We start from the raw sequence: 288,358 nt of genomic DNA on the forward strand, positions 1-288,358 counted from the left end.
CACTCCGGCACCTCCATGGCTTTCTTGCCCTCCTGTGCAGCCCTCAGCCCTTGCTGTATTCCTTTATCTCAAGATGCAATTGGCTTCTCTGGATTCCAGTCACCTACTGAAGCTGAAAAAGGCCAGCAAAACTGATTAGAGACAAAGTCTTGAGCCTTTAAACAGCAAAGGTATTTATTTTCGGATCTGGGGAACTCCCAGCTCACGCTGGACAAAGAGTTCCAAGGGTTAAGGGAAAGGGTTAGGATATTTATACATTAAAAGGGGAGGTTACATCATCCTTACATACATATTCATAACAAGCAGAGTCTGGGCGGAGTTGTCTTTTTGGGGATATGTCTCGGGGTCTTTGGGGGTCTTCAGATGAAGTAACGAATTCTTCCTCAGGGTTGAACTTTTTACCTTTCTTGCTTTCGATGACTTCATCCTCTTGTTACAGAGGATAATTGAACCCTTGCAATTATCTTCCCCTTATCTGCTGGTTATGGCAGCCTCAGCCTCATCCTGTCTTCCGTGCAGGTGTTTGCACTCCCCCAGTGCCTAGTTAGCCTTGGCAGTGCCAAGACTTACACTCCTAATTATCTCCAAGACAGAAGTTAATCCCGTTAGGGTCTTGACATGTCTCAGCCGCTTTGTTCACTTCTTTCTCAGTTTAACCCTGAATTCTACTAGTTATGAATACAAATTCATTAACATATATTACAAGTTTTAATTCTACATACAGTAAATTCATACAAACAGCTTGGCCTGATCCGCTCTCCTTACAGGAGTTAATCCTGTCAGGATCTTTTATCTTTTTCACTACCCAGAGAATTACCATCAAACTCTGAGGAGGATGTAATGGAGATGAAAATAAAAAGACATCAAATCTTCCATTTAAAACCCACTCAGGCCACCAAAACCCTGAAGCCAACAGAAGCCTCACCACTGCTGCTGAAAACCCTAGGTGTAAGGTTGCCCTGTGTTGTATTTCCATTTTTACAATTGTTCTGAGTACTGTTACTCCAAACTTGTCTATTTGCAGTCATTTCTCTTGGGGGTATTGACAGAAAATGAAGATCTTATGCAAGGGTTGAAGAAAGAAACTGGATCAAACAGGTTGGGGCTTCCCCTGATGATTATCATGGTCTTTTTGGGATCATGCCAAGGTCACTGATGATTCAAGCATGCATGGACTGGAGTGTCAGTCCCACTTTGGCCTTGACCATCAAGAGTTTCTCCACTGACAGACATGAGGGATCACCAAGAGTGCAATCTTCTAGCTTCCCTGGTTAAAAACAGAAAGGAGCAACACTCTGAGATTCTCCTCCATTTGAAAATGTCTGGGGTTTCAAAGGAAAAACATATTTATCCTACTAAACCACTTGGTTTTTAAAAGCAAGGTTATGCTGAACTTGTAATATCTTGAAATTAAGACACAGCTCTGCAAGCACCTGATGTTCATGACGCTGTTATGGCCAAGTTCCCTACTTTTCTTTTTCTTTAACAGCTCAGCTTTTCAGGACACACATTGTCAACAGGGACCCTCCATGGCATCAGCTCTTGCAACCCCAACACAGCCTCAGCTGCCCAGAGAAGTTGTCCCATCCCTGGCAGTGTCTCAGATCAGGTTGGATGGGGCTTGGAGCAACCTGGGCTGGTGGGAGGTGTCCCTGCCCATGGAAAGGGGTTGGAATTGGATGAGCTTGAAGGTTACTTACAATCCAAACCAGTCTGGGATTCTATGGGAAGACCCACACGGTGCTCTCATAGGTTGCAGCTTGATTCCCTTCCCCCTTGTCCTATCTTCATGTCCATGTGAAGTGAAGAACTCACAATTAAGTTGATGATGCTTCAGCAGAACCTTCAAATAAGGGCTTGGACACCCTGGAATTTCAGAAGCCTCAGAAGTGACTTTCACACATTTCAGAATGACAACCTGTGACAGGGGAATGGTTTCAAACTGAAAAAACAGAGATTGAGGTGAGATCTTAGGAAGAAATTCTTGAATTTGAGGGTGCTGAGCCCCTGTGCCAGGTTTCCCAGAGAAGCTGTGGCTGCCCCATCCCTGGCAGTGTCTCAGGTCAGGTTGGATGGGGCTTGAAGCAACCTGGGCTGGTGGGAGGTATCCCTGCTCATGGAAAGGGGTTGGAAATAGATGAACTTTGAGGTCTCTTCCAACACAAACCAGTCTGGGATTCTATGGGAAGACCCACACAGTGCTCTCATAGGTTGCAGATGAGCTGTTTCCAGCAACTTTTTGTTTACAGATCAAGGGTCGAAAGCTAAATGAGCTGAGGGAGCTCTAAATATTTTCACAGTGACCCACTCTTCATTAAAAAAAAAAAAAAAAAAAAAAAAGGGGGGTGGGGAAGGAAGAGTTCTGCTAGAACAGCACACAAAAATTCTGTTTACAGGCTCTTGGTCTGAGCAGCACTGAATTGAAGTGAATTGCTACTGCTGGTAATTCATGGAGAGCCACTTCCAGAGCTAATAATTACCAGATGCTTATTTAATGTCAGACACAGAGGAGGTTACAACCATTGGTTGCATCAAAACACACGTTAGGGCTGAAAACCTCCCCCTGTGACCCATCCTTGGGCAGACTGAAGGGATTCAAGTGATTCAACTCATTTCTCCATTCCCTTTTCAACATAATACTGCACAATTGCAGCAGGAGAGAGCTCAGCTGCTTGGGGAGAAGACCTAGAGGGTCTTAAGAGGCAGACTTTGAGCACCGGATAAACGTGCAGGCCCCAGGAGTATCTCACACACCCTGAAGAATTTTGCTGCTGCCACCAAGCTGTGCGGTGTGGTCAACATGTTGGGAGGGAAGGGAGGGCCCTCCAGAGGGGCTCTGACAGGGTGGAGAGGTGGGCTCATGCTATGAGGTTCAAAAAGACCAAGGGCAAGGTCTGGCACCTGAGTCTGGGCAATTCCAAGCACAAATCCAGGTTGGATGGAGAATGGATTGGGAGCAGCCCCGAGGAGAAGGACTTGGGGGTGTTGGGTGAGGAGAAGCTCAACATGAGCTGTCAGCCCAGAAACCACCCCTGTCCTAGGCTGCATCCCCAGCAGGGTCAAGGAGGGGACTGATCCCCTCTGTTCCACTCTGGGGAGACCCCCCTGGGGTGCTGGGTCCAGTTCTGGGGTCCCCAACACCAGAAGGAGATGGAGCTGTTGGAGTGAGTCCAGAGGAGGCCCTGGAGATGCTGGGAGGGCTGGAGCAGCTCTGGAGCCAGGCTGAGAGAGTTGGGGTTGTTCAGCCTGGAGAAGATCTGTAAGGAGATCTTATTGTGACCTTTCAGTACTTCTGTCCCATGTAAGAAAGATGGGGACAGACTTTCTAGCAGGGCCTGGAGTGATAGGACAAGGGCTGATGGTTTATAAAACAAAAAAAGGGGAAATTCAGACTAGACAGATGGAAGAAATTATTCATTATGAGGGTGGCGAGACCCTGGCCCAGGTTTCCCAGAGAGGTGGGAAATGCACCATCCCTGGAACCATTCCAGGTCAGGTTGGATGGGGCTCTGAGTAACCTGATCCAGTTGCAGATATCCCTGAGGTTGGACTGGATGGCCTTGAAAGGTCCCTTCCCAGCCAAACCATTCAGTGATTCTATGATTACCTTGCATGCAGTTACAGATTTTACAGATTAATGCAGGACATTACAGATAAGAAGTGTCACCAACTTTTCTCCACGTAGGACTAACCTGCTCTGGACAAGCTGCTGTTCAGCAAGAGGATTTGGATAAAAAATAACAAATCCCAGCAGGTCTCAGTGCTAATGCAAAAGAATTCTGTGCCAGACTGTTCACTTGGTTACTCTGTCCCCAAACTCAAGTCCTTCAGAGGAAAAGTCAATGCTCCAAGCATCTTTCCACTCAACACCTTGGTGAAGACTTCCAGAGCTTGCCACTGGTCCAAAAATTTTCATTTGTTGATTCAAGTGGCAACATAAACCCAACACTTTCAGTGCTGGATATCATTAATGCCCAAAAACTTAAACATGAGGAGAATTCCCTCCAGAAGCATCATGGCCCACCCTGTAGGTCATCTGGCTCACTAACTGCTAAACCCTTCTTTTTTTCTAAGCAGCAAATTTATTCAGGGATGGTTCTATGCCAGGATGGAATCTCTGCAGCCTCTTAAAGTCAGAGTTCTGATTTATCTGCAGGTAAGAATAAACTGACATAGGAAAAGCAAAAGGTCCAGTGTTTCTCTGTGTTCACAGCATCACAGCACAGCAAGGATAGAACCTGAAGGGCTGGATTTGCATCCAACAATTCCTCTGGAGTTACTTAAGCTAGTCCTGTCCACCAGCTGAGGATTTGGGTCTCTTGACCACTCTCACCTGAAGTAATTCAGTCCAAGTGACTAAATAAGTACCATCTCAGGGATACAGGGAAAGATGTGAGTGTAGGCAGCCAGCTAGACAACTCCCACTGGGGGTTTTAAAATTACCATTATTTTTTAAAATAAATCTCCAGCTGTCAGTGTGCCTCAGCAAATTATATTTTCCTAAAGCTGTCCCAAAAGAAACAGGTCTTGAGATGCCACTCTGGTTCTCTTACCATGGAGCAGAAACAAAGATGGTCCTGGGGTAGGGCAGAGAGTATTTCAAATACACTCTGTGTAACAGAAGCAAACTTCATTCTGTGTTCAGCCAACACACCCAACTCCCAGTTATTTACACTGATTTCAGCCCTGAAGTATTTAAACATTCATGGATTTTAGTCACCCAAAACCTCTCCAAGGTGGTAAAACCCTTGCAAAATCAGAGAGATGTTCAAAGGAGAAGGGAAGGTTCTGCTTGGGGTTCTATAGAAGATTCACCATCATGTTGACCAGGCTTTTGAGGTCTTAAACTGATTTTCAGAAAGGTGGTTTATTGTTTATGAAAGCCCCAGAAATTTATCTTTGCAGTGTTTTATAGAGAGCCAGATGGAGGAAGAAGAGTGAGTTAATTAAAAAAAAATAATAAATAAATCAAAGTTTGGATACAACTTGACTAAGTAACTGATGGGGAAGTGAGAGGTGAGACTCCACTTCCCAAATACAATGAAGAAAACCTTACCCTCAGCAAATTTTCATTCCTCCACATGCTTCATCTGAGTAACTCACCAAGAAAACTCCCCCAAACACTTAGCACAAATTAGGGATTTCAATGAAATCACACCCCCCTGGCAATCCACAACCTCCTCCCTTATCAGCTGCTATTGATGAGAGGAAGGAGGCTTGGACATTACAGATATAAAAGATATTTATGTAACTGATTGCAACAGGGTGATTAAATCAAGGAGGTCTTGAGTACTTACTCTTAGCCTGTCTTTGGGCAATGCAACAGCTCCTTGCTTGATGATTTCCAGAACTCTCTCCACTGAGAGCTCAGCTCCAGCTTGCTCTAATCGGCTGCTGAAAAAGCTGATCACCTGGGAAGAAAAAGCAAAGCCCATAAATAAAGAGGAAAAAAAAACAAAACAAGCAAATAAAAAGGAGATCTTTGTGTCAATTTACACCCAAAGCTGTCACCTTGGATGAATGGATCTAAAAATGATGAATGTACTTCTAAAAAGAATAAAGATGTTGCTTGTGTCGCAGCCGTGGGGACATCTGACAATTTTAAACACACATCTGAATTTTTAAAATTACACTCATTATTTATTTATTATTAAATATTACATGTCTTTTTAAATTATTATTATTATTTATTACACTCTGACCTCTGCTAATGTTTCTATCCATCCACCTCAGCACTGTCAAGGTCTTCCAGCCCGCTTATTAAGAGTTGGGGCTCAAAATTTCCTTTTCAAGCATAAAAGTGAAATTCTGGTAGTTTTAATGCCACTTAGAAGGCTTTAAGACAACTATTATCTCCAACTATTATCTCCATACAGCTATGGAGAGGAGCTGTCTACACAGCTTCCTGGGAGGGTTGTAGCCTTCAAAGCCAACGGAATTGGAGGAGGGGGGATAAAACAGTCCACAAAGCTCCTCCTCAAATCAACCACCCAAAATGCCCTATTTACCTTTTCCATCAAAGAACCCAAGCACCTGCATGTTCCCTCTCCCTGTTACCATCCTCCTTGTACCTCCCTGGTGAGGCCAAGCTGCTTTTCACCAGATTTTCCTTTTCTGTCACCCAGCTGGTCCTTGTTAGCTAGGACACACTTAGGTCAGGCTTTAACTTTTATCCCTCTCCAAGCTCAGTAGCTCACAGACATCCCATCAGCACTTCCCCATGTGGGACATCAGAACTCCAGTTCTCCAGCTCCTTTCATCCCCAAAAGAGCAGTTTCCAAAGCCCCATCCCAGAGAAACTCAGCAGTCAGGCTGGGCTGACAACTCCAAACAACTCCAGAAGGGTGCAGGGCAAAGTTTCAACACCAACTTCAAGAGGTTTTTTGTGGGGGAGCCCAAGTCAGCAAAGGGCTACCCCTTGGCTGGAATCACACACAAGTTCCCCAACATCTCCTGGGTTTCAGAGATGCTCTCCTCTGAAAAGCTGCAATGCCCACTTGGATCTGAATCACAGCTTCCAACACATGGATTGATCCCTGTGAATTCTTTTAAGGAAAAGAGCAGGAAAATTGGATTAGAGTACACAATCTTTGCAGAGCTCTCTTCTGCAATGAGACCCAAGCTGGAGCCAGAAACCATTACCCTAATTATGCCTCCCAGCTCAGTTGCTCTTCATAAAACAAAGCCAGCTGATGGTTCCATTACTCTGAGATTCCAATTTGTTGTTCCTCTCTTGTGATTCCCCCCAAAACCTCAGTCCTTGCTTTTGAGCAAGTAGGTTTGATGGACAGCAGAGTAATTTTCTCTAGAAACTGAAACAGATGACACTTGTTGGAAGTTGCTTTATTGGGGTTGTGGTTTGGGTTTTTTGGGTTGGTTCTGTTTGAAAGAACAGAAATGTGGCAATCAGGCAAGAAAAAAATTCAGGTTTCACCTTCTGTCCTGTCCATGATTATCTTCATGCTTGAATAGAGAGAAGAAATTTCCCTGCCTCTGGCAGATGTTGCGGGGAGGTTTTACATTCTTCCAGATAAGGCCCTGCTGCAGTGCTGTGATCTGATCCTTGGGGGGGGGGAAACAAAAAACAACCAAGCAAGAGAGCAAGAGTAGGAAGATGTGCTGAGTTCATAAGCAAAGAGAGGAACCAGAAATTACAGAAGAAAAAGGCAAGAAACAGCTTGTGCAAAAAGTGTGAGGACTCCATGTGGGGCTCCCTGGGTTTGGCATGGAGTCTGGGACAAATTGCTGGTGGAGGATTCCCAGCTCAGAGAAGAATGAGAAAGTTGCCCACAAACTTTGAAAGAAAAAACCAACCAAAGCCAAGAAAACACCTCCTTGCATTTCAACATTCCCCAGCTGTCAAGAATGGGTTGGTGAATCCTATCCCTGCCCAGGGCAGGCTCAGGTGGAGAATGCATCCCACCAGAGCTGCTGGGATAGCTCAGGTTCTGCTAAGCCACAAGGGGAGCAAAATGGAATATTCAGATTAAATCCAAATCCTCTCATACCCCACCAGCATAAAAAAACTGAGTGAGGCTGACAAATCCTACCTGAATTCTGGTGTTTCCTATTTCGCCTCCCATCTTAATGTGTTTTGAAAAGATTTTTATGTTTGTGTGGTGAAGGTTGAGTTGGATTTCACAAAGAACAAAAGTGTGAGAGGCCTTCAATGTTTTCAAGCTATGTCAGCATTTCCCAAGGCTGGGGATGGTTATTTTTGGTGTGCAGTTGAAGACTGAAATGAAAAATATCTACTTGAATAGTAATACTTAGCTCCAAGCATTATTTGCTTTACTACTTGAGACAGTATAGAGTTAATCCTTGATAGTAGAGTACCCCAAAGAGATACTCAGGTACCCACTAAGAGCCCCAAGGAAATAAGGGAAAAAAGGGGAGGAAAAAAAAAAAAATATGAGTTATACAGAGGAGAAATGTGAAGAGGCTTTTGCTTAGTGCTTTAGATCCCAAACCATCCAGCATTACATCATAGAACTGTTTTGGTTGGAAAACAGTGAATTTTGCTCCCTGGGAAAAAGGTTGTTTTCTACTACAGCTTGAGCTGGGGATGCTTAGCTCCTTTTGAACCTCTTTAAGGAATTGCAGAATTGTTTTGCTTGGAAAAGACCCTGAAGATCATCAAATCCAACCCTTTACACAGCACTGCCACCAAACCATGTCCCTCAGCACCACATCTCCAGGGCTTTGAAATCCCTCCAGGAATGATGGGGACTCCAGCCCTGCCCTGGGCAGCTTGGACCAGGCCCTGACAACCCTTTCCAGGGAGAAATTGTTCCCAAGCTCCAATCTAAACCTCCAGCCCAATTCCTCTTCTCCCATCCTTTGTTCCTTGGGAGCAGAGCCCGACCCCCCCTGGCTCCAACCTCCTCTCAGGGGGTTGCAGAGAGCCAGAAGGTCTTTCCTCAGCCTCCTTTGCTCCAGGATCTGGACTTTTCTGGTCTCTACAGACCCTTCCCCAGCTCCCTTCCTTTCTCTGGCCACACTCCAACCTCTCAATGTCCTTCTTGTGCTTCAGGACTCACCTTTTATTGGCCCCCTGGTCCTGCTCATGCCCAGTGGGGGCCCACCCTAATTAGGCACAGGTGGGCTTAACACAAGCTCACGCCCACTCCCTGGCAATTAGGGGCACCTGGTTGCCTTGTTACACTACAGGAATCTGTTCACATACTGTTATATTTTATAATAAAAGCAGAGGAAAACAGAACCCTCAGCAGATTTTCCATTGCATGCAATAAATGTGCTATTATTCACTGCAGCAAGAAATTCAGCACCCAGTCCAGCTTCCCCTTCCAGTATTCCACACCCACTGGTCACACAAGTTGACTTCCATCATTGCCCAAGCTCTGCAAACACCAAGTATATGACAGAGAAATATTTCTTGTACTTAAAATCTGTTTTTTTTTCTGTGCAGGAATCATTACTCAGGTTCTCACTATGAGCATTAAAGCCACTATCAGCAGTAATTAAAGAACACACTTTAATTTCCAAATTTAGTTTCCCAAATCATCCTCCACAGTGAGCCACAGCAGTATCTCACAGAATCCTGGAATCACAGAATGGTTTGGGTTGGAAGGGACCTTAAAGGTCACCAAGAACCACCCCATCTCCTTAGGCAGGGACACCTCCCACTGGATCAAGTCACTCAAGGCCCCATCCAACCTGGCCTTGAAATTCACCTCTCATCTACCTCTAGTTCCTTCTGTTTTCCTGTAAAATGTCTGTTTATCCAAATATCTATTTATCTCTCTCTGTGGAGAGAGATTTTGCAGCTGAAAGCACCACACGTTCAGATGCAGCCCAGGGAATAAGGCAGCTGAATATTTGCTCTTCACTGTTTTTTAAAAATCCCCCCCCATTCATTAATAGGCTGCTGATGGGAGTCTGAGTAAAGAAAAAGAGGAGGAAAGCTGCTCAGTCCCCCCCAAAAAAGAGGTTTCTAACTGGGAGTAGTGAAGAGAATTTGATGTTGTCCTTCTTCAGGGGAATGAGAGCTGGGGAACAGGGTGGGAATTCCCAAACACCCTTGGCTCTGCTGAGTTCAAGATGTTACCCAGAAGAAGTCACAGTGAAAAGCCCAGGAAATGACAACATGATAACATTTGAACTCAGTGTTCTCACAGAATGGTTGAGATGGGGAGCTCAGAGCTCATCTCCTCCAAGCTCCCTGCCATGGGCAGGGATACCTCTCATCCAGACAAGGATGCTCCAAGCCTCATCCAACCTGGCCTTGAACACCTCCAGGGAGGGGGCAGCCACAGCTTCTCTGGGCAATCTGTTCCAGAGCCTCAGCACCCTCCTGCTGAAGAACTTCTTCCTCAGATCCAGCCTGAACCTCTTCTCCTGCAGTTTCAAACCATTTCCCCTTCTCCTCTTGCTGGACACTCTTGGGAAAAGTCCCTCTGCAGCCTTCCTGGAGGTTCCCTTCAGGAATTGGAAGGCAGCTCTGAGGTTCCCATGGAGTCTTCTCTTCTCCAGGCTGAACAATCCCAGCTCCCTCAGCCTCTCCTCACAGCAGAGCTGCTCCAGCCCCTGGATCATCTTTGTCACCTTCCTCCTTATTTCAGGCATTTAAGTTAAATCTAAAAAGTCATCTTCAGCATTGAAATTAGATCCAAAACACTTCCTAGAAGAAACTGCTAGAGATGATGAGTATTTCCCTCTTCTCCAAAGGCTGAAGAGGTGAACTAAGAATCTGTAAGCATTCTTGAAGGAACGCCTCACTCACCAAATCTATATTTTGCATGACATCCTGGAAGGAAGGGTGGGTCCGAAACTGCTCAAAAAGTTCCCGCTTGTAGAGCAGAGCGTAGACCAGGTTGGGGTTGTGGTGGAGAGAGTTGGTCAAGCAGGAGTTGATGATCTCCAACATCATTCGGATCACTTCCTCGATGACATTCAGGTCCTGAGCCTTTAAGAAAGGAACAAAAGGTCAGAGTGCCCTTTCCCATTGTAAAAAATTAAATAAATCAGGTAATAAAAGACTGCACGGGGAATAAGTACTTAACGGGGCTATGAGCTGGTTAATATCTCACCAGTGAGGAAATCTGGAATGCCTGGATCTGGAAAAAGATCTGGTTCCTCTTGTAAGAACCCAAATTTGAACTGAAAGGCAATGCAATCAGTCTCAGAGCTTGATCCTCTCACCAGGAGCAAAGCAAAAAGGATTGCTCCTTATTACAAGACACCAAGGGGCTGGAACAACTCCAGATGATGATGAAATATTGATAGTTAGAAGGGCAACCAAGCTGGGGAAGGGTCTGGAAAACAAATCCTATGAAGAGAAGCTGAGGGAACTGGGAATGTTGAGTTTGAAGAAGAGGAGGCTGAGAGGAGACCTCATTGCTCTGCACAACTCCCTTCAAGGAGGTTGTAGGGAGGTGTTGTGCTGGGCTCTTCTCTCAAGTGCACAATGCCAGGAGCAGAGACAATGGGCTGAAGTTGCACCAGGGGAGGTTTAGCCCAGCTCTGAGGATGAATTTCCTGCCTGAGAGAGCAGTCAGGTGTAAGAATGGGCTGCCCAGGGAGGTGGTGGAGTCCCCATCCCTGGAGGGATTGAAAAGCCATGTGGATGAGGCGCTACAGGACATGCTCCAGTGGGTGATATGGATAATGATCAATATATTTTATTCAGGGGGAATGTTGGACACAGTGATCTTAGAGCTCTTCTCCAACCACAACAGTTCTGTGATTCTCTGAAAGCACCAACCAGCAAAATCAGAACAAGCCCAAAACCAGCCTCACGTGGACCTTTTGCGACATGGGAGAAGCCTTTTTCATTCCTTGATCCTTTAAACGCTCTTGGGTAAAAAAAGTCCATCAGTGATGCCCAGAAAAGCCATTTTATTTGCATAGTTGAGCTTTCTGGAGACTGCACACCCTCTGTCCCTTGGTTTCACATCATCTCCACAAGCCAGATGGACCTATATTTACTGAATACAGCAAAGCTTTGTTCAGCAGAAGCTCATATCTCTCTTGATGAGATGAGAAAGCAAGAAAGCAAGAAAGCAAGAAAGCAAGAAAGCAAGAAAGAAAGAAAGAAAGAAAGAAAGAAAAGTATGTTCCTATTTTTTTTCCTGAACAATTTGATATCTTAATTAGTTAGCTTCACTTCCCTGGGATCCCAGATGTCTCCCAGGTTTTAGAATTGGACATGCTCCAGTGGGCATGGTGATGCAGATAGTGATAAATAAACTCTTTATTTTATAGAGGGGGAGTGTTGTTTGACAGTTGGATGTGGTGATCTTAGAGGTCTTCTCCAATCATGACAATTCTTTGATTAAAATATTGTAACCACCCCAATTCACTATGGGTTGAAGTCAACTTTGCCTTTTCAATACTTCCTACTCTAAGTAAAAACACTTCAGTATAAATTTCATTTAATATGGGTTTTGTTCAGGTCCTGTTTGGGGAGGAGAGATAGGGAGAAAGAGAAAAAAATAATCAGAAAAATAAAGAGCTGCTCATGACAGAAAAAAGCAAAGACAAAGAAAATTGATTTGGATCCCATCACACCTTGAGTCTGACATCATTCTTTAGACTGAGCCCTTGGCTTTTGTGTGTGTGTATATTTTTGGCATTGAATACTTGTAATAAAGGAAGAAAATAAGAAATCTGCTTTTGTAGTGCTCTATAACACTCAAGATAAATTTGTGGAGCTTTTCACCTTCTTAATGCCTTTGAGAAAGCACTCCTGAGGATTTTAACACTCCAACTTTCTAAGCTGAACAAGGCAGCACAAGAACCTTCTGGACTCCTTTCCTTGGGATATCCAGATATCCCAGAGGGCTGCCGGTCCTCCCTTGGAACAGAGGAAAAAAAGGCAAATCTCCTTTGGTCTTCTCATTAGGTGTCTCCACCACATCCAAAGTTGGGTTGTGAGGTTTTACAGAGCTGGCAAGAAGGTGAATCAGAACAAACCAGCTGGAGTTTTTCAGCTCAGTACAAAGACTGAAACCAATGGCATTTGCTTTTCACCAAAAAGTCATTTTCTGAGTTATCATGAGGCACATGAACACTTCCTAAGAGGTCTGTACTTGTGACAGCTTTTTGGGGGGGGGGGCTGTCAATCAATTTCTACACAGTGGGGTTTTTTTCCATTCTAAAGAACCATCACTTGTCAGACACATGCTTTTACCAAGGCAGGAACCTGGCACTACCCTGGTGAGCCTCATCTAAAGAGCACAATTTGCTACCACTTTGCTCTGGCTACTTTTACTGGAAAGCAAAGATGCTTTTCTTCTACAGGAAAGATAGGGAAGGGCTTTTGGTAAGGGCCTGGAGGGATGGGATGAAGGGGAATGGTTTTAAGCTGAAAAAGGGGAGATTGAGATGAGATCTGAGGAAGAAATTCTTGACTTTGAGGGTGCTGAGCCCCTGTGACAGGTTTCCCAGAGAAGCTGTGGCTGCCCCATCCGTGGCAGTGTCTCAGGTCAGGTTGGATGGGGCTTGGAGCAACCTGGGCTGCTGGGAGGTGTCCCTGACCATGGATAAAGGCTGGAACTGGATGAACTTTAAGGTCCTTTCCAACCCAAAATATCTCATGATTTTATGATTCACTGACCCATCTCTTCCATGATGCTGAGGAGCATGGAGAAGGGAGCACCCATCCTCACCCTTAACCACATTCATTTGATTCTCCCCACTGCTTGTCTCCTGCACATCCAGAGGAGATTTAGATGACAAAAACCTTTGGGAATTCCTCTTTGAAGAACAATATTTGGTGCACACACTCCAACAAATATCCAAAAAAAGAAACATCCAGACGTGGTTGACATATGGAGTGGCACATGCTGCTCAACTTGGATTTAATGCAGGATATGGTATGTTGTGGGGGTTTTTAAAACCTTAATGTCACCTTTTAAAATGTCACCTTAGGGTCATGCTTGGCAGTGATGGGTTTCATGCTGGACTTGATCTGAAGGAGTTTTTCCAACCAAAAGGATTTTGTGATTCTAATCCAATGGAACAGAATGCTGTAGCCACTATCTTAAAATATAGAAAATATTACTTGGCAGAAACATTGTGGATTCAAGTGAGATCTTTCCAGTTACCAGAAAAGTAGCAACCACACAATTAATTGCTTTACAAAATATCAATTCTTTTTAATAAAACAAGCTCACCTTAAAACCTGGGCAGTGCATAGATAGTTTAAATAGAAAGTGTTGCTAACCATCTCCAAACATGTTTTTTCAAGAAAAAAGCTGCTACTGGTCAGCTTCAAGCTATTAAAAGTTACTAGAGGTCGTTTCTCAGGAATTATTTTAAAAGTTTTTAAAAGCTGATAGTCAGAACCAACCATCTGTTGGGTTTTTTTCTTTCTTTTCGTCCAGCTACAGCTTTCCAGGTGAAGAACCTGGGACCCAGATGAAGAAAGCCAGGAGGCACAGTGAAGATTTTCACCCATACCAGAGCAGATAACAAAAATTCTAAGAAGAGTGAGCTCCATCAAAGAAGTGGGACAGAATCCCAGACTTGCATATATGTTATCCCAAGAGATAAATGCTCAGTGATGAAATAATCAGTGATAAAAGCATTTGTAAAAAAAAAAAAAACAAAAAACAAAACAGGAAAAAAAAAGCAGAAAGCCAAGGATGGTGTTTGGACGAGACAATGGAGCAACACTGTAATAGTTGATAAAACACCACCCAAACTGGAACTGGATGAGCTTTAAGGTCCCTTCCAACCCAAACCATTCTATGAATGTCATATATTATATTTTTTTTATCTGAATTGGCTGTTATATGATGTTGGGGGTGAGGTAGGAAAGTTTCAATCCATTAAATAGGACAGTTAAAGGAGGAGTTCCAAATAATGTGGTTTTCCTATTGCTTGAAGTTGACAAATTCAGAAATTGAAAAGTATGAGAGTATTTACAAGAGGTCTCAGAGAATAGCAACATACCAGCTCTCCCTTTCCATTTTTTTTTTTTTGTTTATGCCCACAGAAATAATTCTACCCATCATTAAAAGAAATGTGGAAGCTAAAGCCTGGTACCAACTTTTGAGACCTCTAATGTCCCTTCCCACCTAAGCCATCCTATGATCTTTTGATAATCCTAGGTAATTTTTTTTTTATAATCTTCGGAGACAGAAACCTCCTTGTCAGGATTAAACATGGCAGGATTTTTGCAAAGATTTTAATTTTTACGGCAAAAAGCCAGCTGTTTGGTCAGATTCCAGTTGCACAAGGACCAATGTTGGCAATGAGAGCCACAAGTGATGCAAATGCAGTTCTGGGTAGCCTGGGTTTATTTTTTTTTTTAAAGAAAAAGGAACAAACAAGTGATAAAGTCAGAGAAAAGAGAATGGGAACAAGCCAAGAGGATGCAGAGGAAAACACTATGAGCACAGGAATGAGAACATTATCTGGAGACAAATAACTAGAGTTTGATAAACACTAACAAGGGACACAAAAATGTGCAAAGAAAGCCAAGGAAAACTCCAGGCAGAGCTGGATGTCCCCAGCTCTGGCCATCCCAGAATAATCTTCCTTTTCTTACTGCAGTAGAATTAATAATTACATCCTCCTGGACAATTCCATTTGGTTCAATAGTGCTGGAAAGACACTGATGTGTAAAAACCAATGAAAATTATATGGATTATAAAATATCAGCATAGCCAAGCAGCCAAAACACCAAACCCTGGGTGTGTGCTCACAGTTTGGTTCCTTACAGAAATATTTACTCAAAAAAAGATAAAGCAGATGTATCACTGGCAGTGACCTCAGTGCTGCCAAAAACCTGCTCAATTTATGTGACCCATCTTTTCTCACTGAAAAATTGCAAGGGTTCACCCTTTGAATTTATTTCAGCCTAAAATTAATTTTTATTTTTATAATAATAGAGAACTGCTTAAAAAAGTTGTGTTCTGAAGGAAAGCAAAGCTCCAGCCTCCAGTTCTTAGGAGGAAAAGGGAGGCATGACCATGTGGCAACTTTGCTTAATTAACCCTCATGGCTTCTAATGTCCAATAAAAACAAAAAGAAAATGATTCTACTTTCTGTTTTCTTTCCTCCAATTGCTGTGGAAAATAAAAGTAATCTGCAAACCCCAATTTCAGTCACTTGTGATGTTATGATGAGAGGTTTTCAAGCAAGAGTGGATATGAGGTTGTCTCCCAGGATGAGACAAGCTCTTCAGAGACAGAAACAGATTTTTTGAAGACTTCTGGTAGTCTCCCTGAAGCTATTTCCTCCATAATTGCAGCCTGAGGTCTCAGCAGCTCCATGGTCACTTCAGCTGCCACATGAGAAGTGTCCTCACCACAGAGCTCCTGTCCCCAAGCTGCCTCTGAGATGCACAGAAGCTTGGCTCAGCTTTCCACAGAATCATGGAATGGTTTGGATTGGAAAAGAGCTTCAAGATCATCAAATCCAACCCTTAACCTAGCACTGCCAAGGCCACCACTGCCCCATGGCCCTCAGCACCACATCTCCAGGGCTTTGAAATCCCTCCAGGAATGATGGGGACTCCAGCCCTGCCCTGGGCAGCCTGGGCCAGGCCCTGACAACCCTTTCCAGGGAGAAATTGTTCCCAAGCTCCAATCTAAACCTCCAGCCCAATTCCTCTTCTCCCATCCCTTGTTCCTTGGGAGCAGAGCCCGACCCCCCCTGGCTCTAACCTCTTCTCAGGGGGTTGCAGAGAGCCAGAAGGTCTCCCCTCAGCCTCCTCCGTACCCAACATTCCCAATTCCTTCAGCTGCTCCTCACAAGTTCTCCAGAACCTTCTCCTTGTGCTCCAGACCCTTCCCCAGCTCTGTTGCCCTGACACAAGCCAGGATGCTGGTGGCCTTCTTGGCCACCTGGGCACACCCTGGCTCGTCTTCAGCCACTGTCACCCCCAGCTCCTTTCCCTCTGGGCACTTCCCAGCCCCAAGCCTGGAGCATTGCCTGGGGTTGGTGTCACCCAAGTGCAGGACCCAACACTTGGCCTGGCTGAACCTCAATGGGGCTCAGCCCATGGATCCAGCCTGGCCAGATCCCTCTCCACCTCTCCCACGTCCAGCCTGGGCCACGGTCTCAGCACCTTCACTGTAAAACACTTCTTTAAGTCCCTCACCTCTTGTTCTGTCTCTACAGTCCCTCCTAAAAAGTTGGTCCTCATAACAGGTAAACCCTTTGAAAATATCATAAAGTAGTTTGACTTTTTTCCTCTTACCTTACCACTTCTTCAAACTTAGTTACTGCCAGTAGCAGCATCATTTATTCCACTCAGATGAACCTGAAAAACCTTCAGAACTTCATTCTGCTCCCTCTTGTTGAATAAAGTGCAAATAGGGAGCAGATGAGAAGCAGCCTTTTGAGAGCTGAGAGCAGGCAACCCAACTAAATGGAGGAACTTTTAGATTAAAAGTTGTTTTTACTACATTCCATCTTATTTTTCAAATGCATTCCCCTGGACACTGCAGCAATTCTGATAAAGCCAGAAGATAATGACCACTGCTCTGCTTCCTGCCAAATTATGGGGAAGCACACAGCAGCTGTAGCCTGAACACCAAAAAAAATGAAGTTTTAACAGAGATTTGGAAACGCCAGAACTCACAGGAAGTAATTCTAGAGGTTTAAGTACTACAAGTACCAGTTCCAAAATGAACTATAAAGCAAAAGATGACATTTTCTCCAATGCTGAAGAAAAAACACTTGATAGAAAGACATAAAAACTGCATTCTTCAACTAATTTTCCTGAAATATTTATCAAGTCTCATCTCTTTTGGGACAAAACTTCATTTTGTGCAGCCTGGTTCATAAAGTGCATCAGTGGATGAGTGATGACCATGTCTGAAAGACAGAGAAGCACTTGAGGATGTTGTACCTCCATCCTGGAGCCAGTCAAGTGTTCCTCACCAAAATCCTGGAAGCAATTATGACTGTTGAATAATAAATTAAGAAAAGTTTTCTAATGGATTCGAATTAACAGAGTCCACCACAAGGTAAGATGATGAATTCCTTGTAGAAAAATAATGTTCAATTCAAGAACAATTCCATGAAAATTCCATTTTTCTCATTCCATTTTTCTTCCTCTAATTTCTTAGAACCATCCTGGTTGTAAAGGAGCTGCAAGTTTCACTCATCAAAATCTAAAAGATTAGGGTGGGAATGGGAAAACTTGTCATTATTAGTCCAGACTTTTTTTTTCCAGTAGACCTGGTGAAGTGGGAGGTGTCCCTGGACACACAAGAGTGTTGGAACTGGATGATCTTTATGATCCCTTCCAACCCAAACCATACTATGATTCAATAATAATGTGCTTTATTTTCTTCTCTGCTTTGAGTAAGCATCTCATTTATTTGCAACTTGAAAGGCCTTTTCTTAGGAGCTGCAACATCCATTCTCTTGTCAAGTTTCTCTGGAGGGAAGAGAGGTACTGAAGATTTTTTTGTGAAACTGTCTGGAAGAAAACAGACGTGAGCAATCCTGACTATTTAGCTTTAGCTAGAGTAAGCTAAGGGCCTTGAGGCCCAGTTCCAAGGTTACTGAAAGATGAGCTATGGGAAAAGATAAGGGAGCTGGCAGCAGAAGAGAAGAATAACAGGATAATGATGTAGCCAGCAGAAGTTCTGTGAGAACAGGATTTGTGGCCAAGATATAGCCACCTGCAAGATATCGTTATATAAACAAGGGCTCTATATAAAGCGAGTGTGAATTGTTAATAAACAACTCCACTTTAACCATATTGGGGACTACGTGTTGCCCTTAAGCCTCCGCGGATTTTTCTACAGATTTTGATTCCTTTTGCAACAAAAAAATTCCATCTACCCTGTAGCGTTATATCCATCATTTTCTTTCCAATAGGATGGTTGGGTTTTGTAATTAGTAAACACTTTCTTTAAGGTCAAGTGTTTGGGGCTAGCCTGGAGTGGAACAGCCTCTGCAAATGTGGTACCAGCTTGATATCAAGAAAAATGCAGCAGAACATCTTGAGCAAGATGTCATCTATTCCAGTAGCAGTCCATGGATCATTCATCTTGGGATTAAGCACAAATATGTCCAAGAACAGGTTTGGAAAAAGCCTATCCCATTCCAGAAACATTTGTGAAAGGTAATAAAAGAAAAAAAAAAATCCCTTCCCTCTTCTCTGTTTTGTTTCAGAGCAGTGCAAGCAATGGCAGAAATCTCCCAGTGGTGTTGGGGGGAAGAATAAAGGAGGATTAAATAATGAGAATAAATTTTGAGTGTTTTTTCTGTTCTCAATGCTTTAAAAGAAAATTCCCTGGAATGGCTTTAGGTTTGCTATGTGGAGACTCTGAGTACTGGCTTCAGGGTTTGGAAATTTCCCCCTTGAAAAACAAAATAGCTTAAAAAAACCAGGTAAATAAGAGCACTTATGCATTAATCCAAAATTTCTTGAAAATTAAACCCTCAAAAGCCAGACAGCAGACTGAAAGCACAGGTTTCCCCTCATCCCAATGCCAATGTGTTGAGATGCAATTTAATTACAAGTTCTTGTAACTACCATCACACAGAGCCATTTAACCATCCTGTTCCTCATGGCACATTAAAAATTGGTAAAATTAAAAATTTTGGGGCTACTGTTCCTGTAATGAACTGATTGTGGGGAAGAATTCCTATTTCCAAAGCTTAGTGTAGGTCATGTGTGATGTGTTCCTCTAATTTGCTCATAAACTACAAAGAAATGGGAAAATAAAGAGAAATTGATGGTTACATATAAGGGAAATACAAATTCCCTTTTCCAGTTATGCTGCTGAAAACATCAGGGTGACTTTAAAGAATAAACATGAAAAACAGAAATAATTCTGAATTTATATTTCTTCTAAACATCCTCTATATTCACCAAGATTTCACAAAGAAGAATCCACCACTGTCACCAGGGATAAACCAAATTTAAATCCTCTATTTTATGTTTTTTTTAATGCTGCTTTCCAGACCAGGTGAAGGGAAAATCAAGTTTTCAATAAGTGGCTTATTTTGTTCCATGGGATTTTTCTTATGGGTGGCAGGAGAGGCCTCAGGGTACATTTGGTGCTTAATTTAAAATATCTCCAGGGATGGGGACTCCACCCCTGCTCTGGGCAGCCTGGGCCAGGCCCTGACAACCCTTTTCAGGGATAAATTTTTCCAAATCATAGATAAGTTGCAAAGAAAGAATTTAAAGGTCTCTGTTACTCTCCTTCTTCTATTACTATTATTCTACCTGTATCATATAATCAATAAAATGGATTGATTTAAAAAAAAAAAAACAACTAAAAGAGTTTCAAAACATCCCTGTTTAACCCCTAAGTTTCCCTGTAAATATGAAGAGAAGTTGGCATCAAAAAGTTCTCATGTTTCACCAATCCCTCATCTTGAATGATTCCAAACCATCAAAGATTCCAATCAAAGATTTAGTACCCAAAAGGGCCTGACACAGGATTCCTTGCGCATCCCTTTCCTTTGCTTTATATGGCTCAGAGTTTCTCTGCTGAGACCCCCCTGGGGTGCTGGGTCCAGTTCTGGAGCCCCCAACATCAGAATGACACAGAGTTCCTGGAAGGTGTCCAGGGTGTAGGGAGAGGACAAGGGGAAATGGGTTAAAACTTGAAGAGGGGAGATTGAGGTTGGACATTATTAGGAAGAAATTCTCTGGTGTGAGGGTGCTGAGCCCCTGTGCCAGGTTTCCCAGAGAAGCTGTGGCTGCCCCATCCCTGGCAGTGTCTCAGGTCAGGTTGGATGGGGCTTGGAGCAACCTGGGCTAGTGGGAGGTGTCCCTGCCCATGGAAAGGGGTTGGGAATGGATGAGCTTTAAGGTCCCTTCCAACTCTTTTCCCACTAACTCTGGCAGGGCTGACCAGGATTTTTGGAAGTTTTTATGTCATTCCTACAGAAGGAAGGGGAAGGGGAAGGGGAAGGGGAAGGGGAAGGGGAAGGGGAAGGGAAGGGGAAGGGGAAGGGGAAGGGGAAGGGGAAGGGGAAGGGGAAGGGGAAGGGGAAGGGGAAGGGGAAGGGGAAGGGGAAGGGAAGGGAAGGGAAGGGAAGGGAAGGGAAGGAAAGGAAAGGAAAGGAAAGGAAAGGAAAGGAAAGGAAAGGAAAGGAAAGGAAAGGAAAGGAAAGGAAAGGAAAGGAAAGGAAAGGAAAGGAAAGGAAAGGAAAAAGGAAAGGAAAGGAAGACTGTTGAAATACTTGCAGCTTGGAATGCAATCAAACCCTAAGAACAAGGAGGAAAGTTAGTAAAATGACTTTTTCTTGTGGGAAGCACTTTTGCAAGGCTGCTTTTTAATAACCCTGTGAAGGGCTGGATGAGAAGGACCTCAAGTGGAGTTGTTCATCCCACATAAAACAAACAAGCTTTGCTTTTTCTTCTTAGCTTTGCTTTACAAGCTCCATGACTTCCAGATGATGCTGGAGGGGCTGAGGAATCTGAAAATGAAGATGCCTAAAGGGGCAGCTGCTTTCCATTTGCCAGATAACTCAAGGAGAACTCAAAGAATCTCAAGATTGGACTTTTTTTAGCCCATTCTGGAGCTCCAAGTGAGGAGGCAAAAAGAAACATAGGTATCTCCTCACCCAAATGCCAAGTTTAATTCAGGTTATGAAGAGAAGAGACAAACTCCTTGCCATGCACAGGGCTCCCTGGAACATCAGGAGGTAGAATTAACCACAGAGAGTTGGAAGGGACCTCTGGAGATCATCCAGTCCAACTCTCCCACTAAATTAGGATCACCCAGGGCTGCATCCAGGTGGGTTTGGAGTATTTCCAGAGAAGGGGACTCCACATCCTCCCTGGGCAGCCTGGGCCAGTCTGTCACCTTCACAGTAAATACATTTTTATTTCTGTTTGGATGTAATTTCTTATGTTCCAGCTTGTGTCCATTGCCCCTCATCCTGTCACTGGGAAGTACTGAGAGGAATCCAGCTCCATCCTCCTTGCACTCACCCCTTAGATATTTGTAGATATTGATAATGTCTCCCCTCAGCCTTCTATTCTCCAGGTTAAAGAGTCCCAGCTCTCTCAGCCTTTCCTCAGGGATGCTCCAATCACCTTTGTCACCCTCCTCTGGGCTCTCTCCAGTAGATCTCTGTCTCTCTTGAACTGGGGAGCCCAGACCTGATGCAGGATTCCAGCTGTGGCCACCCTGACCTACAGCCACACTCTTTCCCAGTATTCTGTTGGCCTTCCTGGCAAGAAGGGCACACTGCTGGCTCAGGAATCATTTGCTCTCCATCAGATCTTTCTCCTTCAAACTGCTTTCCAGCAGGTTCTCCACCAACCTCCACTGGTGGCTTGGGGTTCTTCCTCCATTTATATATATATAGAATAATTTTGGTTGAAAAGGACCTTTAGGATCTTCAAGTCCAACCCTTAACCAGCACTGCCAAGGCTACCACTGCCCCATGGCCCTCAGCACCACATCTCCACAGCTTTGAAAGCCCTCCAGGGATACCATCTACATCCAGAGCTCATGGCATTCATATTCTTTATATTTTTTTTCCTCTTTTGGATTGCCAGCATTTTTTTTGACACCTTCAATGACACAGAACAAGCAGATTTTGGACAGGAGGTTAAAGGATGGCTCCTTACAAGAGGACACCTGAAAATATGAGAAGCTTAACCCAGCGCTACATTACTTCTGTCACTCACAAAATACCTTCACCAGCAAAAAGGTGGTTAAGTGACAGCCCTCTACCTGGAATGATTGAAAATAGCAGCACTAAGTGAGGTTATTTTTGGAATTTTTCCTAAATACATTTAAGCTCCACCAGGATAAGAATAATTAATTTCTTTAACAGCCAAAATTTAGAACTTAAAAAAAAATTGATGTGAATTATAACAATTCTTTCTATGTAGCTAGAAATCATAGAATGGTTTGGGTTGGAAGGGACATTAAAAGATGATTTAGATACAAGCCCTTTCCATGGGCAGGGACACCTCCCACCAGCTCAGGTTGCTCCAAGCCCCATCCAACCTGACCTGAGACACTGCCAGGGATGGGGCAGCCACAGCTTCTCTGGGAAACCTGGCACAGGGGCTCAGCACTCTCACACCAGAGAATTTCTTCCTAATGTCCAACCTCAATCTCCCCTGTTCAAGTTTTAACCCATTAAATTCTGTGATGCAGAATCACCTTGGGTGGAAAAGAGCTTCAGGATGAGGATCCTTACGGTCCCTTCCAACCCAAACCATTCTGTGATTCTCTATGATTCCATGAAATTACAAAACTACTGCCTCTTTCTGGGTTCTGCCTCAATCGGCTGCAGAACCTTGATGGGTCCATGTGTTCAGAAGATACCAATTTGCCCCATGCCTGCAGGAATTCCCAAAGGATCACTGGGAATTGTTTTCAATCCATTTTTTTTTGGGGGGGGGGAGGGGAGCATTTTAGCCCAGTTCTTTAAACTAAATTATTTGAACTCTAGGATTTCAAAATCCTGAACTATAAACCAACTGGAGACGTGCAAGAGGACAAGGAACTGTAAAACTCTCAGCTAGGAAGAGCTTGGGTTTGTTTTCCATTTGTGTTATTTTATGTTTTGTTGTTCTTTGGTTTTTTTGGTTTCATTTTTTGGTCCTTTTAAAGACAATTTCAGCCATGACATCATTCCTCCAGGTTTCTCTCTTTTGGTGTTGGTGGTTGCTGAGCTGTGAAAGATTTTGAGAAATCTCTGGAGATTTTAGGATGTCCCATTTCTGGTTTGAAGCCCCAGGTAAAAGATGATGTTTGATACTCACATAATCAGAGAGAAGAGAATCACTGGAGCCCAGGGAACCTCTTAAGGATTGGGTGACTTGCTCCAGCACTTTGTTGTGTTTTTTAGACAGCAAAGAAAATAAACTGAAAGAGGAAAAAAAAATTAAAAGAATTACTTAATGTCCTGAAATACTTAACACACTCCAGTAAAAAGAGGTTTCAATAAACTTGACTAAAGATCATTTCTGGATGCACAAGAGTTATAGAATTGACTTATTTCTTTAACATCTGGGTGAAGCAACAGCAGGACTGGAATTAGAAACATAGAATCATAGAATCATAGAACTGGCTGGGTTGGAAGGGACCTCATAGATCATCGAGTCCAACCCTTGAACCTCCGTTGTGGTTGCTAGACTATGGCACTGAGTGCCACATCCAGTCTCTTTTTAAATATCTCCAGGGACGGAGAATCCACCACTTTCCGGGGCAGCCCATTCCAATGCCTGATCACTCTCTCCGTAAAGAAATTCTTTCTAATATCTAACCTAAACTTCCCCTGGCACAACTTAAGACCATGCCCTCTTGTCTTGATGAAAGTCTTCTGGCAAAAGAGACCAACCCCCACCTGGCTACACCCTCCTTTCAGGTAGTTGTAGAGAGCGATGAGGTCTCCCCTGAGCCGCCTCTTCTTTAGGCTGAACAGCCCCAGCTCCCTCAGCCTCTCCTCATAGGGTCTGCGCTCGAGTCCCTTCACCAGCCTGGTTGCCCTCCTTTGGACCTGCTCCAGGACCTTGATATCCTTCCTAAACTGAGGGGCCCAGAACTGGACACAGGACTCGAGGTGTGGCCTCACCAGGGCTGAGTACAGGGGCAGAATCACTTCCTTGGACCTGCTGGCGACGCTGTTCCTGATACAGGCCAGGATGCCATTGGCCTTCTTGGCTACCTGGGCACACTGCTGGCTCATGTTCAGCTTCCTGTCGATCCAGACTCCCAGGTCCCTTTCTGCCTGGCTGCTCTCCAGCCACTCTGTCCCCAGCCTGTAGCGCTGCATGGGGTTGTTGTGGCCAAAGTGCAGGACCCGGCACTTGGCCGTGTTGAACCTCATCCCATTGGAATCAGCCCAGCTCTCCAGTCTGTCCAGGTCCCTCTGTAGAGCCCTCCTGCCTTCCAGCTGATCGACACTCCCCCCCAGCTTAGTGTCGTCTGCAAACTTGCTGATGATGGACTCAATCCCCTCATCTAAATCATCAATGAAGATATTGAACAGAACTGGGCCCAACACTGATCCCTGGGGGACACCACTAGTGACCGGCTGCCAACTGAATGCAGCCCCGTTCAGCACCACTCTCTGGGCCCGGCCCTCCAGCCAGTTTCTAACCCAGCACAGGGTGCTCCTGTCAAAGCTGTGGGCTGCCAGCTTTTTCAGGAGGATGCTGTGGGAGACAGTGTCAAACGCTTTGCTGAAGTCCAGGTAGACCACATCCACAGCCTTCCCCCCATCCACCAGTCGGGTCACCTGATCATAAAAGGAGATCAGGTTGGTCAGACAGGACCTGCCCTTTCTAAACCCGTGCTGGCTGGGTCTGATCCCTTGCCCATCCTGCAGGTGCTGTGTGATTGCACTGAGGATGATCTGTTCCATGACCCTGCCAGGCACTGAGGTCAGGCTGACGGGCCTGTATTTTCCTGGGTCGTCTTTCCGGCCCTTTTTGTGGATTGGCGTGACATTCGCCAACTAATTCGCCAACATTCCAGCCCAGAAAGACCATGAAGAGCATCATGTCTTGATGGTTAAATCCTCACCAGTCAGAGCAGAACAGGAGCAACACCAGACATGCAGCTTTAGTTCACAACCAGTGTGCAGTGGCTAAAATGCAATTTTTAAGAGCAGCACCTCATGCAAACCATCCCTAAGCACCATGTGTGTTACCCACATCAACAGTCTCAGGGCTCAGAAGGAAGAATCCAAGGGTATGACAGGAGCTTGGCGTATTTGGAGGCTGTTTTTGCCTTTTGCTAGCATCTATTATTCTTTCAAAATTTATCTTAGCTTTAGTCAAGGAAGAAAGCTTTACCTCAGCTTTATAAATCATAGAATTTTAGGGCTGGAAGGGACCTTTAGGATGATCCAGTTCCTGGATGCCATGGGCAGGGACACCTCCCACCAGCCCAGGTTGCTCAGGGCCCCATCCAATCCCAAAAACTTCTGGGCATGGGGCTTCCACCCGATCTGATCAACCTGTGCCAGGGTCTCACCACCCTCATGATGAAGAATTTCTTTCTAACATCCAATCTAATCTCCCCTCCTCTAGATTGAATCCATTCCCTTGGTCCTATCACTCCCTGCCATCCTAAAAAGTCTCTCCCCAGGAAGCCCCCTTTGAAATAAAAGGTTTCTTATTTACAGAGAGAAATAGACCTTTTTTCCATGCATTTTGAAAAAAAGACCCCGTGGCAGTGGAACCCAGAGGATGACACGATCTGATTTATCAGGAGAATGTAACTTGATTGTGATAGTGGAAGGAGAGATGAGAAAAGCAGTGGACAAAGGCCACCAGGAATTTCTTGGTGGCTTCAAGGAGTCATTTATTTCTGTAACATCACTGAATCCACAGCTAACACATTTTCCTCCTCAGATTAGTATACCTCACATATTTTTAGGATATCTGCATTTAAAAACATTCTTCTGTCTCTTTTTGGAGCACCACAGGCTTCCCTAAAATGACTCTGTTGGTCCTGGACAAAAAAGCACCAAGAAAATTCACTCATGTTGCTTGGGGAGTTGCTGAGACTTGGGACAAGGAGCAATGGAAACCTCCTGGTTCACCAAACTCAGTTAAAAATCATAAAACCAGGTGACTAAATAAAAAAAATAAGTGGCAAAATACTACCTCAGTGTTATATCCTACACAGTCTCTGTTCCCTGAACTGGAAGACAGCTTCAGGGCTTGGAGGCACATGCTTGGAAAGCTCTTCTGCCTTAAGAAATGCTGCATTTGGAGAAGTCCTCTAATTTTTTTTTATTTGAAATGTATCATTGATATTATATCCATCACAGAGGGCAGGAGTAGATTCCTTGGTGTCTCGGTGCTTAACCCCTGGTTGCCAGCCAAGAGCCTCAGGAAAAGGTTTCTCCAACACTTCTCAGCACCACAAGGAATCAGTTAAGCTTCTCAAGCCCAAATCTCACCTCTGAAGAGCAAACTCAAGACATTCCACCCCTCACAACACCTCTGCCAGCCAGATATTTCTCCCAAAAGATGAACAACTTCATTAGAAGTACAACCACTGCACTTAAAGCATGGAATTAACCCCCATGAGAGTTCCTGGGAAGGTTCTACCATCCTCAAAGTTCAAGCAGAGTTTCCAGAGGACTGATAGGGGTAAGATGACAAAACCTCTGGGGTGGTTATGAGAACATCTGCTGCTCTGAGGGTAACCCAGTGCATGGGATGCAGTGAAAACTGGAATCTTGGGTTTTCTCCTCATGTTATACAACACTTTCGCTAAGGAGAAAGAGTTCGGGGTGGACCAGAAGCTCAACATGAGCTGTCAGAAACCAACCATGTCCTGGGCTGCATCAGCAGAAGCACAGACAGAGGTCAAGGGAAGGGATTCTGCCCCTCTGCTCTGCTGAGACCCCCCTGCTGTGCTGGGTCCAGTTCTGGAGTCCCCAACATCAGAAGGACTGTCCTGGTTTGGGCCAGGATAAAGGTGATTTTCTGTCTTGTACTTTTGCTTTTAGCTAAGTCTCTCCTAAGTAGTTGCACTTGCTGAAATTAACAGCAAGTTTCTCAGACAGTGTGTGCTTCTAGGATTGATAACACTTGATGTTTATAGTTACTGCTAGAGACTGGTATGCAGAGCCAAGGACACTGCTCAGCTCTGATGGGAACATTTTACCATCCAGGAGGATAAAGAGGTCCCACCTGAGCCCTCCTTTGTGGAGGAACAGACAAGATAGATGCCAGAATTGACCAAACAGAGTATTCCATCCCATGTACGTCATACTCAGTATAAATTTGAGGGATCACGAGGGTCAAGCCAGACTTCTAGATTTCCGGATTTCCTGATTTCCTGCTTCCCTTCCTTCACCCGGCATCCTGGAAGGATTCCATCCGTTCGTCTGCCTATGGTCCTGGTCCATGCCAGCCCATATCTCTGTGTTCCTGCCTCCGGTTCCCGACTGCTGCCGACTCCAGGAGTCCAGCCTGGACTTTCTCAGGGCTGCCCTGCAGCCTCGGTGGTGACGTGAGAGTTATTGGGGAAAAGGGGGGACGAATGTGGTATCCATTTTCCTGTATATTTGTATATATTTAGTAATTTTTCCTATTTATCATTACTGTTTCATTAAAGTTCTGTAGTTTAGTTTCCAACCCATAAGTCTCTCTCCCTTATTCTCTCTCCTTTCTTTATCAAGGAGGAGAGAGATATTAATAGAGAGTGTCTGTTATTCGGTTTAATTGCCGGGCCAGTGTTAAACCATGACAAGGACACAGAGCTCCTGGAAGGTGTCCTGAGGAGAGGCACTCAAATGCTCAGAGGGCTGAGCACCTCCCTGGGAAGCCAGGCTGAGGGATTGGGGTTGTTCAGCCTGGAGAAGAGGAGGCTCCCAGGTGAGCTCAGAGCAACCTTCCAATATCTGAAGGGGCTACAAGAAAGCTGGGGGAGGGCTTTGGACACGGGGGGGCGTAGGGATTGATTGGGGGTAGGGGTTTTGTTTGCATCAAACAGGTCTCCGTCTCGCACTGCGACAAATGGTGACCCCGACGTGATTCGGGTTGAAGATTTTCTGGTCGCAGGTCTCCAAGAACTTTGGTTTTGAAGAAGAAAGGCTGTGAAGAAGCCGGTTATTTGGTGCGCACCTCATCACCTCCTCGCGATTGGTAGGTGAAGCATGGAGAAACTTCCTTCTTTTTGTTATGGGTTCAAACATTTCAAAAGAAGTACGAGACGTTTATTATACTTTAAAGACTTTACTTAATAAGGATAAAAAAGTTATATCGGGCCATGATCTAAAACTGGTTTTAAAATGGACCCGTGAGCATTTTCCTGACATCAATTCGGTCTCTATTTATGACCCTACATTTTGGGACGAGGTCGGAATTAAATTATGGGATGCCACTACACGGGGCAATAATGAAACCGCCAAACTCTTAGCACCTTGGCGAACACTTTTTGAAACTTTAAAAGGAAAAGAGTCTATTACTTCATCTGCCCCCCCTTCTGCCCCCCCACTGCCAACCACTGCCGCTATGGTGAATGCAGATTTGGACCCAGAACCCTTTGACCCAGGTCCTGTCGATTCTGATTCGGAACCTGATTTATATCCTGATGATTATGATGACCCACGAAGTGTATGGGCGACGATTAAGGTCGAAGCACAGAAAGCAGGAGATATGGACATTGCCTGTTTAATTGAAATCCCTCCAAAGCCAAAGCCCCGTAGGAAAGACAGAGGATCCGTGATAGTTGCGCCTGTAATATATGGTGGGAAGGGGCGACCTCAATGGACCGTGCTGAATTTCTCTATTGTAAAAGAACCACGCCGCACCCCGACGTTGCTGCTGGTGCCAGGAGCCGCGGGTCCTGTGCGGTTGTTGTGCGGCCGCTTCCCCCCCCCCCCCTTTTCCCCGCTTCCCCTCCTCCCTCCTTCCTCCTCCCCACGCCGCATGTCGCTGGCGGCGCGCCCCGCTCCCCCTCAGCCGACCGTCGACCGTCGTCACCACTGCAAAATTTAGTTGAAATGATAGAAGCCTGTAATAGGTTTGGATCTTCCGAACATAAATACGAAGTTATGGCAGCGGCATTCAAAAAATATCCAGCTTACTCCAGCACAGCCTAGATTCTCTGGGTCCGCCCCTATTTGTTACGGTTGCGGGAAAATGAGACATTTGCAAAAGCAGTGTCGAGTTAAAACATCCTTTCCCATTTGTACCCGGTGTCGAAAAGGTCGGCACTATAATAACCGATGCCGTTCTAAGTTTGATATTGATGTGAATGTGATACTTCAACGGCAGAATGCCTTCCAGGGAAACGGAAGGCAGAGCGCGGGTTGGCGCCGCGCTCCGACACCAAATTGCATGCCGAACCAGCAGATGCACAATCTTCCGCAACCACAAGCGCCAGCGCTAATGCCGACCCAAACACCATTCGGGCCACCAGTGGCAGCGCAGGCTTAGACCTCTTCACAGAATATGCCGTTACATTAACTGATACCACTGTTCACCTCATATCGACAACAATGAAAGGACCTTTGCCATCAAAGACTGTAGGACTTATCGGAAGATCCTCTACTACACTCTCTGGTCGTTTTATTCTGCCAGGGGTCATTGATGAGGATTCCATCGACATTTCCGTCATGGCTTGGACCCCATCACCACCTTGTAATATTCCAAAACATAGCCACATCGCCCAGATAGTGTTAATATACGGTGCAGCTGATTTAGTTACTCATTCCTCCACCCAAAGAACAGGAGCCTTTGGCTCAACGAGAGCTCCACAAATTTTTTGGTCTCATCTTATTGGTGAAGATAGACCACTTATTACGTGTCATGTTTCTTATAATTTTCAACAAATTACTATCACAGGCTTAATCGACACGGGAGCAGATGTTACAGTTTTTTCCAAATCTAAATGGCCAGCAAACTGGCCCTTGGTGCCTACCCCGTCAACACTGGCAGGAATAGGTGGCACGGGCACCAGTTTTCAAAGTCAATTTCATGTGCAAATCTACCTGCTCTTAATATGACAGAACCTCTCTCTAGATATCATTGGACGGTTCTCCCACAAGGAATTAAAAATAGCCCGACCATATGTCAATGGTATGTTGCTAAGGTATTAGCTCCATTACGGGAACAATTTCCCCGAGTCTTGATTTATCACTATATGGATGATATTTTAATCGCTGCAGAAAAAGAGGTAGAATTGTCACTGTTATTCGAAAAAATGACAACTACTTTAAATCAAGCAGGTTTAAAAATATCCCTAGAAAAAGTTCAAAGACAGGAGCCATGGAAATACCTAGGTTGGCGAATTTCCAGACAGAAAATCTCACCTCAGCAGATTACTATCGCTGCTAAAGTAACTACTCTTCATGATCTTCAAAAACTGCTGGGCACCATAAATTGGCTGCGCCCCTTGTTAGGAATATCGAATTCAGATTTAGCTCCTTTGTTTGACTTGCTAAAAGGTGATACTGATCTCAATGCTCCGCGAGCCTTGACCACTGAGGCAGTGGAAGCCCTAGAAAAAGTCAGTCAAATTTTAATGACTAAACAAGCAGCAAGATGGGACCCACAACTCCCTCTTGCATTAGCCATAATCCCAGATGAAAAAAAATTTATGGGACTACTTTTCCAATGGGATGAATCACTTTCTGATCCACTTCTTATATTAGAATGGATTTTTCTTCCTTACCAATCTGCAAAGACAATCCTTCGCCAAGTAGAAATGATCTCTGAAATTATTATTAAGGCTAGAAATAGAGGAATTACATTAACAGGCAGAGATCTTACTCATGTTTATGTCCCCTTTACTGAATTTTACCTTGACTTTATCATTCAACATGAAGTATTTTTTCAAATTGCAATTCTTGATTTTCCGGGACAAATTTCAAACCATTTTCCTCCTTCCAAACTGTTGCATGCTTCTCTGCCACTTGTTGAATGCCCAAAGATATCTTTCACCCCCCTTTCCGCTTTAACGGTTTTTACTGATGGTTCAGCGGCTACCCACAAAGCCATAGTAACTTGGCTTAATCATTCACAGGAATGGGTTTCCGACGTCACTTTCCACCCAGGATCTTCGCAAATTGTCGAACTTGCTGCGGTCGTTAAAGCATTCCAATTATTTTCAGAACAAGCAATTAATTTAGTTACTGACTCTGCTTATGTTGCAGGAATTGTACAAAGGGCTGAACATTCTGCGCTGAAAAATTTAACACATCCCCTTCTATACCCTTTGTTGTTACAATTAATTTCGCTACTTGATGCTAGGAAATATCCATATTTTGTTTTGCAAACGCTCTCATACCTCTTTACCAGGTTTCCTTACACAAGGTAATCGTCAAGCAGATCTCCTCACACTTACTGTTAATGTCCTTCCAAACATTTTTGAACAAGCTTGTATACACCATTCCTTTTTCCATACGAATTTGCGTAGTCTTAAGAGACAATTTAATCTCAGTACCCAGCAGACGGCTGATATAATTTCTGCCTGTCCTGATTGTCAGCAATCCTTATTAATTTCTAATTCGTTGGGCACTCTTCCTAGGGGACTACAAAGTTTAGAAATTTGGCAAACGGATGTTACACACTTTCCTGAATTTGGTCGACAAAAATTTATCCTTGTTTCCATTGACACCTTTTCAGGTGCTATTTATGCATCCTGTCATACAGGAGAGACAGTAAAAGACGTTATACGTCACTTTTTAAAGGTATTTGCCTCGTTGAGATTTCCTAAACAGATAAAAACAGAAAATGAGCCCTGCTGCAAACACCAAGCAGAGACAAAAAAAAAAAAAAAAAAAAAAAAAAAAAAAAAAAAGAGGTGTGTGTGTGCCTTTGCTGTTTATAGGCTTGGAGTTTTGTCTCTTAACAATTTTATTAGGCTTTTTGGGCTTCAATTTGGCAACCATGGAGGAAACTAGGACTCCACCGTGCTGTGGTCCGGGGGGGTCTGGGGACGCTTTTGGGGTCCCCCGACCAATTTTTGTCGGATAAGCCTCCTCTACCCCCTTGGTTCTATGCGCCAGTGGACATCTGAACTTCCTCATACTAAAAAGCTGTTTAAGTCCTTCCACTGCAGTGTGAAATGTGCTTTTAGTATTGTATTGTATTGTATTGATAACAGGCTTTTGTTAATGTTGTAATTCATGTGATCGTTTATATGTTGACTATGGGATCCCTCGTCTATATGTTGATTGTTGATTGTGCTATTCTGTTGCACTGACTTTTATTGTTAGCTTTTAGGTTATGCTTGTGTTTCTACAGATCAAGGACCTAGATGGATTCCAGCGAAAAACGTTCGACCCTACAGGCTATGAGCCGCGCAGGAATAATATTTCTTGTTATTACAGTTTCACCTGTAGTAACTTTTACTCTGCCTAAAGAAAATGTATGGCTCACTTTAGCAAACACCACAGGTCTGCAATCACTATGCATAGCGACAGCTACACCGCAGAACCCCTTCTCTACATGCTTGGTGGGAATTCCCGTGGACACCTGGCCGATCCTTGAAGCTATGAAATCAATAATGAACGGAACGCATTGCGTTGATTCCTGGGATGGTTGGGTACCATATCTCACTCAAGCTTCTCTGGAACCGCAGGAAATTGAACTGTTAGGGTCCATAGAAATGGATTTTTGCCTTAGGTTTAATTATACAGGAAAAAATAAGACCGAAGCATGGGATGTTTCCCCGATACATCCCGTTTTTACTAATGCATCCCTTTGGTGTAATATACCTCTAAAAATGTGTCTAAATCCACTAACAAACCTTTATTGCTTCCCCCGGGCTTGTTTTTTATTTGTGGAGATAGAGCATGGCCTGTGATTCCTTCACACATTCATGGAGGACCCTGCTCAATAGGCAGATTGACTTTGTTGGCCCCTAACGATAGTACAATTATACAATGGTGAAAGAAATATCGACACAAAAGACAGACACACGCTTTTACCAATGACTGTCGAGATGATGTTGAATTTTGGAATGTACCTCAGGTTATATTTTCTTCTATTTTAGCACCTGGAGTCGCCAGCGCTCAAGCGTTAACAACACTTAGGAAGTTGGGGTGCTGGCTGGCAAAGCAGAGTAATGCTACTAGTGTAGCTTTAACTGATTTATTAATGGATATAGATAGTGTTAGACATGCTACTTTGCAGAACCGCGCTGCTATAGATTTTTTGCTTTTAGCTCATGGGCATGGGTGTGAAGATTTTAATGGAATGTGTTGTATGAATCTTTCTGGTCACTCTCAATCTATACATGCTGCAATACAATCACTTAAAGAAGGGGTTGCACATTTGCAATCACAGGATAATTAGGACTGGTTTGATAAACTTTTTTCAGAATGGGGTTTAACGGGACGGTTGCGAAGTTTGGTTAAGACTGTTTGTTATGCATTATCTGCTTTTTTACTTTTTCTAATCTTGCTACCCTGTATTTTTCAATGCTTCCAATGGATGCTCGATCATGCCATGAAATGAGTTTATCTTGTCCAATCGGAAGGGGGAATTGAGGCAGTACAGCCTCGGACTGTCAGCACCGAACAATTGCTGATAGAACAATTTCAACATAAGCTTTAGGCTATGTACAAGGACAGTGTTGCTTAAAGCATATTTTGTAACCACAAGGAACAGTACGTTAGGACATTCGAAGGTTAAGGAGTAAGCAAGACGATTAGATTAAGGGACTCGGCACAACTGCAACATCCACAAAGAAGCTCGAATGTGTGAAAGATAAGCTTTGTTAGTTAATTGTTGCTAAAGGTTGTGTAGCAAATCAAGTTAAAATGTGTGTAACGAGATGTAGAAATCACCAATCAGCAATATGTATACGTGGCATTAGCTCTTAGATTAGTGTATAAATATCGCCTTCTGATTCAATAAAGTTGGACATTTGTTTGCATCAAACAGGTCTCCGTCTCGCACTGAGTTGTCATCAATAAAACCTCTACGTTGGACTTCCGGAGGGCAGATTTTGGCCTATTCAGAAGACTTGTTCAGAGTATACCCTGGGAAACAGCCCTTGAAAACAGAGGGGTTCAGGAGGGATGGTCGTACTTCAAGGAGCAAGTTTTGAAAGCACCGGAGCAGGCTGTCCCAGTGTGCCGAAAGGCGAGCCAGAGGGGAAGACGATCGGTCTGGCTGAATTGGGAGACTCTGAAAGAAATTAGGGTTAAGAAGAGGGCCTACCGGTTATAGAAAAAAGGGCTAACTACTCAGGAGGAATTTAGGAATATAGTTAAGTCATGTAGAAAGAAAATCAGAGAGACAAAGGCACAATGTGAACGGAATCTCGCCACCTCTGTGAAGGATAACAAAAAGTCCTTCTACAGATACATCAGCAGCAAAAGAAGGGGCAAGGAAAACATCCATCCTTTACTGGACACGGGTGGGAATATAGTCGTCAAAGATGAAGAAAAGGCTGAGGTATTTAACACCTTCTTTACCTCAGTTTTCAGCAGAAAGACAGGTTACCCTGAAGCTGGATGTCTTCTGGAGCTCATGGAAAGTGACATGAATCTAAACAGCCCCCCTGTAATCCTGAAGGACACAGTCAGTGACCTACTGAGATGCTTGGATCCCCACAAGTCTATGGGACCAGATGGGATCCACCCAAGGGTGATGAGAGAGCTGGCAGAAGAGCTTGCCAAGCCTCTCTCTATCATCGACAGTCCTGGCTCACTGGGGACATCCCAGACGACTGGAAGTTGGCGAATGTCACGCCAATCCACAAAAAGGGCCAGAAAGAAGACCCAGGAAACTATAGGCCCGTCAGCCTGACCTCAGTGCCTGGCAGGGTCATGGAACAGATCATCCTCAGTGCAATCACACAGCACCTGCAGGATGGGCAAGGGATTAGACCCAGCCAGCACGAGTTTAGGAAGGGCAGGTCATGCCTGACCAACCTGATCTCCTTTTATGATCAGGTGACCCGACTGGTGGATGAGGGGAAGGCTGTGGATGTGGTCTACCTGGACTTCAGCAAAGCGTTTGACACTGTCTCCCACAGCATCCTCCTGAAAAAGCTGGCAGCTCGCAGCTTGGACAGGAGCACCCTGTGCTGGGTTAGGAACTGGCTGGAGGGCCGGGCCCAGAGAGTGGTGCTGAACGGGGCTGCATCCAGTTGGCAGCCAGTCACTAGTGGTGTCCCCCAGGGATCAGTATTGGGCCCAGTTCTGTTCAATATCTTCATTGATGATTTAGATGAGGGGATTGAGTCCATCATCAGCAAGTTTGCAGACGACACTAAGCTGGGGGGGAGTGTCGATCAGCTGGAAGGCAGGAGGGCTCTACAGAGGGACCTGGACAGACTGGAGAGTTGGGCTGATTCCAATGGGATGAAGTTCAACATGGCCAAGTGACGAGTCCTGCTCTTTGGCCACAACAACCCCATGCAGCGCTACAGGCTGGGGACAGAGTGGCTAGAGAGCAGCCAGGCAGAAAGGGACCTGGGAGTCTGGATCGACAGGAAGCTGAACATGAGCCAGCAGTGTGCCCAAGATGAAGCGGGCAGGAGCCCTTCTTGCTCCTAGGGCTGATCCTGAGGCCTCGGGGCTTAGCCCATTCCTGGACGATGTCCTAGGGCTGTTCCTGAGGCCTCAGGATCAGCCCTAGGAGCAAGAAGGGCTCCTGCCCGCTTCATCTGGAGAATTCTCAACCTTCTTTCTTTCAACCTTCTTTCTTTAAGGGGAATTAAGCATACCCATATATTCGCTCGATGTCAGCCCCTTTCTGGCAAAGTCTCTGCAAGTTGTCTGAGCACTCTTCACAAAGTCTCTGCAAATTGTCCCAGGCACTTGCCCTCTGTTCCTGGGGCTCCAGGATCTACCCTTTCTTGCCTGCTTCTGGGGCTCCTTGAGCTGTGGGCTTCTCCATCTTCACTGAAGAGTGAGAGCTCTCTCTGTGGGTGTCAGCTGCTCTCTTATTGGCCCCCTGCTCCTGCACATGCTCAGGAGGGAGGCCAGACACAGGTGAACCCACACCCACTCATCAATAACTCAGGGCACCTGGTCCTGTCTCACTACATGCCCAGGTAGCCAAGAAGGCCAATGGCATCCTGGCCTGTATCAGGAACAGCGTCGCCAGCAGGTCCAAGGAAGTGATTCTGCCCCTGTACTCAGCCCTGGTGAGGCCACACCTTGAGTCCTGTGTCCAGTTCTGGGCCCCTCAGTTTAGGAAGGATATCAAGGTCCTGGAGCAGGTCCAAAGGAGGGCAACCAGGCTGGTGAAGGGACTCGAGCACAGACCCTATGAGGCTGAAGGAGCTGGGGTTGTTCAGCCTAAAGAAGAGGCGGCTCCGAGGAGACCTCATTGCTCTCTACAACTACCTGAAAGGAGGTTGTAGCCAAGTGGGGGTTGGTCTCTTTTGCCAGAAGACTTTCAACAAGACAAGAGGGCATGGTCTTAAGTTGTGCCAGGGGAAGTTTAGGCTAGATATTAGAAACAATTTCTTTACGGAGAGAGTGATCAAGCATTGGAATGGGCTGCCCAGGGAAGTAGTGGATTCTCCATCCCTGGAGATATTTAAAAAGAGACTGGATGTGGCACTCAGTGCCATAGTCTAGCAATTGCAACAGTGGTTCAAGGGTTGGACTCGATGATCTCTGAGGTCCCTTCCAACCCAGCCAATTCTATGATTCTATGAAAGAGGGGAGATTTAGGTTGGATTTTATGGTGAAATTCTGTGCTGTGAGGGTGGGGAGACATTGGAGGAGGTTTCCCAGTGAAGATGTGGCTGCCCCATCCCTGGCAGTGTCTCAGGTCAGGTTGGATGGGGCTTGGAGCAACCTGGGCTGGTGGGAGGTGTCCCTGCCCATGGAAAGGTGTTGGAACTGGATGATCCTGAAGGTCTCTTCCAATCCAAACCACTCTGGGATTGGATGGAATGTCATCCTTGCCAATCCCCCATGGGGATGGGTGCAACAAGTGCAGCTGAGCTGTCTGTGGGTGATGGAGAAGGGATCTATAAGCACTTCAGGAACCAGTTCCTGGAAGAAATCCATTCACCATAAATAAATGTAGAAAAATCACTATAACCCCCAATTCCCACATCTACTGAAGAGCCCTTGAGGCATTTTGTATGTGAATAATCCAAGTTGTAGTGGAACACAAAGAGAACCACTGTGAAGAACGCCATGAGCTATCTGGGTCAGATGACTCCAGGGAGGGACACTGCTCTTTTTTTCTTGGACCCAATCCTAAAACCTGGGAGACATCTGGGATCTCAGGGAAGTGAAGCTAACCAAATAAGATATCAAAATGTTCAGGAAAAAAATAGGAACATACTTTTATATCTTTCTTTCAGGATCAGTCCTAAAGCTTGATAAATTATTTTATTGTAAGCTTGATAAATTAATTCTTTCTAACGCATGGTCCTGTGAAAGCTTTTCAAGACCACTGCTTTCATTCTGCAATGCTGAACTTGATGACAACAAAAGCTTCTCATCCCTTTTCAAGAACACTGTTTTATCTGGCACTGCTTCCATATGGACAGAGAGGGATGAACACATTCCAAACTCTGCCTCCTAGACACAATTTCTTATTAATAAAAAAAGAAAAATACACAATCACCTTGAGGCAAAAGCACTGAAGCAAATTCAGGAGCAACAGTGAATCCTAGAATCATTTTGGTTGGAAAGGATCTTGAAGATCATCAAATCCAACCCTTAACCCAGCACTTTCAAGGCCACCACTGCCCCATGGCCCTCAGCACCACATCTCCAGGGCTTTGAAATCCCTCCAGGAATGATGGGGACTCCAGCCCTGCCCTGGGCAGCCTGGGCCAGGCCCTGACAACCCTTTCCAGGGTTCCCAAGCTCCAATCTAAACCTCCAGGTCAATTCCTCTTCTCCCATCCCTTGTTCCTTGGGAGCAGAGCCCGACCCCCCCTGGCTCCAACCTCCTCTCAGGTCCCTCAGCTCCTCCTCAGAATGATGCTCCAGACCATGAGAACAATTAGTGGAGGTTTTTCCATTAATGGACAGGATTTCCTCTTCAAATAGAACCAGAAAGATAAAGAGACTTTGGGAAAAAAAGAAACAAGGGATTTGATGTGGAGAGATGTTAAATATTTACCAAAGTCAGCCCAGAGCTCCACGTGCATTGAGCAGCAAATGTAATTTTCAACTCAAGGCACAAATTTTTAGGCAGCTCGTGAACACTTTCCAAGAGCTGTTGGGAAATTGATGCTCCCATCACAAGAGAAGAAAAAAGGCCCCGAAAGCAGTAAAATTCTTCTCCTGTATCATGGCGCAGGTAATTTCAATCCTCTTTGTGTCTGGCATGCCAAATAACATCCTTGTAATCCCAGGATAGAGTCAGGTGAGGGGGAGGAGCAGCACCTGCAAGCAACACCTTCCAAGCTTGAGGTTGTATTTGAGTATAAACTCCATAACCAGGGCATGGTTGATGTAACCCATAAAAATCTGAGGATTTTTCTTCTCATTGAGTGGCAAGTGCCAAACTAAATCCAGGAAAGCTTCAAGCTATGGGGGAAAAACATGTTTGGAAAGCTGACTACTTACAAGGTTCATTCTGAGCTAAATATCCCTGAACCTGCCCTAAGTGTCTCAAGACATGGGGATAATTTCTTTCAATATTCCCTGTGTTTGTCTTGTTAATGTTTTATAAGAGTTCTGCAAGGCCAAGGGGGTCTGCAAGAATTCCATTTCATCCGCTTGCTTTTAATTCCAGAGGAGAAGAGTTTCAGAGCTGCTGAGATGAAGACATTTGTCTTGAATTAGGACAAAACTCCAGGGGTGAGAATCAGAGGAAATTGTTGGAGAAAGCAGCCTGAACCAAACTCCCACCCCAAACCCCGAAGACAGGCATGGAACAATGAATCAACAAGAAAAAAATAAAGAAGACATCATTGCCATGCAAGCCAGGCTCCAAATCCCTCCCCTCTGAGGACATTTTATTTGGCATGGCTTGGCTCACACTGCATGGGTACATCCCCAATTCTCTGGCTCTTTGCTACACTTGCAGAGCCAATTCCTGTGCCTCTCAGAGCTCACACTGACAGGGAAGATTCTGGAGCCTTTTTAGGAGTTAGAGAATCCTGATGGTTGGAAAAGACTTGGAAGGTCATGGAATGATTTGGGTGTCCATGACTGAAAGAGATTTTTCAAGTTTCCCTTTGAATGGTCCTCCCTCACATATGTGCTTACTTTCAATATTTCTAGGTGTGGTGTTCCTTATTTTCTTATTTTAGTTATCAGAATATTTTAGGAAAGAGAAGCCAGTGTTCTAGAGAGGACACCAAGTCCTACAAATCCCAAAATCCCAGACTGGTTTGGCTTGGAAGGGACCTTCAGGATCATCCATTCCCGACCCCTTTCTATGGGCAGGGACACCTCCCACCAGCCCAGGTTGCTCCAAGCCCCACCCAACCTGACCTGAGACACTGCCAGGGATGGGGCAGCCACAGCTTCTCTGGGAAACCTCTTCCAATGTCTCCCCACCCTCAAATTCAAGAATTTCTTCCTTATGTCCAACCTCAGTCTCCCCTCTCCAAGTTTTACCCATTTCCCTTGTCCTCTCCCTACCCCCCCCTGTCCAAAGCCCTCCCCCAGCTTTCTTGTAGCCCCTTCAGATATTGGAAGGTTGCTCTAAGGCATGAAAAAAATGCCTGGAAAACCTAAAATGTTAATTCCTGCAACTAAAAACTGAATTCCTCTCCAGTGTCACCAGGCAGTTATTCAGATGGATGTTCTCTCTTGGTATTCAAACTGCAATTCCTGAAGTGGATTCAAACTGGTAAATACAGAATTTTCTAGGCCATTTTCAAATTTTCTTGATGGATTCCTTTCTGCATAAATCAGGTTGGACATGAAATACATTGAAATTAATAAAGGACAGAGCTTTCTATTAAAAATGTATGATACTTTACCATGAACTCAGAATTCACAATACAGTATCTGGTCAAAAGTAAATGTATGGGCATCCATACATCCTCCAAGAAAGAAGAAATTTTGTTGGAAATACCAGTTTTAACTTCCTAATTGCAAATAACAGTGACACACATGGTGTAAATATTCTGATAAGGCTTCAAAATTTTCAAAGGCACATGAAGCTATGACTTGAAAGAAAGGGAAAATGCACCAAAAATACAGGATACTTCCAATTAATGTGATAGATTAAATACTTTTCAATATCAAGATCCAGTTTCATCTCCATTACTAAATATTTCCTCTGACAGCCTAACAATGCTGCACTTGAAAAATCAAAAGCACAAGTAAAAATTGTCAACATCCTTCACTGTCATGTCAATCCCCTCAGGATTCATGCACCTAAATGTAAACCTGAAAAGTGTAGGAACTCATAAATAAACCTATTTCCAAAGGAAAATTCATGTCAAAACAGATAGGAAATACAAATTAGGTCTTTTAATCCTGAAAAAAAATAGCCACATAACTGCATGAAAATTATTATTGAGAATCCTCATTTTTAATTGATTTTCTTAAAAGGATTTTAATATAGAGCCAGAAGCCAATACAGGCAGATGCTGAACAAAACAAGGGGTAGTGAAGCAGTTTGTAAGGCTTCAATTTACTGTGGAAAAGGTGACAATCAAAGACTCACAAAGATAATTTGACTCGAGGAAGCCTCAGCCTGCCCCTGCCCAGCTCCTGTGCTCCACCAAAATCCTGGGAAGGATCTTCATAATTCCCATTTGTCATTTGTTTTTTATTCCTTCCTATTAGCAGCTACAGCCCCTCAAAAGCACCCATGCCCATTCCTTCATCTGTTCAAATTAACACCAGGGCTTTTTCTCTGCTTCATTGCCAGTACATCCTTAGCACCAGCCAAGTTGCCCTTCCTAAAAAAGCATCCTCAATTTGAGGAGTTCACTGATATTCCACCTCTTCTTCCACACCTCTAAAAACCCAAACAAACTACACATGAAAAAGGAAAAATAATCAGGCAGATACAGAGCAAGGACTGACCCAAGTATGTGAACAGCAAGAGCGTGGCCTTCAGCATCTACAGAACAATTTCAGATCCATTGTCTCTGCTCCTGGCATTGTGCACTTGAGAGAAGAGCCCAGCACACACCTCCCTACAACCTCCTTGAAGGGAGTTGTGCAGAGCAATGAGGTCTCCTCTCAGCCTCCTCTTCTTCAAACTCAACATTCCCAGTTCCCTCAGCTTCTCTTCATAGGATTTGTTTTCCAGACCCTTCCCCAGCTTGGTTGCCCTTCTCTGAACTTCAGCAACTCAATGTCTTTCTTGCTGTGAAAAGCCCAGAACTGAACTCAGTAGCCCTTTTAAGAACTCCTTTTCTCCTAATTTTACCCAACCCCTGTGAGCACCAGGAAGATGACAGAAACCTCTTTCTCCATATTGTTCCCTGAATCTCCTACAACAGCCAAAGAAATCAACAAACCATGACACTGATAAAATTCTGTGCTGACTTTGGAGCAGTGCAACCAAGTTCTTAGTGGGTTGCATGGGAAGAGTTAAGAGAAAAAAAAGCAAACTGGAGTTTTGCTAGCCCCACAGAGTCATCTCACTTGACATGTGGATGTCTAGTTAGGGAGGTGTATGGCAACCTCTAGTGGTGCATGTCTGCTTAGAAACCAGGAAACTTTCCAAGAGATGAAGCTGTAAGGAAAAGCAGTTGCCTTAAGTCATCTTTTTGTCAGTGATTTTATCAGAAGTAAAGGGTCCTGAGATCTCAGAATGCAGCTGCTCAGGGAAAGCTCTTCCTCTCCATTTCCAAGCACTACCTGGATATCATCAAAGCTCTTTCCAAAGAAGTTAAAGAAATTAAGCCAAGTGATCCCAGTTTTAAGTGACAAATCCAACACCTGCAGTAATAATGAAATGCTTTACTTTTTGATAATTGTGTTTGGAGTTTAGAAAGCAAGCCAAGGAAAAACCTACCCTGGTTGCAGGGCTGTAACACTCCACATGGTTTTGCTTTGCTGCTCAGAGGCTACACAGCCACCTCTGGTTGTTCCTTGGCATTGACACATGGTTTTATTGTATTTTTTTATAATAGTCTACTAATTTGATATAAAGATACTCCAAGGGTCAGCACTCCACAAATATAAGAGACACAGTGCAGTGGAATATAATTTTTGGCACTATGCTGGTAAAGCAACTCTGTATATTTGAAATTAAAGCAGTGGTAAGAGTGGAGAGAGAAGGGAAGGTTGTCCAAATCAAGGCAGTCTACAGTAGAAGACATCCAACAACAAATGAACACTGTCCTGGATCTTATTATAAAACATCTATTACTTTTTTCTTTTTTTCTTCACTTCCAGCAGCTGCTTCTAATAGATTTAGACAAATCTGTCAATTTTCATGCTCCTTAGAATGTGATACAAATTACCCAACATGATGAATTTGTATTTTACTGAGCTCTTAAGACACTACATTGAATATTCACAGCTAATTCTTTCCTAGAAAATAGCCTTCAGATTTTAAAACAATTGGCAGTCTCTGCTCAGAATAGGATTAGGAAAAAGCCTGCATGGAAATGGAATTACTTATCACATTAAGAAAGGAATCATTAGAGCATCTGGTGAGGCTTAAATTATGACTGCTGTATTGCTAAGAAGATTTGAAGTTAAGTGTTTCACAGCTACTTAATTTAAAGACCCACACCCAAAAATCCTTCATATAATATAAAGCATCATCATCTTTTTAGGCTTTTCCTTCCCAGGAAACACTTGTTGAGTTTGGATGCTGAAGTTTATTCTTTCAGAGATGTTTGCAAGCTGATGGCAGAACCAGAAGAGAAATTTAAATATAAATATTCTGCTTTGGCATCATGGAGCAAGTTGGGTCCATCAGTGCTGGCTCCATTTAATAACAGGGGCTAAGAGATTACATAAGGTGAAATAAATAAATGAATTTCAAGCCTCACAGGGAAGCCAGCAGAGAACATGTTTAAACATTTCATAACCCAACTAAATCAAATGAATCCAGCTGAGATTACTTTGAACCTGGAGTTTCAAGTTTGAACAGCAGATGTCCATAAATTCAGAGCATTTTGACCAAAAGCCAAGCCACTCATGAAGCTACCCTAGATGGCTACAAGGCTACTGAGTGATGATAGCAGCTGGGACTAGCAAGATAACCTCTTCCTGGCCCAAATGTAACCTGAGGCCAGACTTTGGCCTGCAGGAACAGCAGTAGAAGAAAAAGGAATAAAATCAGAATCAAGGAACATAGGAAAAAGGTCTGCAGTGGGAAACAAAGCATCCCACTACTAACCTGACCAAGTTTTTGAGCACCAAGGCCATGTATCTCCCACCACACCAAGAGCTGTGACTTCAGAGCTCAATGTTTGCAAATGTTTGGAAAACTCAAACTCCATGTCTATGATTTGAAAGATGAAGAGAGCAGCTATTTGACACAATGTCTGTGACAGGGAATGGGGGAAAGGCTCCACTTCACATTCTGAACCCTCATGAAAAGAGGGTGAGCATCAAGCAGGGAAAGGCAACAGCAGGAGTATTCATTCTGGTTACTTGGCCACACTTTTACAACCATTTTCCAAAGAGAAAGGGCTCCAAGAGTTAAATTCTCAAGAGCAGCAGTTGAAGAACAAGAGGTGTCTCTTGTTAAGCCCAGCCCTTTACACACTGCTCAGGCAGGGGCAATCACAGAATAATGCACAGGTATTAATCACAGAATAAGCACAAGTTGAGGTTATAGTTCCCATATTTGCAGGGTCTCATCAGAAAAGGATTGTTGCTTTATAGCTGATTTAACAAAATTTTTTGCCAAGCACAAAGAAGAGAGAAAGCAAATTGAAAATCCAGTCTGCAGAATACCTGAGACCCACCACTCAGTGCATTTCTATAACAATGTGATACACGAGTGAAAAAAAAAATGCATAATTCACACAAATCCCTGTAAAATATTCTGAAAGCAGCTTCTGAGCTGTCCTGTTAAGAGAATCCAAGTCAGAAGTTTCTCAGAGATACTTTTTTGTGCACTTGGATTCAAGTATCAAGCAAACAATATTTTCTCTGGGATTATTTAGTTACTCAAGTTATCATTTCAGCTATGCAGTTCATTAGTAGCTACTAGGGCATATAAAACTCCAGTTCCTCTGCTCCTGAGTTTCACCACAGATGAGTTTCAAGCAAAGTCTATTTGTAAAATTTTTTATTTACCTGATGATCCTCTGAGCTGCATACTGATGAAGTGAGCGGAACTGTGCTGACATGTTTGCTAAGGCTGCCAGACAATTTGTATGAAGGTATTTGTCCTGTCAGAAAGAAAAAAAAACAAAAAAAAACCCCACATTAAATTGTCCTTTTGATACACAATGACACCCACTGCAGGAATCATTCAAAAGGCTCAGCAATACAGCACAGAATCACAGAATGTTAGGGGTTGGAAGGGGCCTCGTTGCTTTAAAGGATGTGGTCAGAAGCAGAGAGCAGAAATTTCAAGTGTAGGTACTTGGGGATGTTTTAAATATGCTTTTCTTAAAGTATTATAAAAGAATGATATGTGTATGTCTTCCTATCTTTAGCAATGCTGATTTAGAATGAGATCACAGGTGTAAGATACTGAAAGACATTCTCTCCTCCTCCCTTCCTCTCTCTCCTTTTTATTGACGTATCCTAAAATTTTCTTCTTCATAACTCATCTCCCTATTAACTGTTTAAGGCATTCTAGATATCCCACAACTATAACCACATGATACTTCAGAGCTCTGGTCCCCTTGTTAGCATCCCTGAAAGCATTTGACCAGGTAGCAGCTCAAACAATGGCCCTGGCAAAGTCCAGGCTTACCACAGAACCAAATTTATTCACTTATACAATCCAATATGGATTTATTTTCCCTATTCAAGTCTAAAATATTAATTTACACAAAATAATCCATTCCAAATCCTATACATCCATGCCAGGAATGCCCTTGTTTCCTCACATTCTTTTGATGATGAAAGCTAAATCCTTATGTCTTCCAATTTAAAATATATTCAACATTATTTTTTCTGCTTTTTATTAAAATTTGCCTTTAATTGTTTAAAATATTCAAAAGCTTATGAGAGCATGCTTCTATGTTTGAGACAAGGCACAGAAACACACACAAAACCACCCTGACACAAGGCTACAAAGTTGAAGCAGTTTTGCTTTGCTAGAGCACAAAATGGTTTTATGCCCCAGTCAGCGTCCTGTTTCATAAAAATATGAACAATAAATAGTGCTGAAATTCTTACTTCTGAGTAACTGTATAGTAATTGAAACTCTAAGGCCTAACAATGTAAGGAAACTTTCCTCTCAACTGAAGATAAGCAATTTGGTGCCTGAATCATGGGTTTCAGAGAAACCTCCTCAATAGATGGATGATAAAACAGAGATGGGGTTACAAGTTCAGAACCACTTAATATTGGGTGTAGTCAATCCAGCTGATCTTCCCATTCCTTCCCTCCTGTCAATTCAGCTGCCAACTGGTTGTGCCAGAAAAACCCACATTCTGTTTGAGATGGAACTGATGCTGTTGAAGTCAGAAATCCACATGTAAGAGCTGCAGGTAACTCACCCTCGTCCGGGTCATGTTGTACTGGATGGTTCTTATCACCACCAGAATCAGGAGGCTCCCAAGTGAGATCTCTGTTAAGACACGCTCAGCATACCAAGTGATATTTTTCAATATCTGGAAAAGAAAAAGAAAAAAAAATCAGACTAATAAAGTTCTGCAGCACCTAGGTCTGCAGAAGAACACAGTACCCCAGAGGGTCGTCTGGACTCTCACATTCCTTAAGATAAGTAAATTGGTTTCCAGCCTCAAGTGTCACAAAAACATATTGAATTCTAAAGCAAGAATAAATAATAATAACAATAATAATAAATATAAGTAAAAAAGAGACCTCTACAGTATTATCAACCAGTAGATGTCATCAACCTTATTCTAAGTCACATTGAAACACGCTAAGTGAAGAAAGATGGGGAAATCTGGCAATTCCCTGCTTTCTAAGCCCCATGCCACCTGCATATTATATATTTAAGAGACTCAGCAGTTATGGTCATGATCACTGCTCAACTCAAAGGAACTATGTTAAGATTTGAGAAATAAACAGGACACCAAGAGCTATTTTACACCTTTTTCCATGCACTCCAGGATCTGGACCTGTGAAAAACTTTTGGAATCACACTGTCGGAGACGGAGAGGGAAAATTAATACAACCAATATGGTTGATAAACAAGCTTCCACTTTATTGCGCAGTAACTTTCACTTATATAGTGTTTCTGTGACCACACCCCCGCCACCACACATCAACATAACATATTATTGGACACCCGGTGTGTTTACCTGTAGCACAGCGAATCCCTGGTGCAGGTAGCACAGAATTATGGGCCGATCTAATTGGCCCCTCAAACATGGGGTTGGGCACAGCAAATAGGTCACATCCCCTACCTTTTCGGGAGCATTCTACAACATTCTACAACATTACACTTATATTCAATTATCTATATATTCAATATTACCTGAGCTTAGAAACAGAAAATACTGTATTAACTTTGAAACCCCTATCATCAGTCATTAAGGCTGAGTTTTGTTTCCCCACAGCATTACATGCTGAACTCATTGAAATATCAACTGGATTTGTTTCATAACTTGTATGGAAATTATAAATCACAGAATTTTACTGGAAGTGAAAAGAAGGGAGCTATCCCATCCTCTTGCCAAAACACCATTGGTCTTTAGAGCCCAGACTGAGAAGAAAAAATATGAAAAAAATACTATTGTTTGCTTAGTCCTGTTTTATATGATTGAAGCAAACAACTGTCCCCTAGGTGGCTTATTCCAGATGCCTTGGGTTGGTGCAGGGGTGTTTTGGAAGCTGGGAAGCCACAGGGGTGGAAGCTCCTCTGGTTCCAACCCTGGTTCTGCCCATGCCTCTGCCAGTGACATAGTGAAGAAAGGGGAAAGGAAACTGCAAAAATGAAGTGAAATGAGGCAACCAGGTACCACTAATTACCAGGTAGTGGGCATGAGCTTGTGTTAAACCCACCTGTGTCTGACTAGGGCGGGCCTCAACTGCGCATGAGCAGGATTAGGGGGCCAATAAAAGGGGAGGCTTGAAGCACAGGCTCAGCTCATGCTTGAACTCACAATCTTGGTATTGCTTGGCTTTGTACAGCTTCTATAGGCACTGTGCTAACCTGATTGTGCCACTGGAGCTCAGTCTCAGCACCGCGCTAGCCCGATTGCACCACTAGAGCTCACCCAAAGGTGAGGCTCGAACTCATAGCCTCAGCATTGTTCGGGTTTGCTGTATAAGTACCACGCACCAACCGGCTGTGCCACCGGAGCTCACCCCCTGGTAATTAGTGGCACCTGGTTGCTTCATTTCGCTACACAAAAATATTACAAAATAAGACCTGCAGAGGAGAGAGGAGGAGGTGAGAGCAATGTCAGAGCACAGCCACCAAGGGGGTGAAGGAGGGGGAAAGGTGCCCGGGCAGAGATGGTGGTGGTGAGATGGCGGCTGTGCCCCTGCAGCCCATGGGGGAGCAGTCCCTGAAGGCCCACGGGGGGGTCAGTGTGGATTTGTAGCCCCTGAAGTGTCACGGGTGGGTGGGCAGATGTGGAGCAGCAGCCTCTGAGGGATCCCACAGAGGATCCAATGTGGATCTGCAGCCATGGAGGAGCCCGTGGCAGAGGAGGTGACTGTTCCTGAGGAACTGCACCCCATGGGAGGGACTCATGTCCCAGGGCTTCCTGAAGGACTCTCCCGTCAGCCTTTGAGGAGGAAAAGGGTCAGGAACACCGTGTGGGGAACTGACCCCAAACCCTCTGCCCGTCCCGTGTGCCCTGAGGGGAGGCGGCAGCGAAGTGATCCGGGCCTGGGGGGGGAGAGGTATCTGTCCACAGTTTCTCCTTTGTAGATGAAATTAGATTTTTTCTCTCTTTCCCAATTTTTTTGCCTGTTACTGCAATTGGGGAATGCCAACCTCCTGTCCTTGTCTGGATTCAGGAGCCTTTGTGTGGATTTTCTCTTCCCGTGTGGAGAAATTGACTCCAAACCCCTGCCCTGTGCCTGGAGGGGAGGAGGCGGCAAAGTGCCTGGGAAGAAGGGATGGGGGGGGGGAGGTATCTGTCCATGTTTTGTCTTTCTCCATGTAGATTAAATTGGATTTTTTCTCCTTCCCAAGTTTTTTTGCCTGTTAGTGTAACTGGGGAATGCCAACCTCCCTGTCCTTGTCTGGATTTTCTCCTCCCCTGGTCCCATACCCTGTGCCCTGAAGGGAGGTGGCAGTGAAATGCTCAGGAAAAAGGCATAGGGGGAGGTATCTGTCCATGTTTTGTCTTTCTCCTTGTAGATTAAATTAGATTTTGTCCTCCTTCCCAGGTTTTTTTACCTTTTTACTGCAATTGGGGAATGCAGATGTCCCTGTTCTTGTCTGGATTTTTCTCCTCCCGTGTGAGGAACTGACCTGAGGGGAGACGGCAGCTAAGTGCTCGGGAAAAAGGGAGGGATGGGGAGAGGTATCTGTCCACATTTTCTCTTTCCCCTTTGTAGATTAAATCAGATTTTTTTTCTCCCCAATTTTTTTTTGCCTGTTACTGTAACAGGGGAATGCCAACCTCCCTGTCCTTGTCTGGATTCAGGAGACTTTGGGTGGATTTTCTCCACCCATGTGGGGAATTGACCCCCGAACCCCCTGCCCGTCCCCTGTGCCCTGAGGGGAGGCAGCAGAAAAGTGCCTGGGAAGAAGGGATGGGGGGGAGGTATCTGTCCATGTTTTGTCTTTCTCCATGTACATTAAATTTTTTTCTCCTTCACAAGATTTTTTTGCCTGTTACTGTAAGAGGGGAATACAGATCTCCCTGTCCTTGTCTGGATTCAGGAGCCTTTGGGTGGGTTTTCTCCTCCCTGCCCAGCAGCTCAAGGGGAGGTGACCGTCCTGCTTCACTCTGCACTGGTGAGGTCCCATCTTGAGCACTGTGTGTCACAGCACAAAAAGGACATGGAGCTACCAGAGAGTGTTCAGAGGAGGGCTGGGAGGTTGGTGAAGGGTTGAGGGAAAACTGGATGAGAAGGCACTTGGTCTGCTCGGCCTGGAGGAGACAGAGGGGAGACCTCCTGGCAGCACTGCTTCCTCACCAGGGACGGAGGAGGAGCAGGTGCTGAGCTCTCCTGTTTGGTGACCAAGGATAGGACCTGAGGGAATGGTTGGAAGATGTCCTGGGGAAGTGTAGGTTAGATTTCAGGAAAAGGTTTTGCAGCCAGAGGGTTGATGGGGAAACAGTTCAGAAATATACAGGTTGTGAGCAATCCTGACTTACTTCAGGCCACATTGGGTTAATGGTTATTGAGGCCTAGTTAGAGGTTTTCTAAAAATGAGCTAATGGAAAAGAGATAACGTAATTGGCAACAGAGGAGGAAAATAATTATGTGAGAAGATGGTTCCGTGAGAATGGAATGTGTAATTGGAATACAAAGCCACCTGCATGATAAGATGGTGTAAACAAGGCTTCTCTATATAAGTGAGTGCAAATTGTTAATAAACGATTTCATACAATCATATTGATGTGCACATGGAATCCTTAAGCCTCCGCAGACTGTTTTCCCAAAAATGGCGCCCGAACAGGGACTAAGGATGGCCCGGACCTGGGACTCTCATGCTGTTGCTTCCAGGAGCGATGAAGACAGCTGGAATGAGAGAGGAGCGGAGAAGCCAGTCGAAAGGAGATTGCTGCCCCGGCAGTCTATGTAGCTGGTGCCCGGCTACGGAATAAACGAGCTCGGAATTGAAGAATCTTGCCCTGATCAGGTGAGCGGCTGGGGAGGAGATGGGGTCTTACACTCTCTAAAGAAGAAGAGGCAGTAGTTAAGCTCCTCCAATATATTCTCTCTAAGAGAGATTTATCATACGAAGGCAGGACCTTACGTGAATTGCTGAAATGGGCACGGAATAGAGACTTGATCCCCTCGATGGGTGCTGGTTTTGAGTTACCTACTTGGGAAGCCATAGGTATTGTCCTGTGGGATAAAATTAGCAATGGAGATAAGGAGGCACAATGCTTAGCGACACTTTGGAAACTGATTAGAGAAACCTTAAAAGAAATGAAAAGTGAGAGGAAAGCAGCAGCCTCAGCGTTTGCTGTCTTAACGCTTGATCTACCAGTACAGATGAATGCTCAAAATATGGACTTGACCTCTAAACAGCTATTTGAGACACCTAAAATACCCTTACCAGCACCGGAAGGGACTGTACTGATTCAAGCTCAGCCAGCTGTGCCATTTGACCCTGGGGGTCAGATGAAAAGCAAAAATGGGACCGAGAAGCAAGACCAAAAGCGACCGAAAACACCACCAGAATCGTCAGAGGACCCAGAGGGAGAGAAGCCGGAAAACACAGGCGAGGAATCTTGGAATGCAGACTCCCGACCTTGCACCCGCCTGCCGCAGCTCCCGAATGCTCTGCCACCTTTCCACCTCCGACGCCTGATTTATCTTCTTGACCACAGTTGCCATCAATTAATCCTCTGCTTCACCTGTCAACACCATCAGTGCCTGCTATAGAGCAACAGCCAAGGAAAGAACTGGGACTCGGAGACAAGCAACTAAGGAAACTGCTGAAGAAACTGACAGAACTGGAGACCAAGGATGAGTATACCCCTGAAAAAACCCTAGTTTTTGCTCCAGGGAACATCCCGAACAATGGAGCACTAATCCATTTTTACCCCCTGATCCGTTCCCTATTCCTGCTCCTATTTCCCTTAACCCTTTAACACCCACTGCTCTACCTCTTCCAGATCCAACATGGGGAGGGGAGGGTTGTGGGGGGGTTGTATTGTGTATCCAGTAACTAGATGGAAGGGAATTATTCAAAATGCTATAGTTGAAGGAGAAATGGTTCCCAATATGAGTCCAATGGTTTTCTGGTGATTGTGGGACCAGGAGGAGGAGGTCAATGGGTTGCATTAGATTGGAAAATGATAAAAGAAGCCAAAGTTGCCATTGCACAGTACGGTTTGAAATCGGTTTGAGTCATTTACTCAATCTCTTTTGCAACATCTTTTTACTGCTCAGTTGTTGATGCCATATGACACGAAAATGCTCATTGATACTCTGTTAGCTCCTTCTCAACAATTGCAATTTCATCATAAATGGTAAATGCTACGTGAAAATGCACCTGTGATTCCTAGACAGAACACCGATGCATTACACGGAGTGCAAGCACAAATGTTACTGGGTGCTTGTCCTTTTGTACGTGCAGATTTGCAGGCATGGTTTCAAACTGAAGTGTTACAGCTTTCACAAGAATTGGCATATAAGGCTTTGCAAACTGTTCATGATCCTGCACAAGCAATCCCCTTTCTTTTGCAAATATTAAACAGAGGAGAGCAGAGCCATATTCAAAATTTGTGGATCACTTCTACTCAGTGGTAATATCACATCTCGATTTGTTAAAAAAAAAAAAAAAAAAAAAAATTTTTATATGTTAGCATATGACAATGCTAATGAAAAAACTAAATGTGCATTAGGATTACTCCCAAAAAGGTGCTACAGCAGCCCAATTCTTAGAAGCTGCTTAAGGTAAACCTGCTTAAGATAAAGCTGCTTAAGGACTATCATTGCAATACAGTTCTCAATATTGATGTATATTGTGGTGCATGGTACACTGGTGTTTCATATAGAGATAAAAACTTGGTTGGTAATTATACTTGCAGTTTTGGTTTCAGAGATTGTACCACTTCATTTTGTTTCAGGGTGACTTTACCAGATTTTAGTAGCAATATCATTTCATTTTTGAATCTTCTAGTGGTTGTTGTTAGTTTTTCCTACATATTGGTGAGGAGTAAGACAGAAACAAAACAAAAAAACACAGTTATGAGAATGAGTATGCCTTTTTGGAGGCTGAAAGTTGCTGTGGAGAGTGAGAGCTGCTCCTGGTACAGAGAGCACCTCCACTCCTGCCTCCGTAGCCGCTTCTCGTCCCCCCGCACACACTGCTGCTGCTCAGAAAATGAGCCCTGCTGCAGACACCACAGGAGAGAAAAAAAAGTGTGTGTGTGTGTGTGTGCTTTTGCTGTTTATAGGCTTGGAATTTTGTCTCTAAAGAATTTTATTAGGCCTTTTTGGGCTTCAATTTAGCAACCATGGAAGAAACCAGGACTCCACCGTGCCGTGATCCGTGAGGGTTCTGGGGATGCTTTTGGGGCCCCTTGACTAATTTTTGTCGGATAAGCCTCCTCTACCCCTTTGGTTCTACACGCCAGTGGATATCTGAACTTCCTCATACTAAAAAGTTGTTAAAGTCCTTCCACCACAGTGTGAACTGTGCTTTTAGTATTGTGTTGTTTTGATAACAGGCTTTTGTTAATGTGGTAATTCATGTGATCGTTTATATGATGATTATGGGATCTATATCTATATCTTGATTGTTGATTGTGCTATTCGGTTGCACTGCTAAGCAGATGAACTTAACTTCTGATATTTTAACACAGATGCTAAAAGATGTTGATAGTGTCAGACATGCAGTTTTACAATATCGTGCTGCCACTGACTTTTTATTGTTAGCTTTTAGGTTATGTTTGTGAAGACTTGGATAGAGTGTATTTGCATAAATTTAGCTGATCATTCAGAGTCAATTCACAACCAAAAACGACTGATTAAGATAACATGAAAAAATTAACTGTTGCATATACTGGGTTAGATGAATGGTTAAATCATTTAAGGATATGGGGATAGCTTAGAGATTTCATTAGACAAGGTTTATCAATTGTATTTGTTATTATTGTTTTTGATTAAAAAAAAAAAAAAAAAAAAAAAGGTAGAGCGCGATGTCAAGACATCGCTGGAGTGGACCCGAGAGGGACAGATTGTTTTGCCCCTTATGCAGGACTATTTGGTTTGGTTACTGCGAACTTCAAAGGACCTGCAAATAGCCTTGGGACAGCTTAGCGGGGAAATAGCGAATTCTTGCCCCTTATATCGCTTGTTACCACTTTTATCTAACATGCAGTGGGAATCATTTAGGTTTTTTTTTGTCTGACAGTCCAGTGGACTGCATAACAGTCTTTACGGATGCCGGAAAAAAGAAAATCCCATAAAGCTGTTGTTACCTGGGCGGAGACGCCTGGCAATAGAAAGAACATTTACTTCAAGGGAAGTCATTTGACTCTTTGCAAAAACTTGAACTTACCGTGGTTATTTGGGTTTTTGAAACATGGAATAATACTGCTATAAATATAGTCTCTGATTCACTTTATGTAGTAGGTATTGTTTTGAGAATGTATCATGCCATTTTGAAGGAAATTTTGAATAAGCATTTGTATTTCTTATTGCAGAAGTTAATAAGACTCTTAGCAGAAAGAGCACATTCTTATTTTATCACTCATATCCGGAGTCATCTTAGTGACCGAGGTTTGGCTATCGGTAATAAGCGAGCTGACCATTTAGTTGCACCAGCCTGGACTGGTCCTTCTGTTGATGTTTTTTCACAAGCTCCACAATCTCATGCATTTTTTCATCAATCTGCTAAAGTGCTAGCAAAGCAATTTCATTTACCTTTGGGGGATGCCCAGGGAATTGTGAAATCTTGTCCTGATTGCCAAAAGGTTGATCTTGGTATTGGGATGGAAGTCAATCCTAAAGGTTTAAAATCCTTGGAACTGTGGCAAATGTATTTCACTCATGTACAACAGTTTGGACGCTTAAAATATGTGCATGTTGTTATCGATACTTTTTCTATGGCCGTTTGGGCCTCTGCTCAGACTGGTGAGGCAACGAAACATGTTATCAGACATCCATATGTCTCCCTTGCTGTTCTTGGAGTACCTCAGTCTATTAAGACGGACAATGACCCCGCTTATTCTTCTGCTTGTTTTCGGCAGTTTTGTGGACAATGGGGTATTCGACATGTTACTGGTATTCCTCATAACCCTACGGGTCAAGCAATAGTGGAACGTTGCCATTCGGTACTAAAGACACTCCTTGAAAGTCCTCCTCAGGACCGGTTAAGTAAGGCTGTGTATGTCATAAACTATTTACGCCTTACAGGAGAACGTACAGAACCTCCGATACTGATTCACCAAAAAGCTTTAGCAGACTTTGCTTCGGAACCTTCCCACAAAATTTTGGTGGAATTCAAGAATTCCATCACTGGACAATGGGAAGGGCCGGCAGAGGTGAAACTGACTCGTCGGGGTTATATGTGCTTACTTACAGGTACTGGAGTGCATTGGGTACCGAGCAGATGGGTTCAGCCATGGAAACAAACGCCTTTAAATGTGGATTCACAAGTGATAATATTTCTGATACAAGTATCTGGTTTGGGAGATTGTATTGATTTATTTTATTTTAGGCTGATTCCACCAGATTTTAGTAGTAATAGTGTTTTGGTTTTTAATGTTTTTGGTAGGTGTTGCTAAATTTTTCTCATATATTGGTAAGGAGTACGATAAAGTCATGAGAATGTTTTTCAGAGACCGAGAATTGCTGCGGAGAGAAAGAAACTTCCCCTCCCCCCCCGCCTCTTTCCCCCGCGGCTGCTTTTCAACCCCCCTTCGTGTGCCTGGCGATTGCTCCCAGCAAGCTTGCTACAGCTGCAGGTGCTGCCTCTGCCCCCGCAGATACCGTAGCTGTGAGCCCTGCTGGGAGGGGGAGGAAAGGACACCACATAGCCTCATTAAAAAGACAAAAAAAAAAGAAAAGTTTCTCTAATGCCTTCTGAAAGGTATGAAACAGAAGTGGGAAATATTTTTACATTGTTCTGGGCATCAAATGTCCAGGCCTGAATTTTGTTAGGTAATAACTTGAGGGTTACCTGCTACTCATAAAAGCTAGTGATATTTTCTTTTCCTTTAAAGGAGATTTTAGCTATCCATGAAATAGAATCTTTTTAGTGTGTTGAGCCATATAAAAACATGAAGACGTTTACATATAAAAAAAAAAAAATTAACTTCAATTAGATAGTGTCACTACTCTGCTTTTATGCAAACTCCAGATATTTTAAAAAAAAACCAACAACCTACTTTGATGGGGACATTGATTATAATTTGATCTATTATTTAAGAGAAGAGTTTAAAAGATGCTCAAAGCTGCACTGCAAAATACTGGATACTGTGCAAGGGTGTGGTGTAATAGAAAGAAATTTCTTCAAGTTTAGTTTGAAACCATTAGAATACATGATTCGATAATAAAACTTTTTTCATTTAATTAAAAAAAAAAAAAGAGGAAAGAAAAGGGATGAGGGTATACCCTCATGAGAAGAAAAAAGAGCGTGACCTCATGAGAACACTAATGAGTTATCAATAACATTTTTGATCAAACTGGTCAATGCAACAATTGGGCCTAGAATATAAGGGAAAATTTAAAATTTGGGTTTCTTGCTGTTTCATTTGTATCACACATAGCAAGAGGAAAAGCCTTTGTAAGAATTGATAAAAATCATATAATATACCAGTTAGCTTGTTGGCTTACAGATTTAATTAGGCAAGGCTTATCAGTTATATATGTTATTATTGCTTTTATATTACTAGTATGTTATTATTGCTTTTACATCAGTATATATGTTATTATTGCTTTTGCATTATTGGTATGTTATTGCTTTTCCATTATTGGTGTGCTTTTTATGACAATATATCATTAGCATGTTATCTTACGTAAGAAATGTCAGAATTGCTCAGAAAACAAAAAGGGGAATATGTTGGGGAAACAGTTCAGAAATATACAGGTTGTGAGCAATCCTGACTTACTTCAGGCCACATTGGGTTAATGGTTATTGAGGCCTAGTTAGAGGCTTTCTGAGAATGAGCTAATGGGAAAGAGATAACTTAATTGGCAACAGAAGAGGAAAATAATTATGTGAGAAGAAGGTTCCGTGAGAATGTTTTGTGTAATTGGAATACAAAGCCACCTGCATGATAAGATGGTGTAAACAAGGATTCTCTATATAAAGTGAGTGCAAGTTGTTAATAAACAATTTCATACAATCATATTGATGTGCACATGGAATCCTTAAGCCTCCGCAGACTGTTTTCCCACAGAGAGTGGTTGAGCAGTGGAACAAACTCCCCAGGGAACCTAGCTGCCTGAGTTCAGGAAGTGTTTGGATGATGCTCTCAGGCACATACTGAGAGCAGGACGGTCCTGGGGGTGCCCTACACAGGGACAGGACTTGGACTTGATGACCCTGATGGGTCCCTTCCAACTCAGCAGATTCCATGATTCTGTGACATTGTTTTTTCATTTCCCATATTTATCCATTTAAAGCCACTACTATCTGTGATACCCCCCCCCTTGATCATCTAATCCCTTCAGATATATATTTGTAAGCTGGATCATACTCTTTATTGTCATTTTGGGTCATTATGCAGCAAAACCTTGCATTCTTTTTACTTTTAAATTTTGCAGGTGGCAAATCCAAGGCTTTCCAAAGCACTTCTCCCTAGTGACTAGCAATAGGAGGACAAGAGGGTTCAAGTTGTACCAGAAGAGGTTCAGAGGGGACTTTTAAGAAAAATTTCTTCACTACAAGAGTGGTGAAGCATCAGAAAAGGTTGCCCAGGGAGATGGTGGAGTCCCCATCCTCGAGGGTACTCAAAAAGCAGGTAGATGTGGTGCTTCCAGAGATAACTTAGAGGTTAAGGTGGTTGTCCTGGTTTGGGCCAGGATGAAGGTGATTCTCTGTCTTGTGCTTTTGCTTTCAGCTGAGCCTCTTTAAGTAGTTGCTGAGATTGGCAGCGGGTCCCTCAGACAATGTCTGCTTTTGGGGCTGATAACGCTTGATGTTAATAGGTACTGCCAGGGACTGGTATGCAGAGCCAAGGACACTGCTTAGCTCTGAGGAAAGCATTTTACCATCCAGGAGCCCTCCTTTGGGGAGGAACAGACAAGATAGATGTTAGAACTGACCAAACGGAGTATTCCATCCAATAGACGTCACACTCAGTATAAATTTGAGGGATTTTCCAAATTTCGTTCTTCTTCCGGCGCCTCTTCCTGCTTCAGCTAGCTGCTTCCCTTCTTGCCTCTCGTCCTGCTTCTTTCCCTGCCTCCAGCTCCCGACTGCTACCAACTCCAGGAGTCCAGCCTGGACTTTCCCAGGGCTACCCTGCAGTCTCGGTTGACGTGAGAGTTGTTGGGGGAGAAGGGGGAGGAGGGTGGTTCTCATTTTTTCCTGTATTTCTGTATGTGTTCACTAATTTATTCTATCATTGCTGTTTCATTAAAGTCTTGTAGTTTAATCTCCAACTGAGAAGTCTCTCTCCCTTGTTCTCTCTCCTTTCTTCATCAAGGAGGAGAGAGAGTTATTAATAGAGATCGTCTGTTTCGGTTTAACCGCCGGGCCAGTGTTAAACCTTGACAGTGGTGTAAGATTCATGGCTGGACTTGATCTTGAAAGCCCTTTCCAACCATGATTCTAAATGCAGCAGCTATAGTCAAAGAATGACCTGCCATGAATATCCTGATGGCTCAATCTACAGAGGTTGAAAATGTACTGAATCACCACCAAAAATTGCTATAGACTCACAATCTACAGCTACATCTATCAACAAGTAACAAAAACACAGCTGAAGCTTGACCTACTGCACTTAACAATCCTTACTAATGCCTTACTCTTCATTTATTTTTTGTTCTGTTGTAATCAAGGCTCAGGACTGACAGATGTCATTTAAGAGGGATTTTCCCTATATTAAACCTCCTTCTCTCTCAAGCAGCTGCATTTATGATCCATGTCTTTACTAAGGAACTGACTCAGTACAGTGCCCAACCTGACACTGATAACCAGTTTCTGCATTAAAAAAGTAGATCAAACCAAGCACTGATGCCAGTGAATGCAGTTGGCTTTTCTTACCCATTTAGGCTTTGAAAATCATGAATTCAAATGTCTCCTCAACAAGAGACACATTAAAATATCATTACAAACTAGATATTCTAAAATGCTAAAAAAAAAAAAAAAGATATCACCACTGAAGACATTTGGTAAGCTCAGGAAATTCATCTTAGTAGGGAAGCTGATTCAGCTTGAGACAGGGAACTCACATCTGTATCATACATGAAGAGACAAAATAAGGTGTTCAACTCATTAAAGTAAAATATAAATATAAATCATAATGTACAGACAGGAAAACCATTGTTTAATAGCAGTGCCCACCTGGCTCAGGTGACTAACATCAAGTGTGACCATTTCTAGTCAACACCTTCTCCTAAAAGGACAGAAAATCAGAACAGGGAGAAGAAACTTGAGGTGTATTTAAGGAAAAGGTGGTCAAGGCTGAGGAACAAAGAGGAAACATGAAATCACAACCAGAAATGTTTCCAGATATAGAAGAGGCTGTGAGTGGATGTGGAAACAGGTATAATTTCTGGTTATAACAAGTCACTAATACTATTTTAAAAGAAAGTGATGATGGTATAAAATGCAAGCAAGTCACCCAAGGAGTTTCAGTAAACAAGGACAACTGGTCAGGATGGACAATTTAGATGACTGACAAGAACAGCCTGAAAGACAAAATAAAATCTACAGAACAAGCAACTGGAAAGTTAAAAAGCTGTTAGTTGTGTAACTCATGAGATTACACACATGAACCTCACTGCAAGAAGATCCTCAGCTCCAGGAGAACTTGAGCATCCTAAGCAGAAACCCATGATCAGACACAGCAAGTTACTGGGTTCCTTCACAAAATGCTAAAATAAGAGCACACAGGTGCTTTGCTTACCATGAACTCCTTGTGATTTCTTAAAACATAGATTATTTATGACCACGTGAATGTATCTATTTTCAAGAGAAGATTTTATCTAAATGAACCTCTTTGACAACAAAAACCATCTCAAGCTGAGCACTTGAACCTTCCAGAAAAAAAATATACTGTGATTTGAAGAACCCTGTATGATCCTTAAGCTTGCATTCTGCAATACATAAATAAAACAGGGCTAAAGCTGTGGTTGTACATTTCAAGTCCTGTCTTCTGAAAATATAACATTTTTTAAAAACTAAAAGGGGGAGTATAAACCACTCTTTGTTTTGATGTGACACACAACAGAAGTCCACAACAGGAGATCATGTCTTGTGAGAGGTGTCCCAGGCCATGGCAGGAGGGTTGGATCTAAATATCTTTAAGGTCCCTTCCAACCCAGTCTATGATTCTCTGTATTTCCAGATGCTTATTAAAAAAGAAGGGATTTTACTCAGTATCTCTAAACTGATACCCAAAGGTTGGGTTTTTTCCCCTCTCCGAGTTACAATTACACTTACCCTGACAAAAGATCAACTCACTGATTAAATCTCTAGTAAAATCTTTCCTTAGTCTCCACAACTTTCTCATCCACCTATGGTTCTCTGCACTATACCCTTCCGGTTTTCCTTCCCTGTAGCTCATTCCCAGACCCAGTTTTTTCTCAGATCTTTCTCTTCCCAGATTCCACTTCCCTCACCCATTCCAGTCTTTCATCAAGAAGTCTGACTTCACCTTCTCCCAGATTTTCTCACTCTTCTCCCCCTTCTTTGCTCAGCAAACCCAAATCTTCCCTTTTTCATGTGTAATTTCTTCCTCTCCCATGCTCCTCGTGGAACCAACCAAAGCCTCTTTCCAATTTCTCCTAATCCTTGTCACACCAGGGTCCTGGCTCCTAGACACTTCCTTAGGAGCATGGCTTAGTTGTGGATGTTGGGATAAGGATTGGGAGCCCCTGGAAGAGGTGGGAGATGCCCCATCCCTGGAGCCATTCCAGCTCTGGGCAACCTCATCCAGTTGCAGTTGCAGATGGCTCTGCTACTGGAGAAGGGCTGGACTGGATGACCTCACAAGGTCCCTTTTCCCACCCAAACCATTCTGATTTTATGATTTTGTGACTTGGCAGTGTTGGTTTTATGATTGGACTTGGGGATCTTAAAGGATTTTTCAAACCAAAAGCATCACTGGGAGCACAATCCCCCAGGAGCTGGAAGCAGCACTTCCCAGAGCTCCAGCTTGTCCCTACGGAGCTGAGCTGACATCTGCCTCCTGGGCAGGGACAATCTGAACAGCCCAGCAGCAAAAATTAGAATATTCCATCACTGCAGACATGAGGCCACCTCCATCTATGTAGCTATGGGAACAGGCTGCTCCCTTTCTCCTAGAAATGTCTAATTTGGTCAAATTTAGTCAGATTATCAGCAGCAGAGCCCGAGCACAAAGACACCCTTCCAATTTCCAGGTTCCTAATGCAAAACATGAAGTTACCTGAGCTTGCTGAAGAACACCTTGACAGCTGTAACCATGGGCAAGACATCCTCACACCCTAATCTCACTCCAGAAATTTCTCATTGAAACTTTAAATCCATCAACCTTGGAAAATGACATTTTCTGTGACAACTGTGCCTTGTAATAATCCACTACTATTAAAAAAAAAAAAAGCTCAAAATTCAGTCTACAAGTTACACATCATTCCCTGTCACCTCTCCTGTCCTCTCCCCCATCCTGACAAAAGCCCCCTGGAGGGGGAAGGTAGTGAAATGCTTATTTAACCATCAACAGCAGCAACCACCACCATCCCTCACCTAGTTTGGGGGTTCAGAGGAAACATTAAAACATTTTAAATTTCAAAATCACCTCCCTGAACCCAGTGCCACAATCTGGACCATCTGATAGATAAAATTTAAAAAGGGGAAAAAAAGAACACCAAAAAGCTCAGACCTGCACTGTAAGAATAATTTAAAAAAACAAATAAAAATTAAAATGTTTTGATTAATTACTTTTTTTAACACCAGGCTCCTGGACTCTCAGGGTGCAAGAATTGCACCTCTGCTCTGTATATAATGCCCACTGAGCTTCTCAGTCTCAGTTTCCTATAACTTTGTGGTATATTTCTTAACACAATAAAAATAAACACAGTTCAGTTGTGATTTACCATCTATTTACTACAGTAGCACTACAGGTAACAGCTACATAAAGTACTACCTGATGTTATTTTCACATCCCATGTCATTCTATTTACAGCTTCATAAATCAGAGAAGAAAAAAAAAAAATGACAACTACTTGTCCCCTTTAGGGAATTCTCACATTTATTTTGTTGTTATTACTATTATTAGTGGAAAAAAATTGAGCTCTATGTGCATCCAGGGACCTCACTGCATTAAAGCCACTTGCAGGAACAAGACCTATGGGGTTTTGATCACATTTTCCAGGCAGCTAAGACCACATTCATTTTAAACAAACAAACAAAAAAAAAGTTTCAGCAGTCAAAAAGTTTCTGTGGTTTCCTGAGCTCTTTACCAGCCGGTGTAATCACCAGATTTATAAAACTCTGCTTAATTTTAGTAAGTTGAAAAATCAATAAATAAACATGGGTTAAATCCCACAGAGAAAAAATAGCCCTGAAATGGACTGTACAGTCATGATTCTTATAAGAACAGTACACATGTTACACAGGGGCAGAGAGAAAAAAAAGGTTGACTTAAAATATAGAATATTTTATAAAACATAGAAAATCCTTTTTCTCCTCATCCTTCAGCCAAGTGATGGGAAAAAAAAAATAAATAAAAACCTGCTGTAATTGCTAGCATTTGATAAATGTTTGCAGCATATAATAATGTCATTCCAGTTGTGGGGCTGGCTCTAGATGCAAGATATTTCCATAAAATGTGTACAGTTTTCTGACTATTCATTTTGCTGCCCTCTAAAAGCCTCTCAGCCTTTAGGAGATGTGGACTTAAAATTTAAGTGAGTGTGAACCTCATTTCTTACTTTATGCTGCTGGTTTTGAGTAGCAGCTTGGTCACCCATACCTAGAAATATCCACTCAAATGATCTGAGAATATTTCAGAGGGGAAATGATTTATCAGTGTGATTTCAAATTCTTTTGCCACAAAGTGGGACACTAAGCACACTTATTCAATAATTTTTATTCCCCCTTAGGATCTGTAGGAACCCACCACCTGTACATCCATCCCTCAACAGCTCAGAAGACAGAAGTCAGTGCTCCCATTTGTCACCCCCTCCTAAACTTCAGGAAGAGCAGAAATATGTGGATCAAGGAGATCACTTTTATATTTGACAAATAAAACAGGCTGTGGGGTTTCTACAGATGAGGAATCCTTTCCTTGCCTGTATCAGAGTTTATTTTGGTGACTTTTGGAGAGCACAGCTGAAGGTTTCAACAAGAGGCAACCTCTTTTCTCCCCACAGGACACCTGGCAGTGGCAAAACACAAGCACTGAGTAAAAGAAAGAAGAAGTTAATGTAAAACCTGAAAGAAAATGAAAAAAAAACAATCGAGAAGAAGATGGAAGAAGCAAAGGAAGAACTGAAAAAACCAAAAAAAGGGTAAAAGGAACAAGGTGGGAGTTGGTGAAGCCTTGAAAATGAATGAGAAATGATGGGAGAAGAGACTGGGGCAGGAGTGAAACCTTGGCTGCTCTACTCTGACCCTCAATAAACTCAATTTACGAGAGCAGATACAGAACCCAGAAGTCCCCATCACATGTGAACACCTCCTCCACATGTGCAGGTTCCAGGCAGACGAAGCTGAGGCAGAAGAAAGGTTCAGAAAAATATTACAGATAGCTGCAGGGTTACTATAGGTGCTCCTCCTTCCTAGAAATTACAGGGAGCTGCAGATGAACATCACCTCTTCCTGCTTTCTACAGACACAGATATAAGAAATAATCAGAACTTCCAGAGAGTAAACACTCAAGTCTTTGGCACCAAACAAAAAATACCAGTTTTGTCCAAAACAAGCTGGAAATTCACCTGGGAGAAGAGTTCTATTTAGGGACGTTGAAAATTGCTTCCAGCTTTCTCTGTTTCATTAATTTATTTAAAAAAAAAAAAAAGAGTTTCCATGTTCCAGTCAAAAAATGAAATAAAACCAGTGCAGGTATATTTTGCATCAGAGCAGTTTTTGAAGCTGGGACACTAAAACATCATTATCCCAGGTATTCTCCAGCACAGATGGTCAAGGCCCAGCAAAGGTAGTAAAAATTTGGATCATATTATATGGAGAACATAAAATAGATATTAAACTAGCAGAAAGACAGAAAAAGAAATGCCAAGTAAGGAAGTAATGTTCAGCCTGGAAAATAAAACTCTCATTAAAAGCTGCTCTCAGCTGCATGAAACTGGTTGAGTTTCATGAGTTTAAGTTTTTCAAGAGAAACAAAAAAGGTTTTCTCTTTTTTTTTTTTTTCAATCCCCATCACTTCCAGGGCAGACACTCACCATCTCTGAGGCAGCCAACCTGGCTACAACTACTTTAATTTGCAACAGGCAACACCAAAAAAAACCCAAAACAAAACAGGGAATAAAAGGCTCCTCTGCAGTATCTCCTCTAAGAGAGGAGAATTTTGTGTTGGTCCTTAAGAAACAGGGATATACCATCAACTTTGGACGACCACAGCCACTGCTGAGGAAACATCTACAGAAAGAACTATTCAAAAGAAATTATCTCTACCCAAAATATCTCTATTCCAAATTAGTATTGGAACACTTGAGAGCTGCAGGATTCTTTACAAAAGAAGAACTCACCACTTCATGGATGGACCTGTTGAAGCCATCATCCTCTGTCAGGATCAGCAGGATGATAAGAGCCATGTAAACGTGGTGGGAATTCCTTTCTTCCACATGATACAGGATTTCAAGAATTGGCAGAACCTTGCAGGAAGGAAAAAAGAAAGAACAACTTTGTCTTATTTAAGTCTTCCAAACACCTCAGACAAAGAGAGGAGACTCCAAACCTCCTGTCTGTCACCCTGCCCTTGGGAATCTCACACCAAGTTCTCCCTCTTGAAATAACCACCCCTAAAGAGTGACGTGGGTTATTCCAACACCTTCCATCTGTTTCATGCTGCCTCCACCAGAGTCTAAAGAAATTCCTAATAAATGACATTACCAGCCATACCAGTTACCAAAGGCTCTGAAAAGCTTTATTTCCACTCTAGAATATGGGAAAAGAAAATAGTTCATGGAGATCTTCACACATCTGTGCCAGCAGAAGCCTGATCTGAAAGGACTTTCCTCATCAAAAATTGGAGCTGAGGTGCACAAAGATCTGAAACTCAAATACCCTTTTGGTGCATGGAGAGAATCCCAGCAAAGAACCAGTTTGGGGCAGGTTAAGACTAGAAAAGGCCTGGTTTTCCAATTCTGGATGATAGGCAGCCAAAGAGAACTGCCATTAGGATGAGAGTTCAGCGTGAGGTCTTGCAACATTTGCACCAGGCTGAAGAGCAAAAGCCAAAGTCTTGCACTAATCATGAAAATGAGATTTCATTGCAATAGCAAGCATACCTGAATGCTAGGCTAAAGTTAATCCAGATGCAAATGTTCTCTCTCTACCAACTGAAAATTAGCTTTCCACTGCCTCAGTACAACGTGGCTTCCCCCAAGCTGCAGAAACAGGCCTCAATCACAAAATACCCTGGATGAAAAGGGAACTGGAGAAAAAAAAATAAAAAATAAAAAAAACGCAGTTCCAAGATAGTGGCTGAGATGAAGAACATGTTCCAGGAAGCTTGTAGACACCTAAAGATTTGATGTTTTTCCAAATAGGCTCAGAGCAGCAGGATGAATCATGTGAAACCTACTCTGGTGAGCAGGCAGGAGGACACCAAGTGCTTCACAAGGCTCTGAAGTTACCAGAATGTTCTCTTACCATCAAGCAGTCCCCAAACAGTTGGAACAGATTAAACCACACACCAGTTTCTATTAAAACCAAAGAGATTGATGCAAATGCTGCAGGCCACAAAACTTCTTTTGACAGATGCTTCAAGCATGGTCAAGACAACACCACAAGAAAAGCAGAGGGCAGAAAATATTTACTTCACAGAATGGTTTGGGTTGGAAGGGACCTGAAAGATCATCTACATCCAACCCATTTCCATGGCAGGGACACCTCCCACCAGCCCAGGCTGCTCCAAGCCCCATCCAACCTGACCTGAGACACTGCCAGGGATGGGGCAGCCACAGCTTCTCTGGGAAACCTGGTACAGGGGCTCAGCATCCTCAAATTCAAGAATTTCTTCCCAATATCTCATCTAAATCTCCCTTCTTTCAAACATCCTTTTTTACCATTTCAAAGTATCCTTCACAAGCACCTCTCCTCAGTTAGAACTCAAGCTGATGGAATTGTGTTTTGAGAAGATAGATCTTGAGATCAAAGACCAAGTTGTCCTAGAATATCTACTCAGAATATAGCAACAGACCCTGGAACCATTCCAGGTCACATTGGACAGGGCTCTGAGCAACCTGATGGAGTCAAAGATGTCCCTGGCTTTAAAGGTCCCTTCCAACCCAAAGCATTGTTTGATCCTATATATCAGGTAGCAACATAAAACTACCAAAGAATTTCATTTACAACTTGACTTTGCAAGGAGAACACAAAAAGACTTCCTGAAGGTAACCACTGGGACCACTTCTGAGTTTGGAAGATGTCTCCCAAATACCTGTGTAGTCCTTCAGAATGACCCAACACAACTCCTCTGTTAACTTGTGGGCCAAAAAATTAGGTCTCACGAATATTAAGCCAAACTGCCATTGAAAAAAAAGTCTTCATGCTTCTGAAGTGCTCTAAGTCCTAAGTGTTTCTCCAAACTACATTAAAAAAGGGCATCTTGATCCTGATACTGACACATTCCGATTGGAAACTACTTTTACCAAGATTTCTGAGTAGCTACTCGATCCCTCTCACTTTCAGGAGTGATTTGTCTCTCCAGATCACTGCATCCAGTCTTCCTGCCCCAAAGACATCTCAAAAGTTCCTGAAAGACCTTTCCCTTTCCACTCCCCTCACTACATTTTCCTTTCCAGGCTTTTTTCTCTCCCTCTCCATCCCTGAACAACCTCAAGGCCACAAGCAGCAACTCTCTCTGCCATTTCCACCTGAAAACAGAACCAGGTCACACAGTTTCTGTCACACAGTTTCTGTAACCCTTACTCCCCTGAACACTTTTTCCTTTGCATCCAGATGGCTGAGGGAAACACAGCTTTAGGATGAATATTTCACTTTTCAGAACAAAAACTATTTGAAGAGCCCCCACTGAAATACAAAAGAGTTAGAAGATGAAATGAAAAATTTGACTTCTATTAAAATTCAACCTCAAATTGTAACCAAACAGCATTTTTACACCTGCAGGTCATTCCCACACGTTAAAACTTATCCATACTGTTACACACCAGGACTGAGAAAACAACCACTTCAAATCCCAGAATCATTTTGGTTGGAAAGGACCCTGAAGATCATCAACTCCAACCCTTAACCCAGCACTGCCAAAGCCACCCCTGCCCCATGTCCCTCAGCACCACATCTCCAGGGCTTTGAAATCCCTCCAGGAATGATGGGGACTCCAGCCCTGCCCTGGGCAGCCTGGGCCAGGCCCTGACAACCCTTTCCAGGGAGAAATTGTTCCCAAGCTCCAATCTAAACCTCCAGCCCAATTCCTCTTCTCCCATCCCCTGTTCCTTGGGAGCAAAGACTCAACACCCCATTTCTTTTCTGCTATCACTCCTCCATCAGGAGCAGCTTTTAACTGGTCAGACACAAATATCATTAAAAAGTTACTGTTAAGCCCCAAAACAAGAGGCAGGTAATAACAGACACCAAAAATTGCAGGTGCTATATTTGGTCCAAGGTCACCAATAGTTTCCCCAGCAGAATTTTAAATAGTTTGTCTGTAGTATTCACCAAAATCCAAACCTTCACAGCTACACGAGTAACCTACTTAAGCTAAATTTATACCACAGGAAAAAATATTGCTTTCCCATCAGTTAATATAAATACATCGTCACATACATTATTTCAGTCCAGATTCATTGAGCAGCAAGAAAATGCAGAGCACACAGCAGTGCAGCCCAGCTCAGCAGCCAAAGCAAAAATTTTTAATGAAAAAGCTTATTTTTCACAAGCAAGTATCTCACTGCCATTTTTCTCTGCACTCTGGGGGATAATTGCTCTTAAAACAGCAAGTGGGTCAGTAACCTCCCACCCCCAGACATTGAGAGAGCTGGGATTGTTCAGCCTGGAGAAGAGAAGACTCCATGGGGACCTCAGAGCTGCCTTCCAATTCCTGAAGGGAACCTCCAGGAAGGCTGCAGAGGGACTTTTCCCAAGAGTGTCCAGCAAGAGGAGAAGGGGAAATGGTTTGAAAGTGCAGGAGAAGAGGTTCAGGCTGGATCTGAGGAAGAAGTTCTTCAGCAGGAGGGTGCTGAGACTCTGGAACAGATTGCCCAGAGAAGCTGTGGCTGCCCCCTCCCTGGAGGTGTTCAAGGCCAGGTTGGATGAGGCTTGGAGCATCCTTGTCTGGATGAGAGGTGTCCCTGTCCATGGCAGGGAGGTTGGAGGAGATGAGCTCTGAGCTCCCTTCCACCCTCAGCCATCCTGTGATCTCTGACCTTTCCTGCAGTGTCCTGTTTTGCATCATACTCCTGAGATGATGCAATAAAAATGAGAAAGTGAGGTTGAACCAGCCAATAAATGAGCCAGAAGCTACCACCCCAACACAGAACAGGGGTCAGAGGTGACATCCAAGCTCCCAAGCCCCTGTGAGGAGAGCAGCAAGCAGAGCAATACTTACAAGACTTTCTATGTCTGTCTGTGCCAACACGTAGGTCCGGACATTGCTGTTCAGATGCAGAAGCATGTAGACAAGGAGAGTGGCTTGATCAGATTTCTGCTGCTCACACAAAGCTGTGTACAAACTGTTAAAATTAATGTGGAAAGCATGAGGGGTTGATGGTGAAAAAGCTGTGCTATCTGAAAGAAAGAAAGAAAAAGAACAATCTTTAAGAAATGCGTTGACCGCATTGGTAACAAATTCCAAGGGAGGGGGGAATATTTTATACAGGCACCACAGTAAGGTGAAAACCAAAATCATCATAAAAAAAATAAAGAAAATCATAAGTTTTATGGGCACCAAGGTCCAACAGGGTCTCATGAAGCTTCAGTTGTGCCAAGAAACTGAGGTTGTCCTCCCTCTGAGCTCCACAAGCACATAGGACAACATTGTTAGAACATTTCCAGTGCAATTTAAGTGTGTCAGGGCTTTAAAAGATGCATGTGTGGGGGAGCCTGGGGGGTAAAGTGATTTCTAAGACCACATCATGTAGTCTGACAAGGCCCAAAGTTACAGCAGTTTGCTCACATTCACAATATCATCTGTGCCCAAGCTGGAAGTGAGAATAAAGCAGATTTCTGAATCAATCACAGAGTTATTATGGTTGGGAAAAACCTCTCAGATCACTGTGTCCACTCATCAACACACCTCCCCCTAATAAAATAAAGGGATCTGTATCACCATGCCCACTATAAATAAATCCCAAATGAAATCCATATATCAATATCTGTATCACCCACTGGAGCATGTCCTATAGTGCCTCATCCACATGGTTTTTCAATCCCTCCAGGGATGGGGACTCCACCACCTCCCTGGGCAGCCCATTCCTACACCTGACTGCTCTCTCAGGCAGGAAACTCATCCTCAGAGCTGGGCTAAACCTCCCCTGGTGCAACTTCAGCCCATTGTCTCTGCTCCTGGCATTGTGCACTTGAGAGAAGAGCCCAGCACACACCTTCCTACAACCTCCTTGGAGGGAGTTGTAGATACAACCAAGAAATGTTGTAGAGAGGAACCAAACTTCACTTCTGTTGATGTCTAAACGGTGTCACTTAAATGCAGAGCATTTTGTTATCTGTGAATTAAAGGTTATTAAGAAAATAAACTGTAAAATCCCCCCCAATACACTCAGCAATATTAAAAAATCATCTCAGCCACTGCAGAATATTCTCTATGATTCTGCAGAACATTAAACTGACCAACAGAAAAATTAAGCTTTCTAGACCATGTAAAGAAAACTACCTTAAATTTGATGGGTTCTGTGCTAGCTGAATTAAATAAATTATTTTAACAGAAGTAAGAAAGAAACTGTCTACACTGAGGGTGGTGAGACCCTGGCCCAGGCTGCCCAGAGAGGTGGGAGATGCCCCATCCCTGGAACCATTCCAGGTCAGGTTGGATGGGGCTCTGAGCAACCTGATCCAGTTGCAGATGGCCTTTAAAGGTGCTTCTACCCCAAACCATTCTATGATTTTAGGACAAAAAAAAAAAGTTTTCATATTACAGTCACTCACTAGAGAACATTACGACCATAACCAACCTTCCGTTTCCATTTCCCTTTTACCAGCCCATCAGAATGTTGGTACGAATCAAATTTCATCTCAGTCATATGAATATCATCAGTAGAAACAACAGGAAACAATAAATCATTGTATAAATGTACAAATCTAGAAAAAAATATGGCTTTTGGCCATAGAACAGGTTCTTTAAAAATTTTGTAAGGATCTAACAGTGTTGGAGCAGTGCTGCATCCCATACAGGACCATCTGCAGCAGGACACTGAGTTAGCAGATCACTGCATGTGCTGATACACAGCCTGGAACCTTCTCAAAAAACAGGAAAGCACTGAAACAGCTCCAACTTTTTGTATATATGGCAATGTTTATATTGAGCCACTTCTCCTCACAATAGCAATGCAAGAATTGAGTCAGCAAATCAAACCAGTTAGCAGTTCAAATGCTTCTCTTAGCTCTAAGGAATGTGACTCCAGCTCAACAGAATTTCTCCAAGTACTATGAAGTTTTCGGTGGACTCCAGTAGATTTCTGGGATAATCAAATTACTTCCTGGTCAGTTCTATTTATATTTTATGAAATTATGAAGCTTTCTAAAGTTTTGAAGGACTTCCCCTTCCACTAAATTCCAGCAGCTGAGCAACTCCATCTCAAAATTCTCAGAAAAAAATTCACAGAATGGATTAGGTTGGAAAGAACCTTAAAACTCATCCAGTTCCAACCCCCAAAATGAGCAGGGACACCTCCCACCAGCCCAGGTTGCCCCAACCCCATCCAACCTGTCTGTGGACACTTCCAGGGCTGGGGCATCCACAACCTTCCTGGGCAACCTGTTCCAGTGTCCAGTAATATATAATTCCTGCTCCAGTAAAATCCTAAGAGTGGTGAAGCATTGGAAGAGTTTGCCCAGGGAGGTGGTGGAGTCCCCATTCCTGAAGGTATCCAAAAAATGGGTAGATATGGTGCTTCAGGAGATGGTTTAGTGGTTGAGGTGGTGTTGAAGACTGATGATTGGACTTGATGAACCTGAAAATCCTTTCCAAACATGATGATTCTGTGATTCCATGATTTTATTACTGCTCTCCCACAGGCTGACCCGAGGGAAAACAAATTTTGGAAGGAGAACCTTGGAAGTACCTGCAGCAACTCAACACTTCATTTATAGCAGTTCAGGCTTTGAAATCGAACCAGCTACAAACCTTGTGTGTTCTTGAAGGACACAATAGCTTGTCTGTAGGGATTGGGTGTATCTGGAGCATCAGTCAGATTGGCCAAGACCAGAAGGAGGAGCAGACTCTGGTTAGCAAGAGGAGAACACTGCTCCAGCTGCGCTGTGGCTTTGCTCCCCGCCCTGCCGAGAGTGAAGACTGTCCAGAGGCCAGCTGGAGAAAAAAGGCAAATAAAACCATCACCTGAGCTGATATTTTCATGAAGGAAACTCCTTTAGAGGAAAAAAATCTGGGAGAGGGAAAAAAGATTCAGCTTTGTGCAATGAAACAAAAGGTTTGGCAACTTGGTTGCTCAAAATGAAACTTTCATGAGTCGCGCGGCAGCGGGGATGGAGAGGGAAGGAAGGATTAGTGGGAATTCCAGAAAAATGAAGGCAAAGGAATTGCTGAAATGAAAATTAGGAGGGGTGAAATAAAAGCCTATGTCAGGATCACACAACCCTTTAAGATCACCAAGTTCAACAATTTGAAGGGGAGAGGGTTGAAGTCAGAGCAGAGGCCAAGTGAAGGATTCACGGAACAATCCTCAGAGCAACATCTGATGGGAGGGAAAGAAGCTTCCCTGTTGCCTTTGTCAGAGACTCATGGAATGGTTTGGGTTGGAAAAGACCTTAACAATTGTTGGGAAACTGGAAGAAAACAGACATGAGCAATCCTGACTATTTAGGTTTAGCTAGAGTAAGCTAAGGGCCTTGAGACCTAGTTCCAAGGTTACTGAAAGATGAGCTAAGGGAAAAAGATAAAGGAGCTGGCAACGGGAAAAGAAGAATAGCAGAGTAATGATTAGCCAGCAGAAGTTCTGTGAGAATAGAATTTGTGGCCAAGATATAGCCACCTGCAAGATATCGTTATATAAACAAGGGTTCTATATAAAGCGAGTGTGAATTGTTAACAGACAACTTCACTTTAACCATATTGGTGACTACGTGTTGTCCTTAAGCCTCCGCGGATTTTTTTTCTACAAACTATCATCTAATTCCAACCCCTTTCCATGGGCAGAGACACCTCCCACCAGCCCAGGTTGCTCCAAGCCCCATCCAACCTGACCTGAGACACTGCCAGGGACGGGGCAGCCACAGCTTCTCTGGGAAACCTGGCACAGGGGCTCAGCACCCTCAAATTTCTTCCTGATGTCCAACCTCAATCTCCCCTCTTCAAGTTTTAACCCATTTCCCCTTGTCCTCTCCCTACCCCCCCGTGTCCAAAGCCCTCCCTCAGCTTTCTTGTAGTCCCCTTCAGAGGCTGGAAAATGATAATTTTTAATACAACGAACTTGGTCCATTATGCAGCATTTTTCTTCTGTATTTTTAATCAACTCACTATTTTAGGCAAAACACAGAAACTAACACTGCTCTAACCAGAACCTCCAGATTGAGAGTCCTGTCAAGCTCCTCACCACTGCTCATTATTGCGGGTAGACAACATAATAGCGAAGAATAAATTTCTTAAGAAAATAAATAAATAAAAACAAAACCTCCAGGATCAAGAGCAATTTAAAATGAATGTTGCAGTCTTATTAAACTCAGTCTCATAATTTTGCATTCCTACAGAAGATGAAAGAGCTTTGGAAAAGGACTGCAGTTGGGAGTACCTCTCTGAAATCCCTTTTGAGGAGATGATGTATAGGATGCAAGGGTATGGAGGTTAACAATGATTCACAGTGATTTGAAGTTTAAAATCTAGTTAAAAAGAAATAAAAGTTTCAAGGGACAAATCTGTTTCCCTAGTCATACAATTCTAAGCAAGCAGATTTTGGTTAAAAGCACGGGTTGTTGGTTTTTTTTTTCCATTAGATAATGTGAGATTTTCTGTAAAATGGTTAGGAACTCTGCTCAGAGCCATGAAAACAACCCCCAGATTTTAATCTGGTCTGATAGCCTGTGCAGCAATACTTTGTGGCAAAATAAAAGTTCTGACAGGTTGATCAAAAAAGAACTTTCTCCCAGCAGAGTGTTATTTAATGCTAAACACAGCTCTGCAGAAATCTCAGCCCTAACACTGACCCCTCTTACAAAACAACAGCTAAGAAGGGTTCATGTTTGTACCTACTTGGAGACCACTTCACCTGACAGAAAGAAAAAAAATGTGAAGAGCTGACAAAAAGAAAAAAAATGTGAAGAGCTTCATCTTCAAGACATGTTTAAAAGTAAAAACCAAGCAGGACTGCTTTAAAAAAGCACTGGAATGTACAGACAACTGACCTAGCACTGACTACCATTATTTCAAGTTAGCCTATCAACAAATTCTGATCTACTGTAGATTTGTGAGGGTTTTTTTTGGTATTTATTGAACTAATTGTAATTCTTCCACAAAACCCATCTTATTTTCTGACCCTGAATGTAAATGTTTGGCAGCTGAAACCTCTCATCCCCTGGCCAGAGCACTAAATTAACACAGAAGGAACCTGTGTGACTTATTTCAAAGGATCTTTTTGGGAAAAAGAGATTTTTTTCTATTTTTAATTTCTTTAAAACAGTTGCAAAATTATTATATTCATAATTGAACCTCATCAAGCTTTCTTTTGGACAGCCCATCCTTTCTGAAGTTTAAACATAGCATTAAAATCCCACTTAACACAGGTGCAGCCTTTTGAAATGTGCCCATTTCTGTCTTATTAATATATGTTAAGATCTCTTCCACACAAGTTCTCTTATTTTTAGCATCCTTCCAAGGAGTTTTGTTGCATTTGAAACTATTTTGCAAAGTTCATAGGATGCTTTTGAGACTGAAAAGGAAGAATTAAGAGCTTTGGCAGACATGATCTTCAGAAGATTTCAATATCTTCTGATTATTTTAATATTTCCAAAATAAGAATCCTGCTCTCTTTTTGCAAAAATGGAAGGAACACCAAGTAGAGGAGGCTAAAGAAGTCAGTGAAACAAAGCCTCAAATACAAGATAAAAAGAAAACCAAGTGCAAAAAGCTCACCAACCAGAAGAGATCTAACCTATGTTCCAGCAACATGATGAAATCAACTCCTAATTATCTACCCCGCTCCCTTATTTATCAAACTTTCAGCATACAGAAGACTGTTCAATGTTGCAGCAACATCTGCAAAGCAAAAAGTGAATTAAAGAAAAAAAGGATTTTCTTTGCACCTAATTGCTACCACCATGTAATTCCTCCACCAAACCCACTGAGTACTTTATTACTCAGAAGCACAATTACTGGTTTCCTTCTTACTACATCCAAGCAGGAGCTTTGGGAACTTGAGGGCCTTCTGTTTTCTTATTTAATGCTTTTTCTGTGTGTGTCACATTTAAGTCACTCCAATGATTCTGACACTGTGGTCTGATGAAGACTTTTCTGGTGGCCCATGGAGAGCTGGCACCTCCCATTCTGTTGGCTCCTATCCTTGTTTCCAGCTGCTGCATTGTGTTAGAAGAAAGCTAAAAATAAAGAAATACTTTCCTACCATCACTTTTCCATGGAAGCAATTTCCCAGTGTGCCAGGGGGATGTTAGGGCATCATGAAGGACAACCCTGGCCTGGGATGCATCAAGATGTGCATGGCCAGGAGGTCAGGAGAGGGGATTCTCCCCCTAAATTCTGCTCCTGTGAGACCCCAGCTGGAATATTGCATCCAGGTCTGGATGCAGCAGGAGAAGGACATGGATCTGTTGGAATGAGTCCAGAGGAGGCCCCAAAGATGCTCCAGGGGCTGGAGCAGCTCTGCTGTGAGGAGAGGCTGAGGGAGCTGGGATTGTTCAGCCTGGAGTAGAGAAGACTCCATGGGGACCTCAGAGCTGCCTTCCAATTCCTGAAGGGAACCTCCAGGAAGGCTGCAGAGGGACTTTTCCCAAGAGTGTCCAGCAAGAGGAGAAGGGGAAATGGTTTGAAAGCGCAGGAGAAGAGGTTCAGGCTGGATCTGAGGAAGAAGTTCTTCAGCAGGAGGGTGCTGAGACTCTGGAACAGATTGCCCAGAGAAGCTGTGGCTGCCCCCTCCCTGGAGGTGTTCAAGGCCAGGTTGGACGAGGCTTGGAGCATCCTTGTCTGGATGAGAGGTGTCCCTGCCCATGGCAGGGAGGTTGGAGGACATGAGCTCTGAGCTCCCTTCCATCCTCAGCCATTCTGTGATTTTCATCAATTGTAGAATTTCATGCACACAGACCATGCTCTGGGGATGAGAGGTGCAGACAGCATTGACTTTGAAAGGACTTAGGACAAGAGATAAGAGAACGAAGAGTCTTAAACTGAAAGAGGAGAGATTTAGATGAGATATTAAGAGGAAATTCCTCACTGTGAGGTGGTGAGACACTGGTCCTGTGGCTGCCCCCTCCCTGGAGGTGTTCAAGGCCAGGTTGGATGAGGCTTGGAGCATCCTTGTCTGGATGAGAGGGGTCCCTGCCCCAGAAATCAGATGATTTCTGAGCTCCCTTCCAACCTCAGCTATTCTCTGATTCTTGTGGCTGCAGGTGTTCCTCTGCCTGCTTCCCTTTTCCTGAAATGCTTCAACTCAGACAGGAGAAGTTTGGCTGAAGTCTCATTATATCTACACTGAGGATTCCTGGATGTGAAATTAATATCAAGAGTACAAAGTCAGGCTGTGCATTGCTTTAGTCTTACAGCTGGAGCTCTGGAGTTCAGATACAGATAGAAACTGAGAATCAACACCTGCTGTGGATGTTGAGCCTGGTGGGACTTAAATTATATAGTTCTTAATCTTTGCTTTTGAATGGGGTTACAGGCTTTAGATGGATGAAGATTTAAGTGAGATACTGGCTAAAGGTTTGGGGGGGGGTTGTGCCCCCTGCACCACTTTATTAATTTAAATATTAATTTATTATTTAATTCCTGTCTCCCATCATCAGAACATCTAAACCTCTTTCAGTGAACATCCATCATTTTGCCTTAGGGATGATGACAGGCTTTGAGCTGGCACTTTGAGGGGACTGTTGGATGGTTCTGGGATTTCTTTCTGGCCTGAAATAGTTAACTGAGAATTTGCTATGACTTGGAGCTTTGCTTTCTTACTCCACCATGTGTGTCTAAGTCCTCCCTTGGCATTTATCACCCTTGCTGGTGTTCCAGCAAGATTATTCTCTGGGTTGTGGTAGCTGGATTGCAGTTGGACTCAGTCTTGAAGATCTTTTCCAACCTCTGACTCTCAGTCACTTCAGAATTGATGATATTGATGATAAAATAGATTTATCTTCCATTTTTAACTCCAGTGCCTTGCTGATTTCCAAGATGCTGATGGGTGTAGCGGGAGGAGCCATTCTTGCTCCTATGTTGCCCACATTCTCCACCAAATGTAGCGGGAGGAGCCATTCTTGCTCCTGAAGCTCGATGAGCTGCTGGTCTCTTCCAGGACTCCAGCCACCACACAGCGCTTCCAGGGTAGAAGTGTAGCGGGAGGAGCCTTTCTTGCTCTAGAGGCTCGACGAGCTGCTGGCCTCTCCATGCCTTGCACCAGAGTGAGCTAAGCTACCTTCTGTGGGTGTGTCCCCCACCTTTATTGGCCCCCTGGTCTTGCTCATGCCCAATAGGGGCCTGTCCCAATCAGGCACAGGTGGACTCACACCCACTCTTTGGCAACTCGAGGCACCTGGTTGACAATGTCTCTCTACAGATGGGATCTCAGAGGTGTTAATCCCCCAGTTAGCTGCAGGGTAATCTACAGATAATCTTCATCATACAAAGTGTCCATGTATTCCTTTAGTTACTCCCTGTTCTTCTTCTTCCTGCAGAAGTTTGATTTTATTTGAAAAAGAAGATAAAGTCTCTTAGAATCCCACTTGGTACAAGCTGCTGTTGAAAGAAGCTCAAACCACATCTCACCACTTTCTGCCTGCTTCTGCCTCTCCATTTTTTCTCCTTATATTTCCAGTTGTTTGGCCACACTGTGAGCTGAGAACTGAGCTGGCTGAAAATTGTTCTTCCCTTCAACCTGCCTAAAGAAATTAATTTTTTTTTATGTGGCTACATAAAAGGTCCAGAAAACAGGAAGAAAGGTGCCAAGGAAATGGGCTTCTTGTTTTGGTGGAAGCACTTTGGTCATTTGGACCTTATCTGAACTTCTTCCTACATCTTCTCCTGCTCCCTCATTTGAAGACTTTTTCCCCAAAAGCTGCCTCCTGTTGAGCCTTAAGCTGATAGGAGGTGAAAAGAAAATGCTCCCAACATCCTTAAGAGAATCAGGGAATGGTTTGGGTTGGAGGGGACCTTTTAAAGATGATTTAGTTTCATGCCCTCCCATGGGCACTGACACCCTGCCCCAACCCAGGCTGCTCCAAGCCCCATCCAACCTGGGCTTTCAACACTTCCAAGGACTGGACAGCAGGAAAGAATTTCTCCTTTATACCTCATCTACATTTCCCCTCTTTCAGCTTGAAGCTCTTCCCACTCATCACTTCATGCTGCTGTCAAATTGATTTTGTTTTAATTAATTCGTTTAACCAATTTCATTTTAATTCACTGACCTTCTCTGAGATCTCCCTTAACACCTCCATCACTTTTTGGCCTCTCTGAAGAGCTGCCTACTTCAGATTGTTCAAAAAAAGCTTTTACTGTTAATTTTTATACCTTTAGCAAGCTGTTCCAAAGTTATTTTTGGCCTGACTTGACAGGGTTTAGCATTGAACTTGCCAGAGCTTATGTACCTTTTTCTTTCCTGATTTGGAAAATGCAATCTTTTTACATTTAATAGTCTCCTTCCTCTGCAGTTGAGTCATGGTGCTTTTTGTTCTGTTTGGGCCCTCTAATATCTGCTGTGCATCCTCTCTGAGCCCTCCTCTTGGTGACTTGAAGCTCTCTTATTGCCGTCTACAAACATTTCATAAGCTGAGCCTCTTTTCTTACCTTTTTCTTATGTTTTTTGGGGGGGGGGATGAATGCTACATAAATACCAAACTTGCTAACTAGCAAAATTAATTCAATTTTGATAAGATATTTGGAAACAGGAAGAATCCTCTGAACATTTTATAGACTTAATGTACTTCATGTAAGAATTCTTGTGGAAATACCCAGGTGGGAGGTTGGTGGGGGTTTTGGTTTTGGGGAAGAAAAATCAGATCATGACGTTGAGCAAAAAAATGTCCTTGTCTGCTAGAGAGGGGAAAGCAGAATTGTGGGTGGTTTCAACAGAATTTACTCTGGAAGGAAAGTCTGGGTCAACTTAATTCCATCAAGAACAGGAGATGTGTTTTAGGCACCACAGCAGCTGGTGGTTGTTTGGTTCCCACTGGTTTTGTCCCTGTGTGTGTGTGTATAATAGAAAAAATCTATAATGGAAATAAAATATAGTGACTGTATATAAAAATCTTCAAATTAAAGGTGAAGATATATTTTTATAATATAAATCTGTATGAATTAGTATACTGTATCAATATCTCTTTAATGTGTGTATACAAATATATGCCTTGTAGGTGTAAAAATACCTGGAGAAAAATTCAAGAATGCATAGGTCTTATATGATAATATATAAGCCAAGATAATGTATAAATATAAGCCACATGCAAATATGTGAAAGTAAATACAGATACATATAATGTAGATAATACAAAAATATTGCAAGGGGGGGGAAAAATCTTTTGGCTTCCATGATTTCAGGTTTGGCTTCAGGTTTTTCCATGTAACTCACTTGTGAATGGAGCCTCAGTGGGTTGAATTTCTGGAAGTGCTTCTCTCAGCAACTGATGTTCTCAGAATGCCTGTGAAGAGAAGACCTCTCTTTATACAGATTTATACATATTAATATAAATGTGTGTACAGACACTTGCATACACACAATCCCATCCCTGCCTTTAGCATCTTGGTGTTTTTATTCCTCAGATCAGGAAACTGGAGAGTTTACTGCTTGGTAATAATTGTTCTTTGGGTTCAGGAATTGCTTAGAAAACTTAGGATTGTTTCCCTGTTTCACTCCCATGCTCCCTGGGAAGCTGTAAGTTGGGAGTTGGGGTAGAACTGGTGGCATCTTGGGTACCTTTCTGATCTTGGGAGGATGGATGGATGGATCCATGGATGTTGTCCTGCCTTAACCAGACCAACCAAGGGCACTGAGAGGTAAATGCTCTTATTAAGTAGAAAATTCTCATTTTTTAGTCAGGAGAAACAGAGGAAATAGCTTGTGTGCAGCTGGCCTGAAGTTGTCTATCCAGCTGATGTTCCAGCCAGGATCAAATCCCACTGGCCTGATCTTTAGCCTTGGGATCTGACTGCCAGGCCTTGCTTCAAGGTTACTAAAACCTTCTGTTTGCACATGATAACTTGTGGAAGGCTCCTACTTGACCAACAATTTCAGGTGGCTCTGAGCTTGAAATGCAGCACACAAATGCCTCTTTTTGGCTAAAACAAATCCTTTGCTTTGCTGAGTGGGGTTTAGGAGGTAGGCAACCAATACCCATCCTTCCCTTTTGCCTGAGAGTGTTGTCAGAATTCCTGAAGAATCCCTGCAGGAAGGTGATGAGTGTGACACACCTGTCAGATCAGCTGTGATTTGGATAGATCCTGATGCCCCTCAGCCAAGGGAAGGGAGCAAGCAGGATGTTGGGAAGAAATTCTTAAATTTGAGGGTGCTGAGCCCCTGTGCCAGGTTTCCCATGGGAATTGTAGCTGCCCCATCCCTAGTAGTGTCTCAGACACTCGGAGCAACCTGGGCTGGTGGGAGGTGTCCCTGCCCATGGAAAGGGGTTGGGAATGGATGAGCTTTAAGGTCCCAACCCAAACCATTCCACAAAAAATATTGTGACTTCCCACTCACCTGCTCCAAAGATTTCTTTGCACACATGGCAGCTGCTGGAGGTCTCGAAAGCTTGGAGCAAGGTGGGGGTTGTGTGGCGGGGAGTGTAGGGCTTGCCAGAGTTTGGCAGAACAGATTTCCATGAAAATCTGAGGGAATTTTCAGCAGTGAGAGCAGCAGCCCTGAAGCTCATGCCAACACTCACCCTGTGCAGGGCCACCCTGCTCCTCAAATCAGCATTTTTAATGCTTGTGTGGACTGAGGATGATTCTAGGTTATATTAAGAAGTTGTAGTAACATTTTTTTCTCAAAAGGTTGGGCTGGGACCTGTTGTAGATGACAGCAAAGGAGGCAGACACAGGTAGGGCTCAGAATTTCCTACTTGCACTCCGAGTGATGTAAACACTTTGAAAATACAAAATATGTCTCTCGAATCAGTATTTTTTCTGCCCTTTTTAAAATATACCAAACATTCTCAATTAACAGATTTCTTCCCCAAACTTAACTAGCTTCTCTTTTGTATCATGCTTGACAGGCACCTAAAGATAAGACTGCTTATCAGGTCGCCTCCTGGTACACGGCCCAGACAAAGATAATAAATTTAGCAAGGTAACAAGGACTGAAAATTAGTAATAAATAAAAAAGAAGTTCTTGGGATGGCAAAATCTGTGTTATCTTTAGCAAGTCTGTGTGCCAGTGATTTATGAAAAGACAGAACCCCTTCTACTGTATAAAACTCCAAGAGAAAAAGGAGAAGCTGCGTCTCTTCTTCCCCTCCCCTTCTCTCTCGCCACTTCGGCTTCGGCTACGGGACAGCAACAGCGGAGGAAAGGAAAAGCGGAGAACATCAACCCTCCCCCCCACTCCAGACAGAGACCAGGATAGGGGACTGGATGGTGATAAAATCTTAATTGCTCCCTTCTTTTCTTTTCTTTTCTTTTCTTTTCTTTTCTTTTCTTTTCTTTTCTTTTCTTTTCTTTTCTTTTCTTTTCTTTTCTTTTCTTTTCTTTTCTTTTCTTTTCTTCTCTTCTCTTCTCTTCTCTTCTCTTCTCTTCTCTTCTCTTCTCTTTTCTTCTCTTTTCTTTTCTTTTCTTTTCTTTTCTTTTCTTTTCTTTTCTTTTCTTTTCTTTTCTTCTGCCAAATCCATGGATGCATTTTGGCAAAGAGAAAGAGGAGAGGTGGGGGGGGAGGGCTGGGATTTCTGGACTCTGAACCTGGGGAAGAAATCTTTCAGGGTTTTGTATGGAACTACTGACAGGAATAAGGAATTGGACCAAGCAGTGTTTAGGATGAATATGGGGGGGAAAGAAAATAATCCAAACAGTGAGGTTTATTGGATTATGGAATGTGCTTCCTAAAGGATGTGGTTCCAGCTCCAGTCCATTAAAATTAGAATCAGAGGATGGCTGAGGTTGGAAGGGAGCTCAGAAATCATCTCCCTGCCATGGGCAGGGTGGCCCTGCACAGGGTGAGTGTTGGCATGAGCTTCAGGGCTGCTGCTCTCACTGCTGAAAATTCCCTCAGATTTTCATGGAAATCTGTTCTGCCAAACTCTGGCAAGCCCTACACTCCCCGCCACACAACCCCCACCTTGCTCCAAGCTTTCGAGACCTCCAGCAGCTGCCATGTGTGCAAAGAAATCTTTGGAGCAGGTGAGTGGAGCAGGCAAGAAGGGGTAGATCCCGGAGCCCCAGGAACAGCCCTAGGACATCGTCCAGGAATGGGCTAAGCCCCGAGGCCTCAGGATCAGCCCTAGGAGCCTGAAGGGCCCTTCCCGCTTCGTCTGGTGGAGAATGCGGGCAACCTGCAGAAAACCTAGCTGGCACAGAAACTGCAAGAACGTTCTCCCTGTAAGGTATGATCAACAAGCTCTCTGGACAGGAAACCCCAGAGCAGAGGGGAAAATCCCATGAGGAAGGGTTAAATCCTGAGGCCCATGAGGAAAGAAACCCTGGAACAGAGGGAAACCAAGCCAGAAGAGCAGATACAGGAGGGAGAATAATAACTAGAAGAACAACTTGCAGAGACTCTGTGAAAAGTGCCTGGTGCAACTTGCAGAGACTTTGTGAAATATGCCTAGGCTAAGCCCTTGAGCAGAGGGAAATCCCATGAGGAAGGGTTAAATCCCGAGGCCCATGAGGAAAGAAACCCCGGAACAGAGGGCAAGTGCCTGGGACAATTTGCGGAGACTTTGTGAGGAGTGCTCAGACAGCTTGCGGAGACTTTGCCAGAAAGGGGCTGACATCGAGCGAATATATGGGTATGCTTAATTCCCCTTAAAGAAGGTTGAAAGAAAGAAGGTTGAGAATTCTCCCCAAAATACGTGTAAGGGTTGAGAATTCTCCCTAAAAATATATGTAAAATAAGTTATATGTTATATGTAAGTTATATGTTTAAATCTTGTAAGTTATATTTTTGTGTAAAAATCCTCTAACCTCTCGGCGCCCCCTTGATGCTCTTAGCTGAGTGTCCTGCGGGGCCCGAAGAAAAATCCTGTAAGTGTATTCTTGTGTATAAAAAATCGTGCTATGTAAATATGTAAATGTCTATGTAAATGTCTGTGTAAAAAAAAAAAAAAAAAAGAAGGGGGAAATGTAGTGAGACAGGACCAGGTGCCCTGAGTTATTGATAAGTGGGTGTGGGTTCACCTGTGTCTGGCCTCCCTCCTGAGCATGTGCAGGAGCAGGGGGCCAATAAGAGAGCAGCTGACACCCACGGAGACAGCTCTCACTCTTCAGTGAGGATTGAGAAGCCCACAGCTCAAGGAGCCCCAGGAGCAGGCAAGAAGGGGTAGATCCCGGAGCCCCAGGAACAGCCCTAGGACATCGTCCAGGAATGGGCTAAGCCCCGAGGCCTCAGGATCAGCCCTAGGAGCCTGAAGGGCCCTTCCCGCTTCAGAGTGGGAAGTCACAATATTTTTTGTGGAATGGTTTGGGTTGGGACCTTAAAGCTCATCCATTCCCAACCCCTTTCCATGGGCAGGGACACCTCCCACCAGCCCAGGTTGCTCCGAGCCCCATCCAACCTGACCTGAGACACTACTAGGGATGGGGCAGCTACAATTCCCATGGGAAACCTGGCACAGGGGCTCAGCACCCTCAAATTTAAGAATTTCTTCCCAACATCCTGCTTGCTCCCTTCCCTTGGCTGAGGGGCATCAGGATCTATCCAAATCACAGCTGATCTGACAGGTGTGTCACACTCATCACCTTCCTGCAGGGATTCTTCAGGAATTCTGACAACACTCTCAGGCAAAAGGGAAGGATGGGTATTGGTTGCCTACCTCCTAAACCCCACTCAGCAAAGCAAAGGATTTGTTTTAGCCAAAAAGAGGCATTTGTGTGCTGCATTTCAAGCTCAGAGCCACCTGAAATTGTTGGTCAAGTAGGAGCCTTCCACAAGTTATCATGTGCAAACAGAAGGTTTTAGTAACCTTGAAGCAAGGCCTGGCAGTCAGATCCCAAGGCTAAAGATCAGGCCAGTGGGATTTGATCCTGGCTGGAACATCAGCTGGATAGACAACTTCAGGCCAGCTGCACACAAGCTATTTCCTCTGTTTCTCCTGACTAAAAAATGAGAATTTTCTACTTAATAAGAGCATTTACCTCTCAGTGCCCTTGGTTGGTCTGGTTAAGGCAGGACAACATCCATGGATCCATCCATCCATCCTCCCAAGATCAGAAAGGTACCCAAGATGCCACCAGTTCTACCCCAACTCCCAACTTACAGCTTCCCAGGGAGCATGGGAGTGAAACAGGGAAACAATCCTAAGTTTTCTAAGCAATTCCTGAACCCAAAGAACAATTATTACCAAGCAGTAAACTCTCCAGTTTCCTGATCTGAGGAATAAAAACACCAAGATGCTAAAGGCAGGGATGGGATTGTGTGTATGCAAGTGTCTGTACACACATTTATATTAATATGTATAAATCTGTATAAAGAGAGGTCTTCTCTTCACAGGCATTCTGAGAACATCAGTTGCTGAGAGAAGCACTTCCAGAAATTCAACCCACTGAGGCTCCATTCACAAGTGAGTTACATGGAAAAACCTGAAGCCAAACCTGAAATCATGGAAGCCAAAAGATTTTTCCCCCCCCTTGCAATATTTTTGTATTATCTACATTATATGTATCTGTATTTACTTTCACATATTTGCATGTGGCTTATATTTATACATTATCTTGGCTTATATATTATCATATAAGACCTATGCATTCTTGAATTTTTCTCCAGGTATTTTTACACCTACAAGGCATATATTTGTATACACACATTAAAGAGATATTGATACAGTATACTAATTCATACAGATTTATATTATAAAAATATATCTTCACCTTTAATTTGAAGATTTTTATATACAGTCACTATATTTTATTTCCATTATAGATTTTTTTCTATTATACACACACACACAGGGACAAAACCAGTGGGAACCAAACAACCACCAGCTGCTGTGGTGCCTAAAACACATCTCCTGTTCTTGATGGAATTAAGTTGACCCAGACTTTCCTTCCAGAGTAAATTCTGTTGAAACCACCCACAATTCTGCTTTCCCCTCTCTAGCAGACAAGGACATTTTTTTGCTCAACGTCATGATCTGATTTTTCTTCCCCAAAACCAAAACCCCCACCAACCTCCCACCTGGGTATTTCCACAAGAATTCTTACATGAAGTACATTAAGTCTATAAAATGTTCAGAGGATTCTTCCTGTTTCCAAATATCTTATCAAAATTGAATTAATTTTGCTAGTTAGCAAGTTTGGTATTTATGTAGCATTCATCCCCCCCCCCAAAAAACATAAGAAAAAGGTAAGAAAAGAGGCTCAGCTTATGAAATGTTTGTAGACGGCAATAAGAGAGCTTCAAGTCACCAAGAGGAGGGCTCAGAGAGGATGCACAGCAGATATTAGAGGGCCCAAACAGAACAAAAAAGCACCATGACTCAACTGCAGAGGAAGGAGACTATTAAATGTAAAAAGATTGCATTTTCCAAATCAGGAAAGAAAAAGGTACATAAGCTCTGGCAAGTTCAATGCTAAACCCTGTCAAGTCAGGCCAAAAATAACTTTGGAACAGCTTGCTAAAGGTATAAAAATTAACAGTAAAAGCTTTTTTTGAACAATCTGAAGTAGGCAGCTCTTCAGAGAGGCCAAAAAGTGATGGAGGTGTTAAGGGAGATCTCAGAGAAGGTCAGTGAATTAAAATGAAATTGGTTAAACGAATTAATTAAAACAAAATCAATTTGACAGCAGCATGAAGTGATGAGTGGGAAGAGCTTCAAGCTGAAAGAGGGGAAATGTAGATGAGGTATAAAGGAGAAATTCTTTCCTGCTGTCCAGTCCTTGGAAGTGTTGAAAGCCCAGGTTGGATGGGGCTTGGAGCAGCCTGGGTTGGGGCAGGGTGTCAGTGCCCATGGGAGGGCATGAAACTAAATCATCTTTAAAAGGTCCCCTCCAACCCAAACCATTCCCTGATTCTCTTAAGGATGTTGGGAGCATTTTCTTTTCACCTCCTATCAGCTTAAGGCTCAACAGGAGGCAGCTTTTGGGGAAAAAGTCTTCAAATGAGGGAGCAGGAGAAGATGTAGGAAGAAGTTCAGATAAGGTCCAAATGACCAAAGTGCTTCCACCAAAACAAGAAGCCCATTTCCTTGGCACCTTTCTTCCTGTTTTCTGGACCTTTTATGTAGCCACATAAAAAAAAATTAATTTCTTTAGGCAGGTTGAAGGGAAGAACAATTTTCAGCCAGCTCAGTTCTCAGCTCACAGTGTGGCCAAACAACTGGAAATATAAGGAGAAAAAATGGAGAGGCAGAAGCAGGCAGAAAGTGGTGAGATGTGGTTTGAGCTTCTTTCAACAGCAGCTTGTACCAAGTGGGATTCTAAGAGACTTTATCTTCTTTTTCAAATAAAATCAAACTTCTGCAGGAAGAAGAAGAACAGGGAGTAACTAAAGGAATACATGGACACTTTGTATGATGAAGATTATCTGTAGATTACCCTGCAGCTAACTGGGGGATTAACACCTCTGAGATCCCATCTGTAGAGAGACATTGTCAACCAGGTGCCTCGAGTTGCCAAAGAGTGGGTGTGAGTCCACCTGTGCCTGATTGGGACAGGCCCCTATTGGGCATGAGCAAGACCAGGGGGCCAATAAAGGTGGGGGACACACCCACAGAAGGTAGCTTAGCTCACTCTGGTGCAAGGCATGGAGAGGCCAGCAGCTCGTCGAGCCTCTAGAGCAAGAAAGGCTCCTCCCGCTACACTTCTACCCTGGAAGCGCTGTGTGGTGGCTGGAGTCCTGGAAGAGACCAGCAGCTCATCGAGCTTCAGGAGCAAGAATGGCTCCTCCCGCTACATTTGGTGGAGAATGTGGGCAACATAGGAGCAAGAATGGCTCCTCCCGCTACACCCATCAGCATCTTGGAAATCAGCAAGGCACTGGAGTTAAAAATGGAAGATAAATCTATTTTATCATCAATATCATCAATTCTGAAGTGACTGAGAGTCAGAGGTTGGAAAAGATCTTCAAGACTGAGTCCAACTGCAATCCAGCTACCACAACCCAGAGAATAATCTTGCTGGAACACCAGCAAGGGTGATAAATGCCAAGGGAGGACTTAGACACACATGGTGGAGTAAGAAAGCAAAGCTCCAAGTCATAGCAAATTCTCAGTTAACTATTTTCAGGCCAGAAAGAAATCCCAGAACCATCCAACAGTCCCCTCAAAGTGCCAGCTCAAAGCCTGTCATCATCCCTAAGGCAAAATGATGGATGTTCACTGAAAGAGGTTTAGATGTTCTGATGATGGGAGACAGGAATTAAATAATAAATTAATATTTAAATTAATAAAGTGGTGCAGGGGGCACAACCCCCCCCCCAAACCTTTAGCCAGTATCTCACTTAAATCTTCATCCATCTAAAGCCTGTAACCCCATTCAAAAGCAAAGATTAAGAACTATATAATTTAAGTCCCACCAGGCTCAACATCCACAGCAGGTGTTGATTCTCAGTTTCTATCTGTATCTGAACTCCAGAGCTCCAGCTGTAAGACTAAAGCAATGCACAGCCTGACTTTGTACTCTTGATATTAATTTCACATCCAGGAATCCTCAGTGTAGATATAATGAGACTTCAGCCAAACTTCTCCTGTCTGAGTTTGAAGCATTTCAGGAAAAGGGAAGCAGGCAGAGGAACACCTGCAGCCACAAGAATCAGAGAATAGCTGAGGTTGGAAGGGAGCTCAGAAATCATCTGATTTCTGGGGCAGGGACCCCTCTCATCCAGACAAGGATGCTCCAAGCCTCATCCAACCTGGCCTTGAACACCTCCAGGGAGGGGGCAGCCACAGGACCAGTGTCTCACCACCTCACAGTGAGGAATTTCCTCTTAATATCTCATCTAAATCTCTCCTCTTTCAGTTTAAGACTCTTCGTTCTCTTATCTCTTGTCCTAAGTCCTTTCAAAGTCAATGCTGTCTGCACCTCTCATCCCCAGAGCATGGTCTGTGTGCATGAAATTCTACAATTGATGAAAATCACAGAATGGCTGAGGATGGAAGGGAGCTCAGAGCTCATGTCCTCCAACCTCCCTGCCATGGGCAGGGACACCTCTCATCCAGACAAGGATGCTCCAAGCCTCGTCCAACCTGGCCTTGAACACCTCCAGGGAGGGGGCAGCCACAGCTTCTCTGGGCAATCTGTTCCAGAGTCTCAGCACCCTCCTGCTGAAGAACTTCTTCCTCAGATCCAGCCTGAACCTCTTCTCCTGCGCTTTCAAACCATTTCCCCTTCTCCTCTTGCTGGACACTCTTGGGAAAAGTCCCTCTGCAGCCTTCCTGGAGGTTCCCTTCAGGAATTGGAAGGCAGCTCTGAGGTCCCCATGGAGTCTTCTCTACTCCAGGCTGAACAATCCCAGCTCCCTCAGCCTCTCCTCACAGCAGAGCTGCTCCAGCCCCTGGAGCATCTTTGGGGCCTCCTCTGGACTCATTCCAACAGATCCATGTCCTTCTCCTGCTGGGGACACCAGACCTGGAGGCAGTGCTTGAGGTGGGGTCTCACAGGAGCAGAGGTGAATGATCCAACACAGTTATTGCTGCAAAAGCCTCAGTTCAATCTCCAACACCTAAAATCAGTATAAAGTTGCAGAAATGTACCTCACATACTCAGCAGAGCCCCTGGACCTCATTACCTAATTTTTTATTACCCCTTGGTCCAAGCCCCAAAGAGAAAACCAAAACAAGACACAGTCCTCCTTAATTAATATCCCTTGAAGCCAACCCAGCATTAATTGATTTGAAGATGATGTGGATGAAAAGGCTCCAAAACACAGCCAGAAGGAATTTTTTTAAAGAAAATACCATGTACAATACACATCAGCTATTATATCCCAAGCTTTTACTGCCTCCCAGACAGCCAGAAGAGTTTAATGATAAGACACCCACAGGCAGGCATGGTTATAATTTATGGAGAGCGGACCACATTCAATTTTAGTTGAAAGCATTTGGCATTTGAGGGGGTTGTAAAATCCCTTCCTATGCCTGAGAAAGGATTCAGTGACAACTTCCAGAACGGACACCACACTTCAGAAGGAATTATGTCTGGCATGACACCCACACCAGCCAGACAGAGCTATAAATTTTCCTTCAGGCAGTCATTATTCCTTTAGAGTGCCTGAAATGACAGGGAAAAAAATGTCAGTCCCACACAAAGAAGGGATGAACTCATCCAGGAGGTTTGCAAGGATTTCAGGTTGTCACCTTGAGCTTGCTGCAAGTCTGTGCCAAACCAGGTTGTAAAGTTAATTGAGATTTAATTAACTGGAGAGCTCTAAAAAGATGCCACAGCAAGGTTTTACACAGTTTACATGCTTTATATGAATTGATTGCTGCAATCTGCCAATATGTCACTTTTTGACATCCTAGTAAGCTGCTGAAATGACTTGAAAAAGGACTTGAAATATTGAGGGCATGTCATGAGTTTGAAGGGACTGATGGTGGTTGGGGTGGGAAGAGAAAAAGCAAAACAGAGGGGGGTAAAAAGAAAAAAAAAGATGCTATTAAAAAAAAGACAGGAAGAGAAACACTGTAGCAGTGATTGAGAACATATTATTTTCCAACACACAAACTGCAAAAGCTCACCAGGTTTTGTTTTCTTACCCCCCCCCCCACTTCCAGTGAAAATACAAATGGCAAAGAGCAGTGGTTTCTGTTTAGCAAGAAGAAAAAGTCCACAAGTAGCTACAAGGTGTGTGACAAATCACCAACCTGAGCAGACAAGCTTCATGGCATTACATTTATAACATTTTAGTGGATCGAGCTAAAAATTATTACATTTTATCCTCTTTATATTGTTCAAAATAAGTTCACATAAACTATAATTTCTGAGAGACTTTTAGAAGTAGAGAGTTCACCAAGGGAACAGAAAAACAGAGGAAGAGATAAGATTCTTCCAAGTTTGCTTTTTGATTTCTTCTTATCAATTAATGCATTTAGTAAACTTCCACAGTCCCCACAGAGCCTGTATTAAGCATGATGCAATTTTTAGTTGAAGAAATAGCATGGGCACAAATGGTAAATGCACTCAGATCAGCTCCACTCACTCATTTTCCCCTGAATTTGTTCATTTTGATGCTGCAATGAAATCACGTGGTGCTGCCACACCAAGATTTTGGTTTAGAACTCTCCCAGCAGCTGAAATTTGTTCAGCTGGGAAAGAGTACAACTTCTGCAAAGCTTCAGAGTGGTTCAGAAATTGAGATACAGAAAGTAAAAAGTACATACATTTTCTCTAACAAGCAATTCTAAGCAAGAGAGCAATTGCAACAAAAAAGAAAAAGGCATGACAGGAGCCATTGGAAATTTGAAGTTGACAGAAAAATTCAAGAGAAGGTTGTGCAAGAATAGGAAGGTGGCTCATGAGCACGTGTTCCATCTGTGCTAAGACGACTTCATGACATTTTAATTGCAGAAGTGTAAAATGCTTCACTTTCAGCTGCAGAAAGCCCTTCCATGATGAGCAGGTCTCTTACCTACCCTCTGTCTCATTCCTGTCCAACAAATGCTACAAAAATCAGAGGCTCTACAGCTTCTGTCCAGCTCCAAGGCTGCTCTAACCTAGGAGCAACAACCACCACCTTGAGGAGATGTTGTGCAAATCCCTGATTTATCCTTTAATAGAAATAACAGCACAAACAATCCCCAAAATGAAAACTCTTCAGCCTGGAGAAGGCTGCAGGGAGACCTCAGAGCACTTCCCAGTGCCTGAAGGGGCTCCAGGAAAGCTGGAGAGGGACTTGGGACAAGGGCAGGGAGGGATGGGATGAGGGGCAATGGCTTTAAAATGAAAGAGGGGAGACAGAGGTGAGATATTGGGAATAAATTCTTGAATTTGAGGGACTCTGGATAAGGACATGGAGGGATGACAGGGAAGATTTCCTACCAAACCTTCTGGATAAAGGGAACACAGGAGTTTGTGGCAGTGAACCTTTAGCTTTACAACTACTTGCTCTCCCTTTCCAACCCAGAGGAATCTTTATTCCACGACCTACCACAAGTGTTGTTGCTGGTTAGATATTTGCAGTTGTACAACTCTTTTTTTTTTTTTTGCTGTTAAACATCACATTTCAAGACCTGTCTATTTTTATTCTATTTCCCAGCCACTTTTTTTATAGCAGTTATATTTTAGAACCTCTGAAATTCTACAAGAACAGCTTCCCATAGAGGTAATTTCTCATGCACATCAGCTTTTTCCATTTGCCATGATCCTCTGGAAGAAAAAACACTTCACACAAAAGACCCAAGTTGACTACAGAAACACAAGGTCTTGGTATTTTTATTTAAACACCTAGATACTGAGAAAAAATTAAATTGCACCTCAAGCTTTCAGCTCTTTAATTTGAAGATGTCACCTTCAGGAGCAAAGTGCCTGGAGACATTTTCTCACAGTGGTCCCACCAGACATGAAAATATTCCATGTGTTTTGTTCCACACAACATCCCTTGGCTATAACTAGAAGGCTGCACCATCTTCCTTCTTCAAATGCTTAAATATTGTGACTTTACATTTGTTCTAATTGGGGTTTTCTCATCATTTTCAATATAATTTAAAAAAAAAAAACCAAAAAAAACCCCCACATTCCACTTGGTATATTGGAAAAATTAAAAGCTCCTCTATTTCTTCCACCACTACAAATTCCAGAGCATCTTCCACAAGTGGCCCTTCTTCCCCACAAGCACTCAGAACTTTGCTAAAGCTATAAAGTTGAAAGTTTAGGCTCTCACCTCCAAAGATGCCTGCTGAACCTCCTGGCATACAACTACAAGGAATGTCTCTGCTTAACCACAGCCCAAAATCAGCACCACAGACAGAAATCCATGGCCTTTGCCATGCAGAGCAAGAGGAAGGTTTTTACAGCACCCACCTTAGAATTGCCATCTATGTTTATTAATGCCAATCCTCAGGGTCTGGACCTCTTTTGAACTGCAGAGATTCTGATATGTTTGCACAAAAGCTTCAAAATCAAAGTATTCAGGGAGTAATGTAAAATCAGCTTATACTGTTGGAAAAAAAAAAAGGCTTCAGGTTTGTGAGCCTCTATTTAAATTTCTGTTCACAGAAATGACACATTCCTTTGCCAGTTGAAAAGTCTGTAAACCTTATACATCTAATGCAGGATTTACCTGAAGAATACAGAGGAAAAACTACAACTAAGATGGTTCTCAGCAAATGATTCACTTCTCATATATTCTACTGGCTAATTCTTTTCCCCACTTTTTTGGACTTTCTTTTCACAAAGCAATGGATTCAGGCAGATGTGAGATGATTGCCATGGTCAAGAACCAGCTGGGAGTTTTTGCCTGCAAAGTCCTCCTTGATTTAAGCCTTCATTCCGATCTGCTGAAATTAGTTTGTTCAAAAGGATTCATAAATCCTCCTTTACCCAAGGGTTCAAATCAAGCTCATATTCCATCCTGGAGAAGAGGAGGCTCCCAGGTGAGCTCAGAGCAACCTTCCAATATCTGAAGGGGCTACAAGAAAGCTGGGGGAGGGCTTTGGACACGGGGGTAGGGAGAGGACAAGGGAAATGGGTTAAAACTTGAAGAAGGGAGATTGAGGTTGACATGGGGAAGAAATTCTTGAATTTGAGGGTGCTCAGCCCCTGTGCCAGGTTTCCCAGAGAAGCTGTGGCTGCCCCATCCCTGGCAGTGTCTCAGGTCAGGTTGGATGGGGCTTGGAGCAACCTGGGCTGCTGGGAGGTGTCCCTGCCCATGGCCTTTAAGGTCCCAACCCATTCCCTGATCATGTCCATACCACCAGGACAACACAAAAACTGTTCTGGCAAGACTCTAAGACCACCTTTTGTGGCCACCCTCAGGAACACCACCATTTTAGGGCAGCAAAACATCTTTAGCACAGCAGATCCCAGCAAAATGCCTTTTCTTTTTGATTTTTCCAGCCCTTCATCCACAGTAAGATGGGGACAGAATGACCAGGGTGAAGCTCTGTCACCCCAAAGTGGCTGCAGCCCCCCAGCCAGCAGCAGGTCCCTTTGGCCATGTCCCCTCACCTGGAGAGTTTCAGCCATCAACCAACCTGACCCAGCCTGGCACAGCTCCAGACTTGGGGCAACTTCAAAATGCAAATTCAAAAAAATCAAATTACTGAGAAGCAAGAATTCACACTTTCCTCTAGGGATAAATAACTGAATTTCCAGGTAATCCAACAATTTCTTTTTTTCAGTCATCCATTCTTTTCACCAGGATGTCTACTCCTAGGTGTCACATTCTTTTCTCATTAATATTTTTTTTCTTTCCCCCTCAAAGTTGAGTCACTCTAGAAAATGCCACTTTTTAAAAAACTGAGAAACAAGCCCAAAAGAAATGCTCACTGCTCTCTACTCCAGCTACCACATACCCACAACTTAAAAATGCCATCAGAAAAGTTTCCAAGTATTTAACAATAGTAAGTGGCTTCAGGAGAAGGAAATAAAAGCTTCAACCTGTAACTGGTAAGAGAGTTTCTCCTGACACCCTGCTAAGCACATGATCTGTTTGGCTTTCCTGGAATTTGGCTGAGAAACCTTTGACAGAAAGGAGAAGAATGTTTTTGATGGCTTGGTTCAAAAGGAAAAAAGAGGTATTTATCAGGTTATGTAAAACTCTCAGCCTTGTGTTGGAAAGTACAGCTTGGCAGAAAGATATTTCATTCCCATTGGCTGTGGGAGAACATGAAGTAAAAAATAACTGTGCTTTAATCTTATTAAGGGGGTTGTATTTGTTGGTTAAAGACAAAGATTTGAGTCAAAGGCTTCATTAAATCTTAGATCAATCTTTGCAGTTCAGCTTCTCCATGGGTCTACAAAAACAAGCAAGTACAGCTATAACCCATAGAAATTAAAAATAAAAATAAATAAAAAGGAGAAGACTTTCAGGCTTTTTTATGCTCAAATGTAAAGAGAGACAGTTTCCCTCTCTAAAAAAAAAATCCTTATTAAAAACTATAGCTGCTGAAATGCATCTATTTGCGAAATCTGTCCTCAAAATCTGAGGCAGTACAATCTCGAACTGTTGGTGCCGAGCAATTGTTGATGGAACAGTTCGACCATGGGACCTGGGCTAAGCGCAAGGACAGCTCTGCGTAAAGCAACTTTTGTAACCGCAGGGACCAGTACGTTAGAACACTCGAAGGTTAAGGAGTAAGCAAGACGATTAGATTAAGGGACTCGGCACGATTGTTATGTCTACAAAGAAGCTCAAATGTGTGAAAGACAAGCTTTGTTAGTTAATTGTTGCTAAATGCTTTGTAACCAATCAAGTTAAAACGTGTGTAACGAGATGTAGAAATCACCAATCAGCAATATGTATACGTGGCATTAGCTCTTAGATTAGTGTATAAATATCGCCTTCTGATTCAATAAAGTAGGACATTTGTTTGCATCAAACAAGTCTCCGTCTCGCATCTGTTTGCATCAAACTCCCACTGCGACAAAAATCAAAGCTCCATCCATACAGGCAAAAATCTAAATATGCTCTTCAGAAGGCCAATTGCATCCTGTGGCCAGCAGATCCAGAGAGGTTGTGGCCACTCTGCAACTTTGCTCTGGGAAGACCTCACCTGAAATACTGCATCCAGCTCTGCAGCCCTCAACAGAGGAAGGACATGGACCAGATGGAGCAGGTCCAGAGGAGGCTATGGAAATTATCTTGGAACTTCTCTGAAAGGGGAGGCTGAGGGAGCTGGGGGTGTTCAGCTTGGAGAAGAGAAGGCTCCAGGGAGACCTAAAAGCAAATTTGAAGTATCTGAAGGGGTACAAGAAGAGGGACTATGTGCAAAGGCCTGGAGTGATGGGATGAGGGGCAATGGTTTTAACTTAAAGAAGAGTAGATTTAGGATGTTAGGAACAAATTCTGTACCATGAGGGCAGTGGAAAAATGTCCCAGGTTGCCCAGGGAGGTGGTTGAGGCCTCATCCCTGGTGATGTTCAACCCCATCCCTGGGGATGTTCAAGGTGAGGCTTGAGGAGGCTCTGAGCACCCTGATCCAGGTGAGAGTGTCCCTGGGGTTGGACTGGGTGACCTTTGGAGGTCCAGCCCAAACCATTCTGTGATTCTGTCTTAATTTCCACCACTTTTTGCCTTTCAGGTTCACCAGATTGAAACCTTCACCTGATCTGGAGTTCTGGCTCTTCCACAATTCTCTTCCCTAGGCATTTGTGTTCTTATTCATCTCCCTTTGAGCATCCATGCAGAACCTCCCATGGCTGTCACCTCCTAAAACCACAACATTCCTTTCAACCATGTGGATTCAACAGCCAGAATTGCATCTTTCTACTTTCATTAATCACTTGGTTAACATGGGAATTAATTACCCACCTTCTTCTGATTTAAGCACTGGCAAACCAGCTCCCACTTTCTGCAAGGAACAAAGTGCCAGTAGGAAATAAGAGTTCACCTGCAAGCTCTTGAAGTAAACTAATTTTTAAATTTTTATTTAAACCTTGCAGTTGAGTCAACTGACACCACAGATCAAGGTTGCTTTCACACCAAAATCATGTATGAGACTGGGTCTGTTGTGTAAATGAAAATACCTCCTGCTGATGGGGAAACCATAAGCTCTATCTGCAAGATGTATACTTATTTTGGAAGTTCTGCTGTGTTAATTTAAGGATTTATTTTAAGGATTTCATGGGATTAACAGGTAAGCAAACTCACTGCTCTTCTTGTTCACTTCAGTGACAGACTTTGCCTCCCTCATCTTGCCATGTCTGTAACTGTGAAAATATAATCTTTAGGGTTTTTTTTCTTCTTAAATTCCACTCCCTTTCCAAGGCACAGGATGTTTTAATTGAAGCTGTGAAGCAATTTCTCTTTTCTCCTGACAGAAAGATTAGCAAAGGAAATCAAGCTTTTTAGGACTTGACCTAATCTGATCATGACATCAGACTTCCACACCTGACTTGCTCTGCTCCTTTCAGTAGTCCATTCTGTGCCTAACAGATATCACACAAATAATTCTCCTCTTTCACATGTTAAAAAATAACCTACCAGACCTCAGGAGTTCTTTGAGGAAAAGGTTAAAACACAATTTCAGCCATGATCTGACCCCCAAACATTCCCACCCCAAAAAAAGATGAAGCAGACATCTGGCAGGAGGATGAAAGGAAAGCAGCTACCATGGAATTTAATAACAAATGCAGCTTTGGATGAACTGAATCCATCAGCAGACCCAAAAAACATTTTGACACAGAACAAGAAATAATAATTTAAAAATATAATCTGTTATGTTTTATCACTGTCCCTGAGCCCAACCTGAAACTCAACTCAGTTTCTCCTGTCTAAAAGCTTTTGCTGTTACAGCTTTTGCTGTTTTGCTGTTACCTTGATTCTTGGTTTCCTCTAACAAGCAGTCTCCCCCGAAGAATTATAGAAAAATCACTTAAAAATGAGAAATGTCAGGGAGATAAAATCACCACCACACCTCGTGACATTTGCTGCAGCACTCCCAGGGAAGAAGCTGGGACAGATGGTTACAATTATGATTTGGATGACCACAGACATCAGAAGGTTTAAGTCATGAACCACATCCTTGCTGTGCTCCATGCAAACCCCTTGGTCCTTCCCCTAAACACCTTCAACTCTCCACACAGGGCAGGAGAAAAGATGGAGAGGGAGTGATTCCTCCTTCTGTACCTACAGATTCAGCCTCCATTTAAGTGTCAGGAGTTTCCAAGTGCAATATTCTCCTGGTGAGCCACACAAACTACATAGAAAGTTTGTGGTGGTGGGAAGAACCTAGGCTCAAGTATTTAAGAGACTCAGAAATTTCATAAAGTTGTGGATTCTCCATCCCTGGCAGTGTCTCAGGTCAGGTTGGATGGGGCTTGGAGCAACCTGGGCTGGTGGGAGGTGTTGGATTAGGTAATCCTTAAGGTCCCTTCCAAGCCAAACCAGTCTGGGGTCCCCAGCTGTGTCCACCTCTCCAGAAAAAAGGAAAAAACCTCCTGTGTGCTTCCTAAGAGTGGTTAAGTCTCACCAGTGCCAGTGGTAGAATTCCAAGAACTATGGAGCCCAGGATCTTACAGCATAAATGGCTCTTCAGGGAAGTGATTGCCATCAGTACCTATGAAAAAAGCAGGAGTCCCAGAGCAAAAGTCCATAAAAAAAGTTCTAAATCATCAGTGGTTTGCTACCAAAAAATACATTGAAGCTTCTAAGATTGCTCCAGAATTTCTTAACTAATTTTACACCAACTCTTCTGGTTTTCAGCTTCTTGGGAGCAAAAGCCCCAAGAGTTTCATGGCCCCACACCAGCAGTGCAGCTGCTGTGCAACTCTTCTGTCCTCTCCCATCATTCAAACCCACAAAGATAAATGAGATTTCAGGAAAAAAGCAAAGGGACAACACCACAGAGGATGTCAAAGGAAGTGTTTAAGAGCTTGAGAGTGAAGACATCCCTGGCCTGCAGAGGTTTATGCCAGAGGCAATGTTTTCCTGGGAGTAAGAGAGAAGATTGAGTTTTATCTGGTGGAAAAAGACAATGAAGACCCTCAGAGGGGATGTTCAAACACCAATTTGACAGAAATTCAGCTCCTCTAATCCTCAGAGCATCCAAGAAGAGATTTGGGTCAGGAGGAAGCTGCTCTAGAGCCCAACTTGGTGGGCAGCCTGAGCCACAGCTCCTCTGCTCTTACTACAAAACTACTCAGCCTCAAAATGTGCACTTGAACACATTTTTTGCTCCAGTTCAGACACATCTTAAGAAAAACTAAGAGGAAGGTTAGAAATCTGGACATTTCTCTCAATATTTCACCTATCAGCATTGCAGTGAAAAGTGGATGATGCTGTTAGGGATTGGAAATGAGAAGGAAGGTGAAGAGATAGAAATGAGGGGGAAAAAAAGTCTCAGATCTCCTTTTTCCTCATGGGGAGCATGAAGAGGGAATTAAACACTGAGTAAGCATGCAGGAGACAGACAAGGTTGTACTTATGGAGCAGATCACACACCAGATCTGTGACACATCATGAAAATGTTCTGGAAGGCAAAACCAACCAGCCTCAAATATTTGTAAGTAGAAAAAAAGCTTGGTGGAACTGGAAGAAACAACAGACACATCATCAAAGTAGCTGTTTTGTTTTTTTGTCTCTGTATTTTGGCAATTTTGAATTCAAGCATTACAAATCAAGGTACATAATAATCCTTTTCCCCTTCAATTTTCATATAAAATGTTCAATATGCATGAATAGTTTTCTTGTAAAGTCAAAGATTGCATGCAAGTGCTCCTAGCAAGCAGAACATAGCACCAAAAAATAGAAAAGGAAGAAGGCAAGAGAGGGAGGCAAGAGAGGGAGGCAAGAGAAGAAAAAAGAAAATACAAACATAGAAAATAGAGAAACAGAAAAAGGAAATTAAAAAAAGAAATAGAAAAAGGACAAGCTGTGGTACATGTAACTCACACATGTCTAACACAGACCATCAGTTCTCTCCAAGTACTCAGGAATGTTGTAATTCCAACCAAAAGGCACAGAAATGACACAGTCCTTCCTGAGCAGCACACACTGAATTCTGAAACTTCTGTGATTGCTACACCAGTCCATTTATGGGCCAGATCAGCTGTGATAATTACTGAGGTCATTAATGAAGATGAACACTGCTTCTGACCATGTTCCAGGACTTCAAGGGAGGCTCCAAAGAAGATGGAGATTCCCAATTTCCAAGGAGTCCCATGGACAAGACAAGGGGCAATGGGCACAAGTTGCTCCTGGGGAGATTCTGACTGAACACAAGAGGAAAGTTTTTCCCCCTGAGGACAGTCAGACATTGGGATGGTCTCCCAAGGGAAGTGGTGGATTCCCCCACTTTGGAAAGTTTGAAGTCTCAGCTTCAAAATATCAATTTTATTTGCAAGAAATGGCTAATAAAAATTTTTTACTTTCCCACAAAAAGCCCTTAACTGTGGACCATGAACTGGCAAATGCCAATACTGAAAAAAAACAAGAAAAGGGGATTTACAACTTATTTAAAAACACATACTTTTAAAGGCAAGTTGGTTCAATGTACCTTGTGAACCAAGGAAAATAAATTTCCCATTTCTAATGAGTTCTAAATCCCTACTGCCATGCATACTGATGCCTTTAAGACAGATCACCAACATCCCACCAGATCCAACTATCTTGCTCACCTACAGACAGGCTTCAAAGACAAAACAAAGTTGACTCAGTCTAGAAGAATGTCCTTCATGAAGTTAAAAACCTCGAATTTCAGTTTTCCCTCCTTCTTTCTAAACCCCCAATTGTTCCTTTAACTACTGGAGGGCAGCATGATTGGCAAGACAATTCTAAGCAAGATATTTGGTGTAAAAGTACTTGAATGCAGGCAAAGGAGAAGTGACTGGTGCCAGGATCTTGGCTGAATGGTTTCAGGGTTAAAGAGGCTCACGAGAGGGGAAAAAACAGGCTGGAAAGGATGAGAAGCAGAAGGGTAACTGTGGGAAAGGATAAACTGCTGCTCATATCGTGTCTATTCATCACTCCTGCTGAATCACAAGGAAGGAAAGGGGGAGGAAGGCTTTAAAATCCAGTGTTTACAAGAGTTTCTTCATCTACTGCTGTCATGCAAGTGATTACAAAATGTACAAAACACAATAGGTGGTATAGGAGGTGACTGGGATCAAGGTAAAGAATTTCTAATTAAGTACAATCCTTTTTTTGGCCCATGAAAAAGAAATGTTCTTGAAAACCAGGATTCTACCTCCTTTCATCCTAAATAAGATGATTTTAGTAAACTCATAATGTGGTATTTAAGCCACTAAACACCTTAACAGTTCATTTTCCAATCTCTCAATCCTTACTCAATAAAGATTAAAAAACACACACAAAATAACAGAGTGCAGAAATCATGTGAGTTTTCCACATCTGCTCCAAATTTGCCTCTGTTTCATACACAGATTATTAATTTGCTCTCCTCTCTTCTCACCTGCACTGCACTTGTGCTCCTGATGCTCTATAAAATGAAGGCTTACAAAGGGTTAATCCTGATATATTACAGATAGCAAAACATGCCATTTATTCTACCAATCCTATTGTATCCAAGTTTTATCCATAATCCAACATTTTATAAATAACCAGATAAGAGAAACATTAACCAACCGTTTGGTCCCCACAAGAAAACATTATTTCTGTTTTCCAGCAGGATGAGGTACTTATTTTTCCCCCCCTTTTCCCATGCAGAACATCAGAAAGCTTTTTCTAAAAAAAAAAAAAATAAAAGTTCTTTTTCTTGGTCTTAAAGCTTTAATTGAAGGTACTGGGAGAAGAGCTGGGACTGCAGGTGTTTGTGGAAGAAGCAAGAAAACCAAGGTGGGATGATGTAGTGGAACAAAGCAATCAGACACCTCTGATTACTGAGAAGTGGGTGTGAGCTGGTATCAAATCCACCTGTGCCCAATCAGGGCAGGCCCCCTATTGAGCATGTGCAAGACCAGGGGGCCAATAAAAGGTGAGGCTCACACCCACTGAGCAGCTCACTCTTGGGCTAGTCACAAGAGAGGTTGGTAGCTCGTTGAGCCATGAGCTGATCTTGCTAGTTTCCACTATGTGAGTGTTAGAGTTAGAGCACAACTCTCAAGTCTATACTGCTACACCTACTCAGACCTTGAGGCACCGATCCCTGAAGAAAGATTCGTCCTGCTACACGTCTTGCTACATCTGGTGGAGAATGCAGGCATAGACTTCTGTCTAGCCCGTGCTTTTGACGAATCAGGAAAGAGGGATCCAACCCCCTAGAGCAAACGGCAATTAACAGTCGGGTAAGAAGACCCGTTACCCTTCTTTTGACACTAATAATTAACCAAGAAAAAGGAAAGGAAGATGGGACTTTCACAGAGCACCCCCATCGAGCAGGGACTCTCCTACTCCCCCGCTGTTGCTGCGCGAGAACTTTGGAAGGAGGTTGGTGACCTATTGAATGACCTCCACGGTTAAGAAGTTTGAAAAAATATAACCGGAGTAGATGCCACTTGGGAAGTGGTGACTAATGCCTTAAAAAAGATAAAAAATGAGGTGAAAGCTGCCATCACCGCAATAGCGGCAATCCCACCGAATGGCAGCCTTAATATTGGGACACCACTTCCTGAGGCAGAAACTGGCGTAGTCCCAACAGCGCCTCCGTTACCGACCGAGAATGAAAAAGCCCAAAAGGCGTTCCCAATCTTAAGGAACGGCAGCCTTCGCATCAAGGGCATGAGAGGAAAAGTATATCATTCCGTAGCTGAATTCCACTCAGATATCGGGCTGGAGGTAGAGAAAGAAGTTCCTGCTCTGGAGACCAAAAACAATATGAAGATACTGTCCTGGTTTGGGCCAGGATAAAGGTGATTTTCTGTTTTGTACTTTTACTTTTAGCTAAGTCTCTTGTAAGTAGTTGCACTTTCTGAAATTAACAGCAAGTTTCTCAGACTTGGTGGACACTGGTGCACAGTGCACCCTAATGCCATCGAATCAGAAAGGCACAGACTTTGTCACTATTTCTGGAGTGACGGGGGGATCTAAAGAACTGACTATTGTGAAGGCTGATGTGAGCCTCACTGGAATAAAGTGGCATAAACACCCAATAGTGACTGGTCCAGATGCTCCGTGCATCCTTGGCATAGACTACCTCAAGGGAGGTGATTTCGAGGACCCAAAAGGGTACTGCTGGTCCTTTGGTACTGCAGCTATTAAGACTGAGAATGCAGAATGGCTGCATACTTTGTTTGGCCTTTCAGATAAATCCTTTGTAGTGGGATTGCTGAGAACTACAAACCAGCGGCTGCCAACTGCTACTTCAGTAGTGCACCGTAGACAGTATCGTGTCAACAGAGATGCTGTGATCCCCATTCACAAGCTGATCCGGCAACTAGAGAGCCAAGGAGTGATCAGCAAGACTCATTCACCCTTCAACAGTCCTGTATGGCCAGTGAAAAAGCCTAATGGAGAGTGGAGGCTGACAGTGGACTATCGTGCCCTGAATGAGGTTACACCGCCACTAAGTGCTGCTGTGCCGGACATACTAGAACTTCAGTACGAGCTGGAGTCAAAGGCAGCCAGGTGGTATGCTACTATTGACATTGCTAATGCATTTTTTGCTATTCCTATAGCACCAGAATGCAGAGCACAGTTTGCCTTCACCTGGAGAGGTGTCCAGTACACCTGGAATCGACTGCCCCAGGGGTGGAAACACAGTCCTACCATCTGCCATGGACTGATCCATGATACCTTGGAAAAGGGTGGAGTTCCAGAACATCTACAATACATCGATGACATCATTGTGTGGGGTGACACAGCAAAGGAAGTCTACGAGAAAGGTAAGAAGATAATCGAAATCCTTCTAGAGGCTGGTTTTGCTATTAAAAGGAGCAAGGTTAAGGGACCTGCACAAGAGATACAGTTTCTGGGGGTTAAGTGGCAAGATGGACGTCGCCACATCCCAATGGACGTGATTAACAAAATAACAGCTATGGCCCCACCAACTACCAAAAAGGAAACTCAGTCCTTCTTAGGAACTGTTGGTTTCTGGAGAATGCATATTCCTTTTTATAATCAGATTGTGAAACCTCTCTATGAGGTTACTCGGAAGAAGAAAGACTTTAAATGGGACTCAGAACAACAAGCTGCTTTTGAGGGTATTAAACAGGAGATTGTGCAGGCAATGGCCCTTGGACCAATTCGAACAGGGCCAAACATCAAAAATATTCTTTACACCGGAGATGGAGGTGATGGTCCTTCATGGAGCCTCTGGCAGAAAGCTCCAGGAGAGACTCGAGGCCGACCTCTAGGATTTTGGGGTCGAAACTACAAAGGCTCCGAAGCCAACTACACAGCTGCTGAAAAAGAGATATTGGCCGCATACGAAAGAGTTAGAGCTGCTTCAGAAGTGATTGGTACTGAAGCACAGCTCCTTCTAGTGCCACGATTACCTATACTGGGTTTTATGTACACAGGTAGAGAATCTTCCCATCATGCTACCGATGCTACCTGGAGTAAATGGATTGCTTTACTCTCACAGAGAGCTAGGATAGGAAGACTCGATCGTCCAGGAATTGTAGAAGCAATAACACATTGGCCAGAAGGCAAACACTTTGGAATGCCACCAGGAAAAGTGGTAAAACGGGCTGAAGAAGCCCCACCATACGACCAACTACTAGAGAGTGAGAAACAATATGCTCTTTTCACTGATGGATCCTGTCGTCTAGTAGGAGGCCATCGAAGGTGGAAAGCTGCCATATGGAATCCTACACGACTAGTTGCAAAAACAGATGAAGGAGATGGTGAATCAAGTCAATTTGCAGAGGTAAAAGCTATCCAATTGGCTTTGGACATTGCTGAACAAGAAAAGTGGCCGAGACTTTATCTCTATACTGACTCATGGATGGTAGCAAATGCCTTATGGGGTTGGTTAAAGCAATGGAAGCAAAACAACTGGCAACGTAGAGATAAACCTATCTGGGCTGCTGAACTCTGGAAAGACATTGCTGCTAGGTTAGAGAAACTTGATGTAAAAGTGCGTCATGTAGATGCCCACGTACCTTCATATCGAGCTACTGAGGAACATCGAAACAACCAACAAGCAGATGAGGCTGCTCAAGTGTTCCAAATAGATCTGGACTGGGACCATAAAGGTGAACTGTTTTTGGCCAAATGGGCCCACAATGCTTCAGGTCATCAAGGCAGGGATGGAACATATCGATGGGCTCGTGACCGAGGGGTGGATTTATCTTTGGACTCTATTATGCAGGTTATCCACGATTGTGACATATGTACTGCAGTTAAGCAAGCTAAAAGGTTGAAACCTCTATGGTATGAAGGGAGATGGTCAAAATATAGGTATGGGGAGGCCTGGCAAGTCGACTACATCACATTGCCTCAAACCCGCCAGGGTAAGCGCTATGTGCTTACAATGGTGGAGGCAAGTACAGGATGGCTGGAAACATATCCTGTGCCTCATGCCACAGCCCGGAACACCATTCTGGGCCTAGAGAAACAAGTCTTGTGGAGACATGGTACACCAGAGAGAATTGAGTCAGATAATGGAACTCATTTCAAAAATAGTCTCATAAATAACTGGGCCAAAGAACATGGTATTGAGTGGATATACCATATCCCCTATCATGCACCAGCCTCAGGTAAAATTGAAAGGTACAATGGTCTGTTAAAAACTACCTTAAAAGCAATGGGTGGTGGAACTTTCAAAAACTGGGACAAGCACTTGGCAAAAGCTACCTGGTTAGTTAATACCAGGGGTTCCATCAATCAAGCTGGTCCTGCTCAGTCAGATCTTCTACACACAGTAGATGGGGACAAAGTGCCTGTGGTGCATGAGAAGAATCTGCTAGGGAAAACAGTTTGGATTTTTCCTGCCTCGGGCAAAGGCAAACCCATTCGTGGGGTTGCTTTCGCTCAAGGGCCTGGACACACTTGGTGGGTGATGATGAAAGATGGAGAAGTACAATGTGTACCACAAGGGAATCTAACACTAGGTGAGAATTCCTAATTTCTGCTTGTCTAGCTTAATCAGTAATGCATGGACTCTTTGGGAGACATGAACTTGTATCCCACCATAACTACTGTTATGTGAACTGTTGCATAAACTAACAGTGTTCTATGAGTGTTTTTCAGGATGATTTTGTGGTGATGAAACCAGAACTAGGTTCATCGGCTGGCATCCAGTAACTTCCTTGAAATTACCATCTGCAACCTGCAACTTGTGGACCATGGACATGAACTGTGAAGACTGGTCCTTCTTTTGAGAATCTGCTACAATAGATGAACATCTGCAATTGTAGACTGAATTACTTAGTGAATTTTAGCACTGAGAGATAGTAATAATTTTTGTATAATATGTTTAAGGATAAAAGATAGTAATGATTGGAGCATGATGCAAATGGTATGGAATAAGGGGTGGAATGTCCTGGTTTGGGCCAGGATAAAGGTGATTTTCTGTTTTGTACTTTTACTTTTAGCTAAGTCTCTTGTAAGTAGTTGCACTTTCTGAAATTAACAGCAAGTTTCTCAGACAGTGTGTGCTTCTAGGATTGATAACACTTGATGTTTATAGTTACTGCTAGAGACTGGTATGCAGAGCCAAGGACACTGCTCAGCTCTGAGGAAAACATTTTACCGTCCAGGAGGATACAGAGGTCCCACCTGAGCCCTCCTTTAGGGAGGAACGGACAAGATAGATGCCAGAATTGACCAAACAGAGTATTCCATCCCATATACGTCACACTCAGTATAAATTTGAGGCATCACGAGGGCCGAGCCGGATCTTTTCCTGATTTCCTGCTTCCCTTCCTTCACCTGGCATCCTGGAAGGATCCTGTCCGTTCGTTTGCCTGTGGTCCTGATCCGTGCCAGCCCATATCTGTGTGTTCCTGCCTCCGGTTCCTGACTGCTGCCGACTCCAGGAGTCCAGCCTGGACTTTCCCAGGGCTGCCCTGCAGCCTCGGTGGTGATGTGAGAGTTATTGGGGGAAAGGGGGGAGGAATGTGGTTTCCATTTTCCTGTATATTTGTATATATTTAGTAATTTTACCTATTTATCATTACTGTTTCATTAAAGTTGTGTAGTTTAGTTTCCAACCCATAAGTCTCTCTCCCTTATTCTCTCTCCTTTCTCTATCAAGGAGAGAGAGATTAATAGAGAGCGTCTGTTATTCGGTTTAATTGCCGGGCCAGTGTTAAACTGTGACAAGATACCGACGGGGGACTCCAGCTGCTGTGTAAAACCCCCACCTTCCAGCTCAGAAAATGAGCATGAGAAAGCAGCAGCCACTCCATCAGCCACACCTGTCGGCCCAGAGTCCACAATAAAAGCCCTGCTGGAACAAACAACTCAAGCGGTGAAGTCCCTGGAAAAGAGAATAACAAACATAGAGCAACGGTCATCCTTCCACACCTACCGAGACCCACCCACACTCCCTGACGATGATGATGAAGGAATTCCAGCTCCACTGTTGTCAAGACGGAGCAACCCTGGCACCAAAGACGCTGGCAAGTCCCGACCCGGAAGATGGTCCGGTATCATCCGTGATGCCATCCTCGAAGGCGAATGGGAGACCAGCACCGTTGTCTGCCCCGTCCTTTATGATAACAATGGGCCGCCTACATTTGAGCAACATAGCTGGAAAACCCTACAACAAGCCAAGAAGACCTTGAGAGAGGGAGGGTTAAGATTGGAAAGTGGTCAGGCCATCCTGGACTGGTTGTTCACCGCAGACACCAACTGTCCCCATGATTGCCGCAACATGGCCAGGTACCTACTTACCCCCTCCCAGCAGATAGTATGGGTTAAAGAATGGGAACGCCTGGCCCATGCAGAGGCGAACCGCCCTCGAGCACCCGGTGACCCATTGACAGGGGTAACCGGCGAGGTGCTCACGGGCGCGGGACAATACGCGGATGTACAAGTACAACTCCAGTTCCCATCTGTGCTTCATCATATCGCTGCGCATTTGGCCTGCCGAGCGTTTAATGTGGTTCCCGAGCTCACCCCACTCCCTTCGTTCACTGCCGTTAAGCAAGGGATGAACGAACCGTTCCAACATTTTGTCGATAGACTTTGGCAGTCTATCACAGCGCAATCCGAGCTGGGAGTCGATCAAAGGGAATCAATGTTTAAGCTATTGGCATTCGAAAACGCGAATCCGAGAATGAAATCGCTGTTTTCCACGTTACCGAAGACAGCTGGCGTCTCGGACATGCTGGAGGTAGCTGCCAGGGCCACCCAGACGCAGCAACACCAGGGAATGGCCAATGCCTTTGCTGCCGCTCTGGAGCCCACCCAGAAGCTCCTTGCGGCAGTAGCACAGAGACTAGGTGGAAGGGGAAACCGATTCAAAAGAAGAAATCGACCGAGAAAACCCACCTCTGTCTGCTGCCGTTGTGGAGCAACGGGTCACTCGGCAAGGGATTGCTCGGCTACGGTATGGTGTGACCGCTGCCAAAAAAATAGTCATAACAACCGGGCATGCTGGTCCACAAAAAACAGACGACGCAGCGCGCAAGGCCCCCGTGCTGTGACACAAGTAGCCGGGCCAGCGTTATACAACGGCTCCCCGCCCCAGCCACAAGAGGAAGCTTGGGCATCGATGTGCCCTGTGCAATAGATATTACATTGACGACTAATCAGGTTTATTGGCTACCGACGGGAATACACGGACCCATACATCAGGAAAATGGCACGGTAGGGGCTCTGTTAATGGGACGTTCTTCCACAGGAATCGCAGGACTTATTGTGCTTCCAGGGGTAATAGACGCAGATTCTACAGGGGAAATAATGATCACGTGTCTCACGTTGGCGCCCCCCCTGATAATCGAAGCGGGAACCCGAATAGCGCAACTAGTCCTGCTCCCGAAAATGAATATAGGAAAGAACGTCCCCATGGCATGGGGCGATCGAGGCTTTGGATCATCTGGAGGCACTCTAGTAAATTTAGTGCAACAGATGAAGACCAGGCCCATTATCATCATAAAGATGACAACTGGAAAAGAGACAGACACTTTCCGTGATGATGGACACAGGGGCTGACGTCACGATCATCAACCTCAACGTGTGGCCTCGTCACTGGAAACTTGTTACTGCCCGTGATGCCGTCCAGGGAGTAGGTGGTGGTTCCACTCCCCTTCAGGCCCTAGAACCTGTGCAATTACAGTTTCCCGAAGGACAGAAGGTAACCGTACGTCCCTATGTATTATCGTAGCCAGGACAACTCGGAGGGCTGATCGGCAGGGAAGTAATGAGTCAGCTGGGAGCCGTCCTTTCCATCCCTGAACCCCCCCAATCCCCTCAAAATTTTCAGTAAGGGCCACTGCAAAAGTGCCGCCAACACCCAGACTAAAATGGAAAACAGACACCCCTGTCTGGGTGGAGCATTGGCCTTTACAAAAAGAGCGGCTACAAATTGCCATCACTCTAGTGAAAGAACAGCTGGATGCAGGACACATCCAGCCATCAGTCAGTCCGTGGAACACACCAATATTCGTAGTTCCTAAAAAGTCAGGTAAATGGCAACTAATACAGGATTTACGTAAGGTCAATAACCAGATGTGGCCAATGGGCGCCCTCCAACCTGGGCTGCCCTTGCTTACGATGCTACCAAGAGACTGGCACCTTCTGGTCATTGACCTTAAAGACTGTTTCTTTAATATTCCCCTTCATCCAGAAGACACAGCGCGTTTCGCATTCACCATCCCTTCAATCAACAAAAGTGAACCTGCGAAGAGGTACGAATGGGTAGTACTGCCACAGGGAATGAAAAACTCCCCAACAATATGCCAGATGTATGTGGCATGGGCACTATCGCTGATCCGCGACGAGATGCCAGATACATTAATATATCACTACATGGACGACATATTGTTCTGTCAAGAAGCCCCGTTCCCTGACGACTTCAGTCAAATGTTGACCAGCCGACTGAAGACGAAAGGACTAATAGTTGCTCTGGAAAAAGTGCAAACAAAATCGCCCTGGAGATACTTAGGGTGGAAAGTTACCCATGCCATGGTGAGACCACAGAAACTGGAGGTAATAAGTTCGATTAAAACATTGAACGATGCCCAAAAGTTAGTGGGCGAACTCCAGTGGGTTCGACCCATTGTAGGTCTTACCAATGCAGATATCCACCCCTTTTTGTCGTTGTTACGGGGCACGCACCCAGGTGCGTTAGTGAACTGGACGAATAACCATACTAATGCATTGAAACAGGTTGTCCATAAACTGGCAACCAGCTATGCGGATCGACGGGATGCCACTCAACCCATCGGAATCTGGGTATGTAATCACCCGTCATACCCATTTGCGCTGCTACTACAAGACTTCAACTGGAATAAGGAAAATGGGGAATATTTCCGTGACACCGATAAACGACAACGCGATCAGAGCTCCCTGAGATCGGACTCCATAGCCATCTTGGAATGGCTATTTACATCGCACACGCCACAGAAGGGTATTTGGCAACAGACCGAGATGATAGCGTTCTTGATACGGAAGGGACGGCAGCGTTGCCTGGAGGTAGATGGTCAAGAGCCGGGGTGGATCAGCATCCCCATAAAAGCAATCGACTTTGACTGGCTACTGCAACGCTCTGTGCCTCTACAACTTGCCCTATTCGGGTATTCCGGGGAAGTCCGCCATGGAGGCCCAACACATAAGCGTTTACAGACCATCAGCCAGCTTCATTGGATTGAGCGTCCGATCGTTTCAGAGCGCCCAGTGCCTGGCATCACAGTTTTACCGATGCTGGAAAGAGGTCAAAAACGGCCGCCTGCGTATGGCAGGATAAGGGTCGGTGGAAACAACACCTGATTCTGGGCACTGCGGAAGATAATCTACAGACTCTGGAATTGCTGGCTATTATCTGGGCCCTAACGCAATGGCGACAGGCTCCCCTTAACATTGTCTCCGACTCACAATATGCAGTTGGAGTCGCGAACCGCATTGAGGATGCTATCATCAAGCCAGTACAGAATAAGCGATTACTGGAACTCTTCTTTATGTTACAATGTGTGCTAAAAATCCGGACAGAGCCATGCTGCATCCTGCACATCAGAAGCCATAAAACCTCTCTGGGACTGGGTGAAGGAAATGCAAAGGCTGGCTCCCTGGTCAGCCTAGGAATACAGAGCCCGGTAAGCCAGTTCGCGAAGGCTCAAAACAGCCACTCCCTATTCCATCAGAATGCCAGGGCATTGAAGCGCATGTTTTCCATACCGTGGGAAGACGCGAAAGGAATTGTTAGAGCATGCCCTCAATGCGCACAATTTGGCCCTGCCCTGGGAATGGGAGTAAACCCACGCGGACTGCAAGCGGGTGAAACTTGGCAAATGGATGTCACCCATGTCCCAGAATTTGGACGTCTGAAATATGTCCATGTAACAGTGGATACCTATTCAGGCATGCTCTGGGCGACAGCTCAAACGGGGGAAAAGGCATTACGTGTGGTCCGTCATCTAACCAACTGCTTCGCTGTCATGGGGGTCCCCCAAGTAGTAAAGACTGACAATGCACCCGCCTATACAGGCGGAAAAGTCAAACAATTCTTTGCTACTTGGGGGGTGAAACACATCACAGGAATCCCCCACTCGTCTACAGGCCAGGCGATAGTAGAAAGAGCTCATCGCACCCTGAAGACATATTTGCAAAAACAGAAAGACAGCAAAGACATGGACCCACAGATGCGGCTGAGCAAGGTGCTTTTTACATTAAATTTTCTTAGCCCAAGCCGTGATTCGCAACAACCCCCTGTGCTGCTGCACTACTCATCCCAGAAGATCAACTGCATGCCAGACGTTCAAATTAATTACAAGGATCCATCGACAGGTCAGTGGGTAGGGCCCAAACCACTACTGTTCACCGGGAGAGGTTATAGCTGTGTATCCACAGACTCTGGACCTCTCTGGGTACCCAGTAAGTGGACACGCCCTGCCACAAACAGACCTCCAAGAAACAACGATGCAGCATCCAGTAGTTCCAATTGAGTTATTTTGACAAATTTGCCTGGATATTTCATGGCCTTCCTTACATTACATGACTTTTCTTACTTGGTGATTGTGTGCCCCCCCCCAAAAAAAAAAAACCAAACAAAAAACAACAAAAAAAAAAAGGTGAGAGGGATTAGCACTTTTTGTATCGTTTATTCACAAAAAAAACAAAAAAACAAGAAAAACAAACAAAAAAACCAAAAAAAAACCCAAACAAAAAAACAACAAAAAAAAATAGAGTGAGAGGGATTAGCACTTTTTGTATCGAGTTTATTCACAAAAAAAAAAAAAAAAAAAAAAGGGGGAAATGTAGTGGAACAAAGCAATCAGACACCTCTGATTACTGAGAAGTGGGTGTGAGCTGGTATCAAATCCACCTGTGCCCAATCAGGGCAGGCCCCCTATTGAGCATGTGCAAGACCAGGGGGCCAATAAAAGGTGAGGCTCACACCCACCAAGCAGCTCACTCTTGGGCTAGTCACAAGAGAGGCTGGTAGCTCGTTGAGCCACCGTCCGATCTTGCTAGTTTCCACTATGTGAGTGTTAGACTTAGAGCACAACTCTCAAGTTTATACTGCTACACCTACTCAGACCTTGAGGCACCGATCCCTGAAGAAAGATTCATCCTGCTACACGTCTTGCTACAGGAGGAAATGAAGGGAATTGTTAAGAGAAGGGCTGAAGAGGAATGAAGAGGGTGGGAGTGTAGGGAGAAACAAGAAGAGAAACCTGAAGAGTTTGTATTAAAAACTGCAGACTCCATACGCAAGAAGGAAAAAGTCATGGGGGGGGGGGGGGTTCTGGTATCAGAGAAATGAGTGAGAAGGGAAGGAGGGGTGGCAGTCTGGATGGGCAATAAATCGGGGACATAATGGGCAATAAATAAGGCATATAATGGGTAATAAATAAGTGACATAATGCAGAGTAAACTATTTACCTACCTGGTAGGAAGCACCTTGCTTCTAAGCAAGAGCAAAACCATCAGGTAAGAAGAGAAAACAAACTAGACAGTGAGACCTGCTCACCCACATCCTGCAAACCACTTCAGAGAAGCATTTCAAGAGCTATTTCTTTAGCAACTGGGAAAAAGGAAGAGAAGGTATCTGCTGGGAGTCTCAAGTTAAAAGGTTGTAGGCAATCATCTCATTAATTTTTTAAACTCTGCTTAAATAAACTGCAAACCAAGCATTTGTTTGGTGTTGCATTTACAAGCCAGGGTCCACCCTGGAGTGTGTAAACTGGAAACCAGAAAGGAGTTGGACTCCATGGTTTCTCGAGGTCCCTTCCAACCCTGAGAATTCTGTTCCAGCAGCACGTAAGCTGTGTGTAACCTCCTCTGTGTTGCAGAGAAGCGCTTTTACTGCCTCCCTGAGGAGAGCCAGGGACATTGTCACCAACTGGAAAAGATTTGCTGGCAGAGAACTTCCAGTCTGAACTTTTAATATCCCCAAGGAATGCTGCCAGTGAATGGATTTCCCAAAAGAGCAAAATAAAGAGCATCAGGTTTAAATGCAACCCACTAAGTTACTAAGCTCACTGGGAGAAAACAAAACATACCTTGAACATTAAGCAATATAATGTACTTTATTCTTATCAGAGGGAAGAATTTTTATATGGAATACTCTCCTGGTTTTGGCTGGGAGAGGGAATTTGTCTTCTTAGTGCTGTGTTTTGGATTCAATATGGGATTTGGTAGGAGAAGAATAACACATCTGGTGGGGGGAAGAGAGCAACCACCAACCAAAACAGTGTAGAGTATAAGACACACACAAACTTCCTTTTTTTAACAAATAAAAATGGCATTGAGACTTTGAGAATCTCCAGGCAACATCAACAGCAAAGAGTTGACCCACAAAAGGTCAGACTCAGTCTCAGGACAAAGCAGAAGTCAACCTCCTGGGAAAGGCACTTCAGGATGGTACAAAAATTCTTCCCTGAGTCACTCCCTTCTATCACAAAATCCTTAAGACTGGAAGGGACCTCCTGGTCCAATCTTCTGCTCAAAGCACAGCCCCAGAGCAGCTCCCCACGTCCACCTTAATAAATGCAATATGCACATCAAAGTACCTCACAATATTTTAAATAAGTGGAAGCATGGGATTTATCAAGCAGGGCACTCATTGTTTGGTTGCGTTGGTTCTTTTAAAATTCTCAAGAAAAGAAAAACAGGAACTAAGTGCTACTTTTACCACGTGTTGCAAGGGAAAGGGTCCCTGAGGAAAGAATTGCTTCAAATTCCAACACATCTCAAGGTGAACCATCCATGGTTACAATCCAAGAAGGGCTGGGGACAGCTTTGCTACACCCAGCACCCACACTGGGATCACATGTGGAAAAAGAAATGGGTTATGACACATGTGGAGGTGAGAAGAGAGGTCAAATGAAGGCACCACTTGACCTTTGCGTTTGTAAGTATAGTTTCTAAGAATGTTAATACATAAATATAAATAGTTTATAAGAAAACAAGACTCACTTGCCACCCCAGATGCAATCCCATAAAGGAGGCCTCCTCCATCTGGTTGCTGCTGAAAGAGATGGGTCCCTGGGGGAGGGCTTCTTTCTTGTCTAATGAAATTATACAGCAAAGTTTTCACAAGTCTGCTGGTGTATGGGAGACTGGAGGAGAAAAAAAAAAAAAAAAAAAAAGAAAAGAAATAAAAACAGCTTGAGTTGACTCACAACTTGCAGAAATTGGCACAACAAAGCCCAGGCAGGGTGCAAAGGGTGGTGTAAAACAGAGACACTGAATCTCACAGAGTTCCTGGGAATAGACAGGAAAGGAAAACCAAGGTTTGGCCAGTGCAAAGCTGCAGTGACTTCAGAAGGGCTCTGCAGCAGCAGCTTCAACAGCAGGGGCATGGAAACTGCTTTTTTTTTTTTTCTTTTTTAATACAGCTTCTCTGGGCAATCTGTTCCAGAGCCTCAGCACCCTCCTGCTGAAGAACTTCTTCCTCAGATCCAGCCTGAACCTCTTCTCCTGCGCTTTCAAACCATTTCCCCTTCTCCTCTTGCTGGACACTCTTGGGAAAAGTCCCTCTGCAGCCTTCCTGGAGGTTCCCTTCAGGAATTGGAAGGCAGCTCTGAGGTCCCCATGGAGTCTTCTCTACTCCAGGCTGAACAATCCCAGCTCCCTCAGCCTCTCCTCACAGCAGAGCTGCTCCAGCCCCTGGAGCATCTTTGGGGCCTCCTCTGGACTCATTCCAACAGATCCATGTCCTTCTCCTGCTGGGGACCTGGAAACCTGGAGGCAGTACTCTAGGTGGGGTCTCACAGGAGAAGAATTTAGGGGGAGAATCCCCTCTCTTTTGACCTCCTCAATCACTTAATCATTGTATTCCTTTACCTCAAGAGACAACTGGGATAATACTTACCCAAGGGAAAGAAAAATTCTATTTATTTAGTGTTCACTCCAGGCTTTGGTTACACAGGACAGGTAACATGTTCTCCCAAACATTCCCCATTTTACCCCAAACCCTCAATTCCTTCCATCCAGAGATTTAAGCACCACACACTGAGGCTCTGCTGCAGTTTCAGACTGAGATCTGCCCTGCTCCCCCAGAACAGTTCCTCTCTCTTACACTAAGTAGAAATTACAGAAAAAAAAAAAACAAACCCAAACAACCAGCAAATAGATACATTCACAAAAAAACTGCCTGCATAGAATTTCAAGTTAAAAGATTAATGGTAGCCTGACCAAAATGAGTAAAAGCCACCCTGACAAAGCATTTAAACAAAACAACTGGAAATCTGTTGAGGGGATGCTATGTATTTGCATTGCAAGCAGGATCAGTAGATTTCTGGCTTCATTTGCCTGCAGTGTTACAGAAAAAGACCCAGAACTGAATCTAAAAACCCACCCTGAGAAATAAAAGCTAAGTTCATGGAATCACCCTCAAAAACAATGAACTTGGCATCCCAAACAATGTGAGCAGTGAGATTTAAACTTGAAACTTTCTGACAGCTTCACAAATCTTTGTGCTTTGGGGTTTTTTTGAGCAAAATGAGTTTTGATGGAAAATACAATTTTATTGTCTTTGGGTTTTAAGTGGAAAGAGCCCCAAAAATGTCACCAGAAGGATTGGCTTTGCCATGAGGTACCCCCAGGACATACCATGGACCATGCATCAGGTACTTGTGAATGATGCTCTCTCGTAGAATTTCTTTGTGGAATAACTGGCAGGAGAGGAAGACAATCAGAGTTGTCACAGCTTCCAAGGAAATGCTGTAGGTAATATCTCTGCAGGGAAAAAAAAAAAAAAAAGGAAAAACAAAGGTTTATCTAATAGATTTCTTTACAAACTGCTTTCTAGGAAAATCTGGTAGCTTCACCTGAGGTTATACACTGTTTAGCAGAAGGAATTCTCACTAAACAAGAAATTAAACACAACCAGGGTCACTTCATACCAACAATGGGTTGTTTTTCTTAAACCTTTTTTTTTTCTTCTTTTTGATATGCCAAAAGATGTAAAAACAATGGAAAAACATTGAGGTTTTGCCCAGAACATTCCATCTGTAATTTCCAGACAACATTTCACTCTAAAAATAATAAATATCTCTCCAAAGTGTGTCCTTTGTCCTGTTAAATAAAACTCTTCCCAACTGCCATTGTGCTAAGTCGGGGAAATGTCCAACAAACCATCTGCCAGCAAAAGTGGATCCCTAAGACAGGAATTCACTCCAGAAATGCCAGTTCAGTGTATGAAATGCTGAGGAGATCCAGGTCCTGCCAACACTTGTTCAGTTTTAAATGGGGGCTTGGAGGTAACCATGAGCCAAACCCAAAGAATGTGTTGTGATGGTTAAAGATTGACACCAAAGAGTTCAGAAAAGCTCCTCAAATTTGGGTTAATTGAGAAAGGTGCAGAACTATGGATGAGACAGCCACAAATTTGGGTTATCTTGTGCTTTCTGTTCCCACCTCTGCCTGTAACACCTTTGGTACAAACCATATTTTTAGGAGGGGGAGGAAACCAGAATTTGCCTCCTTAGACAGTAATGAACTGCAGACAACACCAAATCTTTTTTAACCTCAATGAAATAACCTGGATATGAACCAGGATCATTCCTGCTTTCAATCCAACATCTCATTTACTCCCTCCCGAAGTAAGAAGCTGCACAGTGCAACAATTCCATCCTGCAACCCCTTAGAAAGATTTTCATTAAGTACCAAGACTTTCATTCAGTACTTTGAATTTTTTTCACTATTTAATTTCCACAGCATGCTTCACAACCCAGTACCATTAAGTCACAAGAGTCCAGCATCAGTTAAAGGTTTGTTTTTTTTTTTTACCTGGAACCTACAAGGAATTTAAAATCTCTTTATGCTTCTCTAATTCAAAGATTTTTATAGTATCTGTATTTAAAAAGATGATTTGTGTTCAAGCAGTGATGCTCAGTTTTTATTTATTACAAGGTCCACCTTCCAAAAATCTTATTTGTGGCAGGCAAGTACAATCATGAGCATAAAATGATGAGGACTTAAAATAAATGAACCACAGAAAACCCAGACTGGAGTAAAACTCTCCCTTAGTCTCAGGATCAGAACTGGTGGTGTCCTTCCCAAAATGAGGAGTCAGTTTAATTTTTAGCACCCTCAAATGCTTCCATATTCCCAGTGGTGGTGCCAGAAAAGCAAAGGATAGGGATGCAGAGTTGCAGGGTGGGTTCAGCTTCAGATTTCAGAGCAAGGAGCACATCAGTTATTTACTCCAAAAAGTAAATGGAATCACAATTCCCTGGATAGCAGTCAGGAACTGCACCACCTCCAACATCAAAATGTTTTGGCAAGTGAAGGTTCTGCAAAATCCCTCCTTTTATTTGCTCTCTCCTGACTGAAGCATCTGCAGCTGTAAATGTAATAAATGGATTTAGACACATTGCTTCTCTACAGCCCAGTCCAAGCTTCTCTTCTTTTTGTCACTGAAATACAAAGATGATTTTTAAAGCACACAAAACCTTGTCCAGAAGGCAGGAGCAGAGCTGTGCCAAAACCCTGCACTCTTTGAAATCCTGGTTTGTGCCAGCACTGGGGTGGGGAGAAGGGCAGGGACTGTCCCCCTGTGCTCTCTCCTCCATCAAACTCCATCTCCAAGGGACACAGGAATTGTGATGAGCCCCTGTTAAAGCTATTGAATGCTCCCAACAAAAAAACTTTTCTGTCCTTAATGATGTGACAGAGTTGAGCTCAGTATGGAGATGTTAACGGTCTGCCAGAACAGAAATTCATCTTTAACAGCAGCTTTACTGAGGGACCCTGCCTGTCTTGCTGAAAAAATCCTTACAAGTTGAAATATTTTATATCTTCCACTCAATTCCCAAAATTCACAGAGTAGGTTTTGCCATTTGTTTGATTTATTCCAGCTAAAGACAGAAATTCCCTTGATCTGAAGTAGGGAATGAATTTAGAGCGTACATCTGATCAGGGAGAGGGAGGGAAGTAAAAAGTGAACTCACTGCCTAAAATAATCCTGATCATCCTCCTGAAAATAATTAAACAAAAATGTCTCAGTTTATTGTGGGAAAACAGTCTGCGGAGGCTTAAGGATTCCATGTACGCATCAATATGATTGCAGGAAAATCGTTTATTCGCAACTTGCACTCACTTTATATAGAGAAGCCTTGTTTACACCATCTTATCAAGCAGGTGGCCTTGTACTCCGACCACACATACCATTCTCACGGAACCTTCTTCTCACATAATTATTTTCCTCTCCTGTTGCCAATTAGTTATCTCTTTCCCATTAGCTTATTCTCAGGCCTCTAACTAGGCCTCAATAAGTATTAACCCAATGTAGCCTAAGTTGAAGTAAGTCAGGATTGCTCACAACCTGTATATTTCTGAACTGTTTCCCCAACAGTTTATAATGTTCTGTGACATTTTTTTTTATGAAGAGATGGATTCTGTATTAGAGATATCAATATTTTCACCTACTTCCTCTTTGATGATATAGGGATAAAATTGTTAAGGCATTAACACACTAGTAAACAAGTTAGACTGGTAAAAAAAACAATACTAACACTTTTTTAGAGTGTATATTATCTTTAAAAATTCAGTAGCATCCTACTGCAGTCAAAATTTCTCAAGGAGACAGTAAAAAAAGCCTTCCACACCTCTCCCTCATGAAAACTGGGTATGTTTTCAATACAGATGCATATTAAAGATTATAGGCTTTGTAAAGTCCTATTTTTTAATAAGCCATTCTTATATTAAGCACCAAAATAAGTGCTTTCAACAGCTACTTCCACTCCCAGCAACCATATTCACAAAGAAGAATGATTTGGGTGGGAAGGGACCTCCAAAGGTCCCCCCTCCCTGCAGTCAGCAGGGACACTCTCACCTAAATCAGGGTGCTCAGAGCCTCCTCAAGCCTCACCCAGAATAAATAAAACAGTTGATGAAAAGGCTTAAGACCAATCACTTCTGTAAAAATTTTTTTTCTGCCAGAAAGAGAGAAAAAAGTTTACTGGACTCCATAGATATTGGGACTTCCAAGGAGGGAAAATACAACCCTGCAGGATCTGTGTACTTCCCCGTCTATCCCAGTCCTTTAAGGCCTTTGTACTTCCTCTAACCTGCTCCAAACAAGGAGTCTGTCTGTTCCAGGAATCACTAGTTCATTACCTACCCAAAACCCTCATGTACTGTTGACAGAGCTGGATTTAATGACAGCAACACTTCAAAAACTATTGCATTATTGTCAGCTTTCCAACCCAAGGAACAACCTGAAGTGAATAAAAAATAAATCATCTACAGATGACAGAGTCAGGTGTGACGTACACATGTGATCATACAGTAGACACCAGATAATCTGAAAACTTTGCAAAGCTGAGATGTTTTTGGGGCACTGCATTTTAAAATCATAGAATCTTTCAGGTTGGCAAAGACCCTTGGGATCATCCAGCCCAACCATCATCCCTGCTCCACAGAGTTTTCCCCCAAACCCCCCTAAAGAACCCTTGAAGACATCCGGGGATGGTGACCCAACCACCTTCCTGGCCAGCCTGTTCCATTGTCTAGGAATTTAGGCATGGATTACAAACACAATTTAACATGAAAAACAATTTCTATTAACACTATTCTTTGTTCAAGGTTGTCTTGGAAAAAAAAAAGTTCAAATTTATCAGGACAGGTACTAAAAAAACACCTTGATTTCCAAAAAACAATTTCAGATGCCTGAAAACAACCACATCAATAAATCTGGAGGTCTACAGAAATATTCCTCTTGGTCCCCTCTCTCTTCTTCAATATCAATTTGCTGGCATTTCAGAAATTAGTAGTACATAATGACTTGATTAACACATGTAGTGAGATAGGACCAGGTGCCCTGAGTTATTGATGAATGGGTGTGGGTTCACCTGTGTCTGGCCTCCCTCCTGCACATGCTCAGGAGGGAGGCCAGACACAGGTGAACCCACACCCATTCATCAATAACTCAGGGCACCTGGTCCTATCTCACTACAAACACACATGCAGGAATTAAAAAAAAAATAATCCAACTTACAAGAGAGGAATTTCAACAATGAGCTGGATGAGGCAACACAGCAGTTCTTCTATGAGGTCTTCACACTCTGCCGCTGAAAAGAAACACATCACAAGTTTTCTCGATTTTCAAATAGCAAAAGAAAGCCCAGAATTAAACATATAGATCCAGACAATCAATATTTTGATTTAGGAGAAATTCCTTAAGGAGATGGCACTCTACTGAAATAAAAGGAACTTGGAGTTATAAACAGAGAAAATGGTGATTTTAAGCCTTTGATATATAAAACAAATAACAGGTGGAGAAATTTAATGAGCTGTTGGTATTGTAGGAATATGCTACCAATTCAATGTAACAAAATGCATGGGATGATGAAAAGTGATTTTTAAAAAGCATTTTAAGCATGTAAAAAATTATTCTAAGCAACCAAGCTGATGGTGTTTTACATAAAGACTGTAGTTTTTCAATGCAACTGGAAAAAACAAGACTTCCTGAGGAAAAAACTTACTGAACTCTCTGAAGTTGTCAGATAATAGTAAAGAAAAAACAAAGATAAATATCTTGGCTCACTAGGAATTTTTTCTGCTTTCAAAATAAAAACAGAAGCCTACAACATATGGAAGTGAAGGGGTTTTTTTTAGGTTTTCCCTTTTTATTGTCCCATAGGCATTTACAGCATCATGCTTACCTAAATGCTTCTTGATTTTATACTTTCCATCAAAAACACCCTGCAATAAACACAACTTTATGGCCAGGTTATGGAGCTGTGTTTAACACAGTTTGTCCCTAAATCCAGGACACAATTTGAAGCAGCACACCAGAGGGAATATTCCCAACAAAGCCAAATTCTTTTCTTTCCACAAGCAGGTTACTAAAAACACATTAAGAATTGTCACCTAGTGTCCTGCATGTTCTAAAGGAAATCAGGGTTGTTTGTTGGGTTTTTTTGCCATGGAAATATGGTTTCCTTTCTAAAGGATCCCCCACAAGTAACAGAACATAGCTCCTGTTAGTAAAAAAATACCAGGAGTATTTACTAGGAGTATTTACCCTTAGACAGAAACCACTGAAGTCCAGAAAATCAGTCCAGAAGATGCTTCTAGAGCAAGACTGCTAATCAGTTCCCAAAACACCTCATTTTTTTTCTCTTGACAATTGAGGAAAAGAAGAAAAGAAAAAAAAGGATGAAGAATTCAAGAGAGTGCATTTTAAGAATGTTTTATTCCCCCATGCTATATAAAAAACTAATTTGAAGAGAGAATAATGTTATTTGAAGATGAGAGCTTTCCCAAAAAAAATGAAGCAAGAAAAGTGTTTTCTTGAAGAAGAAAGTGCCAAGAAGAGTATTAAGCAAAGAAGGGAGAATGGAAGATGGTTTTCCTGCTTTTTTTTTAATTTTTTTTTTAATTTTTGTTAAGTTTAATTGCTGTAATCCCTGTCATTCAGCTGCAATAATTAATGTATCCTTTTCCTCACTGGGTCACATGAATTCTTGCTGAATTCTTGTCTTTGCCAAGACAATGAAGGGCTGCATGCCAAATCTCTAATGTGAGAGTGAGCTATAAACAGGGACCAACAAGGTTTTCAGGGGTTTTTTTATGGTCTGGTGAGGTCTTTAAAATGAATATATATATTTTTCTTTTTAACTTATACTGACAAAATTATATCCAACAGCCGGGACAGACTCTGGACCCCAGTAGTGAAATAATCTGTTGCTTGTAGAACCTAAAGCCTCACTCATTCAATGGGCTACACAACCAGCAGCCTTAAAGCTGCTTTGGGTTTTGTGGCTTGGTGTTCAGCTGAGGACTCTCAAAAGCTCCCAACTTTCCCTGCAGAGTGGCAGCAATGAGTACATAAATTAATTGCCATCCCTCATCTCCTTCCTATGATAGGTGAAGGCTCATAAAATCATTTCAGGGTATTTATTCCCTCTTCTGTGTCCTCTTCTCTGCTGTAAGACCCCAAATAAAGTCCTCAGCAGCCTTGTGATAAAATTTTCTTTATGGTGAATGAATACATTTTCCTATTGCAGGTCAGGGAGGAGATGAAATGAAGAGATGGTTTGATCCCCTTACACCTCTGACCCACCCACAGCACAGAAACCACCAGGATACAGAGAGCAGAAGCCTCACAAAAGACGAATTATTTGTGCTAACACGATTAACCCCAGCTTCAGCTCACCATAGGCTGAGTCCAGGTAAGGATTTGTTAATAACAGGATTGATTTTTTTTGCTGAATCTTAAAGCTTAAGTCTCAATGAGACTTAAAAAATTGTGCAATATTCTCTCAAGTTAGATGAAAATTCTTCATTATGGGTGAAGAAACAAAGCTTGCACTTCCTGGCCTACAGAACCATTTGAAAACTGCCAAAAGGGACAAACTTCTCCTAAGGGTCTTATTATTCTTGAAGGAAAGCAGCAAACAACACTGTAGCAACTTGCTCCTGTGCAATGTATTCATTCCAACTTTCTCCTGGAAGGCAACAACATCCTTGCACTCAGCCTTTGGGGAAAATGAAAAAAAAAAACTCAAAAATCCCATTTTTGTTGACAGCACAAATGCACAGCTTTCTTCTGAGCTTCCAGCATATTCCTGGAGGGCAAAGCACACACTGGACCTGCAGAAGGAATTGCAAAGTCCAGGAGGAAAAAGGGTAAGACAATTATCAGGATGAACTTGGCTCCAGACAACTCAACAAGGTTTGGCCATCCAAAATCTGTCAAAACAAGACATATTGTTGAGCAGTCAGTGAGGAGGAGATTTTGCATCTCAAAACCTCTATATATTGGGGTTTTTTTCCCAGATTTCAGGTGCTTTTGCTCTCACTGACTGCAGCACAAGCAGCCTGAGTTTGATGATCATCATCCTGAAAAAAAGGTTACCCTGGAGGTGGACCAAGACTAAATGGGTCCTAGGAGAAAAAGGTGCTTTGTGGTGGTCCTGTTACTTTCCACTAACTACTCAGCAGCATTTCATTAGGAAAATAAGCAAAAAAATACCTCAAAATTCAAACATTGCATTATGTCATTAGACATCTATGATCTACATGCATTTTTTATTTAAATTATCAAACTTTCTAAAATACATTATCAGATTAATTCTACCACGCTCACAACTGGAGAAGAGAATTCACATCTCTTTAAAAGGTTCACCAAAAGTAGTGCCAAGTGTGTAAACTTTAGAAAAGTTTTACTATCTGCTCAAAGATAGTTGCTGAGCATCTTGGCCATCAAATAGGCCCAAAAATCATGGCTAATAAATGTCACTGTGAAGGAGTGAATGAGTAGTCAGGAGAAAAATAGATCCACAAGAAACAGGAGTTGAGTTACCCTGAGTTAAGGAAAGACAGGGATCTCCTGAAGAGGTCTAACACCACCACCTCTACAAACAGGAGAAGTTTTTAGGTCCTTCTGGGTTCTGTTTCCCCAGCAGCAGTGTGTGTACTCACTATATGAGCCTGGGCCTTTCTCTTCATAAGTGAAATGAAGCTGCAGCTCCTCCTCTGACATTCGACTGATGAAGACTTTCAGCAAGCAGCAAATAATAAACAGGGCATTGTGAGCCTGCCAGATGAAGAGGTGACTGGAAAAGAAGAAACAAAGAAGGATGAGGAATGCTCTACCTGCAAAAATGCCTGGAAAAAACAGAAGAAAATAGAGGCAGAAGGGTTCCTACAACTGAAACAAGGAAAAGGCAAAGTGCTCAAGCAGGGAGATGTTGTTGGTGCAGCAAAAAAACAAAAACTTGGAAATATGTTTTTAAAAAGCTATTTTTTTCCTTCCCTTAAAAGAATACAACCCCATTCCTTGCTAAGCTTGTAGTGTTGGCTAAAAACATCATCTTTGCTAGAAGCACAACTCTTCAAACAACTCCCCAGGTGGCTCAGCATACTCCTGGAGGGTTCTGGATACTATGGATTTCAGCTAAAGGAATATCTGAAAACTTTCAGCAGCTTTGATATGAAAGCTGCTTTGCCTGCCTCAACCTTAGCACTTTTCCCAGTCAGGCTGCAGATCACCACAGGCATTTATGGACTTCAGGAGCACAATATTTCAAGGTTATTTTGTGCAGCATACACAACTGTTTTCCAAGTTTTGTGAACAAAAGGGAAGTATCACCTCATTACATGGTTTTGAGTCCAAAGAAGTAACTGCTGGGAAACCCATACACCACCACCCAGTCAAGCTCTTGCTTGGAGCTGTATTTCAAGGTTTTGGGGGATGAAAGAAGCATCCCAAGCTACCCAAGCAGGAATAACTTTTTCTTCCAGATAAAAGAAAAAAGGCTGAGGGCAACTGTGGGAGCAGGGAGGCACTAAAAGGCAAGACTTCATTTTTGAAGTGATGAGAATTGGACATTTCTCTTTGGGTGGGGGAACAATTCCAGAAAACTTCCTGGAAAAACTACATAGCCCTGAACCTCCTGGAGTTCTTTCCTACTGCTGAAAAGGGGTAAACAAAACCAGTGACAGTTACTGTGACAAAAAAACAGTGTCAAGATTATTCACTGTCACTAATCTTGAAGCGAATGTCTATATAGAGGTTTGTGTTCAAATCTAAGCCAATTCAACATATTTTCCAGATAAAACACTGGTTCATCTATTTAAGTTTTAGCTGGAAAGATCAGGTGGTTTTTAAACTGCTCTAAACCAGTTGCAACCAGGAATCAAACACAACTGTGTACAAATGGTGCATGGAACACACAACAGGAAGAAAACCACATCTTTTCCCCCAGCAATCTGTGTACCTGTTACACTCAATATTCTGTGTTTGGAAAGTGCTTCATATTTCTTCAGTTTCAAAGAACAATTTAAGAAGATTTTAGGTTTTGGTCTGTGATGCATTAACTAGGAAAGTAAACCACTCAAGAGCTAGGAGCAAAAGCAATGTTTTACAAGTGAAGTGGCACAAACAGCTTTTTTTTTTTTTTCCGGGCACTTACTTCTGACATTCTGCTGAGATTTTTAACTCTTTGGTTCTAGCAAGAAAGACTTTAATCAAGGAGCCAAGGTTTCCTGTCCGAGGATTCTTCTCCACTGGATAAGGAAAAAGAAGATGTGACTACACAGCATGCAGAAGTTGACACAATTTAGCTCAAATAATATCTAGAATGAACCCAAATTCCAACATCCTAAAGATTTCTATACAAACACATTATGTCTGTTTTTTCTGGAGTTTTTTTTTTCCCCAGTTTCTCACCTAGAGACTTGCAGACTGAGATTGTGGCTTCTTCCAAAAGCTTTAAGTCAGCACTAGGGAGAGGGAAAGAAAATAAAAATGGTTACAGAAGCAATGGGTTTCTCTTGTTTTATTATTATTGATCCCTCAAACCTGCACTATCATCTAAATGCCATGTGAGAACTGGATCCACACACACTAATTAAAAAATAGGGGAATACTGAACCAAAACTGTTACCTTCTGTTGAGTGAAAATGAGTTATTAGATGTTTAGGCACTGATCAAGTAAACCAGAATAATGAAACAGTGTTCAGACAACACAAATTCTGCTTTGTCCTGCTGAAATGGCTCCCCTACCATTGCAGATCTGAAGTTATTTCTATTTATATTGGGATTTAAGTACTCTGTATTTGCAGTAAACACTCACAATACAAAGAGTTTCCTCATCAGCAAGGTGGTTTTCTGTAAAAAAACATCTTTTCAACAGAGGTGGAGAAGAATGGTAAATTAAGCAGTCTATTGCTGAAAAAAATACCATGGTTTTCACTGATTGCAGATTTTTATTTCTGGCTTGCCGCTACCAGAAAACGATTCTGCAGTCAGCTACTCTGGCATCTATTGTAAAAAATCATTACTTCCCAAAAGAGAAGGAAATTAAAAAGGAAAACACAAATTCAGTGGATTTAGTCTAGAGCAGTTGAATTCATTTCAGTTGCCTCACCTTAAATTCACTACCAGTCCCACAGCAAAACCATCATTAATAAAAAAGTGCAAGCTGCTGCCAGCCAGCAGCAATCTTGGAAGCACATGGGTTTTATCCTTTTTCAAGACATCACCATTTCAGTGATGAAACCACACATTTCAGTGTGGCTTTCTATGTTAAAATATCTCAATATAGCACAAGAATTTGCATACAAACTGCAATTATAATAAGAATGAGCTGAACTGCAGTAGAAAACTATACCCCTAAAAGAGGTGAAAAAAAAAAGAGAGAGCATCTTTCCTGACAGTTTTTTTCTCTAAGTAAAGCTTTTTTTCCTTGTCATCCAACACCAAACAGAAGAATCAACCCATTCAGTAAATTCCTACTGTGTGAATGTTGACTTTAATTAACTACTTTGGAGGAAAGAAGTCAAAGAATAAAAAGCTGCAGATAATTTATTGTACCAATTTAAAAATGTACCATAAAAGCTGCTCATTTTTATGTCTTCCCATAAAAAAGCCTCATGCACACTATTCTTGAACCAGGCACTCATTAAAAAAACTCCAGGGAAGGAACAAAGCTGAACAGTAAATATTAAGCACATGATTTTTCAGCAAGTTTTGTGTTAGTTTAGTCTGGTTTTAAGTTTTCCATCAGGAAAGAATTGTAATTAACACCACTGCTAAGGAGGAGGTTGCAACTGGTAGGAGAGCCAGACAAACACAAATATCTGCCTAAACCCAGTGCTAAAACTCCAAAGTAAATTTCACAGCTCTTGCTCATAACAATAACTTTTAAAGTCCCCCAGAAAAGCAGTGTTTAGTTTTTCAAAAAAATTATTCAGCCACTTGAAATGTAGGAAGTGGAAGACTTAAGAGGTTTTATACTGGTTTAATTCTGCTCCATTCTGTGCAACAAATAAGGATCTGTAAAGAAAAAATATGAAGATGCAGGAATGTGAACTTAGGCCACCAAGAATACTTCCTCAGGGCTGAACCCAAAAGTTTCTCAGCAAGGACATCTGTAACCCAAGGGGATTTTACCTGCTTAGCATCCATGATCTGCTTTATGGAAGAAGAGATCACAATCACCTTTTCCAGTGAAAAGAAGGAACCCTAAAACTAAACTCCTGGTAGCTTTTCCTTTTACTCTCACTTACATGCACATTACTCCTCTCCTACTACTCCTGAAATGTGTAAGACCCCAGTGGCTTTACCTGCCAGAGACTCAAGATTTGCTCCTAGGTTACTCTGGTTCACACCAGGGGGGTCATGGGCAGCAAGCAGGGATTCCCCAGCAGCTCATTTCTGATTCCTGAAGGCTGATTCAGAATCAGGGGCTGTGAATGCCCAGACCAGAATTATTCCCATTTAATATCTTAAACATTCAGAAACTTAACATCATGAGAGGAAGACCAAACAGCCCAGAAAAACAAAATATTACACTCCCAGCAGCCAGCTCTGCTTGGACCACCTGCCTCTGTGTCCAGTTTTGGATGGCACAGGTGGGTTAGCAATCCCACCTTTTCCTGCTGTGCCCCCCAAAATCCCTAGGAAGCACTCCAGGGAATTAACTGGGCTGAAAAAAAAAAAAAACTTCTTTTTGCTGTGTTGTTTTGCAGGCAGATTAGCTCCTGATGAAGACACAATTGCATCTTGCAGGAGGGAATGCTGAGGGAGCACAATAAATTTGTAGTCAGTAGTGGCAAAATTGATGCCCTCCTGCAAACTAGTTTGTGGTCCTCAGAGAAAAAGGCAAAAAAGTCAAATGGAGTGAAAATATAAACCAGTAAAGACATGAGGAGGCAATGAGCAATGCTGAAGAACCTGATGTGTACTGACACAGAGGGGTAGGGAGAGCAAGCAAAAGTGATCCAAGGAGAAATGGAGGAAGAGATGAACCAAATTGGAAAGGGAGAAAAGCAAAAAGACAAAGAAGGTCTACGAGTAAAAAGTGCTGAGAAAAGCAAAGCATGAGAAAAAGCAGAGCACAGAGAGCAGGGCCACCGGAAGATGAGACAGGGGATCACACCTTCACCTTCCAGTGATTCCCCAGCTCTCAAACCAAGGCCCTGGGCTTCTGATTTTAGGGATTAAGAGACTGTTCTTGCTCAGAGATCCAACTCAGGTTGGCAGCCTGAAAGGTTTTCCTTGGGCAGCTGTGATCCCTGCTAATCCTGAGCAGCTTCTGGAAAGCAGAGAACTATTCACATATTCCTCACTGGAAAGAAAACATCCACTGGGAAGTGTTAAAACCCCATGAGCTTTAATTAAACACGTGGATTCAAATGTCCCTGCACTGTGTGATGATAACCAGGTGAATGTGTCAGGCATCTGTCCCTGAAAAGCAGAACTCACCCCAGCCCTACCACCTTGCTGGGTTTTGGTTAGGATTTTATCATTTGTTTCTTTTTCCTCCTCCCCTCTGCATGGTTTTTCTCCTCCTCTTTCCCAAGAACAGAAAGCAGTGACCAGAGAACACCCCCCCTGTCCTCCCTGGGGACCAATGACCCCACTCCCACCTTTGCAAACTGCTGAGGATGGAAGTTAAATCTTTTACTCTGAAGTTACCATCAGTTTCTTCCCCAAAAACACCACACAGCATTTCCATGGCTTCCAATAACGCCTGCAAGCAATCCCCTCCTGTAGGCACACCAATTCTGCAACATCCAATTGGAAAAAAAAAGTCTAATTTGGGAAAAAAAACAAATAAAAAAACCCCTGCAAATTCTGTCCTGTTAGACAGGTGAAATCTGGCTCCTTTCCAGAAAAAAATAAAAAATAAATCACAAACTAGCACCTTGCTCCTCTCAAAAGTATGACTTCCCCTCAAGCCTCATTAAACCAAAACAGACTTACTTGATATTTTGAAAGCTTTCAATCTCAGAAACTCAGATTTTTCTCTCCCTGCAGGCAAGGTTCTCTGATTTACACAATGGCTGAGGGTGCTGTGCACCGACACCATCATTTGTCAGATGGTTCTGCCAGGTAAGATGCAGCTTAATGGGAACTTGCTGTTTCCTTCCAATTATTAAGCTGCACAAAAGAGGCCTCAAAAATATCTCTAATAGCCAGGCAAGTGTTGGGGAAACGGTTCAGAAATATACAGGTTGTGAGCAATCCTGCCATACTTCAGCTTAGGCCACATTGGGTTAATGGTTATTGAGGCCTAGTTAGAGGCTTTCTGAGAATGAGCTAATGGGAAAGAGATAACTTAATTGGCAACAGAAGAGGAAAATAATTATGTGAGAAGAATCTTTCCGTGAGAATGTTTTGTGTAATTGGAATACAAAGCCACCTGCATGATATGATTGTGTAAACAAGGCTTCTCTATATAAAGTGAGTGCAAGTTGTTAATAAACGATTTCATACAATCATATTGATGTGCACATGGAATCCTTAAGCCTCCGCAGACTGTTTTCCCACAAATGGCACCCGAACAGGGACTAAGGACAGCCCGGACCAGGGACTAAGGACGGCCCGGACCTGGGACTCTCATGCTGTTGCTTCCAGGAGCGATGAAGACAGCTGGAATGAGAGGGTAGCGGAGAAGCCAGTCGAAAGGAGATTGCTGCCCCGGCAGTCTGTGTAGCTGGTGCCCGGCTACGGAACATAAGAGGTACCTTGGAATTGAAGAACCTTGCCCTGATCAGGTGAGCGGCTGGGGAGGAGATGGGGTCTACACTCTCTAAAGAAGAAGAGGCAGTAGTTAAGCTCCTCCAATGTATTCTCTCTAAGAGAGGTTTATCATATGATGGCAAATCCTTACGAGAATTGCTGAAATGGGCACGGGATAGAGACTTGATCTCCTCGATGGGTACCGTTTTTGAGTTACCTACCTGGGAAGCCATAGGTACTGCCCTGTGGAAAACAATTAGCGAAGGAGATAAGGAGGCGGGACATTTAGCGTTATTCTGGAAATTGATTAAAGTAACTTTAGAAGAGATGGAAAGTGAAAGAGCGGCAGCCGCCTCTGTTTTCGCTGCACCGATTCCTGAGGAGACCAGTGGAAGCATTAGGACTGGTTGCTCAGCCGCTGCGGCTCCTGCTAGCGAAATGCCGCAGGCGCTTCCACTGAATCCTTTTGCCAGTAGCCCGCTGCCGCCCTTACGGGGATTTTTCGGCACCACAACATCGCGCGGACAGCTGGAATGTGCGGGTGCAGGAGAAAGTACATCTTACGAACCCGATTTGCCGCCTCCTCTGAGCGAGGATGAGTTAAGACAATTTTTTTCAAATAATGAGTCTGGTACTTTATCTGATGCCCAGCGTGCTAACCGATCGGAAGCCTTACAGAGCACAGAGTGTCCACCATTGTAAGATAATCCTCTTATCACCTCGGAATGAGAAGGATCTGTTGAAAAGTTGCTAAACAGCCTTATCCAAAAACTGGGGGATCTTACAGCTAAACGGGCAGGAGAGGGCTTGGGTTCAGAGTCTTCGGCCCTGGTACCGCTTAACTCTTCACAGACTCCTCCGTGTGCAGGAGCACTTATTCCACCTAATTTGCGGAATCCGGTTCCTGAGCTTCCAGGAGAATCCGGATCTGGACAAAGGTGGAGAGGGGTCGTATGCGATGCAATAATGGAGGGACAGTTTGTACCTAACTTGGCGGCGTTCCCCGTGACGATACAAGCGGATGGGACACGAAGATGGGAGCCTTTTGATTGGAAAATACTAGAAAAGGCTAGAGCAGCAATAAGTCAAAATGGCATTAAGTCTTCTATGGTCCAACAAATGTTGAAATATATTTTTACGAGTGATTTGTTGACACCGCAAGAAATATCTCAGTTAACTGACATTTTGCTTTCTCCCTCACAATTACTATTGTTTTCTAGGGAATGGCAGAAATTATGCAGTGCTGAAGCATCTCAGCCACGACAACGAGACAACCCATTGTATGGTATTCAGGTACAAATGCTAATGGGTCAAGGTCCTTTCGCCGATAACAATTTGCAAATTCAGTTTGCGCCACAGGTGTTGCAGTTAACTCAAAAGCTTGCTTTACAGGCGCTGACATCGATCCAGGAACCTGGCCGACCGCATGCTTTCGCTCATATCAGACAGGGTTTAAATGAGTCTTTTTCTGATTTTGTTGATAAACTGTTCAGGGCAATCCAAAACCACCCTGATTTGGATGAAGATGTTTAGGGTTTTAGCTTTTGATAATGCGAATGATAAAACAAGGCAAATTTTAGGACCATTGCCTCGATCAGCTGAGGTTGCAGATATGATTGAGCTCGTAGAACGCACTCGGCAATCGGAAAAGGCCGCCTTTATGGCTGCGGCGCTAAAAGATGTGGTTTCAATAGCGCCGAAAGGCAGGTTGCCGAATGATAAAAAATGTTTTAATTGTGGTAAAGCAGGTCATTTTAAATCGCAATGCAGAGGTGCAGGACCCAGACGGAAATGGTGCTCGAATTGCAATAGAGATGATCACAATACATCTGAGTGCCGACAATCGGGAAACCGTCCGCGGAGCGCAAATTACCCGCGCGCCAAGACACAAATTCGGGGAGCTTGGTCCGCTGGTCAGGGACCTCAGAGGCCCTGGACACCATCAGCTCCGCCACGCACGGGAGTGCCGGAGTTGACGTGGAAACCGCAGTAGATGTAACATTGTTAAACACTGACGTGCATTTAGTGGACTCGAATATTCAGGGACCCTTAGGACATAATTTGTGTGCTTTACTTTTAGGATGGTCATCTACTTCTAGGCAAGGTATTTTTGTAGTTCCTGGTGTGATTGATGCTGATTCTACTGGGTTGGTAAAAATTATGGTTTATACTATTAACTCCACCGGTATCCATTCCAAAAGGTAGCAGGATAGCACAATTAGTACCATTTGTGTCACAGATGCCGTGTAAAGGTGACAGGGATAGAGGAAGTGGAGGTTTTGGCTCCACTGGAGTGCCAGAGGTTTATTTTGCAATGGATATAATGAAAGGGAAACCTGAGGTAGAAGTACATATCAAATCTAAATGGAATGAGACTATTAAATTGAAAATGATGATTGATACAGGAGCAGATGTCACAATAATTTCTCAGCAGCACTGGCCCTCAACATGGCCCATGGTACCGTCCCCCGCAAGTATTATGGGGGTGGGAGGAACGCAGGAGACTAGGATTAGTAAAGATCCAGTTGCTTTGCAATTTACTGACAGGTCTCAAGTGTCAGACCGTATGTTATGCGTGCACCTATTATGTTAATAGGGAGAGATGTACTCAGTCAGCTGAATGCTAGGCTCGTAACACAGCCTTTTTAGTAGCGGTCACTGAGGAGCAGCCTATCCTAAAAATCAAGTGGTCTACCGACAATCCTGTCTGGATAGATCAGTGGCCGCTAACTAATGAACGGCTGCAGCATGTGAAGGAATTGGTACAAGAACAACTCCTGGCTGGACATATTGTACCATCTACCTCACCATGGAATACGCCTATATTTACAATTCCTAAAAAATCTGGAAAGTGGCGTTTACTGCATGACTTGCATGCTATCAATGCGGTCATGGAGGATGTGGGAGTGTTACAGCCAGGACTACTGTCCCTGGTAATGTTACCAGAAAATTGGGATCTATTGGTAATAGATTTAAAAGATTGTTTCTTTACAATTCCTTTACATCCAGATGATGCTGAACGTTTTGCTTTTTCAGTTCCTTCTGTTAATAAGGCTGAGTCAGCACAAAGATATCACTGGGTTGTATTACTGCAGGGAATGAAGAACTCCCCAACAATGTGTCAAAATTATGTTGCCTGGGCCCTGCAGCCTTTACGATTGCAATTTCCTGAGTTGATTATCTATCATTATATGGATGACATTTTAATTGCAGGGAGAACACTCAATCACAATGATGTTTTAGCTCATGTAACACAGATTGTAGAACAACGTGGTTTAAAAATTGCCCCAGAAAAAGTACAGAAGCATGAGCCTTGGAAATATCTGGGGTGGACAATCACAGGGAGTGCAGTACGGCCACAGAAGGTTGCTTTTAAAACAGAAATTCATACTTTAAGTGACGTACAGAAACTTGTGGGTGATATCCAATGGGTAAGGTCACTTTGTGGGATTACTAATGATGATTTACAGCCTTTGCTTGATCTTTTGGGTACCACGTCTAATGTGACTGATAAAAGAGAGTTACAGCCCATACATCAAAAGGCCTTGACTGTTATTCAGGAGAAAATTTTGACGTGTCATGCATCTCGCTTTGTAGCTGAGTTGCCGATAACGTTAATGGTAATAAATTCAGGTCAAGATCGAGTTCATCCTTTTGGGTTATTAGTTCAATGGGATGCCAAGAAAATACAAGCTTTAAGAATTTTAGAATGGATCTTTTTGTCAACCCGTTTACGCAAAACAATTACAACAAGGGTTGCAGTTTTATCTCAAATTGTTATAAAGGGCAGAGCGCGATGTCAAGACATCGCTGGAGTGCACCCGGGACAGATCATTTTGCCCCTTATGCAGGACTATTTGGTTTGGCTGCTGCAAACTTCCACAGACCTGCAAATAGCCTTGGCACAGTTTGGTAGGGAAATAGCGAATTCTTACCCCTCATATCGCTTGTTACCACTTTTATCTAACATGCAGTGGGAGTCATGTAGCTTTTTGTCTGACAGTCCAGTGGACGGTATAACGGTCTTTACGGATGCTGGAGGAAAATCCCATAAAGCTGTTGTTACCTGGGAGGAGATGCCTGGGCATTGGAAAGAACATTTACTTCAAGGGAAGTCATTTGACTCTTTGCAAACCCTTGAACTTAATGCAGTTATTTGGGTTTTTGAAACATGGAATAATACTGCTGTAAATATAGTCTCTGATTCACTTTATGTAGTAGGTGTTGTTTTGAGAATGTATCATGCCATTTTGAAGGAAATTTCGAATAAGCATTTGTATTTCTTATTGCAGAAGTTATTAAGACTCTTAGCAGAAAGAGAACATCCTTATTTTATCACTCATATCCGGAGTCATCTTAGTGACCGAGGTTTGGCTATCGGTAATAAGCGAGCTGACCATTTAATTGCACCAGCGTGGACCGGTCCTTCTGTTGATGTTTTTTCACAAGCTCCACAATCTCATGCATTTTTTCATCAATCTGCTAAAGTGCTAGCGAAGCAATTTCATTTACCTCTGGGGGATGCCCAGGGAATTGTGAAATCTTGTCCTGATTGCCAAAAGGTTGATCTTGGTATTGGGATGGGAGTCAATCTTAAAGGCTTAAAAACCTTGGAACTGTGGCAAACGGATGTCACTCGTACAACAGTTTGGACGCTTAAAATATGTGCATGTTGTTATAGATACTTTTTCTACGGCTGTTTCGGCCTCTGCTCAGACTGGTGAGGCAACGAAACATGTTATCAGACATCTATATGTATCATTTGCTGTACTTGGAGTACCTCAGTCTATTAAGACGGACAATGGCCCCGCTTATTCTTCTGCTCATTTTCAGCAGTTTTGTGGACAATGGGGTATTCGTCACGTTACTGGTATTCCTCATAACCCTACGGGTCAAGCAATAGTGGAACGTTGCCATTCGGTACTAAAGACACTCCTTGAAAGACAAAAAAGGGAGGAGGAAGGGAGTCCTCCTCAGGACCGGTTAAGTAAGGCTGTGTATGTCATAAACTATTTACGCCTTACAGGAGAACGTACAGAACCTCCGATACTGATTCACCAAAAAGCTTTAGCAGACTTTGCTTCGGAACCTTCCCACTTACAGGTACTGGAGTGCGTTGGGTACCGAGCAGATGGGTTCGACCATGGAAACAAACACTTTTAAATGTGGATTCACAGTGATAACATTTCTGATACAAGTATTTGGTTTGGGAGATTGTATTGATTTATTTTATTTTAGGCTGATTCCACCAGATTTTAGTAGTAATAGTGGTTTGGTTTTTAATGTTTTTGGTAGGTGTTAAATTTTTCTCATATATTGGTAAGGAGTACGATAGATTCATGAGAATGTTTTTCAGAGGCCGAGAATTGCTGCGGAGAGAAAGAAAATTCCCCTCCCCCCCCGCCTCTTTCCCCCGCCCGACTGCTTTTCAACCCCTCTTCGTGTGCCTGGCGATTGCTCCCAGCAAGCTTGCTACAGCTGCAGGTGCTGCCTCTGCCCCTACAGATCCCGTAGCTGTGAGCCCTGCTGGGAGGGGGGGGAAAGGACACCACATAGCCTCATTAAAGAGACAAAAAAAGAAAAGTTTCTCTAATGCCTTCTGAAAGGTATGAAACAGAAGTGGGAAATATTTTTACATTGTTCTGGGCATCAAATGTCCAGGCCTGAATTTTGGTAGGTAATAACTTGAGGGTTACCTGCTACTCATGAAAGCTAGTGATATTTTCTTTTCTTTGAAAGGAGATTTTCGCTATCCATGAAATAGAAACTTTTTAATGTGTTAAGCCATATAAAAAGATGAAGATATTTACATATAAAAAAAAAATAATTTGGCTTCAGTTCAGTAGTGTCACTACTCTGCTTTTATGCAAACTCCAGATATTTAAAAAAAAAAACAAAAAAAAAACCAGCTTACTTTGACGGGCACATTGATTATAATTTGATCTATTATTTAAGAGAAGAGTTTAAAAGATGCTCAAAGCTGCACTGCAAAATACTGGATACTGTGCAAGGGTGTGGTGTAATAGAAAGAAATTTCTTCAAGTTTAGTTTGAAACCATTAGAATACATGATTCAATAATAAAACTTTTTTCATTTAATTAAAAAAAAAAAAGAGGAAAGAAAAGGGATGAGGGTATACCCTCATGAGAAGAAAAAAGAGCGTGACCTCATGAGAACACTAATGAGTTATCAATAACATTTTTGATCAAACTGGTCAATGCAACAATTGGGCCTAGAATATAAGGGAAAATTTGAAATTTGGGTTTCTTGCTGTTTCATTTGTATCACACATAGCAAGAGGAAAAGCCTTTGGTAAGAATTGATAAAAATCATAAAATATACCAGTTAGCTTGTTGGCTTACAGATTTAATTAGGCAAGGTTTATCAGTTATATATGTTATTATTGCTTTTGCATTACTAGTATGCTGTTTATGACAATATATCATTAGCATGTTATCTTACGTAAGAAATGTCAGAATTGCTCAAAAAACAAAAAGGGGAATATGTTGGGGAAACAGTTCAGAAATATCCAGGTTGTGAGCAATCCTGACTTACTTCAATTTAGGCCACATTGGGTTAATGGTTATTGAGGCCTAGTTACAGGTTTCTAAAAATGAGCTAATGGGAAAGAGATAACTTAATTGGCAACAGAAGAGGAAAATAATTATGTGAGAAGAGTGGTTCTGTGAGAATGGAATGTGTAATTGGAATACAAAGCCACCTGCATGATATGATTGTGTAAACAAGGCTTCTCTATATAAGTGAGTGCAAGTTGTTAATAAACGATTTCATACAATCATATTGATGTGCACATGGAATCCTTAAGCCTCCGCAGACTGTTTTCCCGCAGGCAAGAGCACCATCTGGTGTTTAGCTAATTCAACCTGCTTCTGAGTAACATTTTTGTTTGATTTTTTTTAATTATGTTTCTTGTTTGGGGTTGTTTTGTGGTTTTTTTGGTTGGTTGGTTGATTTTTTTGTTGTGTTTTGGGTTGGGGTTTTTTTTTTTTTTAAGCCATCTCCCTCTGCACTGGATCTGACTGCCTGAAATAGGCACAAAAAAGCTGCAAAGCAAGCTATGAAAAAAACTTCTTTCTTTTGGTGGGGGAGGGAGGAGCAAGAAGAACATTTCAAAGGAGCTTTTGGGGGGTTCTATGTAATTATTTCTCCCTAAAAAGCCCCACAGCTATGAGTTGTTAAATGACTTCTTAGAATATTGTCCATCTTGTTAGTTGTGGGGAGGCTGTAAACAGTTCTTGCATCTTCAGGGATCTTTGACAAAAAAATTCCTCCCTCACCCCCTGTTAAAGGTGCACCAAGTTTTACAACCCTTTACACCACCACCTTCTTGCTGTTCTCTCCTAAATCCTTCCTTCTCCTCACTCTTTAAAAAATAACACCTAATAAATGTCTCCCAGTGACATATTTAACCATTTTCTCTCCCCCTTGCTTCATTTTTCACTTACAGGCACTCAAGTCCAAGTACTCAAGTCCAAGCTACCTGACCTAATTATTGAGAAAATAAACTTGATGAAAATAAATATTTCTCCCTGCCTTTCAGAAGCTCCTGTGAACGCAGCACAGAGCCATCTCCTGTAACATGGAAACTGTGAGGTTTCCAACTATTTGAGGTTTGAGAGCTCAGGGCAGTCCTAGATCTGGCTTACTTTTTCATTTTCTGAAAAAAAAAATATATATACCTTTGACTGCCATTTACTTTAACAGGAGCTCTGCTTCACCAGCAAAATAAATAAGACATTGAAAGATGGCAATGAAATTGGCCAGAACAACCCACAAAACATGTTTTGCAATTTATAAAAGATTAAAAGTAGTCCAAATTTTAGCAGTAACACGTTGTGGCCTATTTAAACCTCCTACACAAGTGTTTAGAATGACCCTCTATGAAAAAGATCCTTTGCAAGGCAATACTGCTAATAATAAAGGGAGGAAATAAGATATTCACCTGGCAGCAAAGTATCAGGTGACATTATAAACTGTAAAACCAGTTTAAATACCTAAAGGTATTAATATCGGATTATTCTTGTAAGACTGATAATCAACAGAGAGGCAAACAAATTTAGCAATAGACTTGGGTTAACACAAGTCACTAGGACTTAGGTTCTGTATTTCTGGAGATGAGGAAGGGATTCTCTTAAAAAAATATTAATTCTTCTCAAATCTACACCACTTGCTACAGTGAAAAGACATGCAGAACTTGAAATTTAGGTAGATACTTAGAAAATATTTTTGCAGAGGCAGCCTGCCAAGCTTCCTCTGAAAGGGGAGTGGGGAAAAGCCATACAGATTAAGAAATTCAACTGCTAATTTAATAGTGAGTTAGAGAAAATGCCCAATTCACCAAGTTCAGTGGCAGCATCATGTTTGAGGCTTCAGACTTGTCACTGCTCTAAATACATTACCCAATGTTTAGTTCAAACCTGTTTGTTGGAGTGGTAAAACTAAAAGACAGCAGCTGATTCCAGAAGGGGTCATTCTCTGAGATGGGTTCTGCTCCTGATAATTTTTTCAAGTATTCATTTTCTGGAAGTTCACTGATGCTGCTGCTACTTGCTCCCATCTTCTTTCTCTGGCAAATCCTCTCCTAAATTTTCATTTCTTCAAGAAAAAAAAGGAAAGAAAAGAAAAAAGAGAAATGTTTAAAGTCTTTTGTAAAACAAGGAATCTACAGATCCTAAATCAGCTATCAAGGAAAGCTTCAGTTTACCACTCTGGAGAATTCCTGAAACGTGGAGAACAGGTGCAAAGGAAAGCATTAAAAGGATTTCTTTCTACAAACTTGGGACAATAACTTCATCCAGGGGAGTTAAAAGTTACAGTGCTCTTACACTTCAGTCACCATCTCAGTTGGATTTTCACAAATTACACTCAGCAAGAAGACAGTGTCACAGTTTTCTGAACATCAAGGCTACCATCAGTAGGGAAAACTGCAGGGAACTCACAATTTCAATTATTTCAATTTGAAAAGCTACTCAAAAATATGTTTTCCAGTTGAACACACATGGATCCCAAGGCAAGAAACTCCTCTTGGCAAGAAAGGGAGTCCACCACCAAGCTAATTCCTGCATGCTATCAGTGATCTGCACCTTGGAAGCCTCTGAGTCAGCAGGAACAACATCACTGCTGCACAGAAAACCTGCAGCAAGGGAGGAAAAGGCTCCCGACCATCCACAAACCTTCTGACCTCTGTAAAATATCTGCTTTTGGAAAGAATGCCACAGGAGTTGGTAGTGACACACTCCAGAGCCTCTTTTTATTACTAGCTGTGCTTGTAATTGGGCAAAGAAGAGAAGATTTCAGTTCTCTACTCTGCTTATTAGCACTGCTCACCTTTAATTTTTGGAAGATTTTAAATCTCATCATTTTACCAAAGAAATAAAAACCTCACAGTGCTATTAACTAGGTGCCAGGGATGCTACTAAGCATCTTACATCTTTCCAGGACACCAGCTTCAATAGCCTTCTACCCTTTGAGGAGAAATAACTGTAACTAATAGCTTTAAAAGCTTATATGGAAAAAAAAACAAACAAAAAAACCTCAAGATAAAAGCTCTATGCAGTGCATCACTGTGTAACTTAAATATCCCAGAGCTTGTGGAAAATCCGCGGAGGCTTAAGGACAACACGTAGTCACCAATATGGTTACAGTGAAGTCGTTTATTAACAATTCACACTCGCTTTATATAGAACCCTTGTTTATATAATGATATCTTGCAGGTGGCTATATCTTGGCCACAAATCCTGTTCTCACAGAACTTCTCCTGGCTACATCATTATCCTGTTATTCTTCTCTTCTGCTGCCAGCTCCCTTATCTTTTCCCATAGCTCATCTTTCAGTAACCTTGCAACTGGGCCTCAAGGCCCTTAGCTTACTCTAGCTAAAGCTAAATAGTCAGGATTGCTCACATGTCTGTTTTCTTCCAGACAGTTTCCCAACAAGAACTGACACAAGAACAGTAACTTCTTTTCCCTTGGTCTAAGCAATCTGACTAAAGAATCACTCCAGTTGTGATTCTCTTACTCATCATCTTTCAGAAGCAACAACTTCCAGAAAAGACCACTCTAATACCACTTAATATCAATAAAGAGCAGTATAAAAATGAGGAAAGCTTGCTAAAAGAAATTTAGAGACACAAGAAAAAGCTGCAATGTTTGCAGCCATGTTGGAAGCTATTTCAAGAACTTATATTTAAGATTTAGAGTGAACAACTCCCTTGGAGAAAGAGACATTTAAAAGTGAAATGGAAGTTTGGGTCAAAAAAAAAAACAACTGTGGAGATGCATTGAAGGATTACAAAATGTCCTGAAAGAGGATTTCCAGAACTTTGGTTCAATGTTTACTCACAGAACAGAATGAATGCATCTTCCTTGAATACCAATTTTGCTGCTTCAAAGAAAAAAGCCCAAGCCTCAGTGAAATAAAGCCTTTGAAATAAAGACAAGGAACACCAAAGCTGAAGCAGAAAGCAACTTGCAGAGTAGACAAAAATATGGATCACTACTTAGAAGAATAAAAGTTCAGCTTGTACATGGACATCTCCACTCTGCAGCCCAGGTCTCCCCACTACTCCAGAACCCAATAATGCTGCAGGACCCATATTTTGGCTCAAATCTTTTCCCTAAGCCTTTAAGGGACTCAGAGGTCAAACATTTAAACCTTTATTTCTTGAAGTGTAGAGTTCAAGTTGCTTTCTGCCTCAAGTTGCCAGCCTCTGCTTCTGCTTTCCAGCCTACCTAAGAAGCAGCTAGCTGCTCCAAGAACTCCCAAAGGAGGAGATAACCAAAAGGCTGCCAGAACCTTCTAATTCCTCCACCTTAACCTCTCATTCTTGAGTTCCCCCCATGCCAACACTCCTTAGCCCATCTTCCTAAGGAGAATAAAACCATTTTATTGTGTTTCACAAGCTCTTCCCAGTCTGCTGCAGCTCCCAAAGCCTCCCAAAATTCAACCCATCTCCCCCGCTAGATAGGGAAAGGTTGCAAGGTGGTTCTTGAGAAGACTCTGAATGCTTTCCAGATATCCTGTAGATTAAATCCCAGTAAAACAAATCCCTCAAAACCAAGTGCCAGAAAAGCAAGGCACTACCTGATTATATTTTTTTCCACTCAGTGAAAATATGAAGCCATTGAGATGTGTCAGAAGAACCCAACTGCTAGTTCAGTGCTTTCAGAAGTAGGCAGTAGCTATGTGGACTTTTCAGAGCTTTTCCTTCTACCTGTTTGTGAGGCAGCAAAGCTTAGAGCAATCAAATAAAATTTAGATTTTTCTCCAGGTGTTTTTTTTTCTCTTCTCCTAAGCATGTTAATAATCAATGTACTCCTCTGAAGTAAAAAACCTCAGCAAGTTCTACTCATACTTACTGTAGGTGACCACTCTTAGAAACAACATACAAGAGGTGTAACAAAACTAATTCCTTCCATCAGGAATTATGTGATCTCCAAACCTGAAGTGCTCAGGGATTATTTTATGGTGTAGTCTGAGCACTTCCAGCTCATACTACAACCTAAAAAGCCACAGGCTCAGCTTTAAAGGCAAAACCCAAACATTTTAAGGAACTGTAGCCATCAGGTGACAAGTTTTTCCTTCAGAATTCATGAATATCCTGGAGGAAAACAGTCTAAAAGTAATTTAAAACTTTAAAATAATAATTAAGATTTAATTTCCCAACATTTTAGCAAGTCACAGATTAACCTCAATGCTTTAACTTGGATGGTTCCATGTTAACACAACCGCCAGCACATTTCCAAGACAGATGGAAATTTCCATTCACTACTCTAAAGCATTTTCAACACTGCTATTAATTAGCAGACACCTTTCATTCACCACAAATCACTCCAATAAAACATGTAACACTTAAATGTGCAAATTATTTCTGCTTATGAAGCACTCCTGCTGTGCCTCTCTGGCTCAAAGCAACACAGGTTCAATTTTTTAGATGGTATAAAATGTTGGGTCAATATTTGAAACAGAACACAGTCTATTTTTTTAAATATTTTTAACATTTTAGAGTCTTCAGCCATGATTTTTTCCTAAACTTGACACTGTGCTGCACAGAAAGGCTGTTCCAGGGGATCTCCAGGTCACTTCAGGAGACAAAGCTCAACAGATTCTGCCTCCTTACCTGCTGAAGTGGGACAGCCACAAGAAACACCAAATAACAGGAAAACTCCTTTTATTCCAGAAAAGTCACTCCTAACCCCAGCAGTACACTATCAATTTGTTTTTCCTTGAAATACACTAAATAAATGCATGGTTCGCTTAAAAAAGAAAGCTTATCTTCTCTTGAAGAATAATTAATCTAATGATGTGCTCAAAAACCACAATTTACTAGCAAGTCATTCAGCTGAATACAATATTACCTTTATCAACAACTCCTTCTAAATAAGCTGGGAATATCCCCAAGGAATCACAGCCTGGTCTGCTAGTGTCCTGTTCTCCTAAACATCTGTTCATTCCCAAAATGTTGGGAAAACAGTTCAGAAATATACAGATTGTGAGCAATCCTGCCATACTTCAGCTTAGGCTACAGTGAGTTAATGGTTATTGAGGCCTAGTTAGAGGCTTTCTGAGAATGAGCTACTGGGAAAGAGATAACTTAATTGGCAACAGAAGAGGAAAATAATTATGTGAGAAGAGTGGTTCCGTGAGAATGTTTTGTGTAATTGGAATACAAAGCCACGTGCATGATATGATTGTGTAAAAAAGGCTTCTCTATATAAGTGAGTGCAAATTGTTAATAAACTATTTCATACAATCATATTGATGTGCACATGGAATCCTTAAGCCTCCGCAGACTGTTTTCCCACAAATGGCACCCGAACAGGGACTAAGGACAGCCCGGACCAGGGACTAAGGACGGCCCGGACCTGGGACTCTCATGCTGTTGCTTCCAGGAGCGATGAAGACAGCTGGAATGAGAGGGTAGCGGAGAAGCCAGTCGAAAGGAGATTGCTGCCCCGGCAGTCTGTGTAGCTGGTGCCCGGCTACGGAACATAAGAGGTACCTTGGAATTGAAGAATCTTGCCCTGATCAGGTGAGCGGCTGGGGAGGAGATGGGGTCTACACTCTCTAAAGAAGAGGCAGTAGTTAAGCTCCTCCAATGTATTCTCTCTAAGAGAGGTTTATTACATGAAGGCAGGACCTTACATGAATTACTGAAATGGGCACAGGATAGAGACTTGATCCCCTCGATGGGTACTGTTTTTGAGTTACCTACTTGGGAAGCCATAGGTACTGCCCTATGGGATAAAATTAGCGATGGAGATAAGGAGGCACAACGCTTAGCGACACTCTGGAAATTGATTAGAGAAACCTTAAAAGAGATGGAAAGTGAGAGGTCAGCAGCAGCCTCAGCGTTTGCTGTCTTAACACCTGATCTACCAGTACAGATGAATGCTCAAGATATGGACTTGACCTCTAAACAGTTATTTGAGACACCTAAAATACCCTTACCAGCACCTGAAGGGACTGTACTGATTCAAGCTCAGCCAGCTGTGCCATTTGACCCTGGGGGTCAGATGAAAAGCAAAAATGGGACCAAGAAGCAAAACCAAAAGCGACCAAAAACACCACCAGAATCGTTGGAGGACCCAGAGGGAGAGAAGCCGGAGAACACAGGCGAGGAATCTTGGAATGCAGACTCCCCACCAAACGCCTGCCTGCTGTGGCTCCCAACTGCTCTGCCACCTCTCCACCTCGGAAGCTTGATTTATCTTCTTGACCACAGTTGCCATCAATTAATCCTCTGCTTCACCTGTCAACACCATCAGTGCCTGCTGTAGAGTAACAACCAAGGAAAGAACTGGGACTCTGAGACAAGCAACTAAGGGAACTGCTGAAGAAACTGAAAGAACTGGAGACCAAGGATGAGTATACACCTGAAAAAACCCTAGTTTTTGCTCCGGGGAACATGCCAAACAACCCAGGGGTACTAATCCATTTTTACCCTATGATCTGTTCCCTATTCCTGCTCCTATTTCCCTTAACCCTTTAACACCCACTGCTCCACCTCTTCCAGATCCAGCATGGGGAGGGGAGGGTTGTGGGGGGGGTTGTATTGTGTATCCAGTAACTAGATGGAAGGGAATTATTCAAATGCTATAGTTGAAGGAGAAATGGTTCCCAATATGAGTCTGATGGTTTTCCAGTGATTGTGGGACCAGGAGGAGGAGGTCAATGGGTTGCATTAGATTGGAAAATGATAAAAGAAGCCAAAGGTGCCATCGTGCAGTACGGTTTGAAATCGGTTTGAGTCATTTACTCAATCTCCTTTGCAACATCCTTTTACTGCTCAATAGTTGACGCCATATGACACGAAAATGCTCATTGATACTCTGTTAACTCCTTCTCCACAACTGCAATTTCATCATAAATGGTAAATGCTACGTGAAAATGCACCTGTGATTCCTAGACAGAACACCGATGCATTACACGAAGTGCAAGCACAAATGTTACTGGGTGCTTGTCCTTTTGTACGTGCAGATTTGCAGGCATGGTTTCAAACTGAAGTGTTACAACTTTCACAAGAATTGGCGTATAAAGCTTTGCAAACTGTTCATGATCCTGCACAAGCAACCCCCTTCCTTTACAAATATTAAATAGGGGAGAGCAGAGCCATATTCAAAATTTGTGGACCGCTTACATTCAGTGATTACATCACATCCAGATTTGTCAGAAAAGATGAAAACAAAATTTTTTGATATGTTAGAATATGACAATGCTAATGAAAAATCTAAACATGCATTAGGACTACTCCCAAAAAGGTGCTACAGCAGCCCAATTCTTAGAAGCTGCTTAAGATATAAGATAAAGCTGCTTAAGGACCATCATTGCAATAAAGTTCTCAATATTGATGTATATTGTGGTGCATGGTACACTGGTGTTTCATACAGAGATAAAAAACTTGGTAATTATACTTGCAGTTTTGGTTTGGGAAATTGTACCACTTCATTTTGTTTCAGGCTGATTCCACCAGATTTTAGTAGTAATAGTGTTTTGTTTTTTAAAGTTTTTGGTAGGTGTTGTTTAATTTTTCTCATATATTGGCAAGGAGTACGATAAAGTCATAAGAATGTTTTTCAGAGGCTGAGAATTGCTGCGGAGAGAAAGAAACTTCCCCCCCCCGACTCTTTCCCCCGCGTGGGCGGTGATCGCTGCCAGCAAGTCTGCTACAGCTGCAGGTGCTGCCTCTACCCCCACAGATACTGTAGCTGTGAGCCCTGCTGGGAAGGGGGGGAAAGGACACCACATACCTTCACTAAAAAAAAAAAATAAATAAAAAAAAAAATAAAAAAAAAAAAATTCTCTAATGCCTTCTGAAAGGTATGAAGCAGAAGTGGGAAATATTTTTACATTGTTCTTGGCACCAAATATCCAGGCCTGGATTTTGGTAGGCAACAACTTGAGGGTTACATGCTGCTCATGAAAGCTAGTGATATTTTCTTTTCTTTGACAGGAGATTTTAGCTATCCATGAAATAGAATCTTTTTAATGTGTTAAGCCATATAAAAAGATGAAGACATTTACATATAAAAAAATAATTTAACTTCAATTAGATAGTGTCACTACTCTGCTTTTATGCAAACTCCAGTTATTTTAAAACAACCTACTTCGATGGGCACATTGATTATAATTCGATCTATTTAAGAGAAGAGTTTAAAAGATGCTCAAAGCTGCACTGCAAAATACTGGATACTGTGCAGGGGTGTGGTGTGATAGAAAGAAATTTCTTCAAGTTTAGTTTGAAACCATTAGAATACATGATTTGATAATAAAACTTTTTTCATTTAATTCATTAAAAAAAAAAAAAAGGAAAGAAAAGGAAAGAGCATATACCCTCATGAGAAGAAAAAAGAGCGTGACCTCATGAGAGCACTAATGAGTTATTAATAACATTTTCGATCGACTTTTTTCCCCACAATGGAATGCTGCTTATTGAAGCATGAGCCAAGCACTGAGGTTTTTGCCTAATTCCTATTTGTAGGTTTTAGATCATCTTGCACTGTGAGCCCAGAAATCATCCCACAAAACCCTGACAAAAAGCTTCTCACACAGTTATGAGACTACTGCAATCTAGATGGACTTCTCCACACAACAGAAGACCCAGAAGTTACTAAGGGTTGGTATTACCCAGCTCCAATAATTTAATTTTACTGTCCACACAACACATTTTACTTCTGGGTGCTCTTTCCTAATGCAATAAGATTTATACTTAAAGATCAAGTATGACTACACAACTTACAAACAGATACTGCATCCAGGGAACAAAGAACAGTCTAGAAAAAACCTAAATTACACCTTGTAGATGAATATGCACATGCAGGAACAGAGGTAATAGCCTAAAACACACCAGAGCTAATGGCCTAAAGCACAAATCTCCAGTTTGTTCATGGGATTTATTCAAAGTCTTTCCTCCTGGAGCTGGGAAAGCTGCAATAAAGCAGAAATCCTGCTCCTTTTGCATTCTGAACAGACCCTCACCTTTCTGCTCCCAGCAAAGCAGCTTTTTCAACTCACAAGATAATTCCTCTCTCCCAGCTTATTCCGCAAATATGAGAAATTCCTATTTTCCAGGCAACAAAAGGAGAAAGTCAAACCAAAGCCAAGAGATCACATAGGTCCCAGCTGACAGGAGCAAGTGCTTGCAAGTGCTGTTTTAATCCTCATCTCATCGCATCCCAAAGCCTGCAAAAAAATCTCCACGGCCTAAGATGGTACTTCTGTCCCCATCCATTTGGGGCCATGAAAAGAAATAATGTCACCTGGTTCCCCAGTCCATCTCAACATCAGAATCTTTGTATTGATTAACTCCAACTGCTGCCAGAAATACCTGTAGTGTCTCTATAAACAATTTTTCCAAGAGTAAAGTGGGTGCGAATGGCACAAGGGTGAAAAAACTTTGGTTTTACCAAATAAATTGGGAAAATTCTGCTAAGCTAAACTAATGATAAAGTAATACACAGCAATGAGAACTCATGCTCATTTCCCTTTAGGGGAAAAAAACCACTATACAACCCTCAGAAATGAGGGATTTTTGCCATTTTTAATCAGCAGCAAACACCAAAATAGTCTTTGTTTTTAAAGCATGTTAAAAAGTCAAAATATTTCAGCTTGAACTTAATGCCTGGCAACCCAATGCAATCAAGCCACTATTAAGAGTTCCCCTCCCCTAATACACCAGTCGCTTATAACCAAGTGGCAGGGATGATTACAGAGGGGAATAAAAACTCACCCTTCACCACAAAAAGTGTTTCCTAGTGGTTTTTAAGTTAATGAGTTCTATGGGAAACACTGGTTCTGCTCATTTTACTTTCCCCTGTGCCCATTTAGCATTTTACTCCTCTTTTCTACTGTGGTTTTTTGGCCAACACTCCTTCTTCCAAGTGCCTTCACCCATGCTGCTGACTTTGCCACACTGATAGTGTCCAGACACATAAAAGCAACAAAAAAGAAAATAAAAAAACACACACAAAAAAAGTTGTTGTGGAAAGGAGGAGACAGGCAAGCTGTTTCTGTAAAAAATATAACATGAGCTCTTTTAGAGAACCTTGTTAAGGGCTTTGACTTCAAAACCTGAGGGCAAATACCATCTATCTGCCTAGATATAGGTCAAATTCTCTGTTTCTCCTCTATCCTCTATTTTTCAGACTTTACCAAGTTTGATGGCTGCTTTAAAGCTCAACACTTTGGGACAGATGCACTTTTGGACAACAGTTAGAAACACAAAGTGGTCCACACAATGCTTAAGGGCAAGAAAAATCAAGAAAACTCCATCTTTAGGTAACTCTCAACAGAAACTGATTTGTCCACCATTTTCTCAGCTGGATGAACAAGCACAGCATCTTTTTTTGTCTTCCTGACCAGTAACTCCAGTGCTTTCCTCTTCTGTAGGAAGAGCCTGAAGTGAGTAGCCCTGTGGTGACATGAATAGGGACCTTACAGGGCTCCACTGAAGCCTGAAGAGCCTTGCACATAGCAGCAGTGATTAATCCTGCTACATTTACTGCAGGCAAAGAAGGCTCCTCATAAGGAAGGCAAGCAGCAGCTGAAAAAAAAAAAAAAAAAAAAAAGTGAGGATATTTCTGCTCTAGTTCCTTTTCCACAGGCATCTGATGGGGGAGTCAGTCATCAGTAACAGCCTGGTTCTGAAGAGCACCACCTGCTCACTTCATGCCCACCTACAGGAAAGTTGTTCTGGTCACAAAAAGGGATTTTTCAAGCCTTCCTTGCTTAGGCAGCATATTCCAGGCAGAAGAAATGGGATGTGAGCAAGGCCAGACACTGTGCCTGTTTAACAAGAGATGCTATTGTTAAACCTTTGTCTTCATTTAAAAATCTACTAATTTTGATCACTAAGGAGATGTCTGTTTATTCATCTCTAAATAGTTTATTTCACATGAACCATCAGTCACCTACACTGATCACCTTCACAGCCTTGTCCTGAACTGGACCTTGCTCAAACTGCCTCTCTCTGAAATCATACCAGATCCTAAAAAGCTTGACATAAAAATGCCATTCCTTCTTTCTCACTGTTCCAACCTTTTTTCTCAGAACAAAAACATCTGCTCTAAAAAATATTAAAACCATTTGGACACGACACCAATAAGCAAAATACCTGCTTGTGGCAAATGATGATACTGTTTTGAAGACCTAAATCCCCAAACTATTCTATTTATTATATTTCCATCCCCATACCCCTTCAGTGAGGTAAGAAAGCCATTTAGTGACACCATTAATTGAAGTTTAATCTTGGTCTTCTCTCCCCTCAGCACCAATGTTATGAACATCACAAACAGCTTTCTGTTGAGAAGCAGAAAACACTTCAGAACTTCCATTTCACTTTCACAGGTAAATTAGCTCTTCCAGCATTCAGGTACATCTTTGTCTCATTTACATATGCACAGCAAAACATGTTTCTACTTCATGAGTGGAAAATTCCACAGGATTTGTTAGGGACTTCTTAACTTTGTCCATTTTTAATGCTGCTACTCACAGTCCCACCCTAAAACACACTTCATGTCACCAAAACTCCCTGAAACCTCAAAATTTGCTGTAAATTAACAACATTTAGAGCTGTAAGAACCCTGAAGGGGATTTTTTGACACCCTATTAAATAATTACTGCACAAAGTCTACAATTTGAGAGTAGAATGACAGCATGACAGCACTCATTTTAGAAACACATTCTAGCATTGAGGGAAGGAATGGTGGTAATTAAAACCAATAAATAAAATTAGCTCTGTTATTACTCTTACATTCCCACATATGAAAGAAAAGTGGGAACTCAAACCGAATGGGTATTTTCTGGAATAAATGCAGGAATAACTTCTTTCATCTGATCTGTAACACATCCTGTAGAAGGGAGGAAGGATGGAGTCAAACACACTTTGTATTTCTGCATAAAAGGCTCAACTTCTCTCCACCTGTTAAATTATAAAGCACTTTCCATTTCAAGAAATGCAAATTCCAAAGCTAATTCAGCTTCTTGAAAAAGGCAGACTTTTTTTTTTTTTAAAAAAAGGTTTTGTTTGCCCTCACTAGTGTGATTCCTGCTGCTCTCACAACAGCTGTGCTGGAACTATAAAATGAGAACACCCTGACTTTACAGATTCAGAATACACTGCATATCAGCACCAATATTCTTTTCATCCAGTGGCAAAAAAGGGACTTTTATTACCACAAGTACAGCAATGGTTTTGAAAATATTACACAAGGTACCAGATAACCTCTCATGGACAGTGTTGGAAACTTTGCTCCATATGGAAGTTTTAGAATTCTGGATTAATTTCCCCCCACCCCTTTTTTTTTTAATACTCAGTATACCTATCTAAAATTAATTTATAGTAATGAATTCAGTTTTTACCATAATTAAAATGAGCAGCTAGACTGGATGAGACACAAAGCCTGGCAGGGTTATGGAGCAGATCATCCTCAGTGCAATCACACAGCACCTGCAGGATGGGCAAGGGATCAGACCCAGCCAGCATGGGTTTAGGAAGGGCAGGTCATGCCTGACCAACCTGATCTCCTTTTATGATCAGGTGACCCGTCTGGTGGATGAGGGGAAGGCGGTGGATGTGGTCTACCTGGATTTCAGCAAAGCCTTTGACACCGTCCCCCATAGCATTCTCCTGAAAAAGCTGTCAGCCCACAGCTTGGACAGGAGCACCCTGTGCTGGGTTAGGAACTGGCTGGAGGGCCGGGCCCAGAGTGGTGGTGAACAGGGCTGCATCCAGTTGGCGGCCGGTCACTAGTGGTGTCCCCCAGGGATCAGTATTGGGCCCAGTTCTGTTTAATATCTTTATCGACGACTTAGACGAAGGGATTGAGTCCATCATCAGCAAATTCGCAGATGACACCAAGCTGGGAGGAAGTGTGGACCAACTCGAAGGCAGGAGGGCTCTGCAGAGGGACCTGGACAGACTAGAGAGCTGGGCCGATTCCAACGGGATGAGGTTCAACAAGGCCAAGTGCCGGGTCCTGCACTTTGGCCACAACAACCCCATGCAGCGCTACAGGCTGGGGACAGAGTGGCTGGAGAGCAGCCAGGCAGAAAGGGACCTGGGAGTCTGCATTGACAAGAAACTGAACATGAGCCAGCAGTGTGCCCAGGTGGCCAAGAAGGCCAATGGCATCCTGGCCTGTATCAGAAACAGCGTCACCAGCAGGTCCAGGGAGGTGATTCTGCCCCTGTACTCAGCGCTGGTTAGGCCACACCTCGAGTACTGTGTCCAGTTCTGGGCCCCTCAGTTTAAGAAGGATGTAGAGGTCCTGGAACAGGTCCAAAGGAGGGCAACCAGGCTGGTGAAGGGACTCGAGCACAGGCCCTATGAGGAGAGGCTGGGAGAGCTGGGGATGTTCAGCCTGAAGAAGAGGAGGCTCAGGGGAGACCTCATTGCTGTCTACAACTACCTGAAAGGAGGCTGTAGCGAGGTGGGAACTGGACTCTTTTCACAGACAACCTTCAACAAGACAAGAGGACACAGTCTTAAGTTGTGCCAGGGGAGGTTTAGGTTAGATATTAGAAAGAATTTCTTCACAGAGAGGGTGATTAGGCTATGGAATGGACTGCCCGGTGAGGTGGTAGATTCTCCGTCCCTGGAGACATTTAAAAAAAGACTGGATGTGGCACTCAGTGCCATGGTCTAGCAAATGCTCCGGTGGGTCAAGGGTTGAACTAGATGATCTCTGAGGTCCCTTCCAACCCGGCTAATTCTATGATTCAAATCATGTTAAACCTACCCCAGTTAAGTTGCTACTAGCTTGGTATAGTCACCTCTTTTTGGAAGGGATGTTAAGGTTACTGCTACACATATTTAAGACATTTCACTCTGACACCAAGAAAAAAATCTGTCTAATGGCCAAAGAAATGTTTTTAAAAGAAAAATTCAACTACCTTGCAGGCTTTAGAAAGATACTTAGATGTTCATTAAAGGTCCACATTAAAAGGTCATAAAAAGGTCTGCCTTTTTTTTTTTCATCATTGGTATTCTCTGCTCTTGTTGAAAGCTTATACAATTATTTTGGCACCTGACCCTTCCCACAAGTGGGCATTATGCATATTTTTAAAAGAGAACTGTTTTATCTCTGCTGTAAATGTTGCCCACAACTAGAAGTCTACCCAGAGCATTAAAAGAAATACAGGTTGTTCAGCAGGCTGTATCTGTTTTGTCTGCACACCTCAGCCTGCATTACACTACACCTCAGGATTTAAATCCCTTATCTCCTGCAAATGAAATTATCCTTGCCAAAATGTGCAATTACAGCAAGGTTCAATAAGCTTTCCAACTCTGAAGAATACACTTGGAAGAAATACCATCTTTCAACAGCCACCTCCAGAAGAGCTCAGGAGCTGCCAAACAGGCTGACTTTTAATATCTTCTACAAACAAAATGCCAAGGCTGCTAATATTCACCAGGCTTAACCTCATGCCCAAGCGTCTGTCTTAAGCATGTGACAAACATTCTGGGATCCTCCTTGTAACTTGACAACATCACCCGGAGCACGAGAGCTATGTTGGTTTGGTATTAATTCACTTTTTACTGAATTGATCACTAAATATTTGTAGTGAAGAGCTCTGATGGCGCAACCAAGTTTGTTGAGCTCTTCACCACTGGGGTGAGGCTCGAGTGGCGCAGCCGGTTAGCGCGCGGCACTTATACAGCAAACCTGAGCAATGCTGAGGCTGTGGGGTCAAGCCTCCAAGTTAGTGCGGTACTGAGACAAAGCTCCAGGGGCGCAGTCAGGTTAGCACGGTGCTCATAGAAGCAGTAAAAGCCAAGCATACCGAGGTTGTGAGTTCCAGCATGAGCTGAGCTTGTGAGTTTGAGCCTTACCTTTTATTGGCTCCCTGGTCCTGCTCATGCGCAGTGGGGGCCCGCCCTAATCAGGCACAGGTGGGCTTAACACAAGCTCATGCCCACTCTCTGGCAATTAGTGGCACCTGGTTGCCTCATTTCACTACAAATATTAAGCAGTGGATGCTGTGCACTGGAAAAGGAGGAGGTGATGGTTGCTCCAGCCAGGTGAGAGGGTTGAGCAGGGTCCCCAGGGTTGTCCACAAGCTTCTCCTAATGAAAAAAAAAAAAGGGAAACGTCCCAAGGAGAAAGCAAAACCAAGGCCTACCTGAGCCCCTGGCCATCTGAAGAGCAACGGTGACTTTAAAGTCATCCCAACTGCAGAAACTTCAACGGTTTTCACTTGGGAACTGACAAAATGGGGGATTACACAAGCCAGTAGCCTGTGTGAGGAAACAGGACCCAACCACCCGGGAGCTTCTGTACACTCCCCTGGACTCAAAAAGTGCTCCATGGAGGCAACATTAGCAATTTCCTTACTTCTCCAGATACCTCAGATGATTGTATCTGCAGCCCAACACATTATCCCCTCAGCACACACAGCAAAAGAAATCAGATTACAGCCTCACAAACTCATTCCGCTCAGCATAAAAGGCTTAAAAAATAAAACAAAACAAGGAGAGAAAAGGAGGTTGGCATGAAAACATACAAAACAAATCCTGGTGTCAATTAAGGGACGATGTAAATCCTCTAAATCCTCTAAACCCATTTCATGTTCTCCTTCAGAAGTATGAAAACAAATTGGCAAGAGGGAGAGACTGAGCTGCTGTACTACAAAAACCACCACCGGGAGCTAAAGGAAAAAAAAAAAAAACCAACAAAAACGTTTGTTTGATAACAGCAAAGAGAAAAAAAAACAAACGCACTATTTCATCCTCTTTTTCACCATCAAGGAACGCGACTAAAGGCACAAATGATGGAGCAGAGGTAGAACCGATGCCGCCCTGGCTGTGGGGGTTTGGGGCACAGGGGGGACCCCGCCGGGGAGTCCCGGGGCCACCTCAGGCCCCTCAGCCCTGGGGAGGGTGAGGGGAGGGCCCAGGGCGGCTGCCGCTGCTCCCCTCCCAACCCGGGCAGCGTCCCCGGGACCTCTCCGCAGCGCCGGTGCGGAGTTACCTCAGACGCGCAGCGCTCTATCGCGATATGGGGACGAGCAACGATGGATACCGCGACCGGGGGACAACCGCGACACCCTCCCCACCACTGACAAGGCAAGAGGCGAGCTGAGGACCCGTACCGACCCGCACCCCCTCAGCCCTCACCCGCCCGGCCATCACCCCCCTGAGGTGCTGAGGTGAGGCGAGCCCGGAGGTGCCTCCCAGGCCCCGCTTACCCCCTCAGCGCCGCTCCTCCTCCACGCAGCGAAGCAGGAAGCTCCCGCAGCTCCAACACCACGGCGGGAACGACCCGCCACGCAAAGACAAAGACGAGGACGAGGACCCGGCCCCCGTCTCGTCCCGTCCCGTCCCGTCTCGTCTCGTCTCGTCTCGTCTCGTCTCGTCTCGTCTCGTCTCGTCCCGTCCCGTCCCGTCCCGCTGCTCCCCTCAGGGCAGACGCCCGCTCCCGCCCGCCTCCGGTCTCCACGTCGCCAGCGCCTCCCGCTGCGCATGCGCGGAGCCCGGATGAGGGGAGGTGAGGCGAGGCGGGCGACGCCGTGGGGAACGCTGGGAAATATAGTCCGGCTATGGAAGGGCCGCTTCCCGACTCTCGTTCCATCCCCCGGTTCCCCAGGCTTCTCCCGAGAACACGCGGGAGAAACTTCCCTTCGCTCCGGGAAAAGGGGAGAGGAAAGGGGAAGCTTTGGCGTCCCCTCGGCTGCAGCCCGTGTTTTCAGTCGGTGGGACCTGAGGGGACTGGGTGGGACCCAGAGTCTGAGGGAGGATTCACCAGGCAGGGCCCTGCCCTCAAAATGATTTATTATTTTTTTTTACCTCAGATAACCTCTCATCTTTACCTGAGATGATATCTAAAGCATCTGAGGTGGGGGGGGGTTTGTGCCATAGGGTCCGGGCAGTTCCTCCAAAAGAGAGGTTCCAGATGGTTCCATCTGAGGAACAATAGCCCAGGTTGCCCAGGGAGGTGGTTGAGGCCCCATCCCCGGAGGTGTTCAAGGTGAGGCTTGAGGAGGCTCTGAGCACCCTGATCCTGGCGAGGGTGTCCCTGGGGTTGGACTGGGTGACCTTTGGAGGTCCCTTCCAACCCAAATCATTCTATGATTCTAAGGGAGGTTCCCAATATTTCCTTCCAAAGGGAAACCCTTCCCAGTGTCATCAATCCAGAGCCTAATCCCATTATCACTCCATGACACTGAACACAGAGCCAGGCTCTATACATCTATCTGCAACACTTTTATTGGTGTGTTTGGAAAAGAAACTCATGGAAACATGGAAATTTTCTCAGTTAAATTAAATGTACCTGATCTCTTTGGGTTGGGTTTTGTTGGGGTTTTTTTCTGTTTAACTATTCACCCCACCACAGGATTACTGACCTCTTCTTGGAAAAGAAGAACAGAAACATCACCCTACATCTCTCCTGCCAGATCTTGCAGAGAAGTGTCTCCCTCAGGAAACCTTTGTGATCTAAAATCCTCCTGAAATATAAAATACCACATCACAAAGCACACACAGTGAACTTTTAGAAACAAAAAGGTGTTTTGGCTTTTTGCAAAAGCCAAAAATTGGTGGGTTTTGCCTTCTCAGTAGTCCTGGTGTTTAAATCTGGTGCTGGCACACAGCTAGGAGCCCCCTGCAGCCTGTGCTCTCACTTATACACAGTTTATTTTCCATGTTCCTGTCTGATACCCTTCCTTGTCTTAATAATCCCCTAAATAGCTCAAAATAATCAATTATTTGCACTTTATGAACTGACTGCCTACATTTGCAAATTAAAGGAGCACTTGGAAAGCTCTTGTTTTATTTTTTGTCCTGTTAGAGGGAGATGCAACTCCAAAACCTTGGCTTAGCAGACATCCAACTTTTTCTAAGTTACCTCTCCTGGGAGAGGAAGGGACAAATCTTTCCCTGATGTTCTGCAGCACACCCATAACTCCACATTTCCACAGCCATGTGGAAGACCTCAGCTCTGGAGTGACTTCCTGGGGCACTTTCCTCCTTTCCTGTCGCCAGGTGATGACAAATCCTTGGGAGTTCCCTCTGATTTTGAGGATGAACTCAGACACTAGGTGGTAGCAGAGGGGTTTATCATCTGGGGTGGGATCTGTTCTCAAAGTCCAATTAACCACAACACAGGGTGACATCCCCTTCCCACCAGGGGGATTAAGCCTCTGATTTGTTGCAACAAGATCTGCAAAACAGCCAGAAATTCAGAGGACAAAACCAACTGGAAATCAGCACAGCCTCTTCCCCATCAGAGCCCACACCCCAGGATCTGTGAGCAGTTGCAGGAGTGTATAATTAATGTTTTTACCCTTTATTGGAGGAATTACACCACACATGCTCAGGATATAGCCAGGTTTTACTGTCACAAAGGGAAGGAGCAAACTGCTACATGGATCAAGATGGGGGATCGTGTTCCAAGGAGGATGCAAAAGCTGATAAAGCAGCAAGAACAAATCCACTTCCCAACAGAGTAGCTCATTAAGGGAGAGCAAATACTATTAGGCCTTGTCTTAGGAGGGTTTTTTTTATTCAACTCATTACAGGAGCAACAGCCAATATCCAGATGTTGACATTTTGGATCAATTCACACAAGACCTGACCAAACCAGGCAGTGGTAGGAAACAATATTCCTCCCCAGAAGCATTTGGCAGGCATCAAGGAAGTTTTTGGAGTAATTATTTACCTGGTAGGAGAAAACAGTTGGAAGAACAAGGGTGGAGCTCAGTGAGCATTCAAGGACATAGAAAAACAGCAACACTTTTTTTTAGCATATATTAGGTAGGGCTTTTGGGGAAATGATATATCCTAAAAATGGCTGGAATGGTTTGGGTTTGAATCTTTTGAAGGAGAGCTCTGGTTTGGCAGAAAGAATGCCCACTTCTAACCCCTACAAAGCACAGGGACATCTCAAACTCTTCCCAACTCCACAGCTACAAGTCAGTAGAAGGAGAACTCTTCCCAGGAGAAGCAGAGCAGGACTTTACTTTGCTCATTTGCTTACCATGAAGCCAGCAGCTTTATGACCACCTTCACCTGAGGCCTGCCTGCAGGTTTTCAAAGCTTTTGTTGCCACTCTAGATAATTCTAGCTCAGAAACCTAAGAACAACTGTATGAAGCATATTATTAATAAAAACAATCCTGGTTCATTACCATTCTAATTTCACAAGCTTGTTGAAGAGATTTGACTTGCATTATTTTTTTTTTCAAGACCAAATTCTGTACCATTTTAAACCACCACAAAAAAAAAAAAAAAAAAAAAAAAAAAAAAAAAAAAAAAAAAAAAAAAAAAAAAGGAAGAACCATGCCCCTGCTGATCCTCTTCAGGAAAGAAAGGCACAGCATTTCAAGGAAAAAAAATAACAAATAGCAAATCAAGACTCTGCTTTTAGGAAGCCAAGTAAATTTTTGCATAGAGCAACAACTCCTTGAGCTTGCCCATAGATCTGACACGAAAAAGTTCTTTATTCTTCATAATTTAACCATGATGCTTCTCTTGATCCAGTGCAATTCATCATTTGTTAGCAAGGTCAAGAACAGGAACAGCTTTTTAAGGTGAAAGCCTGAAGTGTTGCACTAGCAGAGAGTGAAACTAAGGTGCTAAAATTTCCCTCCCAAAGCTAGATTTAGTTATAAATTATTGAACCTAAACTTGAATCACACTAAACAGATGATGGATGAAAAGCAGTTCCAGTGAAGAAAACCAGAAAACTTCAGTCTGCCCACATTTTAAATTAAGAAATATAATAGCTGCCATCTTAGTGGCAAAAGAGACCCTCTCCTCTAAAGTGATAAGGGCTTGGAATTCAGCTAAAACGTGCAAAGAAAAACCAGTCTCAGAAGCTGAGAAAAGTATCACCAGTTCATATTGGACACCAGGGAAGCAAATCCTTAGAAATTCCATCCTTTAATGTGTTTTCTTGTCGGAAACCTCCAGGGCTCTCTTTGAAGCAGTCCCATTTGCGACACTGTTGCTTTCAAACTGTGAATAAAGGACACCCTGGTTACTGGTCCCCAAAAAAAGGGACCCCAACCCCAGGACAGGAGCAGCTGGTGGAAAAAAATGACTTTTATAAAGATAACAAAGTGGTGGTGTGTCTAAATTACTGTTTGGCAGGGGGAAGGACTGTGCCATGAAACAAGGAATGGGACAAGGAAAGGCCTCAAGTTGTGCCAGGGGAAGTTTAGGTTGGAGCTGGGGAACAATTTCTCCCTGAAAAGGGTTGTCCCAGGGCAGAGGTGAAGTCCCCATGCCTAGAGGTGTCCAAAAAAGGTGTGGATGAAGCATTTCAGGACATGGTTTAGCTGTCTAGTAGTGTTGGGTTGATGGTTGGACTTATGACCTTAGAGGCCCTGTTCAACTTCAACAATTCTCTGATTCTATAAAAGACCAACCAGCAATTTAAAATAATAATTAAAAGATAAATAAAGTAAGCTTTTCCACCCAGCTACTTATTCTCACGTGCTGCCCACCTCAAACTTTATCTGGAGTGCCCCCGGTTAGCTACAAGCATTCATCTTACTCTGTAAATTCCAAACTCATCCTCCTGATCTCTTTTGGTGGCTGAAGGTACCCGAGGATTTCCAGAGCTCTCTCCTGTACTTTCTTTTATGGTGGTTGTTTCTTCCACAGCTTTTTTGGGCCAGACCCTCTTAATGAAGGGGGCTATGAGGGGGTAGATGTAGGGCTCAAGGAATTTCTTGTAGACCCAGAGGAGAACGGGGATGACGATGCAGGGAATGCACACCATGGCTTCCTCCTGCTCTGTGACAACCCTGGGGGATAAAAAAAAATATAAACAGGTTAGAATATGGCTTTTGGATGCCATGAGCCAAGAAAATCAATTTAAATAATGATTAAGGATTGTAGCTGATATGCAAATGTAGCAGTTCTTTAATAACTGATTAACTGTTATAAAGTTCTCACCAACCAGAGACACATTTTTTGAATTTTAAAATAAAAAGTTTGCATTAATTCATTTTACAACTGGAACTTGGAAAAATACATACAGAGGATGGAAGGTTTTACTTAAATGACACAAAACTACTTCAGATACAGTGTTACAGAACCTGAGGAATCATCAGCTGAGACAAAAGGAACAAAGGAGCTCGTTAAAGGTGCTCCAAAAGAGGATTTTATTTCCAGCAAGGTGCTGGGGGTTCCTGCTCTGGATGGAACCCTCAGGCCACCTTTCCAGTGCCTCTGCACCCAGGTCACCTCAAGGCTGCAGATCAAAAAGAAGTCAAACCTCTGTCAGATATAAAAGAAATATAAAATCCCTGACTGCTTTGGGGTGGAAGGGATCTTCAAGATCATTTTGTTCCAGCCCCTTTCCATGGGCAGGGACACCTCCCACCAGCCCAGGTTGCTCCAAGCCCCATCCAACCTGACCTGAGACACTGCCAGGGATGGGGCAGCCACAGCTTCTCTGGGAAACCTGGCACAGGGGCTCAGCACCCTCACAACAAAGAATTTCTTCCTCATGTCCAACCTCAATCTCCCCTCTTCCAGCTCGAAACCATTCCCCCCGTATAAAAACCTCCTAAAAGCAGCAATGCTTCCAGTTTTATCCTCCAGCTGATTCCTTTGTGCCCCAGCCACCACTGAGTGTCAGCAGAGGACACGGGTGGCAGTGGCAGATTCGGGTCGGGCTTTGTCCCCACACCGAACTGGCTCTTTAGTACAAGGATTACCGTGAAAACGGCTAAAAAACCCCAAAAAGGCTGCGCCGACAAAACGCTGGGGTTGTGTTCCTGAGAGGCCGTCTTGACCCAGAAGATCCCGGGACTGGGATGTTTGGGCTGGACCCGAGGAGCTCCTGGAGGGCCCAAAAGAACCAAACTGGTTTAAGTTCCACTCAAACGCCCCAAGCCCATCCGGGCAGGCTCACGAAAGGAGGGAGGGAGCCGCAGCCAACTCGGCCCGGGCCCGCACTCACCGCCCCCCCGCAGCCGAACCACACCGTTACCGGACCCACCCCCGAACCGGAACCGGAAAAAGGGGACAAATCACTAAGCACATGGCCACATCCCGCGCCGGAAATACGTCATCTCCCGGCGACCGTTCCCGGGCCATCCGCTGCCCCGAACCCGGGCTCTGCTTCCAACTCTTGGTTTCCATCCGAAATCTACGTCCCGCAGAGCTGCTCCTCCCCACCCCGGCCCCACCCGCGGGAAACACCCCTCAGGGAAGGGACCACGCTCAATCCCAACTCTTTTTTGGTTTTATTTGATACACTTTTTACTCCCGAGCCATCAGCTTCTGCTTCTTCAGCTTCTTCTGGGAGATCTGAAAGAGAGACCAAGAAATGAGAAGGGAGGTAAAGAAAGAGTCTGCACCTCCCTTCAAACATCCTACATGGAAATTGACTAAAACCACTGGGAATTGTTAGAAATTATTTCCCCCCCCAATTCTCAGTGTTTATGAGGTTGCTCAGAAGTAACGCAATTTTTTTTTCACAGGTGTTCCAAAGGTGTCCCAAGATGGTCATCACAGCAACCCCCAGACATCAAGGCTGGCACCTCCTGAACTGGAGATATTTGGTACCTTTTTCTTTTGAGCAACTTCCTCCTCTGGCTTGGGGACAATCTGCTCCTTTTCAGTGAGGATCATCTCGATGTGGCAGGGGGAGCTCATGTAGGGGTTGATGCGGCCGTGGGCTCTGTAGGTTCTGCGGCGCATCTTGGGAGCTTTGTTCACCTGGATGTGCTCGATCACCAGGGAATCCACATCCAGACCCTGGGAAGGAACATTCAACCTTCTGTTTGGTTTTCCTCACCAAAGAACTCGATGTTACTTCAGACTGACAGCTCAGAACAAACATCTTTTTTTTTCATGGTTATTCCAAAGGTGTCCTAAGATGGTCATCACCGCCGTCAAGTCATCAGAGCACAGAGCATGATCCAGAGGTACAAACCTCCCGACTCAACAGCTTTTGATTTTGTACATTTAGGGGAGCTGAGCCACGCTTCAAGCCCCCACCCAGCTCAGTGGGCACCCATGCCCCCAGCACATCACCCACCTTCAGCTCAGCGTTGCTCTCCGCGTTCTTCAGCATGTGCAGCAAGAACTCGGCGCTTTTCTTGGGCCACCGGCCCTGGGTCCAGCCCCACTGCTTGGCCTGAGGGAAGGAGAAGAGTTGTGATTTTATCCTACTACAATGTAACTCACCTCTCCTTTACACCCCGTCACCTTACAATTATTATAACAGCATTGCAGAGGGAAATAATTTGGTCAACAACTTGATGCTGGAAATAGGAGCAACAGTTTTTACAGGAGTGAATTAAAGGAGCATTGTGTTCTCCTCAACATGAGGAGAAACTTCTTCCCTGTGAGGAAACCCTGGCCCAGGCTGCCCAGAGAGGTTGTGGAGTCTCCTTCTAAGTTTTAATTTTATCCTGCTACAATGTAACTCTATTTGCACCCTGTCACCTTGGAACTATAACAGCACTGCAGAGCAAAATAATTTGGTTGACAACTCGACAATGGAAATAGGAGCAACAGGTTTTTAGGAGTGATTTTTATAGTCATGTTCTACTCAATATGAGGAGCAACATCCCTGTGAGGAAACCCTGGCCCAGGCTGCCCAGAGAAGTTGTGGAGTCTCCTTCTGCTTGGCCTGAGGGCAGCAGAAAAGTTTTAATTTTATCCTGCTACAACATAACTCACCCTTCCTTTACACCCCATCACCTTGCAATTATTACAACAGCATTGCAGGCAAAATAACTTGGTCTAAAACTTGACACTGGAAATAGGAGCAACAGTTTTTATAGGGGTGAATTACAGGAGCATCGTGTTCTCCTCAACATGAGGAGAAACTTCTTCCCTGTGAGGAAACCCTGGCCCAGGCTGCCCAGAGAAGTTATGGAGTCTCCCTCCAAGTTTTAATTTTATTCTGCTACAACGTAACTCACCCTTCCTTTATACCCTGTCACCTTGGAATTGTTATAAAAACATTGCAGAGCAAAATAAATTTGGTCAACAACTTGACTTTGGAAAGAGGAGCAACAGTTTTTATAGGAGTGAATTACAGGAGCATCATTTCTCCTCAACATGAGGAGCAACTTCTTCCATGAGGAAACCCTGGTCCAGGCTCTGCAGAGAATTTGTAGAGTCCCCTTTGGGGACTTTCAACCCCCACCTGGGTGTCCCATGTGGCCTGCCCTGTGTGATCCTGCTGTGGCTTGGCAGACCTCAGTGATCTCCAGAGGTCCCTCCCAATCCCTAACGCTGTATGATTCTCTAGTGGAATGCAGGTTAACTCTCCTTTGCCTTACACTTGCTGGATAAAATGCAAACTGAGGATGTCCTGCCCAGTTTCCCACCCCATCTCACCTGGGCACAGCGCCCAACGCCACCGTTGTAGCGTCGGAAGGGGACGCACTGCTTCTTCAGGGTGACATCCTTCAGGTACTTGGTGGCCTTGCGGATGTGCATACCCTTGATGGCCTGGGCAGTCTCACGGGTGTTCTGCCAACACACAGCACACCAGAGTCCCCCTCAGCACACCAAGTCACAAGGCAAGAACAAAAAAAACAAACCCCAAAACCACTTCTCTCTTTCCTGCATTTTCCGCTTCAGTTTCAGTTTAAGAGAAGCCCTCACACACACAAAATTAAAAGAGTAATTACAAATGCTTTTTATTTTGCTACAGACTTTTCTAACCCTTGCAGCTCTGCCATTTCTTTATTGTTTTTTTTTACCCAATATCTTTCTAACCAGCAAAAATCAAATTTGAGTGTTCATCACTTGCCATAGTTCCTCTTTGGCCACTAATCCAAAACCAATCAGGATAAATTCCTCCTAAAATGTTAAATATGACACCTCAGAGGAAGTGATGAGAAAGCAAACTACAATCAGTTTACTTTATGTAAGGGAATATGAAAGGAGAAGAATAGGCTTGGCTAGAAAAATGAAGGAGGAATTATTGGTGCTGAAAAGAGGACATGAAGCAAGTCGGAACATAACTTCTGTTACCTCATCACCATAAAAGAACAAACAAAAATAACCGAGATACTTTTCCACTCATATCACAGAACACCCAGGAGAAAAGCCCCTCCTCAGCTTTGCTTTTAGGGGGCCCAAAAAAGTTCTGAGGACCCCGTGTCCTCACACCACAAGGCTCCAGCCCTCCCCCAGCCACGCTTCATGGCCAGGTGAACCCCATGTTCCTTCCAACCAACCATCCAAAAAGGCAAAGTAAGAGAAAAGCAACCAAATCCCTCGTTTATCAGTCGGCCAATTCCTCCTCCTAAATCCACTGTATTTTATATTTTAAGTTAGACTAGGGGCTTTTAAGGATAATTAGGATAAGACATTACAAGCAGCTAAAGTATAGGCTGTGAAGTTTGCTGCCACCCTGAAGTGGCACAGGAGAAACAAAATATATTTTAAAAAAACCCAAACCCAAGTATATTTGCATTTCCCACCTTGAAGTGCACCCGCAGGTTGGATCCCCGGGACTTGCATGCTGCGGGAAAAAAAAAAAAAAAAAAAGACCAAGTTTTAGCATCAACACCTCAAGGGTTTCGGGGAAGTGTTTTTTTTCCCATAGGTCCCCAAAACGCCAACTCACATTTCGTGGGGTTCTCTGGGTCCAGGGAGTAGCGCACCATTTTGGGGGTTCACCTGCACAATTAATAAAATAAACCACAAAAAAACATTACATTTAGCTACTTAACGCAGAACCCTTATTCCCCTTACTGCCGCCACCTGAAGGAGCTGCTCAGAGACCATCGTTTCTTTTCACGCTAAAATCCAAAGGTGTCCTAAGAAAGTCATCACCGCAGCCACGGCCTCCGCCCGGAGCCCGCAGTTACCTCACGGACACCGACACCCCTCCCCCCAGCCAAACTCCGCCACCTCCCCGTCTTCCATCAAATACCGACGGCGGCCGGTGAGGTGAAGCGAGGCCAAGCGAATCCTCGCCCCCCTCATGGCTTTCCCGGGTCTCCCTGGTAAGGATGGGAGGGGATCGGGATGGGGATGTGAAGCAATCCCTACCCCCTATGGCTCCCTCACCTCAGGGCGGCGACGGGGAAGAGGCCGAGGAAAGGGGGGGGAGCCGCCACCTCTCGCGAGATCTGAGGCGGGGTTCGAGCAGGGAGCGTGGGGCAAGTGCGGGGCTGAGCGCGGGGAGAAGGCGCCGCAGGGAGCGTCTGAAAAGAGCCCCGCGGTGGGGAAAGCGGTTGGGGAGCAGCACGGGGACACCGTCACCCATCAGTGCCAAAGCCACCAGGGCTCTGAGAGCCCTCCGGGGATGGGGACCCCACCCCTGCCCTGGGCATCACCAGAGCTGAAGGAATTAAAGGGAGATGCTGCTCAGAGCATCACATCTGCACCCCTGTGTGCTGCCAGGCACCCATGGGTGCTCCCCACCCATCCCTTTTGGGGGTTCGGCTGGGCAGGGGGCACCCAGATAGGGTCCTTGGAGCAGGGAGGGGAATTTTATCAGCTCAAGGGTGGCAGAGCAGCCATCAGCCCAAGGAGCAAACCCCAGGGCTGCAGCTAGATGGCAGCTGAGGAGAGAGAAAAGCTTGGAAGCGGCATCCAAGAGCCAAGGGATAAACTGCAGCTGGAATTTCAGGCATCGATGATGTCCATTCTGGAGAGCAGGGAAAAAAAATTGTTCGCAGGAATAGGCTGCCCAGGGTCACCATCCCTGGATGTCCTCAAGGGTTGTTCAGATGTGGTGTTGGGAGATGTGGTTTGGGGGAGAATTTTGTGGAGCAGGTATGATGGTTGGGCTGGATGATCTCAAGGATTTTTGCCAACCTGAAAGATTCTGTGATACTATAATTATTTCAAACAAAGAAGAACCCACCATATTAAAAAAAAAAAAAATCAAAGACTTGTTGAAAATAAATATTTCCAAGAGCTGCTTGGGGAATTTGACAAAGCAGTGTTTTGATAAAACCAAAATGTTTCCAGGAATGTTACCCAGCTCCTGCAAAAGGCTCAGGGAAAAGTTTGTCAGACTGGGATAAAAACAAAACAAAACCCTAAAACCAAGAAAAAAAAAACATCTTTCTGAGCAGCCACAAGTCCAGTGTCCTGACACATCCCTGAGTCCAAGCTCAGCTGCATGGTTAGAAGTTGCTGGGGTGTAACTGTTCTGATCACAAAACTATTTTTGGATCTCTTGTTTAGCACAAAAAAACCCAAAGATTTGAAGCCAGGATTTTACCCAGATGGGAAGAGGAAAATTTGATGAATGCTTCCAAATATTTACATGGCTGGAAACTGTGGCACTCTCATTCTGCCTGCAGCTCTCCAGATCCCTGCCTTAAAAAAAGGTGCCTTTTGCTTTGCTTTCAAGGAGAAAAATTCTGAGAAGCCTCCAAGGAACTTTTAAGCAAACAGGGAAACCTGCTGGGATGCGGGCAAATATTACTGCTTGGGTTTATATATGAAATTCCTGTGGGGGAAAAAAAAAAATTTAGGAGCTCATAAGAACAGACTCCAGCTTTCAGTAACTGATGATTATTTTGAGATACTTGAGATTTGGGTTCATCAATTAGCACTTGGATCATCATCCAAGGACACCCAATGATGGTGATGTGAAGGAGGATCAGAAGAGACACCCCATGGCCTTCCTGAGGGAAGTGTTCCTGGATAAAAATAAACAGAGCAGGAAAAAGTTTCCCCTCTGGGGTCTCCTGACTTTGAGGAAATTATAAATCTGTAAACCAATAGCTCAGCTTTCCAACACTTTCTCAGTGTTTCACTTCTTCCTCAGGAACAAAACCAGTGCTGTTCCCAGGAGTGCCAAGTTTCCAGCTGCTGGGAATTAAGAAGTGGGATTCAAGCTGAGGTCCTCAAGCACTTCCCCACCACACTGTGGGAATCTCCTCTCACAGCACCACCTGAATCCAACTTTATTCCTTCATCCTTTCTGCACCCACCTCCATGGAGGAAACCAGGTGCTGATGGAAGAACCCAGCACCTTTCAGGCAGCTGCTGCTTAGCAGGAAAGCACAGAAGCAACAAGAGTTGGAGAGAAATTGGAGATTTGGAGATGTGAAACCTAAGTAGTGACAATTATCCCATGGTTACTTTGCTCATCAATCAAACCCAAACCAAACAGGAGATGTTTTCTCTTGCCCCGAGATGTGGAACTGGTGAGGACTTGCAGTGGTAGAAGTGCAGAGGGAGCAGGAGGTTCTGCTGAAGGTGTCAGGAAATGGGGTGCAGGTTTTTATCTTTCTTGGGAGGTTAACAAGAGCTCTCAGAGCTGGTGCTGAGCTCAGGGCTGAGCTTTGTTGGGATTTACCCACTTGCACCACCTGCCTTGGATATTTAGCTTGCATGAGCTAAAAGAACTTTTGCAGCTTCAGCAGAAAAGTTGAGAACCTGAGTCCAAAGCCATGTTCCTGAAAAGTCCTGCCTAGGATGGGCAGCTGCCTCCTGATCCCACTGGAATCTCAGCTCTGTAGGACTTCACCCTGGTGCTATCCCTCTTAATTCTCCTCTCCAGCCCCCCCAGCCCTGGTTCTGGTTCTGTGTGTGCCCAGGGAGAGCACTCAGTCCCAGCAGGCACTGGAAGCAAAGCTCCAGCAATCTTCAAACCTCAACCATTCCTCTATTTCCATGCTCCTCTTGGGATCATCCTCCTGGGAAGGGCTCATCACAAGGACAGCAATGGTTTCTTCAGTGATCCCAAGGGTCATTTCTTCCATCTCCTGAAAGAGAAACCTGCAGTAAGTGATAATATCCACGTAGGAGACCCAAAACCCTTTAGAGGCTTTGAAGACCCATCCAAAGCAGGAGGCCAGAGGCTACTCCAGGGCAAAGCTGTTTCCCCCACTTCTTGCTCTCAGGTTTTCTGGCAATTTTTTGGCTTCACACCTCTCCTCCTGACCTGCTCCAGGGGCTGGAAGGGGCTTGAACCCACTGAGAAGCTATGGGAGAGCCCAGCAGGCAGTGAGGAGAGTGCCAGTCCAGGAATGTTGGATCCCATAAATCCTTCCATGCTACAGGAAGGGGGTTTTGCATAGAAAAAGAAGGCAGTTCTTCAGCCTTATTGCAGGTTTCTTGGCATTTCTCTTCCAGAACCAATTTTTGCAGCCCAAGGGTTATGTGGGGATATGAAAACTCATACACAAAATTCCATACAAATGCATTGGTTTTCCAAAGCAAAAAAATCTTCAAGCCAAAGGCACCCAATACACTGGAAGCTTTCCAGCCTCCAGGGAGCTGCTGCACCTTCTTTGCCTGACCTACCCTCTCCTGACCATCCTATGGACTCCTGCACCCTGCCTCCCAAATCTGTGGCTCCTCCAGAGGCACAGCTTGATCCCATTTTTTGCCTTTTCTTCCCATGGTCAGCCTGGAGCAAAGGAGGCTGAGGGGAGAGCTTCTGGCTCTCTGCAACCCCCTGAGAGGAGGTTGGAGCCAGGGGGGGTCAGGCTCTGCTCCCAAGGAACAAGGGACAGGAGAAGAGGAATTGAGCTGGAGGTTTAGATTGGAGCTCCTTTTCCAAGCCCACAGATCTTGCTCCTGGGATTCACTGCCTGGGTTGGCAGATTTTAGGACATGGTTGTGGAGAGGGGCTTAACTGCAGAGCTCACCTACCCTGTGTCCAAATGCTGCTGCCTGGGAATCCCAGAATCATTTTGGTTGGAAAAAACCTTGGAAATCATCACATCCAACAATTAACCCAGCACTGCCAAGGCCACCACTGCCCCATGTTCCTCAGCACCACATTTCCATGGATTTGAGATCCCTCCAGGATCCAGGAATGATCGGGACTCCAGGCCCTGACAACCCTTTCCAGGGAGAAATTGTTCCCCAGCTCCAACCTAAACCTCCCCTAAAGGGTCAGTGTAGGGTCAGGAGATACCACCTGTCCCCATGGGGGTCCTGAGCTTGCTATGCCACCCTGAGCTCTGCAGCCTCTGCAGTTGGGTCTGGAGTGGCTCTGAGCACAGTTACACTTGGAGGAATCTCATTAGGGTCTGCAGAGAGTCACACAATCATTGGGGTTGGAAAAAAACCTTAGAGATCATCAAATCCAACCCTTAACCCAGCACTGCCAAGGCCACCACTGCCCCATGGCCCTCAGCGCCACCAAGACAAGAAATCAACTGTTGGTTTGCTGAGCAAGGACCTACAAAACCTGTTTGGTTTCTCAGCCACTCATTCTCTCTTTTTTTCCATCAGAAGGGTCATAAAACCTGAGAGCAGGACAACCACCAACCCCTGTCACCAGGAGACACACACTGCAACCAGCAACCACTGCTGGATCAACCCTGCTTTAGACAGTTATAGACTCAGAGAATCATTTGGGTTGGAAAATACCCTGAAGATCACCCAGTCCAACCCTTAACCCACCACTGCCCCATGGCCCTCAGCACCACATCTCCACTAGAGCTCATCACTCATAGGGTGAGGCTTGAGTGGCGCAGCCGGCTAAGCACATAACGACACACTCCGAGCAATGCTGGAGGCCACGGGTTCGAGACTCCTCAAAGCCCACCCTGACAGCAATGAGCTCTAGTAGAGCAATAAAGGTAGTGCAGTGCTGAAAGCAGCAGTTAAAGCCAAGCATGCCAAGTTTGTGAGTTCCAGTGTGAGCTGAGCCTGATTCAGGCCTTACCTTTCCTTTTATTGGCCCCTTGGTCCTGCTCATGTGCAGTGGGGGCCCACCCTAACCAGGCACAGGTGGGCTTAACACAAGCTCACGCCCACTACCTGGCAATTAGTGGCACCTGGTTGCCTCATTTCACTACAATAGAGTAAAAAATAAATCTACATTTCAAGTATCCTTATTTCTGAGCTGCAAATTACCCCCAAAAACCCCAGAATCACATACAGATCAGTCTCTTTTTTAACTGCAAAGTTTAGCATCCATTTATTTAGGTGTATTGTTTCTTCCAGAAACCTCTTTGGTCCAGATTTATTTCCTTTCACCATTTTTCTTTCTTTGCTGGAGGTTTCTGGGTGGGTGGGCTTCACTGGACTTCCTTCAGACTCTATTGAGAAACTCCAAGTTGAGAGAAGCAGGGAGGTGAATCAAGTCCATGGTTATGGAGGATGGGTTGAAGGGAAACATCACAGGGAACATGTGCTTGAAGTCTAAGAGCAGCTGTGGAGGGTCATTTCGTTCTTGCAAGTGTATCTATGAGGTTAGGAAAAGAAAACAAACTGTTCAGTTGTTGCCTTGTCTTTGCCCTTAGGGTGCTTAACATCAAAGCTTTGAGGAAGAACACAGTTTCACAGAGATACTGCAAAAAAACAGCCAGAATGATGTTGTTCTCTCTTGCAGCAGCCTTCCTCTGAGCAAATATTTACAGCAGCTTCTACACAGGCTTGGACACTGCTTCAGAAGAACCTGGCTACATTTTCTACCTGACCACCAAGGAAGACACAGGACTTGGAAACAACATCACCCCCTTGGCACAGCCAGAGCAGCACTGCCTGACACCAGCAGAGCACTTGTGATTGACAGAGAGGTATCCCAGGAGTAACTGAACACTTTTGGGTTTCCATTTCCTCCTTGGAAACATTAAAAGTTTGCTTTCCATTTATCTGGCTTTAATTTATTGCCAGTTTCTGCCTTGTGTCTCAGAAGGAATCTCTGTTCCACCCAGGCTTCACTAACTCTTGTTAGTGCTTGTTGCTCTTTGTGAGTAACAGCCTGGTTCTCCCTGCAGCGTTCTGCTCACAGAGCACTAAATTCAGGGATTTACCAAATCCTTAAGCTAGGAATGATTTAATACAAGTGTCAGCAAACTCTCTCCTCCACTAGAAAGCCTTTCCTTTACCTGGATGTCTCGGATGAAAGCGACTGTCACACGTTCTTCAAACTCATTCACAGGAGTGTAGAGGTTCAGTATCTTCACAATCTGGTGAAAAAACCCCAGGATTACAGACAGGCATGAGAATACAACATGATCCAGGTGTTTCTTTGCATGATGAAAAGCCTCTATGGACCCATCAAAGTCACTTCTTGAGGCAACAAGTGTGGATTGGGAGTAAAATTGAGTAATTTTACTTTTTATATTGGGACTTCTGTTGGTTGGCACATGGTGACACAAGAAGATTCAGGTGACCACCTCCTCTTCTGATGTCACCTCTACAACACTTTTCCTGTTGCTTCCTCACTCCTGCTCCTCCCCTGCCACCCCTTGGCTTCTCTCAAGATGTTCAAGATGGGGAGATGGAGACAGCATCCCAAAGAACCACTGGAGAACAGCTCACACCTCTTGCTTCTCCCTTCCTATGACATTATCAAATCAAGGCCAGACAGTTCAGCAGCAAAAAAAAAAAAAAAAAAAAAAAAAAAAAATTTATATCCTCCTGGAATGGAGTCTCAAAGTTTAAAGTTGGATCCAGCCAGCCTAGATGGGCAGTTCTCAAATATGAGTCCTTGGTGGGCATCCTGCAGCCTGAGGCAAGTTAAAACCTGGCAAAAAACAATAGGTGGCTTTAAAATTCTAAGTGTCTGACTTAGAGTATGAACACCTCAGGGCTGGGTTTCATCTTTGAACATTTCTCCTGGAGCTTCTGCTTCAAGAGAGGAACCACTGTGGTGACCACCTCTGCCAGAGCTCCATCCCTCACAGCATTCCTGCAGAGGACAAGTTGACCCCACAGTGGGAATGACATGCAGAGTGTGGGCATTGGGAGGCCACCCTTTCCCACCCCTTATATTATCCACAGCCTCTGGTGGGTGATCCCTGACCTGCTCCTCACCTGCTGTGTTGTCAGGGAGGTGCACAAGGAGCAGATGGCCTCAGCATCTTCTGAGGTTTTCTTTTTCAGCTGCAGAAGCTGAGCAGCCTGAATCAAGGGCTCCAAGGTTTGTGCTGCTCCACTCTGCTGCAGGTTCTTGCCACGCAGCCATTCCTCCAGCTGGCTGATGTTAAACCTGGGGGAGCAGCAGAGATAAGAGGTGAGCTGAGAGGGAAGAGGTAGCATCTCAAAAAGCCTCTCTGGGATTCAAGCAGTGCTGGGAGAGGTGGATTTTGAGGCATATTTGTGATAAGTGTGGCAACAGACAAACAGATCAAAGCTTAATACTCAACAACTGCACCCCCAGAAGGGTGAGAGAGGGGATTGTCCCCCTCTGCTCCACTCTGGGGAGACCCCCCTGGGGTGCTGGGTCCAGTTCTGGGGCCCCCAACACCAGAAGGAGATGGAGCTGTTGGAGTGAGTCCAGAGGAGGCCATGGAGATGCTGGGAGGGCTGGAGCAGCTCTGGAGCCAGGCTGAGAGAGTTGAGGTTGTTCAGCCTGAAGAAGAGAAGGCTGCAGGGAGACCTTAAGCACCTTCCAGTGCCTGAAGGGGCTCCAGGAAAGCTGGGGAGGGACTTGGGACAAGGGCAGGGAGGGATGGGATGAGGGGCAATGGTTTCAAACCGGAAGAGGGGAATTTGAGATGAGATCTGAGGAAGAAATTCTTTGTTGTGAGGGTGCTGAGCCCCTGTGCCAGGTTTCCCAGAGAAGCTGTGGCTGCCCCATCCCTGGCAGTGTCTCAGGTCAGGTTGGATGGGGCTTGGAGCAACCTGGGCTGGTGGGAGGGGTCCCTGCCCATGGAAAGGGGTTGGAACTGGATCATCTTTAAGGTCCCTTCCAACCCAAACCAGTCTGGGATTCCTCAAAGGAAAATGTACCCTCTCTGTACCTTAGACACAGCTGAGCTGTCACAGCTAAACAGCACCAGGAAGGTGCTTTTCTACAGCAGACATGTTCAAGTTTCAAAAGTCAGTTAAAATGAAGACTTTATTGAGCTTCTAAATGCAAACAAAATCCTGTGAGGTACCCAGTTATATTTGAAAAAAGTGAACACAATAAATGCCTTTAACTGCACCCACTGCAAGGGTGAAGGGGAGCAGGCAGAGGATCTGCTGAGGGAAGGGGAGAGGGCAGCAAAGGGAAGGTTTAAACCATTTACAGTGAAAAGGAAGTTGACAGATTTATGCCAGGGCTGATAAATATTCATGACCCCGTTCTGGCAAGTTTGGACTGGCTGTCCTTTCAAATTCCCATCCTTATTCCAGCATGATGGGGAGTCTGGGCCCCTGATCCCAGCCCAGCAGCCAACAGTGCTGGTGCTGCTGCCCTGCAGCTCACAGGAGGCTCCTCACAGAGCAGAGAGGTTTGGCTTTCAGATCCACCTGCAGAATCATGGAGTCATTTGGGTTGGAAAAGAGCTTGAAGATTACCCAGTCCAACCCTTAACCTAGCACTGCCAAGGCCACCAGTGCCCCATGGCCCTCAGCACCACATCTCCAGGGCTTTGAAATCCCTCCAGGGATGATGGGGACTCCAGGCCCTGACAACCCTTTCCAGGGAGAAATTGTTCCCCAGCTCCAACCTAAACCTCCCCTAAAGGGTCAGTGTAGGGTTAGGAGATGTCACCTGTCCCCATGGGGGTCCTGAGCTTGCTGTGCCACCCTGAGCTCTGCAGCCTCTGCAGTTGGGTCTGGAGTGGCTCTGAGCACAGTTACACTTGGAGGAATCTCATTAGGGTCTGCAGAGAGTCACACAATCATTGGGGTTGGAAAAAAACCTTGGAGATCATCAACTCCAACCCTTAACCCAGCACTGCCCAGGCCATGACTGCCCCATGCCCCTCAGCACCACATCTCCAGGGCTTTGAAATCCCTCCAGGAATGATGGGGACTCCAGCCCTGCCCTGGGCAGCCTGGGCCAGGCCCTGACAACCCTTTCCAGGGAGAAATTGTTCCCAAGCTCCAATCTAAACCTCCAGCCCAATTCCTCTTCTCCCATCCCTTGTTCCTTGGGAGCAGAACCCGACCCCCCCTGGCTCCAACCTCCTCTCAGGGGGTTGCAGAGAGCCAGGTCTCCCCTCAGCCTACTTTACTCCAGGATCAACACCCCCAGCTCCCTCAGCTGCTCCTGGGCAGACTTCTGCTCCAGACCCTTCCCCAGCTCCCTTCCCTTCTCTGGACACACTCCAACCTCTCAATGTCCTTCTTGTCCTGAGGAGCCTAGAACTGACCCCAGGATTCCAGGGGCAGCCTCACCACTGTTTTAATTCCCACAGGACCCAGCAAACTTCCCTGCACAAGTGTTAATCAGCAGGGGTCTGTGGCTGCATTGTTGTCCTGGTGAATCCAGTTCACCATTTTTTGGGAAACTGGAAGAAAACAGACATGTGAGCAATCCTGACTAGCTTTAGCTAGAGTAAGCTAAGGGCCTTGAGGCCCAGTTTCAAGGTTACTGAAAGATGAGCTATTGGAAAAAGATAAGGGAGCTGGCAGCAGAAAAGAAGAATAACAGGATAATGATGTAGCCAGGAGAAGTTCTGTGAGAAAAGGATTTGTGGCCAAGATATAGCCACCTGCAAGATATCGTTATATAAACAAGGATTCTATATAAAGCGAGTGTGATTTGTTATTAAACGACTTCACTGTAACCATATTGGTGACTATGTGCTGTCCTTAAGCCTCTGCGGATTTTCTACAACCATTAATTAAACCATTAAATTCTATTTTCCACCTATTTAGAAAAATTCACATCACTTCCTTCAGGAGGGACACCCAGGCCCAAAGCCCCCCCCCCCCGAAATCCCACCTCATCTGCATTCCCGTGCTCCAGGAGCAGACATCCTTCCTCAGCAAAAGATTATTGAGAGCCACAGCATTGATCATGTAGAAGAGCTGCTTGAAGACCTGCTGCACAATCTCTGGGTCCAGCCCATGGTCACTCATGATGCTGTGGAAGGTGTTGAGCTGGCGAATGATCGAGTCCAAGGTGTAGGAGCTGTCCCCATTTGCCATGCTGGAGGAACGATTCCTGTAGCCCATGGGTTTGACACCTGAAAGTCCTTGGATACTCTCATTTTCCAGCACTGCAGACACTGAAAAAAAGGAGAGAAAAAAGAAGAGCTAAAAAAGCCAACATCTATCAATTTGTCAGTGGTAAGAAATGCTCCTTCTCCACTCAGCCTCCTTTGCTCCAGGATCAACACCCCCAGCTCCCTCAGCTGCTCCTGGGCAGACTTCTGCTCCAGACCCTTCCCCAGCTCTCTTTCTCTCTCTTTATTTCACACCTCCAGCTCCCATGGCCATCAGCCACCCTGTCACCCAGTCAGGAGCTGGACCACTGATTTGAGATCCCTCCAGGGATGGGGACTCCAGGCCCTGACAACCCTTTCCAGGGAGAAATTGTTCCCAAGCTCCAATCTAAACCTCCAGGTCAATTCCTCTTCTCCCATCCCTTGTTCCTTGGGAGCAGAGCCCGACCCCCCCTGGCTCCAACCTCCTCTCAGGGGGTTGCAGAGAGCCAGAAGGTCTCCCCTCAGCCTCCTTTGCTCCAGGATCAACATCCCCAGGGCCCTCAGCTGCTCCTGGGCAGACTTCTGCTCCAGACCCTTCCCCGGCTCCATTGCCCTGGACACACTCCAATCCCTTCATGTGAGAACAATCCCCTTACATCCCTATTAATTTCTGTCCACCTCAACTCCTACTACCACAAGGATCTGCTGTAAACCAAGACTTTTTTTGGGGGGCAACATCTGCCTCGTTGCTAATCCAGGCCGTTCCTTTGAGAAGAAATCACAGGAGCAAAGCACCAAGGTCTGGCAAATATTCTGAGTAGCTAATTATGGGCAAAACAATACCTTCCTAAGAGCTGCCATGCTGTGAACATACCAATCATGGGTTGGAGGATGGCCTCTGCTATCTTGATGAGCTGCTGGTAGATCTGGATGGAGAGGTGGCTGAGGACCTGGAGGTACTTGGTCAGGTCAAAGTTCTTCAGGCAGTGCTCGTTCTGCTTTGCTGTGTTTCGTGTCATGAAACCCTGAAATTAGAAGACCCAGTTTTGTTATCCCACCTATTTAGAGTCCAGGAAAATTCACTAGATTAAAAAAAAATTGGAGTAGAATACAGCCTGATTTTACCAAAAGACATTTTTAGACTCTTATGGATAAGATTCATAAATTACCTCTAATTTCCTCAGCCCTTTGGTCATAAATTATTGCTAGAGGGCTGCTGTTTGAAGAAAAGTATCATTAAGTGAAGTTTTTTCCTTTTATCTCTAGCAAGGAGCAACATTTATATTGATTTTAACATATTGATGAACTAGAAGGTGACTTTTCAGTCCCTGAGAAACATTTTTTTAGCCATTTGTGGCCATCAGCCACCCTGTCACCCAGTCAGGAGCTGGACCTGCAGCATGTGGGGATGCCTCATGCCCTGCTTAAAAAAATCCCAGCCTTGCTGTGCCAAGCACAACCTGCTCAGAAAATCCCTCTTGTTTTCCCTCTGCCCTGACCTCAGTCTGTCTGCCTGGCTGTCCTTGGACTGGGAGTTCCCAAGATGAATATCAGCACTGTCTGTACATCCCAGGCAGGAACATGAGCACAAAGCACCAAGAAATGCCCTGAGATTTTCTTCATGAATTACAGAGCTGCTGAGTCTTCCTAAGGAAATCCAAAATACTCCAGAAAGAGAATTTAAGCACTCAGGAATAAATGGCCAGAGGGTGATGCAGAGCTCAGGGGCGACCAGCACCCTCAGGGGGTTCTCATTCCTTCTCATCTTCACACTGCACATGCTGCAAAGGGATGGGAGAGATGCCCTTTCCTTTGAGACATCAAGGAATGAGAGTGGTTTCAGGGATGGGAGAACTGGTGGCTTCTCAAATTCAGTTAGTGACAAAGGAAATCAGCAATATTGCCACTAGAAGTAAAAGCAACACCTGAGGAGGCTTTGCAGATCTCCAGGGATGGTTTGAGTTTTCCCCTTGTCTCAGGCAGATCTCAGTGCTACACCCTTCTCAGATTTGAGAAAGTGAAGGGTGCAAGGAGAGGGTGAATGAAAAGCAGGGTGCTGGAGGATCAGAGAATCTCAGAATCAGAGCATGTCAGGTTGGAAGGGACATCATGGTCCTCTGGTCCAACTCTTTTAATGCTATTTTTTATATGAGACATCTCAGCACCCCATTGAGCTGAGACTGCAGACTCTGCAGATTTGGGGAATCCACCTGGGAGAACAAATTATTCCAACCCTGATGTTACCCAGCACTATCTCCTGCTGTTTCTCTCTCTGCTCCAAACTGCTTGTCCCACTTTTCCTGACCAAAACCCCACAAGTCTCTGTTTGTGGTTGAAATTTGAAAGGTTGATTTCCCCTTTTCGTGTGACCCCTGGTCAAACACTGCCAGAGTATCTCCCACCACATCAAACAATGTAAAATGCAAAAAAAAAAAAAAAAAAAAAAAAAAAAAAAAAAAAAAGAAAGAAAGAAAGAAAGAAAGAAAGAAAGAAAGAAGATATAAAAACCCCAAAATAAACAAAAAAATCCATCAGTGGCAAGGGGAAGAACGTGCACGAGCTGTCTGCCCTGACACTGCCCAGCAAGAAAGAATTATCTGGGATTTGGAGCTGTAAAGCTTGTGTGCAAAGCAGCAATAATTCCTAAGTAATTAATTAATCAGTCGTAAAAAATAACTCAATTTCTTTCCTGTCATCCCTGGGGAGCTGAGTGATGTGCTCAGAGTTTCCTCATTTCAGGATCCATCCAGATTTCCAGGTTTGTGAAAAAGCCTGAATGCCACTGAGATGAAATTTCAAGTGGATTGAGGAGTGTTGAGAATCAAGCTGGAGCTGGGTGGTTTGGGGTTTAGTTGGGGTTTAGCTTTCAGAGAAAGAAGAGATGTTACTAATTATTCCACCAAAATGCCAACTTGCAAGATCTTTGAGCTGCTAATTAGTGGGAAGGAGCCCAAAGACAGAGCTGCTGCCTGCTCTGCCTGTTCTTACTGTTTCCTCTTGAAACCCATGGAGTGTTGAGTACAGCTCACTGGTGGTGCTACCACATCCAGACCTGGCCCAAGCATTCCTGTAGACCTGAAAAAAAGGTATGTGAAGAATAAGCACTTTAAGAAATCCCTAAATCAAACAATCACACAGACACCCCCCCCCCCCAAGCTCTTCTCTGGACTCTCCAGCAGCTCCAGACTCTGCTTCCAAAGGAGGCAGGGAAGGGGTGTGAGGAATTTATGGGGTTTTTTTAATCTTTTCCTTTTGATGGCTGCAGGAGAGCTGCTGAAGGCTCATCCTCCACCATCTGAAAGGTCAAGTGACAAACTTGTGTCTCACAAACTTCAGAGATGCTTCCCTGATCCCCCACCAAATCAGGACCATAGGAAGCAGCAAACATCCCCCCCCCAAAACCCTGACCACCCACCTCACCGCTGCAGTGCCAGTGGGCTTGGCTCCAAGTCCATGTTCAATCCCAAACATGCCCAGAATTCAGACAGCCTGGATGGCAAAGCCTGAACTTTTGGGTAAAAACGTTGAGAAGGGAGAAAAGAGGCGTCAGCCCTCGGCACAGACCTAAAGCCACCCTTGTCTGCAGAAAGGATGGAGCAGGCCCACCACCCATCACTGGGTCTTCTGTCCAACACAAAGCAGCTGAGCAGCCTGGATCCATCTCATGTCCTGTGGGACGTGCTGGGAATGACAAAGAAATTCCACTTGGCTGCTGGGAGGCAGGGAAGCAGCGTGGGGACGTGCTGAGGTTGCAGCTCTGCTGGGGGCTGGAGGTGGGGGCAGAGCACCTGAAGGTCCCTGCAAGGAAAATTATTCAGTCTGGAGCAACCTGGGGAACTAAGGGAAGGCACAGGAGGGGAATTAGATACAAAGCATCCTAAAAATCATTTGGTGATGCTCAGGCAGGTCTGAGAAAATGGCCCAAGAAAGTGTGGCCGGGAAGACTTTGGTGCAGGGAGCTGCTTTGGGGAAAGGGGGATCAAAACCTTCTGGAAAGCTCCCCAGGGGGGGGATGGTGATGCCCAGAGGCAGGTACAAAGTGTAACTGTTCCTCCCTGGGTGATAACATTCAGGAGAATTAACATTTCCTCAGGAATGTGAGGATTTATTCTTCAAGGCCCCGCGTGTATCGTGTATCGCTGGCGCTGCAGCCCAAACACTGCCCGGAGCAGTGTGTGCTTGATAAGAACCCAGGGAACAGATGCCAGGGGATTTAATGTGGGACAGGAGGCCCAGGGCAGGTTTGCAGGCTGCTGGCAGGGTCAGCTGTAAATATTCTCTCACAATCAAAGGCATTCATTGAAGGATTGCATGCTGGGGGCTTTGTGGTAAAGTAAATTTGCAACTAGCAGGACCATTAATAGGCAGACAGTTTAGTTGGCTCCCTGGCTGCCATTTATTTCTCTTCCCCCACCCACCCAAAGTCATTTTTACTACATCTAAATCCCATGGGGATGTGGGACTTGAACGTGGCAGCCTAAGAAATCAGCTTAGAGGCAGGAGAGGGGGTTACAGCCACCAAAGGGGAGGGGGCTCTCAGGAGTGGGTAGTGCCACCCAGGCATGGGGGCTGATTTTGTAACCTGGTGCTGAGCAGCCTCACCCTCACCAAATCATCAAGGGATGGGAAGTCTTGGTCCTCTGCAGCCTGTTGGTAGAGAGGCTGCCTTGAAAAGCTGGGTTTGGAAAGCTGAGGAAGGGAGGAGAGACTCCATGTGGCTGGCAAACAAAAATGGTTTGTTTTTTTCTTTCTTTTTCCCCCCTTCAATTTGATTCTCACAGAGCAAAACCATCCAGAGCAGAAAGTAATAAAATAATCACTGGTGTGATGGGACCTGTGACAAACCAAGAGGTCCTGGGCTTAGCAGGCATGGGGTGATGCAAGGAAAGGGATGTCCTGCCTCTCCAGGACAGCAGAGCCTTGGGATGCAGACATCCATACACCCATTCCATGCTGGGGGGTTCTCCCAGGGCTTTTGTTCCACCTGGGTGCATCCCAGGGGTGCTGATGTCCAAGCAGCCCTTCCCTCTCCTGGTTTGTTCTCTATTCCTGCTCCTCCATCATCTCAGAAACAAATTAGGCAGAAGGAGCCAAGAGGGAAATGAAGACAAATCCCATTAAATTCTACAGCCTGGGCTGTGTTTTATAATTGAAAAGAAAAACTGTTTTATAACTTAAAAAACCCAAAACAAAACAAAAAAACAAAAAACCCAGAACATTTCCTCTCTCTCCACTCCTCCTCCTATGCTGCAAATCCTCCTCCTTCTTTCATAAGAATGAAAATAAGAGAAAAACCAGGCAGGAAGAACAGAGGGTGTATAAAACACTCTCAGGTTTCTAAACATGGGATTTAAAATTTGCAGAGGAGTGATAAAAGCTACCTGGCACCAAACACCTGACCCAAAGCAATGAAATCCACCTTTGGCTCCTGCAAAGGAGCATCCTTGGCCCCTTGTTGTGCCCTTGTTTAACAAGGACCCCACAAACCCCAAATGTGGGTTTCAGCTTTTTCTTTTCCTGGTGATCTCCAGAGCTGCTCCCACCAGAATAATTCTACCTCTGCAGGTCTTGGAAGAGGTTTTGCCAAAGGGTTTTTGCCTTGATGCTCAGCTCTTCAGTGGGCTGGGACACTCCTCCTTTTCTGCAAGGGCAGGAGGTGTCAGGATGCTCATTTTCAAGGCAGGGAAATAGAAGCATGAAAAGTTTTACAAAAGGCTCCTGGTGTCAGAGCTGCTGAGCTTCTTGCAGAAGAAGACTCTGCCCATAACCCAGGTCTGAGATGTTCTGCTCATGTGGAAAAGGCACTGAAAGAATCTTGCAGAGTGGATGCAGGGACATGGAAAACTCAAATTAAATGCTGCCCCTGCAAAACCTGGTTAATCCTTCCCAGGATGGCCAGCAGACTCCAGACCTTGAAATATTTTTGGTGTATACACATCATCCTGACTTTTCTTTTTGGCTACTGAGAAAAAGCTGAGCTCCTTCCACATCCTTTCTGCCTCTCCAGCTCTGCTCTGACTCCCCAGGTTTGATGCTGAAGAGGGGACAGCCTTGGCCTAAGCCACCCAGCTGCAAAGAGCTTGGGACTGCAGCTGAGGGGGCCATCTGATCCCAGGATTTTCCTATGAAAATACAATTTCAGAAACATTCCTCTTCTGCTTTTGGGCTGACCTGAGTTCTTGAGGACATCACAGTGGGGCTGGAGAGAAGGAGAGAGCCAGAAAGATGTGTCCAAGAACAGCTCCTGTCTCCCTGGGCACTGTCCTGATCACACCAGCAGCTGGGATGAAGCCTCCCCAGCACCCATCCCTCCACATGCTGTAAATATCAAAATATCATCTATTTTATGTTCAAATATCATTATGTTCCAATATCATCCCTTTTACCCTGCTTGATTATTTATTACTTATTACAATATCCAGAAATGCCATTGGGGAACCATGAAATCTTCCCCAGGGAAAAAAAAAAAACAAAACAAAAAACTAAGCAAAACCCAGGAATTTCTCCTTCAGAAGATCAGGCTTAATGAAGTGGGATTTCCCAAGCAGCTCTGGGTGGGAATCTTCTTTTCCACCAGGTTACAGAGAGGTCAGTGCAGAGCTGCTCCCCTTGCCTTGACACAATGCCCATCTCAACAGCTCCTGAGCATCTCCCTGGATGATCATCACCTTTTTGGCCAAAGCAGCCTGGAATTATTTGGATGAACTTCACCCTGGCTGTTGCTAAGCTCTTCCCACTGCTCCTGGTGAGAAGAGAAACCTCCATCCTTATCTTTTTTTTTTTTTTTAGGTCACTGCTGTTGGGATGCTGCAGGAGCAGAGATGGCATTGAATCCTAGAATCCCAGACTGGTTTGGGGTAGAAGGGACCTGAAAAATCATCCATTCCCAATCCCTTTCCATGGGCAGGGACACCTCCCAGCAGCCCAGGTTGCTCCAAGCCCCATCCAACCTGACCTGAGACACTGCCAGGGATGGGGCAGCCACAGCTTCCGTGGGGAACCTGTTCCAGGGTCTCACCACCCTAAATTCAAGAATTTCTTCCCAATGTTTAATCTAAATCTCCCCTCTTCAAGTTTAAAATCATTCTTCCTCATCCTATAACTCCATGCCCTTGTCAAAAGTCCAACTTTTTAATCCCCATGCCCAAAAACTACTCAGTTTCACAGATTTCATTTCAGGAGTTGTTTTTGCCTTTTAAAAAAGAAAAAAATCAGAGTCGCAGCCTGGTTTGGGTTGGAAGAAACCTTAAAGTTAATCTAATTCCAAGCCCTTTCCATGGGCAGGGACACCTCCCACCAGCCCAGGTTGCTCCAAGCCCCATCCAACCTGACCTGAGACACTGTCAGGGATGGGGCAGCCACAGCTTCTCTGGGAAACCTGGCACAGGGGCTCAGCACCCTCAAATTAAACAATTTCTTCCCAAGATCTCATCTCAATCCCTCCTCCTTCCTCTTGCAACCTTTTCCCCTCATCCCATCCCTCCCTGCCCTTGTCCCAAGTCCCTCCTCAGCTTTCCTGGAGCCCCTTCAGGCACTAGAAGGCAGCACCCAGCTCCTAACCAAGGCTCTCATCCAACACCAACCCACATGGAGTCAGGAGGCAGTGGGGTTGATCAAGACTCATAGGGAACCACCTCAGAGTTCTGGGAAGGTGCTGCTGGAATGTCAGATTCATCGTCCCATCATTTTCCTTGCTGCTGACTGGTTTGGGGCTTTGCTCTTCTCCTCAGCTCTGTCCATCACCCACATCCACCTTTTTTGATTCTGCAAGAATAAGCAAGAAAAAAAAAGAGATCAGGAAAGCCCCACATCCTGAAGCATCACCTCCTTACACCACATGCCCCATCCCTGGAACCATTCCAGGTCATTCCAGGGCTCTGAGCAACCTGATCCAGTTGGAGATGTCCCAGGGGTTGGTCTGGATGGCCTTGAAAGGTCCCTTCCTACCCAAACTGTTTGAGGTGACAGCAACCAAATAAAATATCTTCTTAGCAATCAGCAAGTGATAAAACCATAAGCAAGAAAAAAGAGGAATAAAAGGTCAATATTTTACAACAGGGGGTTCAAAACTCTTTGCAAAGCTTCAGGAGGCACCAATGGACCATGAGCACCCCAACCAGCACAGAACAAGGGTCCCCAGGGGGGGAGTGGGACCAACAGCCTCCCCCCCAGGGTGGTGGGCATGGGAATTTTGGGGACAGCACTTGGGGACCCCCCCCCAATGTCTCCTCCCATGGTAAGACCACTGAGGACCCCTGGGGCTCACCCACCCCACCTTGACTCCTTGGGGTGGCAGCCTTGGGCTCACCTACCCTCCAGTGGCCCCCCCAGAGTCACACCATTGGGGACCCCTGGGGTTCACCCCCCCACAACAACAGGGTGAAAGCACTGGGGACCCTCGGGGCTCACCCACCCCCCTCAATCCCCTCCCCTGCGCTTGGGGTGACAGTGCTGGGGACCCCCTAAACTCACCCCCCCTTAGTGACAAGGCTGGGGACCCCCTAAACTCAACCCCCCCTCCAGATTTATCCCTCCCCTCCCGGGGCTCAACCCCCCTCCCATGTCCCCCTAGGGTGACAGATCTGGGGACCCCCTAAACGCAATCCCCCCCCTTCCCAGCTTATTCCTTCCCCCCAAGGGCTGTCACCCTGGGGACCCCCGGGGCTCAGCCCCCCCATGTCCCCCCAGGGTGACAGATCTGGGGACCCCCTAAACACCCTCCCCCTCCACGTGTCCCGCCCCCGCCCTGGGGACCTTCCAAGGCTCAGACCCCCCCACATGCCCCCATCCCCCCCCAGTGTGACAGATCCACGGGGACCCCCCCGGGTGTGTCGTGTCGTGTCCTGTCCTGTCCCCTCCCGTCCCGTCCCCAGGGGCTCTCGCGCGGCGCGGGCGCCCCCGTCCCCCCGCGTGACCGCACACACCCCACCCCGCTCTCCCGCCCTCCCTTCAATTCAAAGCCCTCCCGTGACGTCAGCGGAAGGTGTGACCAATGGCGGCCGCGCTCCCGCCAGACCACGCCCCATCGGGCCACTGGCCACGCCCCCTCGCTGCTCCTTAAAGTGGCTCCGCGCCCTCCTCGCCGCGCTGAGCGTTTCCTGTTCCTCTGTCTCTGAGGGTGGCTGTCTCCCTTACTGTCCTTCCGCGCCATGAGGAGGTTCATCCTCCTGCTCTGCACCGGCGTGAGCTGCTGCTACCTGGCGGCGGTGGCCGCGTTGCCGGCAGGAGGTGGGAATGGGCTGAGGGGAAGGGTGGTACCAGTACCAGGGGTTTGTCCAGGAGGTTCTCCCCTGGCTCAGCTCGCCCTTCCTTCTCCTCCTTCCTTAGTTTTTGCAGATGCCGCCCCTACCCCCCCCGTGGCGGAGAGGCGGGAGGAGCCTGTGCCGCCGACACTCAAACCCCAGGTGAGGTTCAGCCTCCGCTCCTCGCCACACGCCGAGGAGGATGGGTGCCCGCTCACTATCGGGCACCGGGAAGGTCTGGAGGATTGCAAGTTCAACCTGACTGCCAAGACCTTCTTCATCATCCACGGCTGGACTGTGAGTACGGGGAAGTCCGGGGAGGATCCAGGGGATGCTTGGAGAGCATCCAACCTCAATCTCCCCTCTTCAAGTTTTAACCCATTTCTCTTGTCCTCTCCCTACCCCCGTGTCCAAAGTCCTCCCCCAGCTTTCTTGTAGCCCCTTCAGATATTGGAAGGTTGCTCTGAGCTCACCTGGGAGCCTCCTCTTCTCCAGGATGGAATATGAGCTTGATTTGAACCCATGGGTAAAGGTGGATTTATGAATCCTTTTGAGCCTCACACCAAAGAATTTCCTCCTAATACCTCATGTCTATCTCCCTTCTTTCAGCTTGAAACTGTTGCCCCTCATCCCATCCCTCCTTGCCCTTGTCCCAAGTCCCTCCCCAGCTTTCTTGGAGCCCCTTCAGGCACTGGAAGGTGCTCTAAGGTCTCCCTGCAGCCTTCTCTTCTCCAGGCTGAACAACCCCAACTCTCTCAGCCTGGCTCCAGCCCAGCCAGCATCCCACATGGAATATGTGGGAATGGGGACAACTTGGCATGTTTGGAACACTGTGGCTTTTTAGGGGGGTTTCCTGGTGTTCCTGGTGTCCCAGGGGCAGAGAGGGTCCTACTTAAGGACTTGGTGAAATCCCCCAGCTCCTTCCCAACTGCTCAAGGTCACTTCAGAGCTGTCACACAGGACCCTGGTGAAGGGCACTTGAGATGTGGGCTTGGAGCAACCTGGGCTGGTGGGAGATGTCCCTGCCCGTGGAAAGGGGTTGGAACAAAATGGATCCTAATGGATGGGCTTGAAGGTGTCTTACAACCTATTCCATGATCCTCTAACTGCAGGTGGCACTGGGGCTGTGACACACATTGCAGACTTTGTCACTTTAGGTGGGTGTCCACAGCATTTTCCTGCTGCTTGGTCTCCTCGATAAAGAAACTGAGGGCAGAAAGAGACTTTTATCAAACTTTTCTTCTTCTGCATGTGATAAGAGCTGAGAGAGTGGCACAGGACGGGATTTATCAACCCTCCCAGGGCTAATGCAAAGGGCAGTGCCAGGCCCAGGGAAATAATTCTGCAATCCATCAGAATTTCTGAACCCCTAGAGAAAGAGAGGGATAAGGTGGCAGGGGATAAATGCCTCTCCCTCCTGCTTTGAAAGGTGAAGCAGTAATGACACCCAGAGCTTCCCTAAACCTGTTTTTCTTACTCCAGCAGAGCAGGGCTGAGAATTAAGTGGGGCTCTCAGAGGAGCAGCATCCAGCTGGGGCAGACTATGTAAATAAGATGCAAATAGCTTAACCTGAGTGGGGTGGGAGGAGGGGGGGAATGTGTGATTTGGGAACTCAACACCTGAACCTCTTTTTAGATGAGTGGCATGTTTGAAACCTGGCTGGGCAGCTTGGTGTCTGCTCTTCAGGAGAGGGAGAAGGATGCCAACGTGGTGGTGGTGGATTGGCTGCCTCTTGCCCACCAGCTCTACACAGATGCTGTCAACAACACCCAGGTGGTTGGAAGGAACATTGCCAGGCTGCTGGACTGGTTGCAGGTAACCTGGCTTCCAGGTTGTTGTCATTCTCCACCAGGGATTGTTGTACAAGGGGAGGGAGGCCACACCAGCACTGAAGCCCTGCTGTAATCCAATGCCCCAGGCTTGCTGGGGCCATGGCTGCTGGAGAAGGTGGGGCCTCCACTGAGCAAGTGCTGAGGCTCTTTCATAGAATAAAAAATCATTAAGATCTCCAAGATCAACCCAACACCACCAAGGTGGGAACACAAACCCAGCATGAGCAGGTGCTGAGGCTCTTTCATAGAGTCAGGAATCATTAAGATCTCCAAGATGATCAACCCAACAACACCATGGTGGGAACTCAAACCCAGCACAAGCAGGGTTTGGCCCATTTAAAGATTTTATTTTTGGTTGGAAAAGACACTGAAGATCACCCAGTCCAACCCTTAACCCACCACTGCCCCATGTCCCTCAGCACCACATCTCCAGGGCTTTGAAATCCCTCCAGGAATGATGGGGACTCCAGCCCTGCCCTGGGCAGCCTGGGCCAGGCCCTGACAACCCTTTCCAGGGAGAAATTGTTCCCAAGCTCCAATCTAAACCTCCAGCCCAATTCCTCTTCTCCCATCCCTTGTTCCTTGGGAGCAGAACCCAACCCCCCCTGGCTCCAACCTCCTCTCAGGGGGTTGCAGAGAGCCAGAAGGTCTCCCCTCAGCCTCCTTTGCTCCAGGATCAACACCCCCAGCTCCCTCAGCTGCTCCTGGGCAGACTTCTGCTCCAGACCCTTCCCCAGCTCTCTTTCTCTCTCTTTATTTCACTCCTCCAGCTCCCATGGCCATCAGCCACCCTGTCACCCAGTCAGGAGCTGGACCACTGATTTGAGATCCCTCCAGGGATGGGGACTCCAGGCCCTGACAACCCTTTCCAGGGAGAAATTGTTCCCTAGCTCCAACCTAAACCTCCTCTAAAGGGTCAGTGTAGGGTTAGGAGATGTCACCTGTCCCCATGGGGGTCCTGAGCTTGCTGTGCCACCCTGAGCTCTGCAGCCTCTGCTGTTGGGTCTGGAGTGGCTCTGAGCACAGTTACACTTGGAGGGATCTCATCAGGGTCTTCAGAGAGTCACACAATCATTGGGGTTGGAAAAAAACCTTGGAGATCATCAAATCCGACCCTTAACCCAGCACTGCCAAGGCCACCCCTGCCCCATGTCCCTTAGCACCACATCTCCAGGGCTTTGAAATCCCTCCAGGAATGATGGGGACTCCTGGGCCAGTGCTTCTCCACTCTTTCAGTAAAGAAATTTTTCTTAATATGCAATCCAATTTTTCCCTTGAGATGTGGCTCCTCAGTGTGATGTTGAAGCGGACTTTCACATTTGGAGCCCTTCCTCCTGTCTGAGCAGCCTGAACTCACAACTTGGGCATTCATAGTCAGCTTGGCAAGAGAAGGGGAAGGAAAAGCCCATGGTGCTCCACTTGGCACTTGAGGCCACAGGCAGAGCTCTGTTGGCAGCTCCCTGGGGAAAGGCTGCTCCAGATGGTGTTTAAATAAAGAATATTGTAATTGGGCTTGGGAGCCGAGTAGTGTGGTTGGGGAAAAGCCACGAGTGCCATCCAAACCATTTAATTTGGACTTGTCTGGATGGAATAAAGAACAAAACTTGCCTGCCTGCCCCCCTCCCTCCGATCTGTTCTTAGAATTGGATACCTTACAGTCCTGGATAAAAGCAGATGCCGTCAAGGACAGGGGAGAGATAATCCTGTATTATTTTTTTTTCTCCTTGCAGGAGAACCAACACTTCCAGCTGGAGAATGTCCACCTGATTGGGTACAGCCTGGGTGCCCACGTTGCTGGCTTTGCTGGTAACCATGTCCATGGGACAATTGGCAGAATTACAGGCAAGTGGCTTTTGAAGCCATCTCTCTTACCTTTCCTTGGCAGCAGAGAGTTTCCCTAAAGAGGCTCCACTTCCTCTGGTGTTGATTTGCATTTTCTCAGTCAGAAATGATGTTTCCTACCTGTGGGGAACGTGGGTCTCATCAAAATGAGAAAGTATTTTAATTTTGAAGCCCAAATTTTGCAGGGGTTTCAGTGAAAAACCTTTAAGAGGAGAACCTGTCCTGGAGTAGTTTTGAACCCAAATTTAATTTAAAATAATGTCCAGCTCAAGCTCTTCCTAGCCAAATCACTCAGTGATAAATTAATGAAGTGAGAGCTCTTGGGTGCAGTCTGTCCTATGGGGGATGCTTGGTCAAAAGAAGACCAACAATTCCACACCCCCCTCATTCTGAAAACATCTTGAAAAGAAAACTCTGACTCCAGAGGAAAGCTGGATTCAACCCATGAGAACTTAGGGCATGGTACAAGGGGTTGCATTAAATGTTCAGATGACACTGGAGGTGAGAATTCCTCAGAATTTTAGTCGTTAAAATTTGTATTTGGTTAAGCAAGAAAAAAAAAAACAAACAAATTGGGGAATGTCTCAGGAGCACAGTTTCAGCTTGGAGGGGAGGTTCAGAGGTTGAACAGAGCATCCCAAACCCACCATGGGATCTCAGATGCAGGGATGACCTGGCTGCTGCTTCAACTTGGATTAATCCCTCCATTTGTCCAGTCTGAAAATAGGTGAAATGTTGCCAGGACAGCATTTCTGACAGTCTCTGAGGGGTGCTTGACCTCTGCTGGTCTTAGGACACCTGCACAGACCCACTGCTTCCAACAGGCAAGCTGAGACCATCCCTGTGGAGCAAACTGGTGCTCCCACTGGGTTGTTTTACACCAAAAGGGGTGTGGGATGTCTTTATTTTGTCCCTCAGTGGGATACATCTTCAGGGACAGCATCTGCAGTGAAGCAGGGACTGCCTGGGTTGGGAGGGCTGGTAGTTCCTGGCTATGTTCTGCATGGAATAATCCAGTTTCTTACCTGGAATCTGTCTCTACCACCAGGCTTGGATCCAGCTGGCCCCATGTTTGAAGGAGTGGAGCCCAGCAAGCGCCTGTCCCCTGATGATGCCAACTTTGTGGATGTCCTGCACACCTACACCAGGGAAACACTGGGTGTTAGCATTGGGATCCAGATGCCTGTGGGCCACGTTGACATCTACCCCAACGGGGGAGACTTCCAGCCTGGCTGTGGATTAAGTGATGTCCTGGGAGCAATTGCTTATGGGAGTAAGTTCTCACCCCTTGCTTTGCCTCTGCTCAGTGTAGACTCCACACAGAGACTTGGGTTGAAGCTGGGGGTTGGTCTGGTTTACAAGGGCAGAAGAAACTATTTCTTTTCCTTTGAAACTGCCTGTATTGCTGGAGTTAGTTGCTAGAAACTAGACCTGCTTTTAACTCTGAAGTAGCATGTTCTCCTTAATAACTGATTGTAAACAGTGGTCATTATACTGTTGGCTCTAAAATCCTCTTTTCATCTTATTTTTATAGTAGACACTAAATGAATCCTAGAATCATGGAATGGTTTGGGGTGGAAGGGACCTGAAAAATCATCCATTCCCAAGCCCTTTCCATGGGCAGGGACACCTCCCACCAGCCCAGGTTGCTCCAAGCCCCATCCAACCTGACCTGAGACACTGCCAGGGATGGAGCTTCCTCAACTTCTCTGGGAAACCTGTTCCAGGGTCTCACCACCCTCACTCTAAAGAATTTTCTCCTTATGTCCAACCTAAATCTCCCCTCTTCCAGCTTAAAACCTTTCCCCCTCATCCCATCCCTCCAGGCCCTTGTCCAAAGCCCTCCCCCAGCTTTCTTGAGCCCCTTCAGGCACTGGAAGGTGCTCTAAGGTCTCCCTGCAGCTTTCTCTTCTCCAGGCTGAACAACCCCAACTCCCTCAACCTGTTAAATTGAAGTTTTGCAATCACCTTGAAATTTGATGGCAGGGACCGAGCATCTCACTAAAGTATTCATTTCACAGCCCAAAGTCTTCAATTACACAGCACAAATATAAGAAATAATCTCACCTTTTAAGACCTGAGAGGTGTTGCAGCTCTCTGAGCATTTTTCTGGCCTACTCTGGACATGTTCCAAGAACTCCATTGTCCTTTTTGAGTTGGGGGCTCCAAAGCTGGACCCAGTACTGCAGGTGAGGTCTCACCAGGGCAAATGAGAAGTCTTGAAGCATCTTCATGCATTGCTACTGTTTGAAAACCATTCCAGTTGGGCCACTCTCAGATCATTTTGGGCTCTAAAAACCTGCGGCTCGCTTCCATCTGCCGGTGTGCTAAACAAAAACCTCTCCCCTTTCCACCTCTGCTTCTTTAGCCATTGGGGAAGTTGTGAAATGTGAACACGAGAGATCCGTGCACCTTTTTGTGGACTCCTTGGTGAACCAGGACAAGCAGAGCTTTGCCTTCCAGTGCACTGATTCCAGTCGCTTCAAGAAGGGGATTTGTCTGAGCTGCCGCAAGAACCGCTGCAACAGCATCGGCTACAATGCCCGCAAGACCCGGAGCAGAAGGAACAGCAAAATGTACCTAAAAACCAGAGCTGACATGCCCTTCAAAGGTAAGCTCTGCCCTCTCTGATGAGGCTCTAAAAGTAGGCTCCCAAAGTCACTTTTGGGGAAGGTGGAGAGGTGGTGTCACCTCCAGGCAGCAGTGTGTCACCCAGAGCTGGCTGTGGGGTTGTCCTTGGGGGTTCTCATGGCTCCTTGCTCCTGGAAAAATCAGTGGGGTGGTTTTGAGCTGGAAGAGGGGTGATGGAGATGAGATCTTAGGAATGAAGGCTTTGCTGGGAGGGTGGCGAGTTGGGGGTGTTCAGCCTGGAGGAGAGAAGGGAGACCTTAGAGCACCTTCCAGTGCCTGAAGGGGCTCCAGGAAAGCTGGGGAGGGACTTGGGACAAGGGCAGGGAGGGATGGGATGAAGGGGAATGGTTTTAAACTGGAAGAGGGGAGATTTGTATTGGATCTTAAGAACAAATCCTTGAATTTGAGGGTGCTGAGCCCCTGTGCCAGGTTTCCCAGAGAAGCTGTGGCTGCCCCATCCCTGGCAGTGTCTCAGGTCAGGTTGGATGGGGCTTGGAGCAACCTGGGCTGCTGGGAGGTGTCCCTGCCCATGGAAAAGGGGTGGAACTGGGTGAGTTTTCAGGTCACTTAAGTCTGGAATTCTGTGATTTTGGTCTTAAGGACACTCTGCCTTTTGAATGGAAGTGTGGCTTACATGTCCTGCTTGCAAACCTCCCCAACCTTAGAGCAGTGTAAGGTGTGGGAGCCCTCCCCAGTGTGGCCCTGCTATTGTCCAAGTGTCACCTCCCTAATTAATAAGGGCAGGAAATGGGAGCCCTGACATCTCAGTACCTGAGGATCAAGCCTTTGTTGTCTCTTGGCAAAGCTCATTCCACCTGTGCTCTCCTTCTTTCCAGTCTACCATTATCAGATGAAAATGCATGTCTTCAGCTACAAGAGCTTGGGAGAGGCTGACCCCACTTTCTCTGTCACCCTTCATGGCACCAATGGAGATTCTGAACCTCTTGCTCTAGAAATGTAAGTTGTGGTGCTGTGTTCACCTCACCTAAGGGACCAGACAAGGTGGCACCACTCTTTTTTTCCTCTGCTAACACTACTTGAGCTCAGCAGCCTCCCTTCATCGCTATTCAAAAAACCCTTTGAATAACTTAATTATGATTTATTGCTGAGAGAGCAATTTGATGTCCCCAGTCCTCTCCATATTAACCTTCAGAGCTCATTGCTGAAGTATTTTTACTTTTCCCCTCTATCATTTGGCTAAAATCTAGAAGCACCCCTATCTCTGGAGGCATTGCTGCCCTCCTTTCCCGTCTTCCCAGAGGGAACACAAAGCATGAACTTCACCTTGGAGCTATGGAAGGCTGGCTGAGCCAGCTACAGGATGCACTGTATGGCCCCAGCTATCCAAACTGACTTTCTTGAGTGTAATCAGTAATTAAGAGGTGGCAGTTGACCATGGAGCACTTGATAAGCTCCAAAGGGTTCTGTTTATCTCCTTGCGTGGAATGAAGGAGCACCTGGCCTGGTTCCATGAGACAAATGTTGATTCTCCCTCCTTTGTCTTTCAGGCTCGATCAAATTGGTCTAAATACAACTAACACCTTCCTGGTTTATACAGAAGAGGACATGGGTGAACTTTTAAAAATCAAACTCACCTGGGAGGGAACATCTCAGTCATGGTATGAATTATGGAAGGAGTTGAAGAGATACTGGTACAGACCTGTGAAGTCTCCCCAGGAACTGCACATCAGACGCATCCGGGTGAAATCTGGGGAAACACAACAGAGGTAGGAATTGGGCTGGGCTGCTTGGAACCTCAACCCAAAGGAGAAATGCTCAGAAAAATGAGGGGTTTGAAGTTAGTTAGGAGCCTGAACTGCCTTTTCATTTTCAGTGCTTCCTCGTGGTGTTTGGGGGGTGGGCTACTGGGCTTGAAGCAAACCCAGTCACTGCAGAGGACATTTGGGGACAGTATTTTGCTTTATTTGGCTCCTCTGGCACTTCCCTGCCTGCCCCTGGGAGCTAAATTAGCTGACTTCAAGATGGTTTGGATGGTACCTGAAGGGTTAAAGCAGTGACAGAGCCCAAAAGTGACACATCAATGGGCACTGTTATGTGATCTGGCGCAACCAGCTTGACCTCAAAACACAGCTGGTGACATGGTGACACCAACTCCTTAAACACTAGATTACTCCTTCTGAGCTGCCTGAGCAACCAAGGAGCTGGAAAGGTGCCAAGTGTGGAGCCCCAGGGTCCCAAATCTTTTGTTCATGTTTTTCTGAAGGTAACCCAGATCTGTTGGAGCTCAGGAGTAGATACTGGTAACTTCCCATCTTTCTTGGAGCTCTAAATAAGCCTCTCTTACCATCTGCCAGGTTTTGGCATCCTAATTTCTGCATCCTGTGAAATGCAGGGGTAGGAGAAGCAAAGATCCCCCCCAAAAAATATTAAAGTAGGAGATAAACCAGCTGTTGAACAGCCTAATGTGCTCCACAGGAAGGACTTAAACTGACCAACTTGATTGCAGTCCATATGCCACACTATTTATTGCTCCTGGAAACAAAAAATACCTTCTCTTGACTCCTGATTCCTCCTCCTAGGTTTGCTTTCTGTGTGGAGGATCTCCAGCTCACCAGTATAGCTCCTGGTAAAGATCTCTGGTTTGTCAAGTGCACGGAGGATTGGCATAAAAGGTAAGGGGAAATCAGCTCTTATTCCTGGGGTTGTGGAGCCAGTTTTATTTCTTTATTTAGACTCCTGGAATCACTAACTTTTTTAAAAAATTGATAAATTCTAGCCTAAGATCTCCAGCTACTAGACTTAATGTTCATGTGTGCCTTAACTCTCACTAACCAGGTGATATTATCCTCACTTCTGATCTGTTTGTCACCCTGTAGCTTGACATACTTAGCACCAAACTGGTGTAACACAATCCCTGAGCCTAAAGACCCCATTTGCTTGCCACCAGGGTAGATGCTAAAAGTGAGGTGCTACCAACACCCAAAATCTGTGCACTAGTGGAGAGGTAGTTGGAGGCATCTGTTAAGTGCCCTGTAAAACAAGGGGGAGCTGGGAGTCCAGGGATTGTCCTCAAAGATCCTTTAAGTGTGGGAAAAGGTCTGGAGCTGCCAAGAAACCTCTTGATTCAAGTCTGAGCTCAGCTACAGCAGCTGAGGACTTGCCAAGGGTGTTCCAGGGCTGACTCCTCCCTCTTCATCTCCAGCTCTGCTCATCTCTGCTGGTCCAAGAGCGTCCAAACTCGGCATGTTGCCCTGTTTAACCCTCTGGGGAACTTACCAACCACTTCAGATCAGTCCTTGGAGCCTGACTTCCAGTAATGAGAGTTTTTGATTGCTTCAGACTGCCCCTGGTGATGTTTTGAATGAAGCTTTGCTCAGCTGACTAAGCCATCATCTTCTGAAGAAGCCCAACCTTTTGGCCTCTCTTAAATGTCAATTTGTAAACCTAGAGCTTTGTGGCTTTTAATCCAGAGACAAAATGCTTATCAGGGCTAGCAAAGCCAAGGTGGAAGTTGTGCTTTGTGTGACCTTCTTGGGTGGCAGCTCCAGTTTCTGAGCCTGAGCTCTAGGGCTGTTCCAGCTTTGGCAGAAACCAGCACGCTGGGTTCAATCCAGTAGTAAGGGAGCTGTGAATGAAAAACCCTGGGCCAAAAAAACTTCCTGCTGGGCTTGCAAGATCAGGTAAATGGTCCTGCAGGTCCAATAAAAGGTTTGGATACACTGCTCTGTGAACCCCATAAAACACAACTGTTTCCTGCTTTCCTTGTGGAGTAGGGCTTTGGCAGGAGGTGGAGGAGCAGATCTGAGCTTCCTCCTAAAGATAACAATTCTTTTGCTGCTCAGCTCTGCCAAGTCCCTGGAAAATTCTAGTTCTCCCTGGAGACTGAGTCTGCAGACATCTGTCCACCCTGAATGGATCCAAGCAGGCTGAGAGCTGGGATTTCTGTTTGCAGGCTGCTGGTGTGCATAATGTCTGCTCCAGGTTCTCACTGAGTAGCTACTGAGGAAAATGCTGCTTTGACAGAAGAAACTATCAAAAAATACTCTCTAAACCTGTTCTTGGTGGCCTGGAGTTTCTTAGGAATTATTTGACTTCTCTTAACTGCTGCATATAACCTGTTTTGTTTGTTTTGTGTGTTTGGGTTTTTTTTTTCCCCAGATCTGTGTCAAATTCACTCTGAAGACTTCTCTAAAGACTCACAACTGAGCAGTTTAGAGATGCATGAAGACTGAAAATGCAAGTGGCAAGATGCTCTGGCACAAAATCTAGCTTGATAGCACTTAAAACAAGTAGCTCTTCAGGACAAACCATCTTGGATCAGCTGAAAGACCCTGAGGAGCATTTGTAGGACTGTGGTCCTAGACTTAGAATAACTAAAAAACTCCATTCTCCTTTCTCCAAGGAGCCTGATTGGTGCATTCAACCTTACCTTGAACAGGTACACACTGCATTTCCTGCCCTGCTCCCCTTCACCAGGACTCCAGATGAGATCTTCAAGGATCTAAACCTCAGCAATGATCTTCTGGTCTGCCTGCCAGTGGAGTTGAGAAGATAAGCAGCCCAAGAGCTCATCAGAGTGTTGGGAGCAGAGCTGCCAATATAAACATCAGCACTTAAGCCTAGGAGCTCCTGTAGGTCCCAGTAGCACTATGGGGAGAAGAGAAGAGCCCAGGTTAAATGTGTGGGGTGGTTGAGGGGAGGGATGTGAAGAAGCACAGTGCCACTTCTCTTCAGTTGTCCTTTGCTTACCTTAAAAATAAGCTGTTCTGTAGCTGACTGCTACCAAAATCTGTGACCTCAGAAGGTAGCACTCTGTCCTCCTTGTACCTGGGGCAGAAGAGGGTGCGGGGGGGGGGGGGGGGGGGGGGGGGGGAGGTGGCAGCTGCTCCTTGCTCCCCCCCTCATTGTCCTCCGCCATGGGTTGAGCTCTTTAGAAGAAGCAAAGCTTCTCTTCTGACTGGAGTAGAGGAGGAAGGTGATGAAGCATCCTGTACCAGGTCCTTGGAACTACTGAGAACACATTCACCTCTGTCCAGATGCAGCTGTAGGGCCAATGTGTCATTAAGACCTTTTTATTTTGTGTGTGACAAGTATTTATCTGAGTTGGACACCATCCTACCCTCCTTGCCACCATGGCCTGGCTGGATTCCCTGCTGCCAGATGAACTTGGCTTTGCACCCAGTTTGACATCTTTCCAGCTGCCTTGTTTGCTGCAGCAGAGTGGACCTTGTCAGGGGTGAAGCAGATTATTGTGGGTTTATTTTATTCTTTTTTCTTTCTGGAAGGAGACTTGGTGTAACTACTCTGGAACTGTTAGCAGGCAGAAAGCCAAGCTCAAATTAACAATGTTGTCAGATGGTGGACTGAGTTCTGAAGACTTAGCAAGTCCTTCTGAGGTCTACAGTTCTCCTGCTGAGCTTCAGGAGAATATCTGAGATATTCAAAGCTTGAGGAGGCTCTGAGCAACCTGATGTAGGTGAGGGTGTCCCTGCTGACTGCAGGGGGTTGGACTGGATGGCCTTTGGAGGTCCCTTCCAACCCAAATTATTCTGTGATTCAATCCAACCAAAGCAAGCACAGTTGGAGATTTTTTTTTTTTATGAGGAAAAAAAAGAGAGTGCACCTTTGGTCTTTGACTTCTCACCGTGCCATATTCAAAGAGTGCTTTCAAAGCCCTGTTTGTATATTGTGGTTTTTGTATGACTTAACATAATTTATTTCTCATATTGTACATATGTAAAGTTTTAAAATGTTTTTGGTAACAGTTTTTATAAGCCTTGAAACAAACAAAAAAAAAAATAAAGGGCTTTCTAAAAATTACTGAAGTCTTGGGATTGATCTACCCCAACCTTTCAAACACTTTGCCAGAACAACAATAGCCAGCTTGGACCTTTCCTGCAGGTCCCTCAAAGCAGCAGAAAGGGGACATGAATGCAGAGCAGCAGGGCAGGGAGGTGCTGGCAGGAAGGTGCCCTTTTCCAGCACCCTTCTTCCATGTCCTCTCTGGGCTGTGTTGCCAAAGGAGCCTGCCTTCCCTTCCCTTCCCTTCCTTCCTTCCCTTCCTTCCCTTCCTTCCCTTCCTTCCCCTTCCTTCCCTTCCTTCCCTTCCTTCCCTTCCTTCCCTTCCTTCCCTTCCTTCCCTTCCTTCCCTTCCTTCCCTTCCTTCCCTTCCCTCCTCCCTTCCCTCCCTTCCCTCCCTTCCCTCCCTTCCCTCCCTTCCCTCCCTTCCCTCCCTTCCCTCCCTTCCCTCCCTTCCCTCCCTTCCCTCCCTTCCCTCCCTTCCCTCCCTTCCCTCCCTTCCCTCCTTCCCTCCCTTCCCTCCTTCCCTCCTTCCCTCCCTTCCCTCCCTTCCCTCCCTTCCCTCCCTTCCCTCCCTTCCCTCCCCTCCCTCCCTCCCTCCCCTCCCTCCCCTCCCTCCCCTCCCTCCCCTCCCTCCCCTCCCTCCCTCCCTCCCCTCCCTCCCCTCCCTCCCCTCCCTCCCTCCTCCCTCCTCCCTCCCTCCCCTCCCTCCCCTCCCTCCCCTCCCTCCCCTCCCCTCCCCTCCCCTCCCCTCCCCCCCTCCCCCCTCCCCTCCCTTCCCTCCCCCCAATGCCTACAGGAATGGAGCAAAGGCACAGAACCATTCTGGATGGAAAAGATCTTTCAGATCACCAAGTCCAAGCTAGTCTGGTGCTAAACTATATCCTTCAACACTTCCAGGGATGGGGCTTTATTCACCTGGCCCAGTGTTTAATTACCTTTTCAGGGAAGAAGTTTTTCCTCATGATGTTTTTCCTCATTTTCTCAACCTCCCCTGGCACTCTGTCTCCTGTGCTGTAGCTCCACACAACACTCCAGGTTTACTTCTGACTTTAATCTAGTAGTGAGGATAGGATTTTATTAGGATAATTTTTTTTTTCTTACAGGGTGAATATTACAAAATCCCAGTTGGGGCAGGAAAGGGATTTGCTCTCTACCTCTTCCACCCCACTGGCTACAAGACCTTCTCAAGCAGGGAAAACTCCCAAAACCAGATGACCAAACTCCCAAAACCAGATGACCAAGCCCCCAAAACCTTCTTTCCTATCCTGTTTTCTTTCAGCCAGAGCAGTACCACTACTGCTTCAGGCTGGGGGAAATAAGATTTTGTGTTATTTGCTCTCTCTGGCCGTGATAGAGAGCACAGTGGACTCTGGAAGGACAACTTAGGGCAAACTTCTTCTCTGTTGACTTCCTGCCTTGATCTCTTTCACCTCCATTCAGTAGCATTTTTTTCCCCCCTTAAAATGCTTCACCTTTGCCAACTTCACTAGTTGGCCCATTTGTGGATATTTTTAAGAACAAAAACCTGGGTGGAATAAAATCACCACAACAATTGCGGGAAGAGAAAGATCAGCCAGGAGTTTAGGGATTGAGGATGCTGCAATCACCACCCTAGCAGGTAAACCTTGTCAACCATCCCCCAAAACCCAAACCTTTCCCAGAAAGGTGACCATGGCTGTCCATGAAACCCAAGATCCTGCTCCTCAGACTGTGGCAATGAGCTGTAATTTTATGCCTGTTCAGATGCTGACATTCCAACATAAATTATCCAGCTCACTGCCTCCCCAGCCGGCCCAGCAGCAGACACAAAGAATCCAGCAACTTTTGCAAATCCATGCAAAAAAACCACCAAAAAAGGCTCAGGAGACCTCATGCTGCCCAAAGGGATGGGTCAAGCAGCTTGACCCAGAGCTGACCTAAGTTTAGAGCACAAAAAAAAAAATAAATCAGATAATTTTTAAAATTGCTTGATTACTGGGTTGTTGCCTTCCCCCTCTCCCATCTCTGTCCTGAGTTATTCTGCAGCCCTTTCACAAAACGTTGGGATGTTTATGGCAAAACTGAATAAGAAGATACAAAGCGCAATGGCTCAGAATCCTTTTCTTCTGGCATGCCTTGCAATGCAACAAAAAGGGATCAATAAAAATCAGGCTTTTTGCAAAGTAATTATTGCAAATGGGCAAACCAGCTCAGACAAAGAAAAGACACAAGATTTGGCCCAAACCTGATGTCAGATCTGGTGGATTTGGGTTTTTTCTCTTCCACATGGCTTTCCATCTCCTCTTTCTGGTTGAAAGCAGATGTATCCCAGCAAATCCTGAAAAGAAAGGCCACATACAGCTTAGGAAGTGCAGTGAACCAATCTCCCTCCTGTCCCATAAAATCCACAGATGTTAAGGAGAAGATCCAAATCTGATGGTTCTTTCAATAACCTGTTAAAGAAACCCCTGGAAAAGCTGGATTGGATATTATATATAATAATTCCAATTGTACTCAGCCCTGGTGAGGCCACACCTCGAGTCCTGTGTCCAGTTCTGGGCCCCTCAGTTCAGGAAGGATATCGAGGTCCTGGAGCAGGTCCAGAGAAGAGCAAGGAGGCTGGTGAAGGGACTTAAGCACATATCCTATGAAGAGAGGCTGAGGGAGCTGGGGCTGTTCAGCCTGGAGAAGAGGAGGCTCAGAGGAGACCTCATCACTCTCTACAACTACCTGAAAGGAGGTTGGAGCCAAGTGGGGGTTGGTCTCTTTTCCCAGGCAACTCTCAGCAAGACAAGAGGGCACGGTCTTAAGTTGTGCCAGGGGAAGTTTAGGTTGGATATTAGAAAGAATTTCTTTACGGAGAGAGTGATCAGACATTGGAATGGGCTGCCCAGGGAAGTAGTGGATTCTCCATCCCTGGAGATATTTAAAAAGAGACTGGATGTGGCACTCAGTGCCATGGTCTGGTAACTGCAGCAGTAGTGGATCAAGGGTTGGACTTGATGATCTCTGAGGTCCCTTCCAACCCAGCCAATTCTATGATTCTATGATTCATTGGAGGGAAACTTCCAGCAACAGATCTCAAGTCATCAGTTGGATCAGAAAGCTTGAAATGTCTCCCTAAATTTCAGACCATCTGGATACTTTAGAGATGGTAGAAACCCTCATCCCCATATCACATACCAGAAGGTGAATGAAACTGAAAATTAAGGGAGAAGGACACTCCTGATGGTTTTTATGATATAATCAGAAAATTGTTTTGCTTGGAAAAGAGCTTAAAGATCATCAAATCCAACCCTTAACCCAGCACTGCCAAAGCCACCACTGCTCCATGGCCCTCAGCACCACATCTCCAGGGCTTTGAAATCCCTCCAGGAATGATGGGGACTCCAGCCCTGCCCTGGGCAGCCTGGGCCAGGCCCTGACAACCCTTTCCAGGGAGAAATTGTTCCCAAGCTCCAATCTAAACCTCCAGCCCAATTCCTCTTCTCCCATCCCTTGTTCCTTGGGAGCAGAACCTGACCCCCCCCTGGCTCCAACCTCCTCTCAGGGGGTTGCAGAGAGCCAGAAGGTCTCCCCTCAGCCTCCTTTGCTCCAGGATCTGGACTTCTCTGGTCTCTCCAGACCCTTCCCCAGCTCCATTCCCTTCTCTGGACACACTCCAACCCCTCAATGTCCTTCTTGGCCCAGAATTGAGCCCAGAATTTGAGGTGCAGCTTCAGCATCCCAGGGACATCAGGCAGAACACTCTCAGGACAGAAGCAGCACAATTCCACATTTGCCTGACTGATTTCATTAAGCAAAGCTACAAAACCAGGGCCACTTGAAGTTTGGGGTTTTTTTGCAAGTTGTGTCTGTAAAGCTTCCTCCTGACCAAGAGGCCTCAAGTGCTCTCTCCTGGTTTTGCACAAGTTCTGGGGAGGACACGCACACCCAACGCAGCAAAACCCATGCACACCTCTTCCAGCTGCTTTCCATTGGACATCTGCAGGGATTTTTTTTCCTCTCAGACTTGAGGTTTGGTGGAATTCAATCTTTGGAGAGATGCAGCTTCAAGAAGGTGGCAGAAGCTGAGCTGCTTGGGTGAGGAACACGCTGGGAGCTTCACGAGACCTCCTGCGAGAGGCATAAATTGCATCAAAAATTCAACTTCATCCATGGTTTAAAGATTCTCCTTCCCATCCTCCTCAGTTCCTGGCCTGGAATTCCTGTCTGATATCCAAGCCACATGCTGCCTCCAAGCCAGCTCCAGGAACAACATCAAAGCCCTGACCTCAAATGATTCCATGTTCTGGCCAACAGCTCTTAGCAGGACACGATGAACTTCTCTCTCCTGCATCTTTACAAAACCCAGCCAAAAGGAGCTCCTAAAATCTTCAATCAACTTTTTGCTGCTCCATAAGAGGATTTTAGTGTTCCTTAAAGTCCCCATCTGGGAGACCATGAGAAATAAGCAGAGTGAAACCTGCCAGAAAGGTAGGAAAAGTGATGGACCTGACTGTAAAAATGAAATGTTGTCAATCAAGGGGAAGAATGGGGGGGAAAAGAGGAAAAAAAGTCTTTGGTTAATCAATGTTTCCTTTTTTTTCTAGTCCTATTACAAGGTATTAAGTAGGGGGGAGAAGTGAGGACAAAAAGCAAACAGAGTTATGGTATTAAAATGGATACTATCTCCTGGAGGTAATCATCACTAATACAGTAATAGAAGATACTGGGACAGGAGAAAAGACCCAGAAAAAATCTTCCACTCCTCCACTTTTACCAAAATTCCACGTTAAAAACACAACAACATTTTGATGAAGACCATGGTAATTAAAATCAGGTCCTGTCTAGGCTGCTAGAGCCAAAGTCAAGCTCTGCTCTTCATCACTAAGTTCCAGAAACCATCCAGGAGACAACTCTTGCACTTAATTCTGCAGAATCACAACTCTTGCACCTACCCCTGGATTTCTGCACCTGCATCCTGGGTTGGCTCCCTGAGCCACCTCCTCTCCCCAGGAGATCCATATTGATGTTCCTCACTGGTTTTTCTGCCAAGCTGCAGCAGCTGACCTCCTATTAACTCCACTCCACCATGAAGTTGGGCTCCATCCATCCCTAAATCTTCAGCTTTTGAAGGACCTGAGGATGAGTTGCTCCTTCTCTTGGAGTAGAAACCCTACTCATGGTCCCAGTAACACCAGGGGTAAGATGAGCAGTGTAGATGTGGGTTCCCATGTCCCTGCACCTCCAGAGTGACACAGCTGAGGTCAGAGAAGGGATTTGATAAGGTTTTTCCATAAAGAAGGATGGAGGAGAGGTTGCTCCAGCCAGGCCACCCACCTGCTCCCTGCCATAATCCTTGGGGTGATTGGTCCCTGAGATAAGTTGGGGTGGTTCCTGGGCTCTGCTGTATCAGAAACTTGGGAAGGAAAGATGGGATGAGAACTGTCCTCATAGAATCATTGAAGGTTTGGGTGGGAAGGGACCTTTCAGGGCCATCCAGTCCAACCCCAGGGACATCTCCAACTGGATCAGGTTGCTCAGAGCCCTGGAATGACCTGGAATGGTTCCAGGGATGGGGCATCTCCCACCTCTCTGGGAAACCTGGCCCAGGGTCTCCCCACCCTCAGAATAAAGAATTCCTTTCTCTTCTCAAGTCTAAATCTCCCCTCCTAGGTGCTTCTCAGCTACCATCAACTGGTGACCATACAATCCCATCAGACCCTTCCCTAAATTTCCACCTAGCTTGGGAATTCCAGTTGAAGAACCCTGTCCCTCCTTCCCATGCTGGTGGGGTCTCACAAGGGTTTTACAGCTTTGCTCTCTGCTCCCTCTATTTGATTATTTTGGTTTAAAAACAGGGGATAAAGCCACTGCCATCCCCTGCTTCACAGCAGCCCAGAGAACTGAAGCAGCCACTCCTTGGGTTAGGGCAGATTTACATCTTGGGAGGTGGGCAGAGGAAAAAAAGTGTTTGTTTGTAAACCAGGGATGATTTCTCTCTCTTACTACCTCAGTGTCCTTCAGTGGATGCAGCCTGTCAGCCCCATTCAGCCCCCCTTTTATTTATTATTTTATTCCTGCATATTCTGGGCTCTGAACAAAGATGTGCCTTGTTCAGCTCCCCAGCTCACCAACAGCAACTGTTGTTTTAAATTCCTGTCTGGTTGTTTTCTCCCCCCCTCCTTTGGCTGAATCAGCTTTTAGCTTCCATTTTAAAAAAAGCTTTTTTCTTTCAGAAAGAAGCAGGAGCTGGTTTTCCTCATCCTACAGAGTTACCTCCTTCAGCAGCTTCAGCAGCATTTGGGTGCTCCAACAACCTGGGGACCTGTTTGTGTCAGTGTTCCCAGTTTGCCTAGAACATCCCATCCCATCCCATCCCATCCCATCCCATCCCATCCCATCCCATCCCATTCCTTTAATGTGACCAAGCCAAGAAACAAAGCAAAAAAATGAACCTGGCTTTGTGCAAGCCCTGATTTAGCTTTTTCCTTCTGCTTATAAGGAAAAAAAAATCAAATATATATAAAATTGTTACTATGGAGCAGTTGAGGCCCTTCAAGTTGAAGATTTAAGAGCTCCAGTTGAATTTTGCTTTGAATATCTCCACTGCCCCATGGAGAAAAGGTCCAAAGAAGATCACAGGAGCCAACAAACCATCTCCCAGTGCCCATCACCCTGCAGATGGTCTCTGTACCCATTGCAATTTGAGGTGACCTACTGAAAAATAAGATGCCAAGCATCTCCCTCCTGGCCCCTGGACTCCTGTTGCCTGTCCAGAGTCTCTGGAGATGATGCTGAAGCAATCACAGATATAATATTTTGGCTGCTTGGCTGACCACAAAAAGGGTCTTTGGTTCTAGCACAGAAAAAGCAAAGTAGATCCGAGGTTGGTGGTCAAGCCTGATGTTTCAAGGACAGCTTGGAGGTCACACACTGGGCCAGACACACCAAATATGCTATAAACTCCTCAGCAAACTGCCAAAACCAAGCTCTGAGCTGGTCTCTTTTCCTGCAGGATGCTCAAAGCCTGCCTAGGTGTTCAGCCCAGCAATCCCTCAGCACATCCCATCATTTGCTGCACCTACAGCTCCAGGTGAAACTGCTTCAGGTCTGGGCAGGAGCTGCTTGCTGAGGTTTGAGAGGTGGAGAAGGATGTTAGGAGCAACCCAGCCTCCTTGAAGGTGATGTGTCAAGGCTGAAACCTGTTTCAAGACAAAAATTTCTGCTGGCCCTGGCTTCAGCTTGTGGCTGAGAGTCTGATGGCTTCAGTCACGCTGCAGATCATCAGGAAACGTGGGCACTACGTTGCAGGGCATGTGAAGGCTACCAAGGGACATCTTGTGACATGCCAGGTGTGGCCTCAGCTCCCCAGGAGGCAATCCTGTAGCCAGCTGTCTGCAAGCACAAGTTTGGATAAGAAAGAGAAAGCTCCTCTCAACCCCATGCATAAAGGGGGGCTCCAGGAAAGCTGGAGAAGGACTTTAACAAGTGATGGGAAGAGAAGGAACAGTTTCAAACTGAAAAAGGGGAAATTGAGATGAGATTTTAGGAATAAATTCTTGAATTTGAGGGTGCTGAGCCCCTGTGCCAGGTTTCCCAGAGAAGCTGTGGCTGCCCCATCCCTGGCAGTGTCTCAGGTCAGGTTGGATGGGGCTTGGAGCAACCTGGGCTGGTGGGAGGGGTCCCTGCCCATGGAAAGGGGTTGGAACAAAATGATCTTTAAGATCCCAATCCAAACCATTCTCTGACCAGTGCTGACCAAGGACAAACAAAAAGACACATGCATTTTGGTAACAGGAGCCTTTGCAACAGCAGGAGAATGTTATCAGAGCTCCTACCTCACTGAAGTCTGCAGAAGGAACAGTCCCTGGTGCTGGATGAGCAAGTGATGGATTTGAATTCCCAAATTTTGGGTGCAGTCTGGTCCCCAGTGTGTTCTTTCCACCTCTGAGGAATCAGACCAGAAAGACAACAAGGCTGCTGAGATCCCTCACTAATCCTGCAGAGCTTCAGGGCAATCTCCTACCAGTCCCTGGAGTAAAACCAACTCCACTCAGCCACAACCAGATCCTTCAGGTGAGAACCAAGTGATGTGTTCCCCAAGCACCTCCAGTTTGGGGGTGTTCAGGTTGGAGGGGTCCAAATCCAGGTTTTGGTCAGGTTTTGGATGTGGTCCCATATGAAGACCTCCCTTTTGTACTCATCATCTGTTGTTATCAGGTCCATTATTCTTCAAAACACCAAGAAGCCAATAAGAGACCATATTAACCCCTGAAAAAAAAAAAAAAAAAAAGCCCTTTTCTATAGCAGAGGAGGACATGGCTAAACCTGAGGCCTCAGACCAGTTCTCCAGCATGTTTGGAAGAGTTTCTGCCAGAACTTGGTGCTTTATGGACTTTGTGGTTGATACATTCACTTGTCAAGAGACAAGAACCACAGGTTTTGCACAGGAGTTTCTACCCTGAGGAATTTCCATCTTGAAGCATCCCAGATTTTCAGATCTGGAGATAAATCCTCTTCTCCAAACTATGCTCACCTGTCACACAGGACCTGGACTTGATGTCAACCCTGTGTTTCTTGTACCTTCTGGAAAAAACAGCCCAGGTACGGTGAGAGGACACTGGAGGAGGTCTCACAGTGCTCTAAGCTCTGCTTTTAGGGTGAAAACCAGCAAGTTCAAGTTATTAAAACTCTGCTTTGAGTTCCAAGTGCTTCCTACCATGTGCTGCCATCCTTCCAGCACAGAGGGGTCCTGTCCTTGGACATGAAACAGGATATGAATGATATGAAACATGAATATGAAATAGAGCATAAAAACCTGAGGGAGCTCCTCAACCAAGCAATGACTACTGCAAGAAGTTCAGATTTGCCCTCAGACCTCAGAGATAGGTAGGGAAAGCAGTTTAGAAGAAGGAAAGGGAAGAGGAACACACTTTGGAATGAGTTTTGGAGTGTGTGGCTTCCTGGGAGGACGTGCTCCTGTGGAGCTGGAATATCCACCTAGCTATCAAGATACATAATGATAAAAAAAAAAAACCCAAAAGTTACACATGATAACTCAATTAAACAGTTTCTATATATTCAGGGTTTTATCCCTTTTTCCTTAAAAAAATGAAATAAAATTAAAATCCCACTCAACTCTTCAGCCCTTGCAACAGCAAAATTTTCTATCTAATTTAAATGCTGAAGATGACTTTTTAGATTTAACTTAAATGCCTGAGATAAGGAGGAAGGTGACAAAGATGCTCCAGGGGCTGGAGCAGCTCTGCTGTGAGGAGAGGCTGAGGGAGCTGGGATTGTTCAGCCTGGAGAAGAGAAGACTCCATGGGGACCTCAGAGCTGCCTTCCAATTCCTGAAGGGAACCTCCAGGAAGGCTGCAGAGGGACTTTTCCCAAGAGTGTCCAGTGATAGTTTCCCTATATTTAAAGAGGGGAAGGAATTAGTTATTAAAACCCCAGGTAAAAAAAAAGGACAAGAACTCTTGAAGAAACTGCATCAACCACTGCAGCATCTGCAGCCCCTTTGCTATCAAGGAGAAGAAGATACCAGATATTTTATTTTGCCTCTCACAACCCAGTTTTTGTTTGTTTAAAACCAGGTTTCCAGAGTCTGGCTTTGCAATATGATCTTTCTCTTGAGCCAGTTGAAGGATAATCCATTTTTCCCCTCATCTGGCAACACCTTGCAACAACATAGCCTGCCTTTTTTGGAGTCCCTTTAATCTTGGCTGAAGTGTTTATGGACCATGGGCCTCCTTCCACTTCCAGCTGCAAGCCCAGGCTGGTTGGGAGGTGAATTAAAAGAGGGCAAAAAAAGAAGTAATCTCTCCAGTGTGCACAACAGCAAAACCAAGAATTAACTCCATATCATAGAATCATAGAATCATAGAATTGGCTGGGTTGGAAGGGACCTCAGAGATCATCAAGTCCAACCCTTGATCCACTACTGCTGCAGTTACTAGACCATGGCACTGAGTGTCACATCCAGTCTCTTTTTAAATATCTCCAGGGATGGAGAATCCACTACTTCCTGGAGCAGCCCATTCCAATGTCTGATCACCCTCTCTGTAAAGAAATTCTTTCTAATGTCCAACCTAAACCTCCCATATGAAGCCCATTTGGCTCTGGCAGGGTTTTCTCTCTGGTTTTCTTTCTTCCTGCTGCTCAGCATAAAAAAAGATGAAGAGATGGCTGGAGATTACCTTGAGTAATAAAGGAGGGTTTCTTCCAGGGGGTTTAGTTGGTGTAGGAAAGAGAAGATAGAGGCCTCAAGATAGATTAAAATCCCTTTTTTGTGCTGGGGAGGTACCCAGGAACAGAGAGATACTTCCCCAGGGATCACATGGAACCCAGCAGTGATATGAGGTGTGGGGAGGGAAATGAAGTCAGGTGCCTGTACCACAGAGCTTCTACTCCAAGAAAACCGCAAAATCCTTTCCATGTTAGCCAGATTTGAAAGCTGGGATAGACATTGGGAAGGTCATTGCCCTCAGGCTTAGATGCAATTTATGGGGTGACCACCAAGATATCTTGTCCTGCTGTACCAGGTGTCCTTTTTAAAGAGATTTGAACCATAATGCTGCATAGTTTTTGTGGGCAGAGGAACAGCAACTTCAGTATCTCAGCAATTTGCATGCTCCAATTCCTAGTCACCAGATCTGTCCACAGAAGACGCCAAAACCTTGTGAAGATGCAAGAAAAAAACAAGTATTGGGTGTCACAACCCCTGTCTCAGATCCACAGGGTGTGGTCCAGGTCAGGAGTTATCTTCCTGAAAGGTTTTTAAAAATCTTTTCTCTTTCAAACATATAAAAACCCCATTACCAACAAAAAACAACCACCAGCAATAGCAGAGGAACCAGCTACTAATGATTCAGTTTCAAAGATCTGAGAGAAAAAGCATCAGGGGTCAGTGGAAAAGGGAGGACAGCACCTGAAAGCAGCTGAGAATGGGAGAGGACTCTAACTTTGTGTTTTTAGACCTCTGTGTTTCCAAACTGCAGGTTACCCACCAAAAAGAAACATTTTGCACTTACAGAGATGGTGAAGTGGTTCAGTGTCTTCTCCTTATTCAGTTTTTGAGCAACATGACTCTCACTGGCATCATCTGGGTGAGGATGAAGAGTTTGGTTCCTTATTCAGAAGGCACCTACAGAAATGATCCAAGGTTCTTTTAATTCCAGAATCATTTAGGTTGGAAAACAACTTTAAAATTGAGTCCAACCACTGACCTATGACTACCAAGTCCACCACTAAACCATAGGCATCACATCTAGAAATCTTTGAAAAACCTCCAGGGAGGTTGAGTTAATTTTTGAAGGTCATATTACTCAGAAAAAACACAGCATTAAAACTTACTAAGCAGCAGCTAATAAGGAGAAAAAAAAAAACAACAAACAAACCACAACCCAACTTTAAATAAGAGAAAAACAGATTTGGATTGGATGGTAGGAAAAATAACTGTACCATGAAGGCAGTGGAACAATGGCTGAGGTGGTTGAGGTCTCATCCTTGGAGATATTTAACCTCATCCTTGGGGATACTCAAGCTCATCCCTGGAGATATTCAACCTCATCCCTGGGGATATTCAACCTCATCCCTGGAAATATTCCAGGTGAGGCTTGAGGAGGCTCTGAGCACCCTGATCTAGGTGAGGGTGTTCCTGGGGTTGGACTGGGTGACCTTTGGAGGTCCCTTCCAACCCAAATTATTCTATGATTCTATGATTATTTTGAACCTGAGCAGCTTAAGCTGAGATTGGTGGCCTCATTCAATTGGTGAAGATAAAAAAAGAGCAAAGCTTGGAGAAGCTGAGATGGAGCAGAAGAGGCAAAGTGTCCTTTATAAAAAGAGGGTTAACCCCCTTGCCAAAAACATAACCAAGAAAGGGTAGGCCAGACCTAAAGGGAAAAAAAAAAAAAAAAAAAAAAGCAGAAGGAAGCAAGCACGTGGTAGAAACCCAATTTTTAAAGTCTGGGTTCAGAAATACCCCTAGCCTCAGCTGGCAGGAGATAAGTGGAGAGAAGAGCATGAAATTGGGCAAACAGCCCCAGGAAGGCTGATGGCGGACAAGGGTGGAAGTTGGATGTGGTCACCAGGCCTGAAAAACCTCAAAAACAGGGAATGGAAGAAGGCAGTGAGGGAGAGGGCTTCAAAATAGAGTTTTATCAGCTTCCTAAATATATTTATGCTGACTCAGATCTGCTCTCCCCACCACTTGCCTATGGGAGGGAAACAAGCCAAGCAGAGGCCAACAGCTGAGAAGGTCAGGTCAAGAGGGTGAACACTCAATATGTGGAAATTTCAAGGAGATTTGGAGGGTGGATGACTGAAATAAAAGGTAGATGTCGGGGAAGAAGAATCATTGCTTCATCAGGTGCTCAGGCACATAAAAAAGTGACCTCTGATATCAAAGCTGGCTGCAAAGAAAGCCATTTACACACCCAAGTAAGGCTGGATCTTGAAGAGGCTACAAAAATGCCAAGGAGGGCATCAAAACTGAGGCTTCTTCATGGCAAGAAGGGTTTTTCCTCCCAAATCTAAAAGCATGTGGAAATATCCAGGCAGAAACCTACATCCACCCCTGGGGTCTGCCCAGCAGCACAAGGATGCAGAGAAATCACTCTCCTGAGCTTGAAAACAATGCTCTTTTTGCTTGCACTTCCTACCTGGAACATGGATTTGGAATATTATCAGTCCCACATGCTTGGGGGGAGCCTGGTTGTTTAATATCCATCTGTTCCTTCTGGGGTATAGGTTTCCCATATCTGAGTTTTTCAGGTCAGTGGGACAATAGATCAGGAGCCATGACCCTACAGCAGCTCAAGCTCTGGTGGAGCCAATAACCTTCCCAAATGGTGAAGCACCCAATTCTGCAGCTGGTGTGCCCTAAAAGGAGCAGCTTGGATTTATCCAGCTGGCTAAATGCAAGGTGGGTTTCTTCCAGATCTCTTTGTGTCCCCTCAGCATCTGAAAAAATGTTGCCTGAACCCCAGAGTGACTGTGTTGGAAAGGTGGGATCTAGAACTTGAGTGCTCCACAGATCACAGAATCCCAGACTGGTTTGGGTTGGAATGGATCTTAAAGATCATCCATTCCCAACCCCTTTCTATGGGCAGGGACGCCTCCCACCAGCCCAGGTTGCTCCAAGCCCCATCCAACCTGACCTGAGACACTGCCAGGGATGGGGCAGCCACAGCTTCTCTGGGAAACCTGGCACAGGGGCTCAGCACCCTCATACCAAAGAATTTCTTCCTCATTTCTGACAATTTTCCCCCTTTTCAGCTTAAAACTGTTAGCCCTTGTACTTAGAAAGTCTTGGGGAAAAAACATTAGGGGCTGAGGAGCTATGGGGGAAATAACCCCAAATATTGAAATGGCAGGAGACAAAATTCAGACAAATTAAGGGAGAAAAAAAAGAAAATTGTAATGACTGCATGAGAGGAGAGAGGGAAAAATAATGTTGAATTTATAAAAATGATACAGCTGCTGAGCAGAAACCTGTGCCAAGGAGAATTCAGGAGCTGGTAGATGTGGATTGCTTGCTAGAGCTGTGCCTAGAGGAGCATCTTCAGTTTTTGGCACTCCCAATTTGTTTGTTTTCTTTCTCTTGTATTCAGACTCCAAGTTGTCTGGGATGAAGACAATTTCTGGTGTATGGGGGACTTAGTCCATTGGGGCTCTGAGCATGGACAGGTAATAGCAACAAGACTGACAGCTCAACCCTGAGGAGCCAAGTTTTGACAATCTAGAAACAGTCAAGACATTCATTCTTTCCTGCCAGAAGTTTAACTTCAGACAAATTATGAATTTAAAACATACACACAAAATACATACATAAACAGGACCTCTTCTGCTTATGGGAAGCCTACAGAAACTCCTGGCATAAGAAGAAAACCACCAGATCCTTCTCCATACAACCTCCATGATGTGGTCAGGCTCTGCTCCCAAGGAACAAGGGATGGGACGAGAGGATTTGGAACAATTTCTCCCTGGAAAGGGTTGTCAGGGCCTGGAGTCCCCATCATTCCTGGAGGGATTTCAAAGCCCTGGAGATGTGGTGCTGAGGGCCATGGGGCAGTGGTGGCCTTGGCAGTGCTGGGTTGAGGGTTGGAGCTGTTGATCTTTAGGGTCTTTTCCAACTGAAATGATTTGGTGATCTTAAAAAAGCCTCTTTCCTATGGGCACTTGCCAATTTCTTGGCTTTTTGGGGACTTAACTGCAGGTAATTTGGAGCCAGGTTAAGCAGGCACTTCTGCTTTACCCTTCCTTACTGTCTCTGTTTTTTCAGAGTGTTTCAGGGCTTGCACAAATGATCAGACAGAGATAAACATACCCAGTGAGTTCCTAATTGGGAGGGAGCAGATGTGTTTATGTCGCAATGAGCCTTCCCTGCTAGGATCCTATTTATCTGGCCATGGAGCTGATGTGTCTGTTGTTTCTGTCTGAGATGGAATAAAACCCCAACTTAGAATCTCCATCAAATCCTCTGAAAGCTCCTGGAAAGTTTAAAACCAAGATGAGATCCCCATGGGTGGCTCTTCATTCTACATCCAAACACAAGGATGAACTGCAGACAGTTTGGAAGATACTCTGGAAGCCTCCATCCAGCAAGTCACCCTCGTACCAGAGCCAAAATCTTCTCTTTGCCCAAAGCATAACCCTCAGAAAGGCATAAAGGTTGGGATCAAAGAACAGAAGAATTGGAGAATCACTGCTGGACTGATCCTCCTCATCCCCAACACTGTTCCACGTGCACTCCAACAGAAACAGAGAGATTATTTGTTGGTTTTAATCACTTCAATGTCCAAAAATTGAGCTTAAAAGTGCTGTTTCTAGCTTCAGCCTCTAAAATCAAACAGAATGGGTCTATGTGCACATGGGAGGTGTCCTGCAGGAGGACACCAGGACCCAAAGGGTCACATTTCCATCACAGCTGATGGTCATTTGACCAAGTGGAACAAGTCAACAAGGGGGAGATGGATGTGTCTATCCCTTCCCTGCACATTAGCATTTTCAGAAGTACCATTTGAGCCACCTCTTTCTGCCAAAACTGGATCTCTAAACCAGGTTTTCAAAGCCCACGCTTCCCCCTGTGTCTGCACAGCACCACTTGGGATAAATTTCCAATTCTGGCAGGGCCTCCAGACAAACGATGCCAAAAAATAAACATCAGAAAACTTAACATGATAAAACTAAGCATCATGGTGCTCAAGTACAGTAGGTTTCTTATTCAATACAAGAAAAAAAAATAATCAAAGCCTCTACAAATATTTCCAAGTGGAAGAGCCAAGGTAGGCAGACAAAAAAACAATTCAATATTTGTTTCAACTTCAAAATTCAGATGTAACATGGAGCTTCCCTTGCCATTTATCCAGAACAAAATGCTGACTGCAGGAGCTGAGTTCAGCTGAAGAAGGAACCTGGTGAAAGAGTTCTCCAAGTCTGTCAGCTTGGAACGACTCAGGTGGAGAGGATGCTCCATGACCTCAGGTGTCCTGCAGCTTCAATCAAAGCTGAGGCTTCCCAAACTTTCCCTGGAAAACCTTGCACATTCCTTTTTTTGCACTGTGGAGATCCATTGCCAGGCTGCACACTGGGCTCCATGATCTGTCATGCTCCAACCATGAGGAACAAGAGATTCCCTCCATTTCTGCCAACTGAACATACAAAAGGAGGAGCTCCAAATCCCTCTCAATTCCCAAGGAGTTTCCAGGCTTCCCATGAAATCAGTTTCCTTCCCCAAGCACAGCCATGAAACAATGCATGAGTCTCCATCTCTTGCACCTGGAACCCATAAGCACACCAAGGAGGTTGTGCCTGACAAAATCTTTTCCCTTCCTACATCTCCATTACATATTTGGAGCTACTAATGGAGGTTAAAAAAACAAAACAAAACAATAAAAAAGGCAGTTTGGGCTCTAAGGTGTCAATATTTCAAAGGTATTGAATGTCTTCTACCTACCAGTTGCCAGAAAGAACATCACTAAGTCAGTTTTCACCTCCATGGGGATGTTCTGCACCTTCTCCATAGAATCACAGAATCATAGAATCATAGAATTGGCTGGGTTGGAAGGGACCTCAGAGATCATCAAGTCCAACCCTTGATCTACTACTGCTGCAGTTACCAGACCATGGCACTGAGTGCCACATCCAGTCTCTTTTTAAATATCTCCAGGGATGGAGAATCCACTACTTCCCTGGGCAGCCCATTCCAATGTCTGATCACTCTCTCCGTAAAGAAATTCTTTCTAATATCCAACCTAAACTTCCCCTGGCACAACTTAAGACCGTGCCCTCTTGTCTTGCTGAGAGTTGCCTGGGAAAAGAGACCAACCCCCACTTGGCTCCAACCTCCTTTCAGGTAGTTGTAGAGAGTGATGAGGTCTCCTCTGAGCCTCCTCTTCTCCAGGCCCCAGCTCCCTCAGCCTCTCCTCATAGGGTCTGTGCTCGAGTCCCTTCACCAGCCTGGTTGCCCTCCTTTGGACCTGCTCCAGGACCTCGATATCCTTCCTAAACTGAGGGGCCCAGAACTGGACACAGTACTCGAGGTGTGGCCTCACCAGCGCTGAGTACAGGGGCAGAATCACTTCCTTGGACCTGCTGGCCACGCTGTTCCTGATATAGGCCAGGATGCCATTGGCCTTCTTGGGAATCATAAGAAGGATGGTTCACACCAGATCCCATTCCCAAATGCAGCCTGGATAGGACTAAGGGAGGCTGAGGTCCCAGCTGGATCTTAAATATGCCTAATGTTGGGAATCCACCACATCCTTGGGGAGATTATTCCAATCACCTTTTGGGCAACCAACTTAATTGCATTAAAAAATGTATTACTGCATCCCTGTGACATCAGCAGCCTTTTATAGTAATTTTTTTTTATTGTTGCACAAAGTACAGCACCACTGGCATCAGCTTCAAGACAGAAATATGGAATTGTCAGGGTTGGAAGGGACCTTTAAGCTCATCCAGTTCCAACCTCCCTGCATGGACAGGGACACCTCCCACTAAACCAGGTTGGTTTGATGAGTTTTTCTAGAAATTAACCCAGCTGGGGGAAAAAAGGAAAAGCTCAGCAGCTGAGAGAAAAAGAGACAGTTCCTGGAATTCCCTCCTTCCATGGCTTTTGTGTGTGTGTGCCCAGTTCCTGTAGTCACCGAGGTCCTTATGAAGACGGCGATTACAAAATGAGGGAAACTGCAGCACCAAACTCCCTCAAAAGGTCTTGAAATTGGTTTCCATAAAAATTTACTACCCTCCTAATTAATTAAATACTGTGAAAACGCTGGGGTGATAGGCAGGAGATGAAGGGGGACATCAAGAGGGACATCCCAGGAGCCCAGGTAATGCCAGCAGCGACGCGCTCCGCTCATCCTGCATCCACCCAAAGTGCTCCTCAAGACTTCAGGAAATGCAGGCAGCCTGACAAAAAGGGAAGTGAATCATTCTTATTTTCTTTATTATGAGGGTTGTGGGTTAGTGGTGGACTTGGCAGTGCTGGGTTAATGGTTGGACTTGATGATCTTCAAGGTCTTTCCAGCCAAGGTTCTGGAATTCCATGAATTAAGTGCTTTGTCACCGAAGAGTCTTTTTTCCTGGGACCCCAGAGGCTTTGACTTCCCCACCTCTTTTTCCACAAAAGCAAAAAGGGGGAAAAAAGGGAAAAAGAGAAGTGAGCACTCCACACCTCCGGGGTTTTTTTTTTTGGGGGGGGATCATGCTCCTATTTCACTGCATCAGGACAATGGTAGAAAGAAATAGCTGTCAGTTTGGGAATATTTTGCAGGTGGAGTCGTAAATCAACTGAAAAAAAAAAACCAGAACAAACCCAAACAATCTCTTGGCATCCCCTTTTCACACACACAGCCAAGATTCCTGCTTTGACTTGACCAGGAGCAAGAGAGGAGCAGAGGCTGTTTGTTCTCTGATATCAGTTCAGAGCTCACCAGCGTGCTCCATCCAGGAGATAATCCCATTTTTTTTTTTCCTAGGGGTTAGGCAAAATGCCCCACGGTTTGGAACAGTAACCAAAGGCTTCTAAATCCTCCCCAAACTGAAAAAAAAAACTTCAACTTTTCTCTTCTGCATTTGTGTTGCATTTTTTTTACAGAGAGCCCACCCTGAGTTGGACTTTCATGATATTGGTGCTGGGGACACGTAGAGCAGACTTTGCACATCACCCAAGTCAAGGTTGAAAGCAATCCTCAGCCCTTCCATGAAATCCACTTGATCCCCAGGCTAAAATGCAAGGCTGGACAGGAAAATCCAGCCAAAAAAAAAAAAAAAAAAAAAAAAAAAGCAGGAAGAACTTCTGGACTAAGTGAATTACTCAGTTGGGCAGGTGAGATTGGTGAGATTCCAGGGTTCTGTCATGATTCAACAGAAACTCTTCCATCATCAAAGTGTTTGGTGACTTCTTGACCAGGGTTTAATCAGAAAGAAGTGTCCTCTGCTCCCACCCCAAGCACACAACCACTAAGATCATCTTTTGCCATGACTCCAGAGATTCAGCTGCCATAGTTACAGGCTGACCAGTTATTGATGTAACTGTGGGGTTTGGAAGAGAAAAAGATACCAAGATTGGTCCCAAAATTAAGCCTGGTTCCTGCTTGTTCAGAAGATTTCTGAGCACATCTGGGCTTGAAGCAGGAGGGAGACCTTAGAGCACCTTCCAGTGCCTGAAGGGGCTCCAGGAAAGCTGGGGAGGGACTTGGGACAAGGGCCTGGAGTGAGAAGACAAGGGGGAATGATTTTAAACTGAAAGAGGGGAGATTTATATTGGATCTTAGGAATAAATTCTTGAATTTGAGGGTGCTGAGCCCCTGTGCCAGGTTTCCCAGAGAAGCTGTGGCTGCCCCATCCCTGGCAGTGTCTCAGGTCAGGTTGGATGGGGCTTGGAGCAACCTGGGCTGGTGGGAGGTGTCCCTGCCCATGGAAAGGGCTTGGGAATGGATGAGCTTTAAGGTCTTATCCAACCCAAACCAGTCTGGGATTCTGTGATTCAGGGAGCTGTTTTGCCCACACTTGCAAAATCTTCATTAAACAACTTGATTCAGACTCAGTTGGCAGTTATGGAATAGAGATGACAAAGGAACTCCTGGACTCAGAGTGAAATGAAACTGACCTCTCCCCTTCCTGTCTTCCCATCACAACACAGCAATTCATGGACTCTGATTGCTTTTAACCTATAGGTCTGGCACCACACATCACTTGCAGGATCATCCCCAAAAAATGTGGATCCCACACCACCCTGCTCCACCTGGCCAAACACTCCCAGCCTTTAAACCACAAGAGCTAAAAACAACCCAGAAATCATCAAGCAAGTCAGAGCACCCCCAAGATTCACTGCCAAAACCTGACCAGGATGTCTCTGATGAGCAAGAATGTGTGGAGAAAAGAACAAGATGATTTTGGGTGCTGACAAAAAGTTTGGAATCTGAGCCAGCAAAAGATCCAGGCAGCAAATGTTACCTGGGCAGAGCCTGCTGGAGGAGGAGGATCTGCAATCACCCAAATTTCTGAGGTGCAATTAAAGCAAAATTAATTAAGACATCTCCACAGACCTAAAATAAAGAAACAGAAGAGAGCTGGAGCATCCAGCCCAGGCACAGGAGCCTCCTGTGAAGGCCAGGAGGGGCTCTGAATGTCCTTGACTGTCTGGATGTTGTTTTGGTGCTGCTAAGTACACAGTGCCTTTATTCAGAGTTAAATAAAAAAGGGAAAACAAACCCAGCCCTGAGTGAGCAGAGACCTGACCTGCTAATTCCATGCATTCACAAGAGGATGTCACAGGTCCTCTCCAACATCACAACCTTAGAATTGCTTCCCTGCAGAAGTCCCCATCATTCCTGGAGGGATTTCGAAGCCCTGGATATGCGGTGCTGAGGGCCATGGGGCAGTGGTGGCCTTGGCAGTGCTGGGTTAACTGTTAGCCTTGATGATCTTCAGGGTCTTTTCCAACAAAACAATTCCATAATTCCATGAGACACCACTGTGGTCCACCACAGAAGAGCTAAAATAAAAAGTTCCCAGGTCACCAAGTTGGAGTCACCACACTTCAACTTAGACTGCTAAAATCTGAGGTTCAAGTCCCAGCAGGAGGTTTCTTGCAGTCAGTGGAGATCAGGGGCACTAGAAGATGTTTTATCTTGTGCTTATCCTTTTTAATAAGGAGGAATGGACACTCCTGAAGAGCCCCTCTGGCTCTGCTTCCTGGAAGAGGTCCTCCAGGACCATATAGGGGTCATATACTCTACTTCCAGATGTCTCTCCTCCAAGAAGTCACTTTTATCTCCATTAAAGTTTGCATTTTTCATGGCCTCCTTTGTTTCTCCACTCATTGTCAGAAGAATTTAATCTTTTCAGAGCATTTCATGATATTCCTGAAATGGTTTTCAGTGCAGTTCTTGTGCTGGTCACACCACCTTGGAGCATCACCCAACGACGAGTGAAGTGGCAAACAAACTGAACCACACAGGGAAAGGGTTTTGTGTTTGATTTGGGGCTTTTTTGGGGTTCTCATTGTGTCTTAGAGCAGGATATATCCATGGGACTATAGCTCTGAAGCTGCAGACTAGGCAAGCTTCCAATTTTCTCCAGCTTTGGTGACCACTATCAACTGTTTACAGACAGCTATCCCTGTAATCTGTACACAGCAGCTCATACCCAAGGAGAAGCCAAAATAATGCGTACGACAGGGCAGCTGGGGAGAAGAGCTGGCCAGGAACATTGTCCCTGACACTGGTGGAAATTGGTATTTATTGGTTTGTTTTGTTTTGAACGGAGGAGGAGAATCTGAAACCTGCTCTGGGAAGTTCTCTGGAGCTTTTGTTTTTCAGGCCAATTTTTCTTTCGCTGTTTTTTCCATTTCCCCGAATTTGTCTTTCTGTGAAAGAAAAACCACATTTGACTTTTTCCTTCCTACCTTCCTCCCAGGTGTTGCTGTTGTCACTTGCTGGCAGTGACAAAGAGCCTTTTGCAAGGCAGCTTCTTAGAAAAACTGAACCTACCTGCAGCCCCACACAGCCCAAAAATGCCACCAACTGATGATGGAGCATCTCAGCCACTGAAATCCAGCAAATCCAGTTGCTGATGGAAAAAGGAGGCCCATGGCCACCCCTTACTGCTTCATCCAGGGAGGTTTGAGGAGGAAGGAGAGCTCAATCTTCAACTGGTTTTCATGAATCTGGGGCAGGCAAAGGGGATGAAATTGCTGAGAGATGTTTGGGGCAGGAACGGCTGTGTTAGGAGGGATGTAAACAGGGATGAGAGCTTTTTAGTGAAGAAGAAATAGTGCTTATTGCTACTGAGCAGCAGAAAAGATAAATAGTAGTCTCAAGTGTGTTCAGCCGCAGGGAACTGCATCAGTGGGGTCATCAAACCTTTCCAGATGAAGCATCAGCAGCTCTTCTCACCCAGTGCTGTTTGCACACCTCCATGTCCCACACGAGCAGCTTTTTGTTAGGAGCAAAAGAAAAAAAATCATGTTTAAGGCCCTTAATTATTAGGACAATCAGTCAGGTCTAGGGCTCCCAACATAAGGAGGATGTGGACCTGTTAAAGCAGGTCCAGAGGAGGCCATGGAGATGCTGGGAGGGCTGGAGCAGCTCTGGAGCCAGGCTGAGAGAAATGGGGTTATTCAGCCTGAAGAAGAGAAGGCTGCAGGGAGACCTTAGAGCACCTTCCAGTGCCTGAAGGGGCTCCAGGAAAGCTGGGGAGGGACTTGGGACAAGGGCCTGGAGTGAGAAGACAAGGGGGAATGATTTTAAACTGAAAGAGGGGAGATTTATATTGGATCTTAGGAATAAATTCTTGAATTTGAGGGTGCTGAGCCCCTGTGCCAGGTTTCCCAGAGAAGCTGTGGCTGCCCCATCCCTGGCAGTGTCTCAGGTCAGGTTGGATGGGGCTTGGAGCAACCTGGGCTGGTGGGAGGTGTCCCTGCCCATGGAAAGGGCTTGGGAATGGATGAGCTTTAAGGTCTTATCCAACCCAAACCAGTCTGGGATTCTGTGATTTGTTGGTGAAGTTTTTCTGTGACTCTGATCCTTTGCTCAGCAGGAACTGGGAAGGAGCCACTCTGTCTCCCCAGCACCTTCATCTCATCCACAGCCTGAGGATAGTTTCTGCTCACTGCACACACGGTTTGTACCACTCACCTACAGGTAGGGCATTCACTTCTCTCATTCTGGAGATATCTGTAAACAAAAATCTTCCTTGCAGGATACATGTGACAGACAGTCAACCCCCAGCTTCCTCAGGACATTATCTTGTGTCTAAGAAGGGGGAAAAAAACCCACTCACCAACTTGCTACCACCATAACCCAGCGATCTGCAGAATGTCAACTGGTGTAACATGGCTCTATCAGCACTTCCAGCACTGAGTGGCTTCCCCAAGGTTTACACAATGTGAATGTCTTTGTTTTTCCTGACAGAAACCTCATGCTATAAATTAACAAACTTTCCAGGAAACAGGACCAAAAAAAATCCACTCCTCGGTAGTGACCTCCAGGGTTCAGAGAACTCAGAAAAAGGAGAAGTTTCTCTTGTTAACAAAAGGAACTAAAAAGCTGAATTTTTCTTCAAATGTTTAGGGAAGAAGGTCACCTAATGGCCCATCCTGATGTCACTGCAACCTGAGAAGGTGTTTTGAGAGGGGGTTGACAGATGATGGAGGGGAAGTAAGCAGGAGAGCAACACCCTCCCATCCCTGAGAGGCTCTGAGGACATAACCCAGGAGCAGAAACAGCACTGCAACTCTGAAACTCCCCCTGAACCCAACAGGATTCATCCAATTCCAATCCTTTTCCATGAGCAGGGACACTTCCCACCAGCCCAGGTTGCTCCAAGCCCCATCCAATCTGACCTGAGACACTGCCAGGGATGGGGCAGCCACAGCTTCTCTGGGAAACCTTCTAAGTTTAGGAAATTACCCCAAATTTTAGGAAAGCTTGGCCATCTATCACAGAATCACAAAGAGTTGCAAACATCCACCCTATTTTACAGGGCTGTATCAATACTTGGGATTGATTTCTCCCTGCAGAGCCACCTTTGGGAAAAGCAGCCCAAGAGAAGCCCAGTGCATGCATTTTTTTTTCCCCCTGTTAATATTTTCCCACACACTCATGGGGAAAGCACCATCATTCCCTAAGACATCAGCACTACAGAATTTCTTAATATTTGGGGTATTTCTAAAGCTCTTTTGTGACATCATCTTTTGCTTCCTGCTTTGTCTACTCCAGTTCTCAGAGTTCCATGCAATGTTCTACATCAGCCACAGGCTCCAGTTGCCTTGGGACAGCAAGAACAAAAATCCCAAAGTAGCCAAATTTCACCTGATGAGCCTCAGGGGGCTTCTCCTTGCCAATGCAAAGCTGTTTCCATGCAAAGCCCGACCCCCCCTGGCTCCAACCTCCTCTCAGGGGGTTGCAGAGAGCCAGAAGGTCTCCCCTCAGCCTCCTTTGCTCCAGGATCAACATTCCCAATTTCCCAGCTCCCTTGCCCTTCTTAAGTGGTTGAATTTTTGTGGTGGTTGTATTCCAGGGTTATCTTTGCCTCCCATTTGGTCCACCCCTTGTAATATTATTATTTATGTGATGACAAAGTGATGACAAAGGACACCTGCAGAGTGACTGCATGGAAGGGAGAGGGGAGTGACATTTTATGAGATAAAACTGACTCCTGGCTGGGAAGCTTTGGATGGAGGAACCAGCAGTGATTTCCAGGCTGCTGAGACTGTCCAGATGGGTGGTGGTTAAGAGAGTTCCCCTAAGTGGTGTTCCTCCTGCCCAAGGTAATTACCCAGGTAATTAACTGCTCCAGGTTCTTCCAGGCTTCCTCATTGCAGAAATTGAATGATGAGGAAATTTAGCTTCTAGGTGCAAGTGAAAACCCTGACTGATTCCTCCAAGTTAATTGCTAACTGAAGTAATCCACCTGGAACTAACAGTTCCTGGGGTTTTTCATAAAAATAAAGAAAAAATTTCCATTAAAAAAACAAACAAACATTGAAGGTTCTGAGTCCAAAACCAAACCAGGTGGTTTGGTACACAAAGCCACGTTTTAGCCCAAAGTCTCAGGAAGATGGAAATGAATAAAGAGGTCACTGCTTTCCCAACAACAAATCTCAGAGGGGTTTGATCTCCAGTGCAGCTCTGAAGAACACTTGGAGGTTGAGAACATTTCCTAGTATCAAAGTATGTTCTTCCTCCCACCTGTTTTTTAAGCACAAATCTGGCTACACACTGAGCTCACTTGAAATTAATTCAAAGATGAATAACTTCTGGGCTGGAAAAGCAGAGAGGTTTTGATGCTTGCACAAAGGAGGTGAAACAGGATGACACTAATTTTAGAAATATGCTGCATTTTCACAACATGGGAGCATCTTTTGTTTCAGACCTGAAAAAAAAAAGTGAAGAAGAGTTGGTGGTAATCCCAGGGGAAGAAGAAACCACAGCTCTGTTTCCAAGTTTTTTAGGTTTTTAAGCCCTAAATCACTTCTCCTGCACAGGCCTGTAAGTGAGTGAGCTAACACACAGCTCTGGACCCGACATCTTGCTCCTGGCCTTAGGAATTAACATCAGCTGAGTACATCAGGATGAACACAGGTCAAAGGATGCTGTTTTTTAAAGTAATTGGAGCTTTTGGAGAACTTATCAAAACCCCCATCCCTCCCTGGTAGGAAAACTCCTCCACCATGATGCAGCTTTGGTGAACAATGCCCATAATTCTTCCTAGGCTGAGCAGATCAAGTGGCCTGTGGCTTTTTTTTTTTTTGGTGAATAAGAGCCAGCAGAGCCAAAGGTGTCAGTGTGAGCAGAACCCAGATGAATCTCAAGATGAGAGCCACCTGCACTGAGGTGACTGCAAAACATCTGAGAGTCCATGGGATGTGACTGCTGCAGGTGAGGAAGGTTGAAGAGCATTTTGCTCCCCCTAAAAAGCACCCACATATCATCTTACAGCCACTTGACCACATGGACTTGATCCCTACCAGCTGCTGGGAATTCAGACCAACCATGGATGGACACACCAGGGCCTATTTATACCTGGTCAATGATAACCAGGACATGAATCCTTTGAACCCACTGTATCCTTTTCGATAAATTCCCAGGATGATGGATCATATAAGCAAAGCTGCTCCCAAACCGGGAATTTGGCATCACTCTGAGAGTTCCAGGCTGATCAATGAGTGATTCATGATGGAAGAACCTGATGAGGTTTGGGAAATACATCAGAAGTCTGTTACAAGACCAACCTCTCTTAGGGCATGGCACTCTGAGGTCCAACAGGTGTTCCAGCAGAAGTGCACAAATAGTGCTGAGTCTGTTGCCCTCAGGATTTGTTAGCCTGGCTCAGTGCTACTGATCCAGATTCAACAAACCTCTCTACTGACTTTCTTAGACATGAGCTGAGCTTGTGTTTCAGGCCTCACCTTTTATTGGCTCCCAATCCTGCTCATGTGCAGTGGGGGCCCGCCCTAATCAGGCACAGGTGGGCTTAAAACAAGCTCATGCCCACTACCTGGTAATTAGTGGCACCTGGTTGCCTCATTGACTCATTTCACTACAGCAAACTCCAGCACCAACTTGAAGTATTTATTTATAATGAGGAATAAATATAACCTTATAATAAATATAACCCTTATATAACCACATAAGGGTTTTTTTGGGGGGGAGGAAGGGTGTGACCATGGTGAAAGGGTTTGGCCAAGGCCCCCAGGTGAATATTTTTGCCAGCTTTAGCACACCCCAACTGACAGTGTTCATAATTTTCTTCCTTTTGGAAGAAAACTTCTCCAGCAGTCAAAACCATAGTGATGGGACACAGGAGTTGTGGGAAGGGGCTGGAAGATGCCCTTGGATTAGTGCAGCAAGGTCATGCCATGGACCTTGGCCTGTATGGGCAAGATGGCATCTGGAGCATCTTTGTGCAGGGTATGAACTTGCTCCATCCCTCTCCTGGGGCACGGGGATGAGAGGAGAGATGGTTAATATTGCCAAAACCCTTTCTGCCTGACCTAGGAATGTGCTTTATCTACTCCAAAGCCAAGCATCTATCTTTCCTTAACAGATAAATCCTGCTGACTCAGAATGGTTACAGGGTGAAAAGGAAGAATTATGGGATGAAGGAGGAACTCATCATTCTTTCTGAGATGAAGGGCAGGCAGGGCTACATGTCTCAGGCTGTGTGAGGACATGGTGACCCATCTCTTTGTGGTTTCTCAGTCCTCATCACCAGAGTCCAGTACTGCAGAAATAAAAGCCACAGAGCAGACCTCAGGGCTTCAAAATGGTCATTGTGGGGGTTTATTTCCTTCTTTCATTGCAAACTTCCAAGTTCAGAGGAGGAGGAGGAGGAAGAGGAGCAAAGGTCCTCAAGGTCTGGAGCAAAGGAGGCTGAGGGGAGACCTTCTGGCTCTCTGCAACCCCCTGAAAGGAGGTTGGAGCCAGGGGGGGTCTGGCTCTGCTCCCAAGGAACAAGGGATGGGAGAAGAGGAATTGGGCTGGAGGTTTAGATTGGAGCTTGGGAACAATTTCACCTTGGAAAGGGTTGTCAGGGCCTGGCCCAGGCTGCCCAGAGCAGGGCTGGAGTCCCCATCATTCCTGGAGGGATTTCAAAGCCCTGGAGATGTGGTGCTGAGGGCCATGGGGCAGTGGTGGCTTTGGCAGTGCTGGGTTAAGGGTTGGATTTGATGATCTCCAAGGTCTTTCCCAACCAGAATGATCCTAGGATTTTATGAAAATATTCAGCCATGTTATACTGGGATGGGAAGATCTGCCAAGGATGTATTTGGGCCAAATTAAGAATCAGCCTCTCTGCTAGTTGACTTTTTTTTTCTTGGGGAGGACCAGGGATTACCTCTCATGCCTTGGTTATGCCGAAACATTATTCATAGGTGGCAACTTGGCATTTATTAGAGACCCTGAGACTATAATGAAGCCCTGGGTTCAACTTTATCCAGTTGCAAATGTCCCTGCTCACTGCAGAGGGGTTGGACCAGGTGGCCTTTAAAGGTCTCTTCCAAGCCAAACCACTCAGTGTTTCAGGATGGGGAACTCACAAATGTTGTGGCACAGCCAGGAGGGAGCTCTGAGCACCCTGTTTGCTCCTCTAAGCCTCATTAAAAGCTTTAGGATCTGGGGAATGATGCCTTAAGACTTCAAAAGCCAGGAGGGAAACAGAAGGTTGTGGGGTTCCACCAGAAGGGCCACAGCCATAGTGGGAATGCCACAGTTCAGGTGCCCCTGACCCAAAATAAAATTTGGAGTACTGTTGCAGGGTTTGTTGGGTTTTGCAGCTCGCACCCACTTGAGCTGCCACCAAAAACCAGGAGCTACACTGGGGGCTGCTGCTTCCACAGCCTGGGTCTCACTTGAGTCTTAGAGCTGTTTTTTTCCTACTCTCCATCCATTTCTTCAAGACACTGAGAAGATGCCCAAGTGAGATTGCCTTGGATCTGATGATAAATTTAACAGATTATGTCCTTGGATTTATAATTTCAGCCTCTTGATCAAGAACAATCAATTTGTCACCATGACCAGAAAAATCTGTGTTTTATCAGAGCTCTTTCATCCACTCTAGGCAAGCAAGAAAACCCAAGCAGAACATCAGCAAAAGCTCTTAGAAAAGGAATCAAGTAATTCCTGTATCCTACCCTTCACATAAAGAGTTCACATCCCATCCCACCCCATCCACTTAGGATTGTCATAGGAATGATCTCATCCTCTCATCACTCTGGAAAGCAACCTGGAAGGTTGTTACCAAGGAACTGCAGAAAAGCTTGAGACAAAATTAGATTCCTCCTTCCTCCCACTGGGGAAGTTCTTGTACTGATAACTCCAAGTGAATTCATTTAACCTGTTGGTAGCCATTTCAGAAATCCTTATGGGAATTGCTCCAGAGCATCTCCAGTGATGCCTTTAGGCTCTCTGATGAGACAGACAAACCCATGACCAGTGTCTAAAGTGAGGGGAGGGTACAAAAATAAGCATTGCAGAATATTATCCTAAACCCACTGCCTTGTGGGCTGTGCTTTTGCTGCCCACACTCACATCCCAAACCCTTTCCTAATTTCTTGGCAGAGAATGAATGTATGGAATATAATGAATATATGGAATTCAGAAGAAATTATCCCAGAGGGAAATTCAAGTTTGAAGAAGTCACATGCCACACAACCACTTTGTCAGGTGTATGAAACAGAAATAAAACATTTGCTTGGGTTGGTTCCTTCATATCAGCCCCAGTCAAAAGTTATCCCATTGTCACCAGTGGACTCCCAGGGTGGAAAATGCTACTAGTGAGAGCACAATCCCTGTGAGACCACCCAAACCTTGTATGTATGCTTTTGGTGATGGAGCAGAGGAGTTTCCAAAGAGCAGAAGAAGAGTGTCCAAAAAAAAGAAGATATTCCAAAGAGAAGAAGAGCTTCTGAAGCGAAGAGTTTCTGAAGAGGAGTGTCCAAAGAAAAGAGGAAGTTTCTCAAGAGTGTCCAAAGAGAAAAAGAAGAGTTTCCAAAGAGAAGAGTTTCCAAAGAGAGGAAGAAGTTTCCAAAGGGCAAAAGAAGAGTTTCCAAAGAGAATAAAAGATTCCAAAGAGAAGAAAATATTCCAAAGAGAAAAAGAAGAGTTTCCAAAGACTAGAAGAGTTTCTGAAGAGTGTCCAAAGAGAAGCAATTGCAGTGCCACTGGATGGACTGTTTCAGTTTAGGAATGGACCCAGGGCAGAACCTCAGATCCACCCAGCCTTGAATTTCCCAGTGGTTTCATATCTGTTATGCCATGATTTTGTCTGTTCTTGCCTTTAACACCCCCTGTAAACCACCAAGGCTGTTGAACACCTACTGAAGAACACTTAGAGAGGCTGGCACGTTTTTTCTAAGGATTAAAAAAAGTAATGAAAATTCCTGCACAAAAGAAACCACCACAACCAAACCATCCCCATCACCAGCTCCATCTGCCCCATGGGTACTGTGGTGGAGAGAATATACCTGGAGCCATCAGGGTGGGGAAAAATGATTAAGATTTCCAACCCAAGAGGCAATTTCCTTCATGCAGCATTGTTTAAAGAAAGAGTCTCACAGCTTTGGAACCTCAACAATTTGGAATCAAGTCTGATTTTTTTTTTTTATGATTTTTTTTTTAAGGTGGGAAATAGTGCTATGCAAATTGACCTGTTTAATCAACACTCCTGAACGACACCTACACAATAATTCCCCATGGAATATCAGCCTTGGGAAGAGAGCAGTTGCCCAGAGGATGATGGGGATCCCTCAACCAACATTCAGACAAATCCCATTTTCTCTGAGCTGCCTGGAAAATTGCAGTTGTAGTTGTTATCAGCACGCTGGGAAAATATGTCCTGGAAGGTTTTCCCCTCCTGGAATGATCTCACTTTGATGGTGCAGTGCAGATGCATCCATGAGGGTGTTGAAAATGTGATGGAAAAAAACCAACAACCAAAAAAAAGGAGTTGGTAAGATTTTGAGTTATTGCACTGAGCTGTGGGAGGCCACTGGAAGGTCTCCCAGCAGATTCCATCCACCTCAGGGTCCAAGGGCACCCTGGTTTAGGAAAAGGAGGGTTGAAGGGTGTCTTGATCACTGAATAGGAGAGCCTGGAGGAGGGGGAAAAAAGAAAAAGTACTAATGGACCCCCAGCAGATGAATCCAGAGAGCTGCAAATGAAGAATAAAGTGCCTAAGTGCAGAGTGGGGCAGTTTCATGGGAAAACTGTCATGGGAGATGATGGAGCTGCCTCTCTTCATATCTTCAGCTCCAGACAGTGCCTTTCACAACTCCAAGTTCTTGTAAGTAATGAGGGGAAAGCAGGGAGGGAACTGGATCATTCTCCTTTTCTGAGGAGCCATGAATCAGCCTTTCAGTGGGCAGCACCACTTTGTGCAAGAAGGATTCTCTGAAGTGTGGGCTGTCCTGTTGGGAAAAACCTCCAATATCACATCATGCTCCTCCTGCTGTGCCAGCCCTGAGCCTGCCTGGGGAATGGTTTTGTCTTTTTCCAGCTGTCTGAGGATATTTAGGATCACTGCCCAGGAGAGGTTGGAGTGATTGCCTGATGGTTTAATCCTTTCCCTTCAGAATTTGGTGTCTTTCCAAGTTGATTTCTCCTCCTCTTGCTGAGAGAGCAGCCTGTGGCCTGGGCATGCCAACAAAGGTGTCAAGAGAGTAGAAAAGGCACACACTGAGCCCTCAATATTGGTAGAAATATCACTTAATTGGAAATATTCCAGCACTTATCTGGAATAATCTGCAGGGAGTCTTCAGGCCAAGGAAAACCCAAGGCCACTCCTCAAAATAAGGGGTGTAGCCCATGGAGATGAGAGCTCCAAGCCTATAAACTTCTCTCTGTAAAGCCTCCAGATGCTGTGATATAAAAAAAAAAAAAGCAGGCATTTGGGAAATCAAATCCACTTGGGTGGGGGGCTCAAATTCAAGTTGTATCTCTCAGGGTTTAGAAAAACAAACCTTGGAGAAACTCAGGACAATCTATTTGCTCCATGTGATGTTTCCCATCCAGCTCCTGGTGATGATAAACTGAGCAAAGTGAAAGGCAGCACCAAGTTTGGGGTTGTTTTTTTTTTAATTTATTTTCCTTTTTTTTTTTTTTTCCATTTGTAGAGTTGTAAAGCTCAAAGCCAAATGGGTTTCCCTCCCATCTGAAGGCTCCTGGTAGACACCTTACACTTATTTTCTGCTTATGAAATTGTTCCAACCTCTGCAGCTCAGCCCTCCTTGGAACAATGCATTCTCTGTGAACCCCTGAATAGAAAACATTAGCCCATAAGGATAGAGCTCCAGCCCTAGAGAGGGGATAAAAGTGCTTTTCAACATGGACTTGGGAAAAAAAAAAAAAAGTGTCTTTAAATGCTCACACAGTGACTCCTTTTAAAGTGCTAACACCACTCCCATCTATTGATGGGGAGAAGTTGGAGTAATCTTAGCAAGAGGTTCCCATGACCTTCTGGGATCTGCACAACTGCAACCTTTTTTAAAATCATCTTTGCAGGAGAGAAAAACGTCAAATGTACCAAAGGATTTCCAGCAGACAAGCCACTAGTTAGGAAGGAGCCAAAATATTATAAGAAGAGGGGGGTTTTTTGGTGTCTTTCTGGAGGTGGTGTTAAGGCAGCAGATTACCAGTGATCAAGTGGGAAGTATTGGAAGAGCAAAAATAAAAGTGAGTCCAAGGGTTGGGAAGTGATTCCATACAAGGGGAAGGAAAGCTGGGAACTCTCTGCCCTGAAATTGTGTCTCAAATTAGCTGTAAAAAATGAAGCAAGGGGAAGGAAAGATGTGACCCCCTTTGCTTTCTTAATAATAACAATAAAAATAATACTGATGATAAATCAAATATTTCAAACCTCATTTTACTAGGAAGCAAATCCAGGAAAGGTTGGAAAACTCAGCAGGAAAATGAGGCTAGAAGGAGATTCCCATCAAGCAGCAGTCCTGGGATATCAGACTGAAAGCAAAGGCTGAATTTCAAATAAAAAGAGAAAAGGAAATTTCTCCTCCTGAATGTCTTTTGAGTACAGTAAACTCTGCTCAGCAAGAAGCTACTCAACACCTTCAAGGTCTAAATGTTGCAGCCAGGCTGACTGAAATCAAGAAGAAATATGACAGCTGGAAGAAAGCAGAAAACCTGGCAGAAAATACAGCAAAATGATACAAAACAGGAAAAAAAAAAGTTTGAGAGACCAGGAAATGATCAGAGGCCAGAACAGAATAAAAAATGAAATACAAATAGGTCTGGTGGTGCAGGAAAATTACCCCAGTCTTGAAATGGGTCATCTCCTGACACCTTTTGGGGGAGTAAGACTGAAAAGCAGCTCTGCAAAACACTCTCATCCATTTCCAAGTGGGAAGTGGCCAACTTCAGAACCAGACCATTCCCAGCCATAAATGACAGGAGAAACATTTCATTCTCTTTATGACCAAGAAAAGGGCCCCAAAATAACCTGAGTCTGTCTTTGGCTGCAATCAAAACCTGATGGTCAGATGTGTGCTGGTCTCAGCCTGGCTCCATGGGTACCTCCCGATTCTGTCCCAGTGCCACCTCTGGGGTCTGCATTTCAAAATCTCTCAGAACCCAACAAGCAGCTCAGGTCCTTCACAAGGGGTGAACCCAGCACAGACATTGGCCATGGCACAGGAAACCTTTGCAAAATTGCTCATCAACCATAAAGATTTTGATCTATATATGTATTTTTTTAATAAGCAAGCTGCTTTTTATGCAAGTATGTGTTGTGGGGAGCCTTTCTTGCTCCTGAGGCTCGACAAGCTGCTGACCTCTCCATTGCCTCACACCAGAGTGAGCTGAGTTCTGTGGGTGTGTGTCCCACCTTTATTGCCCCCCTGGTAATAGGTGGCCTGCCCTAACCAGGCACAGGTGGACTCACACCCACTCTTTGGCAACTCGAGGCACCTGGTTTATCTTGTTTCTCTACATTCCCTCCCCCCCCCCCCTTTTTTTTTTTTTTTTTTTTTTTTTTTTTTACAGCAAAGCTTTCCCGGTTTGCCCTAACTTACAAACATTTTAACACTGATTACAAGACAAAAACATTTTAACACTGATTACAAGATACACTTATAGCTTACGGGATTTAACCCTAGCTTACAAACATACACAGGATTTTTTACATTTTTTTTTTTTTTTCAACTGACACACAAACATACACTTATAGCTTACAGGATTTAACCCTAGCTTACAAACATACACAGGATTTTTTACATTTTTTTTTTTTTTTCAACTGACACACAAACATACACTTATAGCTTACAGGATTTAACCCTAGCTTACAAACATACACAGGATTTTTTACATTTTTTTTTTTTTTCAACTGACACACAAACATACACTTATAGCTTACGGGATTTAACCCTAGCTTAAGACTGACACAACACTGATTATAGACACATTTTTACACAACACAAACATACACTTATAGCTTACAGGATTTAACCCTAGCTTACACAGCACTGATTACAGGATTTTTAGGCAAACCATTCAATATCAGCCCAGGCACTTTTTACAGAGTCTCTGCCTTTCCAACTTGAGTTGTTCTTCTCCCTCCTGTATCTGCTCTTCTCTTGGCTTCCCTCTGCTCAGGGGCTTCCAAAGAGCTTGCTGGTTCCTCATGGGATTATGGGATTTAACCCTTCCTCATGGGATTCCATACACGGGTTTTAACCCTTCCTCATGGGATTCCATCCTCCTGGCTTCCCTCTGATCAGGGGTTTCCAAAGAGAGAATCCTTATCTTGGCTTCCCTCTGCTCAGGGGTTTCCAATCCAAAGAGCTTACTGGTCATACCTTTCAGGGAGAGTGTTAGCCCAGGCACTTTTCCAAATCAGGGAGAATGTTCCTGTTGCCAGCTCCTCACACTACTGCTTCTTTAGACATCTGTATGCTGCTTCTTTAGATGTCTGTATGTTACCTGCATTCTCCACCAAATGTCGTGGGGAGCCTTTCTTGCTCCTGAGGCTCGACAAGCTGCTGACCTCTCCATTGCCTCGCACCAGAGTAAGCTGAGTTCTGTGGGTGTGTGTCCCACCTTTATTGGCTCCCTGGTAATAGGTGGCCTGCCCTAACCAGGCACAGGTGGACTCACACCCACTCTTCGGCAACTCGAGGCACCTGGTTTATCTTGTTTCTCTACAAGTATGTATGTAAATCTATGCAAAAATGGCAATGGGTTTATTTTCATCAGGTCTTGGTGACAACACCACTAGCTCTTTACAAGCCAAGATGATGTATTTTTTCATACACAGGGATTTGAGGAGAGTGCAGTTTCTTCTCAAGTCAAACTCCTTTCTTTTTTTTTTTTTCTGCTGTCAGTGAGTAGTTTTTTCCTAGTAAAAAACATCATTATTTTTACTAGCAACAGCTGCTGGCCTGGGCTCAGCAGCACCCCTTCTCCTCATTAGATGTGGATGGTAAACCCTTCAATCTGGAAAACATCAACAAAAACACAGTTTTGTTTTTTTTTTCTTTTCAATAAAATGTACTTTTTGCTTGCCTAACCCTCAAGCAGGGATGAGCAGAGCCCAAATTCAGCTCCTTGCTCCCCCAAACACCTCGGGAAGGTTCTGCACCAACCTGAGGAGATGAAGATAGGTAGAACATGGGCAACATCCTGAGGTCTCCAGAGCTTAGCCAGCCCAAAGAGCTCAGCTTGGACACCTGGAAGAGTTGCACACTGTGTCCACACCAGTTTTCCACTCAGCAGCAACAGGGATTTGGGTTTCTAAACCCCTTGGCATTGCTGGGCAACTCCAAAAGAGAAACCAAGGATCCTTTCCCTGCTCTTTGGTGTCTTGAAGGTTAGCCAGGCCAGACACTTGGGCTTCCTCCCTTCAGCCTCAAGGCCTCTTTGTCTAATGCGACTTATTCATAATTACTCAAGCTGCTAATTTGACTCTTATGGAAATGAGGGGGGGAGGCAAAGCCTGAAGGGGATGATGGATGGCAGGAGGAAAGAAGGGAGCTCCACAAGAGGAGAACGGCACTGGCTGCTGAACAGGTTCCAGCAAACAGAAAAACTTTTGGGAATTCCCTGGAAGTTCACAGAACCCTAGAATTTCAGGTTGGAAGGGACCTCAAGGATTATCTGGTCCAACCCTTCTGATATTCTTGTTTATGTGAGATGTCTCAGCACCCTGTAGAGCTCAAACTTTCCCAAGTGGGGGAATCCACCACTTCCCCTGGGAGACCATCCCAATGTCTGACTGTCCTCAGGGGGAAAAATCTTCCTCTTGTGCCCAATTGGAATCTCTCTAGGAGCAACTTGTGCCCATTGCCTCTTGTCTTGTCCATGGGACTCCTTGTAAACAGGGAATCAACTCTGTAGCCCCCTCCTTAAGTTCAGGTGATACAAACAAATTCCTCTTCAGATTAATCATAAAATCATGGAATGGGTTGGGTTGGAAGGGACCTTAAAGCTCATCCATTCCCAACCCCTTTCCATGGGCAGGGACACCTCCCACCAGCCCAGGTTGCTCCAAGCCCCATCCAACCTGACCTGAGACACTGCCAGGGATGGGGCAGCCACAGCTTCTCTGGGAAACCTGGCACAGGGGCTCAGCACCCTCAAATTCAAGAATTTCTTCCTCATGTCCAACCTCAATCCACTCTCTCCAAGTTTTAACCCATTTCCCCTCGTCCTCTCACTACACCCCCATGTAAGAAGCCCCACCCCGGCTTTCTTGTAGACCCCCTTCAGATATTCATGACCCAAAAGTTGGAAGGATTAAATGTTCCCTTTTCATCAAGAAAAAACCCCAAACAAAACAGCTCCAGTGCCATGACCCTCCCCAAATCAGCCCCCTCACCACCTCTTTTAGCAGCAAGGTCTTCAGTCCAGCCACCCCAAAGACACAACCCTTGGGTCAAGCCTCCTCAGCCCATCCTGTCTTCACTGACCCCCCTGGCAAAACTCCAAACCAGGCCTTAGAAAAAACCCCATCTTTTGGTTTTCTCCCACCTGCCAGCTGAGAGGCCATTTCCAGGGGATACAGGGAGCCCCCAAAAGCTCACTCATTTTTTGGAGATGCAAAGTGAAGAGGAGATGGACATAGCCTCTCTGAGCCATTTCTACTTCAGTGCTGGTATTCACCCACACAACCAACACTTGCTTTCCATCTTAAACCATCTTGAATAAAAGGAGTTGACACTCCTGGTGCCTGCCTTAGCTGGCTGGCTGGCTGCACTGGGTGTTTTGCAAGCCATGAAGATGTCAGGAGAGGACAAGACTGGGCTTCCACAGGATGGTGATGCTGTTACTTGGCTGCCATGAGGTGGGGGAGTGCTGAAAAGCAAAAAGCAGCTTTTAAAAAACCTGCCAGGAGCCCAGCAACTCCAAGGAGACTTCAGCACTAATTTGTCCAACTGTAAAACCTCAGCTTACGAGCCACAGATGTGGGTTGAGGTTTCCACATGTCACTGGTAATTTTTAACCTAATGGGTCTGGAGCCTAAAGGCAACATTTTCAGCTCTTTATTATTTCCTGGGCTTTTTTCCCCAGAAGGTGTGGCCTCGTGGATGTGAACACCTATGGGTGGCATCTCTCTTTTTCTTGGCTACCTTGCAGAGCCCCCCAACCCATGGGCTTTGTCCCATGGTGCTTCTAGGAAAAAGAAGAAGTTAGGAAAGGTGCTGAAGTGGGGGTGTTCTCAAGAGCTTAAAAGTTTTACTGATAAATCTTTAGACAGCTGAACAGGGAGAAAGGAACCAGAGGCCTGCAAAGTGTTAACTAGGATGCAAACACAACTTCACCTCTCCAAAGTCCCTGGAGCTGTCCCAGCACCCAGTTACAGAGAACACTCCTGAGCAGGCACACACAATTAGGGGTACTTGAGCTTTGGTTTCTAACTTGGAAGGCTCACAGATTTTGCTCTGGCCTGTTTGTCCTACTGGGGGAGAGGAAACAAAGCTGTGAGATTTGTCTTAGTTACTGGAGGAAAGCCAAGTTGATTCCAGCTCCCTCTTTCCAAGAGAAAGAGCAGCATGTGTCAGGGAATGTGCTGAGCCAGCTAAGCACCATCTCTGCAATTAAGGATAATCTGAAGAAGGTGGTTTCTTCTTTTATCTTCTCTTCCCTTTGTTCTTTTACTCCAAATCTATGTTTTTAGCCCCATGTACTTTCATCTGTCCTTGTCTAGTGGCAAGCTGGGTGAGCATGAGCTGAGACACAAGGTCTTCTCCTCCCCTGAGGGTGGTGACTCTTCAAACTGGGAAAACTGGGATGTGATCCCCCAGTGCTACCTCCCCAGAGCACTGCTTTGATGGGCACTGAGGTTTGCTGAGCAAACTGAGGTTTGCTTTGGGTCAGGCACCACTTGGGTCATGAGCTGCTGATGCACAGGAGAAAAAAAGTGTCTCCAGTCACGAAAAAAAACTCCAGAAAGGTCTCTGACCTGTAGCAAGAGAGTTGAATGTGTGTGTGAACTCATGCCCCCTATGAAACAGTGTTTGCCACCTAAAATCTCCACATTGCTCAGCAGGAACATCATCACCTATGCCTGGACATGCTCCTTGACCCAGAAACGGTTGTGTCTAAGTCAAATACCAGTCTATGCTGTGTGGTACCATTTGATGCCATTCCAACCTTTTCTTCACCTTTTAAATCCTAATTTTCTTTTCACTCCCCCACTGCCACCTGTCTCAACACAAGCCACCAACCAGGTATAAGGTCCACCAAGCCACAATGGGGAACTTTGCCCACAAACCCCATATTTAGGCCACAAACAAACCCCATCACATTTTCAAATGCAATTTGGTGAAGCCCCACACTCTTAGGAAGTCACCTGAGGGGTCCATTCTTTATTTCCTGCCCAGAGACACCTCTTCGTTTTTCTCTAGCTCAGGGCAGCAACCTACCCCTCCCAATTTCCATTCACCACTTGGGCTCCCTTTCCAGGGAGAAATTGTTCCTCGTATCCAACCTAAACCTCCCCTGGCACAACTTGAGGCCATTCCCTGTTGTCCTAATGCTTGTTCCTTGGAAGAAGACACCAACACCCACCTTGCTACAACCTGGTAGAAACTAAAAGCACAGGGAAGTGGTGGAAAGACACCCAAGCTGAGTCCTGGATGTCCAAAGCCCACTGGTACCTTTCCTGATGAGATGAGAGAGGAAATCAGAGCTGCCTCACACCCCTCCACCCCTGCCACCCTCTGAGGATCATGGTTTTTAGTGGTTTCTTGAAAATCTTAGCTCCTGGGCATCTGTGCTCCCAGGAAGAATTAAGCTGTCACCAACATAAAAAAAAAAACCAACCTGTTTCTTGTGGATGCTGGAAAAACAATGCTCAGAAAGGCTCAAAAATGAAGAAGCAAACAAACCACACCAAATAGGTGATTTTGAACAAGCCCCTGGGATTTCAAACAACTGTCTGAGGTGGGGAGAAGAGACTGGGAAGTGATTGACTCTGAATGAACAGATTAAAGGAGAGAAGTAGGGCTCAAATACATCCAGAGGTGGGGAGGAATTATGTCAGGAGACACCTCCACTGCTGGCAATGGGCTCCTGGTCGAGCTCAAGATCTCTGAGCACTTCTACAATTAATTAATTGTAGAATTTATTGTCCTATTTTTTTTTCCTAATTCTAATCCTCCTATATTTTCCCATAAGATCATCACAGAAAACCAGAAGGAACTCTTGCAAGGCAAAATTTTCAGTTTCTTTTTCAACTCTACCACACAACAGTTGCTTCCTCCCTGGAAACATTTCAAGGAAATGAGAAGTGTCTCAACCCGTGCTGAAAAGCTCCTTCTGTCAGCCCCTAGCACGAGCAGATCCACTGAATTCATTCTGCAAAAAATCCCCCTCTCCAGTAAATGCCCTGCAACTTTTTCAGGAGATAAAACCCTGCACATTTTTCTGTGGTGAGGAATTTGTCTGTCAGAAGCATAAATTTGCTGGGAGAGGGGGGATGGAATTAAAAAGTTTCCCAATATTTCCTTATGGAAAGCTTTTGTAGTTGGGTTTTCTAGTGAATATTTGGGCAATGAAAGGCTTTCCCTTCTCCAGCCCAAGAGCTGGAGATGGAGCAGGGACCTCACCAACCTCTCTCAGCTTGCAGGGTGGGATGATTTTTATGGCATTTGTTGCATTCCTGAAACATCCATCTTCTGCAAAGAGCCACAACCTGTTGGGTAAAACATGGCTCAGCACAACTTGGGGACAAAAAGCTCCTGGCTCTCAAGTGTCACTCTTGGTTCATGGTCTCACTGGGGCCCTTTCCACCCTGAGGGGTGTGGTGGTGTCCCTCAGACCCCCAGGTATGGAATCATCAGATGGTTTGGGAAGGGACCTTTCAAGGCCATCCAGTCCAATCCCAGGGACATCTGCAACTGTATCAGGTTGCTCAGAGCCCCATCCAAGCTGACCTGGAATGGTTCCAGGGATGGGGCGTTGCTACCACCTTTTCCTTTAAGGCAAATCTGAGAAAATGATCTTCCAGCTCGTTTTTCTTTTCTGTAAGAAAAACCCTAAAAATGGGCATGAATCAGTTGGTATGGCTGAGACCAGTTGCACTTTGTTCCTTCAAGAGGGGGAGAACAACCTTCCCAAAACACACTTTTGATGGGAAATGACTTAGTTTAGAGTTGCTGAAGCTGAGGATAACATCCTGCCTGGCAGAGCAGAAGGAGAGAGGTAGACAGGGTCCTGAGGAACAGCACGCTTCATTTTATTTATTTCATCTTCTTTTTTTTTTTTTTTTTTTTTTTTTTTAAAGTCTCTTTCCAAAAATACTAGAACACTATTTGCTTGTAGAAATATTTAGCTCAGGTTGGGACTGCCCTTCCTGAAGCTGGCGTGGGATTATTTACCCAGGCAAAGAATCTTAGGGTGTCATCAGGTAGGAATAATGTGACCTCAGCTGGGAGCTGATCCCATCCCTGGGCAACCAAGTAGCCTGGCAGAGCAGCTTGTGGGGCCAGGTGATAAAGAAATCCTTATCCCACCTTTTTCTGGAGAAGAATCCAACCTGAAAGCTGTTGCAGAGCCCCTGAGCAGGGTGAGATGAAGACCATGGGGGCACCAGGAGCCCTGCAGCATCCCCCTGTGCTACTCAGCCCATGGTGGAATGGGTGGTGGAGTCCTGGGGATTAGGGGAAAAAACATTTATTTGAGGGAAAGAGCTAATGGAGATGGAGAAAAATCACAGCTTGAAGGATGTAGACATCTCCTGTCTTCTGGGTTAGGTGGAGAAGAGCCCATCTGGAGAGCTAAGCAGCAGCTCTTGCTCAGATCTGTGTTGCAGCCCTCAAAGGACAGTGCTGAGCCTTGCTCAATGCTTCCCTGACCAAGTTTTGATCACATTCTGTTGGGAAATGGGTCTGGAGGAGTTTTCCCAAGGCAAGGGAGGTCACCTGCTTCAGCCAAAAACCTCATGGGTTCCTCTCTCCTTTTCTTTGCCATTCAGCCACTTCTGATCTGATGTCTGGAGGTCTGCAGCTCCATAATTTGCCCCTATTCCCCCCTTCCTCTTGCCCCTGGGTAAGAATTCCAGCAGTGTCCTTCCTGCCATGAGGTCTGTGGATCAGGAGGGTGGCAGAGCCAGGGACAGGTGTCCTCAGGCAATCCCAAACTTGGGGATCAAAGAGGGGTGGTAGCTTCCCTGGTGGTACCACAAATGAGGCTGCACCCCCCTGTCCCTTCTGACATCTTTTTCCTACAGATAAAACAGGGATCTCATCCTCTTTGCTTCTGGGATATCTCAAGCACACCAGGAAGAACAAAGAGAGTAATATAAACCAGAAACACTTTTCAGACCTGGCAACCTCCTAGCCCATAATGAGAAACATTTTCTCTCCAAGAGAAGACTTCCAGGGACAGAAGCATTAAGAAATCATCTTCATGGTCAAACCAAAAATCCAGACAAATTATTGCAACCCATGACAAGGATCACATAAATCTGTGAGCTGGTTCTGGTGGTGGAAATGGAGAGACAAGATGCATCTTTTTGGGAAGCCAAAGGTGGGAAAAACCTGGCTAAGCTGCTGGGGGCTTACCAGCCCTTCCAGTTCACCCCAGTACCACGTAGTGATGGGATCCTGGAGTCACCATCCTGGGCAAGCAGTGGGCAGGACAGCAGGAAGCAGCTTGGAGAGAGCTGTGGCTGGAGCAGGAGGTGGAAAACTCCTTCAAAGCAACCTCATGCCACAGCTCAAAATCCTCTGGGCCAATTGCTCCACAACACCCAAAGTTTCTTTGTCCCAGGTAGGAATTTCAGGCTAAGAGTGGCAGCAGGTATGAGAAGCCCAGAGAGCATTTAGAGGATTGGATTTCACCTGGCATGGCAGTGACTCAGGCTGCCAGCACAGTTAAGTCATTTCCCACCCCCCTTTTTTTCCCCTCTCCTTATTTCCCCTGCCCCATCTGCAGGAATTACACGGGTGCAGAATTCCAGAGGCTGAATTAAGAATGGGCTTTTATGTGGCTTTAATCATCTCTCAGGATCTGCCAGGCCACAAACTTGAAACTCTTTCTGAATGTGACTCACTCCCCCAACCAACATTCATTGGTCCACAAACTCTCCTGATTTCACTCTGGAAAAGTCCTTTTCCCATTGGAAGAGAGGAGCTGAGGTGTTACCTATGCTTCAATTGAAGTTCACTGACACGAAGTAACCCCAGATACTGGTACCACATGACTTTATACTCCTTCATTCTGCCCTCCCCAGCAGAAACCCTCACAGAAAAACTTTCCCCAAAAAGGGATTTTTTTTTCCTCTCCTTAAAAATCCAAGGTTTGCCAGTGTGCATTTAAAAGGATTTTGATTACAAGCCTCAAGCTGTTCTGAATCACTATCAGCCCCCACTTAAGGGTTGGTGTCTGACCTGGAGATAAGTGCAGCCCCAGCTGGAGAGGAATGAATTTTAGAAATGTTTCTCCAGACAAACAGGGGCTTTGCAAGTGATTTATAGAGAAGGAAGCTGAGAGATCTGGGATGCTGCATGGTTCAGCAATTTCAGATGAGCTGGGGGTTCCTGCAAGATGAAAATTGATTGAATTGCTGCATTGTACCAAAATCTCTCAAATTCCTGCTCTTCTGGAGGATCCCAGCTCAGTATTTTGCACACCTAAGTCAGAGAGCTCACAAACACCATCACATTTCCTGACTCAGAAGTTTCCTGGTTACAAAGAGCCAGGGAATGTCCAGCTTGGCAGAGGTGACAAATTCAAAGCCCAGACACGGAAGATGGGCTCAGCTGCTACAAAGGAAACTATTTAGGAGTGGGGGAGAAATATAGAGATATAATTTTGACCTCATTAACAGCATCTGCTTTTCAGGTTCACCATGGCCATGAGCCTACAGGTACCTCCTTTAGAGGGGGGTCTCCTTTAGACCTTGATTTCTGTATGTGCGTTGGTAGCACCATCTAAAACATCTCCCACCAGGACCAGGGTTGCTCTTCAAGCAAGCTCCCAGATCATCAGGGTAAGAGAAATCAGCCCCCCAAATCCAGATGTAGTTTCACACCCCTTAAACTGCAGTCTTAGATAATTCAGAGCAAAGCAGCCACACCAGAAATCAATGCAGTCAGAAATTTCTTCTCCAAGGCCTGGCAGACATCAGAAAACCCTCACATCCCCATGGCTTCTCCTCCCCAAACTGAGCATTGGATCAGGCATTAAAAAACACCTTTGGAAGTTTTTATGGAACACAGCTGCTTGCTGACAGCCTACCAGACCGTGACATTAATGGTTCTTCTTTATAGATAACCACTTCTTTCCTCCCCCACTTCAATTTAATCCCAGTTTAGTAGAAAGCTGAAATACAAGCTGAGCTCTAAAGCACACTAAAGTCTTACTTTGAAAAGCTCAACTTTCGTTTTACATGCTTCTCAAAAGCCTTCAGCTTACTCAAGTTACCAATACAGCTTTTTCCCTGGAGCAATCAGCTTCATTGAGTGTTTTTCCTACTTTTTCTGTGAGGAAGTTGGTACCAGGGGTCAAAGAGGAGTGGAAAATCCCAAGGATGAATGGATAGATCACAGAATCACAGAAAGTTAGGGGTTGGAAAGGACTTCTAGAGATCATCCAGTCCAACCCCCTGCCAGAGCAGGGTCACCTCCAGGAGGTCACTCAGGAACAGATCCAGGTGGGTTTGGAAGCCTCCAGAGCAGGAGACTCCACAACCTCTCTGGGCAGCCTGGGCCAGGGCTCCCTCACCCTCACAGGGAAAAAGTTTTTCTTTGTATTTATTGGAACTTCCTATGCTCCACTTCTATCCACTGCTTCGTCCTATCATTGGACATCACTGAGAGGATCCTGGCTCTGTTCTGGCTCTCTCCCTTTCTGTATTTATGGACATTAATGAGCTCACCCCTCATTCTCCTCCAAGCTGCAGAGCCCCAGCTCCCTCAGCCTTTCCTCACCAGATGTTCCAAACCCTTCATCATCTTTGTGCCTCTGCTCTGGACTCTTTCAAGCAGTTCCCTGTCCTTCTGAAACTGAGGGGCCTGATGAAGAAGGAAAAGATCTCTCATCCCTAAATACCCACTTCAGACACACTACCCCACTCACAACACCTCCCAGCCTTCTTCTGACCTAGGAAAGGTCACTCACGTCCCCATTTTTCCCATGCTGTCTTTCCACAGGAGACTGGGCTTCCCAGGAAGCTGTGACCACATCAAGGTTGGCAAAGTCCAGCCCACCCCTGACCGCTTTTGCCAACACTCATCCAACAATCAGCCTTCCAAACCACACTGCGTGACTCGAGATGTTGGCGGAGCCAAATCACACACACATACAAAGAGAGATTTATTTTTTTCCTACATACTCAATGAATTGGAGAAAATCCTGAATCACCACAAATTAGCAGACATCATGTTAAAAGATTAAAAAAAAAAAAAAAAAACCAACAAAAAACCACCAACAAATAAACCTTAGATAGAAATAAAACCACTTCTTTGCTCCTTGTGACACTAATGTCAGTTTTGGTGAGATCTTTGAGCTCCAAGCTTTGAGGAGTCAAACATGCCTGGAAATTTTTGGGACTGAAGTCATCTGTGTGTGGTCAGGAGCTGGGTAATTCTGGGAGACATCACTCTGCCCCATCCATCCCATGTTTCAGAGACTTGAAGCTGGCAGCCCCTGCTGAGTGGGAGATGCAGGAGGGAAGCTCCTGACCCTCCTTAGGAGCTGATATTACAGGAGATGAAAAAAACAACCTGAAAATAAGTGCCTGGTCTCCAGCTGGCACATAAACCTCAATAAAAAACACCCCACCCTAAACAGTGATGGCCAATGCCAACATCTGGGAATTCACTGGATCCATGCTGTGGCTTGGATTTGCTGCCATTCATTTGTGTGATTAATTGTTCAATGAGCTGCATCAGCTCTAAGGGAGAAGAAAATCTATCAGGAGATTTTTTGTGGAAAACCTGAAGTATTTAGATATCTCAGCTGAGGTCAGGCTCAAGGTTGCCTTCCCAGGGAGGTTGTGGAGCTGTGGGAAAACAGTCTGCGGAGGCTTAAGGATTCCATGTGCACATCAATATGATTGTATGAAATCGTTTATTAACAACTTGCACTCATATAGAGAAGCTTTGTTTACACCATCTTATCATGCAGGTGGCTTTGTATTCCAATTACACATTCCATTCTCACGGAACCTTCTTCTCACATAATTATTTTCCTCTTCTGTTGCCAATTAAGTTATCTCTTTCCCATTAGCTCATTCTCAGAAAGCCTCTAACTAGGCCTCAATAACCATTAACCCAATGTGGCCTAAATTGAAGTAAGTCAGGATTGCTCACAACCTGTATATTTCTGAACTGTTTCCCCAACATGGAGCTTCCCAAGGAAGTGTCCATGGCAGATTTTCCTAGAAGCTTGTTCCACTCATTTTCTTGTCAGATCATCTCTAGAAGATGCAAAGATAGAAAGCAACATGAGCAGTAGGTCAAGGGAGGGAATTCTATTCTTTTATTCCATTCTTAGGACATTCCACCTGCAGTGCTGAATCCAGTTCTGGGGTCCCCAACACCAGAAGGAGATGGAGCTGTTGGAGTGAGTTCAGAGGAAGCCATGGAGATGCTGGAAGGGCTGGAGCAGCTCTAGAGCCAGGCTGAGAGTTGGGGTTGTTCAGCCTGGAGAAGAGAAGGCTGCAGGGAGACCTTAGAGCACCTTCCAGTGCCTGAAGGTGGTTTATTGGAAAGACAGGGACAAACTCTTTTTAGTAATAGGACAAGGTGATGGGGTTAAACTACAAGAGGAGGGAAGATTCAGACTGGATAAAAGGAAGAAATATTTTACTCTGAAGGTGGTGAGACCCTGGGCCAGGTTTCCCAGAGAGGTGGGAGATGCCCCATCCCTGGAACCATTCCAGGTCAGGTTGGATGGGGCTCTGAGTAACCTGATCCAGTTGGAGATGTCCCTGGGGTTGGACCAGATGGCCTTGAAAGGTCCCTTCCCACTCAAACCATTCAGTGATTCTATTTAAGGATGTTCAAAAAAGACGAGAGAGGCACAATCACTGCTGGATGGAATCCAGTGCTGCATCGCCACGAGGTCCAGCCTGCCCCCTCACCCCAGATAACTGCAGGGAGGTGGAGATGGAGTGATCTGCCACAACAAAGGCCTTAGTTTTGTTGTCTGTTTGGGTTTTTGGATTGTTTTCTTTTCTTTTTTTTTTTTTTTTTGGTAAAGAGCAAATATCTTAGGAGATCTTCCAAGGCATCTAGAATGAGAGACGGACATGCCAAAACATGCTGTGTGCTGGCCACTGCTCCCTGCTGAGCCTGCCAACCAGCTGGCTGCTGGCTGAGATGACAACTTTTCCCATGTGCCAGGAGCAAATTTAGAAGCAAGGAGCAAGCTGGCAGTGAGATGTGCAGATGGTTTCTTTGTTAGGACAGCAGTAAGGACACAGCTTCCAGCTCTGCGGTTGGGGACCTCAGGTCTCTCTGTTGATTCACACCACTCATCCTTTTTCCTAGGGAAAAAAAAAAACAAACAACCTTGGCAAACTTTGATAGGATTGGAAGAGCCAAGCTCAGCCCAGGTAGGAACTACTGGATGTCCCTCTTGTTCTGTGACCCAAATGCTTATTGGATGTGCAGGATTTCTGGACCCTTTGGAGAGCCACCACCTGCTCCAAGAGAACTTTGATCCTTTTCCAGTTGTTATAGTTGCAATAAATTTGAGCAAGCTCATATAGCGTAGGGAAAAAATCCAGTTCCAGTGCAAGTTCAGTCCAGGAAGATGCAAGAGTTGCATGAGGTTTAGGTGGGAGGTGCTCAGATCTCAGCCTGGGCTTACTGCCAGGCACAAAAAGCTTCCTGCAAAGCCAGTCTGGAATTGGAGCTTTGTCATGGCCTGCATTGAGAATTCCCAGCTCTGAGGGAACTGGGATTGTTCAGTCTGGAGAAGAGAAGACTCCATGGGGACCTCAGAGCTGCCTTCCAATTCCTGAAGGGAACCTCCAGGAAGGCTGCAGAGGGACTTTTCCCAAGAGTGTCCAGCAAGAGGAGAAGGGGAAATGCTTTGAAACTGCAGGAGAAGAGGTTCAGGCTGGACCTGAGGAAGAAGTTCTTCAGCAGGAGGGTGCTGAGGCTCTGGAACAGATTGCCCAGAGAAGCTGTGGCTGCCCCCTCCCTGGAGGTGTTCAAGGCCAGGTTGGACGAGGCTTGGAGCATCCTTGTCTGGATGAGAGGTGTCCCTGCCCATGGCAGGGAGGTTGGAGGAGATGAGCTCTGAGCTCCCTTCCCACCTCAGCCATCCTGTGATTCTATGGAATGGCTCTGAAAGAGCTCCAGGAAGCCCCATGGACCTGGAGTGAGGTGGGATGGACAGCAAGGACCCAGAAGACAGCTCTAGGCAGCAGGTTGGGAAGGTTTAAAACTTTAAAAGTTCAGATCTGAACTCCATGTAAATCCCACCTGGGACACCTGAGCTTTCTGATGGATCCCACTCCAGAGAGGGACAACTGCTTTGGTTCTCTCAGTGCCTGGGCTTCTCTTTCCACCTCCAGTACAAAGTCATTTTCTCACCTCAAGTGAAGACCAATGTGCCTCAGTTTCCCCCCTGCTCCAAGAGCCCAGCAGCACTTCTCCAGCAGTGCTTTGAAGTCTCTCAGTGAAACTCCCACCACGTGTGAGACCTGAGTATCACTGTAAGATAATTATAACAATTTTCCTTGTGAAATGGGCCTTTTTTTCTTCTCCACAGTGCTTTCCCTGCTGGTTTGCAGGAGGTGGAGCCCAACCCCAGGCAGTCCTGGTTCAGGCCACGTTGTTGGACTGGCACCACCCTCCTGCCCCATATCCCTTTGGGGAACCCTACACAAAGAGCGTGGGAAGCAGGGAGGGGACCAAGCCCATTGATCTCCAGCCCTTCCAAAAATCCCATCCTGCTCCCTCCTTCTCCCTTGCCTCTGTCCCTTTGTAGTTGTGACCTCTCCCTGGCAAGGCCAAGCTTCTCCTTGATAGAATTTCAGAGTAGACCAGGGCACTGAATGGAGAATTAGCCAGAACACAGAGTTCTTTGTTCAAATCCTGATTTTTAATATATGGAAATGGGACAAGGTTGCTGTTCCAACTCGTGCAAGCCAGCAGCAGGTATGAACTTTCCTGGAGTGGCAGAAGCCCAAGCCCATGTTTCTGCTTGAAACTGGAGCTGCATTCCTCCCTCCTAGCAGAGAAACCTGCCTGCCTAAGACAAAACAATCAGCTGTGACATTCTGCAGGGCAAGAATGCCCTTTTTATCCTCTCCAGGAGGCAGAGGGTTTTCCTGGCATCTCTTCTTGCTGCCAGCTTACTGTCACTCAGAAGGTTTGGGTCTCTCAAACATGGCCCAACACCCCACGGTGCAAGCTGGCAGGATTTCCAAATCTTCTTGCTCCTTGTTTTTTCCTGGTGTTCCCTTGTCCTTTAGTGTGGTGACCCTGTCAATGGACTGGAAAGCTTCACAAGAAGGCAGCACTACTCACAGGACTCCATTATCTCCTCATGCTTTGGGGCACTGAGTTGATTAGATATCTCCCGGTGCCTGGGGTGGGAGGAAAGGGTCAGAGATGCCTCATGCACTGTAGCTTTCCTACCACTGATAAAAAACCCTTCTTTCAGACACTGGCTGCTACTTCAAGATTCATTCTGGGGCTTCAAAGCCCCAGGAGAAGGGAATTCAAAGCCCTTTTTCACAGAACTGTCACCTGAAGCTGAGGAATTGTCCCAGGGTTTGGTCAACTTGGTCAATAAAGACAAAAATCAAGGTTTGCCTGAGGGACATAGATGTAGGAAGGGAGCTCCACAGGCTTTTATTCCACAGGGTTTTAGGAACTAAGAGTTTATTCCAAGATTATCCCAGGAAACAGTTGAGTGGAGTCATCAAAAGGAGAAGCAAGGTGGGATTTTGTTCTCCATGGCCCCTCTTGCACTGCAGATGGGGTTTTTTGCCTTCTACTAGAAAAAGGCAACAAAGAAAGCAAAGGAGAGAAAAAAGGAAGAGGAGGAGACTGAGGGGGTGGAAGATCAGAGGCTAAAGGGCACCCAGAGCCTTGTACAAAGCACTTGACTTTCTTTTTGATCTTTCTCCTTGATCAAGAGGATCCATCCCACTTCTGTAGAGGCCACTTTATGACTTCTGTTCCTGACTGAACACACATCACCAGAGAGCTGCAGATATCAGCTCTCAAATCCAAACCTGAAGTAGGGACATGTTTCCAAAGACTTTGGTGTCTATTCTACCCTAAACCAAGGAAATAAGAGGGCCCCAAAAATCTGGGGCTTGCCTGCAGCTCTGTTTTCTGGGTGAAGGTAAATGAGCATCTTAGGACCCCTCTCCCTCCACCATGCCTCAAGTTTTCAAGCAAATTGGCCAAAGAAGGAGTGATCTTCAATGAATTAATTATCTCAAAGGGTTTGTTTTTCTGCAAGGTTTCTGAAAGTTTGTGTTCAGGAGAACAGGAGGGAAAAGAAACCCCAAAAGCGTATCCACTCAGAGGAAGAATCAATCTGTGAGTCCCTATCCTCTTAAATATTGGAGAAACACACACACCAGAGACCTCTTCAAATGTATTGATGGATGGCAAGTGAATCCCAGGAATTGTAGTCAGAGAGCAGTGGCTGATCTCTTTTTTGGGCTTCTTCCTCTTATCAACACCAGCATCAGAAGGACTAAAAGTATTGATCAAATCCAGAATAAACCCCAAGTTATTTAAAACCAAACCTCTACAAAGTAAAGCTCTCCAAGGAAAGTGCAGGGTGCAGCTTTTTTCCCTGCAGCTGCACTGAGAAAAGAAAATAACCCACCCAGTACCCACAGTGATCTCAACCCCTGAATTTAAACCAGGAAATCAGCTGTCATGGAGAAAGTCACCTCAGGATCTTCAGCCACCAAAGAGGAGGATTCCTGATACGGTCTGGAGCTCCTCCACCCCAAGCTCCAGCCATCCAACAATGCCTTATGTGGGAATTTGCCTCCACTGGTCCCCAGTTGGCCCCAGGGGTGCCTGAGCAGGTTTGACTGGTGGAAGGTCTGCTGGGTGCAAGCTGTATCCCATGCTGAAGCTTACTTCACATTCCCTGCCAGCCCATGATACAACCAAGCCCCCCAAAAAGACTTTGGCAAGGTCAAAACTTATCTTAAGAATGGCTAGAAAAGCCAAAAAGAGTCCATAACTACAGCTAGCAAGCAGCTGGAGAGGTCCAGCAATGCAGGTGTATGATGGGGACTTGTCTCAGTTGGCCAGGAGGTTCTCCCAAATATTTTTTACAGATTTCCAACATTCCATCCATATTTACACAGTTGTTGACTGCTTTCCTACAGGAAGAGATCCCATTTCCAAGAATGTGCTGTACACATGCAGTGGGTTAGAGGCAGCAGGGATTAAAAGGTTTAGATCCTGATCCTAAACCCCAAAAAATGCTGTAAGCACCCCATTATTTATTGCAACTCTGGGTTTGGTTGTCTCAAAGCACATTCTGAAAGAAATGAGATTCAGCTCTGCCCCAGTGCTAAAAGTTGGATCAGATTAGAAAAAGATAATGTCTTGGTACAAGTAGCAACTTCTTCCTTCAAAGCTACTCCTGCAATGTGTAACTGTTCCAGCAGGGAGGAATCAGGGCTAATTTTCATCCCTGTATTATTATTCCCAGGCTCCTTTCTCCCTGTGGTTCACACCTTGGCAATGAAGATCCATCCATGGAATTATTCCTCTCAGTGAGCAAATGGGAAAGAGCTCTGTATGATTTCCAGACTCAGTTTCAGGGACTCAAAATAACTCCCTGTTTATTTGGGTTTTAGTTAGGAAATCTTGGTGGGGCTCAGGTTTTGGAGAGATACTCAGACTGGAGTAGGGTAACAAGCACAAGGCTGCTGTGGGGCTTTATATCCCTTCCCTCTGGCTGGAATACACAAATCCTTCCCTTCACACAAAAAAAATCCTGGTTCTGGTGACATACCCAAGCACAAAGCATTTGGGATCAGCTCAGCCTTCTTCTCCTTATTCAAGACTCCTCTTCATGCCCATCTTAGGAAAGGATCTGGGAGTTGCTGACTCACAGATAGGTTTTTTTTTTCTTTTTTTGCCTTTGCAACACATCAATAAAACATTACCCACTCCAGCTGGGCATTCAGCACCTCCCAGCTCCTCACCCCCTTGCTCACAGCTGGAAATTTGCCCTTGGCAGATTAAAAGTTGCAATGCTCCTGGCTAGGGGGGAGTCAATCCTGAAATGCATTTTGCTTCTCACAGTTTCAGATGTTTTCCTCCTCTTTATTCATCATTGCCTCTTTCATCTCCAAAGATTTTATCCTCATGGACACAAGCACAGTCATTGGCTTCTTGCTCTTCTTCCTTGGGTGTCAGTACCCAATTTTGCTCAATTTTCTTCTATCCCCCCAATCTAAACCCCAATTTCTTCGCACTGGCTCAGATTTTCCCACTCTTCCCCCAAAATTCTCCTGTTACCATCAGCATTACACTCGACACCTCCTGGTGGAGGAGACATCAGAGGAAGCCACAGGGATGAACATGGCAGTGACACCAAGAAACTCTGCAGATTTCCTGTTGGATTACCTATGGAAAAGACAGGACTTAATTTTGCCTTTGTGTGTTCCCATTTATTCCTGCTGAACACTCCCTGGGGTTTCCTGCCTTGGCAGAAGTTCCAACTGCTGGACACAAAAACCTCATTCCAAAGACACAAGACAGTCACATGCCAGGAGGTAGCTGCTCCTGGGTGTTTCCTGGGATCACAGCATCAAACAGGTTGCATTTGGATCATTCTAATCAAAACTAATCCTTCAAGAGTAATATTTCAAAAATAATTCTTTAAACAATCTAAGAACTTCATGAAAGTCACTTATTTTACCATCAACAGAAATAATCAGAGTTTAGAAAGTATTTGAAGAACATCTACCACTTATCAGAGGCCACACTCTCTGTCAGGACTTGAACATACGCTATTTTTAAACAAAACAAAAACCTCTGACTCTTCAAACATATTTATTGGACCTACTGGGTGCTTTAAAGAAATACCAATAACCAAGTTACTTATTTAAGACCTTGAAAGCTTTTTGGAGGAAGGGATAATGCATTTTTTGGGAAGCCTGCTCCATGTTTCTGAACCTACTGAGAGAAAGTTTGTGCCACTTCCATGAAGTGATACAGAAAGTATTCCTAGGCTAAAAAAAGTTGGGATTGTAACTCCATCTATCTACTTCACACATAAAATTGCCTCATTTGAAACAAAGAACAGAGATGGGTATTTTTTTGCAACCTCTTGCTATCACATCTTCATTATTTCTTCTCCCACTAAACCAGAAATCTGTTTCTTCTTGATTTCTTGAAACAAGGAGACTCCAGAGCTCTGTAGCAAGTTTGTACTTGAATTTCCAGAAGCACAATGTTATTTACATTTTCAGTTGCAACGCTTTTCTGTGTAAAAGCTCCCTTAGATTTCAACAATAGTTGCCTTTTTTCTTTTTTTTTGAATAAACAGTTGCTGAAGGCAAGAATAACACTTCAGGGCATAAAAATACCCCAGCTGCTCTTAGAGCTGAAGGCTAAATACAGATACCAGGCTCACTGCTGGCTTAAGTTTATAAACTCACTGGAATTTTATGATGCAACCTCAAAATTTCATTTTTTTTTCCAGGAGGAATGAGTTTTTTAGCCTTCAGCTTGTAGAAAATCCATCACTTGCTGCTGTTCATTTATCCTGCAGAAGGTATTAGAACTTTCTGAGATGGTTGGGTGGGAGAATTGGCCAAAAGTGAAGTAATAGGGAAGTGAGTTGTAATCCAAAAATCAAACCCCACAGATCCCACACTGCCACCTGCTCCTACTCAACATCTTCCCATCCCATCTGGGAAGACCTTATCCCTGGAAACCCCTCCTGGAGCTTGCAAACATCCAGCCTGTTTTTCCTTTGAGCAAGCCACTCAATGGGAGACTCCATGGGATTGCTGAATTAAGAGTTGAGATCCCACGTTTTAAATGTTTTAAAAGCAAACCAAGAGCTTGCAGGGAACTAACCCCCAGCTGAATAAGGTAGAACAAAAATTAAATGAATCCTGGAGCATACAACTTTATAAAAATAAGACACAACATTTCCAGAAATTAAAAAATTTCATTTTAACATTTCTAAAACACACAGCTCTTCCCCCTGTAAGGGGAAAGGAGGAGCATTCAGCAGACATGAGCATCCCTAACATGCAAGTGGAAAATGCAGAGGAAAGGATTCATTTTGCCTAAAATAAGCTGCCTAAAAATTCAAGTGGCTGATAACCATCTTGGCTTCTCTTGAAACACAGATTAAAACAGCTGCTATGTGCTATCTTTCCTTGCCTCTCTCCCCAGAGGCTGCAGAAAGCACTTGAGCAACAAATTTAAATAAGGGGTTGAAATAAAACCAGAGGTATCCACCATCAGCACAACTCCTGGCCTGCAGCCAAAGAGCTGGAGTCCATGGAATGAAAACCATGGCTGTAATTTTGGAAGGGTGTTTCAGTCCTCTGCTGCTGCCCAGAGGTTTGGGGAGGTCAAGGTGACTCCAGAGCAATTTGCTGTGCTGGCTGGGAGCATCCTCAGCATCTTCCAGGAGAGCACAGAATTATCATGGATGGAGAAGACCTCTAAGATCACCACATCCAACTGTCAACATCCCCAAAATAAGTAAAATACGTGTATCAATATCTGTGTCACTCACTGGAGCATGTCCTGCAGTGCCTCATCCACATGGCTTTTCCATCCCTCCAGGGATGGGGACTCCACCACCTCCCTGGGCAGCCCATTCCTACACCTGACTGCTCTCTCAGGCAGGAAATTCATCCTCAGAGCTGGGCTAAACCTCCCCTGGTGCAACTTCAGCCCATTGTCTCTGCTCCTGGCATTGTGCACTTGAGAGAAGAGCCCAGCACACACCTCCCTACAACCTCCTTGAAGGGTCTGTTTGCTTTGCTAGGAAAGGAAAAGCCACCATGGAAGCAAGCAAGGTGCTTGCACTCTCAACCTCTCTGCTGAGATTATTCCTTATCCAATTTTTCCAACAGGGGTGAGACAGAAAAAAGACTTCACTTTAGCTGTGAGCTCCAGCCTGAAAGCATTTTTCATCACTTTTACCAACCAGACATTCAAGCACACCCAAACCCAGAAGACAACAGAGCCTGGCCAGCCCAGCTTCTCCACCCTGCAAGACCCCCATGCTTTGAGTCTCCTGAGGATGTCCCACTCGTCACCCCAAAACAACAGTGGAGGTGTGTGCAGGGTACGAGCTCCCAGCTGCTGGAAAAGTTTTCCTGGATGAGGAAGCACAAGCAGATGATGTTCTAAGGGGAGCTGCAGGGTTAACATCTGGGAAGGGGAAGTCCTGGAGAGGAGCCCCTATTTGGATTGCTAGAGTTTTGCACTGCAAAACCCAAAAGAAAAAGGTGGGAGGGTTTTGCTCTTTGTGGGTCACATATTTAGCATCCAGCCATCAGGAGAAGATTAGCAGGGAGGGGAAGAAGCTCATCTGCCTGGTGGTTTTTTAAACAGCATGTGAAAAATAAGGGTTTAAAATTGTAGTTTATTGTTTTGTTGAGTGTATCTTTCAGTTTAATAATGTTTGTTTGGTCAGATTTGTTCAGATAGCATGTTGTATCCTGTTGTTTTGGGGTGTATTTGTAAGTGCACTTATAAGGAAGAAAAGCCAGAAAAACAGGAGGAGGGGCCGACCGCAGAAGCCCGCGAAACAGGGATGTCACGTGACCATTCCCCTCAGTAACAGAATGAAACCCGCTAATTGTGAAACCGTTCCCCTCGGCAACAGAGCGAAGCCCGCAAAGCAAGAACCATTCCCATTGGATGGGAACCAATGATAAACTGATGGGAGACTGAGGGGGAAGGGCTTTAAGAAAAGTATAAAGGGCCGGCTTTACCTTATTGAAGGTGCGAGCCGGTGGTGGGGCTGCGGCTCCCCGGCTGTCCAGCGTGCTGCAGCACGCTGCTTTACTTATATCTCTCTCAATAAAAAGTTTTTAAACATGTCAGCGTTTTTGACACAGCAGCTGCTGGTTTTCCAGGCACACTGCCAGCTCCACACAAGCTGCTATTTTATGTTTTTCCCCCCACTTTACATTGAGAAACAAAGCTTAGATGCAAAATATTGTCCCTGATGAAATGTGGCAAGAGCCTGGGCTGGCTGCTGGTGACTGTTGCTTTTCATCTGACTAAGCAGCATTTGACCTTTGGGTTTGGTGGGTCTCAAGTTTCCTTCTAGTCAGATATGGGCTGACTCGGCAGCAGCCAATCTGGGTCAGAGGCTGCAAATGATGCTGAGAGGGAAGGGAGGCTCGGGCTGAACACATCCCAAACGCCAGGAGGAGCAGCCCCAGTGAGCCTGACCTCAGCTGCACCAGATGCTCACTCCTCCTGCACCTTCTGGGGATGCTTGTTTGCATTTTCTTGGTGGTTTCTACCTGTTTGGTTTGGTGGGTTTTTTTTTGCTTTTCACCTACTTAAGAGAGTTTTGTGTTTCCTGTCACTGCAGGGTTTATCTCCTGGTGTAATCAGAGGCAGGTGGAAGCTGTTCTACAAGACCTACCTTGAGTTTCCCAACCCAGGTTGAGCTGGGGCCTTTCTGCAAGCCAGCGTTTCAGGAGGAACCCTGCTGAGACTGAAATCATCCCCAAAGCTTGCTGCTGTCACAAGGAGCCTGAGCTGCACCCACAACTCAGACATGTCGTGCCTGGATGGAAAAAATCCAAGTCAGGCAGCAATACCACAGCCCAGTTTTTAGGAGGTGTAAGCCACAATTAAAGAAAAAAAGAATAAATAAAATCCCCCTTGGTGGATGGTTTGCTGCTCAAGCACAGGGAGGCAGCTGGAAGGAGCTGGCTGCAGGTTGTTTTCCTTCCAGGCTTAAAAATTTAGGTATGGTTTGAGAGAAGCTTTTTAGGGCTGAGAAGATCAATATAATCCTTTCAGCTTCACATTTCACAGAAATCTTGGAAATTAAAAAAAAAAAAAAAAAAGAAAAGGGGGGGGGGGGGGTTGGAAGGGACCTCAAAAGATCATCCACTCCAACCCCTCTGCCAGAGCAGGGTCACCTACAGGAGGTCACCCAGGAACAGATCCAGGTGGGTTTGGAAGCCTCCAGAGGAGACTCCACAACCTCTCTGGGCAACCTGGGCCAGGGCTCCCTCACCCTCACAGGGAAGTTTTTCCTTGTATTTATTGGAATCTCCTATGCTCCAGCTGGTACCCACTGCCTCTTGTCCTATCATTGGACATCACTGAGAAAATCCTGGCTCCATCCTCCTGGCTCTCTCTCCCTTTCTGTATTTATGGACATTGAGCTCACCCATCATTCTCCTCTTCTCCAAGCTGCAGAGCCCCAGCTCCCTCAGCCTTTCCTCACCAGGAGATGTTCCAAACCCTTCATCATCTCTGTGCCTCTGCTCTGGACTTTCTCCAGCAGTTCCCTGTCCTTCTGGAACTGAGAGCCCAGCACTGGACACAATATTCCAGATGTGGCCTCACCAGGGCAGATTAGAGGGGGAGGAGAACCTCTCCTGACCTACTGACCCCCCTTCTAATGCCCCCCAGGTGCCACTGGGCTTCCTGGCCACGTTGTTGGCTCATGGTCATCCTTCCATCCACCAGCACCCCCAGCTCCCTTTCCCCTTCGCTTCTCTCCAACAGCTCAGTTCCTTTTCACATTCCCAACCTACACTGGTTCTTGGGGTTGTTTTTTCCCCGATGCAAGATTTAGACACTTCTCCATCTCTGGCTGCACCCCCAGGTTTCCTTCTTCTCTACCCCCTCAGATTTTGCATTAAGCACAAGCAAGGACTACCAGGGGGGAACTGCAACATCGATCACCTGAGCACTAAAATAAATACTATTAGAAAAGTCATTACAAGGATTACCAGTCCCCAATTCCAGCACTAAAATCCTCAATAAATGGAAATCAGAGTTGTACAACACAGTTTCTCAATGGGTAAAACTCCTTTCTCACTTTATTTTTGCACCAGACTCTTGCAATATTGCTACATGGTCTCCTAGCTCCTAACAAAGTCCTCCAGGCCTGCTTGTCACCCTCACTGCCACTTCTTGAGACATCCCCCCTGATAAGTGGAAATGAAATTTGCAGAATTGGTTGCATAACTCATGCAAAATAAGTCAGTCCCTAATGAACATCCCTCAGCCATCCAGCCTGCAGAAGACCTCCTGCCAGCTGATAAATAAAGGAGGTGTAGGTGGTGCCAGAGCAAGTCTAAGCAGTGGGCAGGACCTTTCAGAGAGCTTCTTGCTCAGCAAGCCCAAATAAACAACGGGACACTCCCCTTCTCCCAGGAAGAACTTTTCCCTCTGGAAAGCCCAAGTGCAGGACAGCAGAGAAAGAGGGGATGGGCCATTTGGAGGGGGCACGCTCATGGTTTTAAGCGCAGAGGTCAAACCCAGGAGAGGGGACACCCTTTACACCCCAGATTGAGCCCAACTCCTGCAAATTTGCTCCTAAAGAGCAAATGCAAAAAAAAATCCTAAAAATTTGTCTTGAGTGTTTCTCCACAGGTGAGACCACAAACACAGCTCTGAGTACTGCCAGGGGTGGAAATGTGCAGCTCATAAGTAAGAGAGGGGTAAACCTTTCTTTCCCCATCCTTCAGATAGGCTACAAGCTTGAGTACTCATGGAGTTTCTTGGCTGTCCCATAAAGAAGTGAGCAGGTTTAACCCTAGCCCAGAAGGTGGGGTGGAAGGGCTTCCATCCTGCAAGCAGACCACCTCAGACCCCTCCATGGAGGGCAAGGAAGGTGACAGGTTGCCCAATTTAAACTGTCCTTTAAAAATCATACATGATTTTCCTTATTCTAGCACTAACCTGCACTCCTACCACATTCCTGGAACTTGAAGCTGGGGGAGTTCTGCCAGGTTTAAGCAACTACACTCCTGCTTGGGCATAACTCCTACCATCCAGATGTTGAGACCTGAAAGAGAGAGCAGAGGGATCTCCTTTACTCCTCAGCACAAGGAGAGCTTGAAGAACAATACCAAGAAGGCTACAAAAAAACCCCAGTGATGCCTATCAAACTATCTTATACACACATGCAACGAGCAGCTCCATAAATCACATAAAACATTTGAAGAAATAGAGTCAGCATCAATAGAACATTATTTTCCTTGAGAAAATTTTTTCCATCACCAACTTTCCCAGTCTTAAAAGGGGCAGGGGGAGCTCCAGCTTCAAGTTTTTCCAGCAGTTGAACAAATACCTTGATAAACTTCATATTGAGGGTGCTTCAAGGGCTTGAATTCTCTCAAATACACACTTCCAGCAGCTGACAGTCACCTCAGAACCCCCCAGAGGGACCCCAGTGCTAGGCTGACAAATCCTCAACCTGTTTCAAGAAAACCAAACTTCCCTCAGGACAATTAACAAGCTGCCCAAATGCTTTTGCTCAGCAGCTGCTGAGCACACTCATTTCTTCATCAGGCTTTGGAAAGACTTTGGAATACACCAACGTCGCCTTCTCTTACCTCACCTGGGGTTCAGACTGCCTGGCTCACCCAGTAGTAGTACTTACACCAAGGAGTAGGGCTCAAGGACCACCTCAAGGTGATTCAAGCAGTGGCAGAAAAGAATGAGGACCTATATGTGCTCTGAAATCTGCATGGTAATATCCATAGCCTCATCTTTTTGGCAGCTGAGGATCTTTGAGCTTTAAATATCTCCTTTGGTGGCCTGGAAGCCATTATCAGAAGCAGAACAGGAGCTGTTTCAGCTGGTGATCCTTCAACTCCACCAAGTTGAATGTCAGGTGTTGAATCACCTGTTACGATCCAAGTTATTATTTATATTTTGATTGCGAGGAAAAATCAGCCACTACTTATAGACGATGCGTGAATTTTACAAAAATAACAAGGCTTTAGGATTTAAACCAGTTACAAGGGTTTATTTTAAACAGGGAAAACCAGTTTCCAGGCTAGCAGAAAGCCTTTGCATAAATTAGTCACCTTTGGAAAGAGAGTCGTTAAGGTAAAAGGGAAAAACAAAGAGATTTTTGTCACCATCCTCCGGGACCTGGCCTCGGGCTGGAATTGCTTCTGGGTTCTCCGCCGTTCGATCCTCTGCTGTGTCTGCCTCGCTGTGTCTGCCTCGTGGCTGGAAACCGAAGTGCCAAGAGAAGGGGCGTCTAGGAAAAGCTGCTGCTTTTTCCTTTTTTCCTAGGGTTTTTTAAACCCCAAAAGAAAGAGGGGTCCCTTTATTCCATAAGTCCCTGATACATACAGATTTCCAGACTTCCCGGAGATGAGTCATCCTTATCTTTTTGTCTTTTGGTGTTTTGCTACTTTCATTGTTTTTTTTTGTCTCCACCCTGTACCAGGAGGCGACCTGATAAGCAATCTTATCTTTTAGGTGTCTGTCAGGCATACATTGAGGTAAACATATGTTAATTGCAAGCAGGAAGAGAGAAGAAAAAAAAGTGATTCAAGAGACATATTTTGTATTTTCAATTCTACATGTATACATCATCACCCCATGGAGCTTTCCACCTGCAACCTGGGATTGGCCAGTGTCAACAGGAGACAACTGCTTGGGTTGATATGGGGAAACAGCTGCCTAGTGAGCCAGGTGTCAGGAGGAGCTTGAGGATTGGCATGGGAAATGAGATCAGGGCCACCAATTTGCAAATCAGGTTCATTATTTTAAATATGCCAGGTCCTGACACCTATTTCATGCAGTGCCTTGTATCAGGCAGTTATAGTGGTACTATCAGAGGTACAAAATACTTCAACCAACTGTTTTGCAGAGTAATTTGAGGATTTTCATGTACTTCACATTTTCAACTTTTAGCCAAGAGTTGAGCTAATAGCTCTGCTCCTCAATCCCATCCAGGGCTTGACCTGAAGGCTGCAATCTGACTTCATCCCAAGCTTTTTGCAAGGAGAAAAATGCTCAGGAAAGTGGTGGGAGAGAAGAAGAGGAGAAGTTGGGGAATCCAGCCTTTGGGTGCCCATGCTGGGCTCTGCAGTTTTGCATTTTGCTTCCAAGTGTCCCCTTATTTTTGTCCTTTTTTTTTTTATGCAGCATGTTCTGGAGGTCTGTGGATGGGAAAGAGGGAAGAATGCCAACCTGCAACATCACAGTGAATCAGAGAAGCTCCTGAGACCTAAAAATCTTCTGTTGGCAGCCCTTGAGGAGTAGGCTGAGGTAGGAAGCTCCTGGAGAGTCCCTTTACCACCACTGAGACCTCTGGAAGCCATTTTAAGAGAGCATCAACTCATGCCACATGATGTCTTGAGGAGTATGAAGTTCTTGAGAATATTCTTTAGCACAGGTCACCTTGTACTGGAACCTTAGGAAGAAGGTCCTAGAGGAATTTGTGCTCTGCAGGCTGGTAAGGGAGAAAGATTTCCTGAAGTGAAGCACCAGGATTTGGGGTTCCTGATCTCCAGGATGTAAAGCTCTAGGTACAGCGGCCAGAGACAGGACATCTGGATCCTTGTGTAGAGCACCAGAATCTCACATTTCTTTTTTTTTAAGAAAACAGGAGTCAAGAATAAATACTGGTGTTTGGGGAGGGTGGTTTTGTTTGGTGTTCCACACCTACCAGAGGGAGTTTTTGGTTCACAGCCATGCTTGCCCTTTCCCTCACCATCAACCTACTCCATACCCTAACACCATACTTAGACTACTCCAAATTCTACTTCCTTACTACTTTCCCCTGAACCTGAAGCAGTTGAAGACTGACACTTGCCCCAAGCAGCAGTAATAAATGCCAAGTTCTGCTTTCTGTTAAGCACAACCTTAACATGCTTTTCTCCAAATGAGTCAAATTGTTACTCTTCTACCAACTGTAGATTTGCTGAACCTGACAGATTTATTATTAAGGTTCCTGCATTCTACTGAGTTTTCTTAAAAAGGGTATAATTTTATCTTTTTGTGGAGGTGAGAAACTTTAGCCCCGCCAGTGTGGGGAAATAACCTCCTGCAAATGAGTTTAAAAGATCAATTCAAGGATCTGAGGTCCAGTAAATACAATTTCTCGGTGCTCTGCCATCTCCTAAGTTCTTTCCTCTGTGTCTTAATTTCATCATCTGCTTCACACTCTTCCTACATTTTGCAAATCCTTCCTCACCACCTGAATGTTAATAACTGCAGCAGAGGGGAAAAACTTAGAGTAAAATATCCTTACAAAACTCCCAATGATTTTATCATGTGGACCTTAGATGAGAGCTTAATATTTATAGAGGTATTAAGATTTTTGTTGGGTTGTTCTTATTTTTTCTCCCTGGCAAGAACTACCATAAATGCATGGGCCAGAGGAAATCTGGGGAACAGAAGCCATCCACTCAACCCTGAAGAAAGAAGTTTGGATACAGCACCACAAGGAACTTGCAGAAGCATCTTTTACAGAAGAATCTGTAAAAATCCTGCTCTCCAGCTTAATGTGAAGAGTTTTCAAAGTGAAATTCCTTGGGTAAGTTTTCCTCCCTGATGCAGGCAGATGTTTTTTTCCAAGCTCCATCAACTGATTAGGTAGTAATGGGAAGGATAAATGTTTCAGGCAGCACCACAGAAAACTTTCTCCTCATAGTCCATAAGTTTTGGGTCAGAGAAGTAAAAAAACCCCAAAAACTCAAAAATCAGAAGTGTCCAAGTGGCCTGGGGCTAATGCAGAGGATTTAGGTACCACAATCTTTCCCTGGACTAAGCATAGTAACTGTCCTCAGCTTGCTGTCTTCACCTTCTGAGAAACAGCTCACCCTGTCTCTGATTTTTCCAAGATTTTTCTCTGATTTTTTTTCCAAGCTGGGGTTTCACAATCATTAATGCCCCATTTGGGCAATTTCTCATCTCTCAGAAACTGGCTTCAGCTCAGGTAGGGTGTGAGCGCACACACACTTACACACACACAAACACACAGAGCCCTGCTTCTGCTGAATCAGAACATGACCACCAAAGGAAAAACAAGAGCTGCTCTGGCTTCCTACCTGAATTTACTGTGCTGACAGTTTCAGAGTGCTGTGCATTAACGGCCTGAGCTTACACCTTGCAATTCCTACAGCTCCAGCATTTCCACCTGGCACTACCAGCTCTACCAGCTGGGTTTGTTTTCAAACACAGCCTTAAGTAAGTTCAGAAATATTCCCTTTCTTATCCTAAATCACCTTCCAGGAGAAACACTCAGCCAGTATAAAACTAAACCCAGCAATCGCACAGGCTTAACTCCTGCTCCAATCTACTTTACATTTTCCATGTAAATGTCACCAACAAGCAGCAAAGCCCTCCCCAGCACCACTCCTTGGAGCTTCAAAAGAGGGAAACTGCAGCCCTGCTACTAAAATCTGAGCTTGTGAACTCTTAGAAGGATTCATTTCCCTCTGATGCCTCCCAAAGCATCCCTGTACAGCATCCAGCCAGACACAGAGAGACAGAGCCCTGCCCATCTTAAGAGATGGGAAATATCTGGATTTACAGATTGAGGGGTAGCTTATTAAAAATACTCTCACAACAAAGTGAGGCTTGCCTGAAATTGTGTGCTTTAGGACCTTCAAGATACAGTTTGTTTTTCAGAGAATGCTACACAACATCCTACCTCAATTATTTGAAACATAACAGAACTGCTAAGACAGAATCCAGAAATGAAAGCAACAGGCAAGTCCATCTCCAGTGAGTTTCTGTACCTTCTCCCCTTCTCTTGCATACACTTGCTTAGGATTAATAGCTTTTTTTTTCTGGACAAAAAAAAAAATCATATAATGTGTTCTTCATCTCTTGCACCTTCCTGTGCAAAACCCACAGGAGGAGAAACTGAAATTTTGGTATGCTTCAGTTTCAAGGTGAACCTAAGCTGCACTTTGGAGAAAAACTGTGCTACAAACGCCTTTGTACCACGGGTGGGAGCAGCAGGGTGCTCAGACCGCACCACCTACTGGTAGGAAGTTACATCTACACTTAGGAGTAAAGGCCTCACAGCTTTCCACGGGGCATGGAGTGCTTTCCACGAGTCCTTGCTTTCTGCATGCATTTCAAGAAAGAGAAAAATCAACATTTTCATTGTTCTGGAGAATAGAGCCTACTCCCAGAAAACTAAGGTGTGCACTTAAGCCTAAAAAAGAAGCATGAACTGGTACAATGTATGTAATTATCCCACTAAAATCTACCACAGTTCTTTTGGATCCTCTCCTCCTTCCAAGACACTATTAAATTCTTGAAATCCAGTAAAATGTCCCAATTTCCCAAAGGCAGAAACACAGTTCTGTCATTGTGATAGCTGGGAAAGTGGAGCAAATACTTTGGAATTACCTACAAGGATCAGGTATTGCTGCTGTTACTCTGTAGTAAATGATTTGACTCACTGGTAAAGACAGGCTCAGAGCATTCCTCAAGCCTAGGCACCCCTATGTATTGTAGGAATCAAATGTCAATGCTTGTGGTCATCTTTAATAATAATTTGGTAAGAAAAAAACAGTATTTTGATGCACAGCAAACTGTTGGTTGGAAACCTGAAGAAGGGATTGCGTTCTCCCTGACCAAACCCACCCTGGCATCCTTCAGAGGGAGTTCAGACCACACCAGGCCTTGCAACCTGAGACTGCAGGCAGGGAAAGAAATCCCATTTCCTCCCAAAACAAGAGATTTTTTTTCCCCCCCCCTGTTGCCCCTAAAAGCAGACACCAAACTTTAAGAAACTGTGGAAGAAGTTGTCTTTGAAATGCAATCCATGAAGTCCCAATAACTTCCTGGGAAAGGATTCCACTGGTTCAAGTTGAGTATGATGAAGCCCCTCAGCAGAGGCCCTGATAGGAGATTAAGAGGCTAAAAACAGAGAGGTGTTGGAATAAGCAGTTGGCTCCCACATGGGAAAGTTATGAACAGGATCTGCAATGAGCTGGTAACACATTCATAAGCTAGCTGGAAAATGAGGTGGCCCTCAGGAGGCCTGTTGCAGAAAAAACATCATTATTCAGGGTGAGCAAATTGAATTCTCCAGTTGGTGGGTCTCAAAAAACTGAGTGATAAAAGGGGGAAATGAAACAATATGTGCAAAATAAAGTACACGAAGGGGATTATTCTTCATTGTGCCTACTCAGGGATGAGATCTGAAAGAACTGTTACTACCCAGGCAGGAGATCTTGTGAAAACTGCAGCCAGCTCTCTGAAAATAAAAGTTCAGTGATTATCCCCAGTCAAGAGGGAATTAGTTACTGGTTGCTATGGAAGGAACTAAGAAGAAAAAACATCCTGCTTTATAAAATCCATGTGGTATCTTGAACAGGGACACCTCAGTAACCCTAACTTTGTAAGATAAAGAAAAAAGTGTTAGATCTGGCTTGCTGATGGTTTGTTTTTTAAATTCATATAAATAGTGCTAAGGATTTCCCCAGTCTTTAAAGACCATGCCACCATAATAAGCCCAGGAAGGGTAATCAGGAGACTTCCAACTTTACCCATCAGTTGCAACAAAACTTGAATTTCTTGCCAGGCTGGGTTGTCAGGTCTTGAATAACCTCCCCTCTTTCACAACCCTCCCAGCTGGGGCCAGCAGCAAGAAACTGAAGAGAAACAATGTTTTGAGAGTGGACAGAGGATGAGAAAGAGGAAAGGCTGAAGCCTTTGCTACTATTTTGTAGCAGGAAGAGCCTTTCTTGCTCCTGAGGCTCAATGAGCTGCTGACCTCTGCACTACCTCGCACCAGAGTGAGCTTAGCTCTGTGGGTGTGTGTCCCACCTTTATTGGCTCCCTGGTAATAGGGGGCCTGCCCTAACCAGGCACAGGTGGACTCACACCCACTCTTTGGCAACTCGAGGCACCTGGTTTATCTTGTTTCTCTACACCATTTCAGTTTAAGTAGCACAGTACCTTCTCTGTCTGACATGGAATGTGTCCAACTGAGTATCTAAGGTGGATCTCTAGGTCAGAGCAAGCTGCAAGTTGTTCTTGATGGTGCAGCCAGCCTGGAGGACATCAGCAAGCAGGGTCAGCACAGCTCTTCTTTCACCTAGTTGTAATCCACATCACTCCAAAGGGTTCATAACTTGACCTCCACTGCCTGTGAGGGGCAAGACAACTTGCTCAGGCTTCTCACTAAGTGAAGAGACCCAGGAGATAGAGATGATGCCATAGAAGTAGCTAAGGAATGAGCTGCTGGGTGCACAGCCAAGTGGTCAGATGCAACCATCCCCCTTTTCCTTGGAAGGCTGGTGAGTTTGCTAGAGTTCTCTAGAAACTACCTACTAAACACCAAGTTTACTCACAATTTCTCCAAAACCAACCACAAAACTTTTACCAGAAGTAACAAAATCCTCCCAGTGAGTTGCTTTTGAAATAAACAAACAAACAAAGGAACACCAAGCCCTTTTTTTTTTATGTTGTTTTCTTTTTTCTGTTACATTTATTGTTCTTTGGGGAGGCACAGTAGCAATTTCAGCTTTTGCTGGGTTTGCTTTTCCCTTGCAAGAGTGCAGGGTACAGGTTAGAGCCATCAATCTACCATCAGTATAGACTTCAGAAGATCTCCAATTAATTTTTTACATTTCCTGATGAGAAAAGAGGCACATGTGCCAGACAGCAGCAGCTGAAAGAAGAAGAATTTAAGCAATACTTGCTTAAAAAGCTCCACTGACTGCTATTTTAAGGCAGGTTTGGTCAAAGTTTGACAGGCAATTGGCTCAGGAAACGAAGAGAAGTTTTCCCTCGAGAAAGACATTAACCTTGATTGCAAAGAGGCTTTTAGAAAACACTTCATCAGTGTGAAATTCTACAGCTTGTTCCACATCCTTTCCTTAGAAAGGCACTGGGAATTTTTTTTTGTGTGTTCATAATTCAAGACTTCTCAGCTATTCTTTTACCTTGCAGGAATGGCACAAAACATAGTGATGCTTTATTGTCACAAAAGGTAGAAGTTTGCTCAAGGAATTGGTGAGCTGGGCAGCAGGACAGGTCTCCAGAACCTCTCAGGCTGTGTTATCAATGATCAGAGCAATTCCCTGGCCACCACCAATGCAAGCTGACCCAACCGTGTACTTCCTGCCGTGCCGCCTGTCCAGGGAGAGAAAAACCAGCAAAAATTATTGAGATTCAGGAACCCACAGTGGCTGTTGTCTTGATTTTTAGAAAACAGCTATCAAGGCAGTTCTTCTAAAGATGACCCCTTTTGGAATGTGTGTGGTGTTTTTTTCTAGACAAGTATCACGAAGCCACAACTGTTGAAATATTTCTGTCAGATAAAAAAAGGAGCTGGAGGGCTGAGCCTTATCTAAAAGATGGCTTGGGACATTGTTCTTGGGCATACAAACTTGGCAAGGAATGAAATTATGGGATATTTGTGGTTTCAGCATGTAATAAAAATGATATATAAAGTAAACCAGCATTTTTGTGCCAAGGTTGTTTTGAAAAGCTGAGCTTTCTACAGCCACACTCCAAGAAACAGTTTTCTACATGGGCTGAGACTTTGTGGTTGGAACTCTAACATAGTGTTGCAAGTACAAGAAGGATAGAGTGATCTCTGCCCTAAGGGGGGGTAAAAGAAAACAGAAATAAAAATAATGCTAAGCAAGCCAAAAGAGTCAAAATTCCTGCAAAGTGGACTAGATTATCTTTAGAGCCCCCTTCCAACTCTGATAATTCTGTAAAGGTGATGACAAAGCCTGTTAAATATGCCCCGTGAAATGAAAACCAAACTTTGCTCCCAGGCCATTTCTATAAAGGAAAGCTTCTCACTGGCCACTGCAGGCTTGGATCAGATGGAGAGGAAGGTAAAAATCCTGTAATGACAACAGAAATGAGTGAGAGGCAGGGTCTGCAGGACAGCACAGAGGTAACTGATGTGCACAGAGAGCCGCACACCTCGTCACAGGGAGTTTTCAGTTATCAGAGTGGAAGATTTTAGCCACAGAAGTTGTGGATTAACAGTTTGGGAAGGTAAAGGCTTCAGAATTGAGTTTGTGGCCACTTAGGTACCTTAATTCATGGACCAGGTGAGCTGTGATCCGTGATCTTGATGCACCCAAAGGGTGACCCACAGCGATAGCCCCACCGTTGATGTTGGTTTTTTCTGGGTCAAGGCCCAAAACTTTTTCCACAGCCAGATACTGAGGTGCAAAGGCCTCGTTCACCTACAGCAGGAGAGGAACAGCACCAGTAAGGAACAACCACCACCAGGAGGAGGACAGGGAGCAGCTCAAGGGAGGGGATTCTGCCCCCCTCTGCTCCGCTGAGACCCCCCCTTGCAGTGCTGGGTCCAGTTCTGGAGTCCCCAACATCAGAAGGACACAGAGCTCCTGGAAGGTGTCCAGAGAGGCACTCAAATGCTCAGAGGGCTGAGCACCTCCCTGGGAAGCCAGGCTGAGGGATTGGGGTTGTTCAGCCTGGAGAAGAGGAGGCTCCCAGGTGAGCTCAGAGCAACCTTCCAATATCTGAAGGGGCTACAAGAAAGCTGGGGGAGGGCTTTGGACATGGGGGGCGGGGGGGTAGGGAGAGGACAAGGGGAAATGGGTTAAAACTTGAAGAGGGGAGATTGAGGTTGGACATGAGGAAGAAATTCTTGAATTTGAGGGTGCTGAGCCCCTGTGCCAGGTTTCCCAGAGAAGCTGTGGCTGCCCCATCCCTGGCAGTGTCTCAGGTCAGGTTGGATGGGGCTTGGAGCGACCTGGGCTGGTGGGAGGTGTCCCTGCCCACACAGTGAGGATAGAACTGGATGATCTCTGAGGTCCCTTCCAACCCAAACCATTTTATGAATCTATTCCATCTGATTTCCCACAGAAGCTTTCAACAATACATGTGCACAAGAGGTGAAATGAGGTGTGCTTCTTCTCCAGGTCATTTTGATTGGGATAAATGTTAAACATTGTGTTTATTGAAGTGTAGGCAACACAGACATTGCCAGGAAAAATAAATTCAAATCCTTCTGACATGTGTGACAAAGCAAAATTATGTGGGTTTTTTTATTTAAAAAATTGGTGTGGTGTATTCTGAGGCAACACATTAATGAAAAGCAGATTGCTCTGACAAAAAAAGGCCTTGCTCACAAATGGAGAAATGTGACAAACTTGAAACATTAACAGTCAGCCAAAGGACTAAAAAGTAATGTCACACGAAGATGGTTTTGTTTGGTTGTTTTTTTTTTTCCCCAAGCTTGCTACCACACCATTTGGATTCTTTATAATGGCTGCAACTGCATGGCAGGAACTAGATGGAGAGAGATCAGGCTGCAGACATGGAGAAACACCTCCAGAGATGTTTCCATGTACAAGTGGAATATTTCTGCTAAAAAGATGAGGAATAAGCTCACTGCTTATGTTAAAACTCCTTACCTCCACCAAATCCATGTCCTTCAGTGTCAGTCCTGCTTTCTTCAGAACCTCAGTGACTGTAGCCACTGGGCCTGTTGGGAAATGGTGTGCATGTTGGGGAAACAGTTCAGAAATATACAGGTTGTGAGCAATCCTGACTTACTTCAATTTAGGCCACATTGGGTTAATGGTTATTGAGGCCTAGTTAGAGGCTTTCTGAGAATGAGCTACTGGGAAAGAGATAACTTAATTGGCAACAGAAGAGGAAAATAATTATGTGAGAAGAATCTTTCCGTGAGAATGGAATGTGTAATTGGAATACAAAGCCACCTGCATGATAAGATGGTGTAAACAAGGCTTCTCTATATAAAGTGAGTGCAAGTTGCTAATAAACGATTTCATACAATCATATTGATGTGCACATGGAATCCTTAAGCCTCCGCAGACTGTTTTCCCACAAATGGCGCCCGAACAGGGACCCAGGGTGGCCCGGACCAGGGACTCTCATGCTGTTGCTTCCAGGAGCGATGAAGACAGCTGGAATGAGAGAGGAGCGGAGAAGCCAGTCGAAAGGAGATTGCTGCCCCGGCACTCTATGTAGCTGGTGCCCGGCTACGGAATAAACGAGCTCGGAATTGAAGAATCTTGCCCTGATCAGGTGAGTGGCTGGGGAGGAGATGGGGTCTACACTCTGATGTACAACAAGAAGAGGCAGTAGTTAAGCTCCTCCAATATATTCTCTCTAAGAGAGATTTACTACACAAAGGCAGGACCTTACGTGAATTACTGAAATGGGCACAGGATAGAGACTTGATCCCCTCGATGGGTACTGTTTTTGAGTTACCTACTTGGGAAGCCATAGGTATTGCTCTATGGGATAAAATTAGCAACAGAGATAAGGAGGCACAACGCTTAGCGACACTTTGGAAATTGATTAGAGAAACCTTAAAAGAAATGAAAAGTGAGAGGTCAGCAGCAGCCTCAGCGTTTGTTGTCTTAACATCTGATCTGCCAGTACCGATGAATGCTCAAAATATGGACTTGACCTCTGAACAGTTGTTTGAGACACCTAAAATAGCCTTACCAGCACCTGAAGGGACTGTACTGATTCAAACTCAGTCAACTGTGCCATTTGACCCTGGGGGTCAGATGAAAAGTAAAAATGGGACCGAGAAGCAAAACCAAAAGCAACTGAAAACACCACCAGAATCATCGGAGTTCCCAGAGGGAGAGAAGCCGGAGAACACAGGCGAGGAATCTGGAATGCAGACTCCCGACCTCGCGCCCGCCTGCCGTGGCTCCCGACTGCTCTGCCACCTTTCCACCTCCAACGCCTGATTTATCTTCTTGACCACAGTTGCCATCAATTAATCCTCTGCTTCACCTGTCAACACCATCAGTGCCTGCTATAGAGCAACAATCAAGGAAGGAACTGGGACTCTGAGACAAGCAACTAAGGGAACTGCGGAAGAAACTGACAGAACTGGAGACCAAGGATGAGTATACCCCTGAAAAAACCCTAGTTTTTGATCCAGGGAACATCCCGAACAATGGGGCACTAATCCATTTTTACCCCCTGATCCGTTCCCTATTCCTGCTCCTATTTCCCTTAACCCTCTAACACCCGCTGCTCTACCTCTTCCAGATGCAACATGGGGAGGGGAGGGTAGTGGGGGGGGTGGTGGTAATGTGTATCCAGTAACTAGATGGAAGGAAATTATTCAAATGCTGTAGTTGAAGGAGAAATGGTTCCCAATATGAGTCCGATGGTTTTCCACTGATTGTGGGACCAGGAGGAGGAGGTCAATGGGTTGCATTAGATTGGGAAATGATAAAAGAAGTCAAAGTTGCCATTGCACACTACGGGTTGAAATCGGTTTGAGTCATTTACTCAATCTCTTTTGCAACATCTTTTTACTGCTCAATTGTTGATGCCATATGACACAAAAATGCTCATAAATACTCTGTTAACTCCTTCTCAACAATTGCAATTTCATCATAAATGGTAAACACTATGTGAAAATGCAGCTGTGATTCCTAGACAGAACACTGATGCATTACACGGAGTGCAAGCACAAATGTTACTGGGTGCTTGTCCTTTTGTATGTGCAGATTTGCAGGCATGGTTTTAAACTGAAGTGTTAAAACTTTAACAAGAATTGGCGTATAAAGCTTTGCAAATTGTTCATGATCCTGCACAAGCAAACTTTTCCTTTACAAATATTAAACAGAGAGAGCAGAGTCATATTCAAAATTTGTGGATCACTTCTATTCAGTGGTAATGTCACATCTTGATTTGTTAAAAAAAAAAAAAAAAAAATTTTATATGTCGGCATATGACAATGCTAATGAGAAAAACTAAACATGCATTAGGACTACTCCCAAAAAGGTGCTACAGCAGCCCAATTCTTAGAAGCTGCTTGAGGTAAAGATGCTTAAGATAAAGCTGCTTAAGAACCATCATTGCAATATAGTTCTCAATATTGATGTATATTGTGGTGCATGGTACACTGGTGTTTCATACAGAGATAAAAAACTTGGTCGGTAATTATACTTGCAGTTTTGGTTTAGGAAATTGTACCATTTCATTTTGTTTCAGGGTAACTTTACCAGATTTTAGTAGCAATATCATTTCATTTTTGAATCTTCTAGTGGTTGTTAGTTTTTCTTATATATTGGTGAGAAGTAAGACAAAAAACACAGTTATGAGAATGAGTATGCCTTTTTGGAGGCTGAAAGTTGCTGTGGAGAGCAAGAGTTGCTCCTGGTACAGAGAGCACCCCCACTCCTGCCTCCGCAGCCGCTTCTCGCCCCCCCGCACACACTGCTGCTGCTCAGAAAATGAGCCCTGCTGCAGACATCACAGCAGAAAAAAAAAAAAAAAAAAAGTGTGTGTGTGTGTGTGTGTGCTTTTGCTGTTTATAGGCTTGGAGTTTTGTCTCTAAACAATTTTATTTGGCTTTTTGGGCTTCAATTTGGCAACCATGGAGGAAACCAGGACTCCACCGTGCTGTGATCCGGGAGGGGTCTGGGGACGCTTTTGGGGCCCCCCGACTAATTTTTGTCGGATAAGCCTCCTCTACCCCCTTGGTTCTACGCGCCGGTGGACATCTGAATTTCCTCATACTAAAAAGTTATTTAAGCCCTTCCACTGTAGTGTGAAATGTGCTTTTAGTATTGTGTTGTATTGATAACAGGTTTTTGTTAATGTTGTAATTTATGTGATCGTTTAGATGTTGATTGTGGGATCTATATCTCTATGTTCATTGTTGATTGTGCTATTCGGTTGCACTGCTAAGCAGATGAACTTAACTTTTGGTATTTTAAAACAGATGCTAAAAGATGTTAATAGTGTCAGACATGCAGATTTACAATATTGTGCTGCCACTGACTTTTCATTGTTAGCTTTTAGGTTATGCTTGTGAAGACTTGGATAGGGTGTATTTGCATAAATTTAGCTGATCATTCAGAGTCAATTCACAACCAAAACCGATTGATTAAGATAACATGAAAAAATTAACTGTTGCATATACTGGGTTAAATGAATGGTTAAATCATTTAAGGATATGGGGATAGCTTAGAGATTTAATTAGACAAGGTTTATCAATTATATTTGTTATTATTGGTTTTAAAAAAAAAAAAAAAAAAAAAAAAGAAAAAAAAAAAAGAAAAAAAAAATTAAAAAGGGACCAAGCGCGATGTCAAGACATCGCTGGAGTGCACCCGGGACAGATCATTTTGCCCCTTATGCAAGACTATTTGGCTTGGCTACTGCGAACTTCAACAGACCTGCAAATAGCATTGGCAGGGAAATAACAAATTCTTATCCCTCATATCGCTTGTTACCACCTTTATCTAACATGCAGTAGGAATCATGTATTTTTTTGTCTGACAGTCCAGTGGACAGCATAATGGTCTTTACGGATGCTGGAAAAAAATCCCGTAAAGCTGTTACCTGGGAGGAGACGCCTGGGCAATGGAAAGAACATTTACTTCAAGGGAAGTCATTTGACTCTTTGCAAACCCTTGAATTTACCACGGTTATTTGGGTTTTTGAAACATGGAATAATACTGCTGTAAATATAGCCTCTGATTCACTTGATGTAGTAGGCATTGTTTTGAGAATGTATCATGCCATTTTGAAGGAAATTTTGAATAAGCATTTGTATTTCTTATTGCAGAAGTTATTAAGACTCTTAGCAGAAAGAGAACATCCTTATTTTATCACTCATATCCGGAGTCATCTTAGTGACCAAGGTTTGGCTATCGGTAATAACCGAGCTGACTATTTAGTTGCACAAGCGTGGACTGGTCCTTCGGTTGATGTTTTTTCATAAGCTCGACAATCTCATGCATTTTTTCATCAATCTGCTAAAGTCCTAGCGAAGCTATTTCATTTACCTCTGGGGGATGCCCAGGGAATTGTGAAATCTTGTCCTGATTGCCAAAAGGTTGATCTTGGTATTGGGATGGAAGTCAATCCTAAAGGTTTAAAATCCTTGGAACTGTGGCAAACGGATGTCACTCATGTACAACAGTTTGGACGCTTAAAATATGTGCCTGTTGTTATAGATACTTTTTCTATGGCCGTTTGGGCCTCTGCTCAGACTGGTGAGGCAACGAAACATGTTATCAGACATCTATATGTATCCTTTGCTGTTCTTGGAGTACCTCAGTCTATTAAGACGGACAATGGCCCCGCTTATTCTTCTGCTCGTTTTCGGCAGTTTTGTGGACAATGGGGTATTCGACATGTTACTGGTATTCCTCATAACCCTACGGGTCAAGCAATAGTGGAATGTTGCCATTCGGTACTAAAGACACTCCTTGAAAGAGAAAAAAGGGGGGAGGAAGGGAGTCCTCCTCAGGACCGGTTAAGTAAGGCTGTACATGTCATGAACTATTTACGCCTTACAGGAGAACGTACAGAACCTCCGATACTGATTCACCAAAAAGGTTTAGCAGACTTTGCTTCGGAACCTTCCTACAAAATTTTGGTAGAATTCAAGAATTCCATCACTGGACAATGGGAAGGGCCGGCAGAGGTGAAACTGACTGGTCGAGGTTATATGTGCTTATTTATGTGCTTTATATATGTGCTTATCTGGACTGCGTTGGGTACTGAGCAGATGGGTTTGACCATGGAAACAAACGCCTTTAAATGTGGATTCACAGTGATAATATTTCTGATACAAGTATCTGGTTTGGGAGATTGTATTGAGTTATTTTAGGCTGATTCCACCAGATTTTAGTAGTAATAGTGTTTTGGTTTTTAATGTTTTTCGTAGGTGTTGTTAAATTTTTCTCATATATTGGTAAGGAGTACGATAAAGTCATGAGAATGTTTTTCTGAGGCTGAGAATTGCTGCAGAGAGAAAGAAACTTCCCCCCCCGACTGCTTTTCAACCCCCCTTCTTGTGGCTGGCGATGTTGCCAGCAAGCCTGCTACAGCTGTAGGTGCTGCCTCTGCCCCCGCAGATACTGTAGCTGTGAGCCCTGCTGGGAGGGGGAGGAAAGGACACCACATAGCCTCATTAAAAAAAAAAAAAAAAAAAGAAAAGTTTCTCTAATGCCTTCTAAAAGGTATGAAGCAGAAGTGGGAAATATTTTTACATAGTTCTGGGCATCAAATGTCCAGGCCTGAATTTTGGTAGGCAATAACTTGAGGGTTACCTGCTAGTCATGAAAGATAGTGATATTTTCTTTTCTTTGACAGATTTTAGCTATCCATGAAATAGAATCTTTTAAATGTGTTACGACATACAAAAGATGAAGACATTTACAATTAAAAAAAAAAAAAAAAAAATTAAAAAATTAACTTCAGTTAGGTAGTGTCACTACTCTGCTTTTGACCTCTTCAGAAGACTTGTTCGGAGTATACCCTGGGAAACAGACCTTGAAAACAGAGGGGTACAGGAGGGTTGGTCGTACTTCAAGGAACAAGTTCTGAAAGCACAGGAGCAAGCTGTCCCAATATGCCGAAAAGCGAGCCGGCGGGGAAGACGACCGGCCTGGCTGAATTGGGAGACTCTGAAAGAAATTAGGGTTAAGAGGAGGGCCTACCAATTATGGAAAAAAGGGATAACTACTGAGGAGGAATTTAGGAATATTGTTAAGTCATGTCGAAAGAAAATCAGAGACACAAAAGCACAATGCGAACGGAATCTCGCCACCTCTGTGAAGGATAACAAAAAGTCCTTCTACAGATACATTAGCAGCAAAAGAAGGGGCAAGGAAAATATCCATTCTATACTAGACACGAGTGGGAATATAGTTGTTAAAGATGAAGAAAAGGCTGAGGTATTTAACACCTTCTTTACCTCAGTTTTCAGCGGAAAGACAGGTTACCCTGAAGACGGATGGCTTCTGGAGCTCATAGAAAGTGACATGAATCTAAACAGCCCCCCTGTAATCCTGAAGGACACAGTCTGTGACCTACTGCGATGCTTGGATCCCCACAAGTCTATGGGACCAGATGGGATCCACCCAAGGGTAATGAAGGAGCTGGCAGAAGAGCTCGCCAAGCCTCTCGCTATCATCTATCAACAGTCCTGGCTCACTGGGGACATCCCAGATGATTGGAAATTGGCGAATGTCACGCCAATCCACAAAAAGGGCCGGAAAGAGGACCCAGGAAACTACAGGCCCGTCAGCCTGACCTCAGTGCCTGGCAGGGTCATGGAACAGATCATCCTCGGTGCAATCACACAGCACCTGCAGGATGGGCAAGGGATCAGACCCAGCCAGCACGGTTTTAGGAAGGGCAGGTCATGCCTGACCAACCTGATCTCCTTTTACGATCAGGTGACCCGACTGGTGGATGAGGGGAGGGCTGTGGATGTGGTCTACCTAGACTTCAGCAAAGCCTTTGACACCGTCTCCCACAGCATCCTCCTGAAAAAACTGTCAGCCCGCAGCTTGGACAGGAGCACCCTGTGCTGGGTTAGGAACTGGCTGGAGGGCCGGGCCCAGAGAGTGGTGCTGAACGGGGCTGCATCCAGTTGGCGGCCGGTCACTAGTGGTGTCCCCCAGGGATCAGTGTTGGGCCCAGTTCTGTTCAACATCTTCATTGATGATTTAGATGAGGGGATTGAGTCCATCATCAGCAAATTCGCCGACGACACTAAGCTGGGGGGGAGTGTTGATCAACTAGAAGGCAGGAGGGCTCTGCAGAGGGACCTGGACAGACTGGAGAGTTGGGCTGATTCCAACGGGATGAGGTTTAACACGGCCAAGTGCCGGGTCCTGCACTTTGGCCACAACAACCCCATGCAGCGCTACAGGCTGGGGACAGAGTGGCTGGAGAGCAGCCAGGCAGAAAAGGACCTGGGAGTCTGGATCGACAAGAAGCTGAACATGAGCCAGCAGTGTGCCCAGGTGGCCAAGAAAGCCAATGGCATCCTGGCCTGTATCCGGAACAGCATTGCCAGCAGGTCCAAGGAAGTGATTCTGCCCCTGTACTCAGCCCTCGTGAGGCCACACCTTGAGTACTGTGTCCAGTTCTGGGCCCCCCAGTTCAGGAAGGATATCGAGGTCCTGGAGCAGGTCCAAAGGAGGGCAACCAGGCTGGTGAAGGGACTCGAGCATAGACCCTACGAGGAGAGGCTGAGAGAACTGGGGTTGTTCAGCCTAAAGAAGAGGTGGCTCAGGGGAGACCTCATCGCTCTCTACAACTACCTGAAAGGAGGGTGTAGCCAGGTGGGGGTTGGGCTCTTTTACCAAACGACTTTCAACAAGACAAGAGGGCATGGACTTAAGTTGTGCCAGGGGAAGTTTAGGTTAGATATTAGAAAGAATTTCTTTACGGAAAGAGTGATCCGTCATTGGAATGGGCTGCCCACTGAAGTGGTGGATTCTCCGTCCCTGGAGATATTTAAAAAAAGACTGGATGTGGCACTCAGTGCCATGGTCTAGCAACCGCAGCGGTGGTTCAAGGGTTGGACTCGATGATCTCTGAGGTCCCTTCCAACCCAGCCAATTCTATGATTCTATGATTCTATGATTCTATGAAATAAGTCAGAATTGCTCAAAAAACAAAAAGGGGAATATGTTGGGGAAACAGTTCAGAAATATCCAGGTTGTGAGCAATCCTGACTTACTTCAATTTAGGCCACATTGGGTTAATGGTTATTGAGGCCTAGTTAGAGGCTTTCTGAGAATGAGCTACTGGGAAAGAGATAACTTAATTGGCAACAGAAGAGGAAAATAATTATGTGAGAAGAATCTTTCCGTGAGAATGGAATGTGTAATTGGAATACAAAGCCACCTGCATGATAAGATGGTGTAAACAAGGCTTCTCTATATAAAGTGAGTGCAAGTTGTTAATAAACGATTTCATACAATCATATTGATGTGCACATGGAATTCTTAAGCCTCCGCAGACTGTTTTCCCACATGTGCAGGGTGAGTTAGATGAAAAAATAAATACATAAAGGCTTATAAACATGTTATACATGGGAATAACTAAAGGGAATAACTAAAGGGAATAACTAAAGGGAATAACTAAAGGGAATAAAGGTGCCTGGGGGACTATAGATCAGTGTTAATGCTACAGGTCAGCATTCAGAGCACCCAACATAAGATTATTTGACTAATAGCTAGAAAATTGACACTTACCAATGCCCATTACGGAAGGGTCACAGCCGGATGAGTGGAAGGCTACTACCGTGGCCAGAGGAGTGAGGCTGTGCTTTTTAAGAGCTGATTCACTGGCAATGATGACTGCACCAGCCCCATCACACACCCCCTTGAAATCAGAGAGAGAAGATTTCTTAGGGGAGAAAATGCATACAAAAACAAAAATCCCCACACTTTAAAACTAAATATAACCAAACCTCGAGGCCAAGGCACTATTATTAATATTTAACAGATATATTAGTGTTTGTTCCAAACAACAAACTACAATCTTTCACTGGTTTGTGGGCTAGTTAAACACAGATGGTTAATTCGTGTGGGAAAACAGTCTGCGGAGGCTTAAGGATTCCATGTGCACATCAATATGATTGTATGAAATCGTTTATTAACAACTTGCACTCACTTTATATAGAGAAGCCTTGTTTACACCATCTTATCAAGCAGGTGGCTTTGTATTCCAATTACACATTCCATTCTCACAGAAAGATTCTTCTCACATAATTATTTTCCTCTTCTGTTGCCAATTAAGTTATCTCTTTCCCAGTAGCTCATTCTCAGAAAGCCTCTAATTAGGCCTCAATAACCATTAACCCAATGTGGCCTAAATTGAAGTAAGTCAGGATTGCTCACAACCTGTATATTTCTGAACTGTTTCCCCAACATATTCCCCTTTTTGTTTTTTGAGCAATTCTGACTTATTTCATTACATAAGATAACATGCTAATGATATATTGTCATAAACAGCATACTAATAATGCAAAAGCAATAATAACATATATACTGATGCAAAAGCAATAATAACATATTAGTAATATAAAAGCAATAATAACATATATAACTGATAAGCCTTGCCTAATTAAATCTGTAAGTCAACAAGCTAACTGGTATATTTTATGATTTTTATCAATTCTTACCAAAGGCTTTTCCTCTTTCTATGTGTGATACAAATTAAACAGCAAGAAACCCAAATTTCAAATTTTCACTTATATTCTAGGCCTAATTGTTGCATTGACCAGTTTGATCACAAATGTTATTGATAACTCATTAGTGCTCTCATCATGAGGTCACGCTTTTTTTTCTTCTCATAGGGGTATACGCTCTTCCCTTGTCTTTTCCCTTTTTTTTTTTTTTTTTTTTTACAGTAATGAAAATAGTTTTATTATCGAATCATGTGCTCTAATGGTTTCAAACTAAACTTGAAGAAATTTCTTTCTATCACACCACTCCCTGCATAGTATACAGTATTTTGCAGCGCAGCTTTGAGCATCTTTTAAACTCTTCTCTTAAATAATAGATCAAATTATAATCAATGTGCCCATCAACGTAAGTTGTTTTAAAATATCTGGAGTTTGCATAAAAGCAGAGTAGAGATGCAACCTAATTGAAGCCAAATTATTTCTATTTCATGGATAGCGAAAATCTCCTTTCAAAGAAAAGAAAATACCAGTATCTTTCATGAGTAGCAGGTAACCCTCAAGTTACTGCCTACCATAATTCAGGCCTGGACATTTGATGCCCAGAACTATGTAAAAATATTTCCCACTTCTGCTTCATACCTTTCAGAAGGCATTAGAGAAACTTTTCTTTTTTTTGTCTTTTTAATGAGGCTATGTGGTGTCCTTTCCTCCCCCTCCCAGCAGGGCTCACAGCTACAGTATCTGCAGGGGCAGAGGCAGCATCTACAGCTGTAGCAAGCTTGCTGGGAGCAATCGCCAGGCACACGAAGGGGGGTTGAAAAGCAGCCGCGGGGGAAAGAGTCGGGGGGGGGGGAAGTTTCTTGCTCTCCGCAGCATTTCTCGGCCTCTGAAAAACATTCTTATGAATCTATCGTACTCTTTACCAATATATGAGAAAAATTTAACAAAACCCACCAAAAACTTTAAAACCCAAAACACTATTACTACTAAAATCTGGTGGAATCAGCCTAAAATAAATCAATACAATCTCCCAAACCAGATACTTGTATCAGAAATATTATCACTGTGAATCCACATTTAAAGGTGTTTGTTTCCATGGTCGAACCCATCTGCTCGGTACCCAACGCACTCCAGTACCTGTAAGTAAGCACATATAACCCCGACCAGTCAGTTTCACCTCTGCTGGCCCTTCCCATTGTCCAGTGATGGAATTCTTGAATTCCACCAAAATTTTGTGGAAGGTTCTGAAGCAAAGTCTGCTAAACCTTTTTGGTGAATCAGTATCGGAGGTTCTGTATGTTCTCCTGTAAGGCGTAAATAGTTCATGACATATACAGCCTTCTTTAACCGGTCCTGAGGAGGACTCCCTTCCTCCTCCCTTTTTGTCTTTCAAGGAGTGTCTTTAGTACCGAATGGCAACATTCCACTATTGCTTGATCTGTAGGGTTATGAGGAATACCAGTAACATGTCGAATACCCCATTGTCCACAAAACTGTCGAAAACGAGCAGAAGAATAAGCGGGGCCATTGTCCATCTTAATAGACTGAGGTACTCCAAGAACAGCAAAGGATACATATAGATGTCTGATAACATGTTTCGTTGCCTCACCAGTCTGAGCAGAGGCCCAAACGGCCATAGAAAAAGTATCTATAACAACAGGCACATATTTTAAGCGACCAAACTGTTGTACGTGAGTGACATCCGTTTGCCACAGTTCCAAGGATTTTAAACCTTTAGGATTGACTTCCATCTCAATACCAAGATCAACCTTTTGGCAATCAGGACAAGATTTCACAATTCCCTGGGCATCCCCCAGAGGTAAATGAAATTGCTTCGCTAGCACTTTAGCAGTTTGATGGAAAAAATGCATGAGATTGTCGAGCTTGTGAAAAAACATCAACAGAAGGACCAGTCCACGCTGGTGCAACTAAATAATCAGCTCTGTTATTACCGATAGCCAAACCTCGGTCACTAAGATGACTCTGGATATGAGTGATAAAATAAGGATGTTCTCTTTCTGCTAAGAGTCTTAGTAACTTCTGCAATAAGAAATACAAATGCTTATTCGAAATTTCCTTCAAAATGGCATGATACATTCTCAAAACAATACCTACTACATAAAGTGAATCAGAGACTATATTTACAGCAGCATTATTCCACTTTTCAAAAACCCAAATAACTGCGGTAAGTTCAAGGGTTTGCAAAGAGTCAAATGACTTCCCTTGAATTAAATGTTCTTTCCATTGCCCAGGTGTCTCCTCCCGGGTAACAACAGCTTTACAGGATTTTTTTCCAGCATCCGTAAAGACCATTATGCCGTCCACTGGACTGTCAGACAAAAAATTACATGATTCCCACTGCATGTTAGATAAAGGTGGTAACAAGCAATATGAGGGGTAAGAATTCGCTATTTCCCCGCTTAGCTGTCCCAAGGCTATTTGAAGGTCCGTTGAAGTTCACAGCAACCAAACCAAATAGTCTTGCATTAGGGGGCAAAACGATCTGTCCCTCTCGGGTCCACTCCAGCGATGTCTTGACATCGCACTCTTTTTTTTTTTTTTTTTTTTTATCTATCAAAACCAATAATAACAAATATAATTGATACACCTTGTCTAATTAAATCTCTAGGCTATCCCTATATCCTTAAATGATTTAACCATTCATTTAACCCAGTATATGCAACAGTTAATTTTTTCATGTTATCTTAATCAATAGTTTTTGGTTGTGAATTGACTCTGAATGATCAGCTAAATTTATGCAAATACACTCTATCCAAGTCTTCACAAACATAACCTAAAAGCTAACAATAAAAAGTCAGTGGCAGCACCACTTTGCAAAACTGCATGTCTGACACTATCAACATCTTTTAGCATCTGTGTTAAAACATCAGAAGTTAAGTTCATCTGCTTAGCAGTGCAACAAAATAGCATAACCAACAATCAACATATAGATATAGATCCCATAATCAACATATAAACGATCACATAAATTATAACATTAACAAAAACCTGTTATCAATACAACACAATACTAAAAGCACATTTCACACTACAGTGGAAGGGCTTAAATAACTTTTTAGTATAAGGAAGTTCAGATGTCCACCGGCGCGTAGAGCCAAGGGGGTAGAGGAGGCTTATCCGACAAAAGTTTATCGGGGGGCCCCCAAAAGCGTCCCCAGACCCCTCCCGGGTCATGGCACGGTGGAGTCCTGGGTTCCTCCATGGTTGCCAAATTGAAGCCCAAAAAGCCAAATAAAATTGTTTAGAGACAAAACTCCAAGCCTATAAACAGCAAAAGCACACACACACACACACGCACTTTTTTTTTTCTTTTTTTTTCTCTGCTGTGGTGTCTGCAGCAGGGCTCATTTTCTGAGCAGCAGCAGTGTGTGCGGGGGGGCGAGAAGCGGCTGCAGAGGCAGGAGTGGGGGTGCTCTCCGTACCAGGAGCAACTCTTGCTCTCCGCAGCAAGTTCCAGCCTCCAAAAAGGCATACTCATTCTCATAACTGTGTTTTTTGTCTTACTTCTCACCAATATATAAGAAAAACTAACAACCACTAGAAGATTCAAAAATGAAATGATATTGCTACTAAAATCTGGTAAAGTCACCCTGAAACAAAATGAAATGGTACAATTTCCTAAACCAAAACTGCAAGTATAATTACTAACCAAGTTTTTTATCTCTGTATGAAACACCAGTGCACCATGCACCACAATATACATCAATATTGAGAACTATATTGCAATGATGGTTCTTAAGCAGCTTTATCTTAAGGATCTTTACCTGAAGCAGCTTCTAAGAATTGGGCTGCTGTAGCACCTTTTTGGGAGTAATCCTAATGCACATTTAGTTTTTTCATTAGCATTGTCATACGCCAACATATAAAAAAAATTTTTTTTTCTTTTTTTCTTCTTTTTTTTTCTTTTTTTTTTTAATTTTTTTTTTAATTTTTTCATCTCTTTTGACAAATCAAGATGTGACATTACCACTGAATATATGTGATCCACAAATTTTGAATATGGCTCTGCTCTCCTCTGTTTAATATTTGTAAAAGAAAAGTCTGCTTGTGCAGGATCATGAACAATTTGCAAAGCCTTATATGCCAATTCTTGTGAAAGTTGTAACATTTCAGTTTGAAGCCATGCCTGCAAATCTGCACGTACAAAAGGACAAGCACCGAGTAACATTTGTGCTTGCACTCCGTGAAATGCATCGGTGTTCTGTCTAGGAATCACAGCTGCATTTTCACATAGCTTTTACCATTTATGATGAAATTGCAATTGTTGAGAAGGAGTTAACAGAGTATTAATGAGCATTTTTGTGTCATATGGCATCAACAACTGAGCAGTAAAAAGATGTTGCAAAAGAGATTGAGTAAATGACTCAAACCAATTTCAAATTGTACTGCGCCTGTACTGTACTGTAATGTCACCTTTGGCTTCTTTTATCATTTCCCAATCTAATGCAACCCATTGACCTCCTCATCCTGGTCCCACAACCACTGGAAAACCATCGGACTCATATTGGGAACCATTTCTCCTTCAACTATAGCATTTGAATAATTCCCTTCCATCTAGTTACTGGATACACATTACCAGCCCCCCCCACTACCCTCCCCTCCCCATGTTGGATCTGGAAGAGGTAGAGCAGTGGGTGTTAAAGGGTTAAGGGAAATAGGAGCAGGAATAGGGAACGGATCAGGGGGTAAAAATGGATTAGTGCCCCATTGTTCGGGATGTTCCCTGGAGCAAAAATTAGGGTTTTTTCAGGGGTATACTCATCCTTGGTCTCCAGTTCTGTCAGCTTCTTCAGCAGTTTCCTTAGTTGCTTGTCTCCGAGTCCCAGTTCCTTCCTTGGTTGTTGCTCTATAGCAGGCACTGATGGTGTTGACAGGTGAAGCAGAGGATTAATTGATGGCAACTGTGGTCAAGAAGATAAATCAGGCGTTGGAGGTGGAAAGGTGGCAGAGCAGTCGGGAGCCATGGCAGGCGGGCGCGAGGCGGGGAGTCTGCATTCCAAGATTCCTCGCCTGTGTTCTCCGGCTTCTCTCCCTCTGGGAACTCCGATGATTCTGGTGGTGTTTTCGGTCGCTTTTGGTTTTGCTTCTCGGTCCCATTTTTGCTTTTCATCCAACCCCCAGGGTCAAATGGCACAGTTGACTGAGCTTGAATCAGTACAGTCCCTTCAGGTGCTGGTAAGGGTATTTTAGGTGTCTCAAACAACTGTTCAGAGGTCAAGTCCATATTTTGAGCATTCATCGGTACTGGCAGATCAGATGTTAAGACAACAAATGCTGAGGCTGCTGCTGACCTCTCACTTTTCATTTCTTTTAAGGTTTCTTTAATCAATTTCCAAAGTGTCGCTAAGCGTTGTGCCTCCTTATCCCTGTTGCTACTTTTATCCCATAGGGCAATACCTATGGCTTCCCAAGTAGGTAACTCAAAAACAGTACCCATCGAGGGGATCAAGTCTCTACCCTGTGCCCATTTCAGTAATTCACGTAAGGTCCTGCCTTCGTGTAATAAATCTCTCATAGAGAGAATATATTGGAGGAGCTTAACTACTGTCTCTTCTTGTTGTACATCAGAGTGTAGACCCCATCTCCTCCCCAGCCACTCACCTGATCAGGGCAAGATTCTTCAACTCCGAGGTACCTCTTTCATTCCGTAGCCGGGCACCAGCTACATAGAGTGCCGGGGCAGCAATCTCCTTTCGACTGGCTTCTCCGCCCTCTTATTCCAGCTGTCTTTATCGCTCCTGGAAGCAACAGCATAAGAGTCTCTGGTCCGGGCCGTCCTTAGACCCTGGTCCGGGCCACCCTTAGTCCCTGTTCGGGCGCCATTTGTGGGAAAACAGTCTGCGGAGGCTTAAGGATTCCATGTGCACATCAATATGATTGTATGAAATCGTTTATTAGCAACTTGCACTCACTTTATATAGAGAAGCCTTGTTTACACCATCTTATCATGCAGGTGGCTTTGTATTCCAATTACACATTCCATTCTCACGGAAAGATTCTTCTCACATAATTATTTTCCTCTTCTGTTGCCAATTAAGTTATCTCTTTCCCAGTAGCTCATTCTCAGAAAGCCTCTAACTAGGCCTCAATAACCATTAACCCAATGTAGCCTAAATTGAAGTAAGTCAGGATTGCTCACAACCTGTATATTTCTGAACTGTTTCCCCAACAAATTCGTTTCCATATTTTGGAAAAGTAAAATATATTTTCGCCCTTTCAAGTCTCCCTTACACTTGAAACATCACACTGTAGGTTTGCAAGGACACTATTCAGAGAATCCCAGACTGGTTTGGGTTGGAAAGGACCTTAAAGTTCTCCTGGTTCCAACCCCCTGCATGGGCAGGGACACCTCCCACCAGCCCAGGTTGCTCCAAGCCCCATCCAACCTGACCTGAGACATTGCCAGGGATGGGGCAGCTAGAATCTGCCTGGACAAAATTTAATATCATTTTAATATAAATTTTAAAATATTACTATTGGCTATTGTATGTACTATTAATTAGACAAGATCCTTTCCAGACACCCCTACTTATTGTGGCTATGATCTATTTCAAGCAGGAATTCAAATTGTATGATCTCAGTGGTCATTCCAGCCCAAAGAACATACATCAATTGATTAAAATAACGATCGTAAGAGGAAGAGGCTGTAATGACATCCTGCTAAGCACTCAGTCTCCTCTGGGTAAGAGCAAAATGTAGCTTGGACTACAAAGAATAGTAACTGTGGAGCAAAGAGGGGCAGCTGCAGCAAGGCCACTGATTCTAACACTTGATTTAGAAGTGTTCAGTAATTGTTGCTTCCAAAAGAAAGTAGAATGATCAGTTCTACACAACCACTGAAGGCATCAACTGCCTAAGTCAGGGCTGAAGAGGAAGACTCCAGGTCTCATTAAAAGAGCAGTGAGAAGCCACAGAAGCAAATTTTAGGAGGTAGGAGCAAAATGAAGACTCCCTGGAAGAGTAAACTAACATAGGATTTAAAAATCCTTTTTATGAGGAGATACCAGCCAAAAGTTGCTCAGACAAATACAGCAACCAAAAAACCCTGGAAAACCTGAGAGGTGCCACTTTCCCCACCCAAGGCTTGGACGTACTCACTGAAGCATTCCCAGCAGTCACTGTTCCATTCTTTTTAAAGATACTTGGGAGCTTTCCCAGTTGTTCCAGTGTGGTCTGGGGTTTGGGGTGCTCATCCCTATGCATGGCTTCTTTCCCCTTTCTTGTTTTCACTTCAATTGGGGCCATCTCAGTGTTGAAGTAATCTGCATCCTGAGCTGGAAAATAAAAGGAAATGAAAAGATGAAATTCCCAAGATGCTTGCACAGCATGGCCCATTCGCATGGGCACACAGTTTTTGCTCTGTTTTAACCAAAAATTCAGGGGCAGAAGTGTTCATGCTTTATGAACACATCCCTGGCAGTGTCACAGGTCAGGTTGGATGGGGCTTGGAGCAACCTGGGCTGGTGGGAGGTGTCCCTGACCATGAGGGGGGTTGGAACTGGGTGATCTTTAAGGTCCCTTCCAACTCAACCCATTCTACAATTCTATGATTTTGCTTAAATAACACATTTGCTTACATGTTTTATTGTTTGGTTTTGGGTTTTTTTAGAAATTGGGCCAAAACTCTACAAATGCAAACTTTTCCAAAGAAAGTCTCAAATATTAGTGAAGTCCTCCTTTATTTAAAATAAAACAACCACCACTAGATTTAATTTTGTTATCCATGTCATTGATGTAAACACACAGACTAAAAACCACAACTCCTGCCTCCCAAAATGGAACCAAAGCTCCCGAGCACTTCAAACCATGCCACAAATGCAACCTGAAGGGATTTTAAATTAAAACACTGGAATTGCCAGATCTGCTGTTGTTTAGCTACCTCTGAAGTGTCTCAAATTTTACAAAGCCTTTTCCTTTCCTGATTAGCCACTGGGCTCTTGAGTGTGGAATAAGATGAGTTGGTCATAACAAAGAAATCAAAACCAAGGCAAAATGTTAGAATCCAAGAAAGCTGCAAAAGCCTCCTCGAGGGCAGGGTTTCCAGCCAAGGCTGCAGGAATGGCAGGAGTCAGAGAACAAGATCAGCAGGGAAAGCAACTCACCACTGTTACAAAGTTACAAAAAGCATTGGTACAGCCACTGGAAAAAATACATGATCTTCCTTCCAGAGCAGCAGCTGTTGGAAAGCACCTTGGATACATTCAAGGCCATCAACCAGGACACATGACAGGACACTGCCTGAACATAATGTCCCCTCAGAAGAGGTAGCCAAAAATCCCAAAAAGGGGCTTGTTGCTTATCCTGCAGATTTGCACAGCACCTGCCTCAGCCAATTCCAAGCCAAGCCCCTCAGGAGTGAGCAACTTGCATCTCAGGGTGAACCAAAGCATGAATTACAGGTCTGCAAAGCAGAAGACAAATCACCCCAAGACACAAGCTACACAAACCTGAGAAACTCTTCCAATTGGTGCTAAAAACTGACCAGATTTGAAACTAAGATCATAGAAACACCTCCATTCTGCAATTTACTCACCTGCCTTGCATCTCTGTTGCGTTTTGTAGGCATATTTGTCACACTCCTCCCTGGTGATGATGTATTTTGCAGCCAGATTTTCAGCTGTAACTGCCATGGGTATTTTCACATGGGTATCTGTCAGGCCTTCCCACAATGTGTCTTCCAGCTGCAGGGAGCATTATGAAAAGACAATCATAAAACACAGTAATATTAGCATTTGGGGTTTTTTTGATAGTTGCTAATGATTCAGCAGCTTCTTGGAAACAAATGTTTCTTTGTAAAATTAATTCAGGTTACCTAGAGGGACTTGGTTTAATTTGGAACAAATACATAAAAAACAGCATGCAACTTCTGGTGTGTTTAGTTAAGTCTACTTTGTGCTCTACTCTGGTTCTTTCCACTTTTTTGGGGAGGAAAAGTCTATGACTCTTGATATTTCAGTGTGTTTCACTGCTGCAGGAGTTATTTATTAAAGACCTAGAAGAAAACACAGCTATCTTTCTGATTACCAAGAAGTTAGGGTGAGGAACTATGTGCATGCACAGCAGCCTCCTGATTCTTTGGCTCTTTCTCTACCATCAGGTAAAATCACCTTCCTTGAGCCCAAGTAAAGCAACTCTGGTGAGGAAATACCCACAACTTCACTCAACCTGATAAAAGCAAAGCCAGACAGTTCAGAAAAAAACACAGAAATAACTTATCTTGGAGAAATCAATGGATTTCACTTCAAGTTTCCATTTTTAAAACAGAGATGCCTACAACTTGGAGGCAGAAGTGTTCTTTCCCAGTCTATCAATCCCCTGCTCGCCTTATTAATTTCAAACTGCTCTTTTGACAGCCTCTGATACCAGAACAGTTTTTATTTTACATAAAGTACTTTGATGGGAAGCACCAAGTGAACTAAGTTTTGTGCCTAAGAGTTTATATGAGTAGGCTTAACATGGAACAGGAGTTCAAAGAAAAGTTGTGGAAAAGTCAGAAAATTGACTGAACTTATTCTTTTGGGAACATCTGAATACTGGATAAACAGTTTGAAGCACCAATCCTGGACCTAATCTCCAATAATTTCATTTGTCTACAGGCCTGAAGCTTTATGTTGCTCTGTAAATATGATTTTATTCACACACATACACACAAAAAAGGTAAAAAAATAAATACTTGACCTTGAGTTCTGCTCCTAATCTGGTTCCAAATCGGATGTTTCGAACAGCATAAGGAGCCTGGCTCATATTTTCAGCTCCCCCACACAGCACAACTTCTGCATCATTCAGGCAAATTTCCTGTCAACAGCAAAACAAAACAGATCTAGAATTTAGTCTGCTGGTTTGGGAAGAAAGAGAAAAACTCTTTTAAGGAAAAGACCTGGTCACCCATAAAACTCCAGCACCAAGAATTAATTCATTTTTAGCCACATGTATTTTACGAGGGGTTTTGCCCTTCTATTCAGATTGTATTTTTAACTGCATTTTCCTTTATCCTCATGATTATATCAGGGAGGTTGTATCTCTCAGGTTTACAGGTGGTTGACTGTTCTGTTTTTATAAAGGTAAATGGATTTTGCTCTATTTTAGAAAAAGTGATGGCATAAATTTGGCTCTTTGACCAAAGACACTTAAAAAACCCAGGTTGCTGCTTGCATAGGTGAGAACCTAAAGAATGATCAGATGAAAGCTTCCTGTTGTGGTTCTGAAGCTCAGTAATTCACATTTATACAAAAATGATCACAGAACGGAACTGTTTTGCTGCCTGTTACTTGTTACACACAAAAATAGCTACAATGATGGTTTTAAAAAACAGGAAGAAAACATGGCACTGTGGAGGCTGAAAACCCTGCAGGATAATAGGAAGTCTCCACCAGTGGGAGCTAAAAATCCACAGTAAGACTCACCCCACACACAAATCCCACATTTCTAGGCATGTCTCTTCTCTCACCAGTGAATGTTACAACTAATAGAGGAAAAAAAAAAAAAACCAAGAAGCTTTGTACCTGACATCCATTGGCAATGGATTGGAAACCAGAGCCACAAAGTCTGTTGATGGTGAGGGCTGGGACTGGGACTGGGACAGGAACTCCCACACGTAAACCCACGTGTCTTGCAATATAAATGGCATCTGAGGAGCTCTGCAGGCAAAAAAAAAAAAAAGTGACACTCCTAATTTCTTTGATAAACCTTGCTGAAAAGTCAAAAGGAAATCCTGCTGGTCATATGAAGCACTTTGATTCATTTAAAAAGACCCCATCCTTGCTGATCAAAAAGGGCCAAGGTCTTGACAAGCATTTTCAAGAAACTGTGTCCTAAAAGCTAGACATCAGGCCTCAAAATGGGGCTGGAGGTGTTAAGACTGAAGCCAGCAACTTCATCCCCTTATTTTTTGTTTTCAAAACAGCAGACACACAACTGGCTGAGGCAAGACCAGATCCTGAATGACAAGCAACAATGAGCCCTAAATTAAAATCACTCAGACTAAGAGGGGAAGCCCCCTCCCCAAATGAGACAGTGTAGAAAAGGTGGAGTTGCTGTTGCTCCTTCATATCCATTCTGCTCTTCTAATTGGACACTGTCCTCTTCTAATGAGAAAATCTCATTCCTCTCAACTTCTGTCAGGCTTCTAGTTGAAAGGAACTGCACACAGAGCAGTTTGCTTCAGAGCTCACTCCTTTAATAAACCAGGCTCCAACATAAAGTGAAAGAAAAATGATCAGGCTTCTGCATTTCAACTCCTGAGTCAGCAGAGGATGGTGAGCACTGATACAGAATAAAAAAATTGTACCAGCCCTGCTCTAGGTTTGTTTGGAAAAGATCCACTACAAAGGGAACACTTTTGCTCTTGGGGCTTATGTTCTAAGCTAAGAGGAATTACAAAATTCTGTGAATTCTGAAAATTCTACCTGCCAATGTACCTTCAGAAAGAAAAATAAACATTAATCAAGCCACTCCTGCTGAAGAAAGAGAGTTAAAATGGTCATACATTCATAGTTAGCTAAACTTAATAAAGCAATACTTAAAAAGAATGCAGAAAAGAATCTATTGGGATTGAGAAATATAGTGCAAAGGAAATGAAATGTTATTTTAAACATGAAGGTTTTTTATTATGAAAATGCTATTATTTTTATGAAAGCATTCAAAGAGATTTGGATGCAACAATATTCTGTTTTCTCTAGGCCAGAAACATTTCTTCCAAAACTTAAAAAGTGGCTTAAAACAAGCTGTAGGAGATGGAAGAATCAAAAGCTACTCCTTTAGCTGCATGTCCTTAAGAAGGAATACTGCATATTTGATCACTTAGCATGAAAAGTTCTCAGACATTAGTTTCTTCTGCACCCTTGAAACACTGAATGGAAAATAAAGAGAGCCCAGCCTTAATAACAGCAAGGTGAGAATACAAAAACAAAACACAAATGTTCTTTGCTGTCTTGCCTAAAACAAAGACTCACATCTAGACACCTGGGTAACTGTAGTCTTGTAATGCTGGTGGCAAAAAAACAAGGATTGTCCCAACCTCTCAGCCAACCAAAGCAGGTGTCCTTCCTGCTCTAAGTAAACTTCACCCCCCCAAAAATCTATTTACAAATCCCAATGGGCTCAAATCACTTACAGTCTCCAGAAGAAAGGGTTTTATGCAAGTCAGTGCAAACTCACTGATGACTGAATTCCACAGCTTGAGTCATTCAAACTGGGAAAAGGTACTAGAAATTAGCATCTAAACATCTAATGAAGCCCCCTTTTTAAAGCTCAGCTTGTCCTAGTTTAAACTACCTCTGGTACTAAAGACAGCTGACCCTTGCTCCCAGCAACACCCCAAATCACACAGGGTATGTCTCTTCAACAGGAAACACTATGCTATAAAAACTACTCCCCCATTCCACTTCCCCTCCCTTGGGTTTCTTGGCTGCAAAGTCAAGGAATGACTGAGAGGAACCACCCCCAAAGCTGCAGCTGGGGAGAGCCCAGCCAAGTTTCCATGCCACCAACCTGGATGACACTGCCAGCCACCATGCTGTCAATGATCTCAGGAGGGACCTTGCCAGCAGCTAAGGCAGCTCGAGCAGCATGTTCTGCCAGGTCAGTGGCTGTGAAGTCCTTCAACAAACCCCCATAGGTCCCAAAAGGGGTTCTCTTGGCTGCCACGATGAAGATACCTGCAGGAGAAGAGAGGATTGGGCAGGTGAGAGGGGACTACCAAAGAGGAGAGCACCCAGAGAGGCTCAGCTGGGTAACAAGGTGATTGACTCACAAGAGGCTGTGGAAAGAAATACAGACACTGTGAGCACATGCAGCTCAAGATAAAGAAGATAAAGGGGTTATTTAGACAAGGAAGCTGCACCTGCCATATGGAGAAACTGAGAGAACTTGTTCAGCCTTGAGAAGGCTGAGGGGAGACCTTATGACCATGTTTCAGTATTTCACAAAGATGGAGACTCCCAATTTACAAGGAGTCCCATGGACAAGGGGCAATGGGCACAAGTTGCTCCTGGGGAGATTCTGATTCACAAGAGGAAGATTTTTCACTCTGAGGACAGTCAGACATTGGGATGGTCTCCCAGGGAAGTGGTGGATTCCCCCACTTGAGAAAGTTTGAAGTCTCATCTCTACAGGGTGCTAAGACATCTCACATAAACAATAATATTAGAAGGGCTGGACCAGATAATCCTTGAGGTCCCTTCTAACCTGAGATTCTAGGATCCTATAAGAAGTTGATGAAGGAAGATCTTAGTGCTTGGAACAACCTGGTCTAGCAGGAGGTGTCCTGCCCAGGCAAGGGGGTGGAACTGGATGATCTTCAAGGTCCCTTCCAACCCAAACCAGTCTATGATTCTATGAAGATTCCAGAAAAACCTCTTTTCTACAAAAAATTGGGAGAAAACCCCCCACCCCATCAAGCAGTTTGGATACCAGAGAGACAAAAGAAGCTGCCACACCACATTAGACATTAGTGCCAGTGTGCTCAAAGATGGAAGTAATATCTGTGAAATCCCTGAGTGGACACCTGTGAAATAATCAGAGGGAACAAGTTCTTGAAGAAGCAAAGAGGCCATTCCCTCACCCTAGAAAAAGCAGCAAGGTTTTTTGGCTTATACTCTTCAATAGCTTTCACAAAGAAAAGAAAACCAAAACAAAACAATAAATCAAAACATAAAAAAATAACTTTTGAGATGAGCTTTAATTCCTTTAATTTCAGAGGAAAAGCAGTCCCTAGTTAAGCACATCCTGCTCTTTTTAGAAGGAGGTACCTCAAGGTTGTGAAGCCATGGACTGCCTGCTGGGCCCAGGGGTGGCTGCTCCTGTGAACTTTCCCCCAGTTGAACAAAGGAGCTCAGGTCCCTGCAGCTGCCACCAAGGTTATTTTAAGCACCACCAGGAGGATTTGTAGACATAAAAGAATGTAAATGTCTCTTTGCTGGGCTGCTCCTGGGCACTGTTTTCAGGCTGGTGTGTCAAAGGTTGGGTTGCCTCCTTTGTCCCTCAGGTAGCTGGATCTCAGGTTAAGTGATTTTACAGAAGAGGACTTCCCAAACTGCTCATGGTCAAGCTTGCTCCTTGCACACTGTTGGGATCTGACCCAGGCAATGAACACACTGAGAAGGTCAGGGAAACACCCTTGAAGCTGCAGCTTCAAGGGCAGGGAAGAACATGAAACCCAAGGTGGCTTTCAAGGAGGGCACATCACAGGCATTGAAAATCTGTGTCTCAAGAGACCTCAGTGTATCCAGAGGTCTGAGAAGCACCAAGGTGCATTCATTGCTCATTTGACAACTGCAAGTAATTCAATTTAATCAAAAATAATTCTTAATCTAATTCTTTATTTTTACTTTTGTACATATTAATAAAAAAAGAAAAAAACTTCACTACCATGAAGCATGAACCTCTACAAGTTGTTTTTTTTTTTAACAAAAGTGAGGATGTTTTACCTACTTAGGTTCATGGCAAATGGTTGTGTTCAACACAATCACTTCAGGAGCAGTTTCTGCACTCAGCTGACAGATTTAAATGTACACCAGCCATTTACCTCACCAAATAAAGATGTGGTATTAGCAGTAATTTATGAAATGTGAATTCTGAGTCTTCATCAAATGTTAACAACACTTGAAAAAAATACAAAAAAATAAAAACCAAACAAAAAACACCCTTAGCTCTTTTAAGGATTATGTCATGTCCTTAAGCTTATCCTCCCTGCAGGCCTTGACACACTGATTCCTGTCCCTCTGTCTCCTCCAAAATTGGGCCAGCAAGACTACAAAGGTTTTGCTGCAGACTGACCAAGCTTAAAAAAATGTGTTCCCCTCCTTTTTGGCCAGCTTGTTGCTTATCCACATTATTTGCCGAGTCATATCCACCCTGCCGCCCTACAAACAATCCAGGGGCAAGGATGGGACTTTGCCCTTGAACCTTCTTTTTGAAATAATAACTTCCCTCTCTCTCTCTCTGGCTGAGGTGGCTAAACCAGAGCTCATCCATCACACAACTGCAGTAGCTGAAGATTAACCCAGAGTGAGGAGAAAACAAAGGGATAATTTTCCTTTGGATCAGTTCTGGGGCTGAATTCACCTTCTGGTTGCTCAATAAAATAGTTTCAGCCTCAAAGGGAGAAGACTGGACTCAATCAGCATGGGAAGCAGCAGCAGCAGCACAACCTGTGTTGAGTAACACTGAATTAAAGTGATCACAGAGCCATTCCCCTGTGGGCAGATGGCTCCAGAACCTGCCTAATGTTCCTTGGCTGGAGAGAGATCTCCAAATTCCACCCCCACAAAACTTCAGGAGGAGCAAGAAGAGCTCACTGAAGTCCTGAGTGAGAATGGACTCCAATGCCTTTTCCAACTCTTCCCAATAATTAGCAGTGCCCTACACCATCACGAGACTTCCAGAATTTCTGCCAATTTCCAAAGTGATAAACACAGCACGAGAGCAAAACAGTACTAAATGCTGGGACCTGGAAACTTCTGGGGCTAGAAAGGAAAGGTCACCCTGAACCCTTCTCAAGCTCTCAATTCAAGACATCTTTTAATCTGCTTTTGTCTGCTGCCCAAGGGGCATCTGCTATTACAGGTCTGAAACATTCTCTAACCTTCCAACATTTCTCTCGTGCTTGGTATGAAAATATTTAATCATCAGATCCTATTTTGACGGCCTAAAAACCAATCATTAACATTAATATAAAATAAACTAAACTAAGGAGCAAGAGCAGTTTACAAAAAATATTGCAGCAAGAGAGAAGATCCTGACACAGAAAACTAACATCAAACAAGCATGGGCACAGCTGCTCCCGGAGCAGTATTATTGCAACACTGTTTCAGCAACAAAACTTCAAGCCATGATTTATCTGTTATTATTAAAGCACAGCCAGTAAAGCAATGGCAAATAGGTATAAAGCCCTTTTTTTTTTCAACAGATTCCAATGTTGTTTTGATACAAGATCAGGTATGACCGGTTGCATCCACCTCACATTTGAGAGGCACAAACTCTAAACTACATAGAGAACGAAGCAGTTCCTCACATAAAACACTTTTAGAAAATGCTGGCACTTCCAACCCGAATTTATCCTGTGCCGTTCCTGCCAACACAGGCAGGGATGTGACAGAAAAAATAAAGAATCAAACAGTATCAACACCTCCAGGTGTGAGGCAGACACCTCTGCACTTAAGGTTTAAGGGTTTTTTAACAGAAGCATTTATCTGACTGTTGATCTTCATGATCTGAAGAGATCTTTTCCAGCCTCCCAGTTGTTTATCCCAGGGATGCTGACAGGGCGTGGGGCGGGAAATCCCGCAAACTTCCAACAACTTACTGACCCCAACCACCCCAAGAGGCCCAACCCGGCCGGGAGAGCCGCGACCCCTTCAGTCCCCTTCCCCTCACACCTGTCTCAGCCTTTCCGCCAGCCTGGACCCCGCTTTCCCTCAGGGACCGGCGGCCCTCCTGAGGAGCCAGATCCCCGTTTTCCCCCTCTCCGGGCTGTGAAGAGCCTCCCGGTGGCCCCCCCGGCAGCCCCGCCGTGCCTCACCCCTCAGGAGCGGCATCGCATTCGCATCGCATCGCATCGCATCGCATCGCATCGCATCGCATCGCATCGCATCGCATCGCATCGCATCGCATCGCATCGCATCGCATCGCATCGCGCCGCTCCCTCAGGCAGCCCACCTCACGCCCCGCCCCGGCCCGCCCTTTTTACGCACCGCACATTCGCCACAGCCGGAGCAGGCATGCGCAGGTGACGCTTGTAAAGCGATTTTTAAAATTCTTCTTCTTCATTTTTTTTCTTTTTTTTTTTTTTTTTTTTTTTCCTTTTTTTTTTTTTCTTTTTTATTTTTCTTCACTTGATTTCGTTTCTTCCTCCTCGCCGTTTCCCACCGCCACCCAGCGCGCTGTGGAGAATCGGCCGGATTCCGCGGCGTTACCCTGACAACGGCAGCGGGAGGCCCGGGTCTGCTCTGCTCCGGCCTGTCCGTCCCTGGGGGCCGCTCCTCTCCCTCACGGGGAGAAATCACCTCCCTGAGCGCCTGTCTTGGGCTTTCATGGCGGTTTCACAGCCTTGAGGTGATTCACAGTCCATGGCTTCGCCAGCAACTTTGTGGGCGGCAGGAGCAGGGCAGAGATTGTCCCCCTGTGAGGCTGCCCCTGGAATCCTGGGGTCAGTTCTAGGCTCCTCAGGACAAGAAGGACATTGAGAGGTTGGAGTGTGTCCAGAGAAGGGAAGGGAGCTGGGAAAGGGTCTGGAGAGACCAGAGAATCCAGATCCTGGAGCAAAGGAGGCTGAGGGGAGACCTTCTGGCTCTCTGCAACCCCCTGAGAGGAGGTTGGAGCCAGGGGGGGTCGGGTTCTGCTCCCAAGGAACAAGGGATGGGAGAAGAGGAATTGGGCTGGAGGTTTAGATTGGAGCTTGGGAACAATTTCTCCCTGGAAAGGGTTGTCAGGGCCTGGCCCAGGCTGCCCAGGGCAGGGCTGGAGTCCCCATCATTCCTGGAGGGTTTTCAAAGCCCTGGAGATGTGGTGCTGAGGGACATGGGGCAGTGGTGGCTTTGGCAGTGCTGGGTTAAGGGTTGCACTTTACAGTCCCACAGGTTTTTTTCCAACCAAATCGATTCTATTTCCAAGCTTTAGCTTTCTGGACTTGCATGAAGAGCAGAACTTGCCATGTGTTCTCCACTTGCTCTGCCCATTGCAACCTCCCAGCTGGGTGCAGAGGATCCACAAACCTCTTTTCAAAGCTTTAGTGGCTGAAAATACACACTGAGGTATGATTTATGTGCATTAAAACTTCAGTGGACTCTGGGAGAATGGGAGGATCCACAGAAATAGTCTACACACCTCTGAAATTCAGTCATAACTTCCAGTCCTTAAGTAGAAACTTTGAGACTGTTCATTTGTGATCATAAAGTACTTTGTAATTTTTAAACAGAAGTGTTCCTGATATCATGGCTTGGAAAATGAAGATTTCAGAAGAAGAATGACATTGATCATGGAGTCATTCCAGTGGATGTTTAGGATTGTATGGAGGCAGCACTGATGGAAGCATTCAAGGAGTTGCAGGTGGTGGTGGTAGATGACCCAATTCAGACCATATAAAAGAGTAGACAGTAGAATGGCTCTGTAGACACCAATCTTTGTACTTTTTTTCAGGTGTTTATTGCTCCAGACTCTTTTATGAAGTTTTCCAAATGCCTTTGCTAATCTATTGTCTGTCTCTTCATGGATCTTGATGTCTGAGGAAATAATGCATCCCAGAGAGCTGACCTGCTGGACTGACTGAAGATCTGATTCACCTATGGTGATGTGGGGATGATGAAGTCTTCCTGTGGGGCAGGCTGGGAGGGAACTGTCTTCTTCAAGCTGACTTCCAGCCCAAAAAGGTCTCTGGAAAGCAGGATGTTGCATTGGTGAGGCCGCACCTGGAGTATTGTGTCCAGTTCTGGGCCCCTCAGTTCAAGAAGGACAGGGAAGTGCTTGAAAGAGTCCAGCGCAGAGCTACTAAGATGATTAAGGGAGTGGAACATCTCCCTTATGAGGAAAGGCTGAGGGAGCTGGGTCTCTTTAGTTTGGAGAAAAGGAGACTGAGGGGTGACCTCATCAATGTTTTCAAATATGTAAGGGGTGAGTGTCAGGGAGATGGAGTTAGGCTTTTCTCAGTGGTGACCAGTGATAGGACAAGGGGTAATGGGTGTAAATTGGAGCATAGGAGGTTCAAGTTGAATATTCGAAAAAATTTTTTTACTGTAAGGGTGACAGAGCCCTGGAACAGGCTGCCCAGGGGGGTCGTGGAGTCTCCTTCACTGGAGACATTCAAAACCCGCCTGGACACGTTCCTATGCGAAGTGCTCTAGGTGGCCCTGCTCTGGCAGGGGGGGTTGGACTAGATGATCTTTCGAGGTCCCTTCCAACCCCAAGGATTCTATGATTCTATGTTCTGTGCTGCAGAGCTTCTGGGTGAGCAAAAACAACTCTGGGACCTGGTGATTTAGGGTCTTGGTGTGGCCTTCAGTCCCCTTAGGCTGAATATCAGTACAATATCAGATGTAAATGCCATTTTCTTCATCCAGCTCTGTTGTGGCCCTTTGGAGCACTGTGCTGAAGAAGGTTGTGAATAGAGTGGGTGTGAGAACTCAGCCTTGTTTCACACCAGTAATGATTGGGAAGGATTCAGAGAGTTCATCACCAGATCTGACTTGGCTCTGCTGATCCTCATGTAGCAGGGTGATCATTTTGAGGCACTGACCTGTCTGCCATGGGAGAAATATGCCAACACACAACCCCACAAGGGCACACAACCTCCTCCCCACAACAAGGGGGTGCCCATGGAGGGGTTTCTGATCTATACAATAAAAGGTGTTTTGTTTTCTTACATTTCCCTTTTTGAGCAGAAAGTTACAATTTCTTCAAAAGTGTTTATTTCACAAATTTTTCTTTATCCACAGCTGAATATTACAGTGACTATTACAAGCATTTTTTCCTATAAACAAGAGTGTAGTTTACAGCTTTGTTCAAAATGGAAAAAAAAAGAGTTTATAAGCAGTAGTATTTCACCTACAGTATTCATTCTGGTGTATCATTCAACTTCTTGGAGAACAGCTACACCTTCTGCTTGTTAAGGTAATGAGACTTCACAACTCTCCTCAAAAAAACCCCAACAAAATACATTGCACTGAAGCAGCACATTTTTTTAATTATTTTTAAAATTTTTTTCAACTTGAATTTGTAAGTTTTTGTCCACTGGCATATTAATTTTGAAATAAATTTTGTATTTGTAGGGGAATGTGCCCTGTGGATTGTTTTACTTAATGACTACATTGCTAGAACTTCTTTCAGGGGGAAAAAAGTTAGTTAATTTATGGCTGTATTATATGGGAATCAAGAAAGTTGGAAGAAAAAGTTCATGCAATTAATATTGATTACGTTGTCTTTATACACACTGGCAAAATGCTGATTTTTTTCAGTTAAATAGTGTCTGAAAGAATCAATTTGCATGGTTTTGTTCTTTTTTTTTTTTTTTTTTTTCTGAAGATGGAGGGAAGTGACCCATTGTCTCAAGTGCATCTTTGTCACCTCAATCTTTTGCAAAAAAATTATTGCAAAGACTTCAAGTATTTTGTGATTTCAGTGTTGAAGTTGCAAGATCAGCAAGGTTAGCCGGAATGTAAGCTTAAACTCTACAACATGCCCACATTTTGCTACTGTTTCCTCACAAATTCATCTTTTTAG

The 288,358-nt window shown here is 44.5% G+C and overlaps 5 protein-coding genes and 3 non-coding genes across 9 annotated transcripts; 1 reads left to right on the forward strand and 7 right to left on the reverse strand.

The window, feature by feature from the left end:
* Positions 1–1,160: 1,160 nt before the first annotated feature.
* LOC115600088 (dymeclin-like) lies at positions 1,161–135,386 on the reverse strand. Its single transcript, XM_030468316.1, has 17 exons — positions 135,247–135,386; positions 122,510–122,562; positions 122,253–122,346; positions 120,760–120,893; positions 117,329–117,401; positions 112,939–113,064; positions 111,301–111,443; positions 70,101–70,283; positions 67,350–67,528; positions 63,307–63,432; positions 45,381–45,494; positions 44,002–44,096; positions 23,180–23,282; positions 10,244–10,426; positions 5,298–5,411; positions 1,816–1,942; positions 1,161–1,267 (listed from the first exon to the last, which is right to left on the reverse strand). The coding sequence occupies exons 1-17, from the start codon at positions 135,384–135,386 to the stop codon at positions 1,161–1,163; spliced, it is 2,094 nt and encodes a 697-aa protein (XP_030324176.1).
* Positions 135,387–156,503: 21,117 nt separating this feature from the next.
* LOC103527962 (60S ribosomal protein L17) lies at positions 156,504–160,368 on the reverse strand. Of its 2 annotated transcripts, none has more exons than XM_030468397.1 (7): positions 160,319–160,368; positions 159,873–159,925; positions 159,727–159,767; positions 158,633–158,767; positions 157,320–157,418; positions 156,845–157,036; positions 156,504–156,586 (listed from the first exon to the last, which is right to left on the reverse strand). In XM_030468397.1, exons 2-7 carry the CDS (start codon positions 159,910–159,912, stop codon positions 156,539–156,541), a joined length of 555 nt encoding a protein of 184 aa, XP_030324257.1. In that variant the 5' UTR covers positions 159,913–159,925; positions 160,319–160,368; the 3' UTR covers positions 156,504–156,538. The 2 variants fall into 2 exon arrangements, with proteins under 2 accessions (XP_030324257.1, XP_030324258.1); XM_030468398.1 differs by lacking the exon at positions 160,319–160,368 and adding an exon at positions 160,182–160,306.
* LOC115600157 lies at positions 156,726–156,796 on the reverse strand. Its single transcript, XR_003988834.1, has one exon. It is a non-coding gene; the product is annotated as a small nucleolar RNA SNORD58 (small nucleolar RNA).
* On the reverse strand, positions 157,104–157,173 carry LOC115600166. Its single transcript, XR_003988841.1, has one exon. It is a non-coding gene; the product is annotated as a small nucleolar RNA SNORD58 (small nucleolar RNA).
* Positions 160,018–160,086, reverse strand: LOC115600156. Its single transcript, XR_003988833.1, has one exon. It is a non-coding gene; the product is annotated as a small nucleolar RNA SNORD58 (small nucleolar RNA).
* A 4,679-nt stretch (positions 160,369–165,047) lies between the features above and the next one.
* On the reverse strand, positions 165,048–173,514 carry LOC103527965 (unconventional myosin-Vb). Its single transcript, XM_030468317.1, has 6 exons — positions 173,464–173,514; positions 170,918–171,068; positions 169,839–170,124; positions 166,994–167,168; positions 166,063–166,143; positions 165,048–165,416 (listed from the first exon to the last, which is right to left on the reverse strand). Exons 1-6 carry the CDS (start codon positions 173,512–173,514, stop codon positions 165,264–165,266), a joined length of 897 nt encoding a protein of 298 aa, XP_030324177.1. The 3' UTR covers positions 165,048–165,263.
* A 5,673-nt stretch (positions 173,515–179,187) lies between these two features.
* On the forward strand, positions 179,188–190,107 carry LOC103527964 (endothelial lipase-like). Its single transcript, XM_030468318.1, has 10 exons — positions 179,188–179,271; positions 179,380–179,582; positions 180,922–181,101; positions 182,849–182,960; positions 184,009–184,233; positions 185,329–185,571; positions 186,428–186,548; positions 187,100–187,318; positions 188,132–188,224; positions 190,029–190,107. Exons 1-10 carry the CDS (start codon positions 179,193–179,195, stop codon positions 190,105–190,107), a joined length of 1,554 nt encoding a protein of 517 aa, XP_030324178.1. The 5' UTR covers positions 179,188–179,192.
* Positions 190,108–255,640: 65,533 nt separating this feature from the next.
* LOC103535144 (3-ketoacyl-CoA thiolase, mitochondrial) lies at positions 255,641–284,695 on the reverse strand. The gene is made up of 10 exons (XM_030468399.1): positions 284,667–284,695; positions 280,637–280,803; positions 278,650–278,784; positions 277,826–277,942; positions 276,681–276,828; positions 275,246–275,421; positions 267,192–267,321; positions 258,597–258,667; positions 257,245–257,399; positions 255,641–256,323 (listed from the first exon to the last, which is right to left on the reverse strand). The coding sequence occupies exons 1-10, from the start codon at positions 284,680–284,682 to the stop codon at positions 256,239–256,241; spliced, it is 1,200 nt and encodes a 399-aa protein (XP_030324259.1). The 5' UTR covers positions 284,683–284,695; the 3' UTR covers positions 255,641–256,238.
* Between the last annotated feature and the right edge of the window lie 3,663 nt (positions 284,696–288,358).

The sequence above is a fragment of the Calypte anna genome, chromosome W (assembly GCF_003957555.1).
Source record: "Calypte anna isolate BGI_N300 chromosome W, bCalAnn1_v1.p, whole genome shotgun sequence".
NCBI lineage: Eukaryota > Metazoa > Chordata > Aves > Apodiformes > Trochilidae > Calypte > Calypte anna.

Coding starts and splice junctions, on each gene's coding strand:
- LOC115600088 (XM_030468316.1), bottom strand. CDS start 135,386: ATGGGAGCAAGTAGCAGCAGCATCAGTGAACTTCCAGAAAATGAATAC. Junction 70,284..111,300: donor GATTGCATCTGGGGTGGCAA/GTGAGTCTTGTT, acceptor TTTTTTCTCCAG/CTGGCCTCTGGACAGTCTTC. Junction 44,097..45,380: donor ACAACATGACCCGGACGAGG/GTGAGTTACCTG, acceptor TCTTTCTGACAG/GACAAATACCTTCATACAAA.
- LOC103527962 (XM_030468397.1), bottom strand. CDS start 159,912: ATGGTGCGCTACTCCCTGGACCCAGAGAACCCCACGAAAT. Junction 157,419..158,632: donor GCGTTGGGCGCTGTGCCCAG/GTGAGATGGGGT, acceptor TCCTTCCCTCAG/GCCAAGCAGTGGGGCTGGAC. Junction 156,587..156,844: donor AAGTTGCTCAAAAGAAAAAG/GTACCAAATATC, acceptor TCTCTCTTTCAG/ATCTCCCAGAAGAAGCTGAA.
- LOC103527965 (XM_030468317.1), bottom strand. CDS start 173,514: ATGTTTGGGATTGAACATGGACTTGGAGCCAAGCCCACTGGCACTGCA. Junction 171,069..173,463: donor AGCCCACTGGCACTGCAGCG/GTGAGGTGGGTG, acceptor TTCTAATTTCAG/GGTTTCATGACACGAAACAC. Junction 166,144..166,993: donor CCTCCCTGACAACACAGCAG/GTGAGGAGCAGG, acceptor TTTTTTCACCAG/ATTGTGAAGATACTGAACCT.
- LOC103527964 (XM_030468318.1), top strand. CDS start 179,193: ATGAGGAGGTTCATCCTCCTGCTCTGCACCGGCGTGAGCTGCTGCTAC. Junction 185,572..186,427: donor AGCTGACATGCCCTTCAAAG/GTAAGCTCTGCC, acceptor CCTTCTTTCCAG/TCTACCATTATCAGATGAAA. Junction 186,549..187,099: donor GAACCTCTTGCTCTAGAAAT/GTAAGTTGTGGT, acceptor TTTGTCTTTCAG/GCTCGATCAAATTGGTCTAA.
- LOC103535144 (XM_030468399.1), bottom strand. Junction 277,943..278,649: donor CCATTGCCAATGGATGTCAG/GTACAAAGCTTC, acceptor TGCTGTTGACAG/GAAATTTGCCTGAATGATGC. Junction 276,829..277,825: donor GATTAGGAGCAGAACTCAAG/GTCAAGTATTTA, acceptor TGCTCCCTGCAG/CTGGAAGACACATTGTGGGA.